The 288358-nt window shown below is 35.2% G+C and overlaps 5 protein-coding genes across 13 annotated transcripts in view; 3 read left to right on the top strand and 2 right to left on the bottom strand.

Moving 5' to 3' along the window:
* The window catches only part of LOC138314763 (RNA-binding motif, single-stranded-interacting protein 3-like), a 209060-nt gene extending 90327 nt beyond the window's left edge, over positions 1-118733 (bottom strand). The window contains exons 1-2 of one of the 5 annotated variants that reach the window (XM_069255264.1): positions 118635-118733; positions 104095-104295 (exon numbers count right to left, since the gene is read on the bottom strand). In XM_069255264.1, the coding sequence (XP_069111365.1) occupies positions 104095-104295; positions 118635-118718 (285 nt within the window). In that variant the 5' untranslated portion in view covers positions 118719-118733. Of the gene's footprint in view, positions 1-23468; positions 23618-72931; positions 73073-104094; positions 104296-110998; positions 111223-118634 lie in introns of those variants that run through there. The other 4 variants (XM_069255263.1, XM_069255269.1, XM_069255265.1 and 1 more) reach the window with 4 other exon arrangements.
* A 1938-nt stretch (positions 118734-120671) lies between these two features.
* On the top strand, positions 120672-132698 carry LOC138314765 (perlucin-like protein). 2 transcript variants are annotated; one of them, XM_069255280.1, is made up of 5 exons: positions 120672-120741; positions 129703-129791; positions 130584-130680; positions 131424-131643; positions 132509-132698. In XM_069255280.1, exons 1-5 carry the CDS (start codon positions 120687-120689, stop codon positions 132576-132578), a joined length of 531 nt encoding a protein of 176 aa, XP_069111381.1. In that variant the 5' UTR covers positions 120672-120686; the 3' UTR covers positions 132579-132698. The 2 variants fall into 2 exon arrangements, with proteins under 2 accessions (XP_069111381.1, XP_069111382.1); XM_069255281.1 differs by lacking the exon at positions 120672-120741 and adding an exon at positions 127249-127400.
* Positions 132699-134928: 2230 nt separating this feature from the next.
* LOC138316908 (uncharacterized) lies at positions 134929-139093 on the top strand. Its single transcript, XM_069258555.1, has 4 exons — positions 134929-135020; positions 135678-135905; positions 138262-138344; positions 138934-139093. Exons 1-4 carry the CDS (start codon positions 134969-134971, stop codon positions 138979-138981), a joined length of 411 nt encoding a protein of 136 aa, XP_069114656.1. The 5' UTR covers positions 134929-134968; the 3' UTR covers positions 138982-139093.
* Positions 139094-158305: 19212 nt separating this feature from the next.
* Positions 158306-262595, top strand: LOC138314761 (PDF receptor-like). Of its 2 annotated transcripts, XM_069255259.1 has the most exons (14): positions 158306-158478; positions 186284-188259; positions 236757-236862; positions 242748-242858; positions 246619-246782; positions 247820-247923; positions 248376-248544; positions 254726-254882; positions 255315-255375; positions 255785-255854; positions 256275-256366; positions 256932-257112; positions 259841-259978; positions 261106-262595. In XM_069255259.1, the coding sequence occupies exons 2-14, from the start codon at positions 188188-188190 to the stop codon at positions 261193-261195; spliced, it is 1515 nt and encodes a 504-aa protein (XP_069111360.1). In that variant the 5' UTR covers positions 158306-158478; positions 186284-188187; the 3' UTR covers positions 261196-262595. The 2 variants fall into 2 exon arrangements, with proteins under 2 accessions (XP_069111360.1, XP_069111361.1); XM_069255260.1 differs by lacking the exons at positions 158306-158478; positions 186284-188259 and adding an exon at positions 210483-210818.
* Positions 262596-263591: 996 nt separating this feature from the next.
* LOC138314760 (uncharacterized) lies at positions 263592-278844 on the bottom strand. Of its 3 annotated transcripts, XR_011207417.1 has the most exons (5): positions 278690-278703; positions 277290-277366; positions 273007-273979; positions 266754-267028; positions 266256-266424 (listed from the first exon to the last, which is right to left on the bottom strand). XR_011207417.1 is itself a non-coding variant. In XM_069255258.1 (4 exons), coding segments are annotated over exons 2-4 (327 nt in total). In that variant the 5' UTR covers positions 277354-277366; positions 278690-278844; the 3' UTR covers positions 263592-264166. The 3 variants fall into 3 exon arrangements, 2 of the variants coding, with proteins under 2 accessions (XP_069111359.1, XP_069111358.1); XM_069255258.1 differs by lacking the exons at positions 266256-266424; positions 266754-267028; positions 273007-273979 and adding exons at positions 263592-264167; positions 264561-264822 and having other exon boundaries at positions 278690-278844; XM_069255257.1 differs by lacking the exon at positions 273007-273979 and having other exon boundaries at positions 278690-278844.
* Positions 278845-288358: the final 9514 nt, after the last annotated feature.

Below are 288358 nucleotides of genomic sequence, written 5' to 3'. Positions count from 1 at the left end.
ATTCCATCATTATTAGACTAGTTTTAAGTACAACATTTTGTCCAAACACATTCATGTTGTGTGTATTTACTATCTTCATAGCTGTGCCCTTGATTGTTGTGTTTTCATTTTGTACTGTCCATTACGATTTTTTTTGTGCGTTTTATTATTCGCGCCCGTCCCGTTTTTTGACTGTTCAGCAGATGCTTGCCCGCCTCGGTATTTCCCAGTGGCGATCAGACATTAACTGGTGACAGACACGCTGTTCCTCCGATATTTTGATTACGGGTTTGTGTTTTGTTCGGCGCATTTCTGTCAGCTGAGGTGAGCTCTCCGTTTAGCCGTTGGTTTAATATGTAAGGCTTTGTGGTCAACCTAAAACACTGTGTTATTAACGGTATTAAATGCGTTGAGTTGCTTATTATTTTAAATACTAACTTTTGACAGTAATTTTCCTTATGCCTTGTATACGTAAATGTGTCGACTTGTACATGCCTGGTAATTCCGTTCCCCTCGCTCGTACTCCTAACGATAGTCCGCGTCATAGGGTCCTTGCTAATGGGTTTTCTCCATTTACAATGAGAGAGAAGCGTTGTGATCGCCACATGATGCATAGTCTCCCTAATGTCTCCCTTCACTTTTACATGAGTCCTCCCACCTTGTTGAACCCTTTTGATCGTCAGTTGGTAGAGGCTCTTGGCCAGGCTCTGCATTACAACACGCAGAGCAGGCGATCATTTTCATCAGTTCGACCCTGTGATAATAGATGGATTCGTCCCTCATTCTTACGGTAGGAGGAAGGTGAAGGGCAGGCATATCCATATTACTGTTTTCTGTTCGCTCGTCTCTGGTAGTTCCTAGTCTCTAAACCGGTTCTATCGACAGAGATCAGTGGGTGTGGTCCCTTCCTGTCCAGGATGTTCCTGGAGTGAGGGGAGAGTGGCAAAGGGCAAGCACTAGATCCTCTTGACGTTTTACTCATCTCAGGCCTATCTAGGGGTCGAATTGGCTGGTAATTGTTTCGTAAGCTTACCAAGCTTGCCATCTCGGGTATGGACTACCAGCCGCCCGCCTGTGTACTCCTGTCAGATGACGAACAGCTCCTTCGGCATTCCAAGGAGGAGTTGCTTATGGGGGCGTCACTTGATGCCCAGGACCTAATCGTGCACGAAGTTTTGTGGGTTTTTTATTCAGGACGTACAAGACATTAGTTCCCTATTCTGGTTTGCGTCCGTTTCCAACTGGGGATTAGAGATGCGCAGTCTCTCTAATCCCCCGCGCATCCAATTTCAGGGTTCTCAACTACTTTCCGGCTCGAGACAGGAATCCTCCATTACACTGGACCCCCGCTCCCCCGGCGGTCCTATTAGGCGTTCCGCTTCCAGATTGTGCGTGGCTCCGGTTTTCCCAAGGCGTCAATCCTCAGCAGGTCCTGGTTTGTTGGTCTAGAGTGTTCTCGTCCTAAAGAAAATAGAACAAAAAATAAAATAAAAAAAAAATTCCCCGATTTTTTTTTTTTTTTTTTTCCGGTCCCTCTCCCCTTTTTCTCCCCTGGCTTAGTAAATCAATACGTGTGCATGTCGCGCAAAACCACCCATTGGGTCCGCCCACAAGGAAACGAACTCAGCCTGGTCGTCTTGTTTTTGGGTTCTATCATCATTCACAGCAGCGATCCGGTCAGTTATGGGCCTAGCCCATAGACATGTCCCGCGGTTCTTCCACTATGGAGCGGAGAGGTGGTCACCCAACCTCGTCCTTTATGTGCTCAGGTTGGCCAGCCCCAGTCTCAGAATGGGATCAGGGGCCAGTTTGGTCTCCGTTCTGGTGGTATCCAGCTCCCTACCCAACCCACGGGACCTTTTCCGTACTCTTTCAAGGGAATACGATTTTAAACCCATGTGCTATTTCCTCTCTTGGAACCCTTTATGTGGGGGATTTTGGGGTCTCAGTCCCATCGCGGGAAGGTCCTGTCAGCGTTTCAGGCAAGTACATTATGCACACTTCGACCACCATACCTACTTGTCTTGCTGTCTGAAGTTTCCGATTCCTAGAAAGGTCTGCGCGCGTACCTATAGTGACTATCTGCTTCCTCGTCAGTCGGCTACGGTCGACCTTTGTGTTCACCGAGTCCATGGGTCGATGCTGTCGAAAGACCGTATAGGTCGATAAGCGCCTCATCATCTTCAGAGGTTAGGAAGTTGTCGGACACCTTAAAAACAGTCGACAGAGTATGGAGGCCTGCTTATTAGGGAATTCCAACTATTGCATGTATGTGCCATGTAGGTGTGTTGCTATGACAACATCTGATCTGTCATGAGCAAGGGTAGACATTTAAAGTTTGAAAAAAGGAGGGCTCAAGAAAAATCAGTCATCTCGGAGGTATATCTACAAGTGGCATGGTCAGTTTGATAAGAATTTAAAAGTCCTAGATAATATGAGTGGCCAGAATAGTTGTGTGGTCATGCAGACCAAGTTTATAATGACCTATAGTCCTGTGAAGGTTATGTAGCCTGTCACCATGTCTTCAAACAGCAGTTCACAGAAAAGTTAGAATTTACTGGTGACAATGCTGATGAAAAATGTTATGGTGTTATTCCTGGTACTATGAAAAGTAGAATTAAGTTCTGCGTATACTCATGTCAAATTGAACGAACTAAATGAATAACTGCTTAATTGATTTACATTGTAATTTCAAAAATCGACTTCTTAAAAAAAACTTTAAAAGACGAAGATCTTTCATTGAATGTATCAGATTCAAAATATTTCCTTTAACATACCAAGTTTAAATGTCCAAATTTAAGGTGAATTCCCTCTCTTCAAACCTACACAATAACACAACAATAACCCAATGGGTTGTGAATGAAATAAAATTGTATCAAATTTCACAGTAGTAATTGGAATGATTTTTGTTTTAATCAATAGATTTTTTATTTTGGAGAACTTATGAAAAACGATATATTTTAATTCTCATTGATAATAACCAATTTAAGAACCCGTATACTATTACATACAGTGAAGTCGATAGTATTTTTAGGTTGTAGTGAATTGTGTATCTCCTAGACCGGACTTTAATGCCCGACTGTGTTCAGTAGTACTGAAGGTTTATGGCAGGCTCACGTAGACCCACTTTTTTTTTATTTCTTTTTAATCTACATGGCCAGCACAGAATTATTGATTTACTTACAGGTGCCAGCTATCATATGACATACACTCCTCCAAAATAATACAATCCTAGTCCTGATCAGTAAAACGTTTTATTGGTGAATAATATTTTGGTAACTTTCATAAGCTGTTAAATTGTCGTTCCAGGATGTAGTATTTTAGTCTGGTTGCTATTGGTGATATCTTCAATTGGACAGTCAAAACTGACTTGACACTAAACCACTTATCAATTGATGCATTACTTAAATATTAAACCATTATATGGCTATACATTTTTAAACAGTTTAAATGTCTTATCAAGGAATGAAAACCCTTCAAAATGTACCTCTCTCTCACTACAGTTTTATATATCCCAAGTCAGTGAAAAAAAAAGAAGGAAAAAATCAAATATTTCCATGCGCTGACCTAGATTGGACAGCTAGCACAGCTGATGACAATTGTAGGCTTAAGATAATGTTAGGACAACTTTGACCATATCCTGAGGATGTTTTCAGGCCCTTTCCTATACAATCAGGTAAAAGTGCTAAAAAGATATTTATTTAATGAAACTATCTCCGGGTAACAGCCCTTGACAGAAACATGTGTGAGAGGTAGTGTCATTCGCCTGGCGATCTGGTTACCCTAGACAACCTGCATTCCTTGTGTGTCGTTACACTGCCCCACCCCAATCAAAGGTATTTCAACCCCTCTTCATATAAAATGTAGCTTGGACACCGCACCAATGGTATAGTAACTGTCACAATGTTGCCCCACCCCATAGGTACAGGTGTTTCACCTCATCCCTTTATATATGATAATGTCTCGATCGACACAGTCACCATCGCAATGAAGGCATTTCAAACACCCTTAAATATGATAATATGGTTGATTCTGATTCTTCTTCGCCTTTAAAAAAAAAGACTGAAGGACATATCGAGGTCAAAATATTTTTACAAAATAAATAAATGTTTATCCTCGTGATTTATCTCAACAAAACTGAGACAAAATCAGGGAATAAAACTGATACTTTTGTTAGTGTCTCAAAAGGTTTCATTTTTTGGATGTAAATGCAATGAAATAGAAATTATCCGATTATCTGACAAATGTGACAGTTACAATTCTTACCCTCTAGCTGGCACACAGTCTATCAGGTCCACTGTATGATATATTATTTTTATATATTTAGGTTTCTAAGTGTAATATTTATATTCAGCAATCCCTTTTCTGGTGAATACTCGAAAATACAGTTTCCTGAATCTGGCTCAATGCTTTTCTGTTGACCAAATAGTTACGGAGCTTACCAGGAGGAGAGGAACAGCCGTCTGTGGAGCTTGCTGGTTTTGGTACATCACTATGGCAACAATAAATTAAAAACGCTACTTCTAGTGACCGATAATACATCCAATGCTTTGCCTTAGTTGGAGATCTTCTGACCATAACAGGACCACCTTATCAATGTCCAGCCTATTACTACACATGTTTGACTTATACCAATAAAACATGAATGCTGAACTTGTGACCCTTGACCTCTGCCGGAGTTCTCACAAAATGCTATCTGTTTAATTAGCTGATAATATAGGAGATAGGGGAGTTAACTCTACACTGGCGAATGGTGAAATTTTAAACTTATCATTAAGGCATTGGTTAATCTTTTGGAGTACCATTGAAAAAGCCCTTGATAAATCGAGAGACTATAACGGGATAATTTGTTAATCTTTACTTATGGAAACAAACATCTTATGTAGAATTATCATCTTTGTTTATAAACAAATATCAGCTTACATCTAATCTGGAGTCACAGTAGAAGGCAGTCTTATAAATGTTGTAAGAATAGTTTTTTTCTATTTTCCAACATTATAAATCTTTGATGTATTATCCTTAAGGAATATTTCACAAGCTAAAAATTGTAATCTTTAATTCTAATATACTACAGCTATATCAGAAATAGAACTTTCAATTCAGAAATACAACCTCAGCTTTATCAAACAAATTCAATAACACCCATTATTCAGCTTTTTGATGACAATCTCTTTCTCATACATTTGAAAGAAAAATGCATATTTACTTATATCACTTCAAACCCAAGTGTTCATATTTCTTATGATATGATTCCATAATACATGTCTATGTGTACGATAAGTTGGTTTACAGACATGTAAATATCTGTTCATTTATCAATTTCTGTTTGGTATTTCATTTGTTTCAAACAAAAAAAAATTTCCACAAGCAACTCGGTATTCCATTGAAATAAATCATATTGCATGCTGGGAAATGTCACATGATATCAGAAGTTGCATGCTGGGAATATTCCTGTGAACACTAGGCAGACAGGTTCTACAGTATCTGGATTGGGTTTGCTGTCTACATTAAATGTTGTATCTGACAGGAGACAAGATAAAACAGTTGTGCTCAATATTCATTTTTTCTTAAGTCTCTGACTAAAAGTTTAAATAAATGACTATAAACTGAACTTCAAAATGAGTGTCATAATCTGATGTTCAATTTTCTCCACCAGTTTAGCTATTTGTTTTTGTTGTTCCACAAAGCAATATTGCACTCATTCTCAAGAAAAGTTTACTAACAAAGTAGAACCAGATTATTTTTCATTTGAAATCATATCTTTCCAAGCACTTTACTCACATGATCATGTCGCATAAATTTCCATATCAGTGAGGAAAATGAATCAACATATACTGGAGCATGAAAATTTCTCACATTAACTTCTGAAAGAGCTCTTTGTCAACAAAGATAGTTTATATGAAAAATGAATATATATTAAAATTGTTTTCTTTACAGGAATTCAAGAGGCACTTAAGCTGGTGAAAGGATGTATAAGTAGAATATTGTATTTTTTAAATGGGCTGTTTTTTTGCTTGTTATGATAATGAATCGTTATCAGCATGATGACAAGACAACCTGATACACAAACGACCGACATTACAGATGAAATCTGCTTAAAATTCATCAGCATGTCCACTAGGTAGAAAGCTCAGCGTGAAATTTCCCTACGTCCTGATCACATTCTGACATCCAGGTATACAAGCAGGCTTCTGTGGGCCTATTGTAGCATCCATACTTTCACAATGGACAGATCACTTACACATGTCAAGCAGAACTAAATCCCTTATCCGTTTCTATCTGTTTATATGAAAACTCCTAACAATTGTTGATGTATTTTGACCTTAATTCCCTGTGTTTGAGTACTTGCTACTTTTTTGCGTGTCTGTTGTGAGGTTTTGTCCAGGTATTTAGGTTTTGTTTGAGGTTTTAATTACAGGTGTTACTTTTTAGGTCAGCTGAGCATCCTGTGGAGACTATTTATAGTATTATTCAACATACATTTATGTTGTACAGGTATTCCTCGTTAAGGTATGTTGTTGCTCAGGTGTTACAGAATAACACCTGGCCATACCTGTACAGGTAACCACTTAATGATATAAGTTCTCTCCCTCCCTAAAGTGTATGCTTGTGGAGGATTTACATACCAAGGGGATACACACTTGAAATCTCAATGTCCTCCTGATATCTCTAACAATGAAGGTAGACCCCCTACACGGAAAGCTATGTTATGTAGGTATCACAGCTTTAATCTGGGAGCTGTCAGTGACAGGTAAACACCCCAAATCTGGGATTTCATACAATTTACAACAGACTGTGCTTGTTTCTACAATAAAATTGTAGAATATTGATCACTCTTTCACTCAACAAACATTTAAGGTAAAATTTTGCTAGATTCAAATCAAACCCTTGGAATTCATTGTTGGAGTGGAATTTCTAATTCTAGACTTCTGATTTTAGTCTGATATTTTCAGAACTAAAACCAATGTTATCTACAATGAGTTTAACATGAGAATGTTATAAGGAATGGTAAATACAGTATCTCTGCTGGAGACCTCCGACGGTAAATCTTCTCTCACAGCAGACATGTACATGCAGGGATTCAATCACACCTACAAAATCACGATTTATTTACAAAATACAAACATCAACTGTAATTTATAAATATTGGTTGGTGATTTAGCTGACATTTCCTCATATCTGTCCTGTCTAGAATTAAGAAGCATTTAGATATATTTTTTGGTCTGCTTTATGTACAGGTTTTTTTACCTACACCGATTTCTACTTAACATATACAAGTACAAATCTTAACTCCCAAATATATATTATTGCCACAGGAACTTCACACCTTACTTTATTGCTAGCATTAAAAAATTTTAAAGAGAAATTAGGTAAGCTTTAAGCTTGTTTCTAGTTGGTATTGTATCTCATTAGTAATTATCGAGACAAATAAAAAAAACTGTTCTTAACTTAAAGATAACATTCTATCCACTAACTACTTTATATTATCTGATTGGCCAAAACATCCTTCATAATTAAATGTCACTAATATGTCTTTGGTCTTAAGGATCAGGAAATAATGTTAATTAAGCCTGAAGTAATTAGCCAATCATAGATGGTGTTATAAAAGTTACATCATCTTTAATTGGCTAATCTAATTTGATCAGATGATCCTGGAGTCCTTGGGTGATAAAGTTGGTATAAATATTTGGGTCATACTGACCGGAATGTGTCAAGTGCCTATGAATCCAACTCAGGTTTTAACTGGTGACAAAGCTGGAGGCTGTCAGGACAAATCACACAAATTTTTTTTTTCTACAATGCTATATTGTAAGATGATGAATAGTGAGCCCGTTCTCTCTCTGTCCAGTACGACTCTAACGGTCCCTAATATATTCATCTGAGTCAAGCCAAGGATGTGGCTTCTGCTACAATGAATTTATCTTTTTCATATTTAAACATTAACTTATGTCAAGGAAAACATGAGTAGATAAATAATGAATGGTAATAATATCTCATTTGCACCTAGAAAAGAATCTTTGTTATTCTAAGTACTCGCAGTCGGCTCATAAAACACCTGTTTATATTTATCATCCTTACAAGGACGTGACAAATCTCCTGGTGAAATAGATGCATGAGATTCAGGTAATTTGACTAACTTAAAACACGGAGATCCTGCTTAGGTTTAGGCAATAAGATTTATACATAGAAATACCAGAAATATTGTTGTCAAATTCATACATTTATTTCATCCCTACCTTGTCGAGTGCTTTTCAGAGAAAGTGGTCAAAATGTTTTCACCTAATGGTTAGGCACCTCGAAGGGATGCTTCAAAGTGCAATCACAATAAAATGTCAGTAGAGAATTATGTATTTGGTATTTATCCTGACAAGTGTTTAAAAGTCAATAGCACAGATAAAGGCAGTATGTGCTGGTAAAATATTTACTGATCATCATCTTCATTGTGTGTAAATCTAAACACTCTGAAATATGCAGTTGTATAAAAAATTTTAAAAAAAAAGAAAGAAACTTCCTCATTGATGAAAAACCAATTTATTTCTCAGATAAACCCCATAAAAAGCTATAAATATATCATTAGATTGGAATAAACACCAAAATCTATACACACAATGACTGAAATCTGGGTTGTATTTATTTTGTGACACAAGATTCCTGTGAAACCCTATTCTGAAAAGATTGATTGCTGTAATTTAAAGCCAAATGTCTTCACATTTAAAGAGCCCATAGATATCAATACAACTCTGTGTTGTTTAAGTGAAATCAATACCAACATTAGAATCAATTTCATAGTGAACAAAATCTTCAGACTGCCAGTATGTTATTTGAATACATTTCTCAACTTAAATTTGAGTTTTGACTTAAGGAGGTATGATACATATATCTCGTTCATAACAAAAGTATATAGTCTTAGTTGGAAAAGCCTATTTAAACTCAATGAGAATCATCAATTAATTAATGCTTATATTATCTCTTTTCAATCCATCTGAATTTCAAAATATTCCAAGACCAGAATACCATTTGGGTTAATGTTTTTCAAAAAGAAGGATACTCATCCAGTATACAAGGTTGAATATTTACTAATTCTGTTTTTCACTTTCTATCAAAAATGTCTGATCCACAAGTCGATCATTTTAAGGTTTGTAAAAATGGTGTAAAGGAAAAGATCATGACTATAATAATCAAGATTGAGTTTCACAATGTGTCTCTATGATACCTATGTTAAATGTTTAATCTAGGGGGGAGATAATCTTAAATCTAAATATCAGCTTAGAAATTCATATAAAAACTAAACCTTTGGGTCTGTCTACTTATATAAAAAAAAAAAAGGAAACAGAAGATAATCTAGAATTAAATATTCTATAAGAGAAATTCTTATAACTAAACAGCTATTATATCCTTATGAATGAATCTAACTAAACAACCATTTTTTTTTCTTCGAATCCTACCTAATTTAAAGGTGGTCAGAGCCTTGCAGTGTCCACCCTGAGAAGGCCTGGAGGTATTTTGATAATTTTCATTCCATAAGCTTTACCACTTAACCCAATCTCAGAGTTTATTTAATACACAAAGAAGGAATGTCTATCTAGCAGATCTATTGTATTTACTGTTGTTTGCTGGGGGGCAGCAAGACCTGTCCTTACCTGATACAAACAGAATGGTGTTAATACACCTCCCTGTATTACTCCCTATACAGAATGCTTAACATTCCTTTCCAAAAAGAAAACATTTTGAACTTGATATCAACTTTTTTTGCCAATAGTACAACTTTTTTGAACAATAAAACAAACAGCTACAATTATCTATTCTCCTTGTCATTTCACACCTAAGTCAATCTGATAATCTGTAACATTACCAAGAAATGATGATAATTATGTTACCTATTAGCAGTACAAGATTTCTAAAAGAATAGGATTTATAGAAATGATCTTATGAAAATTGGTATACAAATTAATGCTGTATATATTTTGTGAATTCTTCTACCTGGATTAATTTCAGGTTTAATTATTCCATAAAAGCATCCTTAGGGGAGGTGATTACAACTTTCTCCAATGGAAATCACACCAATTTTATCTAACCTAGTACTGACCAATCTATTACAGGGTTTCCATTAAAATCATTATTTGTTTTACACATTCAGATCACACTTAATGCGATATGAGATTGACTTGTTTTTTTTATTTTGATGAGAAGGAATATGCTTTGATAATGTCAGGGGTTCTTTGTCATTTATGCAGGACCACCTGCTGGTAAAAGGTATAGATACCAATAACAATGTGATGTAGATGTATCTTGTCTGTATAAACAACAACAAAAATATGGCCTCAGATTACTAAATTCTGAGTGAAATATGATGGTGAAAAACCAGAAAAATACCGACATGAAGTGAGACTTTCCAAACACACAAATAAATAAAGTTTATATAAAAACTTGATACATGATTGTATGGTAACAAGTGAGGACACTGGGATATCTGATGTATATGGGCGGGACATTCATCATCCTCATCATATTATATCATACTTCTATAAATAGATGGAAATTGTATATAGAGAATTTTTAATGTAATTTGAACTGAAAATGAATCAGAATCTGTTATCTGATCTAATGATAAGTATACAAGGCGCATCTGTGACAGACCTCGTTACATATCTCATAAACTAGTGTTTCACCGCCTGAATCATCCATATCCTGGGGACAGCCAACGCATGGGACATTCACTTGTACAGCATTCAACTGACACAATACATCATGGATTTTATTTATTTCAGTAACTGGAAAATTCTATCACTTTAGGCATATTCATGCAAATATCTCCGTAATTTTAACATTTAATTACGAAACCACATCCAGTTTCATTGATATATTTTCCAATAGTGTAATCTGATTTTTAAAAACATCAAAATATGATTTAAATAATGCAAGGCTTATTATAGAATATTGTGTTTTTAGAACAACACATCTGCTGGAATTATGTATAACACTACAGAAAGAAGAGTCCCATCGGGCCTGATTGAGCCATTCACAGATATCACATTTAGGTTGTCTCTGTAGTTTATATCTACTGGTTTTCAACAAAGGCAGGAAATATCACAACCTCCCCATCCTACAGAAAGTCACCATGGTAACTATGCATCCTCCAATTTCCATCCCCTCCCCCTCCCCAGTGACAGCTTTCTTCCTTCCAACTAATTATATAAATTTAAATTCATTATAAACAAATCTAAAACAAACACATATTTAAATCTTTTTGATGATTTTCACGATAGAAATAAAATCAAATTTACACACTATACAATCAGTTATCGATTCAACAGAAAAATAAAATCAAAGAAAATCTAATCAGAGTAGTTCCCCTTTAGAGTTGAAGGACAAGCCCAGAGAGGGAAATGGCTAAGTGCTTTAGGTGGTGCGATAAAATGACATTTCCTGTGCATCAAGAGTTTGGTCTGAAGAGCTTTGGACACACTAATTTGACAGGATCAAATTATGTCACTAAATGGGTGTCCTTGTAACATGTACATATCTGTATAAACATATGTTTACCAAGTCTGATACGAGATCAACAGTTACCTCCCCTGGGGATTTTGGATATGATTTTGATTACGATTTTATCCCTCCTGTGTGCTGAAGGAGCTTCACATCTATACCAATCGGTGGCTTACCCAGACAGTAAGCCCCAGTCCATATTTGGAAGGCAATATAAAAATCCAACAACAAATTTTGAAATGAAAAAAAAAAGTTCAGCAGCACAATCTACAAAACAAACATTTTTTGTCAAATAATCAAATACATCAATTATGCAACTTTCTATTTTTCTTATTCTTTCCTAAAATCCCATTTAACTATAATTACAAAGCAAAAATAAGCATAATAAGCAATTTGTCTTGCATACATAAACAAGGTAAAATTTTCCTATCACAGTCACATAAAAAATTAGGACATGCTCAAAACACAAATATCTATAATGTTGCTGAGGTCTGGTGACAGTTTACGAATACACAAGACAATCAATAAGATCAATATCGAGAGAACGTTTTAAGGATCAAGGTTTCGAGGTCAGAGGTGATCTTAGTGGCAGGTTAACACTGGTATCTCTGTCCCCAAATCTATACCGATCTCTCTCCTTTTTCCGATCTCTCTCTCTTCCACTAACTTCCTCCGATCTCTCCTCCACTAACTTCCTAATACTACCAGCTCCATATAGTGATATCATATCCTATAACTATGATGTAAAATTTTGTTAGGAGTGATTTTGATAACAATGTTGTTAATACTAGAGACTTTCTCAAAAATTCCTTAGATAAAACGTTCATAGTGTTTGATGTCAGAGATTTTCTCAGTTTTTTCTCTGATAAATGTTTATATAACTTTTGACGTCAGTGATTTTACTTATAGTACTTTTGATAACGTGATTCCTGATGTCGGGGATTTTCTCAAAGGGTATTATTGATTACGTGCTAGTAAACATATTACCAATGATATGATTGGTGACTGCATGCCAATCTGTGGGTATATGCCGTCACGTAGAACCAACGAAATTGAGGTTTGATTATTTAAAACGCTCTATAGTAATTTGGGTAGATTTCATTTGATTGTTTCTGTCACATGATTAATGACAAAAAAGCATGGAAAAATTTCAGTCAGTAATTTAGTGTTAGCTTACAAATGCATCTTATCTTCTTAGAAAAAATTGATTATTTTTAATAGAAAAGATGACAAGGCTTTCACAAATGTTTCCAGGAAAGAAGGCCACCAATCCATGTCATAAAGAGTTAAGATCACATGAGAATAAACACAGAAAGTCATTCAAAACAGATGATGGCGTACACCCGATTCAGCAAGGAGGCCATTACTGATAGACTACAGCAGGGCATCCTACACTACAGTAAATTGTTTCCACGGTTGAAGCATTTAACATAGGATTGCTTGTTTGATAGAAGGCTTATGGTATTCGTGAAATTGGTCCCTCATAAATGACTGATCCTATCTCCAACATTAAGATATATGTCTGTTTCATAGTCCACTGTATTGTTCAGACTGGGATCAATATTAGGTATAGATATTGTCTGAGGTTTGTTTTAGAGTAATATCAGAGGACCAAGTTGCTTTTTGTCTATTTATTGTTGTTTTTAAGACAGCGTGGCTAGAATAGCACACCATGTTTATCTGTTCATGATATTCCAATACCAACATCATTAATTCTTGGTGCACAATTTTGACGGGCTGCAGGCGAGAGATAATATTTGTAAAGAGAATGAGAGGACTTTGACGAGAATCGATGGAGCGTTATGTCACACCTTCTAACCACCAGTATTTACCCAATAACAGTTACACCACCTACTAATCAGTGTATTCCAGTTACTGGCATGACAAATAGAGATTTGGTCTCCATCCATCTATAACCAGTTTGGCCTTACCCTAGCACACTTAGTCACTGCTTTCACTACACAAATAGGGAGAAGTGAAAGCATATCGTACCAGAAAAATAACCATCAGCGGTTCTGACCAGCAAATACCCCTACCTTCATCTCAGAAACAACCCATATCCATGTTGCTTCCCCTGTCCTTTTTCTCCTTCCCTTCCTAACAGAACCAACCTACTTCTCGGTCTTTCTCTAAACCTCTCTAAACCGTCCTTTCTTCCTCTTTGTCCTTTCTGCCATCCTCCCTTACCTCCCTTTCTTCCACTTCCCTATTTTGCCCTTCTTACCTCACTGCTTTGCCTTCCTTACCTCCCTTCCTTCCACCTCCGTGTTTTGCCCTTCTTACCTCCCTGATTTCCCCTCCTCACCTCCCTTCCTTCCACCTCCCTGTTTTGCCCTCCTTATCTCCCTGATTTCCCCTCCTACCTCACTTCATTCCACTTCCCTATTTTGCCCTTCTTACCTCACTCCATTCCACTTCCCTATTTTGCCTTCCTTAACTCCCTTCCTTCCACCTCCCTGTTTTGCCCTTCTTACCTCCCTGATTTCCCCTTCTTACCTCCCTGATTTCCCCTCCTCACCTCCCTTCCTTCCACCTCCCTGGTTTGCCCTCCTTATCTCCCTGATTTCCCCTCCTTACCTCCCTTCCTTCCACTTCCCTATTTTGCCCTTCTTACCTCACTTCTTTGCCTTCCTTACCTCCCTTCCTTCCACTTCCCTATTTTGCCCTTCTTACCTCAATTCTTTGCCTTCCTTACCTCCCTTTCTTCCACCTCCCTGGTTTGCCCACCTTACCTCCCTGATTTTCCCTCCTTACCGCCATTCCTTCCACCAAACCTCCCTGCTTTACCTCTCTTTGCTTTCCTCTTCCTACCTTCCTTATCTCTTCCTCTCCTTGACCCTCAGTCCCCTCCCCTCTCCATCTGTAATATCGATCTCCTCACCCCTGTGACACCTCAGGTGTAAGCTAATACCTGCTTCTGTATAATCCCATTAACGGTCTGTCAATCATAAATATCATATTTCCTACTCAATATAAATCTATATGGCTTAAAACTGCAACTCTGTCACCTCAGTAATTACACTCTGCTGAAATTTATCATGGCTGATACTTCGTCACCAAAATCTGAATTTACTTTACAAAGGATGGTAAAATGTTTCTTTCCCTCAATATTGAATCTAGGGGTTATTAGTGAAAGGGAAAATTGGTGCTAAAAAGGGCTCAGGAATATCTACAGCCACAAAGCTATAACTGGAAGTTAATCTAAGTTTAAGCTCTATGTTTGTTTTTGTTGTTGTTTTTCATATCAAATTTGTAATTGGCAAAGACAGAATATGTTTTGTTTAAGTAGTGTAATTTCAGCGTAGTTCAATGAGATCGTCTTCAGAGATGGTCTATAGAGATGGTCTGTAGAGATGGTCTATAGAGATGGTCTGTAGAGATGAGATGATCTATAGAGATGGCCTATAGAGATGGTCTGTAGAGATGATCTATAGAGATGGTCTATAGAGATCATCTGTATAGATGATCTATAGAGATGGTCTATAGAGATGGTCTATAGAGATGGTCTGTAGAGATGATCTATAGAGATGGTCTATAGAGATCATCTGTAGAGATGATCTATAGAGATGGTCTATAGAGATGGTCTATAGAGATGGTCTATAGAGATGGTCTATAGAGATGATCTATAGAGATGGTCTATAGAGATCATCTGTATAGATGATCTATAGAGATGGTCTATAGAGGTGGTCTATAGAGATGGTCTATAGAGATGGTCTGTAGAGATGGTCTATAGAGGTGGTCTATAGAAATGGTCTCTAGAGATCTATTTATTGTTTCTCAGTGTCTATTGTGACTATGTAGAATTAATGATTGTTATTGTAGTCTGTGCTAGTATCTGTAGTCACTGTATCAAATGTCTGATAGTCATACCCCTATATAACCAGCAGTTGTTCTTAATTAACATACAAACATACATAACATAGTCCATCCTAATAGAAAGGTCATCTACATAGACAGTGATGGTCATTTCCTGGTCAGAGAGCATAGCTACACAACAAGTGGGGCATGTTATAGGTAAATATCATCAGATGGACCAGAGATTGACCTTGATCTAGGCAAGGATCAACAGGCAGGAATGAAGATGGACAGGGAGAGAGAATGGAGATATATATATATATAAGGATGGACAGAGTGAAGACAAGATGAATGTGTCATGAATAGACAGAGAGAAAAAATCCACTGACATGAATGCAATTCTTTGATAACTCTGAATCTAACAACATGATAGAATTAATCCATTACCTCGATCGACCTTGCAATAATACCTTGAAAAGCATGAATGCAATACCCTGAAAGGCATAGTGCAGTACCTTGAGAGGCATGAATGCATTACCCTGAAAGGCATTAATGCAATACCCTGAAAGACATGAATACAATACTGCAATACCTTGAAAGACATGAATACAATACTGCAATACCTTGAGAGAGGCATGAATGCTGCACTATGAGAGGCATGAATGTAATACCTTGAGGGAGGTATGAATGCAGTACATTGAACGGAATGAATGCAATACCTTGGAAGGATTGAACAGAATGAATGCAATACCTTGGAAGGTATGAATGCAATACATTGAACAGAATGAATGCAACACCTTGGAATGTATGAATGCAATACATTGAACAGAATGAATGCAATACCTTGGAAGGTATGAATGTAATACAGTACATTGAACAGAATGAATGCAATACCTTGGAAGGTATGAATGTAATACTCTGAGTAAAATGAATGCCATACCTGGAAAGACATGAACGCAAATGCATAAATGACAGAATGGAATACCTTGCTGGTCATGGGTGTAAAACCATAATTGTCATTTATGCAATTCATTAATAGTCATGATGTAATATGTGAATAACAAGAGGCCCAGAGGGCCTGTATCGCTCACCTGGTTTTTTGTTAGTAATTATCACAAGACTCAGACAATTAGAAAAATAAGCAAAACTGACTCCCAAAGTTTAATTTTGAATCACAACCATACAATGATGCTATTGATACCATACAAATATGCTATCCAATACATAGGTTCAGAGACAAAGTAATTTATATGAAAATAGTAGCCTAATTGACCTTTTGACCTCGCATCTATTGCCGTCTAAGGCCCCGGGGGTCAGCCCTATCATTTGTACAATTTCAAATCCCAACCCTATAAGGATGCTACCATTGCATTATAAGTGCTCTTCCATTCTTAGTTGCAGAGAAGAAGTCGTTTATATGGAAATAGCTAAATTGACCCCTTTTGACCCCAACCTTCAGGCCCCCGGGGGTCAGCCCCATCATTTGCAAAATTTTGAATTCAAACCCTATAAGGATGTAACCATTGCATTATGAGTGTAATCCCATGTTAAGTTGCAGAGAAAAAGTTATTTATATGGAAATTGACCACTTTTGACCCCGCCCCTCAGGCCCCCGGGGGGTCAGCCCTATCATTTGCACAATTTTGAATTCCCACACTATAAGGATACTACCATTGTATTATGGGTGCTATAACGTGCTTAGTTTCAGAGAAGAAGTCGTTTATATGGAAATAGCCAAATTGGCCCCTTTTGACCCCGCCCCTCAGGCCCCCTGGGGGTCAGCCCCATCATTTGTACAATTTTGAATCCCCATCCTATAAGGATAGCACCCATTGCATTATGGGTGCTATCCCATGCTTGGTTTCAGAGAAGAAGTCGTTTATATGGAAATAGCCAAATTGAACCCTTTTGACCCCGCCCCTCAGGCCCCCGGGGGGTCAGCCACATCATTTGTACAATTTTGAATCCCCAACCTATAAAGATACTACCATTGCATTATGAGTGCTATCTCATGCTTAGTTTCAGAGAAGAAGTCGTTTATATGGAAATAGCCAAATTGACCCCATTTGACCCCGCCCCTCAGGCCCCCGGGGGTCTGCCCCATCATTTGTACAATTTTGAATCCCCACCCTATATAAGGATGCTACCATTGCATTATGGGTGCTATCCCATGCTTGGCTTCAGAGAAGAAGTCGTTTTATATGGAAATAGCCAAATTGAACCCTTTTGACCCCGCCCCTCAGGCCCCCGGGGGGGTCAGCCACATCATTTGTACAATTTTTAATCCCTACCCTATAACGATACTACCATTGCATTATGAGTGCTATCTCATGCTTAGTTTCAGAGAAGAAGTCGTTTATATGGAAATAGCCAAATTGACCCCATTTGACCCCGCCCCTCAGGCCCCCGGGGGTCAGCCCCATCATTTGTACAATTTTGAATCCCCACCCTATAAGGATGCTACCATTGCATTATGGGTGCTATCCCATGCTTGGTTTCAGAGAAGAAGTCGTTTATATGGAAATAGCCAAATGGACCCCATTTGACCCCGCCCCTCAGGCCCCCGGGGGTCAGCCCCATCATTTGTACAATTTTGAATCCCCACCCTATAAGGATGCTACCATTGCATTATGGGTGCTATCCCATGCTTGGTTTCAGAAGAGAAGTCGTTTATATGGAAATAGCCAAATGGACCCCATTTGACCCCGCCCCTCAGGCCCCGGGGGGTCAGCCCCATCATTTGTACAATTTTGAATCCCCACCCTATAAGGATGCTACCATTGCATTATGGGTGCTATCCCATGCTTGGTTTCAGAGAAGAAGTCGTTTATATGGAAATAGCCAAATTGACCCCTTTTGGCCCCGCCCCTCAGGCCCCTGGGGGGTCAGCCCCATCATTTGTACAATTTTCAGTTAGTAGCCCATAAGGATGCTACCAGCCAAATTTTGTTGAAATCCGACCAGCGGTTATGGAGAAGAAGTCGATTGTTGACGGACGACGGACGGACGGACGGACGACGGACGACGGACGACGGACGACAGACGACGGACGCCGGACGCCACGGTATGGCATAAGCTCACCTTGGTCCTTCGGACCAGGTGAGCTAATAAAACAAAACATAAAATGGTCACACAACACCTGTTACCAAGTAAAACAATGGTGTAATACATATATTGAATTGATCCTGAATATTGTACACTAGTTGGTACTTAATATGGGTAGATCTACCGCTGACTGACAGATTCTAGATTTGTTTGTTTTTCATTAATGTCATGCATTATACATTCATATCATAGTAGATAGATTATCATTATAGAGACTGACAATGGACAGCCACGGTAGGAATGTAAATTACAGGATGTACACAGACCCAGCCATGGACCAGGGGAGCGTGCAATCCCCAGGCTTTACACTTTACAATTGTTTTTATTATTACCCTACAAAGGAGACAACTGGTCCATTTGAACATGAAACACATCATCATGTGTTGCCTGGGATCAGAATAGGAAAGGTCAGGTCTATATTCTCTCCATCTATCAGGCCTTGATAGACTGAACAGGACACTAAATATAATCACAAAATGTGGAAACAGCCAACCCCCCAGAGCAAACATCATTCTCGAATCTCTATCTCCGCTGTTATTACTGCATATCAAATACAATGAATTGGCTGTTCCCATTCTATAGTAGACATGTAGGCAGGATCACTGCCATATTGCCTTATTCATTATTTTAGAAGGCTGGCTAACAGAAGTACTAAAAATCAATTATTTCTCTAAAAATGAGTTTTTCCATCAGTTTTTTATGCAAAGTAACATAGAAGATAGCTAAATTCACTAAAACATATACTTTATTTTAGATAATAGCACTTTCAATGATTTAATAGTTTCTTTCACATTCAATCAAATGTTTTAAAGTTGAACATTTTCTAGTAATTTTATTACTTTTTTTTTAACAAATGAATCACCACAAGGGAAGCTCAAAGTGCTGGTCACAAAAACAAAAGGCATAAAGTGGAAGTAGAATATAGATATTTGGATGTGTTGGCATCAACTCTGATATTCGTTTCCCATCACAGAACATACACTGAAGAAAACAAAGGGAGACAACTTCGGTGTCTTGAATCCTGTTTAATCTTGGTCTAAGACAGGGCTAAACTACAGTTGCCTGCCAAGAATTACATCTCCTTGTACACTGCGGACGTCTTACACTTCCTGTTGCATTCTGAGTCGACTTCCTGTTTGTGGTCACTATACCAATTGATTCAGCAATCATATGTTTCCTATCGATAGCACACAGTATTTTACACATTGATTTGTCTGCAATGATGTTTGTCATAAACACACAACAAGTCTGTCCCCATAGGGTCATTAAATGTTAATTGAATATTTGGATATTGCTGTCATGGTAACAGCAGCAGTGAACTGTCAGTCATGCTGCCCCAGACAGTACAACTGAGCAGTAAATGTCTTCAAAAACAGTTGATGGTCAAACTGGCATGACAAAACCAGACAATAAAATTCTGAGTGTAGCAAACCTTTTATACCAGTCTATCTTCCATACAACCATATAGTAGGTTATTTCTGCTGACCAAATTTTTTGTGATTTGAAAATAAATTAGAAAATTAAATTCTTGTGAATTAAAATTTTGCGATTTTGACTTATGTGTATATAATGTATAACTTAACTGGTTCACAGATGAAGAAAAAATTGTGTTCAAGATGATGCCCCGCAAAATATCTCTGCGAATGTAACTGCCTATACTGTATATGCCTTGTTCTTATTGCTCAAACAATTAAAATTCAATATTGTATTTTAAGCTTTTTCAAACTTTACTTTGGGGTAAATTTAATGTGGATACAACCAAAATATTTCATTGAAAATTTTCAGTTTGACACATCGATGATGTAACAATCTGTATGTAAGAGCAGATAACTCTATATGATGAAAAGACAACCTCGTGTCAAACATAAACACTTGTTTGAAGCAATCTGACCCAGTATGCCTATGGGTGTCTTTGTGGATTATCAACATGATCTGATTTAATCTCACCTGATCCACTAAGTGGACTTACAGCGGTACTTACATGGGTACTTACAGGGATTTAGTACAGACTGGACACTGATTGGACAGCTACTTAAGGTTTGAGGCACCCATGGGGATTACACACTTCACAGCTTATCCTGCATTGGGTATCATGGAGGCGACACATTCCTATATTCTACGGATTACAGTGGTATAAAAGGTGGGCCTCTGCTGTTGGCCTAGTGGTTAGGGTGTCTAATATTCTACCACAGCCTAGTAGTTAAGATGTCCAACATTTCACACTAGCCCTTTTACCTTTTACAGCTGTATACCCAAGTCAGGTTAAGATTTTACAGCTAGTCAGCAATTCTAAATCATTAGTGGTTATAGTTTCCAGGTATTAACAATAAACCTTTTATTTCTTCTTAATAACCACCGATCTGAAGCTCCATCAGCAGAACCTGGCATATTTTAAGATTTGATTCTAAAACAGACTTTTTATTGTGAAAATCTTTATGATCCTTCAGTTCCAATATATTAAAATATTTGACAAAAAATGAATTTGATTAGAAAATACTATTTCAGTCAGCTGATAGAAAATTAAATTAAAAACAATATACACTTGGTAATTTGGATTATTACCTGAAGTTTTTGTTAATCAGCTAACAAAATCTAATTATCAAGATTTTTCAATGGTTTTTTAGACAATATATGAAGTGAAAAGCTACACAAACTCCTGGGAATAGATCTCTTATGTCTTAACAGAATTATACAACTGATAATACATTTAACCGATATACACCACTGTCTGCATTATCATGTTGTGCTTAGAAAGATCTTTGTAGAAAAGGTAAGAGAGTTCCAAAAACAAAAAGCTATAATTAACGGGCAGAAAGAGTTTTTACTTGACGTAGTACTTGACGTAGTAATTAAAATAAAGTACTTGACAGAGCCGTGAGGGGCCCCGAAAGGGGAATGGAAATATTCCCACTCAGAAGGGGATGTTACCGTGATAAAAAGCGAGGAAACGTAATTAAAGCGTGATTACGTCCCCTACCTACTTTAAATCCCAGATAGAAGCCTGTGAAATGGACAGCCACCGATACTATCACCAGCATCCATTGCTTTATTTCCATTTAAAAACACAAGATAAGACAAAGGCACTAAAACATCCGCCACATTATGTACCGTGGCAACCATGCTCTATAGCAACACCTAGCGACCAAATCTCTCTTGTAATGGCGATTATAGCATGGCTTACTTCTGAACCAAAAATTAAATCAATGTTTAGCCTTTGATGTTTAAGTGGGAGCTACTTGACCCTTACTTTACAAAAATCTTTTTTCAAACATGGCAGATCGGCCAGTGACATCTAATTTCCCAAAAATACATCACTTGGACCATCTAGACATCCAGTCTCTTTTTTATTATTCAACAAAATCTCATTTAAGTGAAATTTTGGTGTGGCTGTATGCAAACTCTGGTATGGAACATCAAGTTTTAGAAGCTTGGACTGTGTTGATGCCAGTGATACCAGAGATCTTCCTGATTATACAAGTGGCTCCATCTATAATGATCAGTGGAACTTGTCTCCAGGTTTTCTTCCTGATCATATTAGATTCATCTAACATTTTGCTTCCCAATTTCAAAATGATTTTTTAGCCCTGAAATAGATGTTTCTCTGAACAAAAACATGATATAATTTTTTATGGTGTTATCAATTCATAAAACAAATAGTTTTATAATGGAGTATTTTTTTGGTTGGCGTAGTAAATGCAGACAGGGATGGTAGAAGTCTGCTCGAGACAACAAGGAGAGCTGTGTCTGTTTATCTACGATACCTACAATCAATCATTATATAATATTTCCTATAAACAGAAGGCCAAATAAACTTAGACTTAAGACTGAATTACATACAAACGGCAGTAAACAGTTAAGGCCAATTGAGGAGGGCAACCCTCTCATGCAATGTATCTAACATGTCTAAATGAATTTGCTTTCAAACAGAATTAGATTGGAAGGAAGAGCCTACAGCATATGGTACCTATCTTGGCTGATCAGTTCCTATTAGGACCAGAATTGATGCAACATGGTGATTTGTTGATACAAAAAAAAAATACATGTACTACAAGTCTCCCCCTGGGATGCTGCAGTGATTGTTTGTGGGGTTGGGTTAGGGGAAATCCCCCTCCCCGGGGGATGCAGTTATGTTTGGGAGTAGGAAATATTTGGATGAAAGCCTTTGATTTCTGAAGAATTCACTGTAGTATATCAGCATTTCTAGTGAATTCTTCAGCTGGATCAGTTGTGATTATAATCGAGTAGGGCATTGTTGTACAATAAACAGGTGTTGTAGAGGAGTAGGGGTGGTATTGTTACTTATAGTATACTTAGGGGTGGTCAGCACAGGTGTTATACCCAGGTATTACCGCAGTCTGGACATAGGATTACCATGTCTGTGTGGACCACTGACCAATGGTCAAACGGACCACATTACAGCTTTAATTAGGGCTTTCAGTGATCACATGCCCAATATTGGAATCCCATGAATTTTCAGTTTTGTCATCTCTGTGTGAGTAACTTATTACAAATGAGAAGTATTACACAGAATATATCATACTTAAAATGTATTAAGAAATTCAAGGAACCAGCTTTTTTTTCAAAGACTAAATTAGTTTCTTTTGAGACTTACATGGGGAAGAAATGAGCATAATATGCAAAGATGAAATTAATTATTAAGATACCCGGTAAACTGGAATGAGTTAGTACTGAAGGGCCACTAATTGGGAGAACTTATCAGACACTGTGCTACATCTAAATTTTACACATTGTACAGTACCTAACAATGCTGTAACTGAATCCTGTAAACAGATAGTGCTGTAAACGACTGTATCTCCCTTAACTAGAACACCCTGTAAAAATATATCTCAATCCCCTAAAATTCTATACAGGAAATGTTATCATGCTGCTTGACCCCATACATCTCCCAGAGTCAGCACCTGACCTCCAGCTACATCAGGGGGTAGCCATATTTTGTTTGTAAATTGTGCTTGATGCTGGGCGGGAGATGGAACTGGCAAAAATCATCAAGTGTCTCTGGGCTGATTGTCAGAGAGAAGCAGCAGCAGCATGCAGACTCGCAGCAGACAGAATAAGAAGGAGAATAAAAATGATGGACTCACCCCTCTGGTTCAGAAATGTCTAAATGTTATAAAAATGTGATCAGCCCTTAATGGAATTCCGTCTGTGTGTAGAATTTTGTGGAGGAGGGTAGTTGTAACAGTGTTATAAGCCTGGACATGGGGCACTTGTATGTGTGTGTGTGCATGTGTCATTAATGTAAGATTGAGGGGCACCCTAAGGGGGCACTGTAAATATTAAAAGTCATTTCCTGTTTGTACATTTACAAACATGAAAGACCACTCTGCAGCGTATAACATTATAAAATTGTTTAGGAAATTTTAAATATAACAAATTGAAAATTCTCTATCAATCAACCACACTACATAACAATTCAAATGTCTAGTATAGAAAATGGAGCAAACTGATATGTTCAGAAATAGAATAAATAAATAATAATAAAACCACTTGTAATAATAGTAATAATTCACTAAAAATGAAGCAAACTGTTACATTCTGAATTTGACTAAATGAAAAGAGATTAAAACATTGATACTAATAGTACTATCCATGTGTAGTGATTTTTTTAAACAATTTAAATCTGTTAAAATAAGGTATCCCTACTTAACTACATACTATATGATCAGCGATTAATTATCTAATTATCTATACACACATGTTATGACCTAGATATGCCATTAACTGGTGAATGTAGCTATAAAATGCCACAGACACAATACAATCATGTTATAACCTCCCTTCACAATTTCAACTTTAATTGATATTGTCCTGCTACCACAAAATTCAGTCATTTGTGAAACGATCTGGATTTTTATCAATTGTTCTATTTTTACACTGTTGGATAATTTATATGGCTTGATCTGGCATTCAGTGATAAATATCTAACATGCTAGTAAGATAACTATTCTTTACATTTTCAACACGTTTGGTCACCTTAATCTATACACATTATGTAAAGGTATTGTTAGCTTAACTAACAATTGTTTTGAAAACATTCTCAAGAAAAACATTTTGATTATTTTTTTTTTTGAAAATAATAACACAATTTTTTTTTATATTCACAATATTAAAAAATGTCACAAATATCAGCAGTGATCTAACTGTAGCAATATTGTGAACAAGTTTACAATTATTTTCTTTAGTAATTTCTTGTAAGGTGACCTAGTATCGTATTGGTAAGGGATGGCTATTTATTAGAGCTATGAGCAGTTGGTGTGTACTTTACTGTGTGTGCTTCATTTGGTGCTAACACTATAGATTATCTCCCCTATCTAAATCTGATTCCTCCAGGTTTAGTAAGTCAAAGATTATCTGTTTATATAAATCGGAAATGACAAATCGTACAATGTCATGAAAACCCAACCAATGATAAGGTCAAATGCCCAGTATGAATCTACCAGTCTAATATAGCTATGAATATTCATAGGAATAATTAGTAATTCATTGCTATAAAAAGATTTGAATATATCGGTCACTGTATATGTGTAATGTGCCACAGCTGGATATTATGTCATACATTAAGCTTTTTTATGATGTTTTATGTCCTTTATTTAAAAGCAAGGGAACTTCAGGAGGTGCCAGAAATTGATATGTTGTTAAGGTAAACCGGAGTACCTGGAAAAAAGCCATCAACATACATCCTGTACCTGGTAACTGCCCCATGTGAACCTTGACAATACAACCCAGGAGTGAACGGAGCTCGATTAAGACATCTTTAAAATCTCTACAGATTTATCAATTATCATAAAATACTAAGGGAAAGCATCAAATGTGTAACAGATTTAATCAGCGAGGTCCATAACCATTTTTCCTGTTAGGATTAGTTATAAATGTAAAACTGTAATTAGTTTTGCTGGGAGAAAGTCGATAGTTGTTGGCGACAAGAACCCTATGTTAAAGCCATTTGAGAACTCCTTCAGGATTCTTCACTTTAATTAAACCAACAATACAAGATTTGAGTATGTAAAACAGCATTTCTCTCAGATAATGATACAGATTAAGTGTCCTGATGTGAAATTAAAAGCCTGTGAAAACACCCAGACCCACTTTATAGGTAAAACTGACAAAGCATTCCAATTCATTCCAATTCAAACTTTACCAAATTCTTGTCAACTGAATTAGACCTAACTTTGAAATGTCACATCAGGGATTAATTAGTTTCTAATCAGACACCAGCTATTTCCTAAATCTGTATGACTTAATTTATATTCACCAGTCTCCCATCACCAAGTAACCATTAAAATAAGAATAGACAAAGTGAAAGTTTCTGTTAAAATGCTTTTCACATCTTTGAAATAGTTTACAGTTGTTTTAAAACTGTAACAGTTGTTTTAAAACTGTAACAAAGAAACAAAATGTAAATCTGGTTCCAAGTTTACTTTCATGTTAATGGTGCCAACAAATATTTTATCTTCATCTAAGGATGCTTTACACCGAGTCATAACCTGCATGTTCATGCATTTTGGATAAACAATACTATCCTCATCTCTGATTCCAAATTGAGATATTGTCCATTAGGAATGGAGCACAGCTTCTAAGAACAATTATAAGAATCCTAACATAAACCTGTTGTACCCTAAGACAGATGACGTACCATACGCTAAGTCGTTAGTCCCACATTCTACCACATTATTTTACATACTTAACAGAGTTAATTAGCACCAGCATACCTGAGGTTGTCACTGTTATGGTATAACGAGCTATGTTACCTGATAAAATACATTCCAGCTGCAGTTTTATTGTCTATGATGGTAATAAAACCGAAGTTAACAAGTCCAACAGAGTAAAACCTTTTTTATATTCCTGGATAAATGTTTTAAATATGTTATTCACGTAAACGTGTAAGGTTAAAGGCAAAAAATTTGACAAGCTATGGAAGTAAAATCATCAAACAAGTTTTATGATATACTATTGAATAACATATAAGTTTTATCAATAAGAGTGGAAATAGTTTTGTTATCATTTCCTTCTGTAAACAATACGATATGTACAATTCTTCAAATAAAACATTTCTTGAATATATTATTTTGTCATTTTATACTTTTAAAACTACATTGTTTTGATGGTCTATTTAAAGAAAATAGTAGATACAGTAACAATCAACAAAGGGCAACTACTCTATATAAAAAAGGAACCAAATTTATGTAAATTAAACATCAAAATGTAAGTTTGGAGTTTCTTCTGTATAATATGAGCTGGATTGATGACCACATGGATTGGATATCGTTTTTATGTTGACCATGCTTGTATGGAGCAATTCCTCTAAGCATATATCCTAAGGGGCACGTTAGCGCCCCATATTGAATATGTTCTTAGAGGAATTGCTCCATACAAGCATGGTTAACATAAAAACGGTATCCAATCCCTATATTTACACTCACACCACTTTTTATTTATATTTTATGCAATAAAATCGTCATTTGAAAGTGACATAATTATTCAATAAAAGTCGGTCAAAAGTGGGAGGAGCTTACTCAATTGAACAGCAAATGATGACTCTTCACGTAAGGTAGAATTATTCATCTGCGACGACAAAAAAGTTCAGTATTTTAGTGTAAAATAAACAAATAAAGTAAATTTCAGAGATAATTATATTTTATCAGATCAAAACTTTAAATATATATTCAATTTTGCTAAAAGTTAATAGATAGCGTAATAACATAAAGTATTTTAACTCGGTCACATGTGTGAACTTGGTGACCGTTATTGTGCAATGAGGCGAGCTGACGCACGCTTACACACCGGAGTTTGCCGAAGTTGTCAAAACAACGGTGTTCAAATAGCTCCTCTGACTTGACGATATTACATCCTTAGCAGCTATGTAATTATATAATATACGCTTAGATCCAACGCAATCGATAGATGGAACAACTTCACTTGTGTTCGATGGATACAGTGTATTTGTGATGACGCGTGACTGTCGCCCCGGTCGGGGATTACTAGCGGTGCATGTTTCATAATACACATGATTAAATTCTCAACGAACAAGGACAAGAGAATATGTTTATAACTGACCTAGCTCTGTCAGAGGGTCTCACGCCCGTCAACCCCAAATACTCGATCGTAGGACACAGACACAGAGGTAATGCTTACATTTGACATCCATCATTTTTAACAAAAATGAAAGCACTGCATGTCACCCCAGTCGGGATATTTTTTCACGTTTCTTTATACAATTGTTAATTTAAAAAAATGTTTGTAATATATATAAATATAAAACATATATGTATTGTTTACTTTTTTCCAAAGTTCTATGAAAAACAACAATATACACGTAATGTTGCGTCAAAATGTAAACAAAGCCATGTGTTTCTTTTTTAAAAAAAAATAGCCCCTTAATGCATTGAACATTTTCATACGCAAGTTCAAAGTTCAATCTTACCATGCAGTTATGGTAAACAAAATCTGATAGTATTTGCGTATAGTGAACAAGCCTAGCAAGTGTAAATATTCAGAAATTATTTAAGAACAGGTCATGAATTTTTGTTAAATTTGAAATGATTAGTTATTACTTCCAAAGTTCACATGACAGTAAAACAAATGTTTCTTTGGTTCGTAATTTCAAACGAGTTTAGTCTGATAGTATGAGTAATACATACATGTAGTGATTTCTGTATTTTGGGAGGCTGTGGTATGTTAGTATTTTTGTCATGGTGAGAAATAATTGCTATATGTCACTGCACCATACAGCCTCAGGAATCACCCCCTGGGAAATGATACATTGATACAGGAGCATGTATAGACCTCTCCACCAAGATAACTGACTATATGTCACATATGGTAATTGTTGCAGGAAAAACCATGTTTTATGACCAGTACAAGGACAACAGCTGGAGTCTATTCCCCATCCCTGCTGGCATTATGTATAAGGAGTCCCCACCATCAGGCCAGGGGGAGATAATACCCATCACTTAATCTACAATAAAAACTATCTGAAAACAATAATACATTTGGTATTGCGCCAAACAATGTGACTTTTCTGGCCCCCAACAACTTCTTGTCTCTGTACTTGTTAGAAGAGCACCACACAGCCTGGGTGAGTGTACATCAGTATCTTATACTGCTGAGAAGACAGAGATAATGTTTTCTGTATTACGTAACCTTTTACAATTTAACAAACTTCAGCTCTGTTAATGAAATATTGAACTGTTCTAACCTAAGATTTTCACTTGCTTTTCAGGGGTATATAAGTTAACGTCAATTTCACTTTAAGTGTAACTCTACTGACTCACCACAAATCATCTCTGTATCTTATGGAAGTCAATAAATAGTATATAAATACTTGAATTTGATTTTTTGTTGGTATATGAATGATCTGCATGATACTCTTAACTTTTGAATTTTAAACCAAATGGAGCATTAAAACGGGGTATTAAATTCTGAAAGACATCTTTAAAGAAATCAGTGATGAGTATGTTATGAATACTAATAGATCAACTTCAAAGGGAGACAATTCTATAGTAGGAAAATAAATACATTGATCAAAGGTAGATAGATCATGGTGGTCAGGGTTTTAGGTCTATAATTGTGTATTAGTTAATATGCCTTGCATGCTCCCAGGGACTTTAATAAAACGTATACTCTGACAACTGTACATTTACTGGTAGGACGAGGGACTAACAGGAGCCTTATGCATGTAATAAAAAGTCCTGCTTTACTTACCCTCAAACAATCAAGTGTCGAGATATACCCCAGTAGTTCAGAACTTTATACTTTTAGTAAAGTCTGTATAGTTTTCATATTGAATAATTTCTAGCTATATCTTTTATCATAGTTAGGGGTCAAGAAATTCCAAAACACGGATCATTTTCCAAATTAATTAAATGTCTCTTTGGAATGCTTCTAAAGTAAAACACCTAATTGATCTTTTTGTCATTATACAACTTTATATTTCAAACTTTCAAAGGAATTTTTCTTTGATAGTTGTATCAATGACTGAAATCCACATATATATATATATATAGTCTTCATATCATATAAAATTTCAACGAACAGAGTTACTGCCCCTGTTTTTAACATCATGGAAAAAATTCACAAACAAATCAAATTCAGCAACATATTCATAAACAGAGTTACTTCCCCTGTTTACATATCACTATTCATATAAGTGTTTAGCTGTTGATAGAATGATATTGTTTCAGAAGAGAAATCTGTGGTGCAATCCTACAGTGCCATGCATCCTACAGCACAGACAACTCCAACACAGACAAACTCCAACACAGAAAACTCTAATACATACAACTCCCACACAGACCATTCCGACATGGACAACTCTGACACGGACAAATCCCACACCGACAACTCCGACATGGACAATTCCGACAGATACAACTCCGACACATACAACTTTGACACAGACAACTCCAAATATACAACTCTGACACAGACAACTCCAACACAACCAACTCATACACAGACAACTCAAACTCCTATTCTCTTGTCTGGGTCTAATTGATGTTTTCTGACCAAGATAATAGTGGCCATAAAATATCACTAGAGCATTCGTTTACTTATCATGTATTAACATATATATCTGTCTTATGTCAACGTTGAAATAATTTCAGAAAAAAAAAAAACGGCCTGACACTAGTCACAAGATAAGGTTTAACAGCAAATATACACATAATTCATACCTCGCTAGGAATCAGGGCTTTTAGGCTTTAAATGTAGTGTGGGTATCTGATGGGAGATAAAGATGAAATGTGTTGGGTATTTTCAGCATCCATTTATTACTTTAGCTGTATTTGTTGATCGAGTTGCCCAATCTGGTACTTAGGCAAAACTACACAATACTCTACAATGTAGCCATTTATTTTCTAAAGAAGACCTCACTGAAGATTTTAGATAGAGATACATCACAGAAAGCCCATATTCTTAAAATGTACAATCTTTAGTAGACTCTCGAGTCTGATATCCATCATCAGCTGAAACATTAACACAACAAAATCATCAGTGTTTGTATCTCTGAGAAAAACAGATTTGAAAATGTCCAAAATTCCCTATAGTGCTACAATATACATAGCTGGTAGCTGCCACACACAACTAAATACCACAAGAATATAGGGTAAATAAGCAGAATGTCACAACACTTCAACATTACAGACCACACCATTTCTCATGTTAAATTATTCAAAATTTACTAACTAAAAGAACTTATGCAATGAATTTAGGAAGATATAATGCATCATTTGGTGATTTCTACATCTGAGAGATCTATAAACACTATTTGCCGTGGTGAACTAATTCACTTGCCAATAGAAGCCACAGTTCAGCGTTCTATCATCAGTACACACTTTTGTGTCGTAAATATGGAAGGCTTTATCCAATAAAAGTACCAATGATTCTTCTAAAAAAAGGTAATAACAGTTCCCAATAGAAATATCAAACAATTTTATAGCCTTCTGCTATGAATAAGATTTTTTAAGAAATTTGAAAGTACAGCTCGTGGCTTTTGTGTCAGTTATAATAAAGACATTTCTATGACAACATAAAGGAAACCATAAAAGTCACAACAGAAATGGTGACTCTGATGTAAGGAGAAATAGCACTTTACATAATCACGATCTTGATACGTTTATTGAGATGGAAACGGACATTTCACACAAACGATGTTACGGTGCATCGTAGCCAAATCACAAGTAATACATTCCCTCTGGACCCTCACACAATTATCTTATGGCTAGATTATCTCCCCTTTCTTGAGTTCTCTTTTGAAAGATATAGTCTCTCAATAAAATGAAGATTGATTAGTTCATGTGAATATCAAATGCACCATTTCCTCCGATGTCGACTTGCATTTTGTTTCTCTCTTGAGACTCACAATACAATACAACAAAAATACAAAATCTGTAAAAATTCTATACAGCATTATCTAAATTGAGCTTTTACTATTTAAAAATCATTGCCAAACGTTGCATTGCAAAAAAGGACTTTAAAGAAATATGATTAAATTAATGTCCTAATAACAGGCAGGGTCATTTAAGGACGTGTCAGATTCAGATGGTGGAGGAGAGCGGGAGTACCTGGAGAAAACCACTGACCAATGGTCACTTGCTTGCAACTGCCCCATATGGGATTCAAACTTGCAATCTATAGATGGAGGGCTTTGGTAAAGTACTTAGTCACCTAGGCCCCAGAACAGCTTATATATAGTTGTGTACCTGTGAGAACAAGCTGTTCTATGTTCATCAAGGTCTGTTATATTACAAATTTCATAGAATTTCTAAAAATACTCACCACTTAACAAAAAATTGTAAATAGCCACATAAATGTTGCAGATTGCTATTTACAACTTCAGCTGGGTAAATTGTTCAACGAAGCTTTCAAACAAATGTTTGCAATTAAAACAAATTTACCATAGATTTTCCCCATTAAGCCTGTTTGTGGCATCAATACCTGTTCAGTTTATGTGCCTGGGTGACTGTGGTTGGTTTTAATTACCTTTTTACCAGCGTGTCGCTACAATCACATGCCACACAGAAAAATCAATTAAAACACTATGCACGATTAATGCAATCAAATTTCATTTCCTCTTTAGGTCAAATAACTCCATTCTACTCTAGTTGATCAGCTGGCCTATTGATTTGTTATAATGGCTGTAAAAAAACAATGATGGCAGCATCAGGCAGAAACCTGTTTCCAAACCATTCAACCATGACACGTAGTATCAGGCTGTAGGCAGAAACGTTCAGTGTTCCCGAACCATACTCGTGTTGTGTCTTCTTGTAATAGTCGAACTCTTGCCCTTTATAGTGCTATATCACTGAAGCATGCAACCAAAGACACCAAGCAACACACCACAACCAGTCACATTATACTGACATTTACAGGCAAACCATGCAGTCGTCCCACTTCCTTTTTGCTGATCACTAAGCTGGAGCAGAAACTATCACTGTTATAGACTTTGGTGTGTCTGGGCCAAGGGACAGAACCCAGAGCCTACTTCACAGGGGCAAGCGCTCAACCAAAGGCCAAAAGTGAGGTGTTGTCAGGGGAACACTGTGTCTGCTGGCGATATGGAACTAAATGATGGACTGAGCATTAGTGGAAATTCACCTTGTTGGGATTAGATAAATGAGTTAAGGTATTATAAGAAACTTTGTTTCGTGAAAGAGGGATTTTTATTTTGTTTAATAGTAACAATGTTGAAGGATGTGATTTGTGCAGGACTGAAAGAGAAGGCATCTGTCATAAAGGGTAGTATTGTGCTAAAGTTGTACACATGGCTTGGAATATCAAAACTTTGTCATCATGTAGTGTTGATACCATACTGCTTTAAATTTAGCAGCTTAGGAACTCCAGTCTGTTCCATGGGATACATTATAGTCACCACAATACACATATTTCAGTTCCAATAAGCTTGTCATTCGATACACAAGAATTCAAAAGATCCACCAAGTTTTATCTTTGCTATTGGACATTATCTAGTATTTTTTCCGCCCTTGTGTTTTAAACTTAGGTTAAAATGTCAGATTCACAGTGAGATTGCATGGGTCGCGTTACTATTGCCTGAATAGCTTTAAATCTGTTATCAACCGTATACAGCTCAAACTTCCAAATACATTCTCAATAGACCAAGCCCTGGTTTGACAGGCCTAACTTGGAATACAACAGCACCAGTGCGAGCTTCTATTCCTCAGTTACAGATCAAACCAAACAATGAGAGATTGTGATGACTGTTCAGAAGTTATAACTATTGAGGAACTTAGTGTTGTAGCTATAGGATATGTATATTAGTTTGGGCTTATACAGTCGCAGATACAATTCAATGAGGAGGCGTACTCGTAAATCATCGAGGGTTTTAACATGTTTGGACACTCAATAGATATCTGCTTATACAGCGGAATTTTTGACAGGTATGCAGTCCCCACTGGTGTACAGCAGTACAGGACAGTTAGTATTGGAAAAGGTTACCAAAACTGAACACAGATTTCAGCTTATTAACAGTTAATCAAATCATATTGCCTTTCATCCAATGAAGAAATCTTAATTTTAAGTAAGAGTTTTAATTATTACCAATCAGGGCTTAATCATCAACAATAGATGTTAAAATATGTGTAATTAAGCCACTAAATACATCATTATATCTGAAATTTATAATGAAATTTCTATGAAAGCAGAACAAATCCTTGCCAAAATCCCAAATCCATTTTTCTTCAGGCAAGAAAGAACTTTGAAATAAATTCTTTTTTTTCTTTAGAACTCATCGGCCATAACTCAAACAACAAACCTGTCATGTTGGTGTTTCCCTGGAAAATCTCCAGGAAGTAAAAATAAACCACATTCATTATTGTTACGTCTGTAAGAAAAGGAGAGTGCCTACAAAAGCCTGGAAATCTTGAAAATCCATGAATTTCTTACCTATGTATCCTTCTAATGACAGCTCATATGTATAAACAGAGAGCTTCTTGATTTATGCTGCTGAATTTCTGAAAGTAACACTTCATGAACGTGACTTCTTTAGGATTTTTTTTTGTTTTTTTGTCATTTTTAAAATAGAACGATGCGATCCAATTTTCATCTCAAATATCAGGATTATCTCATTTACTCACTCCTGCATGGGTACCACAGAAACATTTGTGCTTGTGTAGAATATTCTTTTCTGGTGTAAAATGAATCATGAAGACAATTTTCAAGTAAACTATTAGATACTCAGAGAAAAGATATTTAGCCACCAAGAACATTGATTTTGATAGGGGCATGAACAAAACCGAAGTTAAGACTTAAACATTGTTCAGAATACAAATGTAGCATCCACTTTTAACCATGCACCTAAGTATGAGAAGGAGTAATACAGAGATAGCCTGGGTACTAAAGAGAAAGGGAAGCTAATTACAGTCAATGTGGTAGTTAGATATCTCTGTGTAAGTTGTCATACAGAGATAGCCAGGGTACTAAAAGAGAAAGGGGAGCTAATTACAGTCAATGTGGTAGATAGATATCCATGTGTAAGTAGTAATACAGAGATAGACTGGGTTCCAAATGAGAAAGGGGAGCTAATTACAGTCAATGTGGTAGTTAGATATCTCTGTGTAAGTTGTCATACAGAGATAGTCTGGGTACTAAAAGAGAAAGGGGAGCTAATTACAGTCAATGTGTGGTAGTTAGATATCTCTGTGTAAGTTGTCATACAGAGATAGTCTGGGTACTAAAAGAGAAAGGGGGGCTAATTACAGTCAATGTGGTAGTTAGATATCCCTGTGTAAGTTGTAATAGTAGAGATAGCCAGGGTACTAAAAGAGAGAGGGGAGCTAATTACAGTCAATGTGTCAGTTAGATATCCCTGTGTAAGTTGTCATACAGAGATAGCCAGGGTACTAAAAGAGAAAGGGGAGCTAATTACAGTCAATGTGGTAGTTAGATATCCCTGTATAAGTAGTAATACAGAGATAGCCAGGGTACTAAAAGAGAAAGGGGAGCTAATTACAGTCAATGTGTCAGTTAGATATCCCTGTGTAAGTTGTAATACAGAGATAGCCAGGGTACTAAAAGAGAAAGGGGAGCTAATTACAGTCAATGTGGTAGTTAGATATCCCTGTGATAAGTAGTAATACAGAGATAGCCAGGGTACTAAAAGAGAAAGGGGAGCTAATTACAGTCAATGTGGTAGTTAGATATCCCTGTGTAAGTAGTAATACAGAGATAGCCAGGGTACTAAAAGAGAAAGGGGAGCTAATTACAGTTAATGTGGTAGTTAGATATCCTTGAACCTGTGTAAGTAGTTATCCCTATGTCAAGCAGTGCTGTATCATAACAACAATAAATTAATCTGTATGTATAACAGAAAAAAAACCAATGCCATTATGTCAGTCTCGCAGGTGTTTGGTCAGAAATCAATACAAACATTAGTTTATCCCAGACCGTAGCTCAGACAGTTTGATTTGACCTCCGACAGATTGGAGTCCATTGTTACTCAGAAAGCTGACATTGGTCCAAGGTCAAGGTTTATGCCCTTTTATAAAGAATTATCATCTTAATTTTGATGAAGAGCATATCTAGTTGGTTCTGTAGCCAGCACCTTCTTTATTCAGGTCAAGATAATATAAAGATACACAATTAACCCTGCATCCTTTCCATTAGTTTTGACAAGGAATCTACAGCTTGAAGGACAAGACTTCCCTATAGGTGGTGCATGTTTTATTGGGAGACAGTGGTATTATACTGACAACAGGCAAACTAGTCACCCCACTCCCTTTATGCTGAGCGCTAAGCAGGAGCAGAAAATACTACTTTCATTTCAGTAATACGTTACCATAACTTTAGTATGCAAATACGCTACCTACACCCATCTTTGTAGCCCCAACAAACATAAGATTTGAGAATCCCGTCTCCCTACCGTACCTCATCTCGTACTCGACGAGAGTAACATAGAGTGGTCTCCCTTCCTCTTTCATTTATGGCGCTACACAGCTCGGACGGCAATTGCATTGTGTCTATTTCGTTTCGCTGTTAGGTCCATTTATTTGACGTTTTAGTCAAATTTTTTCACACATTCAGTTGTGTGTTTACCCATCTGCCCTGTGTTGTTTTCTTTTTGTACTGTCATTCGTTTTTTGTGCCTTTTTCGGCCGTTTTTTTGACTGTTCCACGTGCTTGCCGGTGTTCCGTGCGATCCGTCATTACTGGTGACGTCTCGCTGTTTCTGGTTTGTTTACGTTTGTTTTTTGTTCGGTTTTTCGTCGCTGAGGCTTCGTTGCCGTTGTTATTAGGTAAGATTTGTGTCACCTAACACTGTTTTTTACGTGTTTAGCGTGTGTTGCTTATATTTTACGTTTTTGACGTAATTTTCTTACCTTGTTTACGTAATTGTCGTTGTAATGCCTGGTATGTCCCGCTCGGGTCAGCGTCAGGGGTCTGCTCATGGGTGTTCCCATTTCTATGAGGAACGGGACCCACATGATGCATGTCCCCTATGTCGCCCTTGTCATGAGTCCTCTCCTTGTGAACTTTGTCCAGTTGGAGAGGCTCTTGGCCAGGCCGGCATTACACCAAGGCGATCTTCGTCCTCCCGTAAGAGGGATTCGTCCTCATCTTACGGGAGGAGAAGGAAGCAGGCTTCTAGTTCTGTTTCTGTTCCTGTCTCGGTAGTTCCTGTCTCTACAGGTTCTTCTCGAGATCAGGGGGTGGTCCCTCCTGTCCAGGATGTTCCTGGAGTAGGGGAGGGGCAGCCTGACCATGACGTTTCTCGGTCTAGGGTCGAATTGGCTGGGAATGCTCGTAAGCTTCCATGCTTGCCTTCGGGTAGGGACTACCAGCCACCGGTCTCTGACGTTGTCAGCGGCTCCGGCATTCCAGGTGGTGTTGCTGTTGGGGGCGGTCTTGATGCCGGACCTATTCGTCCGAGTTTGGGGTTCAGGGACTACAGACTTCCTTTCTGGTTTGTCCGTTTCCACTGGGATTAGTGATGCGCAGCTCTCTAATCCCGGCATCAATTCTGGTCCAACTTTCCCTCCCATCCAGTTACCTGGTCCCGGTCCTATTAGGTCCGCTCCTGAGTGTGCTGGCTCGGTTTTCCCAGGGGGTCATCCTCAGGGTCCTGGGTTAGTTGGTCAGGTGTCCGATTTTCGGCCTCCTTTTCCCCCTGGCTTAGGGTATACGGGGACCTGCGGGCAACCATTCTTGGGCCCCCCAAACCAGCCTGCGGATGGTTTTGGGTTTCAGCAGCATCCCGGCAGTTATGGGCCTAGCCCATACATGTCCGGGTTTCCACTTGGAGGGAGTGGTGGTCCAACCTCGTCCTTTGGTCAGGTTGGCCAGCCCCAGTCTCAGGCAGGCCAGTTTGGCCAGTTCTGGGGTCACTCCCAACCCACGGGACCTTTTCCGTATTTTCAGGGATACTGTTTTAACCCCATGGCTATTCCTTCTTGGAACCCTTGGGGTTTGGTCTCTCCCTCGCGGAGACCTGTCAGCGGTTCGGTTGCTCCCCCCCAACCTACTGCTGCTTCGGGTGCCTTTACGGCCGGTCCTAGAAAGGTTCGCCGGACCTTTAGGACTTCTGCTTCTCGTGCAGTCCCGTTTGTCTCCGAGTCCAAGGGTCGAGCTTCGACCGTTAGGTCTAAGCCTTCAGCTTCTGTGGTTAGGAGTTCGGCTCCTAAACGCCACTTGTTGGAGCCTGCTCAGGAGAGTTTTCCTGAGTCTGTCTCTTTTGCTGGCCCTTTTCTCCCCGTTGGGACCTCGGGTCCAGGCAACGAGGAGGATATGGACTGTGAGGTCGTGGGTTCGGCAGAGGATGATGATGTTGTTCATCTCTCCCCTGGCTGCTCCGATATTGACCAATCTGGTTTCTCGGATGCAGATCCTCAGGTTGAGGATTTCCAGGAGGAGGGTGACCTCGAGGCTGCTGAGGTGGATGCCCAGCAGGTTTTGTCTGGGATGCGGGCCCTTAGGGCCGATGTATCTCGGATTCTCGGGGCGGAGGTTTGCCCACCACCTTCCGCATCATCCATCCCGGAGTCCACCACCCTTTTGGGTTCTTTGGTGGCTCCACGGGCATCTGCTCAGTCAGATCGCTCACTGCCAGAAGGCACTATTGTGTATTCAGCTCTGGCCACTGCCCAGTCTCGAGTTATGGAGAAGAATTCTTTTTCATCTCGCACGCCTGGGTTTGCCGGGTTGCAGCTCAGTGTTGGTGATTTATCAGAGGTTCAGGCCTCTGATTATGCCATTCACGATGGACTGCTGTCCTCTCAGCCAGCTAAGCTGGAGTCTAGAGAATTGGCAGCTTGGCCCGGCAAGTCAGTGGACCAGGTGGTGTTCGGCTCCAAGGAGCACCACAAAGATGGAGAGGCTGCTGCGCCTTTCCATTCAAATTCTGTCTTATATAGATTTTCTGACGGTTAGTCTATATAGGGTATCCGATGTGCCTGAGGGTCGGATATCTGAGACAGAGCAGGCCGACATTCAGGACAGAGTTACCTCTGCCCTGAACAGGGCATTGAGAGCCTTGGCGTCTTTACAGGTGTCATTGCTCGCCAATGTCTTGTTGGCTAGGCGTTTTTCTGTGTTGAAAAACCGCCCGGTCGAAGAACCTTACCGGTCCCGATTGTTGACTGCCCCCTTCTCTGGGTCCACTCTTTTTGGAGGGACACTTCCTTCTGTTCAGAAGGATTTGAAGGAGGACTCGGTCGCTTCTGCCCTTCTTTTGAAGAGATTGCAGACTGTGAAGGCCAGTACCTCGCAGGGGTCCGTGCCTCCCAAGAAGAAGGCTAGAACTTCAGCTCCTCAGTCTACTGCGCAGCCGAAGTCGAAGCCTTACTTCAAGGGCAACAAGGGGAAGGGTAAGAAGGGCAAGAACCCTCCTGGGGGTAAGAAGAAGAGTTCCTGACTCTTTTTCCCCCTCCTTGGCCATTCCAGACGAGGGGTCTGTTCTGGAGGACTCCGCTCCTCCAGTTTTAGATTCCGGTCCTTCTCCCGCAGGATTCAGTTTCGGGTTAGGAAGCGATTCTCCCTCCTGGGAGGGTCTCGATCTTCCTCGTCCCGATCTTCCTGTAGGAGGTCGTCTGTCCTTCTTCCTCCCAGAGTGGAAGGAAATCACAGAGGACACATGGGCCTTGTCTGTGGTCAAGGAGGGGTTGGGCATTCCCCTCTTGCGGGATCCGCCCTTGGCATCAAGACCTATCTTCTTCCCTCCTCCGGGGGATCCAGAAAAGGCACTTGCCATCCAGGAGGAAGTAAGGACCATGCTTTTAAAGGGCGCGGTCGAGGAGGTGCCTATGGTAGAATGCACTCCGGGCTTTTTTTCCAGAATGTTTCTGGTTCGGAAAAAGTCCGGAGCTTGGCGTCCCATCATAGATCTAAGTGCCTTCAACAGGCACGTAGATTCTCCTCACTTCAAGATGGAGACTCCACGGAGCATCATAGCTTCGGTGAGAGAGGGGATGTGGGCTACTTCAGTAGATCTGAAGGATGCCTACTTCCACATTCCCATCAAGAAGTCGGCACGGAAATTCCTCCGTTTCACTTGCAACGGGAAGGTTTTTCAGTTCCGGGCCATGCCTTTCGGGCTCACGACAGCTCCTTTGGTTTTCACCAAGCTGCTGCAGGTTGTCGTGGGGTTTCTGCACTCCAGGGGAATAGATGTTCACATCTATTTCGACGATTCCCTCATGCTCCACCTAGTGCGGGAATCTTTGGTGCAGAACACCCGTCTGGTCCTGAAACTTTTGCTCAAAGTCGGCTTCATTCCTGCCAGAGAGAAGTCCGAGGTCTCCCCTTCTCGAGACTTTGTCTTCCTGGGAAACCGTTTCAACACGGTTCAGGGCATTGCCCTTCCACCTTTGGAGAAGTTCGAGAAGGCCAGAGATCTTGCTCTGACCTTCATCAGTTGGTCACACGTCCAGGTGCGTTGGTTTCTCAGTTTTCTGGGTTATCTCAACTCCCTGGCAGATGTAGTCCCCCTTGGGAGACTTCACATCAGACCTCTCCAGATGTTTCTCCTCGCGAACTGGGTTCCTGCCGGCAGGGAATGGGAGGCTTGGCTTCCTCTCAACCAGTCCGTGAAGGAGTTTGCACGGTGGTGGACTCTCAAAGACAATGTTCTACAGGGGGTTCCGTTGTCCAAGCCAGCTCCCACCGTAAAGATGATGAATTTCTAGCAAAATTTGGCGAGAAGAAGAAAATCATCAATTTGATGACGTCATAGGTGGAGCACATCGTGTACATAGTTATAAAAAGTTATGATGAAAGTATTTATTGATGTGAGATTGATGTGGATCAGATTTAATATTTTTCGGCCTGAAAAATTAAGGCCAAATACTGGTCCTATCATATCTACTCCTTTAGTCACTTATCACCATCAAACAATAAGAGCGGCACCTCAAGCAATTCAAACACCCAACTAGCAGAGCTGCCATTTTGTAGAGATTCTGTTCATAATTCGATAATTGATATAACTTAACCATCTTTAGTTACCTTTACTCTTAACTTAGAGCACAATAATGAAATGTATCTTTATTGATTTTGATTAATTACACAAAGAATTATAGTAATCTTCTGCTGCTGCTATATGAGGGACAGCTAATGAAGGCCTGTACATCCTCTCATTATAAGTGAACACTGATGGAATACCTGTGTGTGTAACATATCTACATGTTACTCAATAAATCATACACTAGATGCTATTTTACATGCCACTAGCAGCGATATAACTTATACCTGGATTTTTTGCATTAAGGAATGCAGGTGGGTGGCCCGACAGGTATGCCGTGTAGGTTTCCAAATCTATCTTTATAACTCACTTTCTCAAATCTTTATTATCAGCTATTACTGAGGAGCTATCAAGTCAACTTTTATAACCAACCAAAGTAAACATTCTATATTAAAACTTGTAAGCCGCCTGGCCATTTGATAGGTTGGTATTTAATCTGTTAATAGCTATAGACCATAAATTACGGTGATAATGAGACACACAGACAGGTACAGACAACTATTGGACAGCAGTGAGGATTGTATGCTGGACACATCACATTATACTGTAAACTCACTTCCCCACTACTAAATTACATGATTTCTGTGTCATAACAAGTTTTCGTGGTTATTAACTTAAGCAAATTTATGAAGTGAAGCTAAATACCTTCAAATAAAGGTAAGCTATACATTAGTTTGCACAACATAAACTTTCTCAAATGCTTTGATCGTGAAAATAAGTTTTGTTAATCACACACAGAAGAATGCTGATACATCCTTAGTATGGAACACTCTGTACACTCAGAGTCTAGAGATCTCCTCATCTGTGTCTGTAGAGAGTAGCTTCAGAGTCACCTGACATCAGCTGGTCGACTATCACAACCAGACACTCTCATATAACAGTGACAGAAAAAAATAATCTAGTTTAGAGATCTCTTCAGCTCTGTCTGTAGAGAGTATAGACTATGTTATTGGCCTGATCAATTTAGAGATCTCTCCAGCTCTGTCTGTAGAGAGTATAGACTATGTTATTGGTCTGATCAGTTAAGAGATCTCCTCAGCTCTGTCTGTAGAGAGTATAGACTATGTTATTGGTCTGATCAATTTAGAGATCTCTTCAGCTTTGTCTGTAGAGAGTATAGACTATGTTATTGGCCTGATCAGTTTAGAGATCTCTTCAGCTGTCTGTAGAGAGTATAGACTATGTTATTGGCCTGATCAATTTAGAGATCTCTTCAGCTCTGTCTGTAGAGAGTATAGACTATGTTATTGGTCTGATCAATATAGAGATCTCTTCAGCTCTGTCTGTAGAGAGTATAGACTATGTTATTGGCCTGATCAGTTTAGAGATCTCTTCAGCTCTGTCTGTAGAGAGTATAGACTATGTTATTGGTCTGATCAATTTAGAGATCTCTACAGCTCTGTCTGTAGAGAGTATAGACTATGTTATATATATTGGCCTGATCAATTTAGAGATCTCTCCAGCTCTGTCTGTAGAGAGTATAGACTATGTTATTGGTCTAATCAGTTTATAGATCTCTTCAGCTGTGTCTGTAGAGAGTATAGACTATGTTATATATATTGGCCTGATCAATTTAGAGATCTCTCCAGCTCTGTCTGTAGAGAGTATAGACTATGTTATTGGTCTGATCAGTTTATAGATCTCTTCAGCTGTGTCTGTAGAGAGTATAGACTATGTTATATATATTGGCCTGATCAATTTAGAGATCTCTCCAGCTCTGTCTGTAGAGAGTATAGACTATGTTATTGGTCTGATCAATTTAGAGATCTCTACAGCTCTGTCTGTAGAGAGTATAGACTATGTTATATATATTGGCCTGATCAATTTAGAGATCTCTCCAGCTCTGTCTGTAGAGAGTATAGACTATGTTATAGGTCTGATCAGTTTAGAGATCTCTTCAGCTGTGTCTGTAGAGAGTATAGACTATGTTATAGGTCTGATCAGTTTAGAGATCTCTTCAGCTATGTCTGTAGAGAGTATAGACTATGTTATTGGTCTGATCAGTTTAGAGATCTCTTCAGCTATGTCTGTAGAGAGTATAGACTATGTTATTGGTCTGATCAGTTTAGAGATCTCTTTAGCTCTGTCTGTAGAGAGTATAGACTATGTTATTGGTCTGATCAATTAAGAGATCTCTCCAGCTATGTCTGTAGAGAGTATAGACTATGTTATTGGCCTGATCAATTTAGAGATCTCTACAGCTCTGTCTGTAGAGAGTATAGACTATGTTATATATATTGGCCTGATCAGTTTAGAGATCTCTCCAGCTATGTCTGTAGAGAGTATAGACTATGTTATTGGTCTGATCAGTTTAGAGATCTCTCCAGCTCTGTCTGTAGAGAGTATAGACTATGTTATAGGTCTGATCAGTTTAGAGATCTCTCCAGCTCTGTCTGTAGAGAGTATAGACTATGTTATAGGTCTGATCAGTTTAGAGATCTCTTCAGCTCTGTCTGTAGAGAGTATAGACTATGTTATTGGTCTGATCAATTTAGAGATCTCTACAGCTCTGTCTGTAGAGAGTATAGACTATGTTATATATATTGGCCTGATCAATTTAGAGATCTCTCCAGCTCTGTCTGTAGAGAGTATAGACTATGTTATTGGTCTGATCAGTTTATAGATCTCTTCAGCTGTGTCTGTAGAGAGTATAGACTATGTTATATATATTGGCCTGATCAATTTAGAGATCTCTCCAGCTCTGTCTGTAGAGAGTATAGACTATGTTATTGGTCTGATCAATTTAGAGATCTCTACAGCTCTGTCTGTAGAGAGAGTATAGACTATGTTATATATATTGGCCTGATCAATTTAGAGATCTCTCCAGCTCTGTCTGTAGAGAGTATAGACTATGTTATAGGTCTGATCAGTTTAGAGATCTCTTCAGCTGTGTCTGTAGAGAGTATAGACTATGTTATAGGTCTGATCAGTTTAGAGATCTCTTCAGCTATGTCTGTAGAGAGTATAGACTATGTTATTGGTCTGATCAGTTTAGAGATCTCTTCAGCTATGTCTGTAGAGAGTATAGACTATGTTATTGGTCTGATCAGTTTAGAGATCTCTTTAGCTCTGTCTGTAGAGAGTATAGACTATGTTATTGGTCTGATCAATTAAGAGATCTCTCCAGCTATGTCTGTAGAGAGTATAGACTATGTTATTGGCCTGATCAATTTAGAGATCTCTACAGCTCTGTCTGTAGAGAGTATAGACTATGTTATATATATTGGCCTGATCAGTTTAGAGATCTCTCCAGCTATGTCTGTAGAGAGTATAGACTATGTTATTGGTCTGATCAGTTTAGAGATCTCTCCAGCTCTGTCTGTAGAGAGTATAGACTATGTTATAGGTCTGATCAGTTTAGAGATCTCTCCAGCTCTGTCTGTAGAGAGTATAGACTATGTTATAGGTCTGGTCAGTTTAGAGATCTCTTCAGCTCTGTCTGTAGAGAGTATAGACTATGTTATAGGCCTGATCAGTTTAGAGATCTCCTCAGCTCTGTCTGTAGAGAGTATAGACTATGTTATTGGTTTGGACCTTAATGTCTACCACATTGCATAACTTGCTCTCATGAAGAGACTTCAAAATAATGAATGGTCAATACATGTGAAATCATCAATATAGCTGATGGAATCATCTAAACGAGTATAAAGTATTTGGCCAGAGAAAGACGTTGTTTTTTCAATCCTCCGGGTCTAAGACAAGATCCTAGTGATTTTTACTTTATTGTAGGATCCGTTGGAGTAGTTACATTAGCAAGGACTTAACAGACTATGCATTATATAACCTGTATACAATTGTTGATAAATGCAGCCATGCACTTTCGCTGCCCTAAGGATTTATATCCCAACAGCACAATATGAAGGTGGTATACAATGGATAAGAGACAATGTACCGGCATCAGCTGGTCGACAATCACAACTAGACAGGCTCATATAACAATGACAGAAAATATAATAATCTAAGGAACTACAAACGACTTACAAAATAAAGAGAAAATGATATATCAGACAAGTCTGTTCAATACCAAAGATAGAATAAGGACATCAACACCAAAATTAAAATTCTTACAACTTTCCTCAATTTATCTGCCTCATAAATATGACACGGTGATCAAAACGTTGAGGTTTTCAGTAACTATGCTATCCTGTGTGTTTAAACCTTTTCGCTTTCAAAAAAAGATTTAGAATTTGTGTTTAATCATTATAGATGATAAAAGTATCTGACACTATAATCGACAGTCCCTCATTCTCGGCTCACACAGCATGCCTACTTGTACCTTTTCTAGCCTAAAAGTACAACAGCTCCCTATAAAAGTAAATGAAATCACTCCCCCTCTCAGTTGTGTTATTAAAAACAAATGCAGGTTTTACATATCAATGGTATGCTTGTGTTATCAGCAGCCCATCATATATACCCTAACACACCAGTACTGACATTAACATCTATACTGCACATTCTTGTCCCCTCGTGTACTCCCCCTCCATAAAGTACGTCAAGGCTACACATGAAAATCCGGCAACATTTTAATATCTGCAATCATGACAAATAGCCAAATATCTTCAAAAGGTTAAACATTGATTGATAATTAGTTAATATGATGGTCTCCACAAAAAAATACACTGATAAATCAAAATGGCTGTTGTAAACTTATAATCTCTTTTAATCATAATTGTTATTCAGGTGAAATAAACTTCACAATCCATTAACTGAATTAACCTTTTAAACTAATTAACTTTTAATCAATTAAAATGATTACCTTAATTCAATGGTAATCTTTAATCAATTATTATTTCGATGGTTTTTATGTAACGAAGAGACATTCATTGGTATGAAAGTCATATTCAAAATACAAGATATTTGGTCAGATAGATTATACAGACAATAAAAAGGGCTCTATTGACTTTGTGATAACCAAATATTTTCGTAATTTCTTGAACTCAAAGGTCATATTTAAATTTATTAGGCACTAGCTTGATTATCTAATGGTTATTAAAATGGGTTCATGGGCATGTTCGAAAAATATTCTTTGATGTCAAAACTCAATTTCATGCAGACCTACAGGGGAGAAATTCTTTATGAATCATTTTTAACCTATGCCTATCATAGAGTAAATGTAATCAAACATTCTTTATCTGTAGAGGGTGTGGAAGTGATAGTAACCGCATTGGAATCAGTTACAAACTGTATTAATCTCACTTTCTGAATTACCAAGTTAATTCTCTTGTTATCGCCGCCATAATACACAGATAATGAAGGAGGGGGAAACCATCTGTAGTTATGTGAAGCAGTGAACATATTATTACATCATGTTATAAACGTGTGAGTAGCGTTTAATACAACATTTACTGGGCACTAGATGTATACTGAAATAACAATCACAGATAATGCTGTGTATAACGTCTGATAGCGCTGCCGAAAAAATGACTATCTACCTCATCACGTTTGTATGAGGACGATATATATCTCTACTGTGGTATTATCCACAACAATGCCTCGTAAGATGCACACTTGTACAATGAGAGCGGGGTAAACTGTTACCCAGATTGAGCCGTAACAACGCTCCTCTCATTAGGCCAATAGTTCCAATCACTTGGGCTGACATCAATAAAACACTAGCGGTGATTTAACGTTGAAGACTGTTTTCTTTGGAGAGGGTTCAGGAGAACAAAGTCAAGTCCCGAACCACACAATCAACAGGGGACACATCCAACACAATTTGTCACCAACTTAAGGGGGTTCGTGCAGCTGTTACACACACATGTGGATTCATCAAGAGTTGTCTCCCCTTGTTTTATTATAGGATGTCAAGTACCTTTTGTTATTTTTGGGTTAATCTTTCCTACTTTCAGATGTTCATAGTTTGTCTTCTGATAGCAGCATCTGTCATTCTTGGTATATGTGAAGAAAACAATGGGAATTTCCCAAACAAACAGATGATACTGTCTTTGTTGAGCAGATCTCAATCTAAATTATGAATTATGCTGGAATTTCTGTAACATTAAGGTATATTTCACTGATTTAGCTGATTAATTCATGAGCTATCAACCAATTATTCAGTAGTACATCACAAGTATTGGGGATTTGGATTTTAAATCAAATATTAAGTTAAAGGTTATTTTATATTTTGTCAGAGACTAGAACACTTTTGACATATGGTAAATTTGTAGATCTCATAAGCCCTTCAAATTGTTGTAAATGCTTTTTTCATAAACTTTCAATGTGACGACAAACCACTTTCAGGTACCCCTCTTGAGTGTACTGACAGAATTTGTTGAGTGTTTGAAGGAGACAAGGAATATTTTGAATGTCTCAACACGTAAAATAAAGTTTGGCAAGATGAATCTCCTAGTTCCCAGAGGGCAAGGTATTTTTTATACAAGTTTTGGTTTTTGTGGTGATTACAAGTTGAAAATTCATCAAAATCACATCCAAGTCTAATGTATTACTCACAAGCACATACCACTTTAATCACATTTGGAACTGTGAGCAGAATTACATGTACAGAAGAAATTAAATTGTGACATTTCCCATTATCATTTTGTCAAATGGGGTTACACATAATATATATTGGTGACATTTACATGAACTCTTTCGAATTATAGGATAATAAATCAAGGAGAAAGTATTTCCAAAGACAATAATGGAACACTGTTTTTTGTTAATGGAAACATCAGTTAATAAAATGTGATAGCCAATATTTCAGCTAAACAAGAGTTAATTAAACAGTAATGTTTGAACCTTCAATTCACCTTGGTCTGTTAAACAAGACCATCAAAATTTTTGGATTCAAACAAGTAATCTTTGAACCTTTAACCTTCAATCCAATTCCTTTGATTTTCATTTGACAACATTTGACCCAGAGCCATCTCATCTTTCACCTGTTTCCCACTTTTTTTGTTTGCTTTAAGTGATAACTGTGACTCTATGACCTCCGGCCTTTAAGTCTAATTATTCCAAGGTTATAACCTTGAACTTGTGGCATCTCACCTTGAATTTTTCTACTTCCAAAATCAATGTCTGATGATCTCTGGCCTTCACTGTTTTGTTCCCATGGTTATAGTCTTGAACCAATTATCCATGATTTTTAACCTTTTTGCTCCCATGATGATAACCTTGAACTAGTAACACATGACCTTTAACCTCTCTTCCTAACCATTTTGACAATCTGAACTGCTGTAGACCTTGCCCTCCTACTCTCCCTCACCTAACCTGGGTAGAATACCCCCAGTTCCTCCGAGTCTATCAGTTAATGATCGGGGAGTGTGTGCAGGTTTAGTAGATTTCTGGCATTAATGGATGGTGCCACCGCTGCCGACATGTTTTTTACACTCTGCTGGCCGATATAAATGGAAATTTGCTGTTACAGGAAGTTAGAGGCGATCATATCCATTCAGGTTCAATTCAAACCTGCTCAAACTGTCACATCTTTATCATAGCTACATTCAGGATGTCCAGATGGAAAGAATATGGTTTTATCCCCCAATCTGAGACTCAGTAAGGATCAAGTGATTCTAATCATCGGCCTTCATTTACTGCTCAATAGTGTACATTTACTGGAGATAAAAGTTTCATCTTCACTGACAATATTTAGTGAAAAATTGAAGTGATTCAGTTTTTCTTTTACATTTTTATGTGTGAAAACATGAAATATCAAACTATGAAACTACTGAAAAATTAATCTATCTGACAGGAGAAGTTTTCAGCTTTTGTACTGTAAGTGATTACAGTATCAATATCGTAATGAACATCAAAATAACTTACACCAATACCCCGGAGTGTTTCCATCTGTATCAGCTAATCAATTTTACTGCATTTTTATTAAAAATTGTGAAAGTGAACCCCAGAAAAAAATAGAGTGTTTGTCATCCTGCCAAATAAAATTTTGACAACAAAAAAACCTCTAACACTACATACATATTCATATGGGAAATAACTACACGATTCAGGCTGATTAAAATGGCCATTGAAAATACTAAATTATCACCGACAAATAACACAAAACTTATATAAATATATGAAAAGATTCTGTAGTTTTGCAAAAAGTATATTCCTGGTTTGAGCAAAAATGTAATATCTTGTATTATTATATTGGTTTTTTGTTTTTTCATTTCAGCATATGTAAGGTTTTTTTTCTCGACTTTAGAAACTATAAACATTCCACACTAACCGTATATACAGTCTAGACTCAAACATAAAATGAAGTATCTTATTGCATTTTAAGTCAGAATCATACTTTCGTGCAGTTGTTAAATTGTTACCAATAATTCTGTAGCTTCATCACAAACGTTTGCCTTTAGCACGTCGTAACACTTACATTTCATAGAGCATGCACAGGAAGTACATGGCCAGATCTGTCGACAGTTACGATGTGTCTGAGGGTATATAATCATTACTGTCATTCATCTATATACAAAAATACTTCTTTCTGTTGCATGTTTTTCTTATTGCACTGAACGTGTGATGCAGACAATCAACGAGGGTATGTGTGCTATCAGCACCGTTATTCAAATAAAAATGTCCTCCAGAGAAACATTCATTAACTTATAAACAGTTAATTACCCAACAAGATAAAAAATGTCAGCGTTAAACATATTTGTGTGCAAAAACAGTAATTGAAAATTGACAGAGATGTTATTCATGCAGTTACCATATTGCAGCTAGCCCTTCTATCAGGTCTCGTGATGTCTTTTATTCAAGGTCATTTCTAATAAATATTTTTTTTAGTGATTCTACATGATTTAGATATATTCCAAGTTATTATTATGGGTATATTTAAAGTTATTATATTCAAAGTTATGTCAATAAGACAGAAAATTAAATCTGACAGATTAGTGTTGGATTTATAGATTTGTGTGTTACCAAATACTTACATGTAACCATTGTATATGATTGTTTTCCTAAAACAGAATATTTTACATAGGTGATATTTTGTTGGCGTTATGTCCTCTGAATTAATTCCTCACATGTATTTTTACATTAAGATCTAATCTCTTGCTGATCAGATTATAAATGTCATTCTCCGTACCTAACACACATGATATAAAAAAAAAAAAATATTACAAATAGGATTTCACTGCTTCCAGTGATTTTATTGAGACAATGAACTGGGTCACTGGACCATGAAGTATGCAGGTTCCTGATTCAGCTACTGCTGGGAGTAAGAGGGTAAATGGAATCATATAAAAACAGTAAAGCCAATGAAAAAACAATGAATTTATAACTTCATAAAAACCATGAATTTATAACTTCATAAAAACCAATGAATTAATAACTTCATAAAGATTTTAGTGAGAAAAAAAGCTTAGCTCAGTGATGTTATATTTTCGAGCTTGGTGGTCTGTGACCTTTAAAAGGAAAATCGCCACTGACTGCCAATCACAATTAATTAAATGGACTATCATAGTACAGTGTGTCTTCCTTGAAGTGAATAGCAGGTTTATTTCATTTTGTTTAAAGAACCATGCGGCATATCAGATCTATGACAGGTACTTGTGATAAACATAAACTTTAAACTAATCAACAAACAAAACAATATCGACCAATTAAATGAAATGAAAGATATAATAGGTCATTTAACAAATACCCAATCTAGCCAATCAAACAAACTGAAATAATGAGGTCATGCAGTGTGACCCCACAGTTATGATCATTCAAATACAAACTACAGTTACCAATATAATGATAGCAAATTACATTTTGCATTTAAATGGTAAATTGCCACAAACAATTTAAATTTGTGATATCTTTTTAACGAGATTGTATAATTATGTAATGTTAATGTAAAAATGTACATATTCAATAAATAATTTATTGTATTAATCTTATATCCTTATATTTAAATATCAACTGCTACCCATATCTTCTTCGTGGAGACATATGCTTTCATAAATTTACTAAACTTCAAATATTTTTCAGAACCAAAGCTGGGTGTAAGAATATGTGGAAGAGAAGATAAATATCAATTAGTACTCAGTTATACAAATAATTAACATTTACCATATAGAGATGATGAAGATAGAAGTACCAGGTTTAGTGCAAATAAAGATAAACAAACTCAGAACAGTAGGACACTTGTCACAATTGATAGAAAAGTGTAGATAGAAACAGCACAAACTAGAAATCCATTTAAGACATTTCCACCACTCACCATACCAGTTTAACAACTGTGATATGTTTTAGAATGTTGGATAATGTCTGCAGCTAAATACTACCTTTGTACGAATTCCTACCACTGTATAGTCAAACCTTGCTGTTTTCATTTTGCATCAAGTCAAACCTTGCTGTTTTCATTTTGCATCAAGTCAAACCTTGCAGTTTTCAATTTGCTTCATGTCAAACCTTGCAGTACCCAATTTGCTTCATGTCAAACCTTGCAGTACCCAATTTGCTTCATGTCAAACCTTGCAGTACCCAATTTGCTTCATGTCAAACCTTGCAGTACCCAATTTGCTTCATGTCAAACCTTGCAGTACCATTTTGCATCAAGCCAAATCTTGAAGTACCTATTTTGCCCCAAGTCAAACCTTGCAGTATTCATTTTGCATCAAGTCGAACCTTGCTGTATTCATTTTGCATCAAGTCAAACCTTGCTGCATTCATTTTGCATCAATTCAAATCTTTCTGTATTCATTTTGCATCAAGTCAAACCTTGCTGTATTCATTTTACATCAAATCAAAACTTACTATATAGATTATGAATCAAGTCAAACCTTACTTTATTTGTTTCCATCAAGTCAAACCTTGCTATATTTATTTCCATCAAGTAAAACCTTGCTATATATATTATGCATCAAGCCAAACCTTGCCGTACAGCCTAGAATTTTTTTTGCATCAAGTAAACAAGAAACAGTCTGCATTGTCTTGTATGTGATATTCATAACAGAGCATACTGTGTGTTATAATTTAAAAAAATAATCATTCCCGACAAACTTCATAGAGAGAAGATGTACCAGGTGTAAATCTATAGAACACATAATACTTGTAACTATAACCTAGAGATAGAGAAGATGTACCAGGGTGTAAAGCCTTAGGAACACATAATACTTGTAACTATAACCTAGAGATAGAGAAGTGTACCAGGTGTAAAGCCTATAGGAACACATAATACTTGTAACTATAACCTAGAGATAGAGAAGATGTACCAGGTGTAAAGTCTATAGGAACACATAATACTTGTAACTATAACCTAGAGATAGAGAAGATGTACCAGGTGTAAAGTCTATAGGAACACATAATACTTGTAACTATAACCTAGAGATAGAGAAGATGTACCAGGTGTAAAGTCTATAGGAACACATAATACTTGTAACTATAACCTAGAGATAGAGAAGATGTACCAGGTGTAAAGTCTATAGGAACACATAATACTTGTAACTATAACCTAGAGATAGAGAAGATGTACCAGGTGTAAAGTCTATAGGAACACATAATACTTGTAACTATAACCTAGAGATAGAGAAGATGTACCAGGTGTAAAGTCTATAGGAACACATAATACTTGTAACTATAACCTAGAGATAGAGAAGATGTACCAGGTGTAAAGTCTATAGGAACACATAATACTTGTAACTATAACCTAGAGATAGAGAAGATGTACCAGGTGTAAAGTCTATAGGAACACATAATACTTGGAACTATAACCTAGAGATAGAGAAGATTACCAGGTGTAAAGCTTAGAACACATAACTGTAACTAGAGATAGAGAAGATGTACCAGGTGTAAAGTCTATAGGAACACATAATACTTGTAACTATAACCTAGAGATAGAGAAGATGTACCAGGTGTAAAGTCTATAGGAACACATAATACTTGTAACTATAACCTAGATATAGAGAAGATGTACCAGGTGTAAAGTCTATAGGAACACATAATACTTGTAACTATAACCTAGAGATAGAGAAGATGTACCAGGTGTAAAGTCTATAGGAACACATAATACTTGTAACTATAACCTAGAGATAGAGAAGATGTACCAGTGTAAAGTCTATAGGAACACATAATACTTGTAACTATAACCTATAACCTAAAGATAGAACACATAACTTGTAACTATACCTAGAGATGTAAGATGTACCAGGTGTAAAGCTATAGGAACACATAATACTTGTAACTATAACCTAGAGATAGAGAAGATGTACCAGGTGTAAAGTCTATAGGAACACATAATACTTAGAGATAGAGAGATGTACCATATAGGAACACATAATAGAACTATAGAGATAGAGAGATGTACCAGGTGTAAAGCCTATAGGAACACATAATACTTGTAACTATAACCTAGAGATAGAGAAGATGTACCAGGTGTAAAGTCTATAGGAACACATAATACTTGTAACTATAACCTAGAGATAGAGAAGGTGTACCAGGTGTAAAGTCTATAGGAACACATAATACTTGTAACTATAACCTAGAGATAGAGAAGATGTACCAGGTGTAAAGTCTATAGGAACACATAATACTTGTAACTATAACCTAGAGATAGAGAAGATGTACCAGGTGTAAAGCTATAGGAACACATAATACTTGTAACTATAACCTAGAGATAGAGAAGATGTACCAGGTGTAAAGTCTATAGGAACACATAATACTTGTAACTATAACCTAGAGATAGAGAAGATGTACCAGGTGTAAAGCCTATAGGAACACATAATACTTGTAACTATAACCTAGAGATAGAGAAGATGTACCAGGTGTAAAGTCTATAGGAACACATAATACTTGTAACTATAACCTAGAGATAGAGAAGATGTACCAGGTGTAAAGTCTATAGGAACACATAATACTTGTAACTATAACCTAGAGATAGAGAAGATGTACCAGGTGTAAAGTCTATAGGAACACATAATACTTGTAACTATAACCTAGAGATAGAGAAGATGTACCAGGTGTAAAGTCTATAGGAACACATAATACTTGTAACTATAACCTAGAGATAGAGAAGATGTACCAGGTGTAAAGTCTATAGGAACACATAATACTTGTAACTATAACCTAGAGATAGAGAAGATGTACCAGGTGTAAAGTCTATAGGAACACATAATACTTGTAACTATAACCTAGAGATAGAGAAGATGTACCAGGTGTAAAGCCTATAGGAACACATAATACTTGTAACTATAACCTAGAGATAGAGAAGATGTACCAGGTGTAAAGTCTATAGGAACACATAATACTTGTAACTATAACCTAGAGATAGAGAAGATGTACCAGGTGTAAAGTCTATAGGAACACATAATACTTGTAACTATAACCTAGAGATAGAGAAGATGTACCAGGTGTAAAGTCTATAGGAACACATAATACTTGTAACTATAACCTAGAGATAGAGAAGATGTACCAGGTGTAAAGTCTATAGGAACACATAATACTTGTAACTATAACCTAGAGATAGAGAAGATGTACCAGGTGTAAAGTCTATAGGAACACATAATACTTGTAACTATAACCTAGAGATAGAGAAGATGTACCAGGTGTAAAGTCTATAGGAACACATAATACTTGTAACTATAACCTAGAGATAGAGAAGATGTACCAGGTGTAAAGTCTATAGGAACACATAATACTTGTAACTATAACCTAGAGATAGAGAAGATGTACCAGGTGTAAAGTCCTATAGGAACACATAATACTTGTAACTATAACCTAGAGATAGAGAAGATGTACCAGTGGTAAAGTCTATAGGAACACATAATACTTGTAACTATAACCTAGAGATAGAGAAGATGTACCAGGTGTAAAGCCTATAGGAACACATAATACTTGTAACTATAACCTAGAGATAGAGAAGATGTACCAGGTGTAAAGTCTATAGGAACACATAATACTTGTAACTATAACCTAGAGATAGAGAAGATGTACCAGGTGTAAGTTATAGCCTAGAACACATAATACTTGTAACTATAACCTAGAGATAGAGAGTGTACCAGGTGTAAAGTCTATAGGAACACATAATACTTGTAACTATAACCTAGAGATAGAGAAGATGTACCAGGTGTAAAGTCTATAGGAACAACATAATACTTGTAACTATAACCTAGAGATAGAGAAGATGTACCAGGTGTAAAGTCTATAGGAACACATAATACTTGTAACTATAACCTAGAGATAGAGAAGATGTACCAGGTGTAAAGCCTATAGGAACACATAATACTTGTAACTATAACCTAGAGATAGAGAAGATGTACCAGGTGTAAAGCCTATAGGAACACATAATACTTGTAACTATAACCTAGAGATAGAGAAGATGTACCAGGTGTAAAGCCTATAGGAACACATAATACTTGTAACTATAACCTAGAGATAGAGAAGATGTACCAGGTGTAAAGTCTATAGGAACACATAATACTTGTAACTATAACCTAGAGATAGAGAAGATGTACCAGGTGTAAAGCCTATAGGAACACATAATACTTGTAACTATAACCTAGAGATAGAGAAGATGTACCAGGTGTAAAGCTATAGGAACACATAATACTTGTAACTATAACCTAGAGATAGAGAAGATGTACCAGGTGTAAAGCTATAGGAACACATAATACTTGTAACTATAACCTAGAGATAGAGAAGATGTACCAGGTGTAAAGCCTATAGGAACACATAATACTTGTAACTATAACCTAGAGATAGAGAAGATGTACCAGGTGTAAAGTCTATAGGAACACATAATACTTGTAACTATAACCTAGAGATAGAGAAGATGTACCAGGTGTAAAGCTATAGGAACACATAATACTTGTAACTATAACCTAGAGATAGAGAAGATGTACCAGGTGTAAAGTCTATAGGAACACATAATACTTGTAACTATAACCTAGAGATAGAGAAGATGTACCAGGTGTAAAGTCTATAGGAACACATAATACTTGTAACTATAACCTAGAGATAGAGAAGATGTACCAGGTGTAAAGCCTATAGGAACACATAATACTTGTAACTATAACTAGAGATAGAGAGTGTACCAGGTGTAAAGCTATAGGAACACATAATACTTGTAACTAAAACCTAGAGAAGAGAGTGTACCAGGTGTAAAGTCTATAGGAACACATAATACTTGTAACTATAACCTAGAGATAGAGAAAGATGTACCAGGTGTAAAGTCTATAGGAAACACATAATACTTGTAACTATAACCTAAATAGATAGAGAAGATGTACCAGGTGTAAAGCCTATAGGAACACATAATACTTGTAACTATAACCTAGAGATAGAGAAGATGTACCAGGTGTAAAGCCTATAGGAACACATAATACTTGTAACTATAACCTAGAGATAGAGAAGATGTACCAGGTGTAAAGTCTATAGGAACACATAATACTTGTAACTATAACCTAGAGATAGAGAAGATGTACCAGGTGTAAAGTCTATAGGAACACATAATACTTGTAACTATAACCTAGAGATAGAGAAGATGTACCAGGTGTAAAGCCTATAGGAACACATAATACTTGTAACTATAACCTAGAGATAGAGAAGATGTACCAGGTGTAAAGTCTATAGGAACACATAATACTTGTAACTATAACCTAGAGATAGAGAAGATGTACCAGGTGTAAAGTCCTATAGGAAACACATAATACTTGTAACTATAACCTAGAGATAGAGAAGATGTACCAGGTGTAAAGTCTATAGGAACACATAATACTTGTAACTATAACCTAGAGATAGAGAAGATGTACCAGGTTGTAAAGCCTATAGGAACACATAATACTTGTAACTATAACCTAGAGATAGAGAAGATGTACCAGGTGTAAAGTCTATAGGAACACATAATACTTGTAACTATAACCTAGAGATAGAGAAGATGTACCAGGTGTAAAGCCTATAGGAACACATAATACTTGTAACTATAACCTAGAGATAGAGAAGATGTACCAGGTGTAAAGTCTATAGGAACACATAATACTTGTAACTATAACCTAGAGATAGAGAAGATGTACCAGGTGTAAAGTCTATAGGAACACATAATACTTGTAACTATAACCTAGAGATAGAGAAGATGTACCAGGTGTAAAGTCTATAGGAACACATAATACTTGTAACTATAACCTAGAGATAGAGAAGATGTACCAGGTGTAAAGTCTATAGGAACACATAATACTTGTAACTATAACCTAGAGATAGAGAAGATGTACCAGGTGTAAAGCCTATAGGAACACATAATACTTGTAACTATAACCTAGAGATAGAGAAGATGTACCAGGTGTAAAGTCTATAGGAACACATAATACTTGTAACTATAACCTAGAGATAGAGAAGATGTACCAGGTGTAAAGTCTATAGGAACACATAATACTTGTAACTATAACCTAGAGATAGAGAAGATGTACCAGGTGTAAAGTCTATAGGAACACATAATACTTGTAACTATAACCTAGAGATAGAGAAGATGTACCAGGTGTAAAGCCTATAGGAACACATAATACTTGTAACTATAACCTAGAGATAGAGAAGATGTACCAGGTGTAAAGTCTATAGGAACACATAATACTTGTAACTATAACCTAGAGATAGAGAAGGTGTACCAGGTGAAGATGTACCAGGTGTAAAGTCTATAGGAACACATAATACTTGTAACTATAACCTAGAGATAGAGAAGATGTACCAGGTGTAAAGTCTATAGGAACACATAATACTTGTAACTATAACCTAGAGATAGAGAAATGTACCAGGTGTAAAGTCTATAGGAACACATAATACTTGTAACTATAACCTAGAGATAGAGAAGATGTACCAGGTGTAAAGCCTATAGGAACACATAATACTTGTAACTATAACCTAGAGATAGAGAAGATGTACCAGGTGTAAAGTCTATAGGAACACATAATACTTGTAACTATAACCTAGAGATAGAGAAGATGTACCAGGTGTAAAGTCTATAGGAACACATAATACTTGTAACTATAACCTAGAGATAGAGAAGATGTACCAGGTGTAAAGTCTATAGGAACACATAATACTTGTAACTATAAACTAGAGATAGAGAAGATGTACCAGGTGTAAAGTCTATAGGAACACATAATACTTGTAACTATAACCTAGAGATAGAGAAGATGTACCAGGTGTAAAGTCTATAGGAACACATAATACTTGTAACTATAACCTAGAGATAGAGAAGATGTACCAGGTGTAAAGTCTATAGGAACACATAATACTTGTAACTATAACCTAGAGATAGAGAGGTGGTACCAGGTGTAAAGTCTATAGGAACACATAATACTTGTAACTATAACCTAGAGATAGAGAAGATGTACCAAGTGTAAAGTCTATAGGAACACATAATACTTGTAACTATAACCTAGAGATAGAGAAGATGTACCAGGTGTAAAGTCTATAGGAACACATAATACTTGTAACTATAACCTAGAGATAGAGAAGATGTACCAGGTGTAAAGTCTATAGGAACACATAATACTTGTAACTATAACCTAGAGATAGAGAAGATGTACCAGGTGTAAAGTCTATAGGAACACATAATACTTGTAACTATAACCTAGAGATAGAGAAGATGTACCAGGTGTAAAGTCTATAGGAACACATAATACTTGTAACTATAACCTAGAGATAGAGAAGATGTACCAGGTGTAAAGTCTATAGGAACACATAATACTTGTAACTATAACCTAGAGATAGAGAAGATGTACCAGGTGTAAAGTCTATAGGAACACATAATACTTGTAACTATAACCTAGAGATAGAGAAGATGTACCAGGTGTAAAGTCTATAGGAACACATAATACTTGTAACTATAACCTAGAGATAGAGAAGATGTACCAGGTGTAAAGTCCTATAGGAACACATAATACTTGTAACTATAACCCTAGAAGACACTAGAATAGAGAGATGTACCAGGTGTAAAGTCTATAGGAACACATAATACTTGTAACTATAACCTAGAGATAGAGAAGATGTACCAGGTGTAAAGCCTATAGGAACACATAATACTTGTAACTATAACCTAGAGATAGAGAAGATGTACCAGGTGTAAAGTCTATAGGAACACATAATACTTGTAACTATAACCTAGAGATAGAGAAGATGTACCAGGTGTAAAGCCTTATAGGAACACATAATACTTGTAACTATAACCTAGAGATAGAGAAGATGTACCAGGTGTAAAGTCTATAGGAACACATAATACTTGTAACTATAACCTAGAGATAGAGAAGATGTACCAGGTGTAAAGCCTATAGGAACACATAATACTTGTAACTATAACCTAGAGATAGAGAAGATGTACCAGGTGTAAAGTCTATAGGAACACATAATACTTGTAACTATAACCTAGAGATAGAGAACAGGTGTACCAGGTGTAAAGTCTATAGGAACACATAATACTTGTAACTATAACCTAGAGATAGAGAAGATGTACCAGGTGTAAAGTCTATAGGAACACATAATACTTGTAACTATAACCTAGAGATAGAGAAGATGTACCAGGTGTAAAGTCTATAGGAACACATAATACTTGTAACTATAACCTAGAGATAGAGAAGATGTACCAGGTGTAAAGTCTATAGGAACACATAATATACTTGTAACTATAACCTAGAGATAGAGAAGATGTACCAGGTGTAAAGCCTATAGGAACACATAATACTTGTAACTATAACCTAGAGATAGAGAAGATGTACCAGGTGTAAAGTCTATAGGAACACATAATACTTGTAACTATAACCTAGAGATAGAGAAGATGTACCAGGTGTAAAGTCTATAGGAACACATAATACTTGTAACTATAACCTAGAGATAGAGAAGATGTACCAAGTGTAAAGTCTATAGGAACACATAATACTTGTAACTATAACCTAGAGATAGAGAAGATGTACCAGGTGTAAAGTCTATAGGAACACATAATACTTGTAACTATAACCTAGAGATAGAGAAGATGTACCAGGTGTAAAGTCTATAGGAACACATAATACTTGTAACTATAACCTAGAGATAGAGAAGATGTACCAGGTGTAAAGTCTATAGGAACACATAATACTTGTAACTATAACCTAGAGATAGAGAAGATGTACCAGGTGTAAAGTCTATAGGAACACATAATACTTGTAACTATAACCTAGAGATAGAGAAGATGTACCAGGTGTAAAGTCTATAGGAACACATAATACTTGTAACTATAACCTAGAGATAGAGAAGATGTACCAGGTGTAAAGTCTATAGGAACACATAATACTTGTAACTATAACCTAGAGATAGAGAAGATGTACCAGGTGTAAAGTCTATAGGAACACATAATACTTGTAACTATAACCTAGAGATAGAGAAGATGTACCAGGTGTAAAGCCTATAGGAACACATAATACTTGTAACTATAACCTAGAGATAGAGAGTGTACCAGGTGTAAAGCCTATAGGAACACATAATACTTGTAACTATAACCTAGAGATAGAGAAGATGTACCAGGTGTAAAGCTATAGGAACACATAATACTTGTAACTACTAGATAGAGAATGTCCAGTGTAAGTATAGGATATACTTGTAACTATAACCAGAGATAGAGAGTACCAGTGTAAAGCTATAGGAACACATAATATTTAACTTAACCTAGAGATAGAAGTGTACAGTGTAAGCCTATAGGAACAATAATACTGAACTTAACCTAGAGATAGAGAAGATGTACCAGTGTAAAGCCTATAGGAACACATAATACTTGTAACTATAACCTAGAGATAGAAGGTGGTACCAGGTGTAAAAGCCTTTAGGAACACATAATACAAACATAATAGAGATATAAGAATGACAAGTGTAAAGCCTAAGGAACACATAATACATTGTAACATAACCTAAGTTATAGAGAACAAATCAACAATTTTAAATGTTAGATAGCAAAAATAACTGTAATGACACATGAATCTCAGTGAATCAACAACATGATAAATAATGTGACCTCGACAGATCCAATGACCTCTATCGACACTTTAACTGTACAAAAATGTCAGGACAAAAGTACATGCAAGATAGATGAGATATATTGACATTGCTGCCCTCGAAGGAACATTTGCATACATTTAGATATGTTTAAGAACAACTTATGATTTTAACTGTAAAAAATAACTCAATGACTCATGAACATTTTATACATGAATGCACTCTGTATAATGTCAGTAATACAGTTCATGTCATCACAAATCTTATATGTACAATGTAATATCATTTCTTCATTCTTCTATCTTTAATCAGTGTCTTTTTTATATGATGCTCATACAACTCCTCTATAAATATCAATACTTCCTGTATAATGTCAGTACTTCCTGTATAATGTCAGTACTTCCTGTATAATGTCAGTACTTCCTGTATAATGTCAGTACTTCCTGTATAATGTCAGTACTTCCTGTATAATGTCAGTACTTCCTGTATAATGTCAGTACTTCCTGTATAATGTCAGTACTTCCTGTATATACTGTCAGTACTTCCTGTATAATGTCAGTACTTCCTGTATAATGTCAGTACTTCCTGTATAATGTCAGTACTTCCTGTATAATGTCAGTACTTCCTGTATAATGTCAGTGTACTTCCTGTATAATGTCAGTACTTCCTGTATAATGTCAGTGTACTTCCTGTATAATGTCAGTACTTCCTGTATAATGTCAGTACTTCCTGTATAATGTCAGTACTTCCTGTATAATGTCAGTACTTCCTGTATGATGTCAGTGTACTTCCTGTATAATGTCAGTATTCCCTGTATAATGTCAGTACTTCTTGTATATACTGTCAGTACTTCCTGTATAATGTCAGTACCCACTGTACAATGTCAGTACTTCCTGTATAATGTCAGTGTACCCCCTGTACAATGTCAGTACTTCCTGTATAATGTTGGTACTTCATGTATAATGTCAGTACTTCCTGTATAATGTCAGTGTACTTCCTGTATAATGTCAGTGTACTTCCTGTATAATGTCAGTACTTCTTTATGTCAGTACTCCGTGTACAATATCAGTACTTCCTGTATAATGTCGGTACTTCATGTATAATGTCAGTACTTCCTGTATAATGTCAGTACTTCATGTATAATGTCAGTACTTCCTGTATTATGTCAGTACTTCCTGTATAATGTCAGTGTACTTCCTGTACAATGTCAGTACTTCCTGTATAATGTCAGTGTACTTCCTGTACAATGTCAGTACTTCCTGTATATAATGTCAGTACTTCCTGTATATACTGTCAGTACTTCCTGTATAATGTCAGTACTCCCTGTACAATGTCAGTACTTCCTGTATAATGTTGGTACTTCATGTATAATGTCAGTACTTCCTGTATAATGTCATTGTACTTCCTGTACAATGTCAGTACTTCCTGTATAATGTCAGTGTACTTCATGTATAATGTCAGTACTTCCTGTACAATGTCAGTACTCCCTGTACAATGTCAGTACTTCCTGTATAATGTCAGTACTCCCTGTATAATGTCAGTACTTCCTGTATAATGTCAGTACTTCCTGTATAACGTCCGTTCTTTCTGTATTATGTCAGGACTCTGTATAAATGTCAATATTTCTTGTATTACAATTATAAGTTTTAATTTTGTGTGCATATGTATAGACTATCATAAATTTCTTTTTGTGTGTTTTTTTTTTTATATTTCTTTTCTAAAATTCTTGCCACTAGTCATTGTATATGTCATTTTACAAGTTTATAATGAACACAACTGTGATTCTAAAACAGGGATCTAACCCCCTCCCTGCAGTAATGTAATATGCTTCCTGTTTAGTGCTGTATAACCTGCACACTCTGGTCATTTCTAAACATGTGATTGTCATCCTAGATTTATAATTTGTCTGGAACAAACTAAGACACAGGCACCAATTCCAGACACAACGCCATCAGCATGCAGCTTGGAGATATATCTTTTTTAGCTGAATCTAGTTAATCCAAGTTACACTATATATTTCCTCTATCAGTGTTCTACAACATAGACGATCACAATGTCTCTAGACATTTGTAAGAGAGTTTTAAACAACAGCAACAACAAATGATATTTCATGACAGAGAAATTGGATTATTTGTAGCTTTATTATCTGTCACTTTTTCATAATGAAAAGATATCATTGTTATTTCAATGAATGCAAATATGGGAACTTATTGAAGTTCTTGACAAAATTTGAAAACAAATTTTCGTAATTTCAGATTAAAGACAATCTGTATAATTGTCTCCATGGTTTTTGTGTATCTGATTTTTCTCTGAAATCTCTTGTAATTGTAAATGTGTTGTTATAAGTGAGTGATTCAATATGGATTTCTCCACAATAATTAATCAGCAATGTTTCTCCTAGCTGTAACCTCCCAACCCCAGAATCCTTAGATCGTTTTCCCTGTTGACTTCATTAGAACGGTCAAGTGTATAAGAAGCCATATACAAGCACCAACCAAAGCCTGATCAACTTAATACAAACATCGACTTGACCCTGATCAATTTTCTACAGATGCTAGCAATATTAAGATTGAGGACCTCTAGGTTCTAGTGATCATGATATTGGACCCAGCTGCCATCATTGTAGTGACCAAAATTCCACTCAATGATTATGCTATAGAATCTAGTCTTTTTAATGTAAATCCCTTTCAGTATTTGCTAAGGCATCACTGCCTGGTTTGTCCCCTTCCCTTCTTTTTTGTCTCATTCCTTTGTTTGTTCCCTGCATTTTTGTTTCCCCTGTCCAGTATTTGTTTCCTTCCTTCTCTTTGCCTTGGTGTCCCCATTTTTTATCTCCCGCTCTTCGTCCATCCTCTTTCCTGTTTTTGCCTCACTCTCTCCTGATTGCCCCCCCATCCCCCTACCCGACTCCCCAATTAAGAGTACATTATCATTATCCTATAGTTATAACTTGTTCACACATGATCCAGAAACTGTCCACATTTTTGACATAGCTGGAAAGTCAGCGCTATCCTAGTCCATTATTTATATTGGTAATTATCATCAGTGCTCACTTACTGCCATATTAAGTGAATTTCCTCTCGGAATTAATTTCCTTTTCTAGTTAATGACATTCTATTGATTCAAATGGTAGCTCTGATAGTCCAACACTATGGTGGATTGTTGAGTTTAGTCTTTAAAATTTCAAATTTAATGTGTCTGAAATAGCATACTTTGGGCATTAATGATTTTATATTATCCATTTTTAAAGTTGAAGTCAGAAAACTTGTTTATAGAATCACTAATTTTATGATAGTAAGATAACATTTAACATGTATAAGCCTTATTACTTGAAGTTCAACATCAGGAATGGAGGCTGGTTCCACAACAATTTTATAGCTTTTTACAGAAGCTGAAATCAAAACAGATGACCTTGACCCTGAAAAGTTTTGCTAACCTTGACTCACAATAATAAAAAAACCCAGAACAGATAATTCCAATAAGACAAGATGTAAGACAAGTTATTTTCATTCTGAACTTTAATTTTGACCTTGTATTCCGTGTGACTTCAAGAAATTACATATCAGCAGAAACATTATATGGTCTTTGACCTTGACACAAAAACCAGGAAAAAAATTAACGAATCAGTAAACTTATTTTATCTAATAGTTAATAAACGATATGTAACGTTATGTTAACAATATTTGAACCAGCTATACCTTATAATAAGCAAACACTGAATATTGTCAGAGGCATAAAAAAAAAAAACAAGAAAAAGGAACTACATATGTTGTGTGCACATTACATGAATTAATACAAAAATGTCCCTATTTACACAAACAAGAACTCACTCAATTAAAAGAACATTCATCTTACAAACATGCTATGACAGAAGTTGATTATTTGGTGTAATTTTCACAGGGTATGTATTCTGGCCATAACTTTATCTGGAGGCGTCAGTAGCTAGTTACATTAGTATCCATACATACATTCCACCAACAGACAGACATTTTACCCAAACTTCCCACCATGCATATGAAAGGAATCTTTGATAGGGGCATGAGTACTGTAAACTCTCCCACACCATTGGAATGTAAAAATATCTCAAGTCATGACAGCCATAACATCAAAACACAAAATGCACAAGTGAAAAAAGAAAAATCCTTGAAAATGACCTTGACATTGCAAATGTTTCAAAACCTAAATATAGAAATATACTATTTATTGAAATCCTTTTATTATAGTAAATAGAAAGCTTATCAGAAGCATGCAGATTGCAATGTAGAGCAGGATAAGAAGCTGTTAAACTATTATACAAGGTTCCTGCATTAAGAGGATAACTTTGACAAGATAAATGCAAATATTAGATGCCATTACATAATTATCTTGAGCAAGATGATTTAATAGAGAGATGGCTTACCGTGGAAAGGTTGGGAAGAAAATCCAGGCCTGCTCAGGCAGTAAAGGTTTGTGATAGGAAAATACCAATAGAACAAAATGTGAAGTAGCTAACAGCGAAATAGAAAGTCAAGTATTCAACGCCTGCAGCGACTCGTATATTGTCTGCATTTGACTATGTAACTGCTCGGTACGGAGGCTGGCTTCACCAGTCAGGGGAGTCAACGCTGCATCCACCGGCAAGGATGTCAAATATGGAACCGTTTTATCACATTTAGACATCTAGATAAATGTCATTTAATATAGATCTCTACATTTAGGGAAGTGATGATATAAATGGTACCTTATTATAGATCGGGTTAGTGGGAGTTACATACATTAGAGTGGTATAGTTTGGTGACAGGGAACCTCAATTACAAATCTATCTGGAGCCATAGACATGTTCAGGATGGCTCAGAAATCATTAGCACCAATTTGTACCAACAGCTCCGTCTCTAAGTGTGTTTTTACCATATTCAGATCAATGATCGAAATTCTCTATGGAGTCAACATTTTTTAGAGAAAATCTCCAGGGTGACTGTTGCTTGGTTTAGCATTCTACACTCAGACATCAGTTATTGGTTGTAGTGTAATAATGTGGAACAACACCAGGCGTTTACATGTTGGGTTTATATAGTAGGACTAGACTATATAGGGTATAGAACCGAAAACATCAAAAGAATTAAATAATGTGTTGTTGGCTTCTTGATGTATTAAATTCTGAACCACTTTCTGTAACAAATGAAGCATATACCTTCTTTTTTAAGTCTGAAGCCTTCTTTTTTAAGTCCACCGATAGTTCACACCGTTATCCCATGTTTTATAGGAAAAAGACAACTATATCTACATATGATTTTTTTACCATGGCAGACATTATGATGGCATCAATCAATTTTACAGCATCATGGTTCTGTGATGATTGTTCATTGAAAATTCTTCAAAAAAACTGCACTATGGTTATGTCAAGGAATAGATGAACCTTTGTTAACGGTCTTGGTAATTAAGTCAGCACTCGGCAAGCCTCATTCTGACCAGCAAAAAAATTTCATCCCGTAAGGTTCCTATCTAATGGCTATTATGAAGATGATCTAAATGCATGGTTACAAGTGGTGCTATAGCAAGCCTCTTTAGACAGGTGTGGTCTTAAAATTACCAGGCATTGTTGAAGACAGGTACTATGTATCCATTGGATTCTCTCTATCAGATTTATCAGTGTTTGAAGGGTGTCACTCATGTCGACCAGGCTACCATTAGTAATTAGATTTTGTGTTGCTCACTTTGTTTTGGTTCCAGTTTTTGAAGTTTTTTCAGAAGGACACTTCTATAGTGTTTTAAAAACTAGAGAAAATTTCAGTTTAAAATCAAAATACAAACCATGGTTAATCTTTCTTTTCATCCTAAAATTATTCCCTGGAGCTATTTCTCTTTATAGCATAGAAGTGATTTTCCAAAAGTTAATTGTTCCTCAAGAATTGACAATCTGTGTCTGTGTAGAAATTGATGCAGGCTCCAGGGTATGGTTCTGACGACGATCGCCACGGAAACAAGAATTGGCACGACATGCATGCTACACGAGTCCTGCCAATGACAGGATCAAACCAAGGTAATTTTATTCCAATAATTATCGTTCTTCGACTCACTTCTAAAGCAGTGATTCTCCCAATCGGAAAGCGAAACGGTTTTTTAAAACTAATTTTCAGTAACATTTTGAATTATTATTTAAGTGCAGGGGACATCAAAAATTGAGGTTAATTTCAGGATCAATTGTAATGAAATAGGAAGCAATGATATCAAAAACAGTAATTATCCATGAAATGGAAACACTAAACAAGAAATCGGGAAATAAATCAAGCATGACAACTCTGTTCAGCACTGTGGTATTGGGTGTTCAGAATTTTTTATATAGTCGGATCACCACTTAATGGAGATACCAGCATTGTACAGGATGTTTTAAACAGACATTCTGGAAACTTTGAGTAATTCAGTTCCCATTTATGATTGGATGATAGAGTCCCTATCTTTCTAGAACCAAAGTTTAGAATTGTATATATATAAACAGAAAATATGAGACCAGAACAAACTAATACAGAGAATAATACCAATATAGTGAATATAACTCGGATTCTGATAGCAAATCCAAGTTGACAGGAGACCAAGTCAAGGTCACGACAAATCAATGAAGTCAAGGTCATGACAAAGCAATTAGCTTCCATCTGTTGGCCAATAATAATTGTAAGAAAATGGGTTCCCAGCCATTCTATGACTTTTGGATGGCATAAGCTAAAACATCATCAGATCAGTCCCCCATGTTAAGATGAGGAAATCATAAGCTGTATTACGGTAACAATCTGCAGTCATTGTAGGATTACACATAATTATAGTAATTATCTTATAAACTGCATGATATGACACAGAAGGCCTTGGAATATAATCTTAAAATGTAATTTTACATAAAAAAAGATCAAATTGAGGAATATTTCACTAGTGCATTTGATAGTGTGATTTAATACAAATAATACATTTGTAAACTTGAATAAAAAAGCATGGTATAACTAAGGTATCGGTAACATGTCAGTTTAAAACATTAATCTGCAGTATTGATTGATGTAATCAAATCTCTGGTTCTGTAAACAATTCATCCAGCTCATTATGTTAACAAACAAACAGTCAATGAAAATTTGGTGATTTATATTTCATGAAACAAATCAATTTCTCGTCTCTTGTCTTTGACTTTGGGTGATTGACAGTGGTGTATACAGGGCTCATCAAAATTTAATTTGACGTTGATTGGGATTCTGTAAACTTGCTTTTTACAGCATCATTAACTTCTGAGAGTACACATTCCATGCATGATTGCCATCTAAATACCATGGCGACATTCTGCTGAATTGCTCATGTGTGACATATCACATAACTTAACGCAGCAAACATCCTACTTCTTCTCGTTAGGGACCTCATGAGTGAAGTTCTGTGTGCAAACAACTTCAAGGGTTAATTAAAATTAATCCTAATATTCTTTTAATTTTTTTAAGACACAAATTACTATCTATTTGATGTTGGTCAATATCGAGTAAATATTGGGTAAATTCACCTGTTTCAGTGATGAAAGTCTAGGCAAGAATATAAGTTTTGTGTAGGAATTCAGCACCCTGCTGGTGAAAGGAGTAAAATGGCAGAATTTGCCTGTAATCTATGGTTTTCTTCAATAAAAATCAAATCAACCCTTACCAGTGGGCTAAACAAAATCAGTGACTGGATAATTTGAAGACCTCTCACCATTGTATACACCTGTTCTATAGCTAATTTTATCGACTTTGCCTCCTTTGGTATAATGGACAGACAATCTGTTTGATGCCTGCCATTCAGGAGAGAACTGAGGATATCAGGTGATGTGATGTATACCTCGGCAGTACTCACATGTACTTTACAACATCCTCTACTAAACTTATGGTCTATTCTATCTACATCACTATCTCTAGTATTGTACATATACTTCTGACAAACAAAAACAGCCTGTCAACTCAACTGTTTTTAAAGGTAAAGTTATGCATAAATCTTTACATTTTAAACATTTGGAAAAACTACCCTTAGGCGAACTGAACGTTATTACATTAAAACCCTGTTAGAACAACTTCTGGGGACCAATCAAATTAATTTGTTATAAACATACTTTGTTATTAACATACATAAATTCACTTAAAGTGTGTTTGTTGCAAAACATGTTTAACTGTTAATTGAATTTCAGTAACTGGAACTAAACGTTTGTATCAAATGAAACACACCAGAAATAGAGGGGATATCACACTAAGGTTCCATTATCTTTATTAACTGGAGGGATTACTGATTTTCCATCTCCATCCAATTAACAGGTTCAAGATAATAAGATATGGAGAATTTACTTATTTTGAAGCATTCAAATCATGCAGCATCAATTAATCTAAAGCATATATCAGGGCCACACTGAATATATATTAAGAGGTAATATTAGTGTATGGGTAATTACTGATAAAAGACAGATATAGAATCGTTTGGACTCACATATATAAATCCTAAAAATTGCCTCCAAATTTGAGTTCTTTAACATTAATATGTAACAAAAAATATATTCGTTTAAGCATAGCTAAATCGTCAGTCGTATAACTAGATTAGCTTTCAGTCTTAAATCCATGAATCCATAATTCTACTGTCAGTTTCTTATTGTTTTATTTTAAATAATTGAGAGTGTACTTTTCTCCTGAAGATGTCCCTGTGTCACCTGATAAGACTGTGTGTGTACTTTAGCCTCCCCTAATCCATCCCCAGCCCACTGTATGACTTGTAGAAATTGGTGAAACTCGATCTAAGACAGCAGCACTTCTGCTGCAAGGCCAGCCATTGTCTTAATGAATTGCATTAATCTTTTACTGCGACAGGAAAAAACTTCAAGGAAATTTTAATCCATAAAACAACATCAGGATGAGATTTTTTGCAGGAAAGTGCTTTCAGCCGTGCTGGAAGCTGTTGAGCCTCACTTTCATTTATTGCATAAAAGGCAATGACATTTGACCCTAAAAATCAATACACCAATTTCGGATTTTTACTACACATAGCGGAAACATGAAATCGATAAACAAAAGACAACATTGAAGACACCAGCAACAGCTGTTGGTAATTCTCGAGTTTTAAATCGGGAGTATGGATCTTCTATAAATTGTGTAAAATTACCCCATATATGAGGCTCTGATCAAACTATTCCGAGCTTAGGGAGAATGAGTTGGGCTTTATTTTCACTTTAACTCAAAACCATATATTAGGTTTGATTTGGACTTTATGTAATATATCGATACCTAGGGCCAGATTTCGGAAACCTTGACCACAATTGATATCTTTCATGGCAGTGTATAATGATAGAGTAAACAAATAAATAATTTCCCATGTAGAAATAAACATACCTGTTACCAATATGATACAGTATCATTAAAGTTACAAGTAAACCTAGCAGCTTGAGAAAGAAATATACTGGCCTAACTTCAAACCTCTAATAAAGGCCTGTTATCGTCCACATGATACATATGTCTCCAGTTTGGGCCACGGCTTTTCACACAGATTTAAATGGTCCAATGATGAATTCACGATTAAAGTGGACAGGTAGCATGCCATTAAAAAACTTGTGGGCTTAGATGGTATAATGGTGCTATTGAAGCCTTGTGCTTCATATGACGCACATGATATCAAATGTATTCAGACTGGGATCGCAGAAAATGACAGTTTTATCACTTTAGCACACTGCCGATAGTTTATAGTCCAGATTGGAAAATTTATTCAGTTGATTGCATTGGGATGATGACAGGTTTCTGGAGCTATAAACACCTTTAGACTGGCGACAGTCGACAGCCAATATAATGAGAAACCAGAAACTTCGGATTTGGGCATGTAAGTTATACATAATTCTTCAACAAATATAACAGGATTTCTGCAGCAAGAATATCTCATCATTTCATTATTTTGACAAAGACCTAATCTGTAAGAATCTATTGCCTTAAATCAAGGTTAGGTTTATTGATAAGGTGAAAAGGTCAAGGCCAAATACTAAAATGGGAGACAACTTTGATAAAAGGAAATATAACTCTAAAATGAAGAAATATGAGGCATTACCATCTTTTTTATCTGTATCGAGTCAAAGTATTGATAAAATCATGTGTTCTCAATCAAAAATGTCAAAATAAATAAAATTATCACGATTATTATAGACATCTTGAAAAATCACCAAACTCCATGATAAAAGTTAATTGTATATTATCAATATATGTATCAATATAGAGATAATACTGTCCCCTGAACCATCAAACAAATAACTTCCTTAAATCATGAACCAAATATTTGACATACTCAATAATGCTCAAGGCCAATACCTAATCTATGTAAAGGATTGATAGATTTTATAGTTTTACATTCAATATCGGCTTGTCTAACCAAGTCAAGTCTGTCTGACAACCAGCTTTTAATGCTCCATTATGTTTTAAAGTTTCAATCTAATATCCAAATCGTTTTCTACACCGCGATAATGGCATAATCTAGAGTAAGTAACAGCATGTCTATCATCTACAGGCTATGTACTGTTGGTGAACATCAATATTCCACATCCATCAGCATTAAGTATACTTTTGGAGAGTTCCTCTCCACCACTAAACACAATATAGAATATCACAAACCATGGATGTTAACTATCCAATTCCAGATCACCAAACACCAAGTAATCTGTGTCAAATGCTTATATGTGTTTCTGCATTTTGGAAATTAATATATACGTATCAAACTTTTGTGACCTTTAACAAAAATTCAACGCCATTTGTTTGAACAAATTTGGTAGCCTTTTATCCTGTCATGCCACAGGACTGGATCTAAAAAAATATTTCTGAAATGTGTTTTTTACCATCCAATAGTGCTTGGTATAGATTTCAGTAATTTATGTTGATATGGAATGGTGAAAATTTTGCTATTGAATCATTCTTTTATAAGGCCCCAACACAAGCCTTGCTCAGCATCACTCCTACAGGCCTAAGGGTCCTATACACAGTTGTCTGAACAGTTTACATTATAACTGGTGATGGCCATTTAATTTTCAATATATTAGTTTGATTGCACTTTGCATACGCTTGAAAACATTAAAATTTACATACAGGTAGATGACTTCAGCAGAAATGAAAATGAATAAAGAATTGAATGATGGTAGTAGATGTTTGTTCGTGGAGAGACAATTTCACATATTTACTTTGATCACAGAATTTTCAGAAGCAAATTGCACTTCAAGAAGAAAGTAAGTATATAAAAAATAATTGAGCAGAACATTTTCCTTAACCGACAATCTTGGTAGCTAAAACTGCACTCAGATTAAAATGGCATAGACATGAGATCAACTGGGTTTGGTAGAGTGTAGTTATTGTAATTAGCAGAACAAATGAGATAATATGGGGAAGGTTTGGAGCATCACTCCTTAACAATTAGGTTACTTAGCCCACCTTAATGTTCTATCTGAATTCATCCTACACCACTACAACAAGTTCATTGATCTGATGGTAACCCATACATGCTTGCTGAATACTAAGAAAAGTTAGTCGAAAGCTGCAATAGGAATAACTTTGCATACTTAAGTACATATTCCTCTGGGGTATATTTTGAATACTAAGTATATAAAAGATCTCTTGTTCATCTGGGTTGAATACATTCCTGATTTGTAGTTTGTATAGTGCGAATGAAATTGGGAAGATGATGCTTCATCCATGCTGTATTCCTGCTGCATTTTCATGCTGTATTCATACTGCATGTATGCTGTAACCATGCTGAAAATTCATAAAGGCTGCACATTATATATGTCCCCATGTGTACCTACATTATGTAGGTTGAATATACCCCTTGGGTGAAGCTTGTCCACTTGTACAGATTTCCAAATGAATCTGTCTATGGGTACAATTATGAATCTTGGTTGAGTAAATCTGCTGTTTGTGTTTGTAAAGCTGATCTATCAACCTACTGAAGAATAAGGCCATCAGCCCATATTGTCATCAGTCCATGTTTTGAACACACAAGACTTGTAATGCGAGTGACAGTTTAAGAAAAGTCTCATTGTCACCTAGCCGATTGGGAAATCGACAATAGAGCATCCTTTTAGTGAAGAGGGTCAGATTTTAATATGGTTAGTGTGGTCAAGGATTAGCACTGTCACTGACCAGCTTGGTACCTGGTCATCTCCGGTCAACTGGATGCATTTTCACTCCTCAGACCCCAGTTCTAAGGTCATTGTAAAATGTTAGAGGTCATTAAGGCCATTCTATAAATTATACCAAAGGTCATAAGTCAACACAAGCTTATTTGGTATGAGCATCACAAACTGATACAGTAAAAAATCAGAATTTAATTTCAATTAATTCTTTACGTCTTTGTTAGCTCTCTCCAGCTCCACCATATTTTTTTTGGTTTTCTCCTTGGCATCTGACGGAGCAGGTAATGGAGTAGCTGTATACACCTACAGCCTGGGTTTGATTTTTTACAGTGTACACACTTGGCAGTAGAGAGGCGTGACGAGTTGGTTACTGAACAAGATTCCAGATTTCACACATACAGCTTGTAACATGGATGGGTAAAAGGTACATTACAGAGAATGTTGTCTGACAGGTTTGGGGACACGTATATCTTCATGGATGACTGACCACACAGAATAAGGGTGGACACGTGGGGATGGGAGCCTTGTATCTCCTCACAAACATCCAAGTCAAAGACCTGTGAATGAAATTTCTCATGCTGTTACTTTACCTTAGCTAGCATGGAAGCTCCATTGATGGGAACCACATCCGGTGTCCCTGTGTATATCTGCTGCGGTCTCCGACTTTGGGTCAGTCTGACGTGATCAGGGGTGTACGGGACAGGGGTCTGTCCCATAGTAGGTAGCCTGTGGTCAAGGGAGTTATATACTGCAGCACACATCCCTACTATAGATCTCGGGAGTAAAAAATATACTACAGCAGTATAGGGCAGATTTATCAGGCTACAAACTTACACAGTGAGAAGTTTGATAGACTTGAGGGCTGGTCGCGGGGCTATCTGTGGAATCAGTACACACCGCCTGAGGTGCACACATTTACACTCAAACCTTAAAGAAATCTGAAATTACCTCAAACAAATTTTTATCAGAATAATTATATATTTTCTCTGTTTCATAACAGAATGATACTCATGTAAAGTTGTATATATTTTTTTCTCTCTGAATCATTTTTTGCCCTTATCGAAGTGAAGGATTATGTGGGTGTAAGACATACAGTCACGAGAGTAATTAGTGATATATGTCACCTGTCTACATACCTGTAAATCACTGTAGTATATATAGGTCACAGGTAGCTAATGTTACACCTGTAACAAGTTTTCAAAACAAGTATTTTTCAAAACAAGTATTTTTACTTTCAATAGCTCATAAACCAAAGTTCCATGAGTTTCAAGAAAGCATGCTTAGCTGTAGAATTGTGTTTTTTTTGTTTTTTTTTTAAACTTCATTGGTATTATTTTACATAATTACAAGTACAGATTTCATCATACTTGTAAACATAAATCATTATTATTTTTTAGCAACAAGTAAGTCCACTTTTCTTTAACTTCACTATAAAAGCTAGGTAATAATTTTACAGTATTATAACTTATTCTACAATGATGAATTCACACAATCATCAGAACAGTTATATAAAAGATATACAGAACAAAGTATTGCTGGTGTGAAACTGCTAAAATAAGAGTAGTGCTAAAATATGTATGTTTACAGTACATCAATGTCAGAGTGTAGGTCAAGGTCACAAACAGGATGTTAGCGGTAAATAAGATGCTGCTATCGTGGAGGGCCGAGTGGTTAAGATGTCTTGACATATTAGCACACGCCCTCCTCCTCTGTGTCGTGAGTTGAATCCCATGTGGGGCAGTTGCCAGGTACTGATCGCTGGTCATTGGTTTTTTCTCCGGGTACTCCAGCTTTCCTCCATCAATAAACCTGGCATGTCCTTTAAAGAACCCTGGCTGTTAATGGGACGTTAAAATAATGAAACTGAAAACCGCTATTGTAGATCAAGGTTTGGACATTATAAGCTTGACTGTGTGATCAAAGTAAGAATAGAATGACATCACAAAATTCTACCTTTTTGGTCATTTGTATAGGTCAAGGTCATGTATTATCTGGCTGTATATGTCTTAAGTTCACACTCCTATTACTATAATTAGATCTAAACACTAGAATACTATGATTAATTCTGAGAAAATGGCTTGTGTATGGCTCAGAACAGACCTGCTAGATCAGAATAATTTCTTTCTAAGGTCACGGTCAGAATACTGTTTTTGCAATTTGTATAGTCTTATGTGTGGTTGAGATAAAGTAAGAAAATCTTAAAATGCACAAATTAAGAAATTTGTTGCTTTTATTACCCTTTCTCAATATCAGCTAGTATATCTTGAACTATAGGTGCAACTTTTTAAGTGTGAGGTCATTTCCCTAAGGTCAGCTAAGGTCAAGGTCACCTCTTTAAAGTTAAGACAATAATGAAAACATTTTCTGCATATGAAATGAATACCAGTTAATGACTGATATTTCACAGAAAACGCTGTGAGAAGATTTAAGTACCAGATCAGGGAGTTTTCTAGACTAATGGTCTTACCAGCACATGTGCAGGAGGCATCTGTTGCACCAGTATAGACAATCCCCCAGTAACACCTGCCTCCACTGTGGACACCGCACCACCAGTATCACAAATCACACTCATACATCATCAAACCTACACCACATCTACTGTCTGAACAGCTTGTTTCCAGTTGGAAAGATAAGGTTGTATCTAGTCAGAAATGTCTTGTTTTGAAATTGTTTCCAGTAAGAAAAATTCTCTTCTAGTTTAGAGATTTCCTCTTATGGATCAAGTCTCATCAACTGTGGCAATTAAAAACTAAAATCTGTCTTGTTTAGGTTGTTTTTGTTGTTACCAGAACAAGAATAAAATTCATTCATTTTTTATTTTTTATTTTCTGTTAACCACAATACATATGGACAGATACAGTCCAAGAACATGATTGTCTATAAGGAGAATGCTGATTGCTAAAAAGCTATTTTGCTTTTGAGTTTAGAACTTAAACATATCAGTATTATGTCGCATGATTGTGTAGTGTCATCATTCCATAAGGTTACTCTTAGTAGATAGACTCACAGAGAAGATCCCTGCTAACCAGGAAGCTCAATGAATAGACTGCTTCCTCTTCAGTTGGAATGGTCAAAGGTTGGCCATAACCCTTTTTCTACCCTACCATTTTCATGATATAATAAGTGTGTTGGGAAACAGGAGCAGATGTGTAGCAATATTGAACTGGGTCAATCATCTGTACATTAAGGAGCTCAATTGGTAGAGTTCTAGAGTTTGAGGAATTCTGAATTCCAATGTGGTATTCTGATACAATAAGGCTTTTTTCTCGCTCATCATGTTGCACTTTTCGAGAGCAATAGGTATATATAGCTCTTACTACTGTTGGGTGAATTAGAGTTTAGTAAAGTTTAAAGGAGGTAGTACTGAATGTCAGTATCATTTGTTAAGGCCAATGTACTATTTATTTTATGATTTACAAACACAGGATAATGTTCACGTAATGGCTACATGTGTGCTCTGGACTATTAAATACTGAGTAGAGAAACAGATAAATGCTAGGTAAAGCATGGAGAATGGTACAGCTATATGTTCAGAGAAAGACATTTTCTCACGAGGAACTAATTACTTATACACATAGGATACATGCACTATAATTCAGTAAATGGAGGAAATGCTCTATCTCAATTCCTTGTTCCATTCCTATGTAACATCTTAGTAGTCTAAATAGGCCCACCTCACCCCTACCCCAGTCTAACTAGGCCCCTCCTCACCCCTACCCCAGTCTAACTAGGCCCCACCTAACCCTATCCCAGTCTAAATAGGCCCACCTAACCCCTACCCCAGTCTAAGCCCCACCTAACCCCTACCCCAGTCTAAATAGGCCCATCTAACCCCTACCCCAGTCTAACTAGGCCCCATCTAACCCCAACTTCAGTCTAAACTAGGCTCTACCTAACCCCTACCCCAGTCTAACTAGGCCCCATCTAACTCCTACCCAAATCTAACTAGGCCCCACCTCACCCCTACCAAGTTTAACTAGACCCCACCTAACCCTATACCAGTCTAACTAGGCCCCAACTACCCCTACCCAAGTCTAACTAGGCCCCATCTAACCCCTAACCCAGTCTAACTAGGCCCCACCTAACCCCTACCCCAGTCTAACTAGGCCCCACCTAACCCCTACCCCAGTCTAACTAGGCCCCACCTAACCCCTACCCCAGTCTAACTAGGCCCCACCTAACCCCTACCCCAGTCTAACTAGGCCCCACCTAACCCCTACCCCAGTCTTACTAGGCCCCACCTAACCCCTACCCCAGTCTTACTAGGCTCTACCTAACCTCTACCCTAGTCTAACTAGGCCCCTCTTTACCCAGCTACCCCAGTTTAACTAGGCCCCATCTAACCTCTAACCCCAGTCTAACTAGGCCCCATCTAACCCCTACCCCAGTCTGACTATATAGGCCCCAACTAACCCCATCCTCAGTCTAACTCGGCCCCACCTAACCCCAACCTCAGTTTACTAGGGAAAAGCTTGTGAACCCTGCACATCATCGTTTATGGGAGACAATTACACAAGAACAGTTGTGGTGTCCAACATGATTAAGGAAAATAGATATGTCGCACATTTCACACATGTCTGACAGTTCTACATGCGAAAGTCACTGGCAAATATACACAAATTATCTCAAAATAGAATCCAACATTAGGATATTTTTAGCAATCTAAAAATATGCATTTTTCTTTTATATGCAAACAAGGACAAATCGGTGAAACAATACAGTATAGTGTCACCTGTTAATGACAATGATTTACTGATCCTGAACACCCGCGAGGAAACACACGTGTAAATGTTGTGCCAACACGTAACTTACGATATTACACAACTACTTACAATAGTACACAGATGTGTGAGGAGTTATCAAATCACAGCAGACAAATTGATTACGTCTGTTCACTATGATATAATGTAGCAGATGTCAACAACAAACGCTAAAGTGCAAAAAAAAGGCCAAGGTCAAAATATGAATATTATCTCAAACCAAGACATTGGTCAATGTAGGTGTTGGGTCAGTTACCCGTGTCATAGGCCAAGGTCATGCAAATAGAACATGTTCTGATCTACATATAACCTATCTAGTGTATCCTTGTTAAAAGATCAAAGAAAGTTGTGTAGACATCCATACATGACCAATCAGTGTATTTGCCTCCAAGGTTAAGTTAAAAAAGAAGTTCTTAACTGAACATGACCAATCAGTGTACATGGCTCAAGGTCGAAAGCTCAAGGTGAAGTCTGGACACTGTCTCATGTGGACAGGACAATTCAATCAGTGTATATGGCTCAAGCTTAAGGTAAAGTTAGGCTCAAGATCTAAAGGTCTAGGTAAAATCTGGTAAGTGTACATAGCTCAAGGTCAAGGTGAAGTCAGGCTCAAGGTCTAAAAGTCAAGGTTAAGTCTGGCCAGTGTACATAGCTCAGGTCAAAGGTCAAGTCAAGTAGCTCAAGGTCTAAAAGTCAAGGTTAAGTCTGGCCAGTGTACATAGCTCAAGGTCAAGGTAAAGTCAGGCTCAAGGTCTAAAAGTCAAGGTTAAGTCTGGCCAGTGTACATAGCTCAAGGTCAAGGTAAAGTCAGACTCAAGGTCTAAAAGTCAAGGTTAAGTCTGGCCAGTGTACATAGCTCAAGGTCAAGGTAAAGTCAGACTCAAGGTCTAAAAGTCAAGGTTAAGTCTGGCCAGTGTACATAGCTCAAGGTCAAGGTAAAGTCAGGCTCAAGGTCTAAATGTCCAGGTAAAGTCAGGCCAGTGTACATGGATCCAGCTCAAGGTAAAGTCAGGCTCAAGGTCAAGGTCAAGGTCAAGGTCAGTGTACATGGTTCAACTGATCAGGATATCAAAGACATTGCAAAGAATACGGCTTAACTTTTGGAGGTAAAAGAAGTGCAACAAATTAGGTTATAGATTAAAGTCAAAGATCAGAATAGAATTTTAGGGTTTTGGAAACAATGAAACCAGTTCCGCATGACAGCAGAAAATCAGTTTAAGCAGTCTTGCTGTGTATGTTTGTTATTTATAACAGATGAATCCCTGACATTTGATTTGTTCACGAAACCATTTGGCACAGTGCATAATGATTACCAGTAACACTATATGAAAATTTAATCTTATGAAGTCTAGGCATGTTCCATACGACTTTGCTCGATCTGTCTACTCAGATGTGCCACACACTACAGGTTTGTGTGAGTACATTGATAGAGAAATGTGAATTTGGCAACAACACCATCCACAAAGCTACTTAATGATGACTTAACACTGGAGGAGTCTCAATGCAAGGCTTGTTTTCAGTTTCAACAAGATTTGAGGAAGGAACCAACACTACCTTGATTGCATTAATGTACATTGGATATGGATCAGAGACTCTATAAATCCTTAGATTTCCTTATAACTGAGGCAGGAATCAGTAAGTATATGCTGTCACAGCCTTGACTGAGATTGACTTGGTTGGTAGACTGGTGTGTCGTGATCACCAATGCCATATCAATATGGCTTACGTGACCTAGGGTGATACAGTCAAGATATCTGCTGTACCCCGACCCACTGCCAAACCCTTCACTGTATGAAGACAGTATCTAGACACTCACCCTCAGAAACTCGCCAAACAGGATTACTACCATTTGTGTCATAAAATAATCCTACTTTATATTTTTCCCGTTTCTTTTTTAATCTCTTGAACATTCATGATCCAATTGTTTCATTTTGGTTAAAAAAATTACACAACATCCAAACAACAGATTCAAAGAAGGCTTTCAATTGTCCAACAGGTTTGAGACTGTCAGACATCGGCGTGAAGCCTAAGGTGGAAGGCCAGTGATAGAACATACAACACGCCTTATCCACCTCTATCTCCAAAAACACACACAAAAAAACAAAAAAAAACCTGATGTCTTGAAAACTACAACCATTTATTTGTCATCCTTTTAAATTCCAACATAGTCTTTTTTCAACTTAATCAGAATATCTAAATTTTCCTGACAAATTTAGTCTTTTGGTTCCCAACATTACCATTAAGTTTAATTAAAATTGGTCCAGCAGTTTAGGTGAAGTTGTCAGGAACGGGAATTGATCAGAAACATGTTTCTTAATTTTGATACAAAATTATCAATTCTCAATAGAATTCTTTGACTAGAAAGTGCAAAAAGTTCATGTCATTTCAGTTCCTCTTGTTCATTAATATCAAATATAATTTGCATTTTATATTGATTGTTTAAAATGTAAATTTCAAATAATTTAAAATTCTCTTCTTTTTATTTCATATTTTTCTCAAAAGCTCAAATGCATTTGCTCATTTCCATATCAACCTAAAGACATTCAATAACATTGTATTATTCATGATCAACTTTATAAAAAACAAATGCTGGATCTGATGGTGTAACCAACAATATCCTTGACAGCATCTTCAACTAAGGCAACCAAAATATCATAAACGCCTGGCATCCCGTTGGCATGGTTACAGAAAGTACGGTCAGGTCTAAAAAGGAAGAAAATAGTCCTTTTTCCTAGTGTTTTCATTTTGTTATTTAATAAGCACCCCCTAATAAATCTTTTAAAGGAGTTGATTGCAAGATCTTACAGTTACAAAATCCCTGCAGTTTTCACTAACTTAATCACAGTTTTGTTCCATTTTGTACAAAATCCTTGCTATCAAGCTAACATATGTATCGTAGTGCTGAAATATTGCTCTAAAAACAATTGGTATCAAGTATTTTGTAATTTGCTATTCACAATTTGACAGAATTTCCAATCAACCACATATTTACTTTCAATAACTACAAACTATTTATCATTAAACATAGCTCTGTTCCGAAATCTGCCAATAAAATGAAGCCTTAAACTGAAGTGACATTCCAATGGACTCCTTAAATGCTCTGAAACCTCCTGACATTTCAAACCAAGCATAAATTAATGTCAATTTAAAATTGCAATGGTTTACATTCAAATAATGATCTCCTTGTTTTGTTTTCATAATGAGTCTGAACCCGTTTTTTATACCTCCATCATCACAACATAGTAGTAAAATTACTCTAGTAGTCACATACTTTTATGAATAATAAATATTAGGAGCTGGCTTTTCTTTTAATCTATTAACATAAATAAAGAGACCATATTGCCAACAAATCCTGTTTAACAGTCGATGGGGTCTCTAACAGGCAGCTCAGAGGACCCATTAAATTCCATTACATATTTAAATGTTCAAACCAACCGAGAGAAATTACAGCCTCATTAGGAATGATCTAAACATTCCACAAAACAAAATTAGGATTTCACTTAGAATTTATAGACGGTTTAGTTTCATTAAGCAAATGGACTTTTTTATTTGAAATAGAAACAAAGCTAAATGAAAAATTATCATAACATAGTATTCAGAACATACATTGTATATTTATTTGATATAAATATATCTACTAATTCAAAAACAAGACAAACAACGACGTTTCAACATACCATTTCCTTTTTTTAAATATTGTCTAAAATAATAATCAAATAACGCTAATGATACATCCTTTTAGTTTTATTTTATCAAGCCATTAGAAATAGAAAATGTGACATAAAAGGTTATGATATCAATTCTTAAAATGAGTGACAAATTCTGTACTACGAGTATAAGATTCTATTTCTCACATATAAGCGAAAACTTTAACATTCATCTTTTATCAAGCAAGTAAATTTGGGCTAGGCTAGTTTATTTTCATTTTTTTTTTTTTTTGGTTAATAAAGGATTATACACATTTGCATCAGGCCATTTATGACCTGACCGTATGATACTGCATTTATGACTATAAGACTTTTTCATATAAAAGGATATGAAGGATATGGAAATTTTGTCGTCTGAATCACAAAATGATGTGAACCCTCCCTTGGCTTTTTATAAGTCGATTAAATCAGGTTTTTACGATGGAAGCTGTTCTGTTCTCAATATGGAGACATAATACATTGACTCTAGTATTATATGTTTCCTTTGGACAATATGTATAGTAAACTAATTTAATACTAAATTGATATAGTCTTGTATCAACTTCTTCTTTTATCTCATTACCAAACAGGAAGGCATCTGAAAATCCACAAATCAATGGGAAAAGTTATATATATATAAAGCCTTTCAAAGGATTCAACATTTCTCCTCAGAGGTATCTTTCAAAACCAACTCTATATGAGATATGTTTATTATAAAAAGAATTTTTGTGTTGGGTAAAATCCAAATAAATTCACACTGGCTTATGATGTTTTTGTGTGTATCTAAATGGAGGCTATACATCTCGTACTTATCAGCGTGAAATCACTTCATCTGAGTATCGTTTTTAAATGTATGATACGGCTGCTTTATCAGAACTGCGTAAATAAAAGCTTTGTTACATTTTCTTTATAAAGATCTACATAAATATCCCACTGACTGTGAGAATCCATTGAGATGGTAAAATGATAGATCCAGGACCAAGCTGTGACAAAATCACTAGCAGTCAGATGTGTAACTAACGGACATGGTCCTGATCAATATGGAAAATAAATCACAGTACACTAGAATTTATAGGAGACACAACTTTACATGTTGCCTCACTGTGATCAATGATAATAATGTCTAATATCCATCATTATACCACAGTCATGTTACAGTTCCATTTCAGATTGAACAGACGTCAAAAATCATTGTCTAGTTGTGTCATTTCACATGGAGGCAGTTGGCCAAAGGATTTATGCTGAAGGATCCACAATCAATATATTAATAGTTTTGATCTCTTTACCTGTCTAATCTGAATCAATTTAATCCAAATCTTCAAAAAAAAATTTTAAAACATAACAAAACACAATATTTTTTCTCTGCATGTTTGATAATTCTCCTGCCCTCATCCCAGTATCTTCAATATGATGGACGAGGAAGAAATGAAAACATAAATACTAGAGGGTTGAATACCCACCCTCCCGCCGCAGTGTATATCTTTGAAGAAGCATGGAACAACAAAGTGTCGTGGGTAGAGGCAAAGTACCCAGATTTAATGGGTATTTTTTTCAAACCTTTTAAGGAGATATAGGGTCACACACATACAGGTTGCCGATATGCAGATTCCACCTAACAAGCCAGAGCAGTTGGAATAAAAGAGAATACAAGTATATCAGGACAGAAACATAAATATGGCAAATTATACCATAAGTGAGTTATTTCCCTTGGGCTCTATTAATTTTTTTAGATTTCTTCAACGATTCTTTTATCTTTACAAAATAATAATGATAGACAACACCTAATGTACATAAACCATTAGAACATAAAAAGTTGATTTTATAAATTGATATTTCAGATGTCTTTGTATCTACCTAGTCAAATTTGTTTGTGAATCCTAAAGTCAGAGGTCACAGAGCTCCATCTTGAGGTCTCCCTGTTAACTGTTTGGTATGAGTCCCCAGAGAAAATATGCTAATACAAAAGCAACTTTATTTCTCCTCGTCATGCTACGGGGCCATATCTGGTCTGACATTCCACTCTTTGCCAGCTTCTATTAGGTTTAAGCCAATTCCATGAGGAGGGGAGAATTTCAAAACACAGAAAAGCCACACCTCACACCAGAGTTTCAAATTTCCTTGACAAGACGAACTTTATAGACTTAACAATGACCTTTCTTAGAATATGCTTCACCTCATTCCGTGCCACAACAAAACAAATCACAAATCGTTAAAAAACAAACGGATCAATTATTCAAAATCAGATGATTCTACTACACAAGAACAGGGCATTAAGTCATTTTCACCTTATTTTAGAATTTTCACTCAAAAGACTGTCGTTCGTACTCTGTGTTTTCTAACTTCCTGCCTAACACGACTTTCTGTCTATAACTAAGATATATTGTCGGATTAGACAGGTTTTATATACTGTAACTGAAATCACTGTATCTTCATGTATGCAATTTTTCACATCTTAATAGATTTCAACATATTTGTAAATACGTAATTTCACAATCAACAGCTGTTACTGACAATGATGCATTTATGCGTTTTATACAACCAAAACATTAAAATTTTTGTTTGAGCTAGCTAGCTGTCTCTGAAATTACGCGAAAACGTTTATCTTGTGAAGATGAATTGGTTAACAGTATGAAGCTATGATTGGTTGGTCACTAACCAGGACTACAGGCAATGCTACCACAAATCTGGCAATAAAATACCATCTGATTTGAATGAATATTCATTAAAAATGCAGACAAAATCTCCGTAGAGAATTGGCGGAGAATAATTCAATCTGTAACTGTACGTAATCGCATGGCTATATACAAACTGCGTGTAGTAAATGGCATTCATATTCTGCAGTCACATGACACGGCTTCGTGATCAAACATCAACTTTGGTAATATTGAGCCTTACAGCACTTGAATCGGACAATAGGATGTTGTGTTACTGAAGTTAAGCCGATTGGCCCCGAATAACAAAACACTATAGCAGAGTCAGTGAGGAGATGGATACATGTGTTATAATAATCAGATGTATGTCTGGTTTACTCATCCACGACTAAACAAATCATCCCATACATAACACTTCTCATCTTTTTGCTTCATTTAAGTAAATGGAAAGAAATTTGAATACACAATATTCTAAACCTGCTCACTGATTTTGCAATAAGAATTCCACTTTTTTAATCTTTGTTTTTACAAAATTTTGTTTCCATGAAAAAAGGGCAAATGAAAAAGTATACAACAGAAGATTGAAAACAGTTGATAAATGAAGCATCAATCTTTCTTCGGTGAGGGAGGCGGAAAATAAAAACAACGGAGAACACAATCTCCTGTGATAGGAAGTACAGGGACTAATGGTGAGATTCTCCTCAAAACATGACGCAAACTATCAAACAACACACCAGGATATCTTCACCAATCAAGTGGCATTCTTTATCATTGCGATGAATAATCTGAATGGCTATACCGATCATTTTTATACAAATGTTCAGTTATCAAAGACAATCACTATGTTCGTGGGAGGTGTTTCACTATGGAATTATGATATTTGAAAGACTTAATAATTACCTTGGACAAGTAAAAAACTGATATTTTCCAGATGTTGTTCAAGTGTTTTGTGGAGATTATAGCTTCAACATTAACAATTTTCAGTTTGTTCTAAAATGATTATCTGTCAACTGACATTTAATGCAAACTGCACATGCACACATTTTACAATGCTTGCTCCGACTTATAGCCATATGTCAATGCACATTATAATGAGTCAAACTTTACCACAAGCCTCGGCAAAAAAAAGAAATAATTAATAAAAATAAAACTAAAAGAAAAGAAAAGACAATAAGCCTAAACTTTCTATATTCAAATGTCAAGCACAGTTTACCTATGAAATTTATCCTTGGTGTTTAATTAAGCCTAAACTTTCCATGGTTTAAAACATTTGTAACAATGATACTGCCTATGAAGGTTAGTATGTACCAATAGTAGTCATAAAACTGCTTATTTGGAACTGACCTTTGACATGAAGTTCTTATTGCTAATTTCAAATATTGCACTGAATATCTGACGATAGATTCCTACTACCCGTGCATCACATTTGCAGATTCGTACCAGTGGTATCGATATGAATCTCAAATGGAATGCGCCATACCAACAGAATTGTACCCGTGTAGTATGGTATTTTGACCCCCATGGTAGAATGACCCTGGGGTCAAAATGCCATTATGGTGAAATGAACCCCCCACCCCCATGGTAAAATGACCCCCCCTTTTAAAAGTTACTATAACACTTGAAAACATGATTTTTTTTTCTCATTAATGATAAACTCCAAATTTGGATTAAGTTAGACCTATGGGTAGCATGTGGAAGGCATTTTTTTCTATTTTTTTTTTTGTTTTTTTTTTTTGGGAGGGTGGGGGGTCAAAATACCATGGCCATGGTGAAATGACCCCCCCCCCCCATCCCCACGCCAATTATGTCTTTTTAATTCACTTTTAACTGTGTTAAGATACAATAAAATCATATATATTATGATTTCAGTGAATACTTAATGTTAATTCAAAAAAACTATGACTTTGAAAACTTCATTTTAGAAGAGAAATGGGAGTGTGTGTGTCAAAATACCATGGCCATGGTAAAATGACCCCCCTCCCCATGCCAATTATATCTTTTTAATTCACATTGAACTGCCTTAAGATACAATAAAATCATATATACTATGATTTCAGTGAATATTAAATGTTATTTGCAAAAAACTATGACTTTGAGAACTTCATTTTCGAAGAGAAATGGAGGGGGGGGGGGGTCAAAATACCATGGCCATGGTGAAATGACCCCCTCCAATTTTTCATAACATTAAACAATCTAAATTACACTTAACAATTATATGAGACTTTCACTTTATAATAAATATTGCTGTTATGTCTACTTATGGCAACTTTGATTAGGGTTTATTTTACCATGGCTGTGGTATTGTTGCACACACACTCCTCCTTTACCTCCAACAAACTTCAAAACTATCAAAATCAAATAATCACAAAATATCTATGGCACATTATTCTATTCAGCAGTACATATGGATAGCCAAATCAATTTGAAAATCATAGCCATGGTGATTTGAACAACCCTAGAAAAGAAATTGGAAAGGGGTGGGGGATTATTTCACCATGGCCATAGTATTTTGAACCCAACCCCCCCTACCTCCAACATCCAAGCTTAAATCTATATAATCACAGTTTCTGTTAATGATAACATTAAATATTAACTGAAATCATAATGTATATGATTGTAATAATGGAGGGCAGATAAATATCAGTTGAAAATAATTAATTGGAGCGGGGGTGGGGAGGTGGGGGGGTTCACTTCACCATAGTATTTTGACACCCCCACCATCCACATCTAATCTAAGCTGAAGTCCTCATAGTTTATACAGTAGCTCCGATTTATTACCGTTTATGGGTAAATTACCCCTCAAGGAATAAATTCCCCTCTGGTCTAAAATTCCCCTGAAGATTTAAAAATTCACCATTTGAAGCTAAAAAAATTATTTTTTTTAGACTTTTGTTTGCAAATTTCTTCATATTTATCATACAGTTACTGCATATTTTCTGATAAACTCAAATTTTTCATTATTGAGCTTAAAATCTTGCTTTACTAAATCTAAAAATAAAATTAGTTGTTTTACAGTACTTTTTCGTCAAAATGAATATAATTTTGGACCAAAATAAGAAGATTCAAATTCCCTTATATTTCGCCAAACTTTTCCCCTATTTTGAAAAAGGGTAGTTTCCTCTAAAACCTAGATTGATCCCTGACAATTTACGATGGTCATGATATGCAAAGTTTCTGTTTTAATACAAAAGGGTATTCAGTTAAGTACATATGGAAAGCCAAAATCATTTTGAAATATCCTTAGTATTTTTTGGGATGGGGTCTAGCTATTTCATCATAGCCATGGTATTTTGATTCCCCTCTCCACTTCTAAGTAAATTTCTCATATTCTCTACAAATGACAGTTAAAATAATTAAAAATCATCAGTTTTCTCCCCCTATTCTCCATAAATGACATGAAATGGTATCTAAAATCACAAAGGACATTATTTAAGTATAACTTTAGCCAGTTAGAATTGTTGGTTTGAAAAATAAAGTGGGGACAGTTGGAAAAGTGTTGGGATCATTTCACCATGGCCATGGTATTTTGACCCTCTCCTTCTAAGTTGAAGTTCTAATAGTCATAGTTTTTTGCAAATAACATTTAACATTCACTGAAATCATAATATATATGATTTTATTGTATCTTAAGGAAAGCTATATGTCAGTTATAAAATTAATAATTAATTGAAGTTGGGAGGGGGTCATTTTACCATGGCCATGGTATTTTGACCCCCCCCCCCCCCTATAATGTGATGTACTCATATTCACAGTTTCTGTAAATAACACTAAATATGAAATGAATTCATGATATTTATGATTTTATTGTATCTTTAGGCAGTTAAATGTCAGTTGAAAAAAAAGTAATTGGCATGAGGATGTGGGTGGCTATGGTATTTTGAACCCCCTCCCTCTTCCCCTTCTAAGCTTACATTGTCATGTCTTCAAGTGTTATAGTAACTATAGAAGGGGGGTCATTCTACCATGGGGGAGTTCATTTCACCATAATGGTATTTTGACCACGGGGTCATTTCCCCATAATGGTATTTTGACCCCGGGGTCAATATACCATGATTCAAAATACCATGCTACACCGGTACAAGTGGTTCGTTTTCAGATGCGTACCACTTGGATCCAAGATGGCAGACTCGAGAATTTTCATTTATGATCAAAATGTTTCCTTTTTTAAAAACAAGACCGAGGTTATTTATATCCAATGAAAACAACATGGATTATTTATATCAATGTGTCTGAAACTATTTAGATATTACTTTTATATCCATATTAATTCTGAAAATACTTGGCTTTTTTATTCAAAGTGTAGCATTCATATGGTTGCCACCACATGGAAAAATCCAAACAAGTTCCATTTGGCGGTCCCGTAATAATTTAGTACAACTGGTACAAATCTATTCAACAGGAGGCAAAATGTATTATGATTTTTAAAAAAAACAAAGAGAAATAATTCAAATTTTTCTGTATGTACTTAAATGGTGTTTGGCGGACTTTTTTTAGTAAACCAGCGGTCATTTACCTAGTTAGCATCTCAAACTGAGGTAATGTTGTAAGTATAGAATGACAAATTCTGTGACATTTCTTCAGTAAATGTATACATATAATTGGAGACCATTGTGAAACCTGAGAGACTAAAACCTTACTTTCTGTGACAAACTATTAAAAATTGCTACAGTATAACTGTGGGTATCTCTGTATAAAGATTTACAACAATATCATTAGCAGAAAAATAAGCAATTTATCAAAAAGTGGTGTAATTGTATCATGTAATTAGGTGTAATTTTCACAATGGATTTGCAGGTGTTACATAAACCTGTAGTGAATAGCTTTCCATAACAGCAGGCAGCCACCTCTCTTCTGTATAGTATATACCTATATAAGACCTCTCCTTTCAGAAGTATTCTTTGATAATTGGAACATTTAAATTCCACTTACATTTTTTTTTGCAATGTATTTTAAATATTCAAATGTCAAGCACAGTTTAACTTTGAAATTTATCCTTTGAAAACTTGGTGTAATTTATGTAACTTGAAACCAGAAATTTATTTTGTATGAAGTAGAATCATTCATATTCATTTTCCTTTCCAAGGGAGATAACCTTCATATACATTGTAAGGTAATATACCAGTTATTGTATGATAAAAACTAACTTCTAATAATTTACATAGAAAAGAACATATAGGTTGTTAAGCTTTGTTGATTTCAAATTATACATTGACGTTCAAACACAAAATAAACTTTTAAAATGTTACATGCTAAAATCAATACATATGAAAGATATGATCTTCTGAGGATTATCAATATGTTTTCTTCATAAATATTATCTGACAAAAAAAATCCACAGTGACATATTAAGTATGTAGCACATCACTAAAGAAAAGAACTTTTTTGTAAAACTGAACTCAAAGAATGGGGATGATTGAGAGTTATCTGTGGACGAATAGTCTACACAGATCATTGAACAGGGGTCATGTACCTTTATTATTATATATCATAAATAAACATCTGCATAGGAAAGACTCAGGATCCAGTTGCTATAGTAACACTGGATGTATGTTTCCGTCAATTTCCTTTTGTTTATTGTTGAGATAAATTGAAACTAACATGTGTCATTCATACAACCATGTGAGCCATAGCTATATCAGTTTCACTTCCTGTATCCTATCATATAGCCATCCATATACTTAAGTATCTACATTGTTCTTAATTAGTATTAGCATAATCACTCAAGTGACACGATCATTATTGAATTGGAATGAAAGAAATCAAGTGTGTTTGGGCCATATAACTTTAAAATGTATTTCTTTTTCCCTATCTTACATTTGACCAGATCCTAGATAATCTTCTATTAGAATATTTCCCCTATTTCAGGTCATCTGGTCACCTGACTCTATATTATCTTCCCCTAGTTTGTGGCTGTATGGTCACCTGACTCTAAATTATCTCCCCCTAGTTTGAGGTTGTCTGGTTGCCAGACTCTTAATTATCTCCTCCTAGTTTGAGGTCATCTGGTCACCTGACTCTTAATTATCTCCCCCTAGTTTGATGTTGACTGGCATCCAATTGCTTTGATTTTTTTTATATATTAATATATATTTTGAGACAGATTAGCTGCGAAAGAATTTTGAGAAGAGTTTATAAGGACATCACCGGTGGTAGTTTTTACACCGCATGAGTTTAAATGTGAGAGACCACTTTATGTTAAAATATAGCCACTAGAAATATTGTAATATTATTCTAGGGTCGAAAAATTATGGCTGGCCTTATCTGTTTAGTAAGTGAACTTCAAATAATGTTGTTGTAAATAAAACTGAGCATGGTGACACTTCAATCCAAATTCCACCGAGTGGTACAGATTACAGTTCTCTACATGAGCACTATACACACAAATCTGTACCCATGAGGCGCCGAATCCAACCACACTGAAACATCGGGCCAGATAATGAAAAATTCTGAATTATGCTTGTAAAAGGTTTATGAGTTTACATATGTAAATGGCCCAACCTTATTGATTCCTATTGTACATGGCCAAGTTTAGTAGAGGAATGGGAGAGAGTCACTCGGGTTAAATTTCGATCTCAACGACACTTGGCCGGTACCTAGGTTTTTTATCTCCTAGTGAAGTGCTAAAAGGCTTACACAAATTATTACAACACTGACATCACATGCTGATTACCGAGGCTGAAACAGGGAACAATATCTGTTGGACAAGATATTGTTTGTTTTAGGCAAGATGCCAAATTACATCAAAGTGAACATCTACATGTAGATTGTGTTTTTTTAATTATCGAGTAAAGTTACATGGTTGACATGGAATTCAAATAAGAAAATAATGAAATGTATAATAAAGACAAGACTAAGCAGAATAAATGTGTAGATGGTATCCAAAGTCCCTGTATTCCTGGAGGTGTACGCTTTCATTGAGTGGCGAGTTCATCAAATTTTACAAGGGCAATATAGAAACTTTGAAATATTGTTCCAGTACGGACAAGGAATTAGAGATTTTTAGATGGAGCAGTAACTATAGTAGGTACTAAATACCTTGGTCTATCTCAGCTGAACAGAAACTTTTTAATCATTGGGTTTAATAATGATGATGGACTTTGAAATTATTATCAAGAGGTTGACTTAAACTGTCATCACCAGTTCAGTTCTGGCCAACATTTCCATTCGGTTTGAAATATCCCTTCCCATAAGTGTTTGTTGTGTGAAAATTTTTAAGGATAGTCATATTTTGTTGTGTAACGTTTCATACAGATGTCAGACACTTAGATATACTAACTAGCAGAAATGACAATAAGATGAATCTCTCCTCCAGTAAATATTTCTGTAGATAAACCTCTCCTTCCAGATGGCCTACACTATATACCTAGTGGGCTCTCACACAAACAAAGCATCACCTGCATCAAGTTTCTGTGGGCAAATCTGAGGGCTGTGACCCATGACCTCTCTACAGGTGAACAGGGGTCAATGGAGCCCAGAACAGATCTGAGGAAATGTAGCATTATGAATGAAAACTTACAACTGGGTAGAGATATACTATACACAGGAATGCTAAGGAGATAGACCACTTGTTAGATCCTGGCCATCTGTACAAACACAGCTGAGACTGGAATGGGGCTCATTTGGGGACTTAAAACAGAAATAGGACATAATAATGAGGAACCACCAAGGGACACCTCAAAAGGATGTAAAAAGTGGCACCACATGTAGCCACCACCAAGGGGCACCACTAAGAGGCAGCTTTAAGGGCATCATAAAAAGGAATTGATATAACAGGCACTGCAAAACTGGCATTACCAATAGGCACCACCAAAGATACCACAAAAGGGCATTATAAAGAGGCACCACCAAGGGCACAACAAAAGGGCCTCTGTGGTGCCACTTTCTAATGCTCTTTTCCGGGGCCCCCTGACAGTCTTTATGATTGCACTTGGTTGTGAGTCTAATCACAATTTAATCAGTTATTGATGAATGAAATCATTTTAATTATCTACAACATACTAAGCTTTTAAACAAAGTTGTTTTAACAAAACATTTTTTTTTGTGTCATAGCTGACATGCTTCCAAATTCTACAATATATTTTCAGATATACATAAAGACCACCAAAATTAGATATCTAAATAAAATGAACCACTTCAAACTACCTGCAGTTACTATCAATTACAATGCTCTCAAATGACCATTTACTTATAATCTGTGGGAAGGAAGCCAGACCCTAATTCACCATAGTTATGCCCCTTGTTTCAAAGGTCACAAAGGTTAAACCTGTACAGAAATTTCAAAGAAAGCTACTGAAAAGAGAGATAGAAGCTGCTGGGAATGGTTTAGGTAAGAAAAGCTTCCCACCATGGGGCTTGGGTCTGAAGCCTCAGTAAGTCGCTCTAGTAATCTCTCATTTCCTACATCAGCTGGAGTTCACTGTGGACTGGAGTGGCAGTTGCTATCTTATCATCAAACTCCATGTGCTTTTGTCCTGTTTTTTTTGTTAAAACAATCAAATTCCTTTACTGACCCTGCTGTATGCCTGGCACGTCACTGTTTTAACATCTAATGCTAGAATTGACAAGACAACTGCCTTTTTCATGGACCATTGCATCCTTAATACAGTCGACCGGAAACTGTTTAGTCATCAACTGCTCCTCATTACCAACACTTTGATGTAGATCCAGAAGCAAATATTTGCTCAACTTGTGAAAACAATCCAGCAATACTATTCTTCTATCTTTACACCAAAACTATGTAACTTAATTATGACTTTTCATTTTGATCTTAAAGACCAAGAAACCATGGATCAACATCATTTTCATGGAAAAATATGAAAATAATAACATCTAATTTGCAACTCTGAGACTGCATGAACACAAAATGACCTTGATATTTAGGATAATTAGGATTTTGCAAATGTTTTTTATAGCCTTCCCATGATATCAAACAAACACAATTATAAGGCATCTTCTTTAGGTGTAAAAACTCTCCAAAATTAACTTTATAAGCAATTGAAGCCTTATCTATCAATGACTGTCTTTGCTCACACACACTCACATAAAGAGGGTACCAGGCTAGACCAATTAAAAGTTAATCTTTTCATACTACAAATAGCATGCAATAATTGGAATTAGAGATCTGGACAACAACTCATTGTAAAGGTTGTCATTTTCAAGAGGTTTTATTTCCACTAATTTGACTATCTGATTGAAATCAGCTGTTTAAATAAGCCACACTGATTTTAATTTGACATTTTAAAGGGCTCTTTGTTTATGAAATATAAAGTGTTGCTAAATTAAATGCTTCAAACAATGACATGTGTTAGTCAGATGCAGAGGATATGGAATCATGTACCAGAACTCTTCTATTAATCTTTAAATAGACTTATCTGATAAAAGGGAAATTATAACATAGTTAAACAGTGCTCAGATCGCCAATCAAATATATGAAAATCCTTAATACCTTAAATGAATATCAATTGTCTTGTATTCGAAAGAAGAAATTAAACTGTGAAAATATGTATAATTTCTTTTTTTCAAACTCTGTCAGATTTGTTTTTATTTCATATCACATGAAAATTTTCAAAATTTCAAAATCTTGAAAAAGACAACCAATACAAAACATTTTTTATACATTATAAATATGAATATAATGACAACTTTTTAATGAACTATCTTATAGGTAAAATATTTTATAAGTTATTTATACTTGATATAGCTAGGTCAATAGAGGAATCATATATCATTTCTTGGAGCTAAAAGTTTAATATCATTAAATATCTAAAAAGAACATCACTAATGAAATAAATTAAATTCTCTACTTATATTCTTACCTGAATTTTGTCTTGCACCAAATAATACATTAATATCACTATAGACTTCAAGAATTTGTCAAAAGAAAATTAATAAGGCAGCCCTGTTGATGCCTGATGAAGACTTGGCCAAGTGAGCGAGAAACAAAGATTGTAGGCTTAAAGTAACGGAAAAAAAAACTAAAGTCTAGAAAACAATGACCGACACACAGCCAAGGAATGAGACTTCCTTTTCAAGCCATGACAATCTGCCTGGCATCCTGACCATATAACGACAAACCTTAGTCATGGCTTCCTGCTCCATCTAACTTTCCATTCAAACAATCCAATCTATCTATCTATTGACCACATCTGAGAGTCACTCAATTTCAATTCATGATCAACTTTTTTTTCTCGATTTCGGGATTTCTTTTGCAAACAAAAACTTAACCATCCAATTTTCTCTGTATACAAGAGGCCCAGAGGGCCTGTATCGCTCACCTAGTTATTGTAATGCCAAGTAATGTTCTGAATATAGGATCATTGTTTCTTTTCTGAAGGAATTTAAAGATTTACCTCTAATCTCCCTACTGTGACCCATTTTTTCTGCTCCATGCGGGGTTGGGGGGGGGGTGTCAGAGCTAAAGCTTGTACAAACTATGTGTCCCTTCCCCAAAGGGATAGTCTGGCTGAATTTGGCTTCATTCAATGATGACCTCTATGACAAGTAGCGATTTCAGTTTTTTCCTCTATTTCCCCTCTTTAGCCCCGCCCCTCCTGCCCCTGGGGGGTCAGAGACCAAATGTACACAAATTAAGTTCCCCTTCCCCAAAAGAATGTTTCTAGCCGGTTACATTCCTTGTTGAACTCTATGACAAGTAGCGATTTAAAGGATGTACCTCTATTTCCCTTATTGGGCCCCGCCACTCCTGCCCCCAGGGGATCAGAGCCAAAATTTAAACAACCTCTGTTCCCCGTCCTCAAAGGATATTTCTAGCCAAATTTGGTTACATTCCATGCAGAACTCTAGGACTAGTAGCGATTTAAAGGATTTACCTCTTTTTCCCCTATTGGGCCCCGCCCCTCCTGCCCCCAGGGTGGTCAGAGCCAAAATTTATACAAACTATGTTCCCCTTCCCTTAAGGATATCTTTTGCCAAATTTAGTTACATTCCATGCAGAACTCTATGACAAGTAGTGATTTAAAGGAAATGTTGAAGGATGGACGGATGAAGGACAGACAGACGGACGGAAGGACGGAAGGACGGAAGGACGACGGATGCCGTGCCATATGACATAAGCTCACCGGCCCTTTGGGCCAGGTGAGCTAATAATGACAACATTCACAACAATATCTCTGGTTTGAATGTTAATTACAAAATCTACAGATAACCATGTTCTTCAAATCTTATTCATGAACATATATATTTTATTTTGATCACATTTGTTTCTGTTTAAAGTTAACAACATTAATCATCATTCTTGTTTGTTCAAGCAGCAAAGTCCAAACTGTACACTTAAGTCAATAAAGTACATCTTTGTTCTCTACATTTCTTAGCAGTTGTAATTTTTAGCATTAAACGAACACTCTGGTCAAGAAGGGAGATGGAAAAGTCCACACTTATAGTAAAAGGTACCGGGGGGACTATGAAACTGGAGGTGTCACCCTGTCACCCTTCCGAGGGAAGGCTATGCTCAAAGTTGCTTATCTAATTCAGATACATAGCCACAAATTATATTATGCATAGTACACGTTCCCTATGATGGGGCAAAAACATAAACATCATGTTTATTTGACTAAGAACAAGAAGGCCTTATTGTGGAAGGGGAAACATAATTTCAGCATCTTAACAAATATCTGGACCTTAACATTGTGACCTTAAAAATAGCACAAGGTCATCCACTTGAAGGTAACTCTATAGCTAGTTACACAGACATATATGAACACAACACCAAGAAGACACCATAATGTGTTCTCATATCAACTAAGTAAGACATGTGAAGATCTAACTTGTAGTAACTGTACACCTCACACATAACAGCATGTCATTAAACATATATTTAAGTGTCAAAGATGGCCACAAGTAAAATTGGTATCTGACAATATGATACCGAATATGTGGATTCCAGACGATACTGTACACCCACAGCCAATCGTCATGCACTTGTACCATAACCTCAATGACATGGGGTGCAAGACCAGAAATCTTACTGCAACTTCCCTTCAGATTTGAGAAATATCAGTTCCCTAAAGACTACAAGGTCATGAAGGAGAAGTTTTATACAATGACAAAAAGCAACTGAATAGATAACAACAGTTGTGTATCTATGGTAACGTAAAACGTGGAAACGCCCCTCAAAATGATAATAGCATTCCGATCTATTAGACACCCTGACAATGAGGAGGTAGTTTGGATCTCATGAGCCAATATTGGCAGATAAATGAAGACAATTATCTATTCAAAACAAACATATCTTTATGTTCTTTCATCCTGACTTTCGTCTTTGCCAGATCGGATTAAACTGCTCTGGTTTGTGTAGAACTCAGACACAATAAAATGCAGTCATACTTTTGTCTCTATCTGTCAAAACAAAAACAAGTTATCTTATTTTTTAACAGTGACATGATATCCGAAACAAATATGCAAACACTACACCACAAAGTTATCAAATCTAATTAGATGTTTATTTGTTAAAGCCATAACTTTTCCATATAGCTATATTTTTCATTGCAATGTCCCTAAATTCAGATTATCAAATTATTTCTGCAATAGTCATTTGAATCAAACTATGACTGCAATAATCACTGTAATCAGATTACCTCCATAATAATTTCTAACATCAGATTAATGACTAAAGTACATTTACAGAATCACTTAATTTTGTAATCCATACAATATAAATATATTGCATTACTGAATTAAATACTGAAATAGGTTTGATGTAGATTTTCCTCTTTGACTCAATGACCTTAGTTACTGGTCAGCTAATTGATTCCTCGTTAGCTTCTAATCAATTCCTGTAAATTTGGATAAAAATATATTTTATGGCTCAAAAGTTATGAGTTAGCTGGAACTATTATTTGAAAATTTGCACACATTGACATTTGATCTTGATATCAAGGTCACCTTGACCCAAGACAGCAGTGTATTGCACATCACTTTAAGGAGATTCAAGCAACCTTCAATTTTCATCATATATAATGTACACTTATTTTAACTTTGATCTCAATGTCAAGGTCACTGTGACTTATTGACAGTATGTTTTTCTGGCCCTCCACATCATCTTACAACCATACTAATTTCCTCTTTTAGAATTTTGGGAAAAGACAAGCGTTAAAAGTTGAAGAAACAAAAGAACTAGTACTATAAATTACAATATGTTTCTATTCCATAGAAGAACATACAAAATCAAGGCATTCCACAGGCATTGTTAAACCTCATCAGGATAGCAGATCTCATGACATGAATCTAAGCGATTAAACATCCCAAACCAATCACAAGAGCCTCACATGAAAATCAATTTGTAGAAAATTTGTATAAATGAAGCTAAGAAACTCAGATAATGCTTTAAGTCAGGCAAGTAAAAATGCCAAGCTGTCTTGTTGGCTGCTGCTCTAGTCTGTAGGGAAATTGTGGAGTTTGTCTTTCCTTAGTGTTTACAACTGAAGAAGGCTACATCAACCTGCTCCAGCCTCACTTGTGCTAAAACCCCCGTACACTCGCGTGTGCTAACACCCCCTTACATACATCGACATCAACCTGTCCCAGCCTCATATGTGCTAACACCCCTGTACATACATCTACATCAACCTGTTCCAGCCTCGCGTGCTAACACCCCCGGACATACATCTACATCAACTAGTTCCAGCCTCATGTGTGCTAACACCCCCGGACATACATCTACATCAACTAGTTCCAGCCTCATGTGTGCTAACACCCCCGGACATACATCTACATCAACCTGCTCCAGCCTCATGTGTGCTAACACCCCCGGACATACATCTACATCAACCTGCTCCAGCCTCATGTGTGCTAACATTCCCGTACATACATCTACATCAACCTGTTCCAGCCTCATGTGTGCTAACACCCCCGGACATACATCTACATCAAATGGTCTTTATAAAACCCAACATAGGCTATTTTTACATAATATAGTTACACAACTAAGGAACATTTCACAGCGGATGAGTAACAATATCATTATATAAACAATATTTTCCAACCAGAAGAAATATCCACCATAGTCTACATCCAGCTAAGGCCATTATTGTTTCTATATAGACAGTCATTTTCCTGTCATATCCATATCCTTTATACAAAAAGTTAATGTCATGTTAAAGCTGATGCTATTATCCAAAGAAGGTACATATCGACCCCTTCAAAACTTATATCAGTGTTAAATATGTGTTACATAAATTGAGCCCTTTTGGTAAATGTTCCAGACAAGGTGTTATTACTATGGTCATTGACCAAGAGAACAGTATTTAGATGAGATCTCTGACCTTACTTACCATGCTTTTAATTCAAAATGAAAATATCACAAAAATTGTGAACCACACAAGATTGTGGCCACCAATATCCTATGTGTCTATTTGACTGCACCAAATACTGTTCCATCAACTCTATAATGTGCATAATATGCAACCTTTTGCATTTTCATTTTATAAACAATGGGTCAAGCGGTCCCGTAACAATCAAAGTGATATTTAAGCAAATATAATCAAAACTTTTAAAGTGATTATTGCAATTAGGCTCAACATCACCTTGCAATGCAATTCCACAAGGAACTAGCTAAGATAACACTGCCTGATCTAATGATGGAGGAAGGGGTATCCAAACTATAGAAGCTACACTTAAATAGTATTTACAGGTCAAATACAAGTTAAGTTAATGGGTTAATGTTAGAGATCAATATGATCAAGCTGACCCCTTTTGACCCTTTAACCCTTGGGTCACCTTAACCACTTTCTCCACAACAAAAGAATTACTACAGTACCATTGATTGCCAAATTTCAGAGAAAGAGCTGTTACTATCTATGTTACTACCTACAGAGCTAAATTAAGTATTTTTCAGCCTATGCACCTTTCGGGTCACCAGAGAATCATATCATCAATGTATGTAATATGATGAGTGATATATTAACGGAGTCGACAAACCTTTTTTCAATCCTTACCCCATGGGATACCATATACATGTCAAAATTAATTAAAATTCTAGTTGGCAATGGTTAAGTAGTCAATTACTGCTGGAGAGATATGTCATACAAAGCTCACGATCACCTTCAGGACCAGGTGAAGCTAGAAACGCAGTATAACAATAATTGTTAACACTTGGACAAAAAACTCATCTAATAAATTCAGCTTAGTTTGTAACAGGAAAGTGTATCAGATTAAAGCTCACAACAAATGAGAGTTTTAATTCCACCAAGGACACACAGACACTAAACTGTCTCATTATGTACTCTAACTACTTCATAAAATAATGGAGGTGGGCAGGGTCCGCACGCACTCCATCCAAAAAATCATTTGACATCCCAGTTTTAGTTGAGGGCTGACACATTTAATCTGAGGTTTGATATAACATCAGGGTTGAAGTCGGGCCGTATTTCCTATCCATTTCCTTTACTATCGCTGTTGGTGTTTTATTGCGGGGCATTACATTACATTACAATTCATTATCATTCTCTAAGGGCCACAAACCACCTATAACTAGGCATGTCAACGTTAATTTGCCCGATTCATTATTTAGGAGAAAAAGAAAGTAAATTGTAGATAAATCCAGGTCATTAAAATGTTTGAAAGGGTCAGTGCACCAAGTGTGACAGATGGGAGATCTAATTTTTATTGTCTCGCACTGATAGCCCACTTCCCTTCACTGACACTGGTATCATCGGGTAACCAAGCAACGTAGTTTTTCGTCATAAAAATTAGGGCACCAATGGTTACAATAAATATTTATTAACAAACGCATGTTGTTAGCCAGTCCAAGGCTGTAATTTGTGACATAGACCAATAATGGACTTATCATTAGTTCATTATGTAAACCAATGGGTCTATTGTCTCCATCTCCTAGGTCTTAGTATGGTGTCCATCCCCTGGGTCTAAGTATTGTCGCCATCTCCTAGGTCTTAGTATGGTGTCCATCCCTAGCTGGGTCTAAGTATTGTCACCATCTCCTAGGTCTAAGTATTGTCTCCATCCCCTGGGTCTAAGTATTGTCTCCATCCCCTGGGTCTAAGTATTGTCTCCATCCCCTGGGTCTAAGTATTGTCTCCATCTCCTAGGTCTTAGTATGGTGTCCATCCCCTGGGTCTAAGTATTGTCACCATCTCCTGGGTCTAAGTATTGTCTCCATCCCCTGGGTCTAAGTATTGTCTCCATCCCCTGGGTCTAAGTATTGTCTCCATCCCCTGGGTCTAAGTATTGTCTCCATCCCCTGGGTCTAAGTATTGTCTCCATCTCCTGGGTCTAAGTATTGTCTCCATCCCCTGGGTCTAAGTATTGTCTCCATCCCCTGGGTCTAAGTACTGTCGCCATCTCCTAGGTCTTAGTATGGTGTTCATCTCCTGGGTCTAAGTATTGTCTCCATCCCTTAGGTCTAAGTATTGTCTCCATCCCCGTGTCTAAGTATTGTCTCCATCCCCTGGGTCTAAGTATTGTCTCCATCCCCTGGGTCTAAGTATTGTCTCCATCCCCGCGTCTAAGTATTGTCTCCATCCCCTGGGTCTAAGTATTGTCTCCATCCCCTGGGTCTAAGTATTGTCTCCATCCCCTAGGTCTTAGTATTGTCTCCATCCCCTGGGTCTAAGTATTGTCTCCATCCCCTGGGTCTTAGTATTGTCTCCACCCCCTGGGTCTAAATATTGTCTCCATCCCCTGGGTCTTAGTATTGTCTACATCCCCTAGGTCTCAGTTCTGTCGCCATCCCCTGGGTCTCAGTATAGTCTCCATCCCCTAGGTCTAAGTATAGTCTCCATCCCCTAGGTCTCAGTATTGTCGCCATCCCCTGGGTCTCCTTCCTTTGCATCTAAGAGGAATTTCCCTTTAGCTCTATCGGTAGAGCCAGTTACTTCAGGGATGTGGGTTCGAGCCCAACTGGTGGCAAACCACTTTTCCCTGTTAAATTTGTGACATTAATATAGACACAGACAGACAGGTCAAAAGGTATATCAGAGACAATAGATACAGCCATCTGTAAGTAGGAGACATAAAAATGGGTAGAGAACATAAACTTGATATGACTCCACGTCAGACATGGTTTTTATAAACTACCTTTGGTTTGATTGATCAGGTAGTGAATTGTGACTGACAATAACATAAGTGGTGCCCTCACAGTAGTCTGCTGGATATATCAATAGAAAATCCACCAGAAGGCCCCTGTCACATATCTAAACCCACCGGGCCCTTATAAACTCATCCTTAATCACCATCACCATCTAAACATGCTGGTAGCAATATTTCTAATAAGGAATCAGACTAATGACCATCGAGCATAAAATGGTCATTTTTATTCAAATTTGTATAATGATCACTAGACTATATTGACCAAGATTAAAGGAAGATAAATGTGTATGACATTCTGTGTTTATCATCTGGTTTACATGACTTGCTGGATATTAAGGACTGCGTGAGCAGTAATTTTGGAAACTTTTCTTAATGCCACCAAAACCAGTTTGTTTGATCCTCTATTGACCACAACTGTCTGTAGGAGGACAGATTTACTAACATTAAGTTCATAAAGGTGTAGGAGGACAGATTAACTAACGTTATGTTCATTTTAGGAAATCAATACATATTGAGATGGCACAGAAAATCAGCACAAAGGGAGGCAACTGCAACTTGTTTTACAATAGTCTGAAACATAACAGGGATAAAGACAATGCTTGCATGATCAAGACAAATAATTGAGTCAACTTAATTCATTTAGATTTTTTTTTTATTCATTCCTTAAATAATAATTCATCGAAACGCATTTCATATAAAAGTTCTGATGATCTAGCTGTCTATTTCATCTGATGCAACAGTTTTCTAGGTGGTTTTTTTTAATATTTAAAAGTGTAAGATGCATATAACTCGATCAATACCTATGAAACTGACCGAATTGTAAACATTAGGACTGGTTTGAATATAAGACCTACAGATAGTTGTAATATGATCGTGCAAAGAAATTTCTTCCAGATATGATTCATGTTTTACCTTTGAAACTAAAGGAAACAGATTTTCAACTGCTTCCTTCACATATAACTAAAGATGCCACTGCTGATGAATGATATTTTTCCCTATGAAAAATAGGAACAGATGAACCAGTAAATTTCTTCATTTACAAAAGTTACCTACTTTACACCATTGAAATGTTTGAGCTATTTCTTATTTGACTTTAAGAAAAAAATTATTATAAAAAAATAATTAATTGTGCTCCAAAAAAATTGTATAGCACTATGGCTTCTATCCTTTCGACGGCTGGCAGGATTCGAACTTGACTCAATTTTGATAGTAGGTTATTACAAATACCATCTATGAAAGCAGTTTGCATCTAGATTTCGGTTTGATGCCATTTTCACGATGATAACAAACAGTACACACTACAAACAAGCAAAAACAGTCACCGGAAGTCACCGGAAGTCCCCTAAAGGTCACCACGCACGGGTCAAGGGAGGCAGAAACCTGCGCGTAGGACTTTTTTTCTTTTTTTTTTTAAATCGGTGCTATTTTCCCCTTCCTTTTCCCTTTCTCTCTATTTTCTATTACTTTGATATCTCTTCTATCGTTTAAGACCATCTGCATGTTTGTAACTTGATAATTAAGCTCACAATGAAGGGGTTTCCGGGCACACACTAAAATCCGGATTTCAGACCTTAATTTTTGACTTATTTGGGCATGTTCAAAGGTGATTTGTGACGTCACTAATGCAATGACCGAATCGATATTGACATGCTATATAGGGATGAACATATCCTTTTCAAAAAACTAGTATTTAGTTTTCAACGGTCTCAGTGGGGCTCCAGAAGGGTGCATGAAATGGGGCAAATGAATAATTACGCATAAATACGTTACAGCCGTCCAAAGGATATAGAATGGAGTACTAAATGTGCATGCATCGAGAGCAAAATAAATCAATTAATATGTACTTTTGTTTTAATTAGACACATGTATACAAGATTAGACATCAATTATTGTTCAAATGATGAGTAAAGTTTATGCTCTGTCGTGGTGGGGCATCTTTAAATAAAGGGTTAAAATACGAAGCAAAATTAGTCACGTTGTTGTAATGATCGAAATCCAAACAATAAACCCATATCACATTATAGTTAGATTATAGGCATTCTGTTGGCCAAACAGTTCTATTCATCAGATTTTTGTTGAAAGGGAAACAACTCAAACTATTACTGGAATCCCTCAGTAAAAGATGTATGTGCAGTGTTAAACAGTTGAATCTACTACAAAAGATGTTACAGTTATAATCAATAGTAATTTAATAAATATTGATCTTCGTAATCTTTGTAATGAGCTTTTGATTAATGACATTAAATACAAAGTTTCCTATTATATGCTTCCCAAAAAGTTGGAAAGCCTAGCATTGGTTTAAGATGGCATTCCAAAGAATCTTGAGGGAGTTAAGAAAATCATAAGCTAATAATACTAAAGGGTTAAAATACTAAAAGACGTCTCAAAGTTCTCCAAAATAATAGAAAGAATTAGGCTGAAGATGTCAATTAAAGGTTTTCACTGGCTTGAGATGTCAACTCAAAGTTCTTCTTATTGGCTTGAGATGTCAACTCAAAGTTCTTCTTATTGGCTTGAGATGTCAACTCAAAGTTCTTCTCATTGGCTTGAGATGCCAACTCAAAGTTTCATTAGCTAGAGATGCCAACTCAAAGTTATTCTCATTGGCTTGAGATGCCAATTTAAAGTTCTTTTTATTGGCTGGAGATGCCAACTCAAAGTTCTTTTTATTGGCTTGAGATGCCAACTCAAACTTCCTCTCATTGGCTTGAGATGCCAACTCAAAGTTCTTTTTATTGGCTGGAGATGCCAACTCAAAGTTCTTCTTATTGGCTTGAGATGCCAACTCAAAGTTCTTCTTATTGGCTTGAGATGCCAACTCAAAGTTCTTCTCATTGGCTTGAGATGCCAACTCAAAGTTCTTTTTATTGGCTTGAGATGCCAACTCAAAGTTCTTCTTATTGGCTTGAGATGCCAACTTAAAGTTCTTCTCATTGGCTTGAGATGCCAACTTAAAGTTCTTTTCATTAGCTTGAGATGCCAACTTAAAGTTCTTCTCATTGGCTTGAGGTCCCAATTTAAGGTTGTTCTAGGAGTTGATACTTTGGCTAAGATATATATCTATTGAGTTACCCCAGTGTCACAGAGATATAAATAGTCCCAACTCCAACTTATTTATATCTCGTAGTTATAGTGTGTATAAAAAAAGTTAAATGTTAATTAATGCATGTGACTTGATACAGTACATTATATTTACACCTGCTAAATCCTGGAAATAAAAAGAAGACGTTATAAATAAAGGCAAGTATTACCAGCTTTGATATTTACAAAGAGAAAGTAGAATAACTCTGAAGTGGAGAAATCTTTCCTTGTGTTGACACATTTCCATCTGTCTATTGTCTTTATCAATGCCAAGGTGATGAGCCTCCGGTCATTAATCAGGAGCGATTAACCTTCATCTTGATGTACATAATGTTTACCATGATTTTAAAATCATAATAAAAGCTTGTGCACCTTATTAAATTTGTGGGGACCATTCAGCACCCTTCGATCGTCAGAATCAAACTTTCTCTTCTTGATGGGTTTCTCTTATTCTATATAAACCAACAAATTAAACCTGTAAAATGAAATAGAATTAATATATAGATGTACTCACGGTTGAATGTGGCTGGGTAGAGTAACTTCCGTAGGCCGCAGGGTTGGGCTGGTTATAACGTAGTGTATTTGGCCGCCCGTACATGGGGCTGGAGTTTTGCTGCCACATTGTGGGTGTGTTTGTCGGAGGGTAGGTCTGAGTACTAGGTGTGGCGGTTGGAGACATTGCTGAACGTTTCGGAGTATACACAGTCCGGTTAGGCTGGAAATGTTAAAGAATAAATAAATTTAATCAGGTACTATGTACAACTAAACTACAAATCGCATGCAATACTGTCTAAGGGCTTAAAGTGGGGAAATCCTAATTAAACAATGAAATTTATTAATTTATGTTCAAATACATTAAACAATAACAATCACCAATCAATAGATTATAATCTAACATACCTTTAAAAGTTTATAAAGAGGTGTGCTTATCTAAGACTTGTCTTGTTTTTATCTGATAACATTTTGTAATTATCTAAGTATCCCTGGTGTCCCCCAGCGAAGTACCCAGATGCTCCAATATGGATTGTCATGAAAATTCATTGTATGTAAATGAGAGGCAGTGATGTAGATGAATAATCTTTATGTGTAGGATCCAGCTTTAACTGTACAACATGTCACAGTAACAAGCTATCAATATCACAATGTATTGATAGCTTAACTATCATTAATTCTCCAAAGCCCTGTCAACAGGCTCTCTCGATATATATAGCAAAAGGTATTGACAGCTTCAACACAATTTTATTAATTCAAGGCTTCATTCTAAATATCTCTATTCATCTATAAACATACACATCTTTTTTCATTTTTGACTTTGGTAATGAGATCATGATATATGGTTCAGTATGTAGAATATTTGATTAATCAAAATTGAGAAAAATTCACAAATAAAATCTAAACATTTAAGCACATCATGCTGAAGAGGCAGTCAGATTGAGTCTGAATGAAGTTAAATATCCATTTGCTTGTTTATTAACTTGATTCTGTTTCTCTTCATTCATTTCAAGCTGACAAAACATTTCATGATCAAATCAGTATTGATCTTCATGAAAATCTAAATAAATGCTAATTTTTAATTTTCAAAGTCCAAATTTGGAAACAGTTGTCTAATTTTATAAATAAGATATTGAGCGTTAGAATCTATACATTTCATTTTAAAGCTACGTAATTATCGCTCTGATATATAATCTAAAAGAGTTCTATGATGAAGTATATATGAACCACATTTCCAGTGATGGTAAGATTAATAGGAACTCCCTACCCTGAGGGTAGAACAAAGATTCTCAGAGGAGGAACTCCCTACCCTGAGGGTAGATTGTCTAACCTGAGGCTAGTCCGCTAAATCTTCCTATATTATTAGGCTTTTTAAAATTTATATATATATTTAAAACAATATAAAAAAGCCTAATAATATAGGCAGGTTTAGTGGACTAACCCGAGGCTTGCCCAGGTAAGATTGGTGTGAATCTCCTATGAGAGTAGAGATTACTCTGTGTCCTATTTTCAGGTAGAGAATGACTGCCCCTGTGGTTTCCCAAAATAATGTTCAGATTTCAAAAAGGTGAAGTTATATATGCATATGAAGCATAAGGTCGAGATCAAAGTTGAAATGTTTATTTGCATATGACATTTTATAATTTGCGGTTTATCACTCGAATATGCTCTATGCGTGCGAGCTGTCTTTCCCTGGGTAAAACAAGAGAAATCTTACCCTCACCAGAAGTGCAGATATCTGTCCGATGGGGTAGAAATCTCTGTCTACCCAGAGTAAGACAGCCTACATATACAGATCAATTAATTTCATGACATCAAAACAACAATACCATATGATGCCTCAACAATTTTTTTTAGAAAATACCCCTATCATTCTCCTCTTACAAGTCTGGTGTTTGACAACCTAAACATCTTGCCCCTCTATTTGAGATTCCGCTGTTTCACCAGAAAATTTCAATCAGTTAATGAGTGGGAGCTATGTTGCCTATTGTAAAGGGCTTTCAAAGATAAGGGTTGGTTGGTTTGCTCATTTCCCTTAATGTTCTATTTAATATCTAAAATAATTTTATTGTAACCAGTCAATGTTTTGGTGTGGTGAAAGTGTTTTGGGAGACTGTAGTATGTTCTCATTATGTCTCTTGTAATAGTGAACCTCTTATCTATTTTGTAGTGCTATTTGACAGAAGCATGTTATGAAAAACTACAAACAGCACATACACCCAATTGTTTCATATTTCACTACCAACAGGCAATCTAATCTTCCTTGGCGGAGGTGGCTGAGTTGTAAAGATTTCCTGATATATTACAATAATCCCTCCACCTCTGGGTTGCGAGTTTGAATCCCATGTGGGGCAGTTGCAGGTGCTGACTGCTGGTCGATGGTTTTTCTCCAGGTACTCCGGTTTTCTGCCACCATCAAATCTAGCACATCATTAAACGACTGTTAATACGACATTGAACTGATAAAACCACAAGATATATCAAGGCTTCCTCACCTCTTGGTTAACATTTGTGGGTTGAATTTACCAAAGTTTTCTCAAAATGCTTGATGTGCAAGAGCTTTTTAGACACCTTGGGCTAATCATATTTTTGATAAATACATGAGAAATCCAACATTCTGTCAAATTTTCACAAGATTTTTCAAGAGTGTATAGGTTATAAAAAACCCGGTTTGACCAGTATGATGTCCGGGGTGACTGAGTCTACAAGTCTGACCCCCCTAAAATAGGTGTCCTGTCTGTCGGTTATTTAAGGTATGTATAACCAGATATCAGACGTCATAGTAACAATACCTGGCAACATGGAGGCTCCCCCCACATATCTACAGGTATTGTATTTACACTGGGTCAGTGAGGACATTGGGCCCTATAATACACTTTATCATTACCTACAGATTTGTCTAAATCATTACCACAATATTCCTTCATCATTATATTATAATCCATATCATTTCACCATTTAGAATCTACACTTTATTTAGAGTGGGAGAAAACACCCAGGGAACACCCATGTGATTGGACATGGAGGATCAAACCCATGCAAGCTAGGTGAAAAGTTTATTTGTTTGATTAATTAACATCCTATTAACAGCTATGGTCATATGTAAGGATGGCTTCCCATATATGCGGCGAGTTACATGCATGTTGTGCGAGTTGCCTGTTTTGGGAGACTGCGGTATATTCATGTTGTGTCTTCTTGTATAGTGGAACTATTGCCAATTTTCATAGTGCTATATAACTGGAGCATGCTGCCGAAGACAGCAAGCAACACACCCCACCCAGTCACATTATACTGACAACGGGCGAACAAGTCGTCCCACTCTCTGTATGCTTAGCGCTAAGCAGGAGTAGAAACTACCACTTTTATAGACTATGGTGAGTCACGGCCAGGGGAAAGAACCCAGAGCCTTCCTCACATGAGCAAACGCTCAACTCGAGGCCAAAAGTAAGGCGGTGCCAAGGGAAGCATGAGGAAAGATAAAAGACAGTTAGGAAGAAGAGAAAAGATAAGATCCTAAATTTAGTCGCCTTTTACGATTATGCAATAGGGGCAGCAGGTATAATTCTAACGCCCTTCCTGTAGGGCCAAAGGTGAAATGTGAGAGTGGCTATATTTAGGGCTACATAACAACAGTATTTGACCTCATAAGCGCCATCCCCTTTTTTTTAGGCTTCAATTTCACTTACTTAAATGCAGACTAAAATGTGAATACTTTGTTGGTTTTCTTTACCGATTTCTTTTGCAAATTGATTTTTGGCTTACTTTGTAAAATGATTTTATGAAAGGCAAGTTTCAAAGGATTATGTGTGGTTTGGGTCCTTTTTATTTAGTGATTAATTTGTTGTATTTTGAATATTTAGTATATCCCTGATTCAATTACAATGACTGTTTCCTGGTTTGGCAGCTGTAGTTACCATTGAAACGATCCAAAATATGCATTAAATTAAGAAATTGTTGGAAATTTAATACTAAGTTTTTGTTTTAGAAACCATAGAGTGCATCCTAGAACTAACTTTATATTTCTTCTAAAGATGTACAGTGTATGTGCAAACATATTCTCAGTGAATATGAAGTGTGTTCAAGGATGTGCTCTATAGTTTCATAGTACCTGAAAAAATGAATATTGACTCAGTATTTCTAAAAATGGAAGCAGTAAATCAATATGTTATATGTCAAACTCAAAATGACCACACAAAGCCAATGAAAATAGTGGAAAATCAGAGCATATCTAACATTTTCAAGTATTTGACATAGCATGCAATGTGTGATCAGGTGATCACATCAGACTACATAATATCTAGTGAAGATCTCGGAATATGGGGGTTTCGAAATCCCAAAGTACGATTTACCTTCTATAAGTCCCACCTTTCCGTGTTGATGACGTCACAAAACTTACGTCAATTGCAGATGACATCATAATCACTGGATGGTGGGACTAATCAACGGTAAATTGTACTTTACCCACGTCGTTTTGGGATCTCCAAACTCCATTATTGTAGCTTTCTACCAGCAGTTAACAGAACGGTCTGTGCTGCTGTAGTTGTATCAATACACTTGGTATCCACTATTTTGGTCTGAGAGGTAGCCACTAGCTATACTATATACTAAAGGAAGATTTTATATATATTTACCATTGTACTAGTAGTTATGGTAATCATAATTAAAACAAGCAAACTTAGTTCTTATCACTCATTCTCTGAATACTTGATTTATCATTTTGTAATTTCTTTGCCATATGCGGTTTAAAGTTGTATTGCTGCTAATTTCACTGTAACGATATGTAACTTAAACATTTGATATTTAAACATTGACATGTAACTTGATGATTTAGCTCCCCAAAAGCATATGTCGGCCTATAAAAGAGCCGAAATCTAGGAATCATATATTCCTGGTTTTGAATAAAGCGCCTTCAATCAACCGCCATGTTCAGTGACTTCGGGTTTGTCGGATTCCTAATCGTATCACGTGACTGACGTTCGACACTACCTGCACGTGGTCAGCCAGGTAACTAGCGTAAGCACACATGTGTTTGTTTACGTTTTCCTTCTGGCCTATACGAGCAAATCATGCTAGTATATGCCCACAATGGAGTGATTTGAAAACATCCAATTTACACATTACCGTTCTATGAAAAATTGTTGATATTTTCTTGGTTTCACAACTCTCGTTTTACTTCGAGATTGTCGCGACGATTCTTCGGAAAGAGTTCTGGAATGATTCCGGCATCTTTCGAGCCTATTTTTCACGTGTACACGTTCAAAAGGTTTTTTACTTTTTATAATTTAAGATACAATTTACAAAAATCAATAGTTATAACTCAGTTCTGAGTAAATAGACATCAATAAGTGATACTGGTGGAAAACTGTCCCAGCTATGTGTTAATCAGGATACTAATCAATAGTAATCGGGAAGTCAACAATCAGGCTGATATTATACTAGGAAAAACTTCAAGTACTGGCCTCAGTAACGTTCCAAGTATGTAATACAAATATCATTCTCACCAGGGGCATAGCAAGTCTATATAGCTACATATTGTATATGGAAGAAAGTGAACATATTGGATGTTGGTTAGACTGGCCACCAGACCCTAAGTTGTTGATAAGGCTTTCTCAGCAGAGTTCTTTACTAGATTATCTCCCCCTAGTTTAAAACTCTAGAATCAGGAATGTAGTAGAGACAAAAATAATCAATCTAAATTTTAGTGATTTTTTTTAATATTCTAGAGACTTGTGGCCAGTCTAGATGTTGGTCTATCAGGAAGAACTGGACCCTAATAATTAAGCCCCTTTCCATCCATATTGCTAGAGTTTTGTCTACTTCAAAAACAGTCAACTAGACCTTTATATATGGCACCCTATCTATATGCAGTCCAACCTGTCTATGACTGAAGTTGAAGTTGAGACAGAAAAATGGTTGTTATAGACAGGTGGTTTTTGTATACAGGTGGTCGTTAGAGCAGGTTTGACTGTATCTGTCCCTAAGGTCTGATCCGGAAAGGATGTAGCCCTTAGTGACAACATTATTTTAACTTTTGACTCTGCAGTCCTGCTTTACCAATAAACCTATCCACATTGTAATAAGAAATACATAGGAGATATGCATGACAAAGCTTTTCCTTGTATTTAGCTAGAAGGTACAATGATCAAACTTTGGATAGTACAGTATATTTGTACATAGCACACACAAACATCATTAGTTTAACCTGTCCTATAATAAGTTTAAAGTTTATCGATGAAAAGTGTGACAAATGTCTCTAATACAAGGCCCTAATAAAGTATATAACTACACTGTATAAAACAGTGGATGAAGCACACTGTGATTAGAGAATAGGTATGAATGAGTTCCACTGTGTACATATCTAAAGTTCAGTGTAACCGTGTTAGGAAGATAAACAAAGAAAACTGTCCCACCTCTGTCACATATCTATACCGTACAAAGTTTTGTCTGGTTTCTTAGAAATGAGAGCTTGGTGTAATTTGTTATCTAATAAAGCTGATCTCATAGAGAAAACATCATTAAACCAAAAAATAAAGAAACACTGTAGATTGTACCTCTCAACGTTATCTGTTTGTGTTTTGGTCATTTACAACATTTCAACGTAGAATTTCTCTCTCTATTAAAACCCAAATTTTACTTACAATACACAGAGTGTAGTAAAGAGGTGAATAGGGATATAATATTTATAGTTTTGTTTGGCCTTGCAGAGATACAAAAGTTTTGTTTAGCCTTGCAGAGATACACAACTTTAGTGTGGCCTAACAGAGATACAGAGGATTGAGTTTTATCTCTATATTAAATCTCACTACATTACTATCATCATATGTACATGATACAAAACTAATATATTTTCTATATTGTATGTGCTACATGATTCATCCTTTTCAATATATATATATAACATATATACATCATTACAACAGGCCTACCAGATTTAGTATTTCCTCCTTTGGACTTTGTTTCCCGGGAGGGTCTCCAAATTTCCACATAGATCTCATGTCCCTAGACTCTCCTATGCGCCCTCGAGTCTCTCTAAAGCGCCCTCGAGACCCCATCTCTCCAGTGCGCCCCCCAAATGACAGGGGTTTTTCTTTGTGTACACGAGGGGCAGCAGAATTATCCATTGATACAATGTGGGTCTGAATGACAAGGGGACACTAGTACATCTAGTAGTAAAATATTAGGTCAGATACACAGATAGTTATCTACATAATCTACGCTGGGGCATTGTCAACTTAATCTAGTGTTCACTCTATGGGTAGTAAGCTTGATACATACAGATGATTAGCTTGATGTAATACACTCTAAATAAATACATCTAAATAAATACATCATGGTAAGCTTGATGTAATATACACTATTTAAATACTTCATACATCATGGTAAGCTTGATGTAATATACACTATTTAAATACATCATGGTTAGCTTGATGTAACATACTTTATATAGATACATTTTAGTCAGTTTGATGCAATACACTCTATATAAAACATTATGTTTAGTTTGATGTAATATACTCTATACAGATACATCATGTTTAGTTTGATGTAATATACTCTATACAGATACATCATGTTTAGTTTGATGTAATATACTCTATACAGATACATCATGTTTAGTTTGATGTAATATACTCTATACAGATACATCATGTTTAGTTTGATGTAATATACTCTATACAGATACATCATGTTTAGTTTGATGTAATATACTCTATACAGATACATCATGTTTAGTTTGATGTAATATACTCTATACAGATACATCATGTTTAGTTTGATGTAATATACTCTATACAGATACATCATGTTTAGTTTGATGTAATATACTCTATACAGATACATCATGTTTAGTTTGATGTAATATACTCTATACAGATACATCATGTTTAGTTTGATGTAATATACTCTATACAGATACATCATGTTTAGAGTTTGATGTAATATACTCTATACAGATACATCATGTTTAGTTTGATGTAATATACTCTATACAGATACATCATGTTTAGTTTGATGTAATATACTCTATACAGATACATCATGTTTAGTTTGATGTAATATACTCTATACAGATACATCATGTTTAGTTTGATGTAATATACTCTATACAGATACATCATGGTTAGTTTGATGTAATATACTCTATACAGATACATCATGTTTAGTTTGATGTAATATACTCTATACAGATACATCATGTTTAGTTTGATGTAATATTACATCAGATACATCATGTTTAGTTTGATGTAATATACTCTATACAGATACATCATGTTTAGTTTGATGTAATATACTCTATTACAGATACATCATGTTTAGTTTGATGTAATATACTCTATACAGATACATCATGTTTAGTTTGATGTAATATACTCTATACAGATACATCATGTTTAGTTTGATGTAATATGCTCTATACAGATACATCATCATGGTTAGTTTGATGTAATATACTCCGTACAGATACATCATGGTTAGATTGGTGTAATATACTCTAAATAAAAACATCATGGTTAGTTTGATGTAATATACTCTATACAGATACATCATGTTTAGTTTGATGTAATATACTCTATACAGATACATCATGTTTAGTTTGATGTAATATACTCTATACAGATACATCATGTTTAGTTTGATGTAATATACTCTATACAGATACATCATGTTTAGTTTGATGTAATATACTCTATACAGATACATCATGTTTAGTTTGATGTAATAATATACTCTATACAGATACATCATGTTTAGTCTGATGTTATATGCTCTATACAGATACATCATGTTTAGTTTGATGTAATATTCTCTATACAGATACATCATGTTTAGTTTGATGTAATATACTCTATACAGATACATCATGTTTAGTTTGATGTAATATACTCTATACAGATACATCATGTTTAGTTTGATGTAATATACTCTATACAGATACATCATGTTTAGTTTGATGTAATACACTCTATACAGATACATCATGTTTAGTTTGATGTAATATACTCTATACAGATACATCATGTTTAGTTTGATGTAATATACTCTATACAGATACATCATGTTTAGTTTGATGTAATATACTCTATACAGATACATCATGTTTAGTTTGATGTAATATACTCTATACAGATACATCATGTTTAGTTTGATGTAATATACTCTATACAGATTTATCATGTTTAGTTTGATGTAATATACTCTATACAGATACATCATGTTTAGTTTGATGTAATATACTCTATACAGATACATCATGTTTAGTTTGATGTTTGATGTATGTTTAGTTTGATGTATATACTCTATACAGATACATCATGTTTAGTTTGATGTAATATACTCTATACAGATACATCATGTTTAGTTTGATGTAATATACTCTATACAGATACATCATGTTTAGTTTGATGTAATATACTCTATACAGATACATCATGTTTAGTTTGATGTAATATACTCTATACAGATACATCATGTTTAGTTTGATGTAATATACTCTATACAGATACATCATGTTTAGTTTGATGTAATATACTCTATACAGATACATCATGTTTAGTTTGATGTAATATACTCTATACAGATACATCATGTTTAGTTTGATGTAATATACTCTTTACAGATACATCATGTTTAGTTTGATGTAATATACTCTATACAGATACATCATGTTTAGTTTGATGTAATATACTCTATACAGATACATCATGTTTAGTTTGATGTAATATACTCTATACAGATACATCATGTTTAGTTTGATGTAATATACTCTATACAGATACATCATGTTTAGTTTGATGTAATATACTCTATACAGATACATCATGGTTAGATTGGTGTAATATACTTTGTATAGATACATCATGTTTAGTTTGATGTAATATACTCTTTACAGATACATCATGTTTAGTTTGATGTAATATACTCTTTACAGATACAGAGGATTCCCGCTTATTTGCATAGGTCATTTTCCAGAAGAAAATATGCAAATAAACCGGAGTATTCGAATAGGCGGAGATGACATTTTGCACCTCCGTTTGACCCCACACATACACAATGTATATATGTGAATAGGCAAATAGATATCGTTTCGTTTTGAATGATAATATAACGTTATACAGAACCACATCATGTTTTTCGAAGGAGTTGTAAATCGATTTTAATTTGTATTACTAACAAAAAAATATTTCCAGTTTTAATGTAATTTTAACTCTATACATCGATACAAGTCATGATAGATTGAGTAATATACTTGTATAAATACATCGATGTTTTAATTTGATGTAATAATACTTCTACTAATTTTAGTTCTATGTGGATTTTGTATCTAACACATTTCTATTTGACCGAAATAATACAAACATCATGTACGTACATTGATGTAATAAAATATATAAGACTACACGATCTGAATATACTGCTATACAGAATAACATCAAAGTGCCGATCAAAATGATCATGTAGTTGATGCTTTACACATACAGTGCATATGAAGATGGTTACTTTAACAATGCAGGCAGGTGATGAAGCCATGCGTTCACTCGACCTAAATGTCTTTTGAGAATTCTCCCTGTATTGTTGATCTATACGGCGAATAGCTTGATAACATTTCAGAAATTAATGCATATTCAAGTAGCAATAAAACAATTAACGTAGCAAGTATCTTTTGTATCCTAAGCTTACATACTGTACGAAACTTGCGGTAGTCATTGCACGCCGACTTTGCATGCTTTTATGTCTCGTTCAACGAGACGCTTGATACGCACATGTCTGTCGTAGTCAACAAGACTCTGGTTGAACGAGACTACTCATGAATGGAGATGTTGTAAGGAAGCATGGTTTCTCCAACCGATCGCGAACTAAGGTACGTTACGTTAATAAATAAACATATTTCAAAGTGCAAATGCTTTAATTAGATGTTTGAGTCAGTGAATATACTAAAGTTATGATCAACCGCTGCTGATGTAAATCGTAACAGCGTCGAATACCTTTGCAGATTCATGCATAAAATAACAAGCCATACGATAACGTTAATCTGTTACCAGGATGATTTCTAGTAAAAGCGAAGTATTTTGAAACATATATCGGCGAATTTCGCTAAAAATATATTGCAAAATTGAAAAATATTCGATTTTATTTTTAGAATTTCCCAAATATTTTATTCAAATAACCGGAGGTCATGTAAAAGTCTATGCAAATACACGGAGTTGAAAAAACAGACCGCAGAATTTTATGCAAATAACCGAAATATTCGAATAACCGTTATTCGATTATGTGGAGTCCTCTGTACATCATGTTTAGTTTGATGTAATATACTCTATACAGATACATCATGTTTAGTTTGATGTAATATACTCTATACAGATACATCATTGTTAGATTGGTGTAATATACTCTATACAGATACATCATGTTTAGCTTCATGTAATATTCTCTATATAAATGCATCATACTTAGCTTGATGTAATATACTCTATATAGAAACATTATGGTTGGATTGATGTAGTATACTTTATATAGATAAATCATGGTTAGCTTGATAATATACTCTAAATAGATACATCATGGCAAACTTGATGTAATATATCCTAAATAATTACATCATGGCTAGCTTCATGTAATATATCCTAAATAATTACATCATGGCTAGCTTGATGTAATATATCCTAAATAATTACATCATGGCTAGCTTGATGTAATATATCCTAAACAATTACATCATGGCTAGCTTGATGTAATATATCCTAAATAGAAACATCATGGCTAGCTTGATGTAATATATCCTAAATAATTACATTATGGCTAGCTTGATGTAATATATCCTAAACAATTACATCATGGTTAGCTTGATGTAATATATCCTAAATAGAAACATAATGGTTAGCTTGATGTAATATATCCTAAATAATTACATTATGGCTAGCTTGATGTAATATATCCTAAATAGAAACATACATCATGGTTAGCTTGATGTAATATATCCTAAATAGAAACATCATGGTTAGCTTGATGTAATATATCCTAAATAGAAACATCATGGCTAGCTTGATGTAATATATCCTAAATAGATACATCATGGTTAGCTTGATGTAATATATCCTAAATAGAAACATCATGGTTAGCTTGATGTATTATATCCTAAATAGAAACATCATGGTTAGCTTGATGTAATATATCCTAAATAGAAACATCATGGCTAGCTTGATGTAATATATCCTAAATAGAAACATCATGGTTAGCATGGTTAGCTTGATGTAATATATCCTAAATAGAAACATCATGGTTAGCTTGATGTAATATATCCTAAATAGATACATCATGGTTAGCTTGATGTAATATATCCTAAATAGATACATCATGGTTAGCTTGATGTAATATATCCTAAATAATTACATCATGGCTAGCTTGATGTAATATATCCTAAACATCATGGTTAGCTTGATGTAATATATCCTAAACATCATGGTTAGCTTGATGTAATATATCCTAAATAGATGCATCATGGTTAGCTTGATGTAATATATCCTAAATAGATACATCATGGTTAGCTTGATGTAATATATCCTAAATAGATACATCATGGTTAGCTTGATGTAATATATCCTAAATAGAAACATCATGGTTAGCTTGATGTAATATATCCTAAATAGAAACATCATGGTTAGCTTGATGTAATATATCCTAAATAGAAACATCATGGCTAGCTTGATGTAATATATCCTAAATAGAAACATCATGGCTAGCTTGATGTATTATATCCTAAATAGAAACATCATGGTTAGCTTGATGTATTATATCCTAAATAGAAACATCATGGTTAGCTTGATGTAATATATCCTAAATAGAAACATCATGGTTAGCTTGATGTAATATATCCTAAATAGAAACATCATGGTTAGCTTGATGTAATATATCCTAAATAGATACATCATGGTTAGCTTGATGTAATATATCCTAAATAGATACATCATGGTTAGCTTGATGTAATATATCCTAAATAGATACATCATGGTTAGCTTGATGTAATATATCCTAAATAGATACATCATGGTTAGCTTGATGTAATATATCCTAAATAGATACATCATGGTTAGCTTGATGTAATATATCCTAAATAGATACATCATGGTTAGCTTGATGTAATATATCCTAAATAGATACATCATGGTTAACTTGATGTAATATATCCTAAATAGAAACATCATGGTTAGCTTGATGTAATATATCCTAAATAGAAACATCATGGTTAGCTTGATGTAACAAACTCATGATAATTAATCCATGATCAGCTTTATGTAATATACTTTACAAAAATATCATCCCAACAAAAATAACCCAGTACTGTGCACCAACTTTCATTTATGTGTGATTTTTTATAACAAATTTTGCAATAAAAGTAAAATTGTGAAAGTTTATCTGCAATTCATCATCTACATCAGTTAAATTGACATGAATTTCCATTCAGTATTGAAATCGTCAAATGTTAATCTTTGGGGCTTGTATGGAAATCACAAAATTTTGTAAAGCATTGAGAAAGTCAGTTTACGGTATATCACTGTCATCAAGTACAATTTATACATAAATGCTGAAGTAGCATCATGTGATAAGATGTAGACCCTGTAATCGGTAACTGATACAGAACTGAAAAGTATGGACATACGAGTGTGATTTTGGTGATTATAGTCGTTACAGTATGATATTGGTATAATTAGCATTGGAACAGTTTGTCTTTATATTCTAACATCTAATAATATTCCATGAAATCTTCCCTTTCATCTTACACCCCTTTAAGATACTCTACACGTACTTCAAAGTTAATGGTAAACTATCCAAAGTGTATATACACCTTATAATGTTGTCTGGGAGATTGACAGCTAGCTGGGCCAAACCGTGGTGCTAGCCAAAGATTACATTCACAATCTTGCACATATCTCAATTTATATAAAGAACAGATTTATAAATAGAAAAGGTGCATACTCCCGGAGCACTGATACAACACATAGCTACATCCATCACATGTGTCAATTTCTACAGGATCTTACCATGGTTTTAACTTGGTGCTAACTTGTTCTGGGTAGTACATGTGCAACAAGATTCAGAACAATTATCACTGACACAGATGATTTTGGAACCTGAATTTTGATATTAAGTACAGCTATCTTATTACTATCCTTTCGAAACCCTCACACTCAAGTCTTTTTCATGAATCAACTCTTTTCATTTGATTCAAATAATTTTTGTAATCTAACCCAGCAGATCCTACCACAATGTCCGCCTTATTAGAGCTAGCTATATAGCTATGAGAGCAACAAGATAGAAGACACAAGTCTGTCTAACCCATATTTCAAACTCAATCAAATTCAGACGACCCTTCTACTGATCACAATTCCTACAACACACTCAGCATCAACTATCACCTCTACCAAAAAATGCTTTCCCCACTTAAGACTGCCACTAACTTCCTCCCCCCACTAACCCCTAATCCCAGGCTCATACCAATCCCTTTTTAGCCCATTCTGACCTCCGCCTCTATTGACCCGCCTTCCTAGACACCTGAAACCTTACCCACAGAATCTCCTGTATGTCATCAGTACACAGTTGGTAGGGCATGGCCGACTCCTGAGCAAAGTTGTAAGGTCCAAAACTCATCTCCAAACAATTACTTATAAAATTCTAGTGTCTGAGCTAGGTTACTCCTCGGTGGACAGATTTCAAATTTCACAAATCCAAGAAAATTCACAGATGATAATTAATCAACCCACTTTAACTTTGCTTCAAACTGTCACACACTGAAGCTGTCTTTTGTTCAGACTTCACTGTTTTGCTTTAGCATATTGAAGTTGTATAATTTTGTTGACTTATCATAGCAAATTGAGCTCCATTATGCTCAAGTAAATGCAATAAATTGTTTACTTTTCCAATAAAAGCAAGTGATTCCAAAAGTCATAGTTTTGTCATATATGTCCTTATTGCAGTTAGTTAGTTGTGTTTCAATACACTGAAGCTTCACTTTCTTCAGATATATAAATTCACCCTAATCTTCAGTACAAGTGTACATGTTTTCATTGCATCATTTAACACCAAACTCAAATTTTAGAAAGATGTCCAGGAATTATTCCTGAGAACCTGGATCACCAATCATTAGACTACTGCAACAGCAAAAGGTATATATCCCAACCTTGTTTGATGAGTAATGTACACAATTATTTCATATCACACATCTGTAACATCATGACTGCCTTGTTGCTAAAACCAACAGTAAAACTCACTATGTTTAGAAAATGTTGTCATAGTTACGATCCACCGTAAGAAATGTGTACCTGTTCTAACTCGGAGCCACCTGAATAATATCAGCAGGTTATACGTTATTACCTGTCTCTACCACAAGGTGTAGTCTCTGATATCACTGCTAAAAAACCCATCCTTCTGGGTATTCCCCCCCCCCACACACAAACTCCATCAGATTGTATCCTATAAAACGCATGCATGCATACGCACACATTTAATCTATCACTTACTAGTAATGCATGCCTCGCGACCAGGGGTATTTATATCTGCTCATGGGATGGGGATCCCACTTTCTATCTCTCCAGAATGAAAAGAAAATCATACTGATGTATACATTAATTTTCCAAATTCAAAGGAAACCCTTTTTAACGTTGCATAATAATTTCTGATTTATGCAAACATGTAAACACATTACATAACAAGATGGTTATATTTGAACTTTAGAAATATTCCAACTGTTTGACATAATAGACAAGCATTATAAGCAACACATGTTTTTACCAGCACATCACATATCATATATACCACATTCATGTTACATGTAGCTTTTGCTAAAAATAGAAATGGTTACCCTGATCCAATTTCATTCATGAAATCGAAAAATTGTAATTACTCCATATATCATGTCAAACTGGCGTTAACAAAGATTCGCTGCAAGAGTAGCCGTGACCTTTACAGATTTGATTTCCCTTAAACTAAAATTTATTAACATTTTCAAGGTCATTCGTAAGTATTTTTTCAATGGGGTATTTTTTGTATAATTTATTACCTGCTAATATTTCCTGTGGTTAGAACATATACAGCTAATAACAATTTCCAACAACCCACAGGTCCAAGTTCTGGATATGCTAGGGTACATAGAATCTAGCAGATTAAGTTAAGACAGGTAAAATATGTCATGATCAAAAGTCAAAAAGTAATTCAGACTGACAGCAATTTACATGACAATCCTCTGTTACTTAAAGAAATGCACCTACATTGTAAATATACATGTGGGTATGATAAAGTCTGTCCACAATGACAACAAGTACTCATGTTGACTACAATTAACTTTGGAAATAATACCTTTGTTGGAATACTACTTTTCAGAATTGTCCTACCTTCTTATCTTTTCTTTCTTATCCAATAATCCCTATACATACAGTACCCAAAGATCTTTATATATTCAACAGTCTAAATAATGACCCATTACAACATGATTAGAATATAACAGGTATTGCGTAACAGACAGGTAAATAAGTGAACAATAGATAAATTAATGGACATACATATACCTACCTGTGAGAAGAAGATGTCAGCAGGCCTACTGGTTCACCAGCATCTGTCAGGATGACAAATAAGTCAAAAACATCTTCAGGTGTTGAAAACAAGGCATATTTTATTTGTAAGTGTTTCTGCATAATTGTGTGAGAAATCAGTTAGAGTATGTAATAAATCAGTAGTGAGACTGTAGATGTTGGGTCCCTAGTACTGTTTATACTTCTCTCATATTACAATAACACCATCACAGGTATTCTGCCAGATGTGTCCAGGTGTGTAATATCAGTATCCCAATCCTAGGTACAGATTGTAGTTTACCCAGGTACCCACAGGTATGTAATATCAGCAGTAACTAATTTACCTGTTTTGTCACACGCCTGTTGACCTAAATATATGAGAATGCATATTGGATTTTATACAAAGCAAAACCTTGAAATTTCATGTTTATGAAAGGCGTTAACTTTTTTTTAAAAGTTGTATGTATCTCTCTGGAGTTTTGACATAGATCAATTGTCCCTGGAGTAGGGATGATGACATGGATCACATGGATCACTTGTCCCTGGAGTAGGGATGATTTGACATGGATCATTTGCCCCTGGAGTAGGTATGTTTTGACATGGATCACTTGCCCCTGGAGTAGGGATGATTTGACATGGATCACTTGCCCTGGAATTCTTGTCCCTGGAGTAGGGATGATTTGACATGGATCACTTGCCCTGGAATAGGGATGTTTGACATGGATCACTTGCCCCTGGAGTATGGATGATCTGACATGGATCACTTGCCCCTGGAGTAGGGATGGTTTGACATGGATCGCTTGCCTCTGGGGTAGGGATGATTTGACATGGATATTCGACAAGAATGGCTGGTTGCATTGGTTGATTATTGTCCAACTACATGTGCCAATGTATCAAACCATGTGGAGATTCCTTGCACTCTTTAATAATGAAAGAAACATAAACTGTTTTGCAATTGCTGTAAGATATTTTTCATTCACCTATAGCTAGACAAAATTCCATTAAATATGCATAAATTATGTATGGAAAAATTGTAGCAGTTATCTCCCATGGATTGTGTTGAACATGATTCTCTATACAAATGTATTAATGTCTCCTGATGATATTTAATTTTGAGTTATGGTAAGGAAGATACAGTCTGTGGTATATTTGTAAGACTTTTAATTAAAGAGTTGTGTTATGAATCTAGTTGTCAACTAATTGTAAGCTCTTACGTGTTGTGTGGTGCTGCATTTTATGTTATGTTTGTGACGGCGTACATTTGTACATGTTGGTACTGTATTTTTGAGTTACATCAATCAACACTATAGCTAAGTGGTACTAAGTGTAATTTGGGACTGTAAAACTGTACGTGTGAAAATAAACATTGTGTACAAGTTCAACATTAGATAAAGTACAATATATCTGCAAAGTGATGGATGTAAATCAGTTAGAATTCCAATTCAAGTTTAAAATTATTGTTTAATTTAAACTTTATAAATGTGAAAAGGCGAAAAAGGAAATATGCACTTATTATCAGGACATTGACAACTTATAATTACTTACATCGGTCAAATAAGGGAAGGCGATCGGGCACCATGGTAATCAGGGTATCAATAGACATATATATATACCAAGATAAGCTGGACCATGTACAACACAGCACTGGACATTTATAAACCATCAAGGAGGTGACCATCTGTACCATTCTTTCTTCTGATAGACTGAGTAGTTTTTGTTGGACTTCATACTTGTACGTCGTGTGAGCAGACGTGCGTCCATCAGTACGTGATGCATGTCTGGCGGAGTGTCAATCAAGAGTAACTTGAGCATCTGTATCCAATGGCACACCAGGTGGGGCGGAGCTACGTACGTACGATGACGTTCAGTTCCCGCCACTTTTACTCAATTTTTGACAACACATATTTTTATCATAGGGAAAGAATATTCTAATAATTGTTATATCATGTGTAACAATTCTCGTAAAGTGGATTTCAAAATCGCTTAGTCCGCTAAACCTGCCTATATAATATGCCTTTTTAGCCTAATACATATATGTTAGGTAAAAAAAATATAAAAAATCAAAAAAGCCTAATAATATAGACAGGTTTAGCGGACTAAGGATCGCTTAAATTGGAATCGGCTGCTGAATTTTTATGCGTTGTACTGTCGACAGGAACATTGTTTTTTCTTTTGTTGTCGCCTGCGACGGAAGTCATACTCGGACATTTCTGTACGTGTACATAAACATCTTTCAATGCAGGGTGTACGTAATTATGATTACATTATTGCTGCACATTCAGACAAAACCAGCGTTTTGCGATTATGAAAAATGTACATGTACACTAGACTCATTGATGTTTGTGTTATTTTAACATGTATTTTCACATAACTTAGGACAGACTTACATGTATGGTGAATATTTTCAACAAAATTAAAATAAAGTTCACGTGTTGGTTTGATTACAACAGTGAGTCAAAGACCAGTGTCAAAAAGGCGGAAATTGCGTAAGAAGGGACCAGTCCTCGAGGCTCAAACACCACAATAAGAAAATAAATATTGTTTTTCTGAAAAAAAAACCTACCTATTTAGATTTCTATTACTCAAAACAACAACAAAAATCATTTTCTAAATTCACAACCTGTTCATATTTCGACAACTATTTCGTTGGTAATACACCAGAAATCATGGATTAACACGCGTTTTAGCAGACGGAAAGTGAACCAAAATTGAGAAATTCACATTTTTTTTCTAATTCGTTGCTCAGGACAAAAACATGTTGCAAGTGCTATTTTTTCTTAAAGAAGAGCAGATTTGATATTATTTTAACACAATTCAATATTTTTTAGAACATTTCTAACTTGTCATGCGAAGTTGTTTCTTTTGGCGATTGTCATTTTTTTCTTCCTAAGTCCCTGTCATGCAGATTCTTTCTGACTGACAGAACAAAAATTTCACTCCTCATCACAATTTATCATGTAACATGGACAAAAGAATCGACAGGTTTTAGAAATGAGTGTCCGAGGACTTGTCAGGTAAGTCTATATAGTCTCGACAAACTATATAAAAGAGCAGCTAGACCAGTAAAAGTAATATTATAAATCTATCAGTGATAACTGAGCCCAGAACGATCAATATGGATATACATATATGTACATGTAAGTATATATCCAGTAAAATAAGCTTATAATGACCACGCTTTCAACAAACTCATATGGCTATAACGTAGTACTTTAAGTCTGTTGAAATATGTGTATAACAATGCTTATAACGAATTGATTTTGTTAGTACCCACAGGTTCGTTATAACCGTGTTTTGTTGTATGAACTTTTGCAAAATCCAATCTGATTAAAGGCCCACTACCTTTTCGAAACGGCATTTAATTTTTAGAATGGGAATGTAAAACGAGGTTGATAATTTTGTAGAGTCGCAAAAGTTATTAGCTTACCGTAAATAATATACTAATCATAACCTTCTGAACAATTTAATTAAAATACATTAAAACATTCATAACACGGGTTGTATTTTGTTTCCCGTCAATGAATCCTCCCTGGTTATTAGTGGCCTTCAGCGAGCAGACTCACCCAATTATTGTGTTGGTGTAGTTATTTAGTTTATATGAGAACTAAAAGCATGTAATCAGGAAAAATAAGTATACGATAGACCATAGATTACCGATTTTTAGTTGCCAATATTCTATGCGTGATTCTATATTGAAACCATCTGGAAGTAACATCTTTTGTTATATCAAGAACAACATTTTGTAAATTTTCCGCTTCAATTTCTCTTACATCAAGAATTTTTTACCCTTTTTGCAATATATTCAGACGTATAATTAATTATTTGAATAAGAATATCGTACATATACCTAAATGTATTTTTCTATTTTATTTGATGTAAATGTAATTGACATCCATGGCTGAAAACACTGTTTCATAGGAACAGTTAGGGTATAAGAAATCCACAATGGCAGAGATTCTCAGACCATAATATATAGTGTACAATGTGATTGGAAATCATAGACTCTACAAAATCTTCATTTGAGTAGAGAGATTGTCTTTATCTTTACCAACCATATCATACACGAATCTATTTCCTCTGTCGAACCAATTCTGGTTACACACCGTAGAGTTATTTTTCTTACATATTGGTAATCTTACATGTAACAGGTTACAAGCTTTATAATCAAGCTTTACAAAACATTCTGCATCTGTTGCAATAACCTAAAACCAAAATGGATTCCTATACCTCTTGGACAGTTTTACATAATAGCTGCCACCAAACACCAATAAATTTGTTAAAGTTGTATAACACGCACCAAGTACAATCAACCAACCATCCAACCTTTTGAAAAATCAATGAATAAAGAGCATTTGCTGGAAAAGGAAACAGTTGCTGTGAATTAGCATAAACATATTTGAATTTTTCGATTCAATGATCCCCACGAACTCTCCAGAATAAAGTACCTTAATTTTGTTTTCGTTTTTAATTTTTACATTTAATTGAAAACTTTTAGTTTTCATTTTATGCCCAAGGAAATATTTACTTCGACAGATTTTTTCTCAGACTCACCCTTGCGGAAATTAAGTCATTTTCGATACTCCAGGGTTTGCTATCACTGTCGTCATATCCACCACTGCAATATGTACATGTACATGTATATCATAGCAAAACTGGCGACTTTGTGTGACGTACAAGTACATTAACGTAATCAAATAACGATACTTTGTGGATGACTTTGTGGTTTTAAAGTTGGATATAACGACAGTGACAGTAACCCTCGGAATATCAAGGAAAAGATTAAGTATGTATCACATTAGAAATTTAAAAAAAAAATGTGATTAAGATATGAAAAAAATGTGCAATTAACTCCAGCTCTGTGGAATGAGTTCATACGACATGTTTCGTATTTACTGGGCGGATTTAGTACAGACTAATGCTGTTTTTTCATGTGCAAGATATGAAAAAAATGTGCAATTAACTCCAGCTCTGTGGAATGAGTTCATACGACATGTTTCGTTAATCGAAATGAGCACTGAATACCTCTTTGAGGTAGTCCACACTAGTGTATCGTCCGTAGAAATGATTCCATACTTTCCCTCAAAAGAACAAAGTCAATACTAAATTGTTCCCAAGAGTAAATAATGTACAATATTTTTATGAAGGCATCGGTGACACCTTACATGACCCTGGCTGCACGTTACTTCAATCAAACAAACAAACAATGCCATAACACGAACCACACACTTCATACACACAGAAAACTGCATACATGGGAGGCCGTCCTTACATGACCTTGGCTGTTTTTTGGGTTTTTTTGCAACTTTCTTTTTCCAGATACAATTTTATAAAACAACAGTACATGTGACTTCTTCATCCTTACAATCAAAACTAGTAACAGGATGTTAATATAAACAAACAAATAAACTGAAACGGTCCAATTGTTTTTATGATGCCATGATTCATTAACAATAATGCTATGTCCAATCATCCATAAAGATTTGATGACAATATTACGGTCTTGTACAGGTTTACCTTCACTATTGGGAAGTGATGACGAATTAACCGGTACGTATTTGTAGCAATATATCACAAAGCTATGCTGTGCAATTATAGAAGTTTCTCTGTTTTAACGATAAGTATGGCAAATATCAAACATAATGATACATTAACGGTGTTTCGATAAGAATATAATTAACAGTAACGAAAGCCACAACATTTGACCTGCAGTTAGGGCGTGTGAATTATACCTGCTGCCCTTATTACGCTCAACACAAGGCCAAAACTGAGGTGGTGTCAAGGGAGACGATTGAAAGAAGGCAATAAGTTAGAAAGAAAAGAAATGATAAAATCCCAAATGGAATTTAGTCGCCTTTTACAATACGTTGGGGACATTTGGCACAAATCTTACGCCCTACTTGAAGCACAAATATAAGAAAGGGAACTGTATTATCAGGCCAAAGTACATATTGTTTTTTTTTAAATCAGATGAGTGCATAGGTGTGTAAGTTGGTGTACCACTGACGGATTAGAAATTTTCTAATCTTGAAACGTAATACACATACACGTAACGTATATTGAATAATATTTTCTATTACCTCAAAAAGGTATTAAGGTGAAAATATATAGTGTATGTGGTATTTTTCATCCGAGTGAAAATATCACTTTTGATATATTTTCACTCAAAATTAATCAATCATAACACAACATATCGTTTTGGTGGGAATACTTCTTTTTTCTTAAATATCCAAAACAAAAATATAATATTAAGTCCATTTTCCTATTAATTTTGTATTTGCAATTGTTGGAACATAAATGTGCTAAAATAGCTTAATATCTTGCATGGTTTTTTTCCTCGAAATAGTAAGCGGGAAAATCGTGACTGACTGAAATATATGTATTGGTATCAGTTGGCCTAGTTTAGACATAGAATAGAGGCGTAACAATGTATTAAGTATAATATTCATTGTTTCTTGATCAATAACAGCTATTGTTCATCGAGTGGGGCGGAAACTTTGATATTTTTATCGAGTGTGCATCTTTGCACTCGTGAAAAATATCAAAACTTTCCACGCCACTCGATGGAATATAACTGTTATTCATCAAGAAACAAGGGATATCCTCCATGTCTCAATAATCGGATATGTCCGACAAAATTCGGCACAGCACGTTGTTTCCCAGCCTTTACTGATTTTACTGATAAGAAACTATATCAACATTCATTTCCACACAAGACCAGCTGTTATGATGTTCTGTATAGGTTTGGTAATTCTTGCATTTGTCCAAGGTGAGTTCTACAATAAGCAAATTTAGTATTTGATACATTAGCGATGTGATGTTATATTACTATGTTAACAGCGATAGTAGCTACATTTTTTGTCATGCAGGTACATTTATGTAGGGCGTTAGGATTGTACCTGCTGCCTCTACTGCACGTCCGTAAAATTGGAATTTTGGAATCTTATCTTTTTCCCCTTACTAACTTTCTTCTTCCTAACATCTCCCTTAACACCATCCCATTTTTGGACCTCGGTAGAGCGCTCGCCCCTATGGGTTAAGCTTTATTTTTTGTCCCCTGGCTGAGACACACCGAAGTCTATATAATGCATTATGGGAGTCGGACGACTGGTTTGTTATTCGTCATTATAATGTGACAGGGTGGGGTTTGCTTGTTTGGTGTCTTCGGTGGAATGCTTTGGTGTTATAGCACTACAAAAAGGACAAGGATTCAATTATACAAGAAGACACGATTATACCACAGTCTCCTAAAACACGCACTTCGCAATTCACACACGCAAGAAACGATATACATGGGAGGCCGTCCTTAAATAACCCTGGTTGTTAATTAGACGTAAATTAAACTAAACCAAAGCTAAATTCCAGGTCAATGGGTTGGCAACAACAATTAAAACTATCGCTCATGTCGTTGTCTAACTAAATCTCAATGTAATATGACCTACATTTCCATTGCATTTTATCTTTAAGTCTATCCAAACGTATATATTACATTAATATGACTTGGTTTATTAATTTTTGTTTACGTAGATCACTAGGAGACCATACGAATATACCACAGCCTCCCAAACATACAGACATTAACACACAGCACACACGGGAAGCCGTCCTTAAATGACACTGTCTGTTAATAGGACAAGGACGTCAACATCATTAACCAAACCAAATCAAAGTTAACGACATAGATCGGTAGAAATAGCAATATGTCCTCCTGTAGTTAAACTGTTGTCAGACTTCTAGGGAAAATGTTCGTTTTATTCTGCAGTCATAATAAGCTATTACAATTATATACGAAAGGCTGTTGTGTTAGTGTTCCGTTGTTATCATCAGACTAACTACATAATTAAATAGGTCGTTATCATCTATAATTAGGTATCGGGTTTCATACATTTTCAGAGACCAAAGCAAGGACAAGTCCTACACCTCAAACTATTATTGGGGTTGCTTTAGTTTTACAGTCGATCGACAGCTTAAGTCATTAAGGGCTTCAATATTACCTTTAAAATATTTAAACCATGGCGGTGTTAACTTAACCAATCTAGATAGTAGAATCATTGTAAAAACTTCTGACATGGGAGATACTGATAACGTCATGCACTAATGCTTAGATTTACAGCTTATCAAAGAAGCTGAAAATAGCAGCGAGACTCACAACATGAAAAAGAGAAAACATGTCCGAGATGTCAAAGTACATTGTATTTATCTCAGACTTCTACATGTTTCCAAAGAGATGTGATAGCTTTCGCAGCAAAAACAGAAGGTTAGACAGGGTTAGTTAAAACTGTTAGTCTAAACTTCGGCCAATCAGAGGCCTCAATTTTATTACCATGGCAACCAATATTTTCGAAACTGTTACTAATATGTTTAGCATACAAAATCATTACTATACACTAATTATCACTTAAATTGGACTCTGGAATCTTAAACTGGAAATGTTTAGCTAGGTATATTAACAAAACAGAGTTCTGTTACTACCTGCACTCGCTATGTTTAAATCACCCAAAAATTGTTTTTCCGGATTTTGATTTTAAAAATAATTTACACATAAACAGAGAATGTCCTGAGAGTATTATAGATGCAGGCAAAATTGTAGACATCTCCTTTAACAGGGTGAAATGAGATGACGAAGACCAATATTACGTTTTTCATTTTTCTTAAAAGTATTTTATTTTTGTTAAAAAATCATTAAAAACAAAATTTCCGTTCAAAATCTGAAAAAAATGACTGAGATATAAAATATACGATCTACTCAAATAATTTATGAATAAAAAATGTAGAATATTTAACAAAGGATGACCTATTTTGATATACAAATGTATTTGTGAAGACAGTTTTATTGAAAATGAAAACAAAAAATTCTGTCCCTTTAGACCTTTTTAACTTCGATATGCATAGTTTAAAGAAAAATGTAAATGTAAATTGTTTATCGTCGCACGACGGACGACGACGAACAAAAGGCGATTAGAATAGGTCACATGAGACTTCGTCGATGGACACTTGGTTCGGTCCCTTTATATGATCTGTAATTAATTATCATATCCTAGTGGCTATTATATTTTGTATTTGTATTCAAGCACAGGCAAGCTGCCCGCATGGATGGACCCTCGAAGGAACTTCGTGTTACCACATTGGTAGGGAAGAATTGACATGGACAGACGCCCAGGTGAGTTATCCGTTTTGGCGGACATATGGACTAGCTTAGTGTGTTAGCCATTAGCCCCCTACCCGTGGATCAAAATAACGAAGTACATTTAGCCCGGCCCTACGGGCTATACTACGAACAAAAGGACCCTTGTCCATAATGGTTATCTTACAATGAAGTTGTGGGACAAAATTGAAAAGACCAAATATAAACTTATATAAAAATTAAAATATTTTTCGAATAACAATTAAGACATTTATTCAAGCGCGGCTGACTACGGACAATCACAGACTAAAACTTAAATGAACCCGCCTACACATAATGTAGTAAGGTAACACTCAATTACATTGAGGAAATTTGCTGATGAGTCACTTTGATAACAATTATAATTGTGTGAGATGTATGTTACGTGATTGACCAGTTCTTTATTGTAATAGAAGATACAAGAATAAAAATTGTCACGATGCACATGTTTGATAGTATCACAACAAATATTTGACGTATCTGATTGCTTCGCCATCACTGAAAGTCTCATCATCTAAATTATGAAAAAAGTACAACGACAATATCAAGACTGGTATTAGCTTAGTCTCAGTGATGATTTTTCGTCCTCTGTCGATATATTGCACTTGTGCGATAAAATCATAGTTTTAGCACATCAACATCATCAACATCTAATTATGTAATCATGGTAAAAGTTTTGAATCAATCGCAGGAAAATCATGAGAAATTTCCAGTAAATTAGGAAAAATAAGGAATTTCCAATTTTATTAAGTTTTTTTCCTAAGGTGAAAATTACTTTTATCCTAACAGAGAATGTGCGAACATCATAAAAATTCCTACCTTGCTAGGGTAGAAACAGAAGTTGAAGACAAAGCCATCCAAGAAATGATCCGTGCCCAAGGCCATCGTAAGTAAGATATTGTACCTGCTGTCCCTATTGCATGATCATAAAAGGCGATTAGATTTAGGATTTTATTTTTTCTCTTCTCTAATTAAATTACTTTTTTTCTTCCTAACGTCTCCCTTAACACTCCTCACTTTTGGCCTATTGTTCAGCGCTCGCCCATGTGAGGTAGGTAAAATACCCTTCTCGTGTATATAGTACTATTTGCATGTAGAGTATGATTTTTATCTTTTTTTTTATCTAGACCTCTAAAACGTCTAAAATGGTCCTAGGGCACTCTGGTGGGTCAATGATTATATAATCTGTAACTAATTATCAGATCCCTGTTGTCACTGAAAGAAATTCCGGTAAAGCTAGCGATCAAAGCACCCATGTCACTTCATGTGTATGTACTAAACGATCATTACCAAATAAAGGAACGTGAAAGGAAAAAAAGAAGCTATAGTTAGAGGCATGACGTTGTAATCTAAACCAATTACATTTAGTACATCACATGATAATTACTAGGAATGTGATTGGATAACAGCCATGATCTAATTTGCGACAGTTCCCTGTCCTTCTTGACTATACCTGACTACATCATAATAAATATCATGTGACGTACTAAATCTATCGTGTCCTAAGGGCGATAATAGAATATTAACATGTACTAGAAAATACGTTAGGAACAACAAGTAAATAAATATTTAAAATCATTATTGACGTGATCTGTGTTTGATGTTTAAGTTGAACGATCCCATTTTCAGACAGTCACAAATTTTGGCTGGGCGCGACTGACTGGACAGTAGAAGGAGAATGGCAGTGGGAACCAGAGGGATCAGCTTCCTTCACGTACAGCAACTGGGCCCACCATCAGCCCAATGATCATGGGGGTAATGATAACTGCATGTCGATGGAGGGTGAATCTATGTTTCACTGGTATGACGATAACTGTTCTAACAAAAAGAAATACATCTGCGAGACAGCGTGAGTATTTTTTTTTCGTATGGGTAATGTAAGGACAACTGGTTCTCTATGAGGCAGAAACGAGTGTGACTAGTCTCCATATGATTTGGGCATCTCCAGAAAATGGCGGGAAAGCTTTCTAGCTTTATATTACTTACTAACGGAATAATACTGTCTGAAATCCCAATCAACAGATCAAAACCGGTCCGGTCACATCTTACTGATCATGGGCAATCATTTGTGCAACCCCTCGTATGTCAAGAGATGAAATTAAGTATCAGCTGCCAAATCTATAGACAAAAAAACTATTTTTCCCAAAGAACAAACAAGCATATTTAACATAAAGGAGTTCCCACTCCCATGACTACGTACATTATGTAACACAATATACATTTAAAGATGCTCCACCGCTGACAAATGGTATTTTTTCACTATCAAAAACAGGCGCAGACGATTGAGTATTTTTTCTCAGTTACAAAAGTTACTTACTTGACATCATTACTACCATTGAAAAGTTTGAGCTTCTTATTTTACTTCAAGATAAAAATATGAAAAATAATTAATTGCATCCCGAAAAAATCCGCAGAACTATACCCTATATGGAACGAAGTACTGAATGCGCACGCACCAAATGCGAAACAAACTATTTTATATATATATAGACGATTAAACACCAATTATTGTTCAAATGATGAATATGATTTATGTTCTGTCGGCGGTGGAGCATCTTTAAGTTAATTCATGGGTAAAACGAAACCTTTCCTTTATCAATGACAATGTAGAATGATTAATGTGTATATTTATATATATATATGTATTTTTTTAACTTCTGACAAATTCCTCAAGTAAAATTTTAAATGTCTAGAATCGACTATTTTACTTTTAGTCCCTCCGTGGATATGACCACAGTGGAGTATTTGACAACAAAATCACCGTCCTTCCAGACCGATGTCTAGTGCCGGCGTGGATATGATCGCAATAATGAACTAACTGACAACAAACAGAGGATTTCCAGACATTCGCATGTACTGTTAAAACATGGAGAATAAAAGATAAATTTTCCGTACAATCCAAAACTGTGTTGTCATCATCACTGTATTAATACGATGACCCTGTGATAAATATGGAACGTTTCTGATATTGTGTTCTGGTTGTGTTCAGTTTTTTTCTTCTATTTCTGTAACATCTGCAGTCATTGCAATGATGTATCAAAGAGTCTTTTTAAAAGGCCCCGAGAACAGGTTGATACAGACAATAAGAAAAAGGTCCGAAGATAAACACTGATCTTCCGGAACCAGGATTCCGATAATTTTTATCCAAGTAGCAAAAACGGATGGTCGCCATCAGGTTGTATTTGACTGACCTGAATATCGTTATTGAGTAATGAGTAGCTTTGTCGACACTACATATATCTAATATCATAAATAATTATGAACCTGGATTACAAATTGTACTAAAAATCAAAATGAGCCTGATGACTTTACAGAGATTGACCGATAACTGGAGACGAATGAATTCGTGAAAATCACTCTTTATTCATATAGCATATTAAATGAGTGTGCATTATATAAGATTTTATAATGTATGAAACGAATTTAAGAAGTTTTTATTATTATTTGGCATTAGCCTCTGTTTGATGTTTTGTACACGTCTTAGTGTACTTGAACATAGTAAACTGATGAAGTGTGTATGTATCGGCCAAACCTTCGGTATTACTGTTTACTTGTAGCTTGTTGTGTTGCTTGTCCATTTTGCCAAAATAGGCTAAAGTTGTACATTTCAGTTAAACAAGTCCACAGGGTTCGGTACATATTTCTGTCGCAAAATAACCATGCCATTATGTTAACTAGTGTATGTAGCAGGTACAAGGAACGTTTTTTTTTTGATCTGATTCCACTTCACAAAAATATACACATCGAGTCCGTGAGAATGAAACCGGCGTATCAGTGTTTTCCTGGTCATTTTTTGGAAATACCTCCATGTAGGATCTCCTTACTATTTTGGTTGGTTGATTTTTCGCTTCTTTATATCTGTGAAATTTAGCAGTGAATCTACAGTGAATATATTTTAAGCGATGACCTGGATTTTTCAAATTATTACTTACATACAATGCACATTTGAGTAATTTCTAACACTAGGATAATTGTTTTTATTATCATTGTTAGCATGTTAAATATGAAGCATGGTATTTTCAACATCAATTAATTTACTAATTAACTACAAATTGATTTGAAGCTATAACAGCAATACAAACCACATAAAACCAAACAAAAACATTTTCATGTCCACAAGCACCCGTGTTGTTCATTATGTCCACAAGCACCCATGTTGTTCATATCCACAAGCACCCAGTTGTTCATATCCACAAGCACCCGTGTTTGTTCATTATGTCCACAAGCACCTGTTGTTCATATCCACAAGCACCGTGTTGTTCATTATGTTCATACAAGCACACACAGTGTTGTTCATGTCCACAAGCACCCGTGTTGTTCATCATGTCCACAAACATCCATGTTGTTCATGTCCACAAGCACCTGTGCTTGCTCTTCATATCATCAAGCACATCTGGTACAGAACTTTTAGCATAAATAGCATTTATATATTGCTCCGAAATAATTCGCGACAGTATTGACAACTTTAATGTTGATCACAACCACGTAATTTAATTGGAATCCTCGTCAATAAAAAGTGCGAACTTTGAACTGCTAGTCTACCAGTTTCGTCTTCAAGACGACGCAACACAATCGTGAATTATGTTTCGTATATGTATAACATTGACCAACTATTTGCATATGTTTATGATTATCTTATTCCGTCATGATTTGATGTTGGGATATTTGTATAATAAATATGTAAAACTTCATCAAGTATACAATGTATCAATATACATAAAATCCCTAGCGAACTAATAGCTTTATTATTTGTCGCTCATATTCAACAAGCATTAATGCATTGCTATTGTTTCAGTATTTACACGGAGCCAGGGGCCACTCGGCTTTCAACCTTCAAACAAAACCCGCTATATCGATAATGTATAGCTTTACAGTACATCGCTATGTCACTTACAAACCCTCATAAAGGAACGGGAAATACAACCCACAGAACATTTCGCTGGACAATACAGATATTTTCTAATTGTATCCCAAACAACTCGAGTCTGTTATTACCCTAAATAGCCAGATCCGTTTTTGTGATTTTGTCCTTGGTAAATGACTGGCATCTGCCGATAATTCCCAGTAAAGGTCTTTGTTATTATATCCTATTATAATTATGCCATATTAATGCTATATAGAGCTAGTCAGTAACACTTCAAACAGTCGATGTATACGGTCCAGCAGCTGTAGATATGATGAAGTTGTCGTGGTACGTGTTGTTTGGGAGTTTGACCCTGGTAATGGGTAAGTATTAGATATACTTGCGTATATTTGCTTTTTCATACAGATAGTCTGTATATAAGCCTGCCTTTGCTACTGCAATCAGAACCAGCAAAATTACAAACTAGATGTTTCTATAACTATGACCATGGTGGTGGTAAATAGTTCAGGTGTCCAATACTTCACACATCCTCACGCTCTGGGTAGCATGCTTTCTTAGCGTTCAGATTCCTTTCGCAGTGGATGGTGGCTTTTCTCTGGCATATACATTACAGATTTCCTACTCAACCAAGCTGTCCTGGTACGTATTTGAATGTCTGTAAAGATGTTACTTTAGGAAACCAAGCAATTATAGTGATGGTGACATGTCCAATGTATATTATTTTTACGTTATTCTGTCAATCTCAAAACTGCTTAACAATATCTTGTATAGATGTTACTCACTGAGATAAACGTTAAGCATTTTATTCAGATTGTCTATTCCATCCTTTTTAAATACCTATGTACTATATAACACAAATTATAATTGTAGATATGAATTAACACATGTCCATATAAAACGCGTTTTATCTATTTCATACCTCAGCATGAAGAATAAAAGTTTTCGGATACAGACAAAATGCTTCAATGGAAAAGAAATGTCTGACAAATGCAATGATAAAATGATCTCTTCGTTGCCAGGGAGAGCACAGTCTGCTCGAAGATATATGACGATTTCTGCCGGAAGTACAAAGTATTATGGAGATATGATGTCAACATACCTGGTGGGTGACGTGGAAGTGCCTAAACTCCATCGACTAAACCATGACGTCATCATAGATATAGCACTGTATGACCAGATCACTATAGAAGAGAATGGATTGTTTGAGGTGTATAATCAGCCAGACGGGGTAGCCAAGGTGGTAACGGGTATGCGTAACAATTAGACACCATAGAAATTTTATGCACATTTCCCCAATTTGTTATATTATATAACTTATAATATTCTACTCTGACATTTGAAGTATTGCAACATAAAGTATCATATATAGCCTGTAGGAGACATTTCCATGTCCATGTCTGATCGTTCGACCCACTTGGTGTCTTCGGCGGCATGCTTCAGTGATATAGCACTATAAAAAGGGCAACAGTTCCACTATACAAGAAGACACAACATGAATATACCACAGTCTCCCAAAACACGCACCTCGCACACATACACGCAACACACCGCATACATGGGAGGCCGTCCTTACATGACCCTGGCTGTTAATAGGACGTTAATTTATCAAACAAACAAACAATCGACCCAGTGATGTAGGCTTCGGGTTCTGTTCCCTGGCCGAGACACGCCATAGTCTAAAAAGTGGTAGTTTCTGCTCCTGCTTAGTGCTCAGCATTAAGGGAGTGGGACGACTGGATCATCCGTTGTTAGTATAATATGACCGGGTGGGGAGTGTTGCTTGGTGTCTTCGGCGGCATATACCGCAGTTCTTCAAGCCATCCACTTTCCACTTCACACACACATACACGGGAAGCCGTCCTTACATCACCCTTGGCTGCTAATAGGACTGCGTTTCTCTTTTTGAACTACAGGTTTTTCCAAAGCAACTCGACTTTGCTTTCCATGCAACTTCCATTTTTCTTAATATATTATCTTTCCTTCATCTTGTTCCTGGCCACATTATTATTAAGGCCGTGTACAATCAATGCTTTATCAAAATCTCTCTTATTCATTATCTTCTCCGGTCTTTCATTTGTTTCATCAAATAACCTTTCTATAGACAATTGTTCTTTTAAGCACACATTTGATAGTGTCATATCTGCAACACTTCCACAACTATTGTTTACCAGGGTCCAGTTTCATGTCCTTAAATTTAAGGAATCCCTTAACTTTTAATTCTCGATAAGAAAGCATTACAGATTTTAAGGAAGCCTCCTTAATTTAAGTTTTTCTCTTACTTTTTAATGCTTTTCTATAGGAAAAGAATAGTTAAGAGTTTCCTTAAAGTTAAGGAATGTTTATGAAACTGGGCCCAGGTAGGGCGTTAGAATTGTATCTTCTGCCCCTATTGCATGGTCGTAAAAGGTGACTTAATTAAGGATCGATCTTTTCTTTCTGCCTGCCTTACTTTCTTCTTCCTTACGTCTCCCTTGACACCACCTCACTTTTGGTCTTCTGTGGAGCGTTTGACCCTTGAGGTAGGGTAAGCTCTGAGTTCTGTCCCCTTGGCAAAACACACCAAAGTGAGTTTCTGCTCCTGCTTAGCGTTAAGGGAGTGGGACGACTGGTTCGCCTATTGTCAGTATAATGTGACCGGATGAGTTGTGTTGCTTGGTGTCTTCGGCGGCATGCCTCAGTGATATAGCATTATAAACAGGACAACAATTCCAATATACAAGAACACACGGATATACCCTAGTTTCCCCAAAACGGATCACGCACTTCATACATGCAAACCACTACATAAATGGGAGGCCGTTCTTACATGACCCTAGCTGTTAATAGAACGTTAATTAATCAAACAAACAAGCAAGCACTGTAAAAAAGGCCATGGGTTCCACTACAAAAGAAGACACAACACGAGCGCAGTCTCCCAGAGCACGCTACACACCGCATACATGGTAGGCCGTCCTTACATGGCCCTGACTGTTAACAGGACGTTAATTAATCAAACATAAAACTAAATGTTCACCACAGAGTGACGAGGATAACAGTGTCTTTTCTTTGGACAAAATCTTCTTTTTTTTTCTGACGGGCTGTTCTTAACTTCTGGATTTGAATGCATAATGCTTAAAGCAAGGGTTCCACGTACACCATGTCACTATATATATTTAGGACGTAGTAAATGTTGTCCTGAATAATAAGTGTTAATTAAATATTCAATAACAAAAAAGTTTTATTTTTAATTTTTAAACTAGGAAAAGCTTGTATTGAAAAGGGCAAGGGTTCCACAATACAAGAAGACATGACAAAATACCGCAGTCTCATAAACGCACACCACGCACATAGTAGGATGTCTTTACCTGACCCTGGCTGTAAATACAACGTTAATTAAACCTCTTTTCGTAGCTGCAGCTGTGGCTACGGCGTTTCGATATATCACTATTAACATCCACCTGTGTATTTCGAGTTCGAGTTAGGGCAGATAGGTACTGATCCTAGGTCGCTGGTCACATCATAAATGGCAAGTTTTGTAACGCTAATGGTCCTGTTTATAGGACGTAAAAATAAAAAAACGTTAATCAATTTTATTAACCCTTACTTTTAATATTTCTTGAACAGGAGATAAAGTTCTAATGTGGGTCTACAATCCAACAACTCTACAGTTCCGAAACGTCTTGTCTATCATGTTTACAAATGACGCAGTAAGTATATGTAATTCTGATCACGGTTTTTTAGTCTTGTTATGGCGTCTATAATACGTCCCCAGTTAACATGCCGGCGATCACTGTAGCTATGGGTCATAGACGATGATGGCATTAAGAAACAAAACTTATTTTTATCATTTCATCATTGTAAATATAAGAATAAGTCTCTGTTTTAAGGTGGCAATTTTCGGGTTTAATGTCAACTTGACAGCCCGGCAAATTCAACATGTAGCACTAGCGCGCTTCATTTGAATTCTTCTTTAAATTTTTAATTTTCAATTGGCATTCATTCATCCATAACTGTCAAATCAACGCAGTTCAACGCTTTAGAAAATAAAACCTCAATGTTTATGTAATTAAATAATGTTTATTATTATGAAGACGACGATATGATAATGATAGGTTATATACAATCTTGTTAACCTCATTGAAGTATCTCAATGTACAATACAATTCTCAGTCATTTTATGTGTAACATATATACATTGCATGGGCGAGTTCACTAGATAATAGGCGAAATATGCGATAACATAAAATAATTGTGTGGTTTGATATTATTACCATCTATCATTTGTCCTAATTGCAGGGTTTCCGAGTGTTCAAGAGATTACTACAACAGTACGTGAACAGCTGAATCGTCACCACATACGTACACCAGAGATTACATGTGTATAAATAATAAAGCTGCAAATGGCATTTATATGTAATTTTCTAAAAGCATTATTTGTATTTAAATAAAAAAGAAAAACGAAAAATTAATGTTTTATTACGGTTGAGGGAAAAAGACAGGTAGACACTTTTAGGTATGATCGTAAGAGGCGACTAATATTAGTATGGTTCAAAATATACCATGGCTTTATCATTATAAAGATTTAATCTTGTCAATATATGGTATCATTTTATCAATATATGTTCGATCATAATTCGTCCGATTTATTATACGAATAGTATACATTTGGTAATGACGAGTGCTGGCCCCAAGATTATAAAACAAGACTTAGTTAATCAAAAACGGCGATACAAAGTGCTACGTCATATTTAATTGGTATTGGCGAAGTCTAAAACTAAAGTTTAAGATTGTTTCACGATCCTGGAGCCAGTTGATTAATGGACGATTACACGACTCTGTTTATTTTGTTTAATTAAATTAAAGTCCTATTAACAACCGGGCCATGTAATAACGACTTGTTTGAGGTAGAGCCTGGTGGATCTATAACTAGTACTGCCAGCATTTGTTTCACAATATTTGATTTTACAAAAACAATACATATTGAGTGCATTTTAGTTCCCTGCCGGTGAAACCGGAGGGGACTACAGTGTTTGTTCCCGTCGGTCTGTCTGTCTGTCTGGATTTGGTTTCCAGATGATAGCTTGAGAACTAATGGATGGATTTTGATCAAACTTCACACAATGGTAGCATTAATTGGGGTCAAAAGGTCCACGTTAAAGGTCAATCTTACTAAAAATAGATTGTTTCACAAAATATTAGTTCCCAGACGTTAATTTGAGAAAACATCAACGGAATATTATCAAATTTCATAATATGGTAGCATATGAGAAAAAAGCTAGTATATTAATAATCCAAAATAAAGGCCAAAATAAATTACATAAAAATCAAAATTTCTACGGAATATATATTCAGACTATAGGCCTTCTTCAGTCCAAAAATGAGAAAATACGGTTGGGATTGGATTTGGGGTCAAAAGGTCAAATAGTCAATGTTACTGAAATAGATTGTTAATAAACGACCGAATTTGTTCCTCCAACAACGATAAAAGGCCAAAATTAGAAAAAATTGACAGGGGAAGTGTGTTGCTTTCAACACGTAAGCTTGTTTACTTGGACATTTATATGAGTGTAAAAATATAGACACAATATGGTATATTTGTTTTGTTTGTTTGTTTTATCAAAGGACGGCCTTGTATGCGGTACGGTGAATATGGAGACTGCGGTATGTTGTGTTGTGACTATATGAGTGCAGCCACTATAGGGCCTTCTTCAGTCCAAAATAATATGCCATGAGAAAATACGGCTTGGGATTGGATTTGGGGTCAAAAGGTCAAATACAAAGGTCAATGTTACTAAAAATAGATTGTTACACAATTTTCGTTTCCGGACGATAACAACCGAATTTGTTCAAACTCCATACAACGATAGCATAACTAAGCAATAACAATTTGCCATAGATTAGAAAATGTAATTGACGACAGGGGAAGTGTGTTGCTTTCAACATGTAAGCTTGTTTACTTGGACATTTATATGAGTGTAAAAATATAGACACAAATATGGTATATTAGAAGGTATTTCGATAATAAAAAACGAACCTATTATATACTTTTAGCAAGACATTATATTGGATGAAGGCTAGTTTTGAGGGGAAAACACATTCATTTGCTGTTTCTTGGTCAAAACGTGCAGATATTCATACTTTAACTTTTTTTTCGCTCACTAAAGCCATAATTATGTTCTATAGACTAATTAAATAGATGCGTAAGAATCTTTAACATATTGAAAACATATCATGATTGTTATTAATGATATACCTTTAATGTTGTCGAGGAAACAGGTGAAAAGACATCGTAATCCACTGGCGCTACATATAACGCACCAAGTGGTTGGTCAATATTGGTCTTAACGTACGATTAACAACTATTAGTCCGGTCATTAAAGACGGACTGTCATGTATGTAATGTGTTGCATGTGTGGATATCTGAAAAGTCAGACATTGTTAAAAGTTATCTCCCTTTGGACGTTGACTTCATATATATTTAAATATCTCTATATATAATGCATACTTCCAACCTCTCACAAAGGAAAAGCGTGGCCAAAAAATCACTTGCTACCACACTTGATTCCACACATAATCCATTTTCATTGATTATCGGGACATGACCATGAAAGGGACTGGACATAATAGATACAGGTAAATCAAACAGAGAACAATGGGAGAATGGAGTATAGGGATGGAAAGCATGCAGTAAGTCAGTTGTCACTCGGAACTTTTACCCCCCTTGCTTCGCTCCGGTGAAGTAATTCCTTATTACCTGAAAGCCGTGCAATAACCTGTCATGGAGATAAAACTGTACAATATGTGGGAGAGAGAGCTGTATCGAGGTCCCTCAGAACCGAGATCTGTTTTCTCTCCCATATATTGTACAGTTTGAGGCTTATCTCTAACTTAAAACATAGCAAGTCTTTGTGTTAATACAGTACACTTTTATTTCTAATATAAGCCAGTTTTTTCGCCTTTGTCTATGAGCTCAGGTAACTCTACCAATGTGCATTCAACCATGACAAATCTAATATAGACAATAGCAACATTGAATTACCTTTGCCTGTGACCGGAACGGAATGCAAGAAGCATGCTTTTAGATTGGACAACTATCTGTAAATTCACTTTCACCATGTCCACCGACAGTGATGGAGGGATATTACTTTCTCAATTTAGGCGATATGTTAAAGTGGTTTTAGTGACTTCTATTACTATAAGAACATTTCTTTTCAATATCTGATGTTGTAAAGAAATGGCATGACAGTTTAGGCATTTGTTTGAAAGCGTCTTTCTAAAATGATCGCATTTAACAGTGATTTCCTGGCCAGTTGAAGACAGTCGGTACCCCAAGAACTTTTATTGCATTAAAGGATTAAAAAATTTCGAGCTCTCCAGGAAAAAATTAGGATTTATTGGGAAAATACTAAAACATTAAGCACACGTGTATCTTTATACCATGTGCAATTTATTCATCAAGCCAAAGTGATTTCGGTGAAATTCTGAAATATTGTTGAAACAATAACAAATTATGTGTAAAAGTACAGTGTAGATGATTTGGAAATTTAAAGTCAAAAGTTGTTTACAAAAACAAGGTTTCAGAATGTGGAAATTGGAGCTAATGCTGTTGATAAGTGTTAAATAGTGAAGTCATAATAAGGAGGAAAAATCCTTTGCGATATATACAGAAATTCTGTGAGCGTGTTTAATTCAATATCAATAGAGGATGAAATTCTCCTCATACTCGTTGTGTGGGATGTTTTCGTAATTTTGATTAAAAACTAATGGATTATTCCGGCAGGTTGTGTTTTGTGTGTTAACATAATTTATGGGATTATGCCCGTAGACATAATCACCCGTATTGTGTAACTCTCCTATAAGTTAACTTTTACTGTCTTATTAGTGACTGCCTTATTTTTAGACTTACAAACGCAACTTAATGTATTTGACACATATTCAAAATTCTGGCACCTTAAAGTTAATATTGATGAAACAAAAGTAATGGTTTTTGGTAGAGGGACAGTATCCCAAGATATGTGTTTCAGCTACAATGGTAATGGGATTGAACTGTACAAAAGGTAATATGTCAATGAGACGTTAAAAAGAACAACGTAAGTCTGGAAGAGGAAAAAAAAGATAATATTCGAAGTTTAATCACATTTTCCGATCATTCAATAGAGGTGGCAGGTACAAATCTAACGTCTAACCTGCAGAACCAAGAAACACCAAATTCTACCAAAAATGCCTGTGGTAGTTTCTGCTCCTGCTTAGCGCCCAGCATTAAGTGAGAGGGACGACTGGTTCACCTCTTGTCAGTATAATATGGCAGGGTGGGGGTGTTGCTTGGTGTCTTCGGCAGCATGCTTCAGCGATAAAGCACCATAAAATAGGCAAGTGCTCCACTATACAAGAAGACATAACATAAAATTACTGCAGTCACTCATCGCATATTTCATACACACAACAATCTGTATACATGGGAAGCTGTCCCTAAATGACCTTGGCTGTTAATAGGACGTTAATTAATAAATCAATGATAAAAAAACAAGCACTACAGGCTCCGATAGAAAGTGCTTTTCATCCGTAATACCAACATCGTTTCATAATCAACGGTATCATGTTATAATCAAGTGACCGTTATAGGTCTCTTCTTTACATAAGAAAGACGTATCTCAATTAAGACAAAAGTGAGCTCAACTTTCATGGCGAGTAAATTTCCCGCATACATCTAGATAAAACACGACCCTACTTGTAGTTATTTATACGTAAAACACTTCTCCTCTTTTTTCGTGTATTTTCAAGAATTATTTTTTCCCGCGTAATTCGCAAAAATTCTGTATTCACATATTACAGAGTTATCTGCCCTTGTGGGTAGGTATTGATTGTGACGTCATGTATTTGCAAGCGTAGCGTCAGACTTTTTAAGAGAAAACGATGTGACTTTCGCTCACAAAATAATGATGTCACAATGGATACCTACCAGCAAGGGAGGTAACTCTCTCCCCTGTTCCTTATACATGTCTCAATCATAATGTAGCCGATAACCGTCGTGCTTTCTGTATACTTTGGTAAAGAAAGTAAGCAAGCTTTTGATCATGTAGTTTTTTATGTGTGGTTCTCGTCTAAGCTTGACAAACTCTTGATTTAACCACATATGTTCGATGTAACCTACCCATCATAAAAGCAAATGAGTATGGATATATTTTACATTAATTGTTAAATGGGGACTGTTGACGATACTTTTCCGTCTTATATATTCTACTAGGTCAGTGATAGAGAGATGGCCATTTCATGTGACATTATCACCATATGTTTATTAAAAAAAGTTAAACAGAACAATATCAAAAAAAGAAGAAAAAAAAGACAAAAGTGAGCATATGCTTTTGTATTTAAGGGAATTGTAAATAAGCAGTTTTCTTGAAGAATAGCCTTCAAAAATATTTTATCGTTTTATCTATTGATATATCTTGTCATATCTTGTCATAGCAGTTCTGTATAAATACTACGAACATCATCGATTTACACAGTCATTCCTGGCCAAAACACTTTGGACGGAGAATTTTTGATATTACCGGACTTGCTTTGCTTCCTTATCGGAACATCACTATATAGAGTATATCCACGTCAACGCACTAGACAAAAACAACCGATAACGCCATATTAAATGAAGTGCGTCTTGTGTGACAGGGCAATTAACTGGCACAACCAACCGATAACATTCGGTAAAGTGCCGTGCTGCTTGAAGACGGTTCAATTAGCTTATCGGAATTGACAACGTCTTTAGAGAAAGTCTTTACGAGCAAAGACACTCTTATCATTAATGGTTGATCGTGTGTGTTTTAGTGTCCCGATGTGGACTTCCGATAACTGTTATCCAAACAGTGGTGTGTTGACTTAGGACGAGAACATAAAAGGAAGGATGTAGTTAGTTAACACGATATCGTGTAAATGGATGGGAGAACTCGTATCTATTTGTTCTTCAGCAATTTCAGTTAAAAAAGTCACTTTTTTCTCAATACTAAAATCGAACAGTACAGCTTCTGTTTGGCAAAGTTTGTGATTGTTATTTGTACTGTATACAGTATACATTGAGTCTATATGCACTGTGACTTATATTTGGACACCAAGTTATGTTTTTCAAAATGTTTTATTTTCAACATATAAATGCATTACAATTCATGAAAAGTCGTTCAAAGATAATTATTTGGTTCCAACGAAACTACAAAAAACAGAAAATTGTCCCTCCTGTTTGACCCCTCCACCGCCCCCATACAATCATATGTATTATCTCATATGTCCTAAAACCCGGGTATCTGTAAAAAATCAAATACTGCTTATCGGCACTCCTTCTGTAGACATTGTAGTGTATGTCATAAGTAAAAACTAAGAGCTGGTATATATATACGAAGTTCTGAGCAATTTGATAAAAGTTATATAATTTGCATGTTATTTTATTCGTAGAGAGATCCTATTAAAGAATGATTACTCATAGAATCTTGTTATTAGGTAGCTGAAGTTTATTGGTTCGATTTGAGGTCCAATTATCAGCTTGGTTCATATAAGGAGACGGCCTACCTTGTATGTAGTGTTATGTGTGTTACTCTCTGTTTGTCTTCAGAGGGAGGCTACAGTATATTTGTGTTTCTATTTGAAATAACTCCTGTCCCCTTTTCTTTCATATGGCTCGAAGGTTCCGAAGATATCCTTGAATATGGAACACAAATTTTGTATAAATCCTGGCTCAAACCACTAGGCCAGGAGGTATGGGAAGAAATAAACCAAATATTGAATCCGTTGTCAGAACATTACTTGACATACTAATCTAATGAGCGATACAGGCCATCTCGGCCTCTTGTTTAAAGTTCTATTGTTCTGAGTTTAAGAGGAAAAACTGGCTCTGACTTCATTTATTAAACTGGACCGTTTATCATACCTCGATTGGAGATATCATATTCAGTCTAATATATTAACTGTTGGGTTAGTGACTTAGTGGCATTGTTACTCGATGTACGTTTTATATCCAAATTTTAAGTATATAATCTTTACACATAAAGTATTAAATTTAAAAACAAACATTTAATTTCTGAAGGTGAGTATACACAAAGATGGATGTAGACTTTGCATCAATACAAACATTTTCTCATATGTAGAAAATGTGTCTATGAAGCAATAGGAATCTCTGTTTAGTCATGTAAACAGAGATTTTTAAATTGTGAATTATATGTTATATCATTTATCTTAATTAAACAAATTAAGATCAATCTAGTATCGATTACAAAAGTCAATACCAGGAAGGAAAGGGAGATAATTTGTTTAAAATGCAATTAGATATCCTCAGGATGAGATAGCATATAACATATATGGGACCAATAAAATACATCATTTTTTGTTTTGTTTGTTTGATAAATTAACGACCTTTCAACAGCCGGGGTCATGTAAGCACGGCCTCCCATGTATGCCGTGTGAAGCGTGTATGTAGTGTGTGTTGCATGTTTTGGGAGACTGCGGAATGTTCATGTTGTGACTTCTTGTATAGTGGAATTGTTGCCCTATTTATATGCTGCCGAAGACACTAAGCAACAAAACCCACATTATACAGACAACGGGCGAACCAGTCGTCCCACTGCCTTGATTCTTCGCGTCAAGCAGGAGCACTAACTACTACTATTTTAGACTTTGGTGTATCTCTGCCAGAGGACTGAACCCAGTGCCTACCTCACAGTATCAAACGCTCAACAAAAGTGAGGCGGTTTCAAGGGAGACCGACTTTGACCTCGGGAATCAATTATATGTCGCATGACATTTTTACATGTAGTTTTTTTAGCCCAAGTCTTGCGCAGCGAAGGTTGTGACAGGCCGTACATGTAAGTGACCTTACGTGTGTAATCTAAACATGGTAATGAATTAGTATGGATTTTACCATCTGATTTAAACAAGATACCAAACAAACCAGCAATATGATGTTTTCTTAAGCTACCAATTCTTGTATTGATTTTGATATAACAATCCACTGTAGTATTGTCATAATTGTCTTCTTTGATAAATAGTCCTTTGTAAGAAGTACGAAATTCATTGAATATAATGGCGCGACTGGTAAAACTTTTTCTCACTTTTTACATCGTTTATTAGTATACCTTGTGACGCAGATGATGAGAAAGTAACGGCAGTGTCAAATTTGATGACTAAGAATTCCATAAATATCAACAACCGTACAGTCAATTTTGACTTTTGCGTCTACCATTTGCATTAACGGAAAGGATCGACTGTCATTATTGGAAGAGAAAAGATACAGTGTTTCCCTTGCACTGAGACAACAATATCCAAAAACGACGAGACAAGAAATTGGCAGGGATATTGCGGTATGAGAAAAACAGTTAATGACATGCGACTTCAGGTTTTGCTTAACCAGGTTTTAGCTTAATTGCTCAACGCGATCTTTTCATTAACATCATCTCCATGGCTATGTTTTAACGAAATTTAAAAATTAAACAAGATGTCCGGAAGGCCTTATCACTCACAAGGTTTGTAATGTCAATGGATGTTCTAAATATAGGTTCAATGTTTATTTCTTTTGGGATTTAAAGATCTACTTCTAAATCTCCTTCTCACAAGAATGTTTATTTCAGAATTTAGTTACAATACATAGTTCATTGTTAAAGTAATTGAAAAAAACAAGTTTTTGATAGAAATCACTATATCATCTATACGACCGCCTGCCCAGCCAGGGGAAAGAAAGTACGAGCGAAAATACAGGGAATGCATTTGTAATCATTATCATTAATTAACTATCTATGTTATTACACTAGTATGGATTTTCCGGCCGAGCTGTATTTGGCCAAACTCGGCCAATATTGAAAAAAATTGACGCAACTCGTCTAATATGATATTGGCCGACTTTTTCTCGTATTGGCCGACTTTGAACTCGGCTAATATTGAAAAACGCGCCAAATCGAACGCGCCTCGTCATTCGGAAGTTCTCGGTGTTATTAAGTTATTTGAGCTAGCATCTAGAGGGTTTACGAGATCAGTCAACAGACAACATGGAGATTGACGAGTCGTCTGTCAAAAGGGCCAGTGACAAAAAACGTTTATGCAAAAAATGGCGAAGATATGCTTGGTGTTTTGATGGATGACATCACTAGCTATGAAATTTTATCTAGGACTCGGGATGCGCACGTAGATTTATCACTGACTGTGCAGTTAGTTATATACTTAGACTAAGTTATAAATAAGATATCTAAACCTAACAAATTACAATGTTAAATGTATGCAGACATAGATAGTTAATTAATAAAAGTGTCATAAATCAGCTGTTATGATATTGGCCCAGTTATTAGGCCTTGGTCTGTCACATTGGCCCTCGGCCTTCGGCCTCGTTCCAATATCACAGACCTCGGCCTAATAACTGGGCCAATATCATAACAGCTGATTAATAACATTATATTCAATCAACAACATATTACATATATGTAGGTAGGATAACGTATTTTACTAACATATGTATGTTTAAATGTAAAATCAATGTTTGTTTCACATTTTTATAGCATTAATCCAGACACTTGTTAACGTCCTTGTATACCTAGACAGAAGATGAGTCATTAGTTTGACGTAGGATGTCATATATATATGGATCTCACAAGTGGTGCGATGTTGTAAATTGTCACACACAATCAACTTAACAAAACATTCCAAATAGGTGATCTAATTATCCTAATCTATGCATGTTTATCATAAAGCAAGAGTTGAAATTGTCCCTGATAGCAAACTGCCTAACATGAACGGTAACCTTACAGTAATTAACACAAAAAATACAACTAGCAGGGACACATGGAAATATGTAGAAACACGTATATTTAAACAGAAACAGTTTTGTAAATAATAAATAATGTACAAAAAGTTGCATAACCCTTTATGAAGTATTTGACTCATTTGTTATTGTTTAAGTTATTTGGCGAATTCACCATATGTCATGGTTACCTTTTGCGATAGACTTTTGTTCTTAGTCGTCCGTTAATATTTCTTTGTGAGCACGATAACTTCCTAGTAAATATTACCTGACCTTAATGAAACTTTGTTGGTAGCCTAACGTCAGTAAGGTCTCGGACGAGTTCGAAAATCAGACCTATTCGACCATAACTGCACCCTTTGCAATAATAATCTTTATTTCACTTTTTGAACACAATAACTTAAATATTTACTGAGATTTATTAGTAAAATGTCACAGAATATTGATAATTGGAATTCTTCAGGAACTAACAAAGTTATCTTTCTTTGTAATATTATCATTATTAAGTCATGTGAACATGATAGCATGCATAGATATTCACTGATCTGAGTAAACTCTTCTTATATATTGGAAGAGATTGAAATCGTCCGCCAGTAAATACAGATTTAAAGTTCTTTGTAATGATAAAATTGTGTTTCAAATTGTGGTTAGATAGTCACTGTAAGACCAATGACACTATATCTGCTACCTACCATCTATATGATCTTTGAAAAAAATCCCAATTGTTTTAATCACTTCTGAAAAGTTGAAAGTAACAGTCGTGATGACAGTATAAAGTATTATATATCAAATGACCGGTAATAGATGGGGACCATATCGTCACATATTTATCTCTTTTATCTGATTTAATAAGGTAAGACTTCCAAGTTCAATGGATTTAATTTAGTTTAAGAGCAAAATTGTGTTTAAAGTACATTTACAACTTACACAATGCATCGACAGAAAATAAATATGTGTTTCAAGGATTTGATTGGAGAATCTTCAAAACACTCCGTTCAATAACACGCGCGGCGTCCTACTCACATCTATGTGTATTTATAGACAGCACATAAAGATTAGGGCTGGATTGGGAGGTAATGAGGCGATATCTACATAACCATATTGTTCGCATCATGAGACTATGTCACAGGAGCCTAATGAGCTCGACTATCTACTACTAGGCACTGATTGTCACTGTAATTAAGGCAATGCTAATCCTGAGCAAGAGGAATACTATGCGAATACCAAATAGACAGCTATCTGGCACCGACATATATGTGAAAATAGTGATGCTTTTCTGGTCAAGGTTTCCGTCACGTTTTCAATATAAATCTTGACTTGGCAATCGTGATTTGATTAAGTGTTTTAATTATCTGACGATGTGTTAATTGCGAATATAATTACACCCTTTTAGTTATTGATTCATTTCGTTTTTATATATTTATTAAGTATAACCAGAATGTCACTGGGTTCATTTAATACTATTGAAATGACTTTTTATTTGTGTAGTGTAATATATCAGCAAGCGGAATCAACCATTTACCATGATTAACATCCCTTGTTAGCTGTAGACACTGCTTCACGTTTGACCTCTAGTTGTGTTCTCTTATATAATGATTTAGTTTGGTTAGGTTTTTTTATATTTACGTTCTTTGAACAGTTATTTAAGGATTTTGATGCATGCGACATATTGCATGTGTGATTGAGTGTTGAGTGTTGTAGGAGACTGCGGTATATTGGTGATGTGTCTTCCTCGTGGTAAAGGGGTAAAAGGAATTCTTGCCTTTTTTATAGTGCTCGTGTGAGGGAATTTCTGGATTCTGTTATCTGCATTTGGCCGAAACACACGATAGTCTATCAAAATCGTAGATAATACTCCTGCAAGTGCTACGAATAGGGACCACTGATGTCTTCACGTTGTCAGTATAATGTAAGGTGGTTTTTGCTATTCAGTATCTTTGATAACATGCTTCCGTTAGAAAGCATTATTAAATTCCTTTATTGCAAGGAGGCATGACGTGAATATGCCACAGCCTCTTAAAACATAGATGTTCAAAGACAAACACATTCCCTGTATGGGAGTCCCTTCCAAAATATCTAAGCAGTTGATAGAACTGTGTGTAATATATGCCATCCTTCCGCGTCGTTCGGTTGCTTGTAAATACTACAGAGATACACACAAACGTCGATGCTACCACAGCCTCGTATTTTGCTTTTTACTGAACGTTGGTTCTGGTGCAGTAAGTTTGGTATTACTCCTGTAAAGTGAGTAGCATGTGTCCATCTTCATTACCTGATATGTACTTAGATGTTTGGACGTTAAAGCAAAGTAAACGTTAAAACATCCTATAAAGCGTTATGTACAAAGGTAGCGGAGCGACTAATTTGCAAATTCAGACAAGCGAGTCGTATGACCTACTCCTTGAGTGGATGTCAGTTGTATGTTTCAGATAGGTCGCACCATAAAGGAAGTAACGGTTACCGTTGTCTAAAATAGTAAGAACATACCTGATTCCCAAACCGCCACACACGCTCTATTACGTACGCACTACACGCAAGAGCATTTTAGTCACCTGACCATATTGCGATAATCTTTTGTCCGTTGTCGTGCGTCGTCCGTCGTGCGTTAACATTTCCTTGTGAACGCGATAACTTGAATAAATATCAACCAAGCTTAATGAAACTTTATATGTAGAGCAACATTAGAAATATCTCGGACGAGTTTGAAAATCAGCTTGATTCGACAGTAATTTACGGAGTTATTGCCCTTTGCACTCATAATTATTATTAGACATTGCGAACGCATAACTTGAGTAAATACTAACCGAACTTAACGAAACTTTGTATGTAGACTAACGTTGGAAATATCTCGGACTAGTTCGAAAATCAGCTTGATTCGAAAGTAATTTACGGAGTTATTGCCCTTTGCACTAATAATTATTATTGGACCTTCTGAACGCGAAAACTTGAGTAAATATGGTCCAAGCTTAATTAGTCTTCGTATGTAGACTAACAAATTATCTTAATACTAAAATAGATATCGTATTCTAACCGTATAATACCATCATGGTTCTAAAGATAGATACTCCACTGCCTGATTCTTTAACATACAGCCAGAAACAAAGATCACATATTATTACTGTTGAGTGGTCAGACTAAAATGTGACCCTAACGTTGTTGATCACAAGGACGTGTTCATATTTTTATTAGTTTTTTGATAGCTTTGGAATGACTTCCGGATTAGCGGAATCGACATTTTCCACATATTGACAATGATGAGAAATACCAGAGATAATGCTATCAGTCCTTAACATGGACTTGGTCGATGGAACCACCACGATTTGAAGATGTGAATCCACTATTGATCGCAGTCGCCCGATTTCGATTTTTGTCATGATGATGAATCGAACCTTTGTGTAATAAATTTAATTTAGAAAACATGAAAATGAGATTTTAACAGAAACGTAGCGCTACGGCGATACTGTAATTATGAAAGAGTGACCTAGTTTCTGATATCATTAAATTGTCGTCAATAATCGGTCCTGATACTGCGCCGTACACAGATCGACACTATAACAGACAGAAATGAAAAATGACACTCAGGGAAACAAACGGAGGGAAACAGCATGAAATGACAACACTGTTAATTGATTAATTCATCGATGCTGCTCTGTTTAAATGATTTGATCAACGTCACCGAGAATTTTTGAGGAGTACATCGCAATTTTCACTTCGTTATAAAAATGTTCTGCAAGCAACCGTATCCCTCGAATCAAGCTGATTCCCCTTATATTCAAATTCAAGTGGCCAACAGGCATAAAATTCGAAAAAAATCGGATAGTAATGGCCAACATATGCATAAATTACCCTACTGATACATCGAACAAAGTTGAATTATTCCCTAAGGCCAAGAAAAGAACGATACTTACAAATGTGTTTCCCTATATGAATCAAAGAAGTAACCAATATTTCATTCAGAGAGGAAAATGTTAGCCTTCTTGGTAATGAAATTTGTTAAGATCCATCAAACCATATCTTTCCATCTATGACATTATTTATGATTGATGGAATTCAAGTCAATTTAGAATCGGCAACAGGCTTAAAGGGGAAAAGTCAACTTCAATTTTTTCTCAATATCCATACATAACATAAAAATAATACCTGTCATAGATTGAAACATTTGAGGCTATTCGTCAAAAATACAATTTAATGTGTCTATTAAAGCCAAAGGACATCTTTTTTTTCCTCTTCAAAATATTTTTTTCTTTTTGGCATGTTTGTCCATACAAGAACACAGAACTGTCGATAACTGTCAGATAGTTCCTATCCTATTTATCGTATGTACATAAAAATCTCATTATGTTTTTGAAGGCAAAAGTTCTACATTCTACATATAAATATTTTTAATAAATCACTTATACTTTACAATGCCCATCCTCATAACACATTTTTATCAAAACTAACGTTTTCATTTACCAGAACCATGTAATCCTTTCTGACAAATTTAGTCACGGGATAATTTGTACGCAATAAATACACTTGTACCTCTCTCTTTCCTCAGCATGATGGGAGTGGGTTCGCCCGTTGTCAGTATAATGTGACCGGGTGGGGCGTGGTGCTTGGTGTCTTCGGCGGCATGCTTCAGTAATATAGCACTATAAAAAGGGTAGTTCCATTATACTAGAAGACACAAAATACATATGCTACTGTATCCAAAAAAGACGTTAATTTAATCAAACAAACAAATATAATGCACTCAGCAATTTCAAGTTTATAATTTGGGAGTGAAGAATTCTGATAAAAAAATGTCAATATGTATTACAGTGTTGGCAAACATGCTTGAGGTCAAAGGCAATGCAAACTGGTCTTTAGTCTGATTTGTCCATATTGAAAGTAACGCGATTTTGTCGTCATTTTTCAGTGTGATAGCGCTGTAAAAAGACAAGAGATCTTCAATCAAAACAAGAACCAACGCAATGTACGGCACATTTACACACACAACACACTGCTGACACAGGTGGGTTAGCTGATTGGACTGTACGTTCTTTTAACCAATTATTATATTTGGAGAAAATAAACTCAAACTTTAAGATGATGGACATCATGTAAAAATCATTGAAGTGTTTCAATTCACAGACTTAAACGTAAAAGTCATTATTATTATTATTATTTCATACTAAATCCAACCTGATTGGCCGATTTTTTTCCCCATACCACTATGAAGAAAGAAATCAAGGAATGGAGTGAAAATCCGGCGTTATCGTGACGATAGAGACATCGGTGTTGCGTATTGATTCGGAAAACCAATCCTTTGGAAAATCAATGGATCGTACATGTACGTTTAAAGTATTGTATTTATCAAGTGGTTCGAAAAATTAAGTATAAGCAGTTACGCGGTTTCTCACAAAATGTATTTCAAACCCTCGATGGAATTAAAAAAACATTGACATTAATGCTTAAATGTAGAAAGAGGCTCATGGAAAGATCTTGTTTAAAAAGTCTGACAATAGCAGTTAAATTGATAAAGCGATGATATCTTGACACCGTTATTGTTTAAAGAAGTATTACCATTTTAATACAAGCAAGGCTGTCTGATGACCTTTAAAAATCCTTAAGTCTGATTTTTCAAGGCCGTGTATCTCATTCTGCGTGTTTTAATATAAGATTGGACAGTTAAAGGGAAAGTTTACGTTCATATTTCTATCAGAAGTTTGAACTCTACCTAGGCTGCTACACATGATTCTAGTGGGTAGCAGAAATTTCTTACTTACTTTCTAAACATTAAATACAAAATCAAATCACTTTATAGGACCCAACATTCGTCATCTAAAGTCACTGGCAAATAAATATTTAAGCGTACACTGTACACTATAGTTTAGTAATATGCACGTGATTCGGTTCGACCCTATCGCATGATTGTTGAAGGGGATTATTTAGTATATCATCTTCAATTTCAATTTCCAAATATTTTATTGACAAAAAGATGTTATTGTCAATTGGATTAGACATCAGGCGTAGCCTATCTTAGTCTTCTCCCGATATTGGTGATACAAACAAATAATTATATAAATATATATATACATGGTGAGGTTAATTAAAATAAGGGGAGGTAACTCCTAGATGAGGAATGACATAATTTTTGATCATATTTATTGTAACTATAAATTAACAGTTAATTTTCATTTTTTTTATATAATAACCAAATATTATCACATAATTCTAACTATACTTGATAGTATGTATATTTTGTGATATTGGTCCAAGTAGTATATCATTTTTTCTTTTCTTCCTATCGTCCTCCTTGATAGCATACCCTTGTGAGAAAGTGTCTGTGTTTCCCTTGCCGAGACACAGTATGGTCTATAACAGTGGTAGTGTCTACTGCTGGTCAGCATAAAGGAAGTGGGACGACGAATTTGCCCATTTTCAGTATAATGTAACGGGTGGAATATTCTTGTTCGGTGTGCTTTAGTGAGTTTCATTTTTACAAGGAGACAAAACACATTGCACACACGAAAGTTGTCCTTAAATGACACTGGATGTTAATGGGACGACATTAATCAAATAAACCAAACAAAACAACATCACAGTCTGTACTTGATGCCCATAGTGGTGATAAAGTGATTCGTCAGAATACGAGCGAGATTGTTCCTGCAGCGCGCATGAATGTACTATAAAGATGCAAGTAACCAGTAACAAGACTAAAACCTGTAGTGTATAACAGTGGAAGCTATGGTGAGCGCAACCTCAAAGGAACGTGTTCTAATGGCCGCAATATAAGAACTACAAGCAAATATGACTGCCTTGAAGGCGTTTACACATTTTTGTAGTAAAGATCTTATAGCGCTTCAAGTTCTGGAGGTGATCAGGATACAAACTAACGATAAGGTGTTCGTCACCGTAAGTGTATTAGATGCACCGATCAACGACTAGCATGTGATCACTGCTGGAATTGTTGAAGCCCGGGATCATTTCGCAAGAGGTTGTCGTTCCAATATATCATCTATGGGACAAGGGGTTTCATTACTTAAGGGGAAAGCTTGTCCACTTTCATGAACATGACTTAAAAGAGTCTCTTCTATATAAAAGCACTGCAGAAATTAAGGAAAGTTCCTTAGCTTTAGGAGTTTCCTTCAACCTCTGTAATTTTATCTCTCTTAATTAAATATTATTCGAATACTTGCGTCTGATAGCCGGAGAAAAAGTGACGATAACTGGCAGGTACATTAATTAGGTAGATTCAATGTTGTCCTGTATTATCTGTGGCACACAGACTGGAATACGTCTGTCGGTCCTTATCGTATTATAAGCAAGCAATAGAATTGTGAGGGGTATTACAATTTGTGTTGTCTTGTTCACAGTCACTTTACCGACTGAACAGTTTCATTTATTATGGTTTACATGTTATTTGCTTACTGTGGGGATAAATGATAAACCCCATGGATAACTCTAGGTATATATTGTTTATCATGTTCGTGTATATAAATGGCTATTGATTTCAAGTTCTATCAATGGGTTATCACTAGTCCGCTAAAACTGACCATAATCATTAAAGTAAGTGCCAAATGTTTTCTATTAACAGTTAAGATCCCTTTGGCCCTAATCAAACCTACAGAAGTCCTACAATCGCTGTCGCCAGATTTGTACTACAATCCCCGGCTTTTCAAGAGCAGTAGGTAGCTGATCATAAATAGGCGATTAGTCAGAATATTTTAGCCTGCGATTATGATCAGTTTTAGCGGAATAAGTTATCACAAAAATATCTAAATATAATAATCGTAAGTTACCCCCCTTGAGTTTCTGCTTGGTGATTATATTAGTTACTGCAGGTTGATACTGTATATACATAAGTTAAGTCATGGCTAATGATCTCTTATCGCCACATCCCATTAATTCTATGTAATTCAATTCTATGTTTTAAGATTTAATCAAGTATTGTGGTGTTAATTAAAACGTCTGTTACTACCTCTAAATAAGTAATAATCGAACCGTGACTTTTGTTTAGATAATGGTCATTATACCTAGCCCTACACAACAAACTATTTGTTGCATTAGTTGTACATTTTGATATACAAATGTATCTATATATACATATTGAATAATCTCCAATCTAAAGTGACGCTACCTGAAACTCTCAGTTTCATGTTGTGTTTATAGTTTCCCCATACGTCAGTGAAGTCAATGGTATCCCTGAAGATAACTAGAGAATATAAATAGCAGTATATTTTGTTCTAATTTTAAAAGCGTTCTTCACATAATTTAAAATTATCCTCTATGATTTGTGATATGTTTTGATTATTCGAGGATTTAGTTATGTTTATTTTGCTCTTTGCATGCGATATGTTGTTGTTTTTGAATGACAAAACGTGAATGTACCGCCTGAGATATGTAATAAACAAAATCAAGCCAAACTTTGTATATTGATTTAACGTTACTTTCTCTATGAAGGCATGATAAAACCATTTGCAACTGGGATAGCATTCACTACCCCATACATACCTATAGCGATAATTTGGATGAAAATACAATAAAGAGAAAAAGAATTTGAAATGGATTCAGCATTATCGTTCTTGGGAGAAATGCGTTTTATTCAGTTTTTTGAAAACATTAATTTGCACATGCATTGTAATTAATACCTAATTATTTTGACGTCTGTGGGATGATTGATTGTCATTGATGGAATTTCTGTATCTTTAGATCCTTGGTAATATCAGCTGTTGTAATTTGAATAGAAATGGAGCACCGACGTTTCTGACAACATTTGTTTTGAACAAAATTGCAATCAATTAAGTAATGCTAACAGACTAAGTACGTATTCCACAAAATAATTCTTCATATCCCTAAAATACAACAGCATCTCCATCTCAAAAGGTTCTGACTTCCCTAAATACATCAGATCATTTCTACAGCATGCTCTTTCCATCGTTGGAGAATTAAGATGCGTTCCAATACTGGGGAGCACTTTAGAATCTTTAACCACGTTTATCTATAACGGCGAAGGCGGATGTTTCCGAGCGAGAAATAGCCCTGCCATTTGGACGGATTAATACGTTGATGTGTGAAGTTGTTGCTCAGACCAGGCCGTCTCCCGTTCTATTTCATGGCTTTGTTCCCCAGGATCCGGACATTGCTACAGGGTCGTCCTGATGTCTTCGGCTTAAGGTTCGCCACGACGATTTTATCGATGAAAGGATATTTCCTATCTTTTTTTACGGACAGGGTAAATCCTTGTTAGCTTCGCATTAGCATAGGCCGGCTTCTGATTGTCCGTTTTTGGGTATGTAGCTAGGCAGTCGTGGACAACAACACTCCGTTCTTTATTCTTCTTCCAATCCATACACACACATATATTGAGTTTTATTAATTACTTTTTAGGATTCAAAATAACGCTTCCAATGAGTGTTTTTTGGTTTTTGATTCACAGGCAATCATCGCGTACTCTTCGTAGAAAATATTCTTTTGTAATATATCGTCAAATATTTTAGTGCTTTATTCACTCACTTTATTAAACTACATTATTTTAGAACTTTCATTTTGGCAAAATCGTAAATAAGGGATAGTGCTAAAATATCAGCTCACTAACATAAGAAGGTTTGCAGTAGGCTATACTTGAGCGTTATCTGATAGTTAAAAAATCACGAGGCAAAACACTAGAATCAACTTAATAGTAGATAAGCATATAAATGTCCACCACTTAAAATGCAGTATTACATATAGTCTAGAACTTCACGTTACGATAGATTCCCTTGAGACACTGGGCCACTGATATGATAGCATCACTGACCATTCAACTGGATTACTACGGCGTTCTCCTAGGCCGATATTCTTCCGACATTGGCATTTGTCATCGTTCGTTTGCTTGTGCTAGGCAACACCACGGTGGCGCACGAATGTATGTCTCTGAATTTCAACCTGTCGAATTTGATCTATTTTCCATTCGTTAAGATGTTGTAATTCGCGTATATAAATAATGAAATTTTAAGAACTATTGAAATCAATTTGAAACATCGCGACGATACCAGGAAGTATTGTCTACAGCAATCAACGACTGAATTCATCAGAGACAAACATCAAGTATAGGAGCGACAAAATTCACGGTGAGTGGCACTGCTTCTATTGTTTTGTTATAACTGTTGTATTTTGGTCTTTTTTATGACGGGTAGTTTTATAAATGGAATAATGAAGGGACTGCTCGTCAAGTAAACTGCCAAACCGAAACTAGATGTGTAGCAATATCCATTCATGCATGTATGTAAATTTGAACTTGGAATACTGAGGTACATTGTATAAGGTAAAGGAAATGATTATTTAATCAGCATCATTAGGATATTAGCGTATACTTCTGTCATTGCATCGGCGCCCTTGCCAAATAATATTTTATTAGTTATGTTCAATTCTTGATTTTGATTTGTCTTACACATCCTTACGGCACGTGATCACATATTAATGTCTCGTGGTATCACATGCATACAATGCCCTGTATTTTTTACGACATCGTATGCATGTGATACTCAATTACCAGTATCATTAGAAAGATCGTCATGGAATTCAGAACATATATGTGATCTTATCAAACATAATTTTAGAATGAATTACAACGGACTTGTGGATTTTATATACATGTACAAGAAGGTTGCTGTTTGTGGAAAGATAAAACATTTTGAGTTGGTTATAGTACAAAATTATTATTTTGTTCCCGAAATCAATTTAGGATTACAAGAATAAAAAGGATTATCAACTTGTTAGAAACTTCTTTTCATTCAGAGATGATATTTTGTACCCAAGCAAAAACCTTTTCTATTTTCTAGAAAAAACACAAAAGGGTTTTATTTAAAACATCGAGATGTAATTTTATCATATAATCCGCCTGATATTCGGTAATTTCTCCTGTGTGATATGTTCCCATGTGATAGTTGGTTATTTTATTTACGTCCTACTAACTGCTAAGGTTATAAATGGACGGTCTCCCCATGTATGCAATGTATTTGTGTTTAAGTTATTCGTAAAACTTTGACTAAAAGAGCATTGATGCAGATACATTCTGATTGGTAATACCGAATTAAATTTCATAATATATTTTTAAAGCTTGCTATTCTGCTGAAAATTAATAGTAAGGTACAAACCTGTCTGTATTTAGAAATGTCATACTTACAATAAAAAAGCTGAACAATAAATTCTTTGGTAACCTTAGCAACAACTTTCATGCAAACATACGTCCTCATCAATATGTTTGATTCCAAATCCTGCTGTTCCGTAGAAAAAAGACGACGATATTATCTTTTCTTTTCTTCCTAATTGGCCTTTTCCCCCTTTTGTCTCTCTTTTCTAGTGGGTTAAATCCTATTACAACCAAGGTCATGTAAGGACGGTCTCAAAACACGTGATGTGTGACTGTCTGTATGTTTTGGGAGGCGGCGGTATATTCGTGTTGTGTCGCCTAGTAATAGTGGAACTATTGCCCTTTTTATAGCGCTTTTTTATCTCACCGAAGTATACCGGCAAATATACCGAATAACCGCACACCCATAAGCAAACCAGTCGTCACATTCCCTTTATGCTGAGCGCTAAGCAGTAGCATTTTTACAGACGATGGTGTGTCTCGGACAAGGGATATAACATAGAGCCTATCTCACAGAGGCGAGCGTTCAAATGAAGGCAAAAAGTGAGGCGATGCCAAGGGAGACGTTAGGAAGGAGAGCTTGAGTTAGGAAAGAATTGTACCTGTTGTCCCTATTGTATGCCGTAAAAGGCGACTAAATTTAGGATATCTTTTTTTTGTCTATATGTTTGCCTGTTTGTTTCACTAATATAGCCGGTTGGGATGTTTTGTTCTAAGTCATTCGTGGCGTGTTTTAATGACAATGTGCTAGAAGACATACATTCACATTTAAAACACTGCATTCGAAATAAATGTAAAATGATATAAATTGTTTCTAGTGATAGATTTCTGCTTAGATTGTAACTGTAACCAAATTTGATCAAAAGTATCATCTTAAGGAGGGAAACAATTTGAATAAATCTTGGCTTTAAAGCAGGAGGAGTGGGACCTTATAGGGAAAATAGAGGTAAGTCTTTGAAATCCTTATAAGGGAAAAGTGATGTTGTTTTCAGAACAATGCTTGCCATAACAACGCAGGTGAGGCGGGGCTATGGTGGCCGAATGCTTAAGATGTCCCGACATATTACCACATGCCCTCCACCTCTGGATCGCGAATTCGAATCCCATGTTGAGCAGTTGCCAAGTACTGACCGCTAGTCAGTGTTTTTTGGGGGGTACTAAGTCTTCCATCTACTAACAAATCTGGCACGTCCTTCAATGTCCCTGGTTGCTAATATGACGTTAAGCTAATATACCAAACCAAATAAAAAAAAATCAAGTGAGCGATACAGGTCCTCTGGCCCTCTTGTTTAAATATATACTGATGTTTTCCTTCTTAATATTTAATTCCATGTTATTCAGAAGTAGCAAACTTCAATTTTCGCAAATGGTGAAGTATGTTAATATTTGAACTCCAAAGGTAAGCATCACAAAAATTATTCCTGACATTTTTAGAATAGTAAACAGTTGATTTTACAATAGAAGTCAAGGCATCCAGAAGGTTATTTTGGGTTTTATTATTTCGGCTTTATCCACGATCACCCATAAAAATTGTATGGATCGAATATCTTAAGTGCAAAACAGAAGTATATGGACCTTAACCTTTTCAATCTCGTATAAGAAAGATTGAACATACATCATCTTTGTATTTATTTCACTATAAGGTATTAAGACTATATTTATTGTTAGAAATTGTTAAATGTATCATTACCCTACGAAGTCCAAGTATCATTTGAAGAAAACGTTCTGTGAATAAATGAGAAGCAAATCGACCAACTTTTAAAAAGGAGATCTATTTAGAGCTTCAAGATAAATCTTCAGCTATCAAAATTTGAAAGATGTCGTTAATAGAACAACGATTATGAATGATGTCTTCTTTATTATATAATATTAATTTTCTTTGTTGGTAAGCGTACATTGGGGACACTGCGATACAATATCTTATACAATTCAGCTGCAGTCCAATATCTATGGCGTCGAGCTGGCTACAGAATGTGTATTTATCAGAAACGGCCCATGATAATACATTAATAATATTTCTTACTTTTAGACATGTCGTCACCGAACATTCACTTGGGAACACAAGATATCCAATTTTATACAAATTATTTCATATAAAAAAGAAAACGCAAAATGATGAACTGTAATTTCTTATATGGAAGATATATTGAATAAAATGTTGGAATCAATTTTGCATACGTGACTAATATGTTTATTTGAATTCGAATGTATATACATGTACTTTAAAGCCAACGTTTAAAATTGTGTGTTTGCTTATTTATTTACGTTAAACGGCACATCGACAGTGCGGGTAATTTAAAGCCAAACTTCAAATATGTAAAATAACCCCCCTCAACCCCCCACAAAAAAAAAAAAAAAAAAAAAAAATAAGATAACTTTTAAAACTTGCTTAGATACAATATTATACAAGTTAGATTCATACAGTCAAACACATTCGGTGATTTGCATGGCTGTTTAAAAGGTGAACTCGTTTGGATTTGCGCTGATCATGATCAGCGTCTTTCCCAGCATGCTTCAGTGAGATAGCACTTTAAGCTATAGCATTTAATATCACAAGAACACACACCACGACAGTGTCTGTCTGCAGAAACACTGGTGACCAACATGTGGGTCCTTAATTGTTGCATTGACTAAATTTAAGAAGTCACACAAAAACTGAGGATACCTGTTTTACACCAGGCATTTGAAATTTTGGCACGAGATAATTTGTTATTCTATTTTTGATTTTATAGTCCGGAGCCTTAGGCTGTGAAAATGGTTCCCATTTGCATTTCGTGAAAAAATATCAAGGCATATGTCATCTTGTTAAGATCAACATTTACATTAAAATACGTAAAAATAAAGTCTCAGAGCTTTTACTTATTCGTTATTCTGTACGAGAGTTCTATGTCCCAGTCAGGACTTTGAGAATCACTACCAATGCATGTACTGCCTTTTTTCCGATTTTCTATGGAGGCGGAGACATGGATGTCTTTTCTAGTTTTTTCAACGAGCATAAACGTTTTCGCTAGAGTGTTCACATTAATGTTCGTTTACCAAAAGGCACAAAGATAGACATATCTTTTGAATCAGTCAATGAAACCTTCGTATATGACTGTATATCAGTATTAGACACAGGTGCAGTTCTGTTTATAATCCTATAATCCAGGGCTTACTCTATTTCTCCATGAAAAGTTAAATGGCAGGTATTCAACTCAATAATCCTTCCACGTAGACAGATATATCATATCGGTTTCGTGAAATTCTCTGTTATTGTCCCTGAAGGACCTATGAGGAAGAATGAGTGAAACAAAGAAAATATCGCGAATAAAGACCAGACAAGTAGCGAATAAACACATCCTTAAAGTAAAAATAGAACTAGCCTGTCGCTAATGGCACAGAGAAGAAATAACTTCACGAAGGGATAAAAGTTTGTAGTCGACCAAATTGAGATTTAAGCTAATATGCTTAAAAGTTGATTTAGTGTGAATTACGTGAACGATTCACTTAAGTGTATTGATATTGAGGCAAAAACCAACAAACTGCATTCTCTCCAATAACTGACGCACCCAACAAATGACTCTTTAGTTTAAATTAACTGTTAATAGGACGTTTAACAATAAAAACAAAACAAATTGATGTAGAACTAGTTTCAGATTTTGTAGCCTAGCTAAAAAGGATCGATACAAGTTTTGATATCTCTCCATAACCGTATACTACAATATAATATCTGACAAGACAATCATAAATCTACTTTTCTTCTTCATCAAAGGGGTGATCAGGATGTGAATCAAACAATATTATCAAAATTATTATATGGACGATAAATTATTATATGGACGATATGACAGTTTAATTTGATATCGAAACGCATAAAAGAGTTTCCATTATTGCAAAGAAATATAACGAAAACATATCGCTGCCTCCCAAATATATTACATCGTAATACAAGCACATTTCACCAACCATTCAAACACCATAAAAATGTTATATTAGAACATTGGCGGTCATTAGGTCATACTTTGGTGTCCAGCAATTGATTTTCACTTACGGATTAGTAAAGATTATCGAATAATTGGATTGGTTTAATAGGTTTAACATTAAGTAGCAGTTATGGTCTGTTAGGGACGCAATCCCTTGAATGCAGTGAGTTGTGTGTGTTCATGCCTATGTTTTGGAAGGCTGCGGTATATTCAGGTTGTGTCTATTTGCAACAGTGAATATTCTTGTTTATTTTATAATGCTATATTTCTGGACACAGTTCGGTAACATTATGTTGACAACGGACAAACCAGCAAGTGTCTCATCCTTTTCAAGACAGTTTAAATTTGATATAGAAACGCATAAATGAGAACATTGTACAATGGACAAGAGTTTCAGTTATTGCAAAGAGATTAGTTTATTTTAAATTCAAAATTGTAAGATGTTTCGGAGACGTTCACAATATGAACAACAATGAAATGTCAAAAATATTGAATCTAGCGTTCAATCTACAGATATACTCTTAGCTATCTGACGGCATCAACCTATTTCAGTTCGACCGGAATAAAATATCAGGTCTGACAGGATAAGAATGGAAATCACCGAACGCATGTTGAAATTAATGTGATCTGAATAGGTCATATTCTTCATGTCGTAAGGAGTTGACTAGTTTTGTTTTAAATTTCTTCTGATTATGTGAAGGAAAATGCAGATTGAAGTTTTCAATAAAATTGTCGATCGATAGACTTTTCGGGTCTGTGGACGTTTGTATACACAGTGTAAAATATAGGCTGGTGTCGGAGAATTAGGCTGTATGCGAGAATTTGCGGTGTATGTTCAGAGGATAATGAAGTTTGATCTGAGTTTGCTGTTCAGTGGTGATTTCTATCCCGGTTACTCCATGGGATTATTATTATAAATGTTAGCACACTAAGCATCATTGTACAATTTTAGCATTTAGAAAATGACAATTTTCTTCATAACATTGCTGATTGTATCAAAAGGAGGATACAAGACATATCATTGTACATGGTCTATTTCCTTATACAGTAAACAAAACTTGGTAGCCCTTCATCCCAGCGTGCAACAGGCCTCGGGTCTCTTGGTTATTAAGAAGTTGTACATTTGTGTACAGATTTTAGCTTTTTTGACCCATGAGACCTATTTGAAGAGACCTGTGTTACAAACATTACTGCCCTGCAGGTAGGGCGTTAGAATTGTACCTGCTGCCCCTATTGCATGATCGTGAAAGGCGACTAAATTTAGGATCTTATCTTTTCTCTTCTTCCTAACTGACTCTATCCTTCCTAATGCCTCCCTTGGCACCGCCTCACTTTTGGCCTTGAGTTGAGCGTTCGCCCCTGTGAGGAAGGCTGTAGGTTCTGTCCCCTGGCCGAGACACACCAAAGTCAATAAAAGTGGTAGTTTCTGCTCCTGCTTAGCGCTCAGCATACAGGGAGTGGGACGACTGGTTCGCCCGTTGTCAGTATAATGTGACCGGGTAGGATGTGTTGCTTGGTGTCTTCGGCGGCATGCTTCAGTGATATAGCACTATAAAAAGGGCAACAATTCCACAATACAAGAAGACACAACATGATTATACCACAGTCTCCCAAAACACGCACTTCGCACAACATACACGCAAAACACTGCATACATTGGAGGCCGTCCTTACATGACCATAGCTGTTAAAAGGATGTTAATTAATCAAACAAACAAACAAACAAACACTTACAGACTCCAACACACACGCAGGGGAGGTCCTCCTGATATAACACAAGTTTTCAATATGAAAGTAAGTTTAATATTTCCGACGGTTAACACTGTTCACTTTCATTCATTTTTTGTCCATCTTATTTTCGCTCCAGTATTTGTCAGGTTAATTTTAAGTACCGTTTGGTGTTAAAGATGAATCTTATGATATGTTTGTTTATTTATTGTGATAATACAAATAAAAAAATGCAATCAACAAGAGGACACATACTACAGTCTCCCGAATCCTCACAGTACCAAATGTACGTCTGCTACGATGATAGTGTGTTAGCGAAATAGGATGGTCCTTCCAACCATTGGGATTTCTTCGTCTCCGTTACTATTTTTGACTAATACAAATTCCTGATGCTTCTACATTTATTTATCCGTATCAGATATTCAGAAGGTAATGGTGTCTTTGATTTGTCATTAATCTTGGTTAATGTTCACCATGATATTCAGAGATGTAATATTATATAGGCGGACAATGGTTTATGACATTGCTATTAAACATGGTTATCTGGTCTGAAAGAGATCGATCAAATGTGTATAAACATGTATTTAAAAGTTTACGATCCCACATAAGATTAAAAATAGTACGTGATTTCGACCGACTTTTACTACAGGTCAGTGACACTCATTAAATTGTTATTACCAAACGCAGCTCACGACATGTTCTTTACGTAAGTAACAGTGTCGTTTAGATCATCGTAAGGAAAATCCATAACGAGGCCTTTGGGATTTAAAGTAGACAGGATTCTGACATAAAATAATGATTTGTAATTCACAGTGACATCATCCAAAACCAACCCACACATTACTTATTGGCGTTGTATCGAGGACTTATTAGACAAAAAATATTTCAAATTACAATGAACACATCCTAAATCAGATACAGAACAATGATCGGAATATTTTCGCTTGTAATGGAATCATGGATTTCGTCTGTAACCATTCTGTCCTAATATATTTTCATTTAGTCTCAATGTAACAAATTACATATACAGTGGAATGTTTAAATCTCATCGCCATAAAATGAGGGAGGAGGAGCCATAAAGTATGACCCACGTCCAGTCCGTTGTTGATCTATGGAGGCGAAGACGTTTATATGGCTTACAGGTGTAGCTTTTCATCTATTATATATGTAATATACAATTTGTTGGTTCTCCTCATATACGGTCATGCCGTTCACGTGCATGGAAAATAATAATTGATTCACATCAGAACTACTTAATGACGTCATAATAAACAACGTTGCAATACTTGTCTATACAAACGAAAATATTCGCGTTTGAACTGTTCGTATAGGCATCATGCTAAGTAAAATTGTTAAATTCCATATAACTTCTGTAACATTGTGCATCCTCCTCCTATACAATCATTTAAAAAGTAGAAGAGAGTTTCCGTGCTTACTATTTACAATTTCCTAAAATAAATAATTACATACATAAACTGTACCTGTAATTAAGATACTTTGAATATGGGTAATATAAATTTATATATTTGATAGAAAGGTAAAAACTGTATACCTATTTTAAGAAAGGAACATACATTGACCATCCAAAGGCTTTAACACTCATTTTAGTTTTAAAATATTATGTAAATATCGTATTAAAAAATATGCCAGTATGAATTATTCCCACGTACCAATACGCCTCTAAATGTGACCCCAAATTAACATTTGCAAACCATTAAATTGCTACCCCAAATAACGAATACGACACATCACAAATATATTGCAGCCCCCAAAGCATATTCACGCACTGAAGACATTCTCGACCTGTGCTGTTAATAGATGCAGTTTGAGTCTGACAATTCAAAACTATGCTGACTTTTGTACTACAGCAATTGTTTTAACTTCAAGGAGAAAGTGACAGTTCACCATTTTGGTTGATAGACGGTTTAGTGAGGATTTTCAAAATTGTAGGTAATTTGGCGAGGAAGTTTTAGAGAAATGCGATTTTTGTACGAACTCACACAGGGCGACTATTGATAAAATATGTTTAAAATGGTCATTTGAGGCGTCTTCTCGTGTGACTTATTAACGAAACCGCTTAAAACAGCATAATCTCTTTCATAACAGTTTGCAAAAACAGAAGTGAGTACCACACGCAATACCTCACATATGGGAGAAACTACTCTAAAATACATTGGCTGTTAATAACATGTTACACATGATCAACCTACCAATCAATCTTAACTTTTAACCCTATATAAGCCGCAGTGTATTTTGGAAACAATTGTTAAATATGAATACCCCATGAGAATGTAAAGAATTTGAGGTAAAGCAACTAACGTTGAATGGCCTGTCTACTGGCTTAAGAATAAATCTCTTCTGCAAGTTGGTTTTGTTTTGTAATCACCTAAGTCAACGTTTGCATCAGCCAAATTAACTATCTACTTTTGGTCAATTTTCTTAGAAATATAACTTGACATTCATGATTTTTTAGAACAAATGTATTGAAAATAAGCACGTAAATACGAATGAAATTCAAAACGAACACAGTTGACACCAAAAATGTCAATGTACAGCTGTATTTTACAATTACATTGTCTTTTGAAATGTGTTTTTCATGGCGAACGCACCAAATCCATTTAAGTAAAAGGAAATGTCTAATTCACCCTTTTTACGATTCTTTCTTTCATTTACTTGTAACTACTTGTATACTGTTACCGATAAGTAACGGTAATTTAGTGGAACGGCCGCCCCGGTTTCAGGCATCTTTCATAATTTAGTATAATTCCGGTTTCGTCCCCGTACTCGGTCGGTGGCTAGTAGCGCCGCGGGGCTAGTGACATGATTTTTTTTGTGCATAGGCTAATTGTACATATAAGGCACAACTGTATATAACGTCCAATATTGCAGTAACACAGGTATACTCGTTATATTAGAATATTGATGCCGATATTGGCTAAGCATTGTTGGCAGCCTGCGGTATGTACTAGTTACCTACCAGAATGTGAATATATGTTGTTGTATAATCACTGGCGACTGAATGGAATGTCCAAAACATATACATTAAGGTTCATGTAAAGGCTTTAACCAGTGATATTTTGCAAGCCTATAACTCATTACTGTGCTGCAATTGAACAAATCTAACTTCATTAATTGTTAGTATGTACCCTGGCTAACTGCCAGTCTTACTGTGGATATGTAATTTGTGAAGCTGCTTGTAAATTTCAGTAAAATAAGACAAAAATGTATATTTCTGGAGAAGACTTAAAACCCGTGTGAATTGCATTGATGGCACCAAATAAGCATGCTATCGTGTTCAGTATTGACTATGCCAGGTACGTATACTCCAACAGTTTGTTTGGCAAAATCGGACCAGCGAATAGCGCATGAGCCTATTGTTGTAAATGCAAATGGCTGCTTTAAATGGCGGATCACAAATATAGCATATAAGAAGACATTTTTAATTGATACAAGTGCTCTTATATACTATAAGTACTCTGATGACAAGAAGACTATTTACGAAAAAAAGTAAATGTGGACTTTGATAGTTTGTTTTTCGCCCTAACAGATAACTATTTTTTTCGTGAATATCTTCTTGTATGTTCAGAGTATATTACCTTATAGTGTCTATAAGAATATTTGATCAATTGAGATGGCTTCTTATATGCGATATTTGTGATCCGCCATTTATAGCAGCCATTTGCATTTACTACAATAGGCTCCTGCGCTCTTTGTTGGTCCGATTTTGCCAAACAAACTGTTGGAGTACCTGGAATATTCACAACTGAACGCGATGGCATGATTATTTGGTTCCATCAATGCAATTCACACGAGTTCTATGTCTTCTCCAGAAATATACATTTTCTCACATTTTACTGAATTTTACAAGCAGCTTCGCAAATTACATATCAACAGTAAGACTGACAGTTAGCCAGGGTATATACCAACAATTAATGAAATTAGTTCTGTTCAATTGCAGCACAGCAATGAGTTTTAGGCTTGCAAAATATCACTGTTTAAAGCCTTTACATGAACCTTAAAAAACCATTCGACCGAATCACCTACCGCAACTTCTCACAAATCAGTTCGAAATTCAACTCACCGACATATTTTGTATTACAGCAGGAAGTTAATTGGAAGCCATAACCATCTTAACTCCGAGGTTTTACTTTCCTTACCATAAATAAGGTTCGGAAGGCCTTACTTTCTGCTTCCATTGTTTCCTGCAAGGTTTTGATAGTGACATTTACTTCCGATGTGAGCCTGAAGAAGTGGTAGATGTTTTAGCTCAGAGTTACTTAGCTCTTACAATGGGCCCGGCAATCAATCAATGTGGATACCTGACGCGGGAACAATACCACCTCGTTATATACAGAGAAGCCATATATAGCACGACCAAGGCTTGGATTTGTTAAACGAAGACTAGCCTTATTTATGAGGTTTTGATAATGTCAACAGCTTGCAGAATACTTCTTATAAGTCGGGAATTTTAGCCGTACAATTTTAACGTGGGTGTTAATTTAATTTTAAAAAAGTCATGCGTTGGTGATATAACTTGAAATCTGAACCCTGGGTCTGTATTTGAATTTGGAAGACTATGGATGTATGGTGAATTGTAGTACCCAGGTGTTGTTATATAAACCTAGTATACACAAGCGATTATACAATGCGTGCTCTTATCGGCCATATACTTTGGTAGATTACCGTTAAACAAAACTGTTCCCTGTAGAGTGAATTCTTGTCTGCTTTACAAGGTTCATCACTTACGTATATGTATATTACCGAATATTTCCAAAATTGAAATAACAACCTAATAAAAAAATATTATATATAATAGAATATAAAATGTTAAATAAAATATGTTTGTGTCTGTAAACCTAAAAATATGAAATACCAAGTGATACCATGTGGCGTTTGATTTTAAAAATAGGCAACAATTTATTTTTTGGTTTAGCGATCAATAGACTTTTAGGTTATTTGAGTTAATCCATATGAGATGTATATTACAAGAATGGGGAAGGTGGGGGTGGGAGTTGTTCGCACCGTCATAGTGTTATCTTTCTGGACAATTTGGTACTGTTTATATGGAGCGGAGGGCATCGCCGGCAATTCCGAACAGCAAAATCTCATTCTATTATTCTTATTGATCTCACAAGCAGACGATTCCTCCTCCCTAATGAAATCTGTCCTGATACGTAAACACGCGGCGTCTTGGGACATTACTGATATTTTATACGTTTGTTCCAATTCTGCCCTGTATGTGGAGCGTTGGGACTTTCATGTTGTCAAAGGTATTACTCGCTAAGGAGACGTTTTCTGGATTATCGCCCTTTATTATTTTTTGTTGTTTTTTTGTTTTTGAATATAAAATACATTTTATATTGTATTGACCTACATAAGCATACGTAATTAATATGAATATTTTTCATGTTAATTAGCCATAACACAACAACCCGCGGTTTAATCCAAGAGTACGCTATTGTCTGATGTTTTGATAACGTAAAAACTCTTTAAAAAACCTTTATGATTCAAAATTTATTGTGAGACTCCTTACGCAATGATATCAGTAAATCAGAACCGACGTTACAAATTCCATTGTAAAGTGGGCCGATGGAAATATTTTTTTAAGCCAATGAAAATGCTCGTTACCAAGTTATAATTTTCGTATAAATGGTTATTATAGTTTCTTTTGCTAAACGCAAAAGGTAAACAACAAAAATTAAACGACTTCGACTCAAGAAAGAACTTTCAAAAGTATGTTAATTTTCATGCAGACATTCATACCGAAAGTGATGTCGTCCTGTGGGATTAGGTCAAATAATTTTACAAGGTTTTGTCCAACTACCAAAAGCACTCTCTTCATTTTTAGACAACATCGAAAACAATATATAATTTTAGCTACGAAGCTACAAACAATTTTACTATGTCATTATAATACAGGCATTGTGTTATATGCAGAAATAAAGACTTGGTAGAATACATAAGTTTTGTAGCAGGTTTGAACTTTGACACCCTTCGATTGAATTAGGATGATGAATAAACGCGAGAGACCAATCTGGATTCCTCAACCTTCGTACTTTAAAATATTTATTTGCTTTTTATATTGGTCATGTCCAAATTCATGCTTCATATTCCATTTAAAGTAAAATAAAATATAAATCGTAACAAACAATACCGATCCATTAATGTATGTGTTGGTTCACTATCCCCTTCTCCGGATCTCTTGTTTTGTAATAATAGATTATTGAATACAAAGGGATAACAGATGTATCTGTCTCCGATGGTAAAACGCTCTGTAACCTACAGGGACTACACCAGATATTACAAAGAAAAAACAGAAAGAAAGGGAATGGTTATCATGGGGCTATCATTAGTGTCAAGAAGTGTTCTCTTAAATGATATAACGATAACTGGTATTTCAATTACGCAAAAGTGTATACGCTTGCATGAAATGTATTATCGCCATTAAAACGAGAACAGAGTGCATATGTTGTCTTTTAAGTCCCATATCGTTTTTTCCATGGTGAATCATACCCTAATAATGTCTTGTATTCGCATTAAATCTTCGCTGATCACATAGAATTGGAAATAATATTTTGCGTTTGTTTATGTTGTAAATTGTTCCAAAATGCGAAAAGCAATGTGTTGTTTATATAATCCTAAAGAAAAAATCCATAAGACCATTTCGAAGGATGTGATTGCATTACATAAACCATATTTAGGTGTAGTAATTGGAATCGCAGATTACAGATTAGGAGTGCCAACTGTAATCATCGATTTATTTAGTGCTTTACGGGATCGCGGTTTACAAGTGGAGATTCAGTCTATTTAGGGTATTCGGAGTTTCGCAGAGTTCTGTGCGATTCTGTATTCATGTAACCTCTTCGTCTGGTCGGTTGGATAGACTGAATAGTTAAATGTATGGTATTATCTGTCGACTGTTCCAACTAGATATGTTTGCACTCCTATAAATCACCTTTTTGGTGCAGTTGAACAGATCCACTAAGCCAAACCAAACAAAATTTGACCCAATTCGTGTATTCATCATGCATTAGCTATCACTGTTGTAATTGTGTAGCTTACATTTCAGTGTACTCAAGGAGCTTACATTTCAGTGTACTCAAGGAGCATATTATCCATACAATAGCCATGACATAATGATTAGTAGTAGCGGTACTAGCAATGTTCGCTTGACCGGATTTTACATAAAAAACATACACATTTAACCCATTTTGACATTGGTACGCATATGGCGGTTAAATGTATATGACACAAATAACGGGTGTTTTTGGGAAACTGTGGTATGTTTGTGGTATGTCGTGTCAGAACAGTGGAGACTCTTGTTCATTTATCAATAAAGGTAACTACCTATGGGTGATATTATTCCGACAACCTCTACAAAATACAAGTATATTTCACATTATATAAGATAAGATTTGGGTTAGGTATTCAGGCAGTTCCTGTTGCCTGAGTAGCAACTGTCGGTGTCTTTTGTGGGGACTGTAGTGTGTTTGTGGTGTTTGATGGTGGACCTCTAACCTATTTTATAAGGTTTAGTGAAGATTGATGAAACTGCAGTATCTTCCTGTAAGGAATTGATATCAGTTGTGTAACGCCATGTCTTTAGTTACTGTAATTTACCGGCGGTCTTCCGACATTCATTTGGACTGTACGTGCTCGCTTTGATTTGCCGTGGAATGTATCCTCCGATGAATAAAACTTCAAAATGAAACGGGGATATGTTTTTTCAAAACATATAACGCAGTACCATATCCGTTCGCAGCATACAAAACAGAAAACAAATCGCTAGTGTCTCTAAATTCTACACGAGGAATAAGTCATTTGTGGTGTAATATAGAGAAACATACAAAACATGATAACATCGATATACAACACTGGCTCCCTTAAATCATATAAATAAATCATTATTACAATAATTATAAATTGAATTCATTATGTATAATAGATATATTTTTGTAAGATGTACACGACAATGTACATAGTATATGGACTAATAGAATCTTACGTCTCAAAATCTTTCACGAGGGTTGAGATATCCCTGTCCACACAGACCCATGTAAGATTCTTTTTCTCCCATACTTAAAAGAAAAAATGATGAAATTTCACTTGGTTTCCAGCTTTTTCATCGCGCCATTATCGCAGGAACGTCGTTATGAGTCAAAATTGATGACGCCATCTACAATGTGCGCCGCAGTTACGCCGCATGTATTGATGACGTCACATGATTGTCTAGCGCGTGTGAGCTGTCTTTTACCCCCCTGTGTGTGATAGAGGTATCTTTTCCCTAGCAACCGCGGGATATCCCTGTGAAGTATGGGAGAAAATAAGTATTATATATAAAATGTTTTTTGTAGATGTTAATATATATCACGCATGTCAAAAAGAACTAGTCGTTTAAATGTCTGCTTCCGTTCCTGAACATGACAAGTTTAGTGTGATAGGCCTATGTCATAAAAGAGCCACATTGCCATGGCAACAATTTGTCCTGTTCTTTGCAGGATAGATAGATGTATTGCTACACGATATTAAAACCCATTTCCAATATTTATTTATTAGATGGGTTGACGGTTCTAACAATACTCTAAGCCTATATATAAACACCAAGTAACGAAAAGTAAGTCACAGAAAGATTTTGTTTTAAGCCAGGAAAAGAAATTCAGAACGGAATGGTCGGATACCTCAGTTTAATCAAGTTTGTAATGTGAACGCGCTTCAATCTTGTTCGTCCAGTGTCTTTGAGATAAAGTTGAATATCGAGGTTACCGTGTTAATTACCTATCGTAACGTACAGACAAACAGTACTAAAGACGAAAAGGGTTTCAATGGTGGAGAAAATCATTCCACACGTTCTTTACTTTGTTTGCGTGTTTTAAAAAAGAACAGTTCTAGCGCCAAGCGCGATCATAAATGAGGATGACCTTAAATAAAGAATACAAACTAAATAATCCTGGAAAAAATAAAAACAACATTGTTTTATTTTCTGTCCCTGTACACTATAGATAAATAACATGTTTGACGTTTCTAAATCTGAATAAGATTTCTACTTAGACATGTACAAGCCCTATGTGGAATTTAATTTAGAATTGGACATATCTTACATGGAACGGATGAGAGACATGCGTACTGCAAACTAAAATAGAAAATCGTTTTCTGGTATCATGAAATAACAATCTGAAGCCAAATGGTGATCGATCTTGTTTGTCGAATGTAATCGAAATTAAATAGTCCCAATACTACGTTCGCCTCAACACTAGCTATCCTAGCAGATTTGAAGGGCAATGACCTCTAAACTGTGAGGTTAATATAAGACTCAATATTTGAACGTTCGCCTAAAATTCAACAACGAAATAAAACAACAGTTTATCTCATCGTGTCATTTACTTACTTCTTATTTCGAAATAGATAGAACAAAGCGTAATACCATGACAAGATATGAAATAAAGAAGAAATAATCATTTTCCATGCGATATAAAACACCTTTACAGTCGCCTTTCTACGCCTAGCGATGGAAGTAGCAGGTACCATTCTAACGTCCCACTTGCACGCCATTTTTCAAGCTCTGTGTAATAAAAACTAATTAACAAAACCTTAAACAAATGGTTAAAATGCATAATTTTTCTTGTATGTGATTGATACCCTTTAAAAAGCTTTGATTTAGAGTCTCAACGTATACTGTATCGTGGCTAATATTCACTGGGGTTTTTATTTTGCTAAATTCTCGGATTCGATCAAAATCGCGATATTGATTAAAATCATAGTACTTATTATAGCCTTTGTAAGAATGAAGCTTTCAAAGGCTACTGAGATATTTCGCAAAAATAAAGCCCCGCGAATAAGTTCCAAATGTTAACTCTAAGTTTTACACTCGCGAAGTGTAACAACTATTACAGTATTACCAATTTGTGAAGAAAGCAAGAGCTTTCACTGGACAATCCGACGGCCAAATTGATTCGAATTTGTAGCGCGATTTCCACGTCACATTACAGTTATATATATACTATAGACCAACACGATTTCAGCAGTAGAGTAAAATTTGATTATGATAAATGAAATAAATTCCTAAGATACTGTCAGTGGCGAAGATTCAATCACGGCCTCTCTAAAGCCCAAGTAGCGATCACTGTGATACAGCTGTCAGGTAATTCAATTTGACGTCTGCTGTACAATCTTAAGTAAATTAAGGATTGTCGAATGTTTAACGTCGTGTGTAGGCGTCACCGGACACTGGCCCGGTGATGACCAACCACGTATTTCGTATATCGTGTGCCGACATGTTGTCCACGTGCGTGCAACACAAAAGAAGAATAAGGAACCATTATTGTAAAAGATTTAGGTATGATATTCAGAACTGGTACCGACTCATCTCATGTCAGTCTTGTAATTTCTGGCATTCACGCCAAATCAACTCTGTTTCTCGGGATGACAGCCCAGATGATTACGCTAGATGAACAAAAGAATAAGATTGTCTTTTTCGAAGTGAGTGCTTTGACCGCACAGTTTCAGCATATCTGTCTTCGATGGAATCTTGCCGCCGTAGGCATTGCTCTATCGCGATTGGCCATATTCTAACCAATAAGCTACTGTTATATAACAAACATAAGTCAGTGTTTTATCGACGTAGCCTTTACTTATATTGTTTTAATGCCCATCAACAGAACAAGTCTGTAAGAGTCAAAAGTCCACCAGCCGAAATGCCAGTAATAAGTCTCCTATGATATATATCAATATTAGTGATGTTTCCTTATCTTTTACCACAAATTATACGTGATATAGTTTCTTTACATTAACTAAAGGGCTTTAGATTTATCGATGGTTTGCCATTCATTCTAAGCATTTTATACTTCTTATAAACTGTTGGATAGTGGGGAATAGTGTTGTGCCACAGAAACACATTTATTTGTCTGGGTCCGTTTTTTGAGAATGGACATTGGCCATGGAGATGTGTATTTTTATCCTCTCGTCATCTGTTTGACTATTTTTCCTTGTCGATAATAATTTGTTAATGTATAGGCTTTTCCTTATCGGCTAATGTGATACACGAGTCGTAAAATATCCGGCCGTACATATTCACTGTTATTTACACCGTGATATTACAGATTCTTGAAGGGTTACCTTCTTAACGCAATGTCAACAGCTCAGACAGATATAGAACAGGAGCTGTGGTGGTCGAATGGTTGTTTTTTGATAGCAAAAGTTCTTCTTTGATCAGACATTTTACACCAGTTTTTTTCGTATCTGGTCGCGGATCCAAACTGAAATAGGGTAGTGACAACGTTCTGAACAAAGGTATGTGTCATTCTCTTGACATCACATTAAAATCATACATGTCTTTTATGAACATATAAATAAATAAATATATATTTATAAATAAAATGAAAGATGACCTGAATTGATTTAGGACTGTACATGCATGCTGTTCGTTTAGATAGGTGACAATGTGGCGGGCGTTTTTTTTATTGCGTAAAATGAAAATTAAATGTTAAGTACATATCTAACCAAAAATGACAGAAGAACATCACTGCTTTAATTTCTTCGAAGATAATTTGTCCTATCGAGAAATGCAAGTTGTTTCCTCGAATAGACTTTTATAAACAGTAAACGAAACTCGAATCAACTTCGGCCCATTATTATTAACAAACGTTTCGATGCCGTTTCAGTGTTATACACTTGTAGAAGCTCTAAGAACCTAAACACATTTGTGACTGCGATTATTAATTCCGGGCAGACACATTGAATGATTGCATGTGCAACCGTATTTTTAGCACACAATTTTGCAAAATAACAATGTAGCAATACAAGATTATTTAATAAAACGTAATAATAACATGACACATTACCAAATATTATTTTTATTATAATACAGTGCTATGAAGCTTGTGGTGACTTATGCAAATATGGTTTACTTGATAACATTGAAAGACATTTTTCCGATAGACAGGTTACGTCCATCATCTGGGTAAACGATGAGCTGTACGGTGTGAATATTTATCTTTTCTGACATGGAGTGGTCGAGATGCGTCTGGTCTGAAAAATTCTATCCATATGGAATAGTGTTGTATTCTAACCTGTTTGACATGTGATTTTTCAAATAGCAGCAAACTAAAGCATGACGTATCACATGCTACATTATCAGAACGTAGATTTAATCAGCTGGCCGGGTATATTTAACATACTATCGATCATATCGTGACCTTGACTAGAAGGAAGTTGATCATAATCCAAACTAAAAAAATTGGGCAAACGGTTTGATTGCACATCGATTAACATTAGCTATGGTGATGCGAAACATTATGGATTACGTAGATTGTAGCGACAGGTTTTTTCAAGAAACTAATTTCTTGGTAAATTATCTTATAAATGTTATATAAATATGTAGGAATAGAGATTGACTAGTAGAACAAAATGTATTTAAATCTCCAAAAATACTTAAAGAAGCCTGTTTCATGTAGCCTGATATATTCGAACTTTCGAAGAAGGTAGTATATTTCTGTCTTACCCACTACAAGGGAGCCTATACACACACAACACTGGATGACATCACGTCAATACTGTGTTGACGTCATACCAGTAGCTACCAATGCATCACAGTTGTCGTTAAAAAGTGAAGAAAAGAGAAAAATATTATTTCATACTCTTGAGAGTGAGACAAGAAACTCTGTACCCTCGGGTAAAATACTTATGTTATCAATTTTTATTTCGTAGGGTTGACATGTCCTTGTCTTACTAGACTCCAATAATCTATTCAGTAGAAGCCTCATGATCCATAATCGTAAAAGTAACTAAATAAGTGCTGGTTAGTTATTTTGAGCTAAACTTTCATATTGACAACTATGATCATGCAAGGATGATCTTCCCCTTTCTACATTGTGTATGTAGATGTCGGAATGCTTTAATCACATTCTCTTATCAGCATATCACAATGGCCATTGAATTGGTTTAGCTTTTCATTAGCAACGAGCAATGTTAAGTCACAAGTAATCTATTCCGAATGAATAAAAATAAAACTGCTACATTCATCTTGATTAGTGACAATATTACAATATTATTTCTTGAACATTCTCAACCTAATGATTTATCTATGTCTTCCTGATGAAGGAATATTACAATTGATAACACAGTTACTAATAACTATTCTCTTTTCGTGCGTTTTATCATATGAAGTATAGCGATTTACTTAAGAGCTGATTGGATACATGATTGGTGTCGTTGGCAGCATGTTACAGTGATAAACCGCTACTAAGTGACGTTGTCAAACGTCGACAGTAACACGACCGACTGTCACAACACACACAAGTCTTGTCTTCTCACTGTTGTTTACTGAGATGGCGTTTGAAAAACGAATCCTTCCAGTTAGGTTTCCCGACAGTTTATTCACCGACACCATGCCATACTAGTAATCAAAACAGCTGTTAAGATGCCAGGAATTACCCCCCAATCAATTACACTCGATTTTCATTTTATTCCATGGTACAATATTAATTATCATTTCCATGACTTCCTGGCTCAAATATTATGGATATTAATTATAAATGAAGAAATATTAATAATCAACGCATAACTCTAGAGATAAAACAAAATATTCATTTAAGTTTGGAGCAGGTTATTTCGAATTACTTTAAAATGAAATACATCAGTTTTCTCTTGATAGAGCATGCATGAACACTGAACATCGAGCCTTGTTGAAAACATCGGTTTAACTGCAATTGTACGAGAATTCCAATCAAATTAGCTGTTAATGGTTGAAGTTGCCGGCTTAAGGCATTTCAAAGTGTTGCTCATAAATATGATTCATTTTCCAGCCTGTATACTGTCAGGGGCAGTTGATCAATGTCCATAGAATAGAAAGAAATTGGCGCTTTTCAGTGAACGGGTAACATTTTCCAAAATCCTTTCATTTGTCAGTTCGAAGAATTAATTTCACATGTGTTTTCAGTTTTTTGTGTGTATTTCTAATATATTTTGTGAATTGTGAATGTCTATATCGAAAATAAGGATTATGTATGCGGCAAAAGATAAAGCACTTATGTCTTGCTTATAACAATAATTCAAATATTAAATCAAATAATTCAGCAATGTTGATGCCAGGCTAAGAACAATGACTATGAATTATTAGTCCTCTTTCTTTTTTAGTTCGATTTGACTGATTATCTGTTGCTCTTTGAAGGACTGTTTTCCGAACAAGAATGAGTAATTGAAGAATCGTAGACCAAGATTTTTCGACACAGCCGGACAGTTAGTACAACAGTCATCTTTCACTGAAATGTGTTGTCCGGAAACTAGTGACAGACACTAATACGATGATCGGGGCTTAACCATGACAGCAGTTCCGGAAAGTACAGATGTAACATATCAAATACGACTTCCGGTTTGCGTGATGGAAGTTATCCGCGTCCAAAACCGTCTGTCTAGGATGTGTCTTGTCACTTCACCGGTATGACAATCTCTGTCTGTCCGTTTATATAATTTACATAATAAGTATTGTGTCCTCGTGCCTGGCATCAAATGACTGATGTCCCAAGTCTTAGAATGGAATATTAGTATGAATGTTTTGTATATAGATTAGGGTAGTTCAAGGATAAATAGTATTGTGTCTTTAATAAAAAATGATGTAAACAATTATACATTACCATGATGATCGAAATAACATACTTTCATACTAACCTTACAGCCGAAAACCCAATGTATGTTTATCAACTGGGTAATGATACATTGTCGATATACAGGAAAGTCGTTTCGATTTTTACATCGTGAAATTAAAACAATTGGTATATCATTCCGATCGACTTCCAACGTTCTTACATGTTCAATAGACATTCTTCACAAGAAAAACTTGAACAAGATCACGTTCCATTACACAGCAAATATAATCAAGTTAATGCTTATAATTTAATGTCCTCTGAATTTCAAAAATATTTTGAGATTTTTTTTCTCTCTTTGAACCGATGTATTGACCAATCAGACACGAATAAAACGATTACGTCATGGGATGATATAAACTAAGCCAATGAAATTGGTCGTTATAGGCAGGTTTGAATTAAATAACGCCAAAAGTGAGACAATGGGATATAACTTAGAGAGAAGGAAAACTAAGAAATCCATTGAACTTTATTCACTAACTAGTTTAGCAAAACTAGATGCTTTACGTAGTAGAGACAAATTTTGAGATATTGAAAAGTCTCAAAACCTGTGCAATAATAAAAGGTGGTTACATTTTTTTACCTACCGGAGGTGTATGACAGGGTGCGTTATTTCGTTCGAAACTATACTAAAGCAATAATAAGCAGAACATTTACTGTATATTCAGAAGACAAAACAGAATATTTTTAAAAGTTGTATCAAATATTAAAAGCAGAAATCCGATCTTAAAGATGGGGTTGTTACTTCTGGGGAGATAACAATCTCATTGAAGTATCGTTTGACGCTAGCTCTAAGAAGATTTGAGAATAATTTTCAATAAGATAGCAAGCTGCCATATGTAAAGTCTAAATAGACCTATATTTTATGAAGCAATTTTATACAAGGGTTTTAACACACGAGCCATGTGGGTAGAGTTAATTTTTACCATTTCTTACTTTATTTAATGATCACTTAAACCAAATTACGCATGTGGGAAATAATACGCTTTTGTCACTATATTTTCTACATTCTAGTGCAATTTTAACTCTTTACTTTCTACTTTATTATATTTTTAAAAGAATTGGATAAAATATGACATCAGTACTATATAAACAGCCTGTGATATGCTTAGCTTTCCATTCAATAACAAATCGGATATATAGTTTTGTACCGACACTTCATTAAATTAAATATATATACATTGCTTTATTTCCTATCAGAAATTCAGTAATCGCGTTAGAACAGTTTATAACCATTTCTTGAATCTTCATTGTAGTATTAACCAGACGTTTGGGGATGATTTATTTGTTGTTGGTGACTCTCAATCATCAAAGATATTTGTGTATGGCTCCGAACAGAATTTTAATTATATTCTGCAATGTTATTTTAGAATGATTATATCATGTTATTTGAAAAAATGCAGTTTTAATTATACAATTCAAATATAGGATTTTCTTTTTCTTTATTAGTTTTCATCATAGCGGTGAACCGTACTTTACATCTGTATCAGGTTAAAGATCCGCACCGCTAAGGTTTCAGTCTCGTTGAAATCTTGTTTCAATCTAGATCAGAGATGATATGAGATATTCAAACAAAATTGATAAATATCTTCAACAAATTGTCATTTGCAAAAGTTGTCAAAAATTAGCTTTTATTCTTTTAAGAAATGACCCATTTTGGCGTTCATTTTGAAAAAAGTTTCTTTCTTCACTTTAAGCGTGTCAATTTTATACCATTTTTATTTAAGTGAAAATCATCATTGCAACAGCATTTTTAAATGTACCAAAGTAAGTGTTGCTGTAAATCTTTAATAGGTAATTGTTATTGAAATTTTAAGCTTTAATATGGGAAATGATACACCTTTGTTACTGTATTTTTACATTTTACGGTAATTTTAGCACTTTTGTTTTTTACTCTGAAACTAAAAATATATATATATTTAAACGGAGCACAGAAGTTTCTGTATGCGCATCGAACCATGGAACCATGGAAACATTGCTGAAAATATCATATTTTTGTAGCAGGTTCGTTTCCGCAGCATAACTGGAAACCCGGTTGAGATATATGTACGGAACTCCATAGGCACATTAGTCTTATGGTGTAGTAGTGCCTTTTGCTATTTTAAGGTTTTCACTTTTTGTACTTTTTTTCTGTAACCATGGAAACATTGCTGAAAATGGCAGATTTTTGTGTAAGAATCGTTTCCGGAGCACAACTCTAAAACCAGCAGAGATATTTCCATGAAACTTCATAGACACATTGTTCTTATGGTCTAGTAGTGCCTTTTGCTATTTTTAGGTTTTCGCTTTTTGTGCTTTTTTCTGTAACCATAGAAGCATTGCTGAAAATATCATATTTTTGTAGCAGGTTCATTTCAGGAGCATAACTCTAAAACCAGCAGAGATATTTCCACGAAACTTCATAGACACATTCTTTTTATGGTCTAGTAGTACCTTTTGCTATTTTTAGGTTTTTATTTTTTACGCTTTTTCCGTAACCATGGAAACATTAGTCTTAAGGTCTAGTAGTGCCTTTTGCTGTTTTAAGGTTTTCACTTTTTGTACTTTTTTTCTGTAACCATGGAAACATTGCTGAAAATGGCAGATTTTTGTGTAAGAATCGTTTCCGGAGCACAACTCTAAAACCAGCAGAGATATTTCCATGAAACTTCATAGACACATTGTTCTTATGGTCTAGTAGTGCTTTTTGCTATTTTTAGGTTTTCGCTTTTTGTGCTTTTTTCTGTAACCATAGAAGCATTGCTGAAAATATCATATTTTTGTAGCAGGTTCATTTCAGGAGTATAACTCTAAAACCAGCAGAGATATTTCCACGAAACTTCATAGACACATTCTTTTTATGGTCTAGTAGTACCTTTTGCTATTTTTAGGTTTTCATTTTTTGCACTTTTTCCGTTACCATGGAAACATTGCTGAAAATATCATGGTAAATGGTAAATGTTACTTTGCAAAACTCCACCCATCTTTGTATATATAGTCTAATATAAATGTCAAGGCTGTATACCTGATTCAACAATTGCAGCCCCGCTCTACTTGAATTATACTCCATCTTTCTTTAGCTCAACTTCATTTTTCCTGGGTTTTTTTTACACATAAGTCTCCACAATCAAACTTACTTCAGCTTTGATATCTCCATTGGCGAGGGATCTGAATGACTATGTCCTTGTTTATTATTATTTCGTCCTATTAACAGCCAGGGTCATGTAAGGACGGCCTCATGTACATGTGGTGTATTGCGTGTATGGCGGGCGTGGTGCGTGTCTGTGGTATATTAGTCTTGTGTCTACTTGTATAGTGGAACTCTTCCCTTTTTATAGTGCTATATCACTGAAGCATGCAGCCGAAGACTCCAAGCAACACACCCCACACGGCACATTATACTGACAACGGACGAACCAGTCATTCCTGTATGCGAAGACTCCAAGCAACACACCCCACATGGCACATTATACCGACAACGGGGGGACCAGTCGTCCCTTTATGCTGAACGTTAAGGAACTGTCACTTTCATAGACTATAGAGACAAACTAATATACAGAAGTATCCAATACCACAAACAAATTAATGCAGTACATGTAAGGAGGTCGTCCCGAAGTGGCCGTTGTTATTGACGGAAAATCAACACGATTAATATGGCATACTTGTTATAACAAACTATCCGTATACTTATTATATCTTAAAATAGAAAACTCGCGTCTCGTTATTATGGCTTTACTTGAAATATTATTTTCACATTTGTCATAGTTCATCTCGTCAATGGAGAACAGTTGGAAATCCTTTATGTGTATTTATCTTGCCATATCATTTCACGTTTATAGTTATCCATTATATGTTATAAGATATCACCTTGGTGTGAGGGGGTCAAGGGAAGTTCATATCAATTGATCGTATTATCTTATAATGGCACCGACTATTTGACTTTATAATTATCATAAGAATTTTAAAGGAAAAATGACGTTTGTCCTAGCCTGATTTTTTTTACATTTGACATTCGGCTGACTACAGAATAAAGAGTCTGAGGCTGCCGTTATTTCGTTTGTTTATTTTTCTATAAATACAATTAGGTAGCGTGGTTGTAATGTACACTATAACAAATATTGGCTTTTATTTGATCTCTATCATTTCTCTACAACTGACGCCATTTAAGGACAGGCTTAGGATGCAATGTATTGCGTTTAAATCTCTGGTGAAAATTAAACCAAACTCTTATGTTGGTGAGAAATCGAGCTGTGGCAATGTTCATTTGTAATGCTTAAACTGAGATGACTATGTAGACCGAATCTGGAATCAGACTCGATGTTGAATGGGTTAACACGGTCTGTGTAGTAATGTGTTTCACGTGTAAAAAAAGAAGTTTCTGTATTTAGGAACTGTGCCCGTGACCAATATAACCCAACCCAACAATAAGTCTGCATTTCTAGGAGACGCACAGCGCTAGGAAATCTGAAGTACGTGGCGAGAATCCTAAAACGAGTTTAAACGGCCCTGGCGACAACATGTCATATAGTTTTATTGGTGTGACAAGTCAAAACACAGGGCAATTTATCCCGAGCGACGGCTGGTCGATAGTTACCGAATCTCACGCCGATGGTAACAACACTACAAGGCATTGCGAAAATTGGTTTCGCTCTCGTATTCTGATTTTCTCACAAGTACACCGGTCTGTATTCTGTCACTTCCAATAAAGTCTTGCATAACTTGATGAGGTAATTATGTCTTACATTAATCTCAACTATTTGTTGTCAAAACCGTGTTGTAGTAATCAGGTTTGATATATCTGATAGAATGCACGGCTATCATCAGTATTAAGGTCTAATGACACCCTAGCCTGTCAGTGTATATATTCCCGCTATCATTACAGCTATAGACATCGGGATAATGCTAGTCGATAAGACTGACAGGTCGGGTTAAATATTATCATCACAACATACATACAGACAATACAATTATATATATATCGCTAACCTCATTGCTTTCCTCTGCAGTAACGTCGACAACGAACCTGAAAATAACTGGACGGCAGAAACAATTCTACAATATTCTTAATCTGAAATATGTTTGTCCCTAATGGTGATAATAAACCAATAAAAAGAAATCCATTATATTGTGAAAAAATCGGACTTCCTACAAGGTCACGTAATACAGATTAATCTCTCTTTAATAAACGCAATTAACCTATTGATATTTTTCGAAACATCTCTGGGTTTTAATCTCAGTTTAGAATAATGCAAACTTTGTTTCTTTCTATGGTTTCAAGCCAACAACACTGCATTAGTTGTATGGTCTTCTGATTAAATTCGGTAATGACGATAAAATGCGTGGATACAGTTCCGTAGGCCAGATAAGAGTAAAGTAATTGCGAAATCACAGGGGATGACAATAATAAAACAGATTCTCCTGAACCACATAAACAATGCCTTTATAATAATGCTTTGATTAAAACATAAAACCTTGTACTTTCTGTTTATTTTTAATACACATACATCGCTAATTAGAAAACGTTTCAGTGCAAAAATTACGGAAAATTTCCAAAAAAATCCCCACCAAAATAGTCCATATGTCTTTAGATTTAATGATAATTAAAAAGATAACATTCATGAACGTGTATTGTTGCCTAAAGTTACACATAAGTTAAGTAACTACCATGGATAGTTGGGCATTAAAACATGAACTGCTTTTAGAAGACTACAATGTTAATGTATTCATTATTCATTTATTCCAAACAACAATTTGTTAATTCGATTTGATTTTAGCACAAAGGACTGTTAAAGAATATGTTTACTTTGTGTTTCGTCGGACACCAAACCAACAGGGAGGAAACGCAACAGCAAAATTATCATGGTTACGATACAGGTTTCTATCAGATATATATATATATGTAATCAAATGGTATATTAAAGTTTATATGTTTTTTATGTTTTATTCATCTACTGTATCCGTAAAATCCTATGACAATTTCTATCCAACAAATATTTCCTACTATATAGTTCTGTAAACGAAGAAATTAACGCAGGGGGGAAATCAACGCTAATTAGGCGAAAATCGTTTGATCGCGAAAATTTCCCCCACGCGTAATAATTTGTATGAACTTTGTTGTTAAATTATAAAAGTTTGTATCTATCGCGAAAATAACAACACCGCAAAAGTTTTACACATGAAAATCGCGAAAATATCCAAGTTCACAGTGTTTGATCCTTAGATGTTATAAACTCGCGGAGTACAACACAAGGAGCACATGTACACCATCTTTCTTGTCAGTATTGTTTTTCAACAATTTCTTTATCTGTAGGTATGTGTCAACTTTCTCTCTTCTGGACATCGATACCGCCAATATCGCTCCTTAGTATTTCATGACGAATGCTACCAGTTAATGAACCCATTGCCCCATAAAGATACACGCTACAGTTCTCACAGATGTATTCTTTGTCTATACTGACATATTCTGAATCTCGTTGCAGATAAAATCTGGACCGGGAGCAGAAGGTGTACTATCCACCTCCATCAAAGACACCTAAAAGTAAAACAGATGGTCCAATCACAACCAGGCCGATTCTTCACCTTTCACCTCGTGACCACCAATTACCCCAGGATTCCCCTCTACTCATTAAACACTACGAGGAATTGTAGCAAATCAAATAACACGTTATCATGGGCAGCTGTTGACTACGGCCAGAAAGTATATGACTCTTGTGAAGTTGGCTTTGGAAAAGCAATAAAAAGCCTTTATACCCAGAAGGAACATTCCAGAAATTAAACAGATACTATTTACTAGTGAAAAACACAACCTCTGACAAACAGTTCATAAGCAGAAGGAGGTGTACATTCTTTACGCTTTTCGTCACAGAAAAAACTGAATTAGGACAGATCGGTTCTTTAGGAATTGGAATTTACGGAGGTGTTAGAGAAGTTGTGATTGCTGTCAGACGGAACTTGGTAAGAGTATTGTCGTACTGGAGAAAGCGACACATAAAAACGACCTGCCGTTAGACTAATGAATAAACTGTCTCAAGGAGTAGAAGTCTCATCGATCTCAAATAAAATCGCAGATGTGATGTCTTATCGGATGACATGAATTCCACATATATCTAAATGTTATGTTCGAAGGAGCACATGTTTCAAAATGCAAAATCGATTATTTTTCAGAAGTTAGAATAAAACAAAAACCTATTTGCATATTTATTAAAATTGAGATATATGTCGGATTTCAAATAAAACCATTACAGGGCTGAGATGCATCGAGATTTCATATATATATTTTTCTAATCAGGGGAAATAAGGATTTCACAGAAACAGCGCGCTAATTGATCGGTCATGACACCGCCAGATATCTAGTTATATTTAATATCGATTCCGAACTCACTGATCACAACACCCGCTGGTCAGCTTCAGATTCAGATGTCATCTTAGTTGAAATAACACGGATGTATATGGCCATTCGGGATTATCTGATACTTCTAAAAATCAGATTGAACATTTGGGACTAGCCAACCAAAGAGATAAACAATATATGTGTAAACACTTACCATTGACGATTGGTTTTGTGGATATAAAGCTGAAACAATATTAATGCATTATTTTGTTTGACAATGATACAATATTGTGCGTTTCCATTGCTTTCTCATTCAATCATTTCAGGAATATAGAGCATTGTATGCAGCAACGTTTAGGCGTCTGGTGTGATTGGGACTTGATCATTTATTCAAACGTGATTAAGATGTGTTCAACAACAACAACATGTTGACAGCTAAATTTATCATCAACTGTTTACTGTTCTCCTGGGTTAAAGAGCCACACGTCGAACTTAAATAAAGCCGCGTGTTCTACCACGGATTATGGTTTTCTGTTAAAACGATTATTTTGGCACGTACAGTGCAGTGTAATGTGGGCCAGGCTTGCGTGTGACAATCATTGATTTGTTATGTTCGAGGACGAATTTTGATAGGTGCTTTAACTTCTACACGACAATTAAAGTTACGCTTTTCTAAAATTCGTGACTGAGGATTTGGTGTAACGCGCATGACAAATACAATATTGTCTCATATTTATTAAGACTTTAAGGGTAGCAGAAATATGTTCTAAGAAAGTTAAAAAGAAGTTCACAGGCACAATTTTTGGTGTATTGTATGGACCAATAATCCTTGATAAATCGTATTCATTTGTAATATCAAACATTCAAAGATTATAATACATATCGGTAAACTGTATATGAATAAGTTTAATGAGACAAAGAGGCTATGACAAGGACATTTTAGTGCGCATCTTGATCAAATGATCAAATGTGACGTACACCCGTCTAGAATTCAACATTAATATACATCATCCAGTGTTTCCTCTGTGTCTGTGGTGACATATTTTTTCCATTATGGAGGCTTTCACTTCAAGCTACAATTCTACGTTTGGAAATTATGACAACCTTGACCCATTATCTACCATGGTAAGTGGAATCTTTTGTTTAATTAAATCTTCTTAATCATGCATTAAAATGAACAAGTTATGCCTACAATACAGACCAAACTGACGCACCGACGATATTGTATACTTTATGATCTATTATATTATCATTGTCTACCTTAAACACATTTAAATTATAAAGATATGTGTAACATATACCAATCCTCATTTTATATAATTAACACTCGTACATCATATGTGTAATAATACCACGTGCTGATGTGGAAAATTAATTGACGTTAGATAGAAGAAATGTTTTTTTTTTTTTTCTATTCTTGTTTTTACTATCAATGCGAAGTTGTTTTCAGGTAATATCAAGTTCGTGTAGAAAACAAAAGATTAAGTTCAATAAGATTCAAAATCAAAAACTAATTATTGCTAACAGTCCTAGTTGGAATATAATTCCATAACCGGAGGCAAGTTCAGAATTTCTTAGGCACATTTAGGTTAAAGAATACACTGAAAGTAACGAACAATATCATCAGTGCTTTTCTGAAAAAGGACGTCAAGTAAGGAAATCATAAGGGTAAAAAAGATTTAGTAAGTTCATTTATAGGATAATTTTGCTCATGTATCTTTGAATTCTCCAATAACACAAGATTATATGTTCATTAGACAGACACTTGTTAACCTGAGGGGGTATATTGGACACTGAAGTTGATCTTTTGCATGACTAGCGTACGAAACACTGAAAATTAAATGGACAATTCGGTTTAGGATTACATTAAAACTTGCACATATTTCGGAAACAAACCAGTTCTAATGGAAATTAGATTAGTTGGTTTTACTGTGATATGCCAGAAAAAACCCACTGTTGTCAATAGTATGTGAAATGTTCAATCGCCATTACACATAGCCTTGTATGCCGAACCCTGACCCTTGCCTGTGTAATAAAGAATGTTTTGCATAGAACTACTCAAAACGCTCTTACAGTTGTGTTAACATTATAAGATGCATGTTCTTGTCTAAAAATAATTTCATCAACTCCTGAGTGGTTAGGAATTGCATTTGTTTAATGTGCGTGACTTTGACTCGGGTAAGGGTACAGCGTACATGTTGTACCTGCTTAATCGTATTGATCAACGATTTGGAATTTCAATGGTATTAATCAAAATACTTAACAAGGTTGTGGAATTTGTCACTATTTCTTGTCATATGTTTCATAAGGAATGTAGAACAATACTTTATGTCATATTTTGCTTCGTGGTTATGTAATGAATTAGCCTCACTGAATTGTCCCTTTAACAATTCAAGCAGTAAGACTGTTTTATTGTCACAATATCTTTAACAACAGTTAATTGACAAAACCCTATTGTTATATTTCAGTATAACATTAAGAAATCCTTATTTTGTCTCATAATGATTCCCTTGAGTTGCAATTTTGGTTTTCGTCGAAGTTTCGGCATTAGTATTGTAATTAACTGTAATGTATTTTTACATGTTATTGCCTATGGAGAGAACTTGCTTAATTCGACATCGCATTTTGCTCCATTTTTTTTCTCATTTTTTTTAAATTTAAAACTTTAGAGCGATCGGATATTGTGTTTTTCAATATTTTAAGCAGAATATGTTAATTATATTGTGCTGATTTTATTGACAAAAGCTCCTCTACCAGAGAAAAATACAACACGAACATACCGCAGTCTCCAAAATCATAACCATTATTTTCAACTTAGATCCACAATATATACAGCTATCAAATTATTCTTGAAATAAAAAATATTTCACACAACCCGACAATTCCAATTTCAGTTTGTCTTTTAAACAAATTTGTAAAATGTCACCTAATTAAAGTTTAACTTCTGCACCGTACTACAATGTCCATATTGTATTATTTGGATACTTTAAACAGAAACATGAATACGGTAGAGCCCATTAATATAAGTGTGGTTTAAATAAAGTGATTAATAGCATCTATACGCGTTTGTCATTGCCCGTAACGGAGACGTCGCATTACTCAAAATAAAAAAGCCTTCTCTCCATTTCTCTGTAGAGTACCCAGTCAAACGTAAATCATTAGCATTGTCGATAGTTTTATTATTGTAAAATATGCACGTGATGAAGTTACTGTTTAAGGATTATATTGCCGGCGATTGTTTTCTGGGTTTCGTCTTGGTTAAATGAATGTCAGCGTCATCACTTTTACATGGTATTAACGATCTGAAATTAAAATCTGTTTTCAGCTAATGCGTGCTTTACTGCAATGTCGGTGGTGATATAGATGGAAATTGCTAATAGAAGCAATTCTATTATAGCAATCATTATAAACAAATTATATCTTTATGTGTTTAGAGTACGTGTTGTTTGTTTTTGCAACTTTGTTGCGAAACTTGTATTAGCTAGTTGATTTTCATGGCCGTAAAAAGTGATTCCATTTAAAATTATCGTCTTTAGTATAATGGCAGTCTCGCAATAAAACAAATGATACTGCCAAAACAAATCAATAATCAGTAACCGGACCTACATACGAAGGAAGGACTTTGGATACAATCACTGTCTTCTATATTTGATATTATGTTATACACTGAAGTGATTAAAACGTGTTATGAATTAACAATAACATCATACGTTTTCTATCTATATCTGTTTGTGATTGTCATTCCTTGCAATAGGGCATTATCATTTTAACTACTGCCACATTTGTATTGCAAAATCTCACAATCACAACGAGTCAACTCAAATATACCGTCTAAACAAACAGGAGAGGGCGTCTTTTCATGGTCTGTGACGTCATCCACTGTGTACAACAGATGTAAAGTTTCACTACCTAATGATGGTCAGGTGGATAGTAAACTATCCAATAGTATTACCGTTGGGTAGTCAAATAATATGCATGATTTTTAAGCCTTGAGAACAATTAAAACTGTGAAACAAAGGTCCATTTTATGCAATACTAGTACATGTACGTAAAGATATCGTGTTAAGAGAAAAAAAACTTTGGCGAAAAAAATATTCCTTCATCCTGTACATGTGTTCTAAATGATTCTTCAAGCACAACGCGCACTTAGTACAAAATCAATGACAGTGATTTTTAGGTGTATTTGGAGCCGAAGAAAGGCCGCTTCCCCTTGAGAAATTTTGCTCTATTTTCCCAGTTTAATGGTAATGTTTTTCCCGAAAAAATCTCTAAAAATATACATGTTTCAAGAAAGATACAATGTAGTTTTTTCGCAAATGAAAAAGTGAAGACCCTGAAATTATGGAGGGGAAAATCACTGAATGATTTTAATATTAAGTCACGTTCGATTTCCATTTAGAACAATCCAGGATTTAGAATCCTTACACAATTTCCTTTGTGTCTGCATGACAGTGCACCTCTCCACAAGGTGGCTGTAACAGTGTCAAATCATATCCTATCTTAGAGGTATCTTTTGCGCAACTCTTCTTTAAAGGTGTGTTTTGTTCACAACCATGAATTGGATTCCAAGAACACTTTTGCTCCTTCGGAATTTATAATTTCCTCATCATAAATATCACTGAAAATATGGTATTACGATGATAAAATCTTCATTTGATACCCACAAGAATAAAATTCACAAAAACTGTTTTTGATCGTTGTGTGTAACTGATTGAAGTATCACTATCAACAGCATGTTGATATGGCGAATAGAATGCACGTGTACAGTGTACCTATATATAAACCCTACCTGGCTGTGTTCATTCGACAATTGAATAAACCTGATTTACCTGTGTAACCAATTAAGTTCTATTAAACTATCCTACAGTTGGATAATTGAATTGTTGCAATGTTTGATGGGGGTCAAAATGGGATGGGGATTTTTTAAGTGGGATAAACCACGAGTTGGTGTTGAATAGGCCAGAGAAAACGCACTTATCGAGGGCCGATCTCTGGCCTTTTCAACACCAACTTGTGGTTTATCCTATATATAAACATACAGGGAGGGGGGTCTAATCATGACCTTAACAGTTAACTAACATGACATAAACCTAACCAACCAATCAATCTTAAATCTCCATAGTTTAGGAATGATAAGAACCCGCTTAGTTGGTATTTGGCTGTTTTAATGTTTTCTTTCCTCCTGAATTTACTTTGGAATTGTAGTTGATTTAAGTCTCGGGCCGTTTAAATTAATGAAAAGGAAAAACATCACCACCCTGTACTTTTATTGTATCTATTAAGAAACGACTCGTTTGGAGTGGACTTTATTGTGGTCAGTCTATTCATTTGGAGTATAAGTCACGGGTCAGAGCCAGGAAGGCCTGATCTGTATAGCAATCGTTATCTTGGTTGTGAGTCTTTTGCACTGTACTGGGAGCAAAACAATTGCCACCATCGGTTCTGAAATCACGGGAAAAAGGTCTTAAGTTGTGCAGGCTAATAATAAATCATATGATCGATAGAATGTTTGAAATTGCTCACCAGAATGAATGAAGTCATAAAATGACTGAGCAATAACGATGTATAATGTAAAAGGAAGAACATTTGTTCAATTCCTGTTACGTAGAAAACTATAAACGATGCAGGAAATGGTATTTAATGGACAGAAACGCTCCCTACAGATACAATCCGATCTGCATATAATATTCCAATGTTAATATAGAAACCTTAGACACTTAAACTATGACTATCCACTGCATTACAGGGGTTACATACATTGTACCTGATTCGGATATGAGGTGAAAACTAGTTTCTGACTCCCCAATCCATTGTTAGCAGCCACAGCAACTTTTTTTTATTCAATTCTCCATCATCTTTTTAAAATAATTTTGCTTTCATCCAGATCGCTTGTACTATATGTACTTCAGACTTCAAGCCTCTCTGACGAGCCTGAGAAAGATGAAATCCCTAATTCATTTTTCACTCAGCTTTAAAATTGCTTTATTTCCTTATGTCTTCCTTGATGCAATATCACCTCAGGTTGTTTTGGTACGTACACATGAAACAACCTCCCGAAATAAAACACATGAAACAACCTCCCGAAATAAAACAATAGCAACATTTCACTGGTGGTATGAATAGCTCTGTAGAGCACAAGAGTTATCCTATAGATGGTCGCACACAAATGTAATTTGAATATGACAGCCGAAGTAACTCAATTTCTGTCCAGAAGTTGGCTCTCTGGAGAGAAATGCTGACAATCTCGTTTATATTCTCCAGAGTAAAAAAGAGGCCAATCGTCTTTTTTCGGTATATCTAAGAGAAATAGTACAGGGTACTGCCATTCATCGATCTTTTTTATGACTATTACCTTTACACAATAATTCAATACCGTTATATTATTTTTGATAGTACGAAATTCAAGCAAAATGCATTTGATTTCTTATTGAGTCCGAGAAATTGCCATATGAAGGAAATTCTTATTAAACGTATGTGATCTTGTTATTACTACTTTTATTTTATTTCTTTCTGAGAAGGTCTTGTAGAAGTACACATGGGGAAATACTTGATGTAGCACACATCAAACAGCAGGATAATACTTTTACATTCTGATTCGAAATACTGTCAATTTAAAATAACTACTTTCCACGAGATTTTTTTTTTCGTTTTCTGTTTTACAACGGACCTGCTTAAAATGACTAATTGTTTTGTTATAAGAATCCATCAAGGGGACATGAAATAAAGAATTTTATAAAGAAGGGTGATTGGTACCTTCGGCGGCATGCTTTAGTGGGATAATAAATAAATGGCAAGAATTTCAAACAGAAACAACACGAATATACCACAGCCTCCCAAAACATACCGACATACACAAACCGCAACACATTGCATGCCATGGGGCCGTACAGTGGCTGTTAAAAGGACGTTAATAAAACAACAAAACCAAAGTTTCAAAGAGCAATGTCAGTAAAACGTTGGCGTGTTTTGATATGCACTGTTTTGAAGAGCAGATTTTATCTATGGCATTTATAGCATCGGGTATGCGTGTGGAAGAATAAATCTTTATACATTTTATTTCAGTCACACTCCGGTATATATGTATCATAATTATAAAATATTATATTGAGTTTGTAATTTGCCCATTTAATCGTAAAATCTAACCTTTATTATAATTCCTGCCATATGAAATAGTTTTACATTAGTGATGCATCCCCTATGAATACCGGTAGAAATATACTGTACCCGCTGGCTCGATCAGCTGCGTTAGAGTAATAAGTCATAAGTCCTTGTCTTACATTGAACATTATATACTAATTAATAATCTAGAGTCGCGCATGTACTCGATTGTGGGAAATGTCACTGCCAAACTGTTTTTATTTCTATGATATATCCATTGCTGGACAATGAAATTATTCGTAACATTGTTTTAAATTGGTAGCGACAATTAACAAATGATCTTCAGTGACTTTTAAACGTACAGGCTACAAAAATCCTTTAATATCCATTATCAATCAAATCAAAATGTTCTAATCTGATAAGACAGTGACAACACTAGTTTGCCTGAATTTCGAGTTGATATAAGGCTTACATTTTGACTATATACACGCTCCGCCCTCTTTCTGACAACTCAGTGAGTTACCGTATTATTTATATGAAGATACACTTAAAATATATTATCCTTTTGCCAAACCACCTAGGCCGGATAGATGTTTTGTCATGACAAACATCACAAACGTCTCCAATTGTAACGCATGTATCGTATGATTTTGCAGTGTTTAGACCAGTAATATAATGTCAAAAACTATTTTTTGGACTGTGAAGAAGGCCCTATAGTGGCTGAATATATATTCCATAGAAATGATTTTTTTTACTTTGAATTTATTTCGGAATATTGATATATAACGTTTTTACCTCAGTATGAATAAAATGTCGAATAATAATCTGCCGACACTAGGTTAGGCCCAACTGTATAAGATATGTAAACTGTAACTAATCAACAGATATAATCGTAAATGTTTTTATTCATAACGTCTACTTTGACACCGCTTCACTTTTGGTTTGGTGTTCGGTTGAGCGAAGGCTCTGGGGTCTGTCCCCTGGCAGAGACACACCATAATCTAAAGTGGTAGTTTCTGCTTCTGTTTCTGCTTAGAGCTCCGCATTTAGGCGAGTAGGACGACTGTTTCGCCCGTTGTCAGTATAATATGACCGGATACGTATGTGCTTGTTCGATGTCAAAAGGCAAGAGTTCAACTATGACACACGGAAATACCGCAGCCTCCAAAAGCATACAGATATCCACACACGGAATCTGCTCACATGTGTGACCATCCTTGAAAGACACTGACTGTCGATAGGAAACTTAACCTGATAAACCAAAACTAAGCCAATCTGTACAATTATAGCATCTCCTCCTTCAGAAAATGTTACGTCATTTAAAACGATTCTGGCTTTAATGAAATTCTATTAACATATTCCGTATCCTTCATGTGTTATACATTCAGGTTTTTCTGTGTAGTGTCTTTACCAATATTATTTTAGCGCCTTTGCAGACAGTGCTACCGAAGACATTAATTTGGGTTTGAAATTGAACCTGACCCGATTGGGCTGGACTTGATGACATCGTCAACGAGTATTTGTCTGTTCTTGCGATGTCTGGTATCTCCTTCACACAGGACCGTGAGAAGCAATGTTTGGAGATGTTATTAGATTATGTATGCTTTTATCCGAATATCAGGGAACTTGTGACATGTGTATAATGATTGAAGCTGTAGGGCGAAGGAATATTATTAGATTGGAAACATGAGATTATCACGAATGGGACACATGCTAGGTTATACAGAAGACCAACACGTAAAATGATTGCGGATCAAAACTCTCCGGTGGCATGATACGATACTCACACCAGGTTTGGGCAGGACGTTGGACAAAGGACGTTCTTGTCACGATGTAACTATATATATGTCAGGTTGTGCATTTAAATTACTACGTCATTGTTGCTTGCCTTCTTGTAATAGCAAAATCCTTGTCTGTCCGTTTTATATTGTCTCCACATTGAACGAGGAAGGAAAGTACAAGCCTGAATACCTCATTTAATTACAAGTTAAAAACTGATGCTCTCTGCTTTAACGATAATATTTTTACCAACAGTTCGCGCGCAGTATTTTGGCGTCATTTGTTTTCGTTTCAACATGTTAATACACATAGCCGAATCCTTTGAGTGAATATCGCAAAAGAAAAGTTATCGTCCCGTCTCTGTGGAAGTTTATCGTGCGTCAACCATTTAGGATGATGTTAACACCTTTGTTGATAATGTTTGACAAATACATAGGGGATAATAAGTCATTAAGCTGTTACTTGTAAACGAAGATGATAATTGAATGTCTTTTGACAAAAGATTGCCAGCTTTTCACTTGAGAATTATATCACGTTCAAAGTTTGTAATCTGAAACATGTATAACACATTTCAGTACAATACGTTTAAGTTGTTTTGACACAACATACTATTTTAAAAATGTTTTAAGTGTATATTAAAAAATATGAACACCATTTTAGAGAGCTTCGGCGTCACCAATACGCCCCAGTGGTTAACACACTTCATCATGTCGGTACTAAATAATTGAAGTGAGAGAAAGAGTTAATGTTGAAATGCTTTAATTGTGAAGTTTAATGTTAATGTAGAATACTCCATTTTGTCTCACACAATGTATACTTTTAGTAGTGTTGTTATAATTCAGTTCTATCATTTCTATTCTTAAAAGTTATATGTGCCGTAAATTGGCAAAAAGGTTTGACATGCAATTTTTCTTCAATATACTATTAAAAACCACCAGGTTTGATAAATGAAGCTGTGAAAATCATTGAAATGGACAGAGAAACATATATGATGCCTTATAACTTTAGTTACAACACAGAGTTTATGATAAGTAATATTCTTGTTTTTCTGCCTTACGTACTATTAGATGGAAACATACTTGCAGAAATCACTTTGTAATTACTAATAGCATTGTAAAAATGCGAAATGAAATTAAAGACCACAACCTGGATTCATGGTCCGACAGTATGTACTGATCATTTCACCGCGCTGTAGATGTTAATATAAGTCATATATCCTTATTAATTTTTATTTGATGCCATCCAGAGACATTTTTATCAAAATACAGACATAATAACGTGAATAACGGCGATGAAGAGAGGCGCTAAATGATTATAATTGTCCTGTGCTCAGCATTAGGGGAGTAGGACTGGCTTACCCGTTGTCAGCCTTTTTTATGTTGCCATATGACTGAAGCATGTCGCCAAAGATACCAGACAACACTCCAGCCGGTCACATTATATTGACAACGGGCGAATCAGTCGTCCCAGCCCCGGTATGCTGAGCGCTAAGCAGGAGCAGAAACTACCACTTAAATAGACTATGGTGTGTCTCGGCCAAGAACCCAAAGACTTCCTCACAGGGCCGGGCGCTCAACCAAATGCCAAAAGTGAGGAAGTGTCAAGGAAGACGTTAGGAAGGAGAAAGTAAGGTAGCAAGAAAGCAAAAATAATATCTTGAATTTAGTCGCCTTTAATGATCATGCAATAAGGGCTGCAGATACAATTCTAACGCCCTACCTGCAAGGCAGTATTGTTACCAAATGAGGTGTGTTTGGTGTCTTCAACATGTTTCAGTGAGATAACACTATAAAAAGGACAACTATTACAAGGAGACGTGACAAATATACCACAACACATCGGACACATGGTCCATGATTGGAGGTTGGTGTTAAATGATTCCGTCTGTTAATAGGTCAATCAAATCAAACCTTTTATTGGCCATTGTTAGATTGTTGCACGGTTATAATCACTGAAGTCATTTGGATCTTTTATTGTTCACATAATTGATTAACTAGGTGTTCGTGTGAATTGAATATTGATTATTAGGTTAGTGTACAACATTATGTATCTACGATATTTTGTTTTCTATTCATACCTATCGATTTTTTGTTTCTTGTACTTCCCGATTTCATCAAGTTTTCATTATTATTGCTTTTAATGTTATAAATTCCTATGAGACATTTTACCGCTGCAATAGCTATTATTTGTCCAGAATTTAAAAGGAATTATGTTCAATTTTACAAAATAGCAAATGTTTTATTCCATAAATAAGGATTGAAAGATGATAATTAAGAACAATTATTTTACCGTACAGATAATATTTTCTTTTTCAGTTTGGTATTTATTTTAGATTTATACCGATATTCTACCGAAACCTGTAATGATATAATTGCCATGGGATTGACTTCCCCTATATCATTTATTAACAATTGTTATCATTATTTGTTCCTGTAATTTACTGCTGGTGCCTTCACTCATATTACATTAATTTTCATTTACATCTTGAAATTGGCTGTGTACAATTACTTGTGTTAACATGTGCGACACCTACGTCTTGGTAAATGAACAAGTTGTTTTTCTTGTTTGTTTGCGCTCTGATCAGACCATTATGTATATCGTGTGTAAAATAACGAAGAAATAACATTAACGAAATAATATTTAATAATCTACAATATTTTGTTTGTTTGTTAACAATGACTTCTAAATTGAGAAAAACTAAAGAGAAAACGGTACTATTTTTCTGGTGTATAGAGAATATTTACTACATATGACCGTCAGAAGATGGTTTTGGCCTTAACTATCGTTATAGATGTTTAAGGCAAAAACCAATGCAGTGTGTTGATTTCGGGTAAACACTGCATTTTAAAATAAATATCTTAATCGAAAATGGATATGTATTAAGGCTGCTGATCTCTCCATCAACACAAAAAATATTGTTTTTCTGATAGTCATAAAACAATTAAACTTTATCTTCGTACTTACAAGTGTAATATCAATAATGAACTGAACTATTTTCACAGCTGTAAATGTTTATACCCATTGACAAAGTGCAATCTTAACACTATTGCGATTTCTACTATAGAAAATAAAAAGCATTATATACATAGTCGTCTAGTGGCTACGAGATCAATATACTCAAACTATGTAATATGAAATAGAAAAAAATGAGACAAATATAGTAAGCGAGTTATGCGTATTGAAGTCTTGGAAGATATAAAGGGACAATTAAGCGGTGATTTTTCTTTCTTGGAAAAAATATATACTTTAGATATTTTTTTACATAGATAATTAGAAGGGCTTCAAAATTATATAATCTATATAGACAATTAAAAGGCTAGGTTCCTTCCTTTCCCCCTGCTCTTGATGGGTAGGGCTAGTTACTGCTAGACGATGCCATGATATGACCTATTAGGATCTAGGAATCGTCTTCCAAATTAATAGATATATATAGGTATAGCAGACGACTCCTTCCACTCTATGCTTTCTCTTCATACTTTGCTCTTCTAACTCCATTTCCTATCTTTTCGCGTGCCCAGAAACGATAACGTTACGGCACGTAAAACTCTTCAATTCAAATTCTTTCCTGGAAAAGATGGTGCTGACTGAAATAAGCTAGAGTTAACCCCCTTACCCCGTGTGTTACAGAGACATATCGATCAGGTCTGTCGTAATTCATGCATCAATATAATGGTTAGCTACATCCATACTTTGATCTTCACCTTAATATCGGTTAAAGAATGGTGCGCATTAAAAATTAAATTGAATTAAACCAATAGTTTACAACAAAACCGTACTGTTGGTCTGATGATCATCACGGACTTGTCAGGAAATTAAGTTTACTATAATGATATCTCATATTCGGTTCGGTTACTTTTTCTCATAATATTGGAAACGACTTATTTACATCAAAAGAATGTTTGATCTAAACGACTTGGGATTATTTATATAGTCGCATTCGTTTATTCAACGCGTCAAACAGGTAGTTAGTTGTATAGAGAGAATAAATTGATATGATCAAATATTTTTTGTTTGGTTATACTTTATTTCGTTCCAAAAAAAATGACTTCAGAAATACAAAATATACGAACCTTCATTCTGTTCTCAGATAATATTGTGTTCACAAGCAAACAATATTTCTTTCAATCAAAAATAAAGAGGTTATTATTGAAAACGTCCAGTAAATTTTGCTTTCATACGTTGTTCGTTATATAGGTCTATAATTATAACGAAAATAAGGTGAATATATACAGTAATGAGTTCGTTATAAACACTATCGTCATATAAAATTCGTTATAGACATAGAAACAATATTAATATTAAATAGTGCTGCAGTTAAGATTAATTTTATTTCGTTATGCATGAAATTTTATTTTAGCCTATTTGCTTGAAATCCAGTTTTATTGTATCACATTTTTCATTTGTGTTATTTCTAAACAAAACCTTTTTAAAATAGTATTTGTCTCTGATTTTCAATTAAAAATATTACCTTAAAAATATCGTAGAGTATTATCAAATCAGAATCAGTAATAAAATGTGATATATATGAGTGACAAATGAACAGTATCCTGTTTCCTTTTATTGAACACACAATTGGAAATCTTTATTGTTTACAGGATTTTCGATTGAAGTCTTATTTTCGATTAAAAATTAAGACACTGGCACAAGAATGTTGACGACCGAAATGTTGTATAACGCATGCTTAAATCGGGACTGGTTCGTTTAACATCTTACAACAAGGTAAGTAAACAATGAAGAAGTTGAATTCCATGCTTTGTTTTTTTGTTTGATTAATTAACGTCCTATTAACAGCTTTGGTCATGTAAGGACGGCCTCCCATGTATGCGGTGTGTTGCGTGTATGTTGTGCGAGGTGCGTGTTTTGGGATACTGTGGTCTAGTCTGTATTTTTTATAGTGTCTTCTTGTGCATAGTGGAACTGTTGCAACCCAGTTTTTAATGCTGGGCGCCAGCAGGAACAGCTACATTTTACTTTGCATGCCCCAGAGCCGAAGCTCAACTCAACCGCAGGATGAAGAGGAAAGATAATATCCTAAATTAAGTCGCATTTTACAATCATGCAATAGGGGCAGCAGGTACAAATCCAACGCCCTACCTGCAGGACTGGAATTCCATACATTACACAGTTAACCTATCAACTTAAACATGATTAATTACCAGTTAAATTCAATATCATTAGAAATACTAAATATGTGACATGCGCATGACGACAAACATGAAAGTACAATGCAAAACATTGCGCATCATTATCTGTCATAGATCAAGTTGGTTTGTTTTATTCTGCTGCACCCTTATCTATACTTATGAATTTTGTATTTAAACTGGTTTTCAAATCCTTTTACATGGATTGTGAAGAGAATAGATCGAAATGAAGTAGTTTGCCTGAGTCAGTATCCACTTTTTGCAAACCGCACATTTTTTGCTTTTTATCTTTTGTCACTTGGTTAAACAACGCCAACATATATGTATCTCTGCTCTTTCTTGGCCCTAAGTATAAGAGGAATGGAAGAAATGGTTAGCGCATTGTCAGTTGAATGTGACCGTTTTGTGCTAGCCTAGTACACTTTTATATGAATATTACAAAAAAATTCATGACGAGCAATCTTGCACTTTTTATAGTGCTATATCACTGAAACATGCTGCCGAAGACACCAAGCAGCATACCAGCTCATATTATACCCTATAATGGGCGAAACAGTCATCCCACTCCCTTAATGCTGAGCACATAGCAGGAGCACTTTTATAGACTTTGGTGCGTTCCGGGCTGGGCACAGAATCTAGGGTCTATTTTACAAGAACGAGTGCTTAAAGATACGCATTATGACGGTGTCAACTACAGCATTTACCACAAACCGGCATTTGTTCTACAATGCCTTATTCTGAGGTCAACAATTCATTACCATTGCCTACAGTGACAGTTTCATTGTACGATATATAATTCATGGAGGTCTTACAAGCGTTTGATGTATAATAGATTATTCAAGTAGATCTTCAAGCACTTTAATGACATTGAATTTAGTTACTGTATAAATCTAAACAGTGTGCCCTTGTCCATAAAATAACAATTTAATTTGATGCCGACGCTATGTTGATTACACATTGTTATCTATTTCTAAATAAAGTATAGTGACTTAAAGATGATATAAAGCAAGCAGAATCATTAAGATATACAAGATATAAGGAGAAAATTGAGTAACTATATATGGCTCTATGCTAATTAAAATGAAAATGAATCTAGTGTTAAAATATCTCTATTTTTGTTAAACGTTTTCTTAAATTGTTTAAATCAAAGTTTAGATAATAAATTCCTTTTGTTCTCTATGACAACAGAACCCCACAATTATTATCAATCAGAAGACATAAGACAACCGTTTTTACGTTATTTACACCAAAAATATCACAAATTAAAGAACAATTTAGGAGGAACAGGAAGTTGCTTCTCTGGCAAATTAATAGATACAAATAGAGTGTATGTCAAAATAAAATAATTTAATGGAATGGGAAATTATATGTTGATCATTTTTATTTATAAGTCGGATTATCCCCAGAAGTTCATTTCGTTTAATGTACTCATAAAACAAATATGAGTTTCAACCTGTACAATTTGACATAAGACTCATTCCAACATAATAAGGGTGCAGCCCTTCGTGTCCGAAGGGCATGAAGTGCGAAGCTCTTCTAAGGTAACACACACATGAAAATATAAGAAAAAACACAATCTTTTAAATTCAATCCAACACACTGACAGCTTGAGTTTGTGGCCGCCATTGTTTTATCCATTGTAAAAAATCCCATCAGCGTGAATGCGATGCTTTGAAGTCAGCTAATTATATAATCAAGCGGTTCAAACGCTTTTATGATCCGAAAAACATAACCTTCATCCGGCAGAAGCTCGGTGCTATTGCTCTTTGATTGCAAGTGTTCAAGTGATGGACCACTTTCAATATAATCAGCTGACTAAAAACGGAATATATGTTACGGAAATAAAATGTGGATTTCCTTCTCAAATAGGGGTTTGGAGACAAGGACAGAGTGTGAATATATGAATAAAAATAAACAGAAAATTTGGATCTATTATTTCCATAAATTGGACTTTTTAACATTGCATAATAAATTGTTTACTGAAACATCTGGCTGCGCTCTTTAAGACCTTGCCTTCAGTCATATTAAAACAACGAATATCAAACACTGGGAGTTTATGGTAGGATGAGACCGACTCAGATTAACAAATATGGCAATGATGTTGTTTAGGTGATTGGGCTGAACGTCACATTATACCGACAACGGATAGTAATGTCCGTTCTCAATTTCACTTCCGGCCGAGTGATTCCAGTAATTGTCTTGGTGTGCAATGTTCATGTATGCGATTTTGGACCAAATGGTATATCGATCGAATTCAATATAACTATTTAGCCCATTAACTCTGATTTTAAAGCCGCTCTGAGTAAAAGTCGAGAGGCCTATTAAAACCGTCATCATGTGTAATGATAATTATTTTCAATAAGTGATCAACATTATTGACAAAAATAAGGATCTCGTGTTTTACTTTACCTGTAAACTGCTGTTTTAGTAAATGATGCAGTGTGTTGGTCACTGAAAGAAACCACCGCACCGGAGACAAACACGTTACACAAATATCATGTGAGGTAATTCAGTAATAGTAAGTAATCTTTACTGTAACATCTAAAAACTACTTTTTCTAATCATTTTCTGATTTAATAATTTCAGAATTGACCGAGGAATTTCAGACAATATAGATTAGGTCCAATAATGTTTATGATAATATATGTAATACCTAAAGGCGCTACACTGTCAGAGTGACTTGTCAAGGAATTGTGTATTATCGCCAGAAGACTTAAATAGTATTATTTTTTGAAATATAAAGTGAGACAACATGGTTATATACTACAATGGTAAAACTATTGGTAATCTGAAACACTAACAAAAAGAACAGCTACAACTTACACAAAGCACTAAAACCCCTATCAGCCAGTATCAAATGAAATGAGCGCTGGGAATTCTACAACAGTTCAACAGTGATCAAGCTCATAAGGTATTTCTGCTGTTATGTCAAATTGACATAATTCTAGGTTTAATGTAGATGCTAAACACTGGGGTTTCTGATAATGTATACCTTTTTACAGTAAACAATACAAGTTTGATTTAAAGCTTGAATATAAGGTATTGTTATAATCTAGAATTATTCGAAACATTTCAAAGGGAATACAGATAAAGATCTATTAAATCACATTTCAAAATCCTTGATATCAATTAAGGATTTATAGCAAATACAAGCGATTTTATCATGGAAGGATTTATAGCAACTCGGTATGCATAGAATGAAGTTAGCTCTATTCCTAATGCTCCCTTCTGACCGCGGTGTTCTATTGGCGAGAAGTAATTCATATATATGCTGGCAGCGCGTTATTGGGTATATATCAGGCTCCGGAAGCAGCAGAAGTTAACGAGCTTGTTTCTTGTAACCAGTGTAAATAGCAATATTAAACGCGCTACCCAAATTAACCAAACTGACCCATTTATGACGACCAGTCTGTGCAATTTATTAGGAGCGCTGTAAAAAACGAGGGAACTGATTAGTCTACCTTCATTAGAGGCGAGGCTCCTGTGTCATCTTATATCTCTTGCTAACGAAGGTACTGGCACGATGTATTTCAGGTTATTTCGCCCACATTTACAGAAATTGGGACGGAGCTGATTTATCTCCTATCTACATAGAAGGTAGTTACCATTTAGTGCAGAAACCAATCTAGTCTCTTACATCATACAAAAGACTATCGCTCTCCATCAGGAATAGGGCATATAAGTAAATGATTCTTTAACAAAGCAATTTATGCATACATAAATATGATGATAAAATGAAATGACACACGGGATGATGTGTAATACCACACCATTCGTAGTAGTTAAATGATAAATCAGTCGTTTTCCTCTCCGTTGGTCTATAATTATCAATTAGGCATATGAATCTTCGGAGAGTTCCATAAGGTGATATATACCGCCCTGGTAGAATTAAATGAATCATTAGATTCTACAAGATCGTTATTATCAGATTCTTTTATATGTCGAGATGAAGGATAGGGATATTCTACCCAAGGGTTACAAAATGTTATAAACCCCATGGCTAACCAACGTTTGACAATATTCTGTGATCCCGAGGGTAGAATATCCCTATCTTTCATATCTACATATTAAACAGTATTTTTCTTTCATACCTCGACGTTTTTTTTTTCCAATTTTACAACTATGATATCCTGCCACTTTAAAAAAAGTCAATTTCCCATATATGAAAATTACGTAATATTTTAACGTAAATACCGTTAATTACATATATTATAATAAAACCAGCCTTTTTTTCTGAAAAAAAAAGTTAAAATTTTACCAAGAAACATTAATTTTGTTGACGCCGTAACGTCACGAGACTGTATTGCATGGATAGGCATGTAATACAGCCTCAGGCGACATGATCCATCGGTGTATTGGACTGCTTTTGATGTGCTTGAGGGGCTGCGGTGGCCGAGTGGTTAAGATGTACCGACATATTACCACATAGGTCGCGAGTTCGAATCCCATGTGGGGCAGCTGCCAGGTACTGACCGCTGGTTTTTTCCAGGTACTCCGGCTTTCCTCCACCAACAAACCTGGCACGTTCTTAAATGAACCTGGCTGTTAATAGGACGTTAAACTAATCAAACCAAACCATAGTATTGGACTACAATGTAGATCAGCCAGTATTGCAGCAGAAGGTATGAGAGAATGCACCATATGAAGATATTGTGCATGTTGATTAAAATACAACGATAGTAATAGGATGTCACATTGAAGCACACAGTAATTATAAAACAACGCATCGATATGCTATATATCTACCTGGCCATTATTAGCCAATAAGAAAAGTGGACAATCCGGGCATATCTAATATTATAAGAAATGTGAAATACAATTAATACAATTTACATAAAGAAATAAGTATTCTGTGTTTCCATGCATGCAAGTATGTATATGACTTATATACTTTGAATTTATTTAGAATTTTGTTTCTTGTATTATATTGTTTATTCAGCAGTTAACTATTTATCTGTTTTTTTTTTTCAGTTACGGCATCTTCCCGTCAAACTTTTATTTGCTAGGAATTACATATTTTCAACAAATCTCAGCTTAATACAAAAGCAGATATATATTTCTAGTTATCAAAGTGTATTCCTGCTATGGGCCAGATATACATCATATACTATGTATCATATATTCGTCAGAATTTCCTTCGGGGTCATCCTCATCCAATTAGTACTCTTTATCAAACTCTTCATTTATCGTAATTTTACACGTGGGTTCGGCCTGCAGATGACAAAGGTTTGATGCATGTAGCAGACATGCTTATCTCAGAATGCCATGCCCATTTTCTTCTAGGCCTTCTCCCTTGCTGCACTATATCTATCCACCTTATACGTCGTGATAAAAGCACAATTTCATTAGCGAAACAATGAAAGGATATCAGAACGTGAAAACAATTGAGTTATTTCTATGGCGTATAAGATACATTCTCTTAACTCACTGATACACCACTGTATCGATATTGTATTGTTATTATTGCCTTATAACACCGACGATAAAGTAAACGCTCCTTTACTTAACACATCCATTTATGTCCGATATCTCTGATACGGAGAACCGAAGGCTTCCTTCGCATCGTCTTACTCATTTAAGAGAGACTGATATAGTTCCACCACATCCTGCCAAAGGATGGGGAACATTAGTGTTTCTGTGTTTAATGATGTAGGTCCCTAAATGGCCTTTGTTGTTTATATAAGAAATGGACAAGGACTTTCATTGCAGATACATGCTGTATCATGTGGTGATAATGGTTTTTTATTATGTCTTTAAGCATCTTAGATATTAACATCATAGAATGTATTCATTCCCTGTATAACATATGTTGCGAGATGTCAGTGCCTTTGGTTCGAGAGACTATGACATGTTCTTGTGTATCTATCTAAAGTAGTGGAACTCCTCTATACTCTATAGTACTTACTGACTGAAGAAACACTGAATAGCATAAATCATCAACACAGTCGTCCCATTTCCTTTATATTGAACATTTCGTAGTACGAAATAGCAGATCTACTGTTATTTATAGAATACGGTACATCTCAATTGAGGGGACAAAACCAAACTCTTTCTCACACGGACGAACTCTCAACTCACGGCTAAACATAAGGGAGTGGCAATTGAGACGTTATATGACGAAAGTTGTTTAGAAAGAATCTTAGACAAAAATTTGTTGACTTTGAGTGCTAAGAAATCGATCTATTTATAGATTCTTTTGTGCAATCCTTCTGACAATGTTTGAATATGTGGTTTCCACTGACAATGCCGTTCTGTAGTTCAGCCTTAAGACAGATTGGCGATGTCATCTGCAGGAGGTCAAGTTGTCACAATATACGTGCAGTACGAGTTATCTTTGTTTTGATAAAACGACTACATAACTGTAGAACATATATGACGACATAGGAATATAGGATATGTAACTCTCTGTTGGCGTTCATTGTTCAGAATTTAGACCTCTGAGAACTCAAAATGTTGCAGTATACAAGAAATTTTGAGATTATGTCGTAGTAAATACATATCCTCCGTGTGCTCCTGTTGGATCATGTTCCTATAAATAATTGGTTAAAAAAATTTGAACGATGTTCCAATTGGTTATATATTTGTAAAATTTTGAAAACGATGTTCAATTTGCCATTGAACTCGGTGACCGTTATTGTGCAGCGAGGCGAAGCTGACGCACGCTCTTACACACTTTAGTTTGCGGAAGTTGTGAAAACACAACGATTTTCAAGTAAGCTCAATGTGTTTGTGAGATGTCGTCTGACTTGACGATATTACATCCTTGGGAGCCATGTGATTATATAATCTACGTTTAGATCCATATCGCCATCGATAGATGAAACAAATTCACTTGTGTTCGATTGGATACACAAGTATTTGTGGTGACGCGGAACTGTCAACACGTGGGATTATTAGCGGTGCATGTTTTATAATACACATGATTAAATACTCAAAGGAGCAAAGACAAGAGGATATGTTTATCAACTGACCTCTATCAGAGGGGTCTCACACCCGTCCCACCCCAAAGGCTCGATCCGTAGGACGAACATAGGCACAGGGGTAATGTGTTACATTTGACACCCATCATTTTTAACAAAAATGAAAGCACGTCGCCCCGGTCGGGATATTTTTATCCGTTTCTTTATACAATTGTTAATTTAAAAATTGTTTGAATCATATATAAATTATAAAACATGTAGTATATTGTTTACATTTTTTTCCAAAATTCTATGAAAAACAACAATATACACGTAATGTTTCCGTCAAAATGTAAACAAAGCCATGTGTTTCTTTTAAAAAAAGTAGTCTTTTTACGTTGGCACAGAACATTTCCTTACGCAAGTTCAAAGTTCAATGTTACCAATGCAGTTATGGTAAACAAAATCGGCTAGTATTAGCGTATAGTGACCAAGCCTAGCAAGTGTAAATATATGTTCATGTATGTACCAAATCCTCCTTTCCTACAGTAAAATAAGGATTTATGAAGTTAGAAAAAAAAGCCTTCTTTATCCCCGCTCCTCCAGCCCCTGCGGCCAAGACCATTATTGATTTCTGTTTACTTGAGGTTGCTCTAGACAAATTATACCAAATTATTTCATTCATATGTCATAGGCCATGGTTTATATACAATTTACTTTCTGGCAAAGATGCCAAATTCGAACCAACGATTTTTAACTGTCTGTTTATCATTAATGCAGCAGTGTATTGTGCGCATTCATTAATACAAATAAAATTCACTAAAGTGGAACTTTGGAAAAACAGTTTAAAGATGATACATTAAAATGTGTCTGACGAAATCGAAACATTCCATTATATCCGGTAAAATAATTAGTCACAAGCATGCAATGTGGAGTTAACTTATACATTTATATTCATAATGTCCGAACATGAAATGTGAGTAGGAAACCTCACATCTTCATAAAAATATTTGATTTAATAGCCTGGCATACCATTTTAAAGCAGGGCTTCAACGATCACATCGGAGAATTGAATCGCCCGAAGTCAGTTTAATCTGCCCGTGTGCGTGTTCGGTGTCTGACTGCATGCTTCAGTGAGATAGCACTATAAAAAGGACAACAGTTCCAATATTAGAAGAAAACATCACGAATATACCGCACCCTTCCAAATCATACAGACATTCACACACTCAACGCATTGCACAAATGGGCTACCGTCCTTAAATGACCTTGGTGGTGACTCTTTTTGGCCCCTGGATATCAGCAAGGACCAATGTGTGCATAGTATCCAAAAGTTACCCTGGCCCTGCAGGTAGGACGATATCTTGATGCCCTCCCCCCATATTCCATGATAGTAAAAGGCGACTAAATGTAGGAGATTATCTTTCCTCTTTCTCTCTTTCTTTACCGACTATCTTCCTACAACCACCCCCCGCCCCCCCACCATAAGACCGCTCCACTTAAGACCGCTCCACTTTTGGCTTCCGGTTGAGCGCTGTGAGCGTTGGCTATGGGTTCTGTACCCTGGCCGATAGGATTAAAAAGTGTTAGTCTCTGTTCTTGCTGAGCTTTTAGCATAATGGTAGAATGAAGACTATTTTGCACAGTGTCAGTATAATGTGACCGGTGAAGTGCACTTGTTCGGTGTCATTGGTAGAGTGCCTCAGTGAGATAGCACTATATAAAGAGCAACAGTTCCACTATAAAAGGAGATGCAACACGAATATACCGCAGTCTCCAAAGGACAAACACTCAACACATTACATACATTAAAATACAACATCCATGGGTTGTAAAATCCTTTGATCTAAAATGGGGGCGAGGACCATTGGTCATAGAAGTTTCTACATATATGAAATATTATCAACCTAAAATACAGTGTTCGGTAATCAATAAAGTGATATTTTGATTCTAAATTTGAATTTTATATTTAGGAAATCATAAACGGCAGATTCCGAATGCCCCGTAATCAATCATACACCAGGACAAGCCTCGGTGAGTTGTCTTTCTGTCGGTTATACACATTTCATCGGCTATCGATCTTGTAAGGAAAGAATCTGACAGAGCGAACACTATGACCAGCTTTCTCGTGTTTTATCTGGATGGTAACGTTTCACACCGAGTCCCTCACACTGTTGATCATAGACCTAGCTCAGGTACAGAAAATGACCAATTTCTGAGGGATACGTAATTCACCGCTTTATAATAACTCCAAACATACACACTGGACTTTGTATTGTAAATTGATTGTATGTTTTACCAAAACTTCTCATTTGATCTTTGGTATACGCCTTGGTTAAGACTAGGAATGGTTCATTAGTAAGGTGAACAAGTTTCGCTATCAGAAGTGGACACCATCTAAAACTTGGAAATTGACTACAAAATACTATTTGGCCGCATATTAATAACCAGTCATTCACGCCTCCTCGCGTCACAGACAAAGAACACCCATTAACGACAAATAATTGACTGCATATAGAGATACAGTTCAGCAAGGCTGATATGTTGGCGTAAGCTTACAGGAACAATCGCGCGTGCTGTGGACAGTTATTGATTGGCGTTGACGATGCTGGACAGACGCTGATCTTAACACCAGTCTGACCAGCAATTATTTCAGGAGATCAGAGCATTAAACTGAAACGAAGATGATTCGGAATTAGCTTTCAACTCCACGGAGAGAAGTTTTCCTAAACAACTATACCGGTTTATATTGTTTAAACATTTTCACGTAAGTTTTTCAAACTTTGTTTTTTATTTCTTATCGTCTTACCAGTTCAATAATGAATGTTAATTACATTTTTGCGTTTCGTTTATTTGATTTTGTGTACTTCCAAATATATCCCCGATGATTTGTTCAAGGCACACAAACTTTGTTCATCTAATTCGATTGATGTTTACTGATGGCAATTATTTAATTTTTCCATATCAAAACACGATATTCTGAATTAACTATGAAATGCCGATAATTCTTTAAATCTAATTTTCGAAATAACGTCATTTTCTGCATCTAAATTATGCGTGTAATTATTTTATCAAAAAGTCTGCTTAAAACCTTTTCATGTTTATCTTAAGGGAACTTGAAACATTAAAAAGTATACAGTGCATAATCCTGAAGCTTTTAAAATAACAACCTGTAATTTAGTTTAAATGTATAAATAGGTATTAAAAGTAGTGTACTTCAAGCGTGTTCAGTTTTAAATATCCATTTCCCACTGAGAAAGACTCTTTTAAGTTATTTATTATTTAATATGAATCTTAACCTTAGCATCAATCGGTGACACTTGTAATACTCTTGATAATTCAAAAACTGCATTGAAAAATAATTTAACGTCTAGGAGCAAACCTTGCAACACCGGTCACATAACAAATTCAATTGCATTGGAAGAGAATGGGATACAATGTTATCAATTTTGATTATAAGAATAAACTAGCTAACAAAATTGCACCTTGAAGTACAGAGTGGAATATATTATAATATAATATAATGGTATTTGGAATATACTGACACAGTTGTCCACTAGTATTAAGCAGGGTGACGTTTTATGTCTATTGCGTTTAAACTTTTAAAAAACAAAGCAAATGATTGAAGTTTTCGCATATCCTTCAGGTAATTTGAAATCAATGTTAATGTACGTCTTCTCTCTAATACAAGATGATTATATTAGGGAAAATCCTTATCTGCTTTTGTATCAAACTACGGGTCATAATTTCCTAACCGTAAAATATATCTGAACGAATTTAACACCCCAAAACATACATTAATATGCCGTTGATGATATATTTTAGATTAAACGGCTTCAAACGGTGCCTGACTTAGGCCATGCTACACTGTCGCATGATGCATTGTCGTTTTTTCGCTGCTTGCTTTTGTGCTCGTCGTATTGTCCAACTGTCGCTTAGTAGGGACGCCAATGCGATGGCGCGACATGGCCGAAATCAGACACAATAATAGCTGAAGTATATATAAATATGACGAATATGTTTGGTTTGGTATATATGTATATGATGAATAAGTTTGGCTTGGAAAATATGTATATAAATATGGTAAATAAGTTTCGTTTGGTACAAAATGTTTCGAACGGTACTTTTATGTTATTTCGGCAATAGTTTGAATGAAAGCAAAGGTCACTCATTTTCAAAACCATTCTATAAACAATCACAGGTTTATTTCCAGGTGATATCACCGGTCATTCTATTGATAATCAACATCAAACCTCGTGAATATCACTGTATGTTTTGTTTGCAACACTTGCCAAACGTATTCTTGCCTACTTAGACACATTGTTCTTGTATTGCTGTTGTCTCTATCAATATGATAATATAGTTTTCCGGTTTTATGATTTCTATTCGAATACTCGTCATGCATTGACTCTTGTTATTATAAAAAAAATATAGAGAAACGATTGCACTGTCCTTCCGGTTTTTATAATTTCTATTCGAATTAATTATCGACTATTGGCTCCTGTTTACTTCATTCCCTTTGAGATAAGATCTGGGCTCTGTCCCCAGGCCGAGGCACTACAAATTCCATAAAAATAGTATTTTCGGCTCCGGCTTAGCTTTCGCTTTAAGAGAGTGGGACGACTGGTTAATCAATATATGTTTAATATGACCGGGTTGGGTGTGTTGCTGGGTATCTTCGGCGGCATGCTTCAGTGATATGATATTATAAAAAGGACAACAGTTCAACTATACAAAAAGACATAACATGAATATACCGCAATCTCCAAATACGCGCACCATGGACTTCATACAAGCTACACACATGATCCTTGCTGTTAATAGACGTTAATTGATAAAAAAACCTTCATTTTCTTTGACAGAAAAATATATAATATGAATTGACGCAACCTATTAAAACTAGGACCAACCAGAAATCTTCAACTTATTAAATGATCAGTGACAGTGAAACCACTGAAGCGACCGATGAACCGAAGGTAAACTATAGCGATCCACAACACTTATCAAGCTAAACGTCAGGGATTGATATAAAATTTAACAAGCAAACACATTAATCGTAAAAAACCTTGTTCTCAATGTTGAGGACGACTTAGTGAAATGTCGCTTACATTATCAAGAGGTTAAGTTCATAACGAAAGCTAGAGTTATCGATAAAGAAATTTTGTTCGAAATAAATATCACAAGAGGACTTAAAAATTGTATACAACTTAATCACATCATCTTGTATATTTCTTTCGAATAATAATACAATAGTATATTAAGCTGACAAGAAAAAACAACTCCAACGCATTTTCAAAGATAGCATATATTTTAACTTCCTAATATTTGCATTCTGATAAAACATAGTCTGAAAAATATTCACAATTGTAAATAGATAATTGCTATTCGACGATTTGATTGCTGTTGTTATTTTGTTTCATAACTAAAGCTAATGAACTTTTAAGTATCGATTTATTTTTCATTTCAGAATATTTTATTGTAAGATGTTAATACAAAGTAAGTTGCTGAACAAGCAATGCCTATATCAGTTCTCTCCCGGAAATATGGAATGGCCATTACAACGTCGTGATATTTATTATTTGTGATAATAAGGAAAGTGTTGTCTTTTGATCCTTCCATTTAAATCAGTACTAATGATGGTTCTATCTTCAGCACGACATCCTTACGATGAAGATAATATGTATAATGATGAGATAATGTGGTCTGGAATATTAAAAGCCATATAGGTACATTAAAGATAAAGTATAATTATTATAACAAAAACCTTCATGTATAACTCATGAAAAGATTTCATTATTGATGTAGGCGTGAAGAACATTAATATACAACCACATGTTTGGCAGAACTCGTAGTTCATTGACAAAATTTCAATTTCACGATTGGTTTTTTTTTCATTCGATTGCCGCAATCAAAAAATCTAAATGATCTCAATTAACATGTGAAAACAAATACTACAGACGGTTACGGGAATGAATATTTATCAATTAAACTGAAATCATTCTGCTTAGCGCTCAGCAATAAGGGAGTGGGACGACTGGTTCGCCTGTTGTCAGTATCATGTGACCGGGCAGGTTGTGTTGCTTGATGTCTTCGGTGGCATGCTTTAGTGATATAGCACTATAAACAGGGCAGAAGTTCCACTATACAAGAAGACACAACATGAATATACCGCAGTCTCCCAAAACACGCACCTTGCACAACATACACGCAACACAACACATACACGGGAGGCCGTCCTTACATGATCATAGCTGTTAATAGGACGTGAATGAATCAAACAAACAAACAAACAAATATGATAAACCAAAACAAACTGAAATCAGTTTAGTTCAATACAAGACAATTATGTTGTCAATAAGTCGTTTTGCTGACGAATAATTTCACGGTAATTATTTAGTTTAAAACGTATGATTATTCAACATTTTTTGTGTGGTTATGTTAAAGAAACGTTTCCCAACCTATCATTTCTAATCCTGAAAAGTTGTAAGAATATAGGATCTTGATTATTAATGTTTGATAAACACTTCTTGAAAGCTTTATATAAAAATTCGAGGACTTATTAGCGTTAGATGAACAGAATGATTTTCTAGTTTGACGATCGTTGATCTTTTGACAATACTTTCTTTGTATACCCTTGTACTGTGATAAAACAATCTGTAGACTTAACGAAAGAAAAAGGCAAGTCTTTGATGTTTCTAAGTTACATCTTTAATACCTACATACAACCTATATTAAATGCAGACATTCATTCTGAGTGACGTTTTATTTGTGATGTAAATGTGGACACATAGTAAAGGCAACAGCTTTCCGACATATGCTTCTAAATATATACATACCGAATGTGTATATATCTTGAAACAGGAGCATGTGATAGGATCTTTTTTATTAGGATTATACACTGTAAACGCGCAAATTAACGCGAGGGGGAATTCTTGCGGAGGTCGTTAGATCGCAAAAATGCAATGCCTAACGCGTAATGTTTTATGACGTGTCGTATTTAAAGGATAAAACGAATAAAAACAAGTTATTTAAAACGTAAACCTCTTCTTTATGGAGTTGTATATTTTAGCTCATAAATAGTACTCAAAGCACTAATTCCCACTTTAGAGAACAAATTGTCATTAAATGGCAATAAATGTTAAATGTTTTGTCTTTCGCGATCTTCTCATGTGTTCTAATAACCTATTTCGCATGCAATGGTTTCATGATAGAGGTTTCCATAACCACATATGTATAACTGTTTTTCCCCTCTTTCGTTTCCATTTCATCGTTGTTTTGTTTTTATTTTTCGGCAATTTGCTCCGAATACCATGGTTGAAACTAAGCTTGCAGTTCCTCTTTTCAAATTTTGTTGATTGTTTGATATAACGACTGCAATTTGTCCGTACAACTAGTGGGCACAAATACAAGTCTGATACCATTGGACTTCTGTAAGTCCAAAAACATCGAATATAGCTTATGATCAATCTTCCGCAAAGGATGGCTTTCACGCGCATTTTCCACGTACGGCAGAATGATTTTTCCACGTACTCATTCAAAGAGTCTTCGTTGCTCCAATGAGATTCGGTATATGTGATTTCCCACACAAACAACACCAATTAATCTGCATGTATGTGTAATAGAGATTAATTATAACGACTAGACCGGGTCGTTATATATATATATATGTACAGCTGTATGTATACACATAGGATATATTGACTTTTTGATATCTGTTTGGTCCAAGTTAATCATACTTGTTTTGTTCCAAATCATCTGGTAAATGTTTGATATCTGTCATAGCTTTTCGTTTTACGAAGTTCCTTCTATCCAATAAAGTTCTTTCCCATTCCCTTATGAGTTCCATGTGACCACCATTCTCCGTATAATCAATTTGCAAGTATAAGTCTTTTAAGACTAACTACTGAAAAGCAACTTATCCTTCTCATGCTTTTTGATGAAGATTCTTGGTAACAACAATTTGATTCATTGTAGAGTTTGGTTTGTTTTGAGTTTAGGCAACTTTCTATGAACAGCTATGATAATCAAAGAGTTTCTTTTCTTGTTTGATAGGGGTTCATTACTTCTAAACAAATGCTTATCCTTTCAGGACCGGCGTTATAAGCAAGAGAATAGATAAATTTCATTATGTGGCATATTCCTAAGTTTCAACAGAATTTGGTCTTAAATTACACTAGCTGTTAAGCTTAAATAAACAAGCAGCAACCATCCTGCCATTTTTATTTTTTAACCGGAAAAAATTCCGATATATCATATAATTCACGTATTTAGAAATTAAACTGTGTGGGAAAGGTGATATTACGATACAATTTTGCCATTCCTTATTATAAAAAACCATAATCATGTCAACTGAAAAAAATATTGTATATGATGCCAGGACATAGATAATTTATTTGAATAATTTCTCCAAACATAATTTGTTGAATTGCTGCACCCTGACATAAACTTGCAGTAATATTTAATTTTTGACAAATATTTACTTTCGGGTATGCATTTCACCTTTAGACGATTTTTTAAAGTCAAAACTGGCAACTACAAACTCAACATCAACTATAAAAAATGATTAGCTGATTTGACTATCATATATGACAAAACACTCCCTCCCCCTAACACAAATTATTTGTTTTGTTTGTAATCATCATCATGGAAAAAATACTATATTTCGTTTTTAATAGAAAACTAATCCTCCATTTCACCTCATCCTAACTAAACTAGACTACACATAATATTAATCCTACTTTGTTGTCTTGGTTTTTTGTACTAAATGTTACTTTTTTAATATTTTAATTTTATACTCATCATATATAAAAAAAAGTTTAAAATATTCCATAATTTACATTTTGTTTCTTTGTTTGGTTATAAAATTGGTATAATTCTTCAACGTTAATCCAAAATATTATTTGCTCTTGTGTTTATTTCAATATTGCAATAATATTGTAGTGTACATGTATTGATGTATCTCATTCAAATAAAGAACACAATTATAAACAAGACTGTGTCAATTATGCCATCAGATTGGTTGCTACCCTTTGACTATTGCACCGTTTAGAATAACATTACACAGTGACACTATCAACACGTAATATAACATATGTGTCCCACGACGCTTGTTAGCCGAGTGGCCACATCAGAACAGTAATTAGACAGTGCTGTTAATCGGAAGGGAGACAGCATGGAGCTGATTGTCGTCAAACCTTGTCGTAAACATCTGCCCACTACCCTCGGCTTCATCCCTGTGCTGACGTCAGGTCGCTGACATTTCTTTTGTTCACCAACTAAACAGATACGCAAACCGTCCACTTATCAGGTGCGTTTTGTCCACGACATCGCCCGGTGAAGTTGATTATAGATTTTCAACAATAAACGAGATTAATTCTGTTCAGTGTATATCTTTTGAAACAAGAGGAATCGCCATTCCTTATTTTCAATTTGTCTATGCCTGTTTTTTTCTGAACAAGAATGTATACATTGCCTTTCTGGAAGAATCGTTTTACTGTCCATTCATTGAACGTACAGTGGTGACTCCAGTGGTCTATAAAATATGTCTAGACATCAAAGGATCCCTATAACATAAGACCAGACACACTGACGAAGTTTATATGGATTCTAAAACCTAACGCCATATGCTTCATAAATCTAACCATGTTAGGTTTAAAAACGTTACCTATTAGACGATGGTGCTGGTTCGGAAGCAAACGAAGCATTTAAAATGGAGCTTACCGGTGATAAGGCCATAGAGGAAATAATCCACATCTAAACCGATTAAAATGTTAAAATGGAAGCTTGCAAAATACCTTTTTTTCATTGCTTGGGATTAGGTATAGAATGTAGACTACATCTCCATCTGATCTTGAAAATTCCTCGCCGGTGTTGATATCCCCTTAGATTGCGTGTATTTGTTCAACATGTAACAAGATTGGACTAACTATTCAAACGTTATACATGTAACTGACCGGTCATAATATTCTCTATTCTCAATATGGGTACATTTACAGTGCTGCGGAAACAGGACTGAAATTGTAATAGATTCTAAGGGACCATTTTCTTTATCAGTAGATTTGTTAATATGGCCCGCTCCCAATAGATTCAAACGAAGACGTTTTATATACATAATATACAAATCCATCTTTTAAGTCCCAAAAAGAAAAAAAACACGCAAAACTCGTAAATATGTATGTAAACGTAGAAGTGTCGCGTTGAAAATTGATTTGATAATGCACAATTTCTTCTGTATTGTATATCAGGCCTGCGTAACTGTAATGACGTTATTTAGTGAGTCAATACGTAATTAACATTTGTTTGGCACACCTAAAATCGTCATACCGATGTATTGGTTTTCCGTTAAACTCTATGTCGCAAAATTGATTCAAAACAATGGACGATATTCTGATATGATAAAGTTTATAACATTGATACCGTCGTGCAAGAACATAAACGTTTACCAAGTTTGGGATTGTTCAGATGTATTGAGTTGCCCGGATGATTGCGCTGATTCGCCACTCTAACGTCCGGTAACTGGGATAGAAGTGTTGACACGGTACCGTTAACGTTGTTATGTCGTATTTCCAGTAATCAGACGATTTTTATGGAAAGTATAATCCGTACAATAACAGACACTGTTCTCGCGGTGATAATGCCCCCTCCGATAGTGGCACATCACTGCAGCGTCAGCCAACTCCGATAACTGAATAATGTTCACTTCGGTTTGATAAATTAATCGTGAGCTATACAACTCAACTTGTGCTAGTTCAGCGTTCAAACAGTGAAAGTGCCAACTATCTCGCTCCAACAATCCTGAATTACAACTTTAAAGAATTCCTGAAAATTGATAGGGCGTATTTATATTTTGGATCGCTAATTCAAGAAATTAAATTACGTATCGAAGATTTCTCCACGTGGTAACAATTTCTGATCATATTGTATGCTTTATACTAAAGTAAAAATGATCACATTTATGACCACTTATAACGCCTTTTACCTGGTCTAATAATGGTTATGTAATTTATAAACATTTCTCAAATATCAGTTGATCATTTCGATCGATTTAAGTAAATAATGAAGTGACACTTAGGCATATAGATGTATTTGGATATTTTTTTTTCTTCTTCTTACTGTCACCTGAGGACCACCTACTCCTTCAACCCTGGCTTCAGTTGGGACAATACTTGGGTATATTTCGTTATTCTCTGAATTTGCTGTATCATATGCTAATGTAGTCCCCTCTCGCTCTCTCTTCATAGAGCAACACAATGCCATTGTTTTGTATTCAATGCAAAAAATTCTGTCAACAGTAATTACAGCGAAGATTCAAAGGAGAACAGCAATTTTTTGTGACGCGAGTTCTAGTTATGGATCACCCGCTTTCTGTTGGCTTATTTACAAGTTACCAATGATTTTATAAGAGCGGGACATCAGAAACCATGTGATTACAATTTGAATGTGGAAACTAAATGGCACTAGAATGCTACTGCCGTACCGTCAGTGATAGGCATGTCAAAGATTTCAACATATCAGGAAAAACCAGCGACGCAAACAATTACTTATAACAATCAGAAAAAAACATGGAGCCGACAAAAAAGATTATCAGGGAAACATTTAGGTAATTGTTTACCTCATCAACCATTAAGTATTATTTTCAGTTTAATTTCCAATGTACACGTATGCGCTATCGCCGATATGTCAAAGATATATTCAATACGTGTGATTGTAATGACCTGTCGTATATTACTTTGACTTAATCATGTATTGTTACAGTTTTACCAACGTAAAAAGATTGATGAATTTTGTTCATGCTACTTTCAACGCAACAACCTTTTCGCGATTATACCATGACCTGCTTGTAAGTATGATGAGGTAAATTCTTAAAACGCACTGACCTAGACACCTTTCAAATCATCGCTTACTCAGGATCGTGCAGCCGCATGCAAGTAATGCATGCGTATTTGTTCTTTTGTTCAGTGACGATATCGAGGTCCTAGCAAACGTCTCCATTGATGGTAGATTGGAGCAGACGACTGGTCAATGTGATTATCTTGTTGAGCGAAAGAGGCCAGCACAAGATATGACTGTCCCAAATGACCTGGACGAATCTACTTCTCGATCGCCACTTTGGAATAGAATGTATACAATCAAGACCTCAATCGACCGAAGTAATGGACACGAGATTTCACAAGTGACAATTGAATGGGAAGCCATTAAGTGCTAGATGTGTTGCTATCAGAAACATTACAAATGCCGGTTACAGTATACATTGTTAGGAGTTTCTTGCAAGCACTTTACGGATTCGTTATTATTTTAGTTACACTATGAGGTCACTCTATTGAGTAGTAATACTTTGATCATTATTTAAACAATATTGTTTTGGGAGACTGTGCACTTATCGGACAATGTTTAGCATTGCACCTATTGTCGTCCCTGATAAATTGTTGTATAAGTAGCATTTTGATTGGCTTAAAGATGTATCATTATCGTCTCATTATTGGTTAAACCAATGGCGTAATTATTCAATGGTCAAAACAGTCCATCAAGATTTATGGAATTTCCTGGGATTATAATGACTTCTAAAGAATGATTTAATATATTTTTATGTAATGGAATACAAAAATCAGTGTGTATTCTGGTCATTAACAGCTTCGTGGTTTATTTAGTGTCCACTATAGATTTTTGCGCTTATCTCCATATCATTAGAACATGCTCAAATTAGTCTTTAAGAAGCGGCTTCGTTTAGGATCTTGCCTCCCATCCTCCTTTTTCGTGTCTTGGTTAGAAATGCCGCTCTTTGGGCCTCAATACGCCGATTCTGGGATACAAGGAACTCTTCTGGGTAGGAGGTAGAAAACGTTGATTTGGTCATGTGACCGCGAAAAATTTAGGGCACAGTTTTCCGTCATGGCGGTGACACTTATAGGCAGAGAATATCAATGTCCGGGTAAAGGTCATAGTCGGTAATACTTGCTCGATAACGGAACTAAGATAAACTGTTATGTTTTGTGTTTCTTATTTGTTATTGAGTTTTGGAAAAATGCACCCAGGTAAGTTATACAATAAATGTGAGTGAGACGTCAGCTACCGTTGATTTTCAACTGCTAGGCGACAGCTCCATTTGATGCGGTAATTTACATGTCATTTCCATATTAAGTGTCCAAATTTAATTTTCGTGCATATTTGGATTACATTTAATACAATTTGTTCTGATAATTAATGTTAAATGTTCTGTCATGATATGTAATTTTCCAACCGTGTACAATCATTACATATGCCGCCATTTTGTTTCAAATGTGCCCTAAATTAGGTCACGTGGTGATGAAAGTCACATGACTAAACTGACTAAATGTTGTATCCCGTATTGGAGCGTTCGTCCATGTGAACACAGATACCGAAATTATTATAATAGCAATATACGAACACTGCAAGTCTTTTTTGTTTTATTTTTGCTGACAAGACCAGGGTTTATCGTGCCGATTATCAAATGGACATAAAAGTGATTGGGCCTTATGAAAATGGCAAGAAGGTTTAATATCCATGTGTGTTATATAATCATGTGTATACTCGATATATCACATGGAGGCAAATGAGTGTAAGGACATCTGATCACAATGTTCTAATTCCTAAACGTAAAACACAAAACACATGCGAACAAATAAGATCCGAAATGTTCTGAACATACATTAAAGTTTGGCTTAATTCCGTACAAATAGGATTTTCCAGGTCGTGATTGGCTATGACGTTATCTTTGCCCGAACAATGTCGTAGATGATTTGACTACTGCAATGCCTTTTACAAATGTTTGCTATAAATATGATTCATGTGACATAAATGATTACCAATTTTATATTAGGATGTAGGATATCTATTGTATTGTACAGTTTACATATGGAAGAGCCATATGGGCTGCTATAGAATATTTAGCCCGTTATATTTTGATCAGATGAAAAAAGAAAATCAGCTTAAGTATTTATAAAAAGCCTGAAGCTTAGCGCTGGATCATAAACCCTATCAGCTATAAATACATGTAAGACTTTTTGGTTTACTGCTTCTTTACTTTACATGGTATTGTAACATACAATAAAGACATTAGACGATACCAATACTACCCTAACCAATATATCTATAACACATAATTACAGTGTAAGTGCGCTGGCCTAGTTCTCTATCAAAATGTCATAATGGTATCTGCTTATGTGAACATGATTTGCTCAGAGGATAGCTTTTTTCGCCATTTGAAAAACAATATTTGGTTACCATGGCTTTAACAGGCTTGAGGTACCACAAAATTAAGACATCTGCCAAAACTGAACACTGCAAAAACATTGCAAATCTTTGCCAAATAATTACAGAAAATAATTGCTGGGACTAAAAACAATCCAATTTGAAAGGTTACTTCATTTGTATTTAAATGGGAAAATTTTGCTATATAACTCCATGACTATATGTATGCACGAATTTCGTGCCTTCTTTAGAGAACAAATCCTATGATGTACTAAATGATGGCGAATATAGGTATTTTAGATATTCCGATGCAATACATTCTAACGATGTGAACGCAGGGAATCCCCTTATCGGAATTTTTATTTTTTTTTCTAATGTAGTGGCGTTATGTAAATATCATTTAATCGATATCACATAGTCTTTTCTCTGTTTTTCTCTAAATTGCAATATATTCTGGATATTGAAAATGCCACACACTTGTCCCGTATTTCAATTTATCCATGCGGTATTCCCCTCCTGAGACAGTGTCTGCAATAGCGGTGCGCCCTATACGGCATGCAGCTCCGAATTAGGCAATATAAAATGCTCAAGCTTACGGATGTGACAGTATAAGCATGAGTGTGTACGCAATTTATCCTGACGAGGCAATTCTTATGAAATAGCTATTAGATTTATAGTGCCGTGCTTTGAATGTTGTAGTGTCAAGACTTTAACCATATAAAATCAAATGGTGAAACACAAGGAAATATTTAGGACATAAATTCATTGTTAAGAATAAAAATGATAGGAATAAACATGGTACCATCTCAGAAGGTGAAATATATTTCCGGTAAATCTTGAAACTGGCTGAAAGGATATTATGTAAAATGAAAGAAAATCAGACCCACTCTGATCACTGGTTTAATTTCAAGCAATCAAGGTCCTGTTTATAAACCGCTGTTCTACTATACTTGGTGGTGTACACAGTCGGCAGTATTCTTGAGCGTCTAACTCATAAATATCCCCGTCTAGATGTTAATATAGCCGTTCTGCTAGACAAAATTGGGCTGTTTAACCGTATTTTGGCTATTCTAGTCTATAACGTAATTTATCAAAACACCTTTCACGGCTATTCATCTCAGCGTAACTTTGCTTCATACATAGAAAAGACATTATCGGACATTGGAGGAATACGGTTTTGCAGATTTTCTACATTTCGACGCAAATTGGATATAAACCGTTTCTGTAATGCTAGCATTGGGAAATGAAGTAGAACTTGCCGATATACGGGGTTTATTATGGAAAACCAATGTCCACTGCGGTTCCTGAAATTGCCAAGACATTCTCTATTTAGCGAATTGTCTCCTATTTCACGCTGTGCTACAAAAACACATAAATCTGGGAACACTTGCTTGGCTATGACAAGCTAGAATACTTGAATGTTTGAAGAAGGTTTAGCTAACTTAATCATACAGAGAGTTACGGTTTTTTACCACGGGTTGTCGTTATACGGCCACGGTAGCCCAGTGTGATTATCTGGACAGTGCCAGGTGTCGGCAGTTAAGTCACTCCTGTGTCTGATTATAACCTGATATTGACATATTTGTCAGCCACATTATCATCTAAATGTATACTTATCTGGCAGTAGGTTATGATATATAATAACTTGGGACTTTGGATATCAATCCAATCATACCACCATACACCAGAGAAAACACGTACTTTACATTTTGTTTGATGCTTTACTTTACCACACTGGTTCATAATAAATCAAAATGAAAGACACAGATTATTAAGCATAAAATGATATTCCTATTCAGTTTATAAGGTATTGGGAATCAGCACCATAACAACTCGCTGATATCATGTGCATTAAATCCTATTTTGATGTAAAACATTAACATTTAACGATACAAGCTAAGTGACGAAAGCAGAAGATGAATTTGGATTGTTTTGAAATGATCGGGTAATTTGTTTTTATTTTGAAGACTAATTTACAAAATCCAAGAAAATGAATGTATTGATATCCGAGTGTACCGTATACATGTGCTTATGAAGGATAGTGCAGGCCGAGGGTTTTACAACATTTTGTGATCCCGATGATAGAATATCCTTATTCTTCATATGCGAAATGAACGAGTATTTTCTCTAATAACTCGATAGTACTGCCCACAACCGACCTCATGGACTCTCTAGTAGACCTGCATTCAACCACAAATAAAATGTCTATTGACTGATTCCGAGGTCCTCCGATCGACCCTCAATATAGCTTACTTCCGATGTACTCCGCACGACCCGCCACATAGACCACTTCCGATATACGCCTGCCGACCCGGAATTGAGGTATTGGTGCAAGTGGCGTGCTATAAATCTTTGCGTGGTACGCGACAGTGCATCATTAGCCCAAATGAAAATAAACGATGTTTAGATTGTCTTCTATTTCTGTCGTTTCCACTTGCATTAGCCTGTTAAAGATCCCATCCTTCCGGCATTACCGCACTTTAATCCTTTAAAGGGGTTGCTGATCCGCATTTGTTCTGTCCGCTGTAGGAGTAGGATCAAAGAAGACTTGTTCATTCTTTAGGCTAGATAACGCTTCGTTTGAATGAAAATCGAACGACCTGTTGTTGCAGGATCTGTGGTAATGTTTGGTGATATTGATACTCCAAAAAATAAATACTGACATCTTTGCTATTAAGCATCGAATAAGGATATATTAGCCTCTGGTTTTCATTATTACTCCAGCTAATATTCGACTGTAGTCACAATAACGACAAAGTGACTGTAACGTAGATGGGGTTTTGACGAGAAACATTTACAAAACACAGGATAATTTTGTTTTAAATGTTTTAAAAGCATAAGATGGTTCATTATTGGTGAGACCTGGGAGACCAAATGCAAACCTAGAAATAAATCAAGACTGTGGAATTTAAACGAGTGTGGGCATAAGGCATATAATGAAAATTGAAGAAAACAATCTGAGGGTGGTATGACCTCTCCTACAAATATTATTCAGACGGGTTGGTCATACGTAACAGTGTACGCTCCCCCGATTGAATGAAGGGACATATCAAATACGTTGTATCAAATGACTTCTCTACCTGCTGTCTCTATTGCATGATCGTAAAATGCGACTAGATTTAGGACATTTTCTTTTCTGTCCTACCTTACACTTCCCTTGACACTGCCTCACATTTTGCCCTCTGTTGAGCTCTCGCTGAGGACGGCTTTGGGCTCTGTCCCCTTGTCGAGACACACCCAAGTCTAAAACAAGCACTCAGCATACCAGCAGTGGGACCCGTTGTCAGTATAATGTCACCGAGTGTTTGGTGTCTTCGAAAGCATGCTTCATTGACACAGCACAATACATTTATTGCCCTAGTGTGAGGGAGATATGAATATTTGCTTCCCCAAGATAAACGATGTTTTCCGAAGGCGGATATTTTTCAAACAATTCGATAATTTATTACCATCAACCATATTATAATATTTATTTTCCCTGTCTTGTCCTTTTTATGTCCTATTGTAAATTCTATATCATGCGATCGTGTTTATTTGATATGCCTCTGGATAAAGAAGTGGACTTACTTGAGAATTTGACAATTTATTCTTCCTACAAGTTTAGAATGACTCCCTTGTCTGATAGATATTTCAATATTCTGATAACAAGTTAAATTATAGGACAAGTATTAAGTTATTTCTAGATTACGAAAGATTGAACTACGCCTGACGTTTCAGCTGATGAAAATATGAAAATAGTTCAACCATACATTGATTATCAGTACATTAATCTAGTTCCGTGGTTCCATGCGCAAATGGAACAATGTGATTACTTAATTATTCTTGTAATTAACTATGTCCTCAACAGCTGTACATTCCTTTGTGTGTTTTGAATATTCATATTGGGGTAACTTTTTCAACCACTATGGTTTGTAATAAACGCAATCTGCTGTTGGCATTTCGACACTTCAACTTTTGGAACACTACAGATGTAGAAATATTTAGCAAATAATATTTTATGGTAAATTGAGTAAATGATCTCGCCTTTAAATTGTTTTCCTTAAAATCCGAATGTCAAAATATCTAAACCATCACTATGATAAAAATGCATCACAATCAAGCAAGCAACTTGAATTGGTTATCACAGAGATTTTTTGAATGTGCTTATAAATATATGTTTATAAATGGTGAAAGCATCACAAATAAGATACATTTCACAAAAATGAAAACTCTGTTTATGCCATGTATTGGCCATGGTTGTTTGCATTACGATACAAACAAATCTTAACAAAAGACTGATGAAAAATATTGAACTTGAAAGGTAAAAGGAAATATCTTTCAATAATGTTCTAACACAGGATTCCCTTTTAAGGTAAAACATCTTTGAAATGATATACTAGTGTTAATTAGATCTACTAAATATGCATTCTTGTAGACCTTTATCACTTTCCTTCGAGTAACGGGCTTCCGCCTACATTCTACAAGGGACCATGCTATCTTGATCCGTAAATGTGCTGTGAAAGATTAACTCTACAAGGGACCATGCTATCTTGATTAGAAAATGTGCTGTGAAAGATTAAAATAATCTGTCTGCGAAAAATCTTATAATCTCTTTTTTCAATAGGTTCATGCTTTTAAAGTCTGATTAATTTGTGCTCTTGAATACATGTTTCCCTAGAGATGCTATTCTTTGAAGTCTTGAGTAAAGAGGTTTTTACGTACAATGGATGGTGTTGCTATGATTAAAGAACTACCGTCTAACTACTTTCAGATCCCTTCGTCTTTGTTATAATCTAATTTTGTTCATAAGATTTCTTCAATGAACATTTTGACTGGGTGTGGTATTCTGTATGGTCAGTGTATTGTGACTGGATGTGGTGTTCTGTTTGGTAATTGTATTGTGACTGGGAGTGGTGTTCTGTTTGGTCAGTGTATTGTGACTGGGTGTGGTGTTCTGTTTGGTCAGTGTATTGTGACTGGGTGTGGTGTTCTGTTTGGTCAGTGTATTGTGACTGGGTGTGGTGTTCTGTTTGGTCAGTGTATTGTGACTGGGTGTGGTGTTCTGTTTGGTCAGTGTATTGTGACTGGGTGTGGTGTTTGCTGTTTGTATGGTGTTTGTAGATGGCGTGTGTCTGTTTGGTCAGTGTATTGTGACGTGTTCAGTGTATGTGTGCTGTTTAGGTGTGGTGTGTCTGTTTGGTCAGTGTATTGTGACTGGGTGTGTTGGTGTTTTCGTTGTGGTGTGTTCAGGTGTGTTCATGAGTGACTGGTGTGTTGTTTGGTCAGTGTATTGTGACTGGGTGTGGTGTTCTGTTTGGTCAGTGTATTGTGACTGGGACGTGTGGTGTTCTGTGTTTTCGTTTGTCAGTGTATTGTGACTGGGCGTGGTGTTCTGTTTGGTCAGTGTATTGTGACTGGGTGTGGTGTTCTGTTTGGTCAGTGTATTGTGACTGGGTGTGGTGTTCTGTTTGGTCAGTGTATTGTGACTGGGTGTGGTGCTCTGTTTGGTCAGTGTATTGTGACTGGGTGTGGTGCTCTATTTGGTCAGTGTATTGTGACTGGATGTGGTGTTCTGTTTAGGCAGTGTATTGTGACTGGGTGTGGTGTTCTGTTTAGTCAGTGGATTGTGACTGGGCGTGGTGTGCATGCTTCAGTGCTGAGATTATAATAAAAACCGTTCAATCGTCCCACTGTCACATGAGGATATAATACGATTATATTGTAGCCTCCTTAACATACATATATTCACACACTGCAGCTCATTCCATACAGGGGAGGTCGTCCTTAAAAGACACCTAGTAATGATAGGACGTTAAGGCTAATCTACTAACCTTCAACACTAATACATTTATATAATCTTTTTATGATTGAAGCTATCTGGAATTCCAAATCCCATTTAGATCAATCATTGTAACTTCCCTTTGTTTCACCTCGGCAATACCTGTTTCAGGTCAGGATGTTTGAGTAGGTACATGTACCTAATGAAAATAAGTGAACTAAAATATGTGACGCAATCAAAGTTTAATCCTATCTGTTACATTGTTACACTATAGCGTGAAGTGGATACATTGTTCGTGCAAAATCATAATTATTTAACGGGTGATTGAATAGAATGTTCCATCAAGATGTACTATAAAAACCAACCATAAGTCAAACAGATTATTGCTTATTATGTAAAGTATTTAATATACTATGTCAAAGCAGAATAATTTGTAATAATTTATAGTTTTATAGGATGCATTCTGAAATATACTGCACATAGGAGGTTTGGTTCAATTTTGATAAGGATGCACTTTTGATTGAATGATAAAATAGTTCAACAATTTTCAAGGTAATTTGGCTTTTGCAAATGAAGAAGGTTCACTAGACGATAAGAAATATTGGTCTCCCCATATATTGACGGTCAGAGAGTGTGTAGATTAATATCAATGTACATATACCATTACTTGTGCCAACGGAATGGTTCATCATAAGGCCGCTAACCGACCTTTAACATTCATTAACCGAAGTCAACACATTTATATATCACTGATAATGTGATTTCTATCAGAATTCAATTTGTCATCATATTTGTTTAATGGTTCCATATAAAAATCCAATATACATTAATGTGTCTACAAGGCTCATCGACGACTGATGGGTGGTGCAAATCAAAGTAACATGGTCGTTATTCATAATTTGTAATTGACGAAATGACCAAACAACTGACAACTTCCTATTTTGGTACAAATACTTATCATCAATACGAAAGCCATGTATCACCGCGCTTGTTTACTCGTTCTTAATGGTAATGGAACAAAGCAAAGAAAGTACAAATGTGATTCGATATCAATGCCGTTTTGTAGAATATTAATGATGTAGGATTCAGTTTGCACATGCTTTTTAAACGCACACTTGTAAATTAACACTAAACTGTCTCTCTAGCCAGTTTAACGAATATGGCACTTTGGGTTTTAATTCCCATGGGTCCGTCCCTTTGAAATGACTTTTCCTCCTACGTCTTTTTAAGTAATAATGGAACTAGAGGCCAGTTTGTGTGTTGGCAGCATGGTGTAACCGGATGGGCGTTCTGATGGATATCATTCTTATACACTGGTTTTGACAGAAATATCATAGTAACCCAACTCAAAATCAATTACTATATATATGTGTCCATATAAAATGCTATTGCTGTAAATAAAAGCAAACAAAAAATTATTGTGGTCTACAATTTATTTCACAGTGTTACAGTGTTATCACTAATTGTAAAGCTAATTATCCAGGTATGTTTTCATCTAAACCTACATGAGGCATATATAAAGCAAATAACTTTACAGTGCAAAATGGATGTAATGTAAATAACGTTTATAAGGTATAATATATGATCATTTGAATTACATTCACGGCTTAGTTCATTAAACCTAAAAAATTTGATAGATTACTGAAGAGCATTTTTACATGTCAAAGTTTTCGCCCAGTTACGGCACATATAACTTTAATGTAAGTAAAATTGAAATATAACTATCCTAATTTTATTTTGTCTCAATTTTACCATTTCTCGTTTTGAGTATTGTGTTCTTATTACAATATTTCGGCTTAATACAGATTATTAGGTTGTGGATCATTTGTCTATAATACCTAGCCGTGAATAGTTATAGACTCATGAAGATGAATGGGAATCCTCTTACAAAAGAAGAAATATATAATGTCGACAATATTTTGGTACAAACAAACAAACTAGACTACAGTGTTATGGACTACACATATAATGCGAACGCCTACTCAATTCCATACCTTCTATATAAAGTTAGCGAAATTCACAGGTTTCCTGTCATGGTGAATTTATTATAATGTACAATGTAATTTCTAATGGTTTCGTTAAAGAACCAGCATCACATTTCACAGAAAGAAATAAGTTTATCCTTAAATCTTTAAAATTGTCACTTAGAAAATCCTATAGCCTATACATAATTGATTGCTACTGCACATTATTAACTTATCTTGACAAGGAACTATTCGCTTTTGGAGCTGAAATGTGTTGCTCAATGAAGGTCCCTAGGACGGAATGGCTTCTCGGCGCATCTGCAGCTACTATAAATGATTTTTACAGCATAAACTTGCAGATTTGAAAAATCTAGGATTACATGCTTGCACCCTACTGATACATAGATAAAACAAAATCTTATGCCAAACAGCATTTTGCATATTGGCAAATGCCTGATTTTGACTTGACATGTCAATTAAGTTGTTTCCCCAGATGTCCAACGAGGTGTTCATTGCTATGTATATCAGGATAACGTGTGAATGAAAGATTGAAATGGAAAGTAAACCGTCTGTCTGTACTTTAGATAGCATGTACTGTATTACATGTGTAACACTGTTACCACCGAGATCGCATGTTTCTATGTAGGTTCTCAATGCTACTGTCTGATCCTCCCCAATAAAGAAATGATGATGGTCGTCTGGCTTCCCCTTGTGACAGAACTGTATGTTCGAGGACATTATTGAAATGGACAATCGGTGGTGAAAATCATCACTTCCAAACACTTAAAGTATATATTTAGATTTCTGTGGACGTTCGATTATGTGTCGTGTAAGACGAGTAGCGTCAATGGCGGTCGGATTACCGCAGTCCCGTCTTACTGTAGAGCAGTGCTGATTGAGGAATGATCATGGAGCATAGAACCGACCAGATAACTTCATCAGTCTAGCTCTAATACTAGGATATTGGATTCATTTGTTTCCATCAATCATAGAGTGAAATTCAGAGAACACACAAAGATATGCTCGATTCCAAAACTACAACTAGGCCAAGCAAAAGACATTTGTCAGCAGATAATCACGCTAAGGGCTGTTAAAAGACATTCAGCGACAATAAACGACTTGATTAAATTGCTGTTGAGATCGAATGCAATCCGTCAATACTTAATGTTCAGTGTTGTTCAGTGTAGTGAATTGTCATGCTGACGGGGTATTCAAGATTGTACATGCCATCGATTTCAGGGGACGCAACAATATGAAAAAACTTTTAATGTGCAACATTAAGGTCTCATGACGAATTGCATCGTGTCAATGAAAACGAAATCAGAATTTGCCAGAATTATCATGTTCCAACCGTTGGTGGATCATTGATTTTAAGGTGTTTAAGAAATAACATCCTCCAGCAATAGTTCCACATTTACACAACAGACAAACATAGCCTCCAAGTACACTCACAAATCACCACGCGCACACCTGTTGCGCATACATGGTAGGTCAAACAACATACCAATTTATATTCAGCTGAATTAATTAAATATGACAGCATGGAACGCACTACGTACGAGGAAGCTTATTTGTGCATGGCATAATATACTTTAGAAATCTCTTATTCACAATAAGAAGTGACTTTTTATTATGGCAATCAGCGTTCCCTTTTTACTGGTTTACAACATCGGCAACACCGGGATTAGTATCAGAAAGATCACAATTGAGTATTTGATAGTTATTGTTGACTGCTGTCGAAGACTCCAATCAAGATTTCACTCTAACTTCAACAGGGCTATCACAGATGTACGATACGTTTTACCGTTGGTCATGATTGCTTCATGTGAATACCGAAGGCAATGTCTGTCTGGACAATCTTACGTAATTCAAAATCTAAATAACAGTCACAGAAATAAAAGTCCAGAGATTAAACTCCTATTTATCTGGCTTTTATTAGACAAATACTACTAGGACAGAATAGTTTACCGGGGGGGGGGGGGGGGGATGCTGGCTTGGGATTAATTTACACGACCTATATAATTAACAATCGACCAGCAGTCGATTACTCTTTGTGGCTAACCAACACCAAAAACAGATTGAGGAACACTGTATTTACACAGTACAGTGTATTTGTATTGAGGTGGTTTTGGATTCATGCTGCAATACAAATTTTAAAGTGACTAGAATAGATGCGTTAAAAGTGTTGTTCACGGTCGATTTTACGGAAATGCTCGATGTGAATAAGCCATACGCCTGTCTCCAAATGAGATCGGGTGTCGGTGGTATGGTTTTAAACTAAAAAAGGGAATCAGGTGGTATAAGGACGTTTAGCTGTTCTACAATATATAAATAGTATTTGTTATCGTTACAAAACACTGTTTCTTTATATGGAATTTTCGCTATTGATATAACGTGAAAGATTAGAAATGTGTAATTGATTACCATGAATACTTGCCGTTCGATTTCGACAGTGATTAACTTAGATATGCGCCTCTACGATAGCCAATCAAATTCTGAATGTTCTTAAAGAGCTACTCTATTATCGTATACTGACAAAGGAATTATTGGGATGTGCCAGATATAACCGGTTAATAAGTAGATCAAAAGTCTCATCAAGCCAGTACATAAAGGTTGGCTCTGAATATTAGTACTGTTTGCCGTTAGATGATTTAGCGCTTGTGTTTTTTAACGTCCATAGTAGCTGGGGTGACTGATTTACCCGGTATCAATATAATGTGACCGGGTGGGGTGTGCTTGTTTAATATATTCGGCGGCATGTCTCATAGAGATAATACTATAAAAAGGACAAGAGTTTCACTATTACTAAACGACACAATGCGAACGTACTCCCACAACATCCAGACATGCACACACCGCAACACATTGCAAACATTAGAGACTGTCCTTACATGACCCTGACTGTAAAAAAAGATGCTTATCTTATTTAACCAAATCAAATTCGTGTCAGAAATGAAATCCGTGTGATAAGTGCGTTTGCATCCTTGTGGATTCATGCACTCTACATTTAGATTTTTTTTCAGAAATATCGCAATTCTTGCGGTTGATCGAAAATCAAACGGAATGACTGCCACGGACACCACGAATCATTCAATGTGGTATAGTCTATCGTTCATTTTGGATTTGTTTCCATTGATTGTTTTGTATCAATCATGCCAGGTTTCTTTTTCCTTTTCTAACAGTGGTCATACAAATATGGAAAGTTGTTGAAGACCCGTGTGGATATCACACCGCCATATTTCAATCACCACTGCAGGACATTGTTACATAACGGGCTTCTCTGACGTTATTGAAGAAACCGGAAGTTGTGACCGTGTGATTGATTAATAAGCTGTGTTTCAATTTCTAAAGCTAATGTTTCGATATATATATATATATAGACAAACATACCTTATATAGGTTTCTTGTGTTATAATCACATTATATGTGTTATATCGTTTAAAGCCAAAAAACATATATTTCACAGATTGATATAACACCCTCTCGCCCCCCCCAAAAAAAAAAGTAAAGAAACGCAAGGCACAAAGAGAAAGAAGTGTTTCAGAAGTGTTTCTAAAGTGTAAGGTTTTTTTTTAAAAAGATCCTGTTGTACATGTTCTTTCTGAAAATTAGCTTTTATAATGAATCAAAGTTTAATGTCGTAATAACGTACAGAAAAACACATCATTACCATCCAATCATATGAAAATATGCTTTCAATATATCATGAACAAAATATGGGTAATATCAATATATTACGACTTCGACTTAAAAGGCCACTGACGATAGCGCAGGTCACATTTTAAACCAGCTTAATTAATACTGGGTACTCCACTTAATATCATGCAAAGATAAATGATAAAACAACCGTCTCTGTTATGCTTTAAAACCCGTGTGACTGCTAGAAAAATGAACGACGATAGGAAAAAGGTGATTATAAAAGGTAATTTAAGACTTCGTGAAACAAAAATCATTTTAAGAGTTATGAGGAATATTTTGTTGTTTATATACATCTGGACCCTTTTTAAATCCTTCCCCATATTATGAATCACAGTTTCCTGATAACATGGTAACCAACATCGTTAAACCTAAAATTTCAAATGAAAAAGCTAATGTATTGGTTTTCAAGTTTTTGTAATAGAAACAACAATACATCTGTCAGGTTTTTAACTGTCTGTTTTAACTAAAGACTTATAGGTATTATGATAGAATTGTTGTATAAATGTAATTACAATCCACAGTGTATCCAACAATCATGATATGACCATTGTGTTCAGTAGCCATATCATATTGCTTTATCTTATTGTTATAACGCCTTTGTTGAACAGCATAGCTGTCTATTAGAAGCACGTGCAATTATGCTCTAATGTTTCTAATTAATATTACAATTGATTTGTATTATTTTAAAGTACAGAGATAATGCAAGCTGACCAAGATTAGCGTTACAAGCCGGAAATATCATTTTCAATGGCTAAAGCCGGAAATTGAAATGTTCGATTTTAGTTGAAGTATTACGATTTCCCGTGCGCATTATGTGCACTTTAGCTCTGTAAAAGAACGACAAATATCATTTTAATCCTTTTACAAATTTAACCTCTCAATATCTGTTATAATATCAACTCCTGTGCGACACTCATGAGAGTGCTGGATTCCAGGAGAGAGGACTTGTGTAGTGAGGCCCTACAGTTGGTGTAGGAGTCTGTGGAAATAGAATGTATAATCAGCATGTACACCGCCTTAACTTCTGCCTGGGGAATGACCGCCTGATACGTGGTATAATTCACAGATTATTCCTAATGCCCTCTATCCTGTCTTTTAGCCCACAAACGATTGATCACGTTTGGTTCTAAATAACAAAATTGTACAGCATACTCTGGTGCCACAGAGAGACAGAGAGATCAGCTATGACATCATGAACGCTTCTTATACCATGTCTTAAGGTAAAACAGCATTTCCGAAATGTATTTTGTATTCAATCGAGTTTGCAATCGGTTTTGTCGAGTTATTAAGAGTTGTATATCGTGAATGATTAAAATATACTCTCACATCGATTTTGCTAGATATCAAGCACATCGATGCACACTGATTCAGACAAAATGTTATAGCATTTTAAAAATACCAACTGGATGCTGTTGATAATCTTGAGACATGAGTAGCCGTCATTTTGCGCAATCAGAAATTCCTGACAGAAAGTATTTATCGATAATATATTCATATTCACACACTTGATGAGCAACGCTTGATATACGATTCTATTTCCGCCCTAGCTGCAGGTAGAGCATTGGGATTGTAATGCGACTAAGTATGTTTTTTCTCTTATTTCTTATGCCTCGTTTTAGAGAAAGGCCCTGGTTTATTTTACGTTGGTAGTATAATGTGTGCGGGTGGGATGTGTTGTTCGGTGTCTTCTGTGGCAGGCTTCGATGCGATAGCACCGATCTTACAAGGAGACAAATACGAATACACCACAACGTCCTAAAATATACAGACACAAACCAAACACACTTCATACAGGAGATGCAGCAGAGATGCCGGCTGTTAATTTAAAGATGCAGTACACCACACACAATCAAGAAACAATATCTGTCAATATACATTATGTACATGTACATGCTTGTTTCACAAATACACATACAGTAAAACTTTTATAATGAGCGAACAAATTTACGGTTATTCATGTAGTGTAGTAATGCTCATTCCCCGTAAATGGTTCTTCAAGATTCTTTAATATTTTTATAACGAACTATGGTTCCCAGACATGCGTTAAAACTACATTATGTATGTTTTACTTTACTGTATTACATTGTACTTCAGGACGAGTTATGTGTAGATGAATATCAATAGTTTTTTTTATTTGTATTTACAGGCATATCAACCGTTGATTCATTTGTATTTACAGGTATATCAACTGTTTGTTTATTTATTTGTATTTACAGGCTTATCAACCGTTGTTTCATTTGTATTTACATATACATGTATATCAACCGTTGGTTCATTTGTATTTACAGGCTTATCAACCGTTGTTTCATTTGTATTTACATATATATCAACCGTTGGTTCATTTGTATTTACATATTATCAACCGTTGATTTATTTGTGTTAACAGGCATATCCACCGTTGGTTCATTTATTTGTATTTACAGGCATATCAACAGTTGTTTCATTTGTATTTACAGGCATATCAACCGTTAGTTTATTTTTTGTATTTACTGGCATATCAACCGTTAATTCATTTGTATTTACAGGCATATCAACAGTTGTTTCATTTGTATTTACAGGCATATCAACCGTTAGTTTATTTTTTTTTTGTATTTACTGGCATATCAACAGTTGTTTCATATGTATTTACAGGCATATCAACAGTTGTTTCATATGTATTTACAGGCATATCAACCGTTAGTTTATTTTTTTTTTGTATTTACTGGCATATCAACAGTTGATTCATTTGTGTTTACAGGCATATCAACAGTTGTTTCATTTGTATTTACATATTATCAACCGTTGATTTATTTGTGTTAACAGGCATATCCACCGTTGGTTCATTTATTTGTATTTACAGGCATATCAACAGTTGTTTCATTTGTATTTACAGGCATATCAACCGTTAGTGTATTTTTGTATTTACTGGCATATCAACCGTTGTTTCATTTGTATTTACAGGCATATCAACAGTTGTTTCATTTGTATTTACAGGCATATCAACCGTTAGTTATTTTTTTTGTATTTACTGGCATATCAACCGTTGTTTCATTTGTATTTACAGGCATATCAACCGTTGTTTCATTTGTATTTACAGGCATACAATGGCTCCATCACCGACCCTACTATGGTAAGAAGCTGGAAGGTTGGGAGTGACGAAGATTGTATCAGAAGTCAGGCGGGGCATAGTTTACAACTTGAAGGTCAGTAGACCACAATACAAATACTCTGATTAAAGAAGTCTATCGCTGGTTCAAAACCCCTTATCCTACTAATTTTATCAATTTGTTCTTTACCATGATTGTCCGCCGTTTTCTACCGAATGTGGATCACAAATCAAATATTAACGAAACTCACTTTACATGCGTCATATCGACCTACTCCTTCGGACAAAAACGACTTGAGGGAGGATTTAAACATTTATAAGTTTGTCTGAATATGAATATATTGCTTAAAGCACACACAGAACATCCGGGCACTGCTTCATTGACTACATTGTATCTACACAAGGAGCCTAAAGCAATAAGTCTTTAATTATCTGTAATAATGAAAACAAAGGAGTTATCATTTATATTTTTGGCAGGATAATCTAAAATTTATGATATTGGATAAGTACTGAAACTATGAATGTCTTCAAAGTAATGATGTATGTTTCCTTGTGAATAGGTAGTATACACAGAACTATAAAATCTAATTATGAAAGTTTTATATTGAAATTGTGATGAACAGTGTTATAAGTACCTGTATGAAACATCCTTTGATAAATAACTTTAATGACATATCACAAACAAAACAATGGAATATTTTTCTCAATTATTGTACAAAAGTTCAGGTCCTACACATCATTAGGATAAATCCTGTGTAGAAAAGATAATAATGATTGATTTCGAACAGAATAAACCCGGCTTACTTTATTGAAATACTTCTGAATTATATAGGCAGGCATCTTCTCATATACCAGATGGATACAAACGCTTTATTCATTGAAGAATGTATGATAACGAAAGGAATGCTTAGGTTCTATGAGCATTGAAATAGTAATACAATCAGAAATGCTTTAGTATAAATTAGTATTTATTTTATGGCATTATCTCTGTAATTAGCAACACAGTCTTTCTGATTTATCATTATATATAATAAAATTAGAAAGTGTTTAAAGATGCTCCACCGCCGACAGAGCATAAATGATACCCATCATTTGAACAATAATTGGTGTTTTATCGTGTATCTATATGTCTAAGTAACTCAAAAGTATTCTAAAATAATTTGTTTTGCATTCAGTGAATGCGAAATCAGTACTGCATTTCATATAGGACATAGCGCCACAGTGGGTTTTTTTCGGGATGCAATAAATTATTTTTGATATTTTTACCTTGAAGTAAAATTAGAAGCTCAAACTTTTCAATGGTAGAAATTGTGTAAAGTCAGTAACTTTTGTAACTGAAGAAAAATACTTAATCGCCTGCTACTGTTTATGATAGAGAAAAAATACCATATGTCAGTGGTGGAGCATCTTCCGTTCTGAATTAGCGAAACAGCGATAGTACATATATCTCTCTACATAACACTTTTATCAATTAGGAAAGTACACGTGCCCTCTCGACCTAATTAGCCAAAAGCGTGTCTTCCTTAAGCGTTATCAATGAAAGGCATAAACATAACGCAAATCAGCATTATGTGACAAGCAGCTTCTCGTTTCGTATCGGAAATCATCTAAAAGTACATGACGGCAGTAGCACCATTATTTAAACGAAACGCTAATGCTCTTGGAATCGCGTTTCTCTTCTAAATCCCTGTATAGGTTCTGAAATAAATGATACGTAAAATGATCCTCTTTTATTTGTCTCGTGTTTTTATATTCTGATTTATCAAATTGACATTTCGATGACATGTGTCCATTTTTGTTGTGCTCTAAAGCATTTTAATCTCCTCCGTGGTCATCATTAAAGGCTCACAAAAGGTGTGTATTTTATTGAAAGAAGATTGGCATTTCACAAGAATATGTACTCCTTCAACCGTAAGGAGATATATAACACATCAAAATGCTAATACAATTCATGAGTATGGAATAGTAGTATATTAATCAAACTTCGAAAGCATCAGACATTTGCGTCAAAAAGGCAACAGATACAAATTGTACAAAACTATTCAAGAGGGAGGGGTATTACTGAAAGAATACTAGGTGCTCGTTCTTTTTTATTTATATTTATTTTTATCAATATTAAATAAATAATATAAGAATCCACTCTTGAGAAATATATTCTTTTTCGATTAGTCAAAATGTATTTAAAGCTCTCGGATGAAAGCAAAATATTGATTTCTATTCGCATGGCGTAATATAAAAAGGGGTATTATTTTAATAGCCAAACTTTGTTCATTCAATACTTCCTGACTTTTGTTTCAAATTAAATTGATATATTGCGGAAACCTTCACATGGCCAATAAAATAGTATTGATTTTATGTATAACAGGGTTGACATGTAAGCCTGCCCATAAAATGGAATCTATTTCAAAGTTTTCTTATATGTTATTTTGTGTTTGGATTCCAATTTATACCATGTCTAAAATCCGGTCGATTCGGGAATATGCACATGGCGATACGCCGTTATCAGTTTCAGGCGATAGTTCAAAGCGAGGTTTTGTTGGTTAAATCTCAGACATGAATTATTGAGTGAAAACAATTTTTGATACAATGGATATATCAGTTGTTTGTAATTTTAATGGAGTTATTCAGGGACAATAAAACTGTGATTAGTTTGAACGTTTGATGAATGAAAATATTAAAATAATTCTGTTAGCTTTACCAGGAATTTTAAAAGTTGTGAAAATGTGATTATCTTAATGACATTTTAAGCACCATAGCCACATTGAAACGGACACGTGTCTAAGTGCATAACCGAATTGGTATAGATTTTCACTACGGTTAAATCGGTACAAGAATGAAATTGTAATAGAAAACTGTTTTGGAAACTTGAATAAGCTTCCCAACAAAAATGCTTAGGGAAGTAGTATTATGAAACAATGTGTACTTTTCGGTTTTTAATGGGCTTCAGCAAATTGATGTCTTTTATGTTTATATTTGAATGCAATCAAATACAAATAAATCGATACCTTCTAATTTCTATAAACTATTTTGGAATAAAAGGAGAACATGGTTAGGATATAGTTACCCCAATCTGTATCGTATCCGAAACTTAACAAAAGAGTTGGTTCAGACACTGGAATATGTTAAGGCAGACACTCGGTGCCGTTAGCACCCTGCAACTGCCATTAAAACAATAGCATACATTAGCTTGTTTTTACACTACGATTACATCAGTTTCTGTGGTATGTCCATTCTAGACTTTATTGTATAACTACCATGAGTTATTATATCAACTGAGAAACTGATTTAGACAATATTCCTCATTTTGAGCTAAATCCTTTCTTTTGAAACACATCATTAATACAGGATACTTAAAATGTTAATTTTCAAATTTTAAGTTATAAATTGAATTATATGCCATCCCTCTTTACTTCAGAGAATCTTTTTTTTATATGTTGCTGCTTATAAATACTTGATCTAATAAGCTATTGATTCATATTATTATATTCTCTGGCAAGAGATATCAATTCGCAAGGTAAAAGGGCTCCAAATCACAAGAGAAATACAGGCACGTCTAGTGTCATGTACTATTCTACTGACCTTTGCAGACTTTCCATAGAGATTAAGCAAATTATATCAGTCATGTCAAAAGAACGCAACTGATGTACTTTGCCATTTACTCCAAATACTCGTCTGAAACCTTACAAAATAAACGGCCACGTCAGTTAATACTCTCGTAGATGATAATACCCACTCTACACTTATAAGCAGCTTATATCATTCGATTGCTATGAGTCTTTTTTATCAAGCAAAATAAAATGTCTATTTTTAGAACCAATCAATAGTCATTTTGATTTCACATAAATTGAACTTAAATTATCAATATCTGTGGATGTTTCCTGAAATTACATCTTTTTAAGAGTATTTCTTTTAAAAGACGAAGTTTGTGGAGTTTGTTACTAAATTATAATATATGAAGTTCCAAAATAATACGTCCCTTCCACAAAACGATGATTTGCAGATCTAAAATTTTAAAAATTAAAGCAATGTTTTGATCTAGGTGGAAAAGTTATATAAAGATGGAAAAACGCGATCACATATGCTGCTATTGAGTTTAGGCTCTTAAAATACACGAAAAATAGAATGTGGTTCGAAGAGATACGTTCAATCGGCGGTATCAGCAGTACATATCAATGCAAAATGAAGAAATTGCTCTGGAATAGGAAACATTGCTTTAAGCGAATTCGGTCATCTGATAACATATATTAAGGTAATTGTATATCTTTTTGTTTTGGTGCTTTGATTCATCAGAAAATTGTTTTCAAAATTGCGTTAAAAATTTATGGAATTCTATTCGCCCGTCGTTTGATTACCATTGTAGAAAATTGTCTGATCAATGCTAGCTATCCATATCTTGGTGTGGATTCTACTTCCAGTTGTGACCGTAACGGGGTACTGGCCAGAGGTCGTCTGTATGTTTCGTGGGAAATTTTCATAACAAACTAAATATCTGACGTTATATTTTTTGTTCTTGTTTTTTCTCTTCGATTTCATGTGATATACAAGAAATAGTTTGATTGTCTAGAAAGGAAGTTTTGTATTCAATCAAAGATCCATTTTAATCATATACTCTTTATATAAGACTGTGGTCATCGGGTAGTTACATGTAAACGTCTCTAGCCCTTCACTTGTGGATCACGATTTACATCTTCACATAGGAATGACCAAAGGTCCTTGGTTTTCCAAATTATTTTTCACCTCAAATTCCCTTCACGTTTCTCCAATTTCCCTGCCGTGAATCAAACAACAATATTGTCAAATCAAAGTAAACATCGTGATAAACATCATCGTTAATTTACCGTATCTTATGTAAAAAAATCATTTCTCATGCCTGGTGTGAAAATAAATTGTATTTTACATTCCATATTGGTTATAACTTGGGTTCTAAACTATAATATAAACCAAAGTTTTTTATGGTAATATAGGATCCAGTGAATAACCAAATCGAACACAGGGGCAGCTCTACTGGATGCCCTAGTGACAATTAATTGAAAATTAATTTCACTGGCTATCACCTCTCCACAGCCATTGGTTGTTTATGTTTCATTTGGTCGTAGTAATAGAAATTTGACTCCTAGGTCAGTATACCTCGGAACATTTATCACGACTCTTTATGACTTTGAGGTAATCATAGGGTGTAAAGCATTGTCTAGCGTGGTACCATATATTAGAGTATACGGGTGAGTTTACGAGGTGTGCCATTGCTTGAGTTGTTCTTATTGAATAGGCACGATATAATACAACTATAAACTACGCCAATGTCAGCAAATTAATAAAGGTTTTATGTTCTTATATCGTAAATTACCGTACGTGACTCTTTAATCAAATTCGAATTACGCATTTGGGAAAAAAACAACCCAATTTACCGTCGTTGAAATATATGCTTAATGTATCATAGAAGAAATAAATATGTCTTCAATTAACATCATCTGTTATTAATGACCTTGTTTATGAAAACAACAAAATGTTTTGGATTGAATACAGAAAATCATGTTTTACTAATGTCGAGCGTTCTTCTCCATCAACACCGCGTTATACCCAAAATGAGTAGCACGCTTTATAGCAACAAAGACAATGTTATGTTTGATCGTTGGTCTCTGAGAATCAAAACACAATAGTTCTTTTTCATAACTAAGATTCGTTTCGACCCAGAATAATAATATGATGTTTAGAATACAATGTCATAGCGACTATGTATATTCATGCAAAATATGCCAAGCCATTAAACTATTCTATTCTTTACCCTCCTTTCCTAACTACATTACATGGTCTGTTTTTGCCGAAAGCACACCAAAATGTCTCACAATATGAAGGTATCCATGTTTATCAAAACACTTCATTGAGGCACAGTTTATAGAGACAAAAGATCTCATTTTTGACGAGAGTATACCTTACGTGTGGCTTGAGTGACTTAATATGTTGTTTTTTTTCTGGTACGTTTAGGTGGCGTATACTGCAATGCAACCTGGGATACTATTTTATGCTGGCCCCCAGCCCGGGTGGGAACCGTCACATTTCTGCCCTGTCCACAGTACCCGGGGCTGGACGGAACGAGTGAGTATAGAACACTTTTGTTTTACCTTCATTGCTACCATCTCAGGATGGTAGCAATTATAATCGGTCGCTTTGCATGCCTTGTGCCCAGAGAGATCGGAATGGGTTTTTTTCTTCTGGTTGTCGGGCATTATTCTGAGAAATCACACAAGGCGGCGGTACATGTACTGGATACTATAAGTCTAGAGAGCCCCGAAGGTTTCAAATGTTCGGTGATAATCGTGCAGAATTTTCCGAGATTTGTTTCAATCGTGGAGAGTGCGTGGAACATCTATGTATAGCCTGAATATTAGCTAGTTGATCATTACCTATGTACTTGTAAACACTGACCGTACATGGGAAATATTAGGCTTTACTTATGGTATATTCGTGGAACGGTATGTGTTAAAGTGCTGTTTTAACCGCAATTTTAGACATATTGCTATGTATTTCACTAACTTGTCCAAGTAAATATATATCCGTAGTTCGTATATTAGACGGAAAACTTGTCAGTATTAGGATATGGCCCACTCTATCGGTACCTTTCCGAAACGGAAGTGTAAATTTGTATAATGGTCGTCGTTGTTCTAATTACAACGCGTTATTTGAATATACAGACGGAAAAACATAGATATGAACATTCACTGTTAATATTTAGATTTGAATTTGTTTTGTATTGTAACCTCATCTTAGACCATCGTTATCAATTTTATCACGTTATAATTGTTTTAAGGGAACTTTTTTTTTGTTTCGGAAAGGTAGTGGCCCTTGTATAAACACATGTATCATGACTTGATTGTCGTTTACATTGATGTGAAAGTGTTTAAATAATCAATCTTCAACAATGAATTGTCAAAAGAACTATGTCAGCTTCTGTGTACAGAACAATTCATCAAGCTTTCCTGTAAATGCTTTCTAATACATAATGCTGAATGGTAGCCTTCTTAGCCTTATGGGAAGCTAGTACTTGTTTATAATAATTAAAGAAGACGATTGCTTTCAGAGGATCGCTAAGAACAACTAGAGCTAGCTTATTTACAATCACATAAGAAAATGGCAATAGTTCAGCATCATGTCAATATGGATTCCTTCTGTGTCTGTGGTCGAAGTAAAGCTTAGCTTTAGATAAATGAAACAGCCAGTTGGTATTGAAAAGCTGTAACGTCCATATGATAAAACACAAAAACCTTTTGGCTTGCTGTATAAACATTGACACACTGCTCTTTTACTCAGCTTCATATTATGTTTTCGTCACTGCATGCAAATACAGGATGTCTAAGTATATCTAACAATTATTGTCACGGATATAATAGTCGATCATTGAGATGTATCTGTGGTGCTCTAATCTAAGCCGACGGAAACCTTATCGTTGTCTTCGTTAATATGCAATGGCTTTCAAACACAGTTGTTCTGATTGCTAAAAGCATTGGATACATATTACATCATCTTTTTGAATTACACTTGTAGGATTGTTGGTACCCTAGCTCTCCGTCTCTATATAAACTAATTGTGTTACTTATTACATTATGAGTAAGCGATCTGTGTCCCTGACGAACTATTACGTGTTTCAATATCACGATAAGATGCCATTAATGTAGTGGGTTTGTCTGGTTCATATTCCCCGTAACTGATATTATCGTTTCTCCTGGTTGAGATATCTATACGAGCATAACAATAGCCATACAAAATATTTGTTTATTTGATACGAAATGGAAAATAATGATAACAAAATGTGGACATTTAGAAAATAAGACAAAAACAATTGGAAGGGAAATGCGACAGCCGACTAGGTTTAAATGTGTTGTAAAAATACAATTAGAATCAAATGTTATAAATTATCAATCATAGTTATATGCATTGGTCATGACAAGTCTATTTCAATGAAAATTTCCATTTCATTTTATGTTAAAATTGATTTTTCATAACATTTTTCTCTAGTTAAATCAGTAGGTCCATGTTTTACTTTTATGGCATCTATTGTTTTAAAAGGTTTCAACAAATCAGTATTATATTTCCAATTGGATGTTTCCATGGGGAACACATTAATTTGATTTCAATCTGATTCAGTTTCACAGTCACCTGCGGATTGTTAATATTTTACTCGTTCTGTACAATGAATACAAATCATACAAATATAAAAATCATACACAGACATATTTTGTCAATCTCGCTGATATCCTGTATGGCCAAAATGAAATAGTATACTTGGTAGACATTTTCATTTATCTTTAACAGTAAACTGAAACTCATTGGAATCCAGAGTGATGTGTTACATCAAAGTAATATTAGATTATTTCGAAATTCGAAACTATTTTTTTTCTCTGTAATCAACATTTGATTGTCTGTACCATGTGACGTATCTCGTCGCATCGTGAGATGATAACACTGGTGTATTCCCCTTGTTGTCTGAAACCTCCATCACTATTCCGTCTGGCTTGTCATTGTAACGGATGTGCCTTGTCATAGTTGATCGGGTTATCATTTATCTCGTGATAATTGTTGTACTGACCAAACACACTATGTATGAGATTGATATTGGGCATCTGACTCTATCAGATAACATAACTAAACTAAAACAGCAAATATAGTATCAATGTGTATCGTGGTTGTTATCGTTTTGTTTGATTTTTTTTTATGTTATTCTGATATTTTTTGTATTTCAGTAATTTTTTCAGTAATTGATGGATCGTTGATTAAATCATTCACCTATGCTTGTGATTTTGAGGGAGTTATCTTAAGTGATTGTACCCTTGCCATCCAGCATTTTTCTATATAACTTTACTTCTATAACTATAAACGCCATCAGCGTAACAGAGAGGTTCTAGAAGTACGGAAAACCCACATAGTAATTTTGTTGTACTCTTATAAATGTACAATTTTAATAACTATATGTCTCCCACGCCTGATCGAGATGCATCAATTATAAGGTTTTATATAAGAATAGTTATCAAAGTGTCTTTTGTATTCAGTTATTAATTCAAAAATGAAATTGCAGATGTCTCTTTGGATTCTCTCGTCTTTTCGGTCTAATAGAGGGATTAAATGTAGGCAGTGTAATTCTTAATTATGCATTTCTTAATCGACATTTATTCTTAACACTTTTAGACAATGCAAACCAAACAATGATAAATCAATTGTAGTTAAATGTCTTTGTATAACTCCCTTCGACGATGAAGAGGACATATGTACCAAACGTTGCATAACGAGCATGGATAGTACTTTACATTTAAGAATACATGTACTTTTACAAATTATGAACTAATTAAAATATTGCTTGATAACGCCTGTGCATAATTTTCTAATTTATGGGCCTATAAGTAGATTGGCCACAAGACCCCATATTTTGATATGATTTTCTCAACGAAATTCTAATGCGAAATACATAGTTTAAAAAAATTATTCAGCCAAAGTGATATTAAAAACAAATTCTAGAGACTAGAGGCTAGTTTAACTTATAATGATTTCTTTTGTTAGTATAGAGGTCGGTAACCCTTAAACTTATTTTAGAATGTTTACATGCTTTTCTTTTACAATGTTATAACAATAGAACAATTAATGTAATCTGTAATATCAATTAATTTTTTACGGTGTATAGGTTTATTCAATGTGTGTTTTAACATGTAACTTGTTGTAACATGTTGTCGCTGTTAATGTTGAAAATTATTTTATTTTCCATTGTATTTAGGTATTTTAGTATATATTTTTATGTATATGTATATTGCCCTTTATGTTTGATTAATATGACGTAATAATTATGTTGAGTTGATTTGTCTTTATGAAGAACATGGGTTCAGGAGATGCGGAGCGGATGGACGCTGGGAGGGGAAATTCCCCGGCGATTACTCAAACCCAAAAGGGTATACAAATTATACCAATTGTTACACTGCCGAAGCTTACGATATTTGGAAGAGGTTTTACGCCAACAAGTCGTCAGCACAGAGACAGGTTAGTCTACCTACGTCTCAATACGTATAGCATCCGATCTCCCGTCGATATTGTATTTTGATGAACACTTTAAATTTTTGTAATTAACTAATATGTTATAGTTATGCATTTCAAAATAGGAACCAATATTTCTTTTGTAAAACTTATGAATTCAACTTAAAGTTGGCAATGCAAGTTCGTTTTAAGATAAAAAGGAAAAAAAATAGAGCTTTTATATAGTTTGGAGATGACCTTAGTATGTTGGCTATCGTTTCTAATACAGATGTTGGGCATTTTGCTTTTAAGGCATCTATTTTTCGGTGTGTGTATACATGTCTATATACATATAGTCTTGACAAATCTCATCTCACATTGATCAGTGCGGTAACCTTAAAACGTGGCATTGACGTGAAGATTGTCATTTCTTACAAGATGATAAATTAAAAACAAACCATTTCAGTTTCCACAACTTGATATATATATGTGTGTATATAATTAATCTCCACTTGCTATCAATGTTGATTTCAATATGGAAGATAATCTGAGTGGTCCAAAAAGTGTAGGTCTATTTACTAAATACAACTCCATACACAGATTTGTAGTTTGTATTTAGGCCGGTATTCACACTTAATAGTTTCATATAAATCAATTCAAAATGTTTTAACTATTCAACTCAAAGTTTATATTTTGTATCGGGTTGTATAATGTAGCTTATATAAGGTAACTAACTCGACATTTGGTATTAGATATTTGGTGGTATTGCATAAATCCGATAACTTTTGTAACGATGGCCGATGTATAGGGGTCATGTACAAAAAAGGAAATTATTTTTTTTTATTCTTAGCTCAACATGTTTTAAGGTGCATTGTCATCTTTAATGTAAGATTAAACAGTAGTTATCTTTGATGCATTTTGGACAGGAAAGCAAAAACATTTTGTAACATTAATATAAACAGAAAAAGAAACAGTTTTTGCCTTTGTATATTGGATACAAAATCAAAATCGTGTAGTCGATTGTGGCTAAATACCTTAACAGATAGATTTTATTGTCTTTACAGATGATCAAAGACATTGTGGTTGGTACGAGAACAATGGAGATAGTAGGGCTCTGGGTATCTCTTGTGTCTTCTCTAATATCACTTTTCATCTTTAGCTATTTTAGGTAAGTTGTTTGTGAACTCTCGATGTTTGGTACCTTGTATTGTGACTTACAATTTTGTGACACAGTGGAACTGCCCTTACACTACTCGCGAGAAAAAGCTTGGGAAAAATCCATCATTATCTACAAACCACCAAAAAGAGTAGAATTACACGGAACCCTCATTATTCTCATATTTAAAATTGTGACGTTATCAGAGCTCTGTCTCTCAGATCATTTGGTCATAGCAGTCAACAGTGTATATGCAGCTTAACACACCATACATTTGTGCTGATCCTGCTATGGCCGCCTTTTACGTTTGTAATTGCTTTATATAAAGAGAATGTCATGTCATTTGCCAGTTGCCAATCGGTTATAGTGTTTTTACCCACAGGGAAGATACCAAAATGTTTTTTTTTTATGTTCGGAGGTTAAACTGAAAATAATTTCATGCGTTTACGTAACTATGTTCGCAGGAGTCTTAGGTGTCATCGAACCAGAATCCATCGAAACCTGTTTGTGTCAATCAGTGTACAGACTATCGTTCGTCTCATACTGTACGTGGACCAGTTTGTGGCTCAGGCTGGTGGGCGGGCCACCCTAGGTACCACTGGCATAAGTGAGGGGGCAACCATATTCGAAACTGTAAGTATACATTGTTATATAGAGAATACATGGTTAGTATCGCGCAATACAAGGTTTACTTTGGTGCGAGAATTCTCGAGTTATAAACCTTGTATTGTAAGATACTTACCGTACATTCTGTTTATCTTGCAACTAGTATGACATTCAAACCGAAGAAAATTGCCAGTTATTTACTTGGTTTCGCCCGAAGCGAGACGCCTCTTTGATGCGGAGGAAAAGATTCATTCACTAAATCGAATGAGAGTGTACTACTTTTTACTGTCGTGGGAAATATATAAGCGCATTCACAAACAGTATAAGTGATTTATTCGGTGGGTACTATCACTGAATTAATAGAAAAATACTCAAAATAATTATTACCAATCAGAGAATTACTTTACAATGAATACCTTTGCCATGAGCGAAGAAAAAGACGACACTGCCATGCGAGATTTTCGATATCGTAATATTGACGTCATCCCGTGAATGTGACGTCACGTTTAAGCTGGACTGAATGACGTTTCATTCGCCGAAAGATTCTTTATGAATCTAACTTTATCGTGGATCCTGGAGTATAAACCATATTCCTGTCGCCACCTCATCTTTTAACTTTTAAAATGCTTTGGTTTGACTGTAATTAAAGAGACCACAAACTATTCTCCTCATTTACCGTATATTAAACAACAACTACATTGCTTCTAGTGCATTGTTGCTCTTGTTTTACAGATGGCTCACAATTGTGTCAATGACACATCGTGAACTAAACTCATTTGAATTCCCCCGCATTAACTATACCATATATGTTATCTGCTTAATAATTCTTGTTATACATGTGTAGTTATCATTCCGTAGACTACAAATCATTGTCATTGTTTGTTATTGCAGCGTTTTCTGTACCTTATGTAGATTTCTCAATAAATCATCATGTTAGGATCATCGCATTGTTTGATAGATTGAAGTTGTGTTATACCGACAAAATACTTTTAATACAGGGTCAACAACGACAACAGTTTTCGTGCCAACTCCTTCTACATCTGTTACATTACACCTTTATCTAGTTTAATTATCAACCTGTTTTACTGTAGTACACTTAGCTGCGCCCAACTATGCCGAACAATTTCGTGAACATTGAGCGTTTACAATGTACAATGATGTATAAATGATCTGCTACGTCACATTTCCGTAAGCTGAACTGTTTCCTGCTTTGTTTGTAGCACTGTCACTGTCAGTATAATAGGTAATGTTCTGTTTTGTAGCACCGGTTTGTAAACAGTATGTCGTACAGATTACGTTTTAAGTTCAGTTCCCTAACAAGTACCATGGTACACATACGTCTACAATTGCCTTTGGGCGTCGTCCAGGTACTGTTACGTTGCAAAGTTTAGTAATTAGCTCGCATATTCGAAGAATAGAGGGAGCTAATGTTGTCACCCCGGCGTCGGCGTCGGCGTCGGCGTCAGCGTTGGCGTCCCATTTCATGTTTAAGTTTTTGAGCAAGTTTCTGTTTCGTCAATTGTTTAAGCTTAAGTCATCATAAATGTTTATGATTTTATTTTCCTAATGTGTATGGATGCTGAACGTAATAATACAACCAATTTGGGGCCCTTTAGGTGTTTTTTGAGTCTGTTAATTTGTCATATTTCCATGTTAAAGTTTTTGAGCAAGTTTCTATTTTGTCAATTGTTTAAGCATAAGTCATCATAAATGTTTATGATTTTAATTTCCTAATGTGTATGGATGCTGAACGTGATAATACAACCAATTTGGGGCCCTTTAGGTTTTTTTGAGTCTGTTAATTTGTCATATTTCCATGTTTAAATAGTAAATACTTGAACATCAACTTCTTCTGAATAGGCGAGCTTTGCTGTTCTCCAACAGCTCTTGTTTTTATCTATTATTGTATACAACATGTCTCCTGTACACTGATAAATCGAAAACAGATAAAAGCGAATAATATCAGATTTGAAATAAGAAAGACTGGAATAAAGTTAACCTCTCTCTCTCGAAATGAGAATTTTGAAATTTTCGTTGGAAGTAGAGTAGACTTCTTACATGCAATAAAACACAATTACACTTGGTTGTAAAGAAAGCTAATTTGAATTTTAATCAACGAACGTCTTCTTTTTAAAAATATTTAATTTTAATTTTCAGCACGGGGAAGAAATAAGTGCGATTTTATTATTTCGAAGTGTGGTTAATATTTCCTCTATTCAGTTTATGGGTGTTATGGAAGCACTGAAGGATTCAACTGTTGATGTAAATCAGTATTTCAATGTTAAATACTATTTTAATGTGGCTAAGTAATTTAAGTTTCTGCAACTTAATTGTCAGCCTCGTATCATTCCGAGAAGGATCGATGTCCAACTTTGGCATTTGTAATGCACTACCGTCGGAAAAATTCATCCCTTGGAACTCCCTATCCTCCTTAAATACTAAGACGAGGGTTAAACAGGGCTTGGTAAAGGACTGTTTTTTTCTACTGGCATTGCTAAGGTACACCAGTGGATTTGGTTAAGTATATGTCATTGTAAATGACATATCCTTTGTGTCATATAGTTCCCTGAGAGCTCCACGTCTGGGTAGTGACCGTCGAACTAGCCCTAGTGAGGCCCATGTGGTGTCTGGCTACTGACCGACCAAGTAGCTCTCGTGTTACCGATTTTGTCTAGGCTGATTAAAGTATCCCTAACGCTCCACTAACGTTAGATATGTCAATTACATGTATGACAAGTTTGTCATCGCGTAGACGATTGTGCTGATAACACATCCCTAGTGGTGATTATTCCTATATATCAGAAATTCAGAAGATGGATTATCTAATATTACTCCTACACAGTGGCCAATATATAAGTATTCGTATGATGTAAAAAGATAATCATCAAACTAATAGATCAGCGAAAAAATAACTTCCGGTAATATAGTAATTAGTAGATTAAACATATTAAGATACCTCTTCGAACTTGTGATTACTTCAATGTTGTAAATCAGCTAGTATGTAAAACAGAATACTTTTATCGATGATATTATTCAAATTTAATACAAAAAAAAAAAAAAAAAAATCACGGGGTAAACAGATGATGTTAAGTGATGAGATGATACAATTCATTGAACATGACCTAATTTATTCACGTGACCCAGCCAATATGACCCTATGATGTAACCATCTTAAGCAAGTCGTGTCAAGATCCACATGTAGTACATGTACTAAGCATCAATTTCAAGCTAACAAATCGTTTACTTTCTACTGTTTTCAAAAAGTTCTTAATACTTAAAAAATGCTGTGTGTGACCTACTTATTGATTCTTTCATCAGTTTTCACTACAAACTACAAACCCAAGATTTGTCGGCAAAACCTGCTAAAAATATTATTTCTATTCTAATAGCCTCTAAGGCTTTAAAAATGAAAATGTGAATTGTCACTCTTTGATCATTGATCTCTGAAAATACTATGAGTCCAGAAAAAAAATCGGAAGCATACAATATGCAGCTGACCCTATGGTATATTCATGCAAACTAGTTTGCTTATCACTGAGTGGCCTTGAAATGGCCAAGCTACCCGTCCTTTGCTTTTTAGCCCACCATTATCAGATGGTGGGCTATTCAAATCGCCTTTCGTCCGTGGTCCGACCGTCCTCCGTCTGTCTTTCCGACCGTTCCGTCAGTCCGTTCTCTTGTTACAACTCTTGTTACCACTATTCCTCAGAAAATGCTATACTAAAGGGGTCTTTTTCGAATTTGATACAAACCCAATATTTGTCGACAAAACCCCTTTTTGTAGTCTGTGGTGTATTTTTGGTGTATCTCTTACTTTGCCGAGAAATTTAGTCTACCTCAAAGTGCTGCTAATTGCCGAAAACACTGAAGAGTATATAACATTACATTGAATTGACAACGGTACACTTGACATCTTATCTGAATTTGATTTTATAATAAAACTTATATTTTAAACATTAGTAAATAGCCATTGGTATAATGCATACAGTTTGAGTGCTTTTTACATCTTTGTAATGCACATTTTTAGGGAACTGCGAGCTTAATACAAATACAAATATAGGTCTTGTTTGTTTGTTTGATTTATTAACGTCCTATTAACAGCTATGGTCATGTAAGGACGGCCTCCCATGTATGCGTAGTGTTGCGTGTATGTTGTGCGAGGTGCGTGTTTTGGGAGACTGCGGTATAAACAAATCACAAATTAATATGCACGTGAACATGCCGTTCTCGACACCTGAATCATTTTACAGTCTATCAGGCTTGACTGTGTTACTAGGGGCAATGTTCAATTCGAACAAGTATTACGACGTGGTAATCTGTATGACAATCTATTGAGAGGTGAATATAGGCAAACAACCCAAGTATAGCAGAGTTGCTTGGGCTATATGATGGCAAAAATTGACATCCATCTTTGTAGCCCTAGGTATATTTTTTTTTTAGATATATCCGATTGAATAGTTTAAGTAAGTTTAAGTTTTTATTGTAATTTTATGAATATGATTAGTTTTAATTGTAATTTTTTCTCGTCATTTGTTAATTTAATAAATGGCATATTTCAATTTCAATCGAAGTCTAGTTTTATGTCTTTACCTAGGTTGTAAACAGAACACATCCTTAATTCTATATAGGTATTTGATTGATGCCTTGTACATAGAATTGTTGATCAAGGTCTCATCGGTTGTAAGTTTTCTCTTAATCCAATTGTTGTGTTTGGAAAATTACTTATATCAAAGTCAATTCAGTCAAATCGGTTGATTCTTAATAATAAATATTAACAAACACATAGCGTTGATCGCAAACATATGAACCTCACATTACACACTGATTGGAACAAGTGCGTATATCATGTAACGTAAAGTACCTATATGATTGTCTTTGTACGCTCTTTTAAAGATTTACATTAAAAACATATTTCTGTAGGTTACTCAGACCTATTTATTTGATAACTTAATGTCCAAGAAAAAATATTTATTTCCGATCGATATCAGTTGAGATTTCTATAGATTTAATTTTGATACAAAGTCGTAAAAACATGAGCTACGACTGCACTAATTTTAATAAGTGATATCATTGAAATATTGTACCAAAAATCAACATACATAATAATAACCAATGTACATTAGTTAGACATAGTTCATCATAAATAAATATGTCACATGTTATATAACTGGGATGCAAAATATAAAACATCCTAACAGTTTTCATCCATTATTAAATGTGAAATTATTTTTCAGCAATTAACTGAAAAATCGCATGATAAATGTTAAGGTCGTATTTCACATACATATACAATTGGATGGGAGGAATCATCAGATAGCAATTGGATTATGACCTTGTATTTGTATTGAATTGCCAAACATTTAGATAACAACAGATACTGAACTATTTTCAGATTACGTATGGTCATTGTCCTCAAGACAAGCTATTAGGAGATATAAGCGTTGGCCAGCAACTAGATATCCATCGGAATAACACATTAAAACATTGTGTATAGATTTGTCCTTGACGTAATGAACATATGTTTTGAATTCTTCGCCGTAGACCCGCCTAACTACTAATTTTCATTGCGTTTGACAAATCGTAAGCTTTGTTATTCGTTTAGATCTGTTAATGTTCTATTTCGGTTGTGATTTACACTCTAGACTGACAGTGTGTTCTAAATATATAATTTTGTGACCTTGAACGACACTTTCTGGTCATAATCTGTGTAAACAATAGGCGATAATTGTATTAAATATTCCTCTTTATAGAGGCTTCATTTTTATATCTATATTTTAGAATGGCTACAAATCACACTACGCTCGAACACATGCAAATTAACAAGCAGCTGAAGAAAGTTAGATCCGGGACAATAATATATTCAAGTCTTATTGTTTTTATTATTTTCATAGAGACAACATAGTTTGCTTGTGTGGTGGTTGTTTTTAATGATGTCCGAATTTTGCGTTATATCTCTTTGCAATCATGCCAAATGCTATTTTTGCAAAATAGCCTTGTGTAATGTCACATACATAGTTTAAATAATCATATCTGTTAAATCAATTACATTTTGCTCTTTTGGGATTTAACTTTAAAAGAGAATTTTGTAACTTTCAAAATAAACATTTAAAGATAATATATATATATATATCATTTCTGATACTAGAGATCAAGCTAGATAAGCATATTTATATATTAGTACTAATTGTCTCTCCTTTCTATTCCTCAGCCCGTACTTTGTGAGTTTCTGTATGCAATGATAGAGTACACGAAGACAGTACAGTTTATGTGGATGTTGATAGAGGGTCTCTACCTACATAATATGATAGCCGTGTCTGTCTTCTCTGGACGTCCTAACTACATCGTTTTCTACCTAATGGGCTGGGGTAAGTAACAAAATAATACAAACAATCGTTATTTATACACAGAAATGATAGAAAAGATAATAATCCACGTATACCGAGAAACAAGACCAGAGGATTCAGAAGAGAAAGAGCTTATTACGACGATACCCGATATGTTAATCTAGAACAAATATAGGTCAAGTAATAAAAACTGAGAGTCAAGTTGTTTAAACAAACACAAATAAGCATACATTACCGCATATAAGCATACCTATTGCAGCACACATTAACACTAAGAATATGCGTACATTGTATGCTATGTTATCTGTACAAAAACATTAATGATGGCAATATATCATGTCTATTAAAGGTTGCTATAGCATCTTGAGTGTTTATAGAAATAGATTTTAACCGAAGCCAAAATAAGCTTGGGTCATTCCATAGGTCATTTACTTAATAATTTTGTCTTCTTAGGTATTCCACTTCCATTTACAATTAGTTGGGTGGTAACCATGGCGTTTAGTCATACAGCCAGGTAAGTAGTAATGTATACAATAACTCGGTTCACCCGACGGGTGATTGGGTGGTGTAGTGGTTAAGCCGCTCACCTTTCACCTAGCCGGCCGGGGTTGGATCCCTGGCATGGACGTGAAAAGGTCAGGGGTCACCTGCCCGATCACGTGGGTTTTCTGCGGTCACTCCGGTTTCCTCCCACACTAAGACCCCTCGCGCGCTTACATCCGGGCCATCGAGAGTGATTTATATAAGTTGTATAACTTGTTTCTCAATCGATGTAAAATAAATAAAGTTTATATATAACGGACGTATCATTATATAGAATACTTGGATATTCATTTGGTATTCTTTGTCTCTATACACGGTGTGCGTATTTTTTTCACATTTATTTCTATATTGATACTTATTGTCAGGTATATATATTCCAGATGTTGGTTTCCGTACTATTTTCTGCCTTATTACTGGATAATAGAAGCTCCTAGAGTCGCAGTTATAGCAGTAAGTATGTTTATATAACCTACGTTCTTGACGCATATGGGAACTTGACTAGTATCCTGACAATAAGAAGAACAATGCAAAGAATCATTATGACACTCATTTTATATGTCTGTATATTATACACATATGTAGAATCGTTGCTGCATCTGATGTTTTTCTTTTACCGTAATCATGTTCACATATAACACTATCCAATGTATTTAAATTTTTGAATTTGAATTTACTTTGAATTTATTTTGCCTTTTATTTCGGATTATTAATATACTAGCTTTATACCGTTTTTACCTCATTATGATCAATGTATTTACACCTAAGAGTATCTGGAGCTCCATTCGTTCAGCATTTTGTCTCTGACAGGATATTCACATATCGACTTGTATGAATACACCATGTTGATAAAAGTATGATTATATTTTCCAGGTCAATTTATTATTTTTACTTAACATAATACGTGTCCTGGTGATAAAGTTACGACGAAGTCAAACGAACGAGCCACAAGTAACTAAGGTCAGGTAGGTAGAGATGCTATTATAACACCGATACACAGTGGTCAAGTCGAGTGTCATTCTATGTTGACGTAACTGGTGATTTACAGGCATAAACGTTCATAATGTTATCGGGATAAACAGCATTGCTGGACGAATTATTATCGCAATAAAATCAAAGACGGAGTCTATGTTTGCAAAATGAAGATTGTCAACGCAAGTTAAAAAAACATGCATTTGAGTTTAAAAATAATAAATATATCTCAAGAAACATTTGGTCCTGGTAATGACAGTGCCGTAGCCAAAGTAGTAGGTGGCCATTTACTCTTTACTCTGCCTGGATACCAATAATCTGACACAACACATGGAGCGAGTATTTATTTCAATCTCAAATACACATATTTTAATTAGTATCGTCAGACCTACAGTATATACATATGTAATTATTTCACAGCACTAACATAGTTTCCTAATATTATCCGATGTTTATCATAATTATTTTATTACTCTAAGGTATGATGAAATAAATGACATAGAAAAAAAGATAATGAAGTAATGTATCAATAACCTTATCTAATGATGTACTTTACAGGAAGGCGGTGAAGGCTGCGCTGGTGCTCCTACCGTTGCTAGGGATTACCAACTTCGTCGTTATGACGGATCCTCCTTCAGATGACGTCATCAAATTCGGGATCTGGTCCTACACAACATACTTCCTCGTGTCATTTCAAGGATTTCTAATATCATTACTCTACTGCTTTCTAAACGGGGAGGTAACTGCGTTCTACACTACTTGATTTTCTTTAACAGCCAATTGAATACTATCTGCGATCATGTTGTCTTTATCAAGTGTTGGAAAACCAATAAGGATATATGCTAAGACCTTGCGTATAATTATAAAATAGCTATATGGAATTAACTCAAAATGATAAAAGAAGCCTTTGCATTTAATGTATAGTAGAAGTCGGCATTAGAATAAGCATCTTCAGTGGGATGTCGGCTTGTATAAGAATGCTGTGAAGGCCATCACAACACTCGATTTTCTTGTGTTAATTATCAAACAAAGTGATAATTCTTAGGTCAGTTTATGATTGATTTTATGATGATAACTATAAATATACCTTACCAAACATATCGTTCTCTGATTCTTTATACAGCAGAATGCGCTATTATCATTAACATTTACATGTATTTTACATGATGTCTATAGGAATCAGAAGCTTTTCGTTAGTGAGAGGTTTGTATCGTGATGTTTGAACTTCACTTTTAATGATAAAGAGTGCTAATAAGGCACATCATGGCAGCTAATACAAGGCACTATCGAATCAGCATGGGGAAACAATGGTGGCTAATTAAGCGCATGCTATTCTGGAAACACCGCCATGGTAGAGGTAGCTACGTATACGATAACCAAAATCGTGGTAGGTTAAAAGAGCACCGGGTTGTAAATGTCTATAATAACGTCGTCAGAGCTCCAGTGATTTTCATTACCGTTGATTAGTCATGTTAGGTGATTAAAATGACCTGAGGATAACCTTATGTTAAAAGAGTCCTGAAATTATATCATGTCATCAAATAAAGTTCGCTCAAGTAAAAGACAGCAGTGGTAAAAACGGTATCATACGTCAGCGAAGTTTCATAGCATTGATTTATATAGTCGCCAAACCTCAAGCTCATACAAAGGTTTAGACACTAGATGAAAATAACAAAGGAATAGTATTTTGTTTACAGCATAATATTGAAATCATTACATAACATTGTATTAGGTTTTCTTAGCTCTTAGGTTTTCTATGCTGTATTTGCATATCAAAGAGTTACTTTTGGTTTGATTGTTAGGCTATTTGTTTGTGCGTTACGTCATGTTTAAGGGTAAGCGTCACAATCGATACATAAACACCTTACCTGTAAATATGTGTAGGGCTGGTTTTAGCAAGCAAACATGTCAACTCTTCTAAGCTGTATTTAGAGGTTTCACAAATTTAACTTTCCACACAAATGAATAAAAATCCTGATAATAATCCGTCCACATATCTCCATGTATGCTATCGTACCCGATGTACTCGACTGGCCACTTGCACGTGACCACCTGCCCCGAACAAGTGACGCTTCCATATATAAACTACCAAAGGCACACACGTGTACAGGTGCGTGTAATATCTAATATGTTGAAGTGTTTTATTAGCTCGTATTTGACATATTTTGGGATCTAGCTGACATTATTACTTCAATGAGAACTTGTCAGGTGAGTGCAATATTTATATTTAGTTTGGCAATTTTATCTCCTATTAGAATTTCCGTGTCTGTTTACGTTATAATCAAAATGGATCTCGGCTATTTGTTTGTGCGTTACGTCATGTTTAAGGGTAAGCGTCACAATCGATACATATACGCAGGGGTAGCTACCGCAGTAATGTGCAAAGACTAATATATATCAAGGTAGAAACGTCGTGTAAAGTAAATAATTTGTTTGGTCAGGTACAGGACACGTTAAAGAAGCACTTATGTATGAAGTCTTCGGTGCGGTGGGACACTTCCCTAACTTCAATAAGGGTACACCCACCGTCACGGCAGGATAAGGTAGACGGAAAGTAGTTTTGCGCATGCTTGTAGCCACATTGTCGCGAAACCAACTGCAACGCACAGCGAATTGTCTGTTTTTCAATGTTGTGAACCTAATTGCGTTTTTTAGTTTTTCCTAGTTATTTTTTCTATACTAATATATGTTAGCCTGTGGTAATCCTCCCTAAAAAGGATATTATATATGAGATGAAAACTAATTCAGCAGGCCATTTCAAAAACCTTACCGTGTCAAATTCCCAATTGCAAAATACAGTGAAAAACATTGATGAAAGATGTTTTGCAATGAAAGCATGTAGTGATGCTAAATAAGGATAATAAAAAAACATTGCCCATCCGTTTATATATAGTGAACGAACCTAAACAGGAGCATATCTCCTGAAATATAATATTCAATGGTACTAAATCGGAATGAAATAGTTATTTGAATTTAAACACTCCAATATATGCAAAAAGATGTTTATGCGATTTCATTTCAATTAGATGTTTCGTCAACTTACACAAACGAATACCCAATAAGGTAATTATATTATCTTTGCTGTCGACTAAAAGAACAGCTTGTGGCCAGTTTCGTAATCAAAATGTGCGGACTTTTAAATAATTCAAACTTACCTATAATCATTTTATCATAAGTGAATATTGCTATCCTCAACCGATGGCCAATTTTAATGTTTTCTTGTCTTTGAATATCCTCTTTTATATTAGATTTATGTAAGGGTTGATAAAAATGTGATCATTTAATAACTTTCAATACACAAAAATGCTATTTATTTCATCCTTGAGTAGTGACCCTTTTGATTTATCATCCATTCCGGAATGTTCGTAGCAGCTTCAAGTGTCATGCAAAACTACTTTTCTCTCCCCCTGTCTCTCAATAGAAATTGACATCGCCTGATAGTCACGTGTTGCATGTTCCTTACTTAGGTTCAGCTAACTCTACGAAAACGGTGGGAGAGGTACCGACATAGTCGAGTGGTGCAATCTGCCAGCTTTAGACGGCTCAGTCGCTCATTGTCCGTCTTCACATCGATTACTGAGGTCCCGAATACCTCAGTCAACCAGGTATTATCATGTGGCACACCAGTCTCACAAAGTATCACAAATACCAAAGATTAATGTTTACTTCTAACTCACTCAGTTATTTCCATCTTTTCATTCTAGAGACAATTTTCCCTCTGAATATTCGAAATGTTTTTCGTGAATCCGAAAAACGTATTGTTATTGTCACTCACATCTTTTTTAAAAGAGGGAACTTATTTGTAGTGGTTCTCTAAACTAATTTTATTTATGTGAGGAACTCATTTCTGATTTTTATTCTTTTTATGTGCAAATTTCTGCTCAAATAACTTTCCCTTTAGGCTACCATTTTACATCTCCGTCCAAAGTGTTTGATATTTATTGGGCAGGTATGCTATAATTTATCTTTCTGTAATTAAATGAGCATATTTTTGCAGAAAACTTTATTGGATTATCTCCCTTTGCCAACAAATATATATCAGTAGTGAAAATAAACCAATATAATCTATTACCCTACTTTTGATTATGTGGCACATTTATGATAATGATCAAATGATCTTATATCAAGTGCAATCCCTTTAAAGTTCATGTCATCAACATACAAAACCACATGATTACCATTGTATTTTACTCAGTGGAACCAGAAATTGGAACACAGCTTTATCTAACATTATAGTGTCATAAGTCGACGACTACCTCCTTACAACAGTTAGCTGTTTATACCTTGTTTGCATTTTATCTAGATTTGCTTTTATCTTCAATTAGCAATTTTAAATGCATGATGATTATTGAATTTCACCAAGTTTGTGTTTCTTTCTTCTTCTTGAATGCATCTTGGTTTTTGTCATCTAGCACACTTGATTAGTTTTTATGCATTTATTCCTGTTTTCAACTCTACATTTTGAAAAATAAGCAGCAATAAACTTAATATTAACAGATGTCGAAAATGTATATGCTTTATGAGGTGTGTTATTTCAGAATATGAACATATTATTATTATCACAAATATGATTTTCTCCTAGTTTTCTAGTGATCGTGTTATAATCTTAAATATATTATAGATGTTTATTCTTTTTTATAACCAGAGCTTGTTCCAAAACTGCTTTCATTGAGATCAGACTTATATCGCCATTTCGCAATAATATATGATTTTATTTGATTTATTTTTGCAGAATCGACGCTCATCAGCCCTTCCGATATCAAATGGCAATGTTGTTCCGCTTCTGCGCGGTATGATCGTGCGGCGAGAGTCCCGGATGTGACGACAACTTTTGCGGAACGATATCATACCGATTCGTTTCGTACGTTCCAGATATTAGGAACACACACGTGCTTTTATTCTGAGACATTTCCTTTCGAACAAACTCCTTATGATAATGAGGATCGACTGTTGGAATGTAAGCACACTGATCAATTACATGTGACATGATTTTGACACCAAACAAAATCCTTGAAGACTAGAACAAGATATAAGTATGAGAAGAGGATTTATAAATCCTAGTCCAATGAAACATGTAATCATATAAACAGATAAAAGTTTAACTGACGTGCGTTAATGTGTGGATTCGTATTCATATGCATTGAATTGCTCTTTTCCGTATAGGAAGGAATCTACATAAGATGAGCAAATGCACTATGGATAATCAAAAGGACAAGCTGAATCTTATCAAAGTTGTGTATTTTACATTACAAGAACAATTTAATTCAATATAATACAAGAAATGATTCAGGAGGCTTTCCGCTTGTGATTCGTTAATGCCAGGATTATGGTGATGATATATTGTAACGAAGACAGCTTTGTTTACAGAAGACCAATGCCACATTTTAATACGGATTTGTTTCAATATATTATAGGAATACTAGCCTATTCAGTGGATTTGATATGAAACACATGCCTTCGCATACCCGGTTTTGATCATATTGGTTCTTCATTTTCTTTAACTTATTTCAAATAATAAAAGTATGATTTCTCTGTAACTTATTTCAGACCACCAAAATCTTATTTCTCTTTAATTTATTTCAAACTAGTTATATTATTAGCACCAAGATAGTATAAAAGCTCTTTATTCACCTAACAACTAGTCCTAACAAAGAAATTTCGGCTAACGTTCCTTTTTCATGGTTCATGTTTTGAAGTTTGTGACGAAAGATAAATTAATTTTTGTATTAATGTTTTATGAGAGTTAGTTTCAATACCAACCCTTTTCTGTCGGACAGCTTGTTTGTTATTTGTTCTTCCTAACAAGTTATTGCGAATCAATGCTATAATTATGTCTTATCCTTTTCATAATATTCTCTATTATTATGTGAAAAAAAGATATCATATGTTCGAATTGTAACATATCAGCTATTAATAAAATTTAAACGAATAAGCTACAAATACACTTAAATAATTGCTTTATGCCCTAAATGTGCATTAAAATGTATTTTATAATAGACGTTTTCGTTATGTCAGTTGAAGTTGTTTATTCTTTTGATGAATTTTGCATATTGAGTTACGTTTCAGCACTTTGTAAAAGCAATTATATAATCAAGCAATAATATGATGATACAATACCTGCTTTGCAACTTCCTGGTGTCAGTAGGAACGCTTTTATCTTCAATTATATAGTTATGTCACGTTTTTAATTCAAATAAAGTCTTGATATTATTCTTTAATAATTATTGTAGTTTTTGTGTTGTTACTTGTATATATCAACAAACAAACAAACACACCGACACATGAACCCTATTAAATATCTACCGATTAGATTTACATTCCGCGCTGTTATTTTGTATGTAGAAATATTTATTTTAATATCGACTTGTGAAGTTAAAAATATATCTAGTATTGTATAATTATGATCGATCAAATCAAATGTTTATTTCTTTCGACAAGTGGTGTAATATATTATGCTATCTCGCTAACCTGTACGAAGAGAAGTAATCAATTAATTTATATAACGCGTGTCAACATCGTTGGAGTAGTCTCCCCTAGACTTACAGTTAACAGGCCATGTTTATTGTTTTAGGTTATCATCATGCATATTTACATGATTTGGATGTTAATGGTGAACCTCGTTCTGTATGTTACATCTTTGAAAAATCACTATTAATTAGAGTGCACAAATACACAATGTTCAACTTCTCTTTTTATGAATAATACGGAAATTGAGTTCTATACATAAGTACAGTTTTGGTCATCAAACGACTCCCAGCTGACACAGAAAGACAATCAAACAAAACTCAATTTAAGCAACAGTGCCAGCATCCCAATTGATATGGTTTTTACAAAATGAATCATTTTATTTAGATATTATCTTATTGAAAAAGGGTTAAATAAAGAAATTTCAACAAGACTGCTTAATGGAACTAAATAAGTATGTATTTAAGTATAAAATAGTGCTGGTGTTTTACATGGGAAGGTTACATAACATTATGTTAATAGAATTGACATTTCTCCAACTTTTTTTCGATAACAGTAATTGGCGAATCGCCAGGTCTACTTATTCAGCAAGTTTGACGCATCCCTTTACACTACACACTTCACACTACACTACTTCACACTACTTATCACATTATGTATTACAATACTCCAGTTTCGACTAGAAGTAGTAGTTTCTTTGAATAATAATTACAATAAAGCAATAATCATAAGAACTAAATCTGACGACATAAATGTTCTAAAGAAATTTTTTTTATTAGATAAGACAAGGAATACGGATGACAAATATGATTATACAAGGTCATCAAAAATAATGTGCACACTTACAGATATGTTGACATTTTACTTCGAATATCATTTGCTTCAACGCGATATCCTTTGATAATTTGATGTGCCTGTTTATGAAACAATGGAGTCCTATAAAACACTATAGCCATATGCTGTTGGTAATTAAATATATCGAAATGTTTCTTTCACAATGAGTAAGGTATGCTGGAATTCATTGTTTTATAGAATATGAATATCAATTCATCAGAAAACTTTCTGAGTCATGCGCGTATTCACAATCTAAATTGATATTTGTCATTTCTGAAGCTTCTGTAAGAAAATGGTCAAACAAACGAAGGAGTATGTATGTTAGGATAAATAAAACAATGAAGAATATCCTATACATTGTATGTAGTGTTGATATCACTCCCAGCACGATCACAAGTAAAGACAGTCAAAGTATATAGAAAACACGAAACCGAAACAGTGTAATGGGTGAAGACAATACATCACATGGATACGGGGTGTCCAAGGAAATGCAATCTGGAAGGAAACAACGAATATAAAATTAATAAACAGAATTTATTACAGAAAACAAAATGATAAAAAATGTGGGGATCGTGTCATGAAACTGTGTGCGTTTTTTGTTTTTTTGGTTGTTTTTTTTTTATAAATTGACAGTATGTAGAGAGACAGCATAAACAACATCCAAGCTTTTATCATCAGCTTCTATAACTTCTTTACTATTATGTATTTGAGTTCTGATAGTATATAATACCTGTTTAGGTAGCAAATTTTACGTTTGTGATTAACATTTTCAAGCCGTTATATGTGTTACTTAGATATGTCTCGTGGTTTTCTGTATACTGCGCTTTGATTGATACGTATTTTTGTTATATTTTGTTTTACTTGGAGTACGTTCACGTAAAGACTTACTAGAACATTCCGAATCCCATATCGTTACCGGTGAGAGCATTGAGGTACATCCATCTTTGCATGGCGTTACCTCCTCCCATCATTGGACCGAATCCTCTCATCATCATATTCCATCTCATCATGTCTCTCATCATATCATTACCACTCATCATCAGCCATGGAGCCATTCCTCCCATAATGCCCCGGCCGGCGCCGGCACCAGCTGCGTTATTAGTCGGTGACGTCTCTGCTGGTTTCATGATGCCGCTCTGCCCAGGAGCACCTTATGGATTACAATATAATTATATCAGATATTAAGCTATTGAATGATAAAAAAACTTATTTTAGTGTGAAAAGAAAAAGAGCTGATTCAGATTAGTTTGACGGTATGATATGGTTTTTTTTTCAATCATATACTACATAATGATCTGCTAGTATAGCCGTAACAAATACATTTTGATGTAATTAATACAACCTTTACTGGTGCAATGCTTAATTGTGATTCATAATTACAACTATAATGACTACTATATGGAACCTGCGTTATAGAAAACTATAAATAGTTCTTTTCCTCATATATTTTGTGATAATAACAAAATGAGATAAACTAAGAGTTTCCTTTATTACATTAACTTTACAATGTGGACTATGAATAATGGTAGTGTACAATGTATTTCAAATACAATACATACATTACTTTTGTATCAGAAAGACAACCTGTTACTTATAACTCCACACAGGTAATATTTCTGCAGTTGCTAGAAGTGTAATTGGCTTTTCCTTAACTGTACAATGGCTTGCAGTAAATCACTCCTTAAATGATCAATTGTACAAGATCCTAGTTTAATGACAGTTAAGTTTTAAAAAGTTATGGAATAAATAGAGCACGTTTGTAGAACGCTTATAATAGATTCAAACAATGAAATTCAATAATGTCATCATAAAAGTTTAAATATTACCACAAAGGTCTGTAATTTACCTTAGTTCAACCAGTATATAGATGATCTTCATCCAATATGTATCGGCAAAATGCGCGCCTGTATTTCACATGCTCTGCATATTTGTGTATATGTTTATATAAGGCCATTCATATATGTAGATATTGCTTGGCAAAACATGCAATAAATAAGATGATCCTTATTTTCTTTTTTCAAATTCATTTGTGATATGCTTACACTATGATTGTTTACAATATCGTTTTGAAAACGACATAAGGATGAAATTAACATTTTCTTAAATATTTTGTGTTAATATGCATGTAAATAGTTCAGGATACTTCACATTCATAATCAATCAGATTAAGCAAACAGATGATTAATGAAGTTATATGCATATGAACCAAAATGACGCTATCAATTGATAAGCACATTTTTGGAAAGAAACAAAAACAAAACAATATTAGCAATCAGACATATGGCTAATTCAACTTGTCTTATATATCTTTATAAATACATATATTGGCGATTATGACTAAAAATAGCAAACATTTTAACATTGAACTGGGGGAGCGCATGATGAAAGACTATCTGTGAATAAGAACCACATATTGAATCTTTATAAATGGTATATTCTTATATAAATGGTTCTATAGAAAACCTGAAAAATTCAGTTAAATTTAATTTTGTTTTAAAAGTGTTTATCTAATATAATAACGCAGTCTTTAACAATTTTCGCATAAGAAAACGCAATTAATGTAATTAAAGAAGACAACAACAATTTTAACTTCAAAATATATTTCATCGGATTGACAAATAAAATTTATGTATTGTATGACCCGTAATTATCTGGCATATGATCTACGACCAGCTTTGTATATGCTTGTACTGGAGTTGAAAGGTCATCGCCAGTTTGGAACACGATTCTCAGGTGGTCGCAGTCTTCATTTCTGAAGATAATAACAAAAAAGAAATGTTTCCGAACTGGGTTTACGCAGTGTTCTGTGTATCTCTCTAAACTGATGGGTATTTGAATTTGATGAAATTGACAGAATCCAAAAAAGATTGTATTTAGGTATGTTTTTCAACCAATAAATTTGTGGTTTTTTTTTTTTTTTTTTTTTTTTTTTTTTATATAAATATAGTATAATAAAATTAAAATAAAATATGTCCATATTGATACTGCATTTACAGAAAATAAATCACATGAACTACGTTAATTGGGTCTGTGTTATGTAGTTTTTGGATGTACTGGTGTTTTGTATCTAATATATTTTACCTCCTTTTACATCCCTTCCAGGAAGGACAGAGCAGCCATTTGCTGCAGATTGATTCCTTGTCCCATTCCTCCTGACAGCAGGTTTCCGGCCATGTTCATTTGTAAAATATCCTGAAGTGAATCTGGCATATTTCCAGACAAAAACATTGACATTGCCACAGGGTTGTTAAGCATGGACCCAAACCCAAACGATCGTCGCTGTTGTTGTACAGGGTTTCCCCAGGCGGGTCTCTGAGTGTTGGTCTTATAAGCCTGTTGTCCAGATTGTGTATTCCCTGAGGAAAAGCATGATGCGATGGATGGAAAAAGCAATCTGAATACATAGGTTTGTACTTATGTACGTCCGATTATATGAATAATGAGAAGCGTAAAAGAGCCAGATTATAAACGAAATAAAAAAAATAGCAAACGAAAGAGAAATTATAGCATGTGAGCATGTCAGAATGAGAATATCATATGACTTCAATGATAAAGCGCAGTGCGAATTTTTATAAATATCTTTCTACTGATTGCAGAGATAATATTTGAAATATTATAATTTTCTTGAATAAAAATAACAGTATCGTTAGTTTTGAAAACGAGCAGAACAACTATTGAAACAAAGCTAACTGTACAGCATTAAAATGTGATTAAGATGTTAGTAAGTAAGGCTTTGCGTTAAAGCTTTAATGCCTTTAAACTGGCATAATCTATCATCCAGAAAACATCTCATACAATATCGTTGATTTTTGGCTGAATATTTGCATTGTATTACCGTTATCTGCTTTTTTGTAAGATTTTGATTTCATCAACTTTCATATTTGAATATTGAGAATGGAAATAGAATTAGGTCTACACTGCCGATCTATCAAAATATTTTTTATGTCTGAAAATCGTGCAACGCTTTAAAAGTCACGAAGACGGCAGATGTCTTGGGATGAAGTTAAAAGGTTGAAATGGTGACGTAATATGACGCTAACGAAACAATAACTGATTATTTCCTTGTATTATCTGCGGCGGTAGGACAGTAAGGCACCTCTTTTTAATTGCATTGTTTGTTCGCAATGATAAAATTGATGAAGAAAAGAATGATATTTCAAGAAAATCCGTCTCCATAAGCTTTGTGAGACAAACCAATAGCGAATGCTGTAGTCGTTCCTCAAGAGGATAATACAATATAGTAAAGGCTGCCTTAGCGAACAAATCTGCATGAAAGATACCTGCTAAATCAAACAACTTTCTTGGTGTCCCTACTGGCAAGACCACTAGACTAGAATTAAAAAAGTCTTATATATTTAAGCTTCACCTAGCATTGTATATTCCCCTTTCAAAAAGATACCGATTTATTGATATACGCGATAGAAACAAATATGTCACAAATATGTTGATTGAAGCACAACACAAAAGCAGTAATTTCGTTTCATTATCGAGACATCTTACTACAACATTTACTTTTTGTTCTGTCTCGATGTAACCTTGCATGACGTGTGAATGATGCAAAGCAGAAATAAATAATAAAAGACACTAATATGCAATTTCGCTGTTTATTTACATAACGGATAAAACATAACTATAATGGATGATTTATCGTTAAATGATTTGTCTGCTTATAGGTATGGATGTGAACTGTCTCTAGTCTGTATGCTTGCGTAGCTTAATTTAACAGATTGTCCAATGACAAATACTATAAAAGTTATAAAAAAAATTCAAACTAGATCCATACTAGCGAGCATCCTCATTTGGAGCATTTTATTCATGAAGTTACCACCGAGTACTCCTCTGCCACCGCCCATCATAGGCATAGGTATTCCTGCCGGCAGACCGCCCGCCATTCCGCCCGCCATTCCGCCAAGGCCTTGCGGCATTGCACCCATGCTTCCCATTGTTGCTAATCCTCCCATGTTTCCTCCCATCAAATTCATCATTAACAGGGGGTTTTCGATACCCATGGCATCCAGCATTCTCATCCTCATAATGAAAGGAAGGGTGCCCATTTTAGGACGGGGTTTGAACAGCACGTTTGGGCTAGGGGCACCCATCGGCATTGACATGCCTCCACCTTTCTTCATCATTTTCATCAGCTCCATCATTCTTGAGGGAGATGGTGACATCTTTCCAACAGCAGCAGCTACAACAGGGTAGAATGAAATATACAAATGAAGGTTAACCAAAACGTGCGTATTATAAGTATATAGAAAACATTTTTATTCAATGTTTGTAATGACAGTAAGGAGATAATATATTTAGGTTAAGACAATGCTTTGAACGTTACGAAAAACCAATGAATGTATGTACGTTTAAGACTTATCTTTCAATCTTATACGTATTTAAAAAAATAATTGAGTTTTTTAAACGAAACGCAAATTTATCACTTAGGTTTATATAATATGAAATACGGATTTTTTTTTCTTTTTCTTTTCTTTTGTAACTCCAAGTGATGGAAACTTTATGACTAAATTATAGAAATGTTACAGTTGTACCTGTCCTAACCGGACGTCGCCAAACAATAAAACTATGGTTATTTTAAAGAAACATGTTAAATATCACTTTAAGTAGCCTAAAATAAACTTTCAAAGCTTGGTATTTATATAATGATCATCATTTTAGTGTCGTAAATTTGTTGTTTCAATTAAAGGTCTTTAAACCCAAACAGTAGTGGTTTTCTACGCTTCCGAGGTAAAGTTTATTGCTATATATTTAAATGGATAGAACTATATACCACATTAATATAAATATTTTTGAAGATATATTTTTCTATTCGTGTTACATAAAATTCAATGAAGTATTTATAAAAATTGATAGTGTTATATCAAATCAAAATATGTGTACCGGGATATACGCTCGATAGGTCGCGAAATTTCGATATCAAACTTTAAGATTGTTCACTGCTCTCTGAAAGTTGTCATGTGTGTAATTTATTCTTGCCAATCATTGTTTTAGAATGTTTAGGAAAAGGATCTAAATGAATGCGTTTGTCGTAATAATTAATATGAAATCATACTTGGCTTAGTTCTGCCTTTTGATTTTACATTATTTTATTATGTTAAGGAATATCGGAGAGCTGTATAGATGTTAGCAATATCTCCCGGTATACACTCTTTTTCAATGATCAAAGATAATAAGAGTATTCAAAATATTTCTATCAAATATTTGTATCCAATTTCTTTTCTAACAATCTCGTTTATGTAAAAGCAATTTGTAAGATTTTAATATTGATGCAAATCAAGATAATATAAATAATGTGTACAATCAGGAAACATTGCTACTTACCGTACACAATTTATCAGCGCGCTTCTACACTTCAATTCTCGTTGTTATCTCGCGGGAATTAGATACAGCGTTATCGTATCTCGTTTAGACTTGTTCGGAAATGTATCGCAAATAATGGAAAAATATATCTCTGCGTTACCATTATCAAATTATCATGCGATATCATTTTGAAGTAAATCGGAAACTTGGCAGAACTATGCCACAATGACTTCTAACATGACCTTTTAAGATTTGAAACAAAATGTTAAATACTTGAACAAAGATAATATTGTAGATTTATCCCTTCGCAATCCCGAAAAAAATCAGATATCTTTATATCCTCAAACAAAAACTACTCCGACTATAACTGAAAATTTATAATATAAATGGTATTTTATCCATTCGATGATTTACGAGAAATAAAATCTATGAAACTTGTTGTAATATGAAACATGCTGATGATTTGCATGTCATTCAAATTTAACAATTACTCCAAATCGGTCTGCATGATTGAAGTATTTATTATCATCATGAAACTAGTATTTAGATATCATAAATTTACGTCGTTGTTGGTGTACATTTCTATATCAATATTCTTCCAGATAATTCTGCGACCGAAGATTATTCAGTTAAAGTGCGTTTTTATCGGTTTTATACCAACATGAAATATTTCGGCTATAAATATTATGAGATGTATAATCATGGTCGTGCTTTACTGTGATAATTCGATATTCTATCTAATAAAACACTAGTAAAATTCATACAATTTTTATGTAAAACTACATATAAGAATACTTTATGCACTTTTACGAGAATTGCGGATATTGCTTAGAGCCTGACAGCGATAATTTAAAATAAAACAAATGTCTTAACCTTGAGATCCCGGATACAGTCGCAAGTATGGCTGTAGGCAAAATGAAATTTTATAATTCGGATTGAGAGGTTACGATTATGCCATATAGTTTTTAGAGTAAGATTTATCCTGTTAAAACAATATCATTTATCACGAAAATTGATAGATATTAATATCTATTTTAAAAGATAATACCATGTCATGCATTTTTTTATGTAAAACTCCATAGAAGAATACTTTATGCACTTTAACGAGAATTGCAGATATTGCTTTGAGCCTGAGAGCGATAATTTAAGATAAACAAATGTCTTAACCTTGAGATCCCGGATACAGTCGCAAGTATGGCTGTAGGCAAAATGAAATTTTATAATTCGGATTGAGAGGTTACGATTATGCCATATAGTTTTTAGAGTAAGATTTATCCTGTTAAAACAATATCATTTATCACGAAAATTGATAGATATCAATATCTACCTTAAAAGATAATAACATCTTATGAAAAGATAAACAATTAATTTAACAGTATAGAAGGACAGGTTTTTCATAGAAGGAAGAAAGTTACAATAAACTTTACCTTTATGTAATGTTACGACGAAATGTGATTTCTGTGTTTATTGCAATTACTTTGATGACAGTTTCATGAATAAAAAAAACAGAAATAAATTTTCTTTTTGAATTTTAACTATATTGATGACATATTTTTATAAGGTTACAAGTCGATCACACTCCAGATTCCGTCCTGAATAACGTTTTATATTCGAGCATTCACGAAAGAAATGTTCGCGGATCTTTTCTGATAAAAACGTTTTATTGTACGATTTCATTGAGTTTTCAAGGGATTATTTTTTTCCAAATTAATACGCAACGTCGATGTCTCTAGTCCAAAGTCACGATAACAATAAATTTTCGCGCCATTCTCTGATATTTCATTGTTAGAGATAAGAAAAAAAACCCAATATGTTCAATATAAAAAACCAAAACATTGTATGTCCGATATGTTAAAAGACAATACTTTTAATTCAGCCTGTTAATATCAATATTGTTTCATTTTAAAATAAACCATGTGACTGGAAACTTTTACAAGAAGTAGTCACACCATGACAGCTATTCAATGTACAGTTATTATCACTTTGCTTTGTAATATAGTCATAGAATAAATTTGAAGACCCACAATGTTTCAAAAAAAGTTTATCAATAACAATTTTGACGTTCGTGCGTAGGTGTTTGATGACCTAAAATAAAGTTACAAAACAAAACAAATGTAAACATACGTGAACAGTAAAGGTTCATTTCGCTGTCCTGCCGTGTTACGTAGTGATTGTCAAAAAGTGCGCGGTAATTAGGATGATGCCGGGACACATAAAACATTTTACTAGATCATTTTTAAATTGTTCAGATGGAGATAAGTATTAACGGTAAGCTAATAATTTAATGGACTCTACAAAATTAGCAAACTCGTTTAAGATTTTTGGATTGATACCAATATCAGAATAGTAACATAATAGAGTGAATAATTATACATAACATTATTTTACATTTATGAAGTTTAGATTTTCAAACAGAGGAATTTACATGTTATATGGTATTATTTTGTATTACAAATTGTACTAACGTACTTGTATTTATATGATGATGTCACTGTGTTTAAGTATTTGCGATAAGATTTAACATGTTGATCTTAGGTCTTTACAGTTTATACAGCAATGGTTAATGAACAAATCGCTATTATGATTTAATATAATGTATACCACATTTGGTCGTCTGTTGTTAAATATTTAGTAGAGAATTTAATAATCTATTTTGGTTATCTACGTCGAAGGTTTCAACTCTACACATATGGCATTAACGTAAAGAATCAGCATTTCAGCGCATGGCTGAATTTCTTAAAACATTATTATTCACTAGACTTGTTCACCATATCTATATCTTTTATTACATTTCAGTTTAGTATGGCCGAATAAAAACACCAATGGAACATAAGTCATTAACTGGATATAAGTGGATTATTTAATAAAATGTTTTCTGGATATATAGTTTTGACCAGTTTTAGGCTAAAGTCAATTAATAAAGCTTGATTAATAATAACACAATCTGTGTCCATGCTTCGTATGAAAACTTGCGGTAAAATGAGATGATATTGCTCATTGATGTTTGGTAATTGTACTCATTTACCTTATAACACAATATCTGCTCGCAATACTCTTGTATCAGGCAAATGGACTATGGAGTCATACTTGTCCTCATCTCCCTTGCTTTTCAATGTTGAACTGGTCCATGGTCAAGTGAATATTTCAAGGAATGTCCATGGAACCCCTTCTCAAATTGATTTACAGAGGAATTACTATTGAATATGTAATACATCTTGACACAATAGCAGTAGATGCTGTAGGCAGATGGGTATAGCAAACTGATTGGAAGGCGTAAATATAGCAAGCTGATAGGAAGGCGTAAATAGTGTTACATTATACAAAGAAAGCACAAGATGAAAAAGTCCCAAAAGAGTAACTGACTTTGGCAACTTAATGGCAAATACACAGCAAAATTTATCAAATAATTCCAGAATGATATTTTGATTAAGTATGTTACCAGTGAAATTATCATTTTTCATAAAGAGTTATATAAATGTCAGAAATGCAAATCAGGAAAAATGGATGATGTAAATTTTGCTGTGTTGATGCGAATATATAAGCAGCACAAACAACAGAAGAAGCAAAACGTACGAGATATGTTACATTTTAAACCTTTTTTTTATTTTAACAGCACAAACACATTCATGTAGAGGGCACTATATACATAGGAACGAAAAATAAAGAAATGTCTGTATATGCAGTTGTAAAGCACAAGCATATGATGTCAACAATTGATCTCTATTAACTCATTGTCTCTATGATTTACATGAATCCTTCTCCCATTGCGCTAAACATCATGAGGTTTCCCAGAGATCCCATTGGGTTACGGCCACCACTTCCCCTCATTAAGAGGTTGTAAAAAAGCATGTTTCTAATGTTGTCGTTTCCATTCATCAAAGCCATCAATGGAAGTGTTTGGCTCATGCCACCGCCTCGACTGCCCATGCTTGACAAAGCAGCCATGAGTGCGGCATTTTGGCCTGATCTGCCCGGTGTTGCTGTCCCGGATCTTTGTGCTGTAGGATACAGATTTACATGTATATATATAAAATAGCAGAGCAAAGCATAAGCGTATAAACATACACAAATGACGCAGGCAAAGCAAGTGTATAATAATTGGTATGATACATGCTTGAATAATTTTAATGTGCTCCGAAAAGTGTATAGCTTTATATTCATATTTTTTTTTCCGATTTTATGTAAAATGCTTAATACAAGTAACGATTTTTCTGCTGAATATCCTGATGCGATCGATAATTTATTTGAAACAAATTTTAATGGAAACTCAAAACGAAAAAGATAAATATGTCTAGTAAACATTTGATTCATATTTTTGTTTTCATTGTAAATTTCAACTAAGACAACGTAGGACACATACGATGGACGATGTTAAATTAAAAAAACCAACCTATAATCAAAATAAATTAGTTATTAGTTCTTCAATCTACGACACCTATCCTCTAATACATGCGCTGTATTTCACTAAATCAGGGGTATTGGGTATTTGAAAGATTTATGTTTGTTTCTATAAGAAAACTTAATAGAAAATATCATGTATTCCTTTTCCTGGTATTCGGCAATCTGCAAATTTAATAGTAAAAATGTTTGAGTTTCAATTATGAAATTTAAATTTGTAATTCGTGTTCTATAAACAAAACACTTTTTTGTCTTGGTTTTGTTTTAGTGCATGTTGTTAGTAAATGCAGCTAATGAATTGATATACGCATAGATGAATTATAGTAAAAGCAAGGGATAATGCAAACTGTCACAAAGCAAGCAAAGATCAGTTGTTAGATAGAAAATGCATTTATTTAACATTAACAATGAATCTCAGCAACAGACACACTTTACATGAGAATAAATACCGCGCGAACAAGAATGATATGGACAGACAGATGGACGAGATACACGAATGCGTTAAGCTCCATGTTTCACGATAGGATGATTGTCATTTACGTGATCTACAAAGATTTTAATCAAGGCATTTAAATCTGACGAAATTCGTCTACATTCCGAAGAGTTCAAGTCCGAGAAGGTTGCTCATAAGAAGTGGCTCCAAACCACCCATGGCACCACCGGAACGGCGGCCCTGGGACAACATGCGGAACAGGAACAGGTTTTGCATCATGTCATTTCCGGAACCAGCGGCCATAAGTGGTAACATACCACGTCCTAAAAGGCCTCCTGCGGGTGCTGCAGCCCTAGCGGTTTGAGTATTCGTCTGCGCCTCTGTACCTGGAATCATTTATTTATTGGAACATAATTTTCCGAGTACGGAACAAAGTGTGTCGAAATCCTAGCTCATTGTCCTTGGATGGAATAGGTCGGAGATGTATTTAACAAGCCAAGAAGGTAAGCGATGGAGTATAGAGAGGATATGTAACGTGCAATATCATTTCTGTGTTAATATATATAAATACAGAAGTAGAAGCTAAATGCATGACTAGCTAGTACTTGATATACAATTATAATATTTGTGATAGTTTTATGTGCATTTGTATAAAGTTAATATATAAATATTTATATATAATTAATAGAAAAGAAATATATACACCACCTATCACATTCGTTTTGTGACGTCATTACTTGGGTATGCCACATGCAGTGACGTCACAACGTATGTTTTAAACATCTAATGCAATAATTTAAATTTTAGATAAAAATGTTTACGAGGTAATTCGCATTATAATTTGTAAGCGACGAAACCTCAGAGCAAAATCGTATATAAATGAAAAAGAATGAATACTGAATCGAAATGACGCAACATGTATGAAATTTAAATTTTAGAGGAAAATGAAGTTTGTGTGATATATCACAACTGTTAGAAAAGATATATACATCTGTTGTTATTCCATACACAAGTGTCATTGTCATGTTCTGTAAGTTATAACAAGTCAAGTACACATTAACACGTCGGAAACAAGTATCACATGATAAATTGTTTTGCGCACGACTTCACAGTTCTCGTTCTCCTACAATAAGTCAAAGAGCAGCAGGTCTGCAATGCTGATGCCCCCATAGGGACTGTGGTGTGTCCCTCTTAGCATTTGAAGATACATCAAATCCTCCAACCAGTTATCATTCCCCAATATCACAATGGGTAACCTGGAGGATGACCCTTGAACCCGACCACGCGCGGCCGACAAAGTTGCTGAAGCATATCCTCTAGGCACTGCTATGCTCCCTGAAATTTACCCAGGACAAACTCTTTATTACACCATACTGTACCAGTGATTTACCTTAAAACTTTCATTCAATTGATAAGTATGTGATATTTTTATCTGTTTGTTCTATTAATATTTTTTGAAATGAAATGTTTTTGTTAACAAATGAAGAAAAAAGGCTTTGCAAAGAACTTAAAATTCAAATTGAAATTATATTTTGGAAAATTATTAATTAATTATATTAATCTTTAGTTAAACAAACACTTTTTTGAATTATGAATTAATTCAAATTAAGCTTACTTCTAAACTAATGTATTCTTTCTATTATATTTTTGTACTAAACCAACTACAATTCTAGGAATTTTACGAAACATGGATTCTATCTATTTTCTAAATGAATATATAATTATATCTTAATCTAATACTTTTAACTAAAGTGAACTGACTAGTTATTTGATGCTAAGACTAAATCACTATGGTACAGTGGTGTTTCGTTTAATCCCGTTGAAGAAAAAAACCCTTTTATACCGTGCTGGCCAACTGAGAAGAAGCCATTTATGTGGTTTATATTGCATGTCGCATTGTCCAAATCTGTTTCTCTCGTTCTTGTTCTCACGACTCCGCCTGCAGGTCACAATTACCAGAATAGATGACCTGCATAGGCCCCTGGACAGTGACGGCCGTCAGTCAACTTGACAGACTAAGAGGGTCCGTGTGCATTAATGAGAACAAAAGAGTCATAATCTTTGTCAGTGCTGACCGTGCAGCTTTATCGCCTGTCAAGTACTGTCAATCCGGCTGCCTTCCCAGAATGCATCACTACAGGTTTTGCCGTTGATTACTCGTTATGTCAATCCAACATGCTATAGGATTGTTATGTGGTATGGAATATTACAGATGTATATTCTTAAATCATTCAGAAGTAGTATAATAACAATACATTCTTTTTCGAGTCATACAATTTACTTGGGAAAAAACTATTTCTATGCATGCATTAGTTGCGTCCTTTCATTTGGTTCAGAATTGAAAGTATGATAATGAAATATATTAGCTTTTATTCCAGTATATTAACTATTTTTAAACTAAATATCAGCATGCAATTCTGAAGTTAGACCACGCCCATATTATAAATTGAGCATTGCGCATGCTCAGCGACACCTACCTTGTGACTGTACTTGGGCTACGGCTATACAAAGCACGAGGGCGATGGCAATGTATGAATTCATTTTGTTGTTTTTTCTGTGGGCACAAGAGAAAAATAATTAATGACATCTTTATATGAACGATCAAAATGAAATGTTTGAAAATTAAACACTTCAAAAATATTTATATGAAACATATCAAGGCCGTTAATAATGAAATTTTGTAAAAGTATTATTATCAATATAATAAAAGAGTATTTATAGCTAAATATTAGGACAATTATACATTTATCATTGCATATTTTTCTTTTAATCTCTCATCCGTTTTGATATTTTGTTAAAATAAACAGATTCGAATTGTTTACACATTGGTGTGCTGGTAAAGTACCTGTACCCATGTTACATTAGATTAACCTAAACTCTCGTAAAAGAACCAGTCAAAAATAGTTTTATCAATTTTAATAGAACACCTGTGTCAACATATTTATAATCTAATATATTTCAGCAGTAAATTAAGTATGTAGCTTTACTTCAGCTATATCAGTATTTTATCACGTTTTGCATATACTAGAATACGTACCAACATCCATTGTAATAAAACAATATGACTGGGTTGGCTTACAGTGATGTATTATTTTAATTTATGAAAAAAATATTGAAAATATTTCACATTAAGCATTCATACCAATGTCACAATTTAATGTTGTAATTGTATATATACTATATGAGTATGTTATCCAGGTGAGGCATGTTTCTGCATGTATCATTTTATAATAACTTTGCAGGGTAGTGGAATATGCAGACAAGTAATAAATACGAAGAGGAATTTTATAATCATATTTATATTTGCTGCTTGGGTACACTCTTCAGATGGCAACTTCGCATAAAAGAAAATATGCAGAAAAAAAAGACAAATGAAAATGTCGCCTTGCATTCAAATACCGAATAAAATACTGATCTAAAATACTGAAGCCCTATCTACAGGTTTTGCACCCTCTAGTTAAGTTATGTTCCAGTTTTTGCATTGTTCATATAAAAACGTGTTTTCTCCTCTGCGCAATAATTTGATACATATAATTAAATAGTTGCATACTATGCTTATTATACTTTAATAATACCAGTTATATTTACAATCAAAAAGGTATTAACGGGAATATTAATATGTGAGGTAAAATTTTGTTTTGCCAAGTTACAAAAAAGTAAGCTAATGAATTTATATGAGGTAGAAAGAACCAGATTTATAATTCAGTAACATATAACAGCTCGATTCGTAAGCCCACTTCGCTTTCAATGCGAACTAAAGTATATCACAGCAAACGATGGAAACATGCTTAAGATAATTTTTTCCCCACAAAATGTAGAATCCAAGACCTGTAAAAGATATTTACAAAGTACTGTATATAGAATTCATTGTACTCACCTGTAAACCTGTACTAGCAGTCTAATCCAAGGGGTAATTCACCGCTGCGATTTGGAAGACTAGTGATGAGCTTACTGATTCCGGGCAGTCTGTCAGTGGTGCACGTCCGCTCTCCCTATAAAGGTGCTGGCACTCCAATATGCAAATGAGCTCGAGACAATGAAGAACCTATTATTAATGGTTCCCCTCACATGACTATGCTTTGCTTTGTGTCTTGAGATGGGCATGTTTAGTATTATGCCCGCGGCTACAATAAACTTCGTGACCCTGCCAACATCACAGTCATTCCGTAAAACTATGACATGTCATAACAATTACACTGCCTCGGCATTCGCGACAAATATTTCCCCAAACGTTTGGTACGACTCTGTAACAGTATCTACATATTTCTGATTTATCTATAACGTGATAGTAAAAGAAAAAAAATGTGGAAAAAACGTGATAAAGATGCATGCCTTCTTTCTTCTATTATTGTTGAACATAAGAAAAGATGTGAACTTTGACCTCCAATGACGAAAGCAATGTATACAACTTAGTCGTAAACATCAACAAACTTAGTTTGCACAGTTGATAATGTTTGTAACTTTCGTTTGTATTTGAAAATAAATGCATAATGTCCACGACATTTGCTTTCAAAAGCAGTGATCATCTAGCCTCACTTCTACCCTACCACATTTTAATTGGTGTAACGCAAAAGCTTTTACAAAGACGAAAACTTAATTTTGTTTATTCTTGATACCACTTTCGACAGGGAACACGAAGTGGGTGAACTGTGGTGCATTGAAACCATTATATATTGAATTTGACAGAAAGTGTATAAGTATTGACGAATGTGAGCTCGAACGCGGCAAGGACTGGAGTTCAAATTACAATTGTCGTTACCGGTGTCGCTTTGTTTTTACCCATTCATCATACATTTCTTGAGATAATCTTTGATACTTTTGCTTAAATTTACAAATTACAGGAAATTATAAGTATTAAAGATAACAGAAGCAATGTATTATTTCCCGGAAATATTTCAAGGAAATTATATCACAGACGTTCCAGATGTAAATCAGTAAATCAAGTTTTTTTTTTATTTCACCAAGATTAGCCAAGGGGACAATGTTATGCTGGAAATTCACATTTAAAGCTGATACACAGCAAAGGAGTAGTGTGATAAACGTCACATGTAGAGCAATTACACGGTAACTAGCTCGCTACGTGCAAACGTTTGACACCATCACTTCACGTTGATATAGTAAGGTTCGTAGATAAGTCAAATATATGTGGATATCTTTCTGTTTACTAGTTTTATCGTTTACCCATTACGTTTTTGACAGTTTCTTTGATCTCTAAAAAGACTGGGTTTTTCGTTGTGTTGCATTAATCATTGACATAACCATTTTGCTGAAAAGGTCTAGGACGATTTAAGTTTGATGGCGCAAATAAATTCAAGTAACGAAGCGAAACTTTAATAGTGCTTTTGTGTTATTAAATGAAACAATTATGTGTGTATTGATGAGATACATGGATAGACATGTTTCGGTGTCTACCAAAATTTAACAAGCTCATATCCGCGATATATACATGTACATTTTGTATGAACTGTAACACTTTTCCCGGATACTAACATGTAAGAAAGAGGTCGATGTTTAATCAGAAGGTCCTCTGTAGGCTCGTTTGGATCTGTTGACTGTTAAACTTTAAACTGAACCATGCATATATGTTCTTAATAGTTTGTGGGAATAGTAAATAGAAGCATTTAAAATATATGATAAGCTAAAACTATCATTTAAGCATGCAACCTAATACGCAATGTAAGACATGGAAACTAACATGTTTAAAATAGGCGATGAACGGCGCATTTTATAAAACGTCCTAGCAGTAGTATTTATTTACGATTTTGATATCAAAAGTTCATTAATTTCTTGTAAGATATTATAACAGAAATCATTTTAACAGTTAAACGAGAGTTAAACGTTATCAAAATTTCAGAAAAGAATAATGCGCCTCTGTATAATATAAAATGTTGATTATTCTTTTGATTAAAATAATTTCAATATATCATATTATAACATTTTTCAGAAACCAAAATTTAGTTATTCTAATTTGTTTTCAAGACATACACACATATCAAATTTAAAAAAAAATACATTGCTAAGGATTAACGTTATTTTAACGCATCCATTTGTGTGTGGAGTAGTATTACGTAAGCGCCTACCGTAGTGTATTATATAATGATAAGTCGGACCTATGTCTCGATATAGTTATGCCTTTGGGTACACCTGTCATAAGAAAGGTTGGTACCGACTTTCCGAGACATACAATAACGTTTTAAGAGATCATGTGACAAATTTCGAGACAATCAATGTCTTATAAGAGCTACAGCAACTACTGAGTTATATCTGTGAAACTGATTTATCACTTTTAAATCAAGAAGTCTGCTATAATAATTTCTCTTGACATGTCGAGGCGAAACAAAAGAAGGATAAAATTGCGTAACTGTATAACGGCACAATGTGCATTACAAAGACAGTGACAAACGTCCAGTAGTTAGGGCAGATGACAGTTACACATGTACATTATGTATTTCACTAGGGGCGTGTACAGGGTTCGGTCTTAAGCCTTATTTTGTCTCGTATTTGTTGATACGGTAATACCTCCAAAGCATAAGACATATCAACAGCGTGTACTTTAACCCTCCATATTCACTAGAATAAATGTTCATTAATAAACGTTATGGAATTGGTAATTTCATAAAGCTATTATACATAAATAAATTCAAAACCATATAAAGCAATTGATATATTAAGAAATAAAATACTATCCTGATATATGAAGAACAATCGATTTGGAGGTTTTAAAAAAGGATCCACATGGAGGTTTACAAAAACATTAAAGAAAATAACGACATCACATCCATCCAATTAATGTACACGATATAAGCATCGTCACAACACACCACCCTGTTTGACGTCAGATGTTTTATCATTCTGACAAACGGCACACAAATTAAAACAATACATAGGCGATGAGAAGGTACTAAAAATTGCCGATAAATGTATTTGATAATAACATCAAACACAGAAAATCTTACAGATTAAACGTCTGAATTGTCTCTGACCAGATGTCTTCTGAATTCTCATTGACTAGAGGACTTTGTTGTAGCTTGATCAAATGGAAAATCTTTCAAACCTATAATTAATTTAACGTTGTTCCTTATTTTGCAGGCTTCTTGGTATTTTTTATAAGAACACAAATATCATGACCTATATAAAAAAAAGTTGAGGCCTAATACAATCATTAAACAAAGTACGCTCCAATGATACATATATTTTTATTAAATTATGTTCTCCATCTTGTAAAAGTGGATGCAACAATAGCCCCCCTCCGTCCGTCTGTCTGGTGTTTGTGTTATATTTAGATTATGTAAAAAATCTATTCAAATTAATCCTTATCATTCCAATCACTAGAATCCCTTCGAAATTCTAGATTCGTTTTGGCACTTTTTTTCTATGAAATAATTACGCAGTTATCATCGCCAATCAGAGGTGGTGTTACAAACCGCGACGACGTTTTTTCCTTTATGGGCTGATATAGTAATTTTATAAGCCAATGGAAATTCTCGTTACAAGCAAAATTTCAATGCGATTTTGCTATTTTCAGAAAAATGAAGCACCCTAATAGTTATATTTCTTCCAGAATTTACACCAAACAAAACACAAATATATAAAGTACAAATAAACATTATAGACAAGCTTGATTTTCATTACAGTCACTACTCTAGTGGCTGGTTAGGGAAATCAATTTTATCGAAAGTTAAAGTTTGTTTGGATTTCTTGGTGTTTTTTTTATCTCGAATTCGAATCATTTATAGCTTGCTATATTTCATGTACCTTAAATTTACAAGGGATTAGGGATTTCGATTCAGGATGGAAATCCCTATTGTTTTTGCTCTGGTTTTCATTCTTATTATTGGGGATTTCCATTCCGGATGGAAATACCTATTGTAATTGTTCTGGTATTTTTTTCTTATTAATAGGGATTTCCATATACGGATGTATTTTTGTCTGACTGACTTCATGAAATTTATCTGGAAGTCTGTCCTGTCTCTCTATAAGGGCGTATGCACAGACAGACTGCAAACGGATGGCAGGAATGACATATAAATACTCATGTGCAACTGGAATCGTAATTTAAATTTATGATTTCAAGGTCACCGCATAAAAAATGTCGTAGATAGAGCCCTTTAACAAGGGCGCTTTTGTCTCTATATATACTTGATTTTTTGCATAAACATAACATGGACAGATATCTACAGTCGTTATGCTTTTCATTGACATTGATCTTCATTCAAGGTCAGAGAGATCAAATAACACTTCAAAATTGATTTTAGCAGAACTGCTAAAAAATCATGATATTTGCGTCTTCAATGCAGTAGAATAATTATACACGGTCCGACCATGAAGCTAAGTGGTGGTCTGTTATATCATTTTACATTTTTACAGTGTTATCTGTAATTATAAAGTGACCTTTTCACATATACTCTCATTCAAACATACATAAAGCATAATACAAGAACTAATACGGTGCATAAATGCTGTGTTGTAACGGGTGTCTATAAAGCTTCCTACATGATTGTCCATGTCTTTGAAAGATTTTCACGGGATCTCAGCGCATTTTCAATTTTGTGTGTAATGGCCAATTGGCGCACATTCAAGTAAGTATGGAACGATGTCGATAACAGTTTGGATTTTCAAGGTCATATCATACAAAATGGCAGTGATATTGGTTCATGGAATTGGCAATTTGATCATCAAAGATCATCTCAAGTTGTGTCATTTTGAGCATGATTTGTTACTGAAACAAAAAATATACTATAGTAGAATGCATTTACGAGACTGCATAAGGACAAGAATTTTGATTCAAGATGTGAATTCACGTTTCCATAATGTTAACATTTACATCGATGTTTGAATGCTGTTAGATCTGGCCAACACTGAGACGCGCAGTGTTACGTGAAAATATACAGAACTTGTTTATACAAAAGTGGCGGCTTCATTTCACATAAATCGCCCAAAATGATGAGATTTCATTAAAAATAGAGTATATTTTAATATCCAATCTTATGCAGTGATCCGTTCAATGTACATATATGTTTCACAGTAAGTTATATAATTTGTCTTCCATCTATGTTGCAATTGTTGAATGTTGTAAATATGTTTCTCTACACAATTTATTTTGTAAAGAGACTAATAATAAAGTTTGATATTTTAAAGTTCAGGGACACGACAGGTAGTGATTCATTCAGTTGATTTTATTGCATCAGTTCCATTAAAATGTAACTATTATTTGAACAATCTTTTAAATAAAAATTTTAAGTGACAACATCATCTAAACCACAAGTATGGACACTGTCTAGACCCAGTAGGTAGCTAAATCGACAGAAAATTTGTCGGTCATTGTCTACAGTTTATGCGTCTAGATGAGTAGAACGTTTTAAGATAGTCCCTCTAACTTCGACTACATAAGACTTTAATGTATTTGTTACAGCAGGCAAAACAAAAATACACCATTTCATTTATGTGTTTTTTATGTGCATATTGATTTCATCGTTATCCGTTCTTTAGCTTTCATTTTTTAGCGCTGTTTGTTCTTCAATGTTTGCAAATTGTGATCATCATATCGTGTGCGTCTGCCTTTCCAACCACCTGTTCGTTTTTCATTTGTTCGTGTGTTTGTTTGTTTTTCTGTCGGAGTTTAATAGAATCTTACATGGGTCTGTGACGTGTACAGGGATATCTCAATCCGAATGAAAAATTTTGGCCGGTCAACCAGAGGTTTGCCTAGGGTTGATGGCCAAAATCTTTCAAGAGGGTTGAGATATCACTGTCCACTTTAAAGACCCATATTTGATTCTTTTTCTCTAATACTTATTAGTAATAATGATGAAATTACACTTGGTTTTCAGCTTTTTCATCGCACCATTATCGCAGGAACGTCGTTATGCGTCAAAATTGATGACGTCATCTACAATGCGCACCGCTGTTACACCGCGTGTATTGATGACGTCACGTTATTTTCTAGCGCTTGTGAGCTGTCTTACACCCCCTGTGTAAAATTAATAGAATCTTACATGGGTCTGTCAAGTAGACAGGGATATCTCAACCCGAGGGAAAGATTTTGGCTGGTCAGCCCGTGGCTTGTCGAGGGTTGGCGGCCAATATCTTTCACGAGGGTTGAGATATCCTTGTCCACTTGACAGACCCATGTTTGATTTTTTTTGTCCCATACTTAGTAGAAAAAAAACACGAAATTCCTGTTTGTTTCCAGCTGTTTCGTTGCGCCATTATGCAGAAACGTCGTTATGCATCAAAATTGATTTACGTCATCTACAATGCACGCCGCGGTTACGCCGCATGTAATGATGTCGTAATGTATTTGTTTAACGCGTGTGAGCTGTCTTGCACCTCCTATGGAAGACAGAGTTATCTACAGGGATGTCCACAGTTTTACCGGTGTGGGGTTTTTCTATCTCACCCTAGGGTAAAGACAAGCTACACGAGATCTTTGCACGTGCTCTACAATTGTATGACGTCACAACAACAGTATTATGACGTCGCAGTAATAGTATTATAACGACACCAAAACAATGAAATGACGTCACAAAGACGACGATTCATTGAGGTTACGTCATCCTCGCTTGCATAAGTGACACATTTATAAGAGACACAAAGATGTGCACGGGGTAAGAGAAAAAGAATCATTCACCCACCCTAGGGATCAGGTTCTTAAGCTCTCAAACACTCGGACACTTAAGAATCTAACCCTTCGGGTTGAGATTATCCTGTCTCACCCCAAAGGAGTGAAAGATTCTATCAATCTTTTCTCTAGCAACCACGGGGTATCCCTGTGAAGTATGGGAGAAAGAGATATATTTTCCCTAGCAACAACGGGATATCCCTGTAAAGTATGGGAGAAAATAAAATCATATCTGGAAGTATGTTCATGTCAAATGCAGTGTGTTCTGTCTGTAAGAAAGTGTGAACAGACATATTATTAGACGGATGGAAGGAAGGACACTTTGAAACCCATGTACAACTAGATACATTGTGTATATATTTTTTTCGTTCGTTCGTTCGTTCTTTTTTTCTGTTTTCGTTCGGTATCTATTGTTTTCTTTCTTTCGGGCGTGCGTTTATTCGTTCTTATGGCCGTTCGTTCAGTTTGTACAAATAGCTCGATTTGATACGATGAGAAAACGTATTAAAGTGTTCGTCTGATCGCGATCAAATCTAGTTGTCACTGTAATTATTTATAAATGAACATTGGCCACACAACTATTTGTGTTTTCGTTACTAGAAGCTTGTTCTTGCTTATTTTGTACCAAGAAGACTTTGCCGAACAGCTGTTTCGTCTCTCTAGATGAAATATGTTTTATTGTATGATGTTATGACATTCTTTGATAATTTTCTCTATATTCTGTTATAAATGCGTGATACCAGATTAGGCCACAGGTGTAGGTTTACTGACCCCGTCCTAGGACCATCAGGTGATGGATAACCGGGGAGGACTCAGAGGGAGATGTCAGCCGATGATGAAGGCTATCAGACCCGACCTCTGACTACATACCCATTGATAAAGGTATAATAAATGCCAAGCGCGATGGCGGAGTTAAAATTCAGAATACTTTATTATACCGCTTTTGAGAAACATTAAAACGCATAAATTACGTACAGACATAATTTTATACCGTGTAAATGACTTGATTTACTTCGTTTTTTACATGTTATTGTATGGGATATAATTATATATATTGATTTTTGTACAGTTTTACATTTGTGGTAACAATAGTTGATATCAAGCTAAGCATACCATAATCTCAGGACACAACGGCATGACACTAAAGCATGACGAAACAAATAGAACATGACAAAACAAATAGAGCAATCATTTGTGGTGAAATTATTGAAAATGATTCACTCAATAACTACCCATGACTATCACGTACAACAAACCAAGGTTTAAAGAATGGTTTCATGTATTTATGATTCATTCTCCACAAACATATCGCTAAGTCACCTAGTCGGTGATATCGAGGATACAATAATCCTATCATTCATATCTACGTATGCGAAGTCCTGCTTTTTGCTACCTTTAGTGGTTTCTGAAAATGACGTTAAAAAACCAAGAACAGTAATAATGTTGACACTATGACGTCACGAGGTTGTATTACATGGGTAGCCACGTACAGACTCAGGGAACATGAGTGTAATAAATGATATACCGTTAATATACTCGTAGATATAAGATAATTATATCTGGTAATTTCCTGTATTATATAACAAGTTTTGTATATTTGCAATACAAGTAGTAAACAACTAAACAAGCTATTTCATATTTAGTATGGGTTTAAAACAGTACCGAAGATGGCATTAATCTCTTCATGTTTTATACTTCAATTTACGTGATCAATTTGGAACGACGGCGAAAGTTATACCACCCAAGTAAACAAGTGTTTGCAGAGACTGAATTTGAGCGCAAATTCGCTGGTATCAAGTACTTATTAGAATAAATGTAAGTGTTGTCAGGACAAAAACTGTTCTTTATCGTTAAAGGTTTTTCTTCTGCGTGCATCGAATAGTGCATTGCTACAGAGACAGAAAACTTTGTGACGACAATATTGTATTCATATTTTTTCACACCGAAACATCTTTCAGTAACGTTTGGAAATAATGTATCATTGTCACAACTCCTTTCCGTTTCATACTTTATATCTTTGTATTGATTGTTTAATTACTACTGTATCCTCATTTTAACTGCGGTTACCAGGTCCTGTCGGATTCACTCAGGTGGTCCATGGCTAGAGTACATGTGTCCTCAACATTCTTCAGGTTGTTTATAAATCCACTTTGGGGTTAGTCAAGGTGCCCAAACTTTCATTATACATTGTACCCCTCTGTGTACTGTTATTTCGTCCACAATATTATCAGCAGCAAAACGACTGTTGATCATCTCAACAAAATTCAAATCATTACGTAATCTGTATTTAACACCATTGACTGACCATCACTATGGCGTAAAAAATAAAACCTGAAAATATCATTTATATCGTACCATTCAACAATAATAATAACAGTCAACCTGATGTTGTCGTTACGTTCAGACAGGAATAAAAAAGGTACCTTTATATAAATAAATAGTAATATCGTGAGAGAATAGATCTATCTGAAGAGAACTGGCATATTCTTTGTGATTGAACAATTAACCCATCCATACAGGGATCACGTTTATCTATATACAGCCGGTCTGTCTGTCAACTATGATGGGACTATACGGCTCAAGGTCGAAAAAAAACAAACAAAAATATTCACCAGGAAGAATACTATTGTATACATGTATAAGTATATACAGCGGACAAGGCTGGCTTCACCATTACGATCAGACAGATCAATCAGTGTATTATTTATATGATGAGACAGACACATGATGTTCTTTAGGTCTTAGTCACACTTAATGAAGGAACAAAGGTGTCCCGATTGTGAGTTTAAAAAAATCAGGTGGGCGTTATATTGATACAATTCATTGTCATTGATTTTACCATCCCTACAGTTTACTATCCTTACAGGCTATGACAGGTTATGTTGGTTTCACTTATGTTAAATAGATGTGAACAGTGCAATAGAC

This window comes from Argopecten irradians, chromosome 2 (assembly GCF_041381155.1).
Source record: "Argopecten irradians isolate NY chromosome 2, Ai_NY, whole genome shotgun sequence".
Taxonomy (NCBI): Eukaryota; Metazoa; Mollusca; class Bivalvia; order Pectinida; family Pectinidae; genus Argopecten; species Argopecten irradians.
This window is presented reverse-complemented; position numbering and strand designations above follow the sequence as displayed.

What these genes read in the sequence shown, in the direction of transcription:
- LOC138314765 (XM_069255280.1), top strand. Translation starts at nt 120,687, where the DNA reads ATGACAAATAAGTCAAAAACATCTTCAGGTGTTGAAAACAAGGCATAT. An exon ending in AAACAAGGCATATTTTATTT is followed by an intron (nt 120,742 to 129,702) that starts GTAAGTGTTTCT and finishes TTTGTATTCAAG; the next exon opens with CACAGGCAAGCTGCCCGCAT. An exon ending in AAATACATCTGCGAGACAGC is followed by an intron (nt 131,644 to 132,508) that starts GTGAGTATTTTT and finishes TTTTACTTTTAG; the next exon opens with TCCCTCCGTGGATATGACCA.
- LOC138316908 (XM_069258555.1), top strand. Translation starts at nt 134,969, where the DNA reads ATGATGAAGTTGTCGTGGTACGTGTTGTTTGGGAGTTTGACCCTGGTA. An exon ending in GAGTTTGACCCTGGTAATGG is followed by an intron (nt 135,021 to 135,677) that starts GTAAGTATTAGA and finishes CTTCGTTGCCAG; the next exon opens with GGAGAGCACAGTCTGCTCGA. An exon ending in TCATGTTTACAAATGACGCA is followed by an intron (nt 138,345 to 138,933) that starts GTAAGTATATGT and finishes TCCTAATTGCAG; the next exon opens with GGTTTCCGAGTGTTCAAGAG.
- LOC138314761 (XM_069255259.1), top strand. Translation starts at nt 188,188, where the DNA reads ATGGAGGCTTTCACTTCAAGCTACAATTCTACGTTTGGAAATTATGAC. An exon ending in TTCATCTTTAGCTATTTTAG is followed by an intron (nt 247,924 to 248,375) that starts GTAAGTTGTTTG and finishes CTATGTTCGCAG; the next exon opens with GAGTCTTAGGTGTCATCGAA. An exon ending in CCACAAGTAACTAAGGTCAG is followed by an intron (nt 256,367 to 256,931) that starts GTAGGTAGAGAT and finishes TGTACTTTACAG; the next exon opens with GAAGGCGGTGAAGGCTGCGC.
- LOC138314760 (XM_069255257.1), bottom strand. Translation starts at nt 277,353, where the DNA reads ATGAATTCATACATTGCCATCGCCCTCGTGCTTTGTATAGCCGTAGCC. An exon ending in AGCCCAAGTACAGTCACAAG is followed by an intron (nt 267,029 to 277,289) that starts GTAGGTGTCGCT and finishes GCTTTTCCTCAG; the next exon opens with GGAATACACAATCTGGACAA.